This window comes from Notolepis coatsorum, assembly GCF_963971535.1.
Source record: "Notolepis coatsorum genome assembly, chromosome: 3".
In the NCBI taxonomy this organism is placed as follows: domain Eukaryota; kingdom Metazoa; phylum Chordata; class Actinopteri; order Aulopiformes; family Paralepididae; genus Notolepis; species Notolepis coatsorum.
The window spans coordinates 49,302,164-49,524,299 of NC_140167.1; the positions used below are offsets into that span (position 1 = coordinate 49,302,164).

Genomic DNA, 222,136 nt, shown 5'->3' on the forward strand with positions numbered 1-222,136 from the left:
TTCAGCGCCAGAGGTCGCTGTGGGCGTATGGCCATGTGCCAGTGCTGTAATGAATGGGGATACATGCCGGTGTTTGCAGTGCTAAAACTATATAAAATATTATAACTATGGATCTAATACATACCTGTCAACCCTCCCGTTTTCCCGGGATTCTCCCGTATTTCACCTTTCGTTCCCGCCATCCTCCCGGTTAAATATTTTCCCGTAAATCTCCTGTTTATTTTTTTTTACAAAAAAGCTGCAATTCCCCTCCGTGACTACAGGTGGCAGCCGTGTAGATTAGAACGTTAGCACAGGAAGTCAGACCGGAAGAAGGTTGCGACCCGAAGAAGAAGAAGTAGGCCGACCGGATAAAGAAGGATTCTAGGCTAGAATCAAGTCACCAAAGCTGATGTTAAAATGTCTATGCTTTGTGCAAAATCCAACGTGGCCTTCAGTTTTTGTGACGATTTCAACCCGAGCGCAGCAGAAATGCGGGGGAAACGAAAGCTCATCTCATCAAAGGTAAGATGGCTTTGTTATGGCTAGCCACTGTCTAGCTAGCAGCTAACGTTACTAATGAATAGACAATATACTAGCCTAGGTTTACCCTGCTTTCTGTTAAATGGCTGCTGTGAAAAGGATCTATAGATAGACTGTTTTGCAAATATAAAGGACAATCAAATCTAATCACTGGACTCTTTTGCTCAACAGGTGCCATAGCTGTGGAGTTTGATGACGAAGTTACAAGCATAATTATGTAAAGCTCAGCCTTTTTCATTGTTGTGTGACGAATCAAACAACAGAAAAAACGACAGAATTCGTCATTCTGTGTCTCTCCAAAGCATCCAGAGAGTGATAAGACAGTCTAATTAGATTCAAATGTATTGTCATTATACAGCACACAAGTACAGTACAACAAAAAGACGTTTGGCATCCAACCAGAGTGCAAATGTAACATTAAAGTGCAACAGTAATATACAATGTACTGGGTATAAAATATATAAATGAGTACTACTGAGTAATAGTGCTAATCAGATGTATGTACAGATCACTTTAAACAAAATGTCACTTTAAAGGAAGGAGGTATTGTATAGTATAGTTTAGATACATTAAGAGTTAAAATTGTATATTGTATAGTAGTGTACATAGGAACCAGTTTCTCAGGAACTTAGCATGTCTTTTTTTTATCATGCATATCTTGTGTCTTACCTATTTTCTTTTTTTCTATGCCTATTTTTATTGTATTTTGCACAATCAATGCAGGCATGACCACCCACATGTCACTGTATTCCCTGATAAGTATGTGACAAATAAACCTCTTGATTCTTCTTGAGTTGTAGTATTAATATGTACAGTGATGAAGGTATAAAGACACTATGGTAATACATTGATTGATTGATTGATTGATTGATTGATTGATTGATTGATTGATTGAAAACTTTAACAGATTGCAGAATGGGTACAATACAGTATGGCTCAATACACACAATTGTTAAGGGGATGCAGACCAGAAGGACTTCTTGTTTACATCACGGTCCCCCATTTTCAATTAATCGTAACATTTATGTATGCATTGTAAAATATTGCAATACATAATGAACATGTTAATGCTATACTACTACATGAAGTGAATTTATACTGAATTTGTCTTACGCTTCCATTCATTTAATGCAGGGATGTTCACAGCATTTCACTTTCAACCAGGTATCTGATTAATTTAAAGGGGACATGTACTATAAATGTCATTTTTCAGTCTCTAGCATTGTATTATAGTAATAGGAGTTAGTATCAATGTGTTTTAGTGTCTAAATACCATATTGGCGGATTGCTCTGATTCAGCTCAGATAATTTCCTGCTCCAGTAAATTAGTCCATCCTGATTTGAAGGCCTGAGTCACGTCATTCAGGCTCTGGGTAGAAGACAGTGATGTGATTGGCTCTGTGGTTGTAGCTAATGCCCGCCCACAATCTACATAGACTAGACATCGAGTGGAAAACCACTTCCTCATACTGCGAGGCAGTGAAACCCGACACCTCTGCATACTCTGGAGGGAGAGAGAGAGAGATAGAGAGGGAGAGAGAGAGGGAGAGACAGAGAGAGAAGGAGACAGAGAGAGAGAGGGAGGGAGCACTTGGGGGGGGGGGGACCTGCCACGCCACACAGGAGAGGGGAGGAAGGGAGGCCCCCCCCCCCCCCCCCCCCCACAAGCTGCCGCAGGGAGAGAAAAAACGAAAGGAAGAGACGGCCTGTCTTTTTTTTTCTCTCTCTCTCTCGCACCCCCCCCCCCTCTCTCTATCTCTCTCTCTCTCTCTCTCTCTCTCTCTCTCTCTCTCTATCTCTCTCTGTCTACCAGTCGCAGAAAATGATGGTTTGGAGTACTTGATTAGAAATATAAAACAATGCATTTTCAATAGACTAACAGGAATTGTGTAAAGTTGCCCAAATAGTGCTAGGAATAGCAGTACATGTCCCCTTTAATTTAATGTAGCAACTAGTAGTTCACCCAATCCTTGTTGGACTGATAAGTGGTTGCCTAGTGGAGATTTAGGATTCACTGTATACCCTTGCCTATTATTAATTGATTGATTGAAAACTGTATTAACAGATTGTAGAATGGGTACAATACAGTACGGCTCAATACACACAATTGTTAAGGGGATGCAGACCAGAGAAAGACTTTCGTCTTGTTTACATCAGGGCCCCCCATTTTCAATTTATGACAGACACAATATACAGATCATGATATACAGTACTGTTACATTTGTGACATACATGATATGCAAATATACAGTACTGTTAAACACAGATCCTGACAGAAAATATATACATAAGAGGGGGAGGAGACTATATTGGGAGGGGGAGGGGGGCAAATCTCCCGTTTGTTCAAATCCCAATGTTGACAGCTATGATCTAATAATATAGTCGATTGTCATTGAGTTTCTTCCGGTCAAGATGCAAAAAACAGATAATTTTTTCATCCATACATTCCCGTTTTATACTGTGGTGAATATGAGTATAGTTTTAGAGTAATTCTGTGTTATCCCAGGAAACGCAGCTAAACAGCGTTTTAGTGCATTTCACTATAGGAACCGTGCCATTCCTCGCTTTGATCAACAATCAATCTGAAATCAACGCTAGATTATCGGTATTATGTTTCATCATGCATGCATGAAAGGGTGGGGGGTGGTTTCTATGCTTCGATTGTCACCAACAAAATACGTTACACACAGTACTCGAGTTATGAAAAAAAAACAGGGGGGATGGTCACTTTGGTCAGGGCTGCAGATCTCATGACAAGTTTGGGGGGATGCAGAGTAGGGGGGTCCGGGGGCATCGTCCCCCGGTAGAAAATGTTAATGATTTTAATATGCAAATGAAGCTTTTAGGAGTATTTTGAAACTAGAATTACAGAGCGGGAGTAGATACACTACTCTTGATAGCACATATTCGGGGGGACAATTCATATTTCAGACCCCCGGGATCTGCAGCCATGGGGATGGTGGATTTTATCATATGGGGACATAATTTATGCTGATAATGGCACAGAGGGTAAGACCAACTGTGTACCGTAACTTTTGATTACTGTAAGCACAAAGATAATACACTTCTAAAACAACATGCATGATGTTATCATGGATGTTTGGCACCTCAGAATTGGAGTCAGTCCCCGCCCGGGCTGCCATGGCACCACTGCTCTTACAGTTAGGGTGGTTGTAATGGAAGTCTATGGTCTTGTAGGTTAACAGTCCCAATTTACCATTTTGTTCAATCCAACAAAGTCAAATGTGTTTCTAGAATATTGAATTATAGTGTATTTAAAAAAGCAGTTACTGGTATGATCAAAGGGTATCTAAAGGGTTGATTTTCATTTGTGATTAATTTAATCATTATGTAAATTAAACAATAACCTCTTCTGAAAAAAGGAGGTAAATAATGAGAAAAATACTGATCCATCATTTTATTGCTGTTCAAATACAAATATTCGATCTTACCATTCCAAAAATGCTAATTGAAACTGCTTAGAAAAACAAATTACAAATATATTCAAAAGTATACAGAAAATACAAAATAGGACCGATCTTGTCAATGGCTGCCTACCCCACTCTCCCCCATCTCATAGACGTTTCCAAAGATTTCCATAATAATGCTTTTTGTCCTCAATCTTTCTTTCTGTATAAAGATTCAGCACTATGGACAGGTCTGCTCATTTATTTGTGGATGACAAACAAATGCAATGACGAAATAAACAAAATACAATACGAAATAAACTAAATAAACACATTTTGCATATCATATCCCAGTCTGAGCACAGTTGGGATATCCAAACGTGGCAGTGGAAAAATATGGGTGATTTTGCGCAAGCTCCCACGCACGTGCCCGTATTCCGATCTGCGCAATAATATTGACGGGGTAGGTCTCCTCGTGGGACACAAGTTCCCAATGCATTGTCCCGTGGGATAATGCCTCCCTGCAGCGATATTAATTGAGGGGCGGATTTGCGGTGGAGAAATTTATCAGGATCAGATACAAGGAATTTGCTTTGGTTGTTTTCGGTGCGACATTACAGACAGATAATACAATAAAGAGGTGGAGTAAAATTAAATGAAATATGAACTAAGTTAAGCACAATAGAATATAATATAATTATGGAATCAAATATAGGCCAGGGCCCTCATTTATCAATGGTGCGTACGCACAGATATGTGCGTAACCCGTGCGTACGATCATTTCTGAGCAAAGTGTGTGACTTATCAATTTGAACGTGTGCTTGACTTTGTGCTTATATTTACGCACAGCTCGGAGCATGCGTACCTGCGTAAGCTTCCGTGCATTAGTTTCAACACTGGCGTGTTCTGTAGTATGACCCGTAATTCATTATAGTTCATTGTAAAATAGCGACAGTAGTGTAATTATTGTCAAACCCTATAAATATAGCATTTGGAATAAGGCTTTCTTTCCGAATGAATGCAGCATGGTTTATATATAGGGTTATCGAATATCAGAATACTATGGGGTGCACTGACTGGGCTCCGCAGGGAACTGTTTTCAGAGATAGCAGATAGGAATGAATGAGGGGAAGTCTAATTGCAGAGAGAACATAAAAAATATTAACTAGAGTCCGCTATACCCGAGACACCTCCTTCATTTGTACCGCAATTTAAGACCGAAATTGGAGCGTGGAACAAAACGCACAAATGCCATCCCCATGCACATTCAAGTCAGTCTCCACCCTCGGGTCTTTGGCCACCGGCACGGTCCATCGTGATATTGGAGATGGATCGAGCAATAGACTGTTACTGTCTGTACCACCCATGTAGCTGTCAAAGCTCCATCACAAATGCAGTTATGTGAATACAAAGGTTCTTATATATATATGCTCTCGTATTATTGTTTATATAGGCTACCTAATACCGACATCAAAATAGATTGTATGCCTCTACAAATCATATGCAGGTAGAAAATTTACGGAAAATTCGTCGCAATTTGGAATGAAATTGACGGAGAACTTTAATCCCTGCAGGGTATTAATCGAACGAAACGAAGAAAAAGCAGTCATATTCCAGCATGGTTATGACACCAATGGCAAACAGTGGTTAGCGGTCTTTATTAGTGTTTTTTGCGCTGCCCAGGCAGCAATGGTCTTTAGGAAGTTAACACTAAGAACAGCCATGGAGAAAATGTCACTGATTCCCGCCGGAAGGGCTCAGATGACCCCACAGCTTATATGAGAAATATGAGAAAAATAAACAGTGTAAACTATATAATTACCTCTTAATATAAAAATATGAGGTTTACCACAGGTTTGAGTGACAAAAAAGACAAAAAAGCTAGACGCTCGCAAAGTGCTGTGACTTTCCACATACATATCCGACTGTTTCCAACATCACCGTGTACACGTCTATCAGCCTGTCACATATTTCTCCCAGGCGTTCGCTCGGCTTAGTCCACTTTTCCACATTTCATGGGGGTGTTTCATTACCATATATGCTTAATTACGGGCGGTTCTATATGCAAATATGTGAAACCGTGCATGAGCGTGGAGCGTAGATCAAGTGATATTTATCAACACAGAGTACTTGCAGGTGTGCGTGGGACACGTCTACGCACGTGTGATAAATCCCGATTTTTCTGTACGTACACACATTCTAAATTCTGTGCTTAACACAATCGTGGCCACTGGGATGAGTCTAATTATTCTCAAGAGGACCAGGAAATGTAAACAGACGTGGGGCTGTTTGTAGAGCTAAATCTATACTTTATAGTATTGCTATCTGTCCATTCTCATTGTGAATTGAGACCATAAACCGTCCCTTCAAAATGGCTTAAAGGGGGGAAAAAAATCATCAATACGTTCTCATTTTATAGCGCCGTGAATATAAGCGTTATACCGGATTTGGTCTAGTATATTTCCTGGAAGCCGAAATACAGGGCTAATAGCTAATAACGTTAAAGCCAATGGCATTTCGGTTATAGATACGCTCCAGTTAAAACTCAAACTGCATATGATCGGCACGATCCTCACGCATGTATGCATGAAAGGGGGGGGGGGGGGGGCGGGGGACGTCGTTTCTGATTATTGATTACCAATAACCGCGTTAGCCTCATTAGCCTCATAGGCCAAACGCCTGGATGGTTATCAAAACAAGGCCTGATCGGGATGTACTTTACGTGAAAAATATCTTACCGTGGTCCGGTGGGATCCCCCAGAGCATTTCCCCGTTATCGATCGCCATCTGGTAGATCGATATGTCCATTGGCTGATGATAAATCCCCTTATTGCATGGTGAAATCTGCGATGCAAAACGTAATCCAAGGTACAGGCTACACATATAGAATCCAGCTACTGGAAACCCCAAAAAAAAAAAAAAAAAAAAAAAGACTGCTCCCTTCAGCCACAGTGCACACTGCATTATCGTGATAGCGCCCCTAAGAGGATATGGCCGGTATTGCACCTTCTCGAATTCAAAGAATAGGGTACATCTGCAGTGCCGCTCGGCGACCTTGAATAGGTTATTAATATGGAATAAAAGCAATAACAACTTGCCACGGATTTATCCGTGCCTCTGTCCACAACAGGTGGAATCGAAACACGGAGATCTCCGTGCTTGGGCGGGATAGTGTTAAGAACGAAAATAGAACACTTTCTAAGAATTGTTGATAAATGAGGGCCCAGGGCTGTACAACTTAAGGGAAGACCACCCACCTAAAATACCATTTTCCTGATTTTGGGCCAATTTTGAGATTTTTGTATAATGTTGCCCCTTTACATGTCTTCTTTCAAACTAGTGACAAGAAAACATAAAAAAAACAAATTTAGTTTCTTATTTTGCTTCAGTTTTCATGATTGCGTCCATAAATGTGCACATATTGAATGGGGAACTGCCTCATTTGCATATATAAAATTCTGAAAAAAAAAAAAATCTTAGTTTATATGTACATAACAAACTGGGAAAGTTTCATAGTGATATCTATTCAAATATTGTTTTTGCCTATTAGGGGGTACAGTAATCGGTTGTGTTGTTTGTTACTACACTGTTACTACTACTACATCATTATTATTATGTTATTCAGTTATCAGGCATGTGTTTAGGTTGTCTATTACTAATGGTTTGTGTAACTGAGGGGTACAATTCCCTGACTGTATTGATAAGTATGGTATTATTAAACCACTACCTCTTGTACTTTAACTTCTGGCCATCCAGTACATGATATAGATATGATGAACACTTTCCCACCTGATGAAACGAAGTCCACACAAATGTACAAATCGAATATTTAATATAGCAAAAGGTATATACAACGTTCACTTGTTTACACTTATGATTTGAAATGCACTTGTATGGCAAATGAGTATTCGTAGGTAAATCAACATTGAATGTCCAATCTCTGGTTACGCAGGGAGTAAGTATACAACCCGGTTCTTTAGGGAACTATAGCGATGGTACTTAAATGATTATAGCTGGATACACTAAGGGGGGGGGGGGTCCCGCTGGTTGTAAGACAGTAGGAGGGGGGGGTTAGAAAAGCCGTTGGCGGTATCCCATCTGGCCGACGATTTCTTGGGAGAATTCAAAGTGCCCACAGAACCTCGGTCCGCAGATGAATACAGCTGGACCCTCTGGTGGACGGTAGCTGCCGGTCCACAACGGAGAGACGTGAGGCGACCTCACTGGTGTAGAGCGCCGTCTCACCTGGACTCCTCTCCGGGGGGTAGTTCCAACACTCAGCAGTGTTGGCCGTTATCCATGGAATAATCAAAGCACCCAAAGCATAATCCAAGCCGTGGAAGGCTCGCCGTCGTCCGGGTAGAGTAATCCAATGTACAGGTCCAGTCGCCCTGGCCCGGAGCTCCTCGGATGCAAGCACCACTAGTGGTCTGCCCAGCCTGGTTAAGACTCCAGATAACGTCAGGAACGATGGGGGTGCTGATAACTTTATAACTCTAACCGACGATGCACCATACATAATAGACTATTATTAGCTTAATAGAAATACGTCCAACTCGACGGTATAGTGCCAAACTATGACAATTCAACTATTAATCCACACGATATCTCAATGCCTATTCTGAGGCCAAGTAGGCCTTACTGCACCACACGTGCGTCGTGGGTGAGGCTTCGCGTCTGTTACTCGGTTGGAGGGTAAAGAACTAATGGACTAAAAGAAAGTTCTACTTTACTTGCGCCATATATATATGCGCTGTGAACAAATAGTACCATTCGTATTTCGCCAGACGTATTCCTACGTGGAACCGGGCTTGCCACGACATGTTGGGCGGCACGATTGAACTTGAACCTAGGGGTATGGCTGCTGGCGCCAGGTTCTCGTCCAATGGTAGAATGAAACTATTATGGGCTGTTTAGTAGACTAAAGGGATATTTAGTGCATATTGTACAAGGAATATACAGGAGATATCAAACGATATACAATACTATTTAAATATATATATATAAATAAATATATATATTCGGTTTAATCTGATCCTTCACAACAGCCGCCCCCTAATTAGTCCCACCTAATTAGCTAAGCAGAGACAGATTAACCGCACTGTCTACCACTCAAGGTCCGCTGTAAGGGTCAGTCAACTCACAAAGTCATGGGGTCATGGTCATCATCGATAGTATCTGGGAGTCGGGGCAGTTCTATTAGCCTCGCCACGGGTCGTGTGTAAGTTCGCCCTTGGACGAGTACTTCAGCTGCTCGGACCTTGCCATCGGCACCGGTGATCACTTTGCTTACGCGGCCAGCCGGCCACATAGCTCTGGGTAGTGACTGGTCGATAATCATGACGACTGTTCCTTCTGTCAAATTGTCTCTCTCTTTTACCCACTTCTGGCGGGTCTGTAGAGACGGTAGGTATGGAGTAGGAAGCTGCTCCAAAACTTGTCAGCTAGTACTTGACTGTACCTACACATTCTTCGGCCGTTCGCTTCTTCAGGCCTGTACATTGTCTGGGGTAGCGCGGGGTCCAGCCGCCCTATTAAGAGTGTGTTGGGGGTGACTGGGTCGACATCTGCTACATCACTGGAGACGTAACCGAGGGGTTTTGAGTTCAATACTCCCTCGATCTCCGTGAGGACTGTCATTAGGACTTCCTCCGCCACAGTCTGGGCCCCAAGCACGGCGTACAGGGCTGTCTTTATAGAACGTACTTCTCGTTCCCAGGTTCCACCGAAGTGGGGTGCGTTCGGGGGATTAAACTGGAAGTCAATCTGGGATGGAGCGAGGTGGGTCTTAAGTTCTGGGCCCATAGCTTGGAAGCTCTCTCTCAGCTCTCTTTCTCCGCCTTTGAAGTTTGTCCCGTAATCAGACAACAATGTAGACGGTTTTCCTTTCCGTGATGTGAATCTTCGGAAGGCCATAAGGAATGAGTCTGTGCTCATGGTCGGAAGGAGCTCGATATGTATCGCTCTGGTGGTCATGCATTTGAATACAATACCCCACCGCTTCTCGGTTCCTCTTCCTCTCTTTATATACAACGGGCCAAAACAGTCCATGCCTGTGGAGTGGAATGGCTTGTCGCCGAGTCGGAGGCGACAGGGGGGTAAGTCAGCCATCCGTGGTATGCTGGGCTGCGCGCGCCACTTTCGGCAGTCTAGACAGGTTCGCTGGAAGCGTCGCACCGCTTCTCTTCCTTGAAGTATCCAATAGCGACGTCTGATCTCCGCGAAGACTCTCTCTGCTCCTGCGTGGTGTACATCCTCGTCGTATTTCTTTATGATCAGCTCTGTGACCTTGTGTCGGCTGTTCAAGACTATCGGGTACTTAATGTCATCCGGTAGATCGGGGGCTCTCCGCAGGCGACCACCCACTCTGATGAGATTATGGGCGTCACTCTCGGGTGCCAGGTGGAGCAGTCTGCTGTCTGATGGGACGGGCTTTCCTCCCTGTAGACAGTCTAGCTCATCGGGGAACGAGTCTCTCTGGGCTTGTTGTAGTAGAAGAAGTTCTGCTTCTTCGTAGTCAGCTGCTGAAATGTCAGTGGTGGACTGAATCTCTGGGTGGTGCCACAGGAATGTTCTTTGCTGCGCACTCTCTAGGGTAATGCAGTCATCTATGTTGGGGTCTGTGGAGGCGACTGTGCTCAGTCCACAGAACATAGGTTTCTTGTTCTCAGCCTCCTCGTTACTTGCTTCCCGTGGGGTGGGCGTAGGCCACTCTTCCTCCGGGAGCCCGAGGAACTCTGGTCCGTCACTGTAGATGTTGCGACGGGTGAGGTCATCCAGAGACATTCCCCGGGTGATGACGTCAGCTGGGTTGTGTTTGGTGTCCACATACCGCCAGCTCGCTGCTTCTGTTAACTCTTGAATCTCGGTGACTCTGACTCCCACGAAGACTTTGTATCTGCATGAATCAGACTTGATCCATGTGAGTACTGTCGTGGAATCTGACCACAAGATTGTTCTGTGCACCGGGATGGTGAGTTCACGTTGGATTAACGTGGCTAGATGCGCTCCTGCTAGGGCTGCGCAGAGCTCTAGACGCGGGATAGATTGTTGCTTTCGTGGGGCTATTCTTGAGCGAGCCAGGATGAAAGCAGTGTGTATCTTTCCTCCCTTCTCTTGGGCACGCAAGTAGGCCACCGATCCATAGGCTACTTCGGAGGCGTCGCTGAAGACGTGTAGATCAATCTTGCATGTCTCTGGCCTCACTATGGATGGGAAGTAGCTGCGGCGTATATTGACGCCTGGGAGTGAGCGGAGTTCCGTCTCCCACTCTCTCCATGTTGAGGCAAGGTGTGCGGGTATGGGGTCGTCCCAGCCCTGGTCCTTGTCCCATAGTGCTCGTACAATCATCTTTGCCCTGGTGGTGTAAGGTAGAATACATCCCAACGGGTCATATTGTCTGGCGAGTGTTCTGTACACACTCCGTCTGGTGGTCGGTGTCGCCGTCGACCTTCCCTGCTCTGGAGTCAGGGGTTTGTGTCTATAGTGGAGCGAGTCTGTTTTGAAGCGCCAGACTAGTCCTAGTGTCATTTCTTGGGCTTCTCCTGGGATGGTCGCCATCCAGGTCTCGCTGCTGGCAGCCTTGTCCGCGGGGGAGAGGCTGCGCAATACGTGCGGGTCACTGCTGGCCCACTGCCTGAGATCAAAGCCGCCTTTGATCAGGGAGGCGCGTAGCTTGATTAGGAGAGCCTCGGCTTCTTCTTGAGTCGAAACGCTTTGTAAACAGTTGTCCACGTAGAAACTGTTCTTCACACTGTGTCGGACCTCTTCATCTGCTGCTGGGTCCTCTGCGACGTGTTTCTGTAGTGCAAATGTAGCACAGCACGGGCTGCATGTGGTTCCGAAGGGGAGTACTTCCCACTGGTAGATGGCTGGGTTCTCATCTCCGATCCTCTCTCTCCATAGGAACCGCAGCAGGGGCTTGTCCTCCTCCACTAGTCTCACCTGCAGGAACATCCCTTTGATATCCCCGCTGATAGCCACCTTGTCCTGGCGGAAGCGCAGTAGCACGCCTAGTAGGGAGGGGCCGAGTGTGGGGCCGGGCAAGAGCTCTTTATTCAGATTTTGGGATCCGATCTGGTAGCTGCAGTTAAACACAATGCGATCCTTGCCGTTGTGGTGGACCTTGTGATGCGGCACGTACCATGATTCGGTCGTCTGATCGGCCTCTTTAATGTCAATCTTTGTCACGTGTCCCGCTGTGATTAGCTTCTCAATCTCAGCGCGGTACACACTCTCTTGAGCGGGGTCTTTGGCTAGGCGCCGCTCTGTGTTCAATAGATAGCGCTCCGTGGCGTCTTTCTTTGCGTGAAAGGTGGGCATTCCCTCTCGCCTCAGGAGTGGAGTTGCGTATCTCATCACTCCGCCGACTGTGACTCTCTTTGTCCCTTGCTCGAGTAGGTTGATGGCGTAAATGTCTTCTTTAGAACGAATATCTTTCTTTTCGTTCTTAAAGGGCATTGTCTCTAGTGTCCATAGCCTCTCGACATGCTGCAGGAGAGTGGTGTCTTCTTCTGTCGTTCTGGAGTGGAGGCAGCTAGTGGCTGCTGTTCGGTTGAGAGATTTAGCGAGGGGGCCTTGTAGTGTCCACCCTAGGCGGGTCTCGACTGCTGCAGGACAGCCTCGGGGTCCTGTATGGACCCGGTCAATCGGGACTATGAGTTCTGCATGGTCGGAGCCTATCAGCAGGGTCGGGGTAGCGCCGTCTATGAGCGGGATAGGTAGTTGACGCAGGTGCACATATTTATCCATCAACTTGGCGATAGGGTAGGTGTACTGCGATAGTCCTATTTCTTGGCTGGTGAAAGCATTTGTAATCCTATACCGTCGCTCTGGCTGCCCGTTTGCTGCGATAGTGAAGGAGACATTCTCGCCTTTTATCGTCTTTAAATCTCTTCTTATTGTCCGAATCGTCATTTCGTTCTCGCTCCCCCGCAGTCCCAGCTGGGCCGCAGCGGACGCGAGCAGAAGGGTCTTCTCTGACCCGTCGTCAAGGACGGCGTAAGTGTCCATGACTTTATCTTGGTAGCTCAATGTCACACGGACTACCTTTAAGAGCACTTGGGCGCCGCTGCTGCTGGCGGGGTCAATGTACATGACACTTGCCTTGGTGCCGCTCGATGGTGCAGGTGAAGGCCGTCTTCTGTTACTGTCGTGTAGTATATCTAGATGGGCTCCGTCGCACCGACTGCACCTTTTCTTTAGGCGGCATTCGGCTGCCATGTGTGGTCGCGCACATCGGTAACAGCGCCTGTTGGACTTTATCCATTGACTCACTTCTTCTGCATTCATCTTTGTGAACAGGTCACATTGTGACAGCCAGTGTTCTTTCTCACAGTAGGGACACACCATCTTCCACTTCTCTTTTCTCGAGGGGGTGCTGTGGCTCTTACTGCTCGGTACTGACTCTGATTGGTGCATGACAGTCACCGTTCTTCTTCCATCATTTATTCTCCTGGGTCCCTCTCTGGAGCTGGGCGTGCTCCGCCCGAACGTATCCAGTCGTAAGCTGCTGACTTCTCTCGCCAGGAAGTCGGCTAGATCAAGGAGGGATGGTTCGGGGCCGTTAGGATCCCGGTAGTCCCTCTGCCGCCTAAAACGCTCTTGTCTTGCGGGTGGCAGCTTCTCCAAAATCCTCTCGACGTTAGAGTTGGCGTATAGCTCATGCATGCCCTTTTCCCGTTGCGCTCCCAGCATCCCTACCAGGGACTGCACTTTGATTGACAGGTCGTCTAATGAGCGATTGTCTGTTGCTGGGGGTAGGCGATCAATATGCCTTATCTCTTGGATTACGTAATCCCATATACGTCCATATCTCTGGTCCAGCGCCGCCAGGGCCGCTGTGTATGGGGTCGTAGAGGTGGCATAGGCCAGCGCTATATTGTGCGCTCGCGGTACTTTCAGGTGCTTCAGTAATATTGCATACTTGTGGCGTTCATCAGCGACATCCACCATCATTGTCTCTAAGCACATCCGGAGCTCCGTGTACTGTGCTCGATTCTCATAGGTGAAGTCTGGAAATGACGGCGTGGCAATGTATGACGCCGTGGATGGCTGATACATCGGCGAGCGTTGGGGGAGAGACCTCCTAGGCGAGTCCCCTCTTGCGCCTCTCTGTGGGCTGGTACCGACAGGGTACCATGGCCCGCTGGTCCAGGTGCTATTCCTCGGGGCTGGTCGTGCGTCGTGCTCACCCGTGAATAGAGTCGGGGGTCTGTAGCGCAGCGCCGCGGGGGTATAGCCTGGGCTGTACTGGACCTCCTGGTCCGGTGGAGTACTGTGCTGTCGTCGGGCTTGGTTCTCCTCCTCTCCCTCTTCTTCCTCTATCAGGTCTTCCAGATCCTGTAATCGTTTATTTAGCTTCTCCGCAGTGTATGCCGCTCCTTCCTTGTAGCTGGGTCTCGCTTGGACCGGTCTGGGAAGGGGGTCTGCGGGGGGTATAGGCTTGGTCTGTTGATCAAGTTCAGGGTCGCTTGCTCGGTTAGGAGACGCTGCCCTTGACTGTTGTCTCGACGAGTTCCTTGAACCCCTGGCGGAGGGAGAGGGTGTTGCCTTGCGGATCAGCTGCTCCATTAGCTGCGCTTGTAACTTGTCGCGCTCGACTTCGCGCTTGGTGAGATCTGCTTCTCTTTGGGCACCGGCAGCGGCGCGCTGGGCGTCGGCCCGGTCTCTTGCCATATTCTCTTCCGTCTGAAGGCGTCTCATCTCCAGGCGTGTGCGCTCTTCTTCGCTCCGTTGCTATGCTTGGAGTCGATCGCGTTCGCCCTGAAGTCGATCACGTTCGGTAGAGGCTGTCAGGCTGACGAGGAACGCCTGTTGTAGCATCCTCTCCGCTTCGCTGGGGGAAGGCGGTTGTGGAGGTGAGCCGCTCCTGGGTGAGCCGCTCCTGGGTGTACTCGTTGGGGAGTCCTGGAGCTCTATTTCCTCGGCGCTCTCCTCCTCTTCTTCCGTGCAGAGTTCTCTCTCTGTAGGGTTGTCTTCCTCCCGGGGCTGGTCGGGGACTACTTCTTCGGTATTGGCGGGGGGTAAAGGCATGTCAGCTCCCTCCTGGTCCCCACCGTGAGCTTGGTCAGTTACATTAGAACCTACTAGGGCCTCTGTGGTCGGGGAAACCTGGTCGTTAAGGTCAGACATAATTTTACTTTCTACTTTTACCGCGTTTACCGTTTGTCGAAGGCTAGGTAGTTGACTGACAGCGTAATCCTCTAAGTACTGAGGTGTCTGTCGTCTGCGCCGCGGGCGTTCTACGTTAGGAGGACCGTTTCGTGGAGTGTTCATCATAGGCCATTTTAATATTAATAACACTATATTAATATTACACTAGTTACCCTCCGGCTTGAAGGACCAATTGTAACTGAGGGGTACAATTCCCTGACTGTATTGATAAGTATGGTATTATTAAACCACTACCTCTTGTACTTTAACTTCTGGCCATCCAGTACATGATATAGATATGATGAACACTTTCCCACCTGATGAAACGAAGTCCACACGAATGTACAAATCGAATATTTAATATAGCAAAAGGTATATACAACGTTCACTTGTTTACACTTATGATTTGAAATGCACTTGTATGGCAAATGAGTATTCGTAGGTAAATCAACATTGAATGTCCAATCTCTGGTTACGCAGGGAGTAAGTATACAACCCGGTTCTTTAGGGAACTATAGCGATGGTACTTAAATGATTATAGCTGGATACACTAAGGGGGGGGGGGGGGGGGTCCCGCTGGTTGTAAGACAGTAGGAGGGGGGGGTTAGAAAAGCCGCTGGCGGTATCCCATCTGGCCGACGATTTCTTGGGAGAATTCAAAGTCTTGAACACGGTGCCCACAGAACCTCAATCCGCAGATGAATACAGCTGGACCCTCTGGTGGACGGTAGCTGCCGGTCCACAACGGAGAGACGTGAGGCGACCTCACTGGTGTAGAGCGCCGTCTCACCTGGACTCCTCTCCGGGGGGTAGTTCCAACACTCAGCAGTGTTGGCCGTTATCCATGGAATAATCAAAGCACCCAAAGCATAATCCAAGCCGTGGAAGGCTCGCCGTCGTCCGGGTAGAGTAATCCAATGTACAGGTTCAGTCGCCCTGGCCCGGAGCTCCTCGGATGCAAGCACCACTAGTGGTCTGCCCAGCCTGGTTAAGACTCCAGATAACGTCAGGAACGATGGGGGTGCTGCTCACTTTATAACTCTAACCGACGATGCACCATACATAATAGACTATTATTAGCTTAATAGAAATACGTCCAACTCGACGGTATAGTGCCAAACTATGACAATTCAACTATTAATCCACACTATATCTCAATGCCTATTCTGAGGCCAAGTAGGCCTTACTGCACCACACGTGCGTCGTGGGTGAGGCTTCGCGTCTGTTACTCGGTTGGAGGGTAAAGAACTAATGGACTAAAAGAAAGTTCTACTTTACTTGCGCCATATATATATGCGCTGTGAACAAATAGTACCATTCGTATTTCGCCAGACGTATTCCTACGCGGAACCGGGCTTGCCACGACATGTTGGGCGGCACGATTGAACTTGAACCTAGGGGTATGGCTGCTGGCGCCAGGTTCTCGTCCAATGGTAGAATGAAACTATTATGGGCTGTTTAGTAGACTAAAGGGATATTCAGTGCATATTGTACAAGGAATATACAGGGGATATCAAACGATATACAATACTATTTAAATATATATATATAAATAAATATATATATTCGGTTTAATCTGATCCTTCACAACAGTTTGATTGGGTGTTGTGTTTGTAAATAGCGGTTTAAAAAAAAAGTATGGCATTTTACAATACAGAACTTTGAAGGCATTTCCCAAAGGGTAGACATGTACCATTTCCCTAGCATCTACACACACCAAACTTAGTTGGCAAGCGAGGACCTCATGCGCATGCGCGGCGAGCACCTGGGCGAAGGAAAAGGAAATGCGCATTGCTTACCGGCGAATGGGGAAGAATGCGGAAGCGCTCTTGCACTCTTCGGCTGGGATTAATATAGACGCGTCCAGGCTCTGTGGTGCCCTCAGCTGGATGGGGAGGCTGTTCCACAGGCGTGGTGCAGCCGTGCAGAAGGCTCGGTCACCCATGGTGCAGAGCCGGGTATTGGGGACCTGAAGGAGCAGGCTACCTGCAGATCTGAGGGTGTGGGTGAAGGATTGTGGAGTGATGAGTTCCTGAAGGTAGAGGGGTGAGTGTCCGTTTATGCAGTTATGGGTGATCGTCAGGATTTTGTAGTTGATCCGGGATGAGACGGGGAGCCAGTGTAGTGAGTGGAGGATGGCGGTTATGTGATCGTGTTTACGGACTCTCATCAGGATCCTGGCAGCGCTGTTCTGGATGTATTGCAGCTTTTGGATGCTCTTGCCAGGAATCCCGATGAAGAGTCCGTTACAGTAGTCCAGTCTTGAGGAGATAAAGGCATGGACAAGCTTCTCTGCATCTGACAGGGTTAGAATGGGACGGAGTTTATTAAGATGTTTGCTAATGATTTCATCCTTTATTATTTTTTCCCCTATCTAGGTGGGTGGTCTCCCCTTAATAAAGTGATTGAATAAAACAATAGAATAGAACAAATTAAGCAAGCTCTATACATTACGAAGTAAACTAAATACAATATGAAATTAACGTAATACTAATGGTGAAAAATACTGTTATGTCTATGCCTCATTTCGGGTTTATTTTTCCCCTTCCTGATATCTGCCAACAGCCCTGTCAGGTGCAGAGTGCTCCGCGAGCCAACTGCGCTGGAGCAGATCAGGAGCAAACTGCACACATTAGGGCGTGTCTGCGCTAGTATCTCATCCGTGCAATGTCCTTTGTGGATAGCTCGCAAAGACAGAGCAGATACCGCACGCTAAACTGTTAAGGGTGCAATTAGTACTGCGCAATCCATTCTTTGTGGATTCCGCCCTGAATGTTGAAATAGCAGTAATGATATGTTCATTGAAAAAATTACTTAAGGGATGGAAGGGATGGGAAGGGGGGATGACCATTTTAGAATGGGGATGATATTGACTGTTTTTATTTCAGGGGGGATGCCATCCCCCCTCAACTGGAGTACTGGTTACACAGTACATTACAGACACACGCTCCGATCGCGGGGAAGAAATTATTGGATCAACGCAAGATTGATAGCATATAGCTCTTACCTTGACTAGGATGTACTGCAAAAAGAATATTCCAATTATCTGATCGCCATTCCAAGTATTGATGTTGTTCGTGTTGCCAAGATAATCCACCAAAGCACATGAACCGGTGGTGCTCGAGTCTCCCCAATCCATGTGTTATAAACGTTACTCATGCCCGAGAAGGAAAACCCGGACCGGACTTCTTAGATCGACACACAGCCCAAGCCAGAGGGTTTCCAAGGATGTGCAATAACGGCTGCAAGGCGTTAGGCGGCGTTATTGGACGTTTGCGATCTCAGACCCATTCCCAATGATAACATCAGGCTGGATGGATAGATTATGAATGGAAATATCGAATAAAATAAATAACGATGAAAACCTGACTTTTCTCTGGTTTGGCGCCCAACGTTCAGCGAGTTAACCCGACTTATCTCGGGTCTGGCGTCCAATGTGTTAAGTGTAAATGCCATAAAAATACAGTAAATTACCTTTTATCAAAATATTAACCATTAAATAAAGGTTGTAATCTGTAAATGTATTTGATTTTACAGTAATTTGACAGTAAGTATTTGGCAACCATTGATGCCAGACATTTACCGTTTTCTTGCAGCTTTTTTTCTTACAGTGTAACCCCCTCATCCACCACCACACTTCCCAGGCAACACTGACGTTAATCACCCTCACCACCATCTGAGTCATCATCCCATGTAGCCCTATATCCTCAGTCTCCTTAGAAACATTTGCACAGTTTTGGCATTGACAAAGATCTGTACATGGCAGTTTTGCAGACACACAGGAACATCTTCTTGTCTCACATTTGAGTTGCCTTAACTGAGAACTATAAGTCACAGTAACCGAACAGGCAACTCAAATGTAAGACAAGAAGATGTTCCTGTGTGTCTGCAAAACTGGGGTTGGGATGTATAGGGCGAGGGGATTAGGGTTATACAGTAGTAGTGTGATTTGTTTGTATTTGTTGAGATCAGTTTGACACTGATCTCTCCACACACCTCACTGTTTACTCATTTTACTCATATATATTGTATATTGAATATTCCTCTTTACTTTACTTTTTACTTACTTACTTTTTTTTTACTGTATGAAGCACACTCTCAGGGGCTCATACAGAAACAAGCATTTCATCGTAAAGTACCTGTATTTTATTGTGATAAATAATAAACAAACTTGAAACTTGTGTATGTATGTGATGAATAAAATTACTCCATGGTATTATTTTACTGACAGGTACACTGGGAACCAACCACATGCTAACAAATATATTACTAACTGTTTGTTTATTATTTGTTTATTGTTATTTGCACTTACAAACATACATTCTGGAATAAAATAAGTAAAAGAAGAACAGTTCAAATGTGCAGGAAAGGTAAAAAAAAAAAACCAAGGGCTTATAAGCGACCTCCCCTCTTAAACCTATATAGGATAACTACACAAATAAATCCCCCCCCCCCCCCCCCATATTATGCACAAACACACATGCGCATATCCGTCTCTCATACACACAGATACATACAATACAGAATTATACAACAAAATAAAATAAAAAAAGACTTCACACAAATACACATGGATACTATAGACTACAGGATCTGTAATTCTTTTTTAAGCTTACTTTTAAATATATTTAAAGTGGAACATGTTTCTGTTAGATTTTGTATATCATTCCACATCACTGCACCTTGATAAACAAATGAGAATGAGGTCCTACAGAAAGGAATGCGTAAGTCTTTATTTCTTCTTGTGAGATGTGAGATAATGAGAATTAAACTCAAAATAAGTTTGAAAAAAATTTGGCAAAGATAAAGGAAGACCAATTACTTTGTACATATAAACCCCTGTTTGATACTTGTTGACCTCATAAATTGTGAGTTGCAGTTGTTTAAATAATGGTTTGGTTGGGGCTAAATAAGAATAGTTGGTTGCAATTCTTACAAAGGATTTCTGTTCATGCTCTCTCCATGAGAAGAGGACCCCCCCTCTCTCCACACACATGGGCACACATACACCACAACAACAACAACAACAACAACTATGGCAACAAATAAAATGTATCTATGTTTGTACCTGCATTCTATTTAGTCTTTAAATGGAAAATAAAAAGATTAATGAGTAACTTATTGATTTGTAAATTGTTTGACATTATTCCAAATTAAGGGGATGGTGTAGTTTTTTTGTCATTATACTATCCACTGAACTGTTTTGTGTACGACCTCAATCTTTAGAAAATTGTACCAGCATCTTTAATATTGCAGGTTGGGAATCACAAGGTAAAGTGTTTTTGATACAAATGTGCTGCATGCATCACGGATTGTGTGTTTATGGAGGTTTATCGAATAATTTCCCGACAGGACGTCATGCATCGGTGTGTGCAATGCTGTGTTGTGGTGTAGATAGAAGGCGATATGATTTAAATGTACAGTATGGTTAATAACACGTACGTTATGGCCCGTTTCACAGTTGTATTCAATCGCTTGCCTATAGCAAGTAGCGTATATGCATATAACATTGTTTAGAAGCCTATTTTGCGAACGTTAGAATGTGTTTTTTGTCCATTTTCGTCAAGTTGTACTCCGTGGATGACACGATAACATCACGTTACTGTTTACACAATGTCTTGTGGTCTGTAACTTGGCAACAAAGAGAGCTGCTATTGGTCGAGTGCAAGATACGTGACCGAACTCACACCATTTACGTCAAATAAAACTCTGTGGTGACCAAGTATTCGTTCGCGAGGAAAGATCTAGTCCCGACTTTAAAATTATGATTGCGCAAAACGGGTGAAGTCACAAAGGTTCTATGTTCTGTTCTGATGGATCAGAACCAGCTTGATCCTACTCTGCGTTGTGAATTGTGTCTCCTAAAAGCCTTTGTACTTTCAAAAACCAGGAAATGGTTTAAAGCGACGACAGAGAGACGGCGGGTGAAAAGAGGAGACAGAGAGGAAGTTATTGTAAGGATCCGGTTTTAATGAAATCCCAACGTTAATAACAAAAGATTTGAATGAAAAAAGGTGCAATGAAACCCAATTATGCTACGATACTGTGCCATCGACCGTGGGTTTCAGACTAAGTTCACTTCAATTAAAAGCATCTCTCTCGGCTCCTCGTTGTCCGTTGGTTCGATGGGGCTCGTCTCAACGCGTCGTCCTTACGTCCAGTAGGGGGAAAAAGCAAGCGTCTGGTCGTGTTGTTTCTTGTTGTGTGTCTCGCTCTGTCTCTAAACCGCTCATTTTAAAGCTTAACTCCTCCCCCAGCATTACGTCAGGAAGGGCGGACCTTTTTATGAGAGAGAGAGCTTCTAATTGGAGGACAGTGTGTTTCAAGTTTCAAGTTTCAAGTTTCTTTAATAGTTGTCATACAGAAGTACAGAATACTTTCATACAAAATGCTTCTTACTGTTACGCTCCAGAGACTGTGCTAGACAAGATAGTATCAAATAACATAGTATAGCATGTAATTTAGAAGAAGAAAATGAGGTCACAGTGTTCGGTATAGACATATGTACAATGTTCTGAGTTACCATATAATATACAATACTATGCAGTGTACTAATGTACAGTACTATATAGTGCAAAGCAGAAATGGGATGAGGTACAATTTAGGTACAATTTACAGTAAGGTGTACGAGTTGTAGTGCAATCCTTCATCAATAAATATAAAGTGTGGGGAGTGGGTGCTACAGTGTGTTTGTTTAAAGTGGGTGTGTGCTATAAAGTGTGTGGAGTGGGTGCTACAGTGTGTTTGTTTAAAGTGAGTGTGTGCGTGTGGATGTGTGTGCTATGTGCGTTTGGTGGTTGTTGTTGTGTAGTGTTCATTGTTCGTTTAGCAGCCTGATGGCCTGGGGATAGAAGCTTCTTCTGAGTCTTTCTGTGCTTGCCTTGAGACTCCGGTATCGCTTGCCTGACCGCAGCAGTTCAAAGAGGCAGTTTTTCGGGTGACTGGAGTCTTTAATGATTCTCTTAGCCTTGCCCTTGCAACGCTTGTTGTAAATGTTCTGGAGGGTGGGGAGCCCCCCTCCAATTGTGCGTTCGGCTGAACGTGTCACTCTTTGTAGTCTGCTTCGGTCTTGTGCAGTGCTATTCCCAAACCAGGAGGTGATGTTGCCGGTCAAGATGCTCTCTATTGTACATGAGTAGAAGTTCTTAAGGATCTTCTGACTGACTTGGAACTTCCTTAGGCGCCTGAGGAAGTAGAGGCGTTGTCGTGCCTTCTTCACAACACTGTCAATGTGTGTGGTCCATGTCAAGTCCTCGGATATGTAGGCTCAGAGGTACTTAAAGCTGTTGACTCTCTCAACCGGTGCCCCGTCGATGCTGAGGGGGCTGTAGTCCTTGACCCCCGACCTCCTGAAGTCCACAATCATCTCCTTTGTTTTGCTGACGTTCAGGGAGAGGCTGTTTTCCTGGCACCATCCCGCCAGGACCTTGACCTCTTCCAGGTAGGCCCTCTCGTCGTTGGCAGAGATCAGGCCCACCACCACTGTGTCGTCAGCAAATTTGATGATTGTATTGCTACTCCGCTGAGCCACACAGTCGTGTGTGTACAGGGAGTAGAGGAGGGGACTCAGAACACAGCCCTGGGGGGCCCCTATGTTGAGGGTGATGGATGAGGAGGTGCAGTTGCCTGCTCTCACCACCTGGGGTCTGCCAGTCAGGAAGTCCAAGACCCACTGGCAGAGGTCATAGTTCAAGCCCAGGTCCCTGAGCTTGGCTATGAGTATGGAGGGGACTATGGTATTGAATGCCGAGCTGTAGTCGATGAATAGCATTCTCACATAGTTCCCCTGCCTCTTGTCCAGGTGTGATGCTGCTGTGTGCAGCACATGGGCTATGGCGTCCTCCGTGGACCTGTTGGGGCGGTATGCAAATTGCAGGGGGTCCATGTTGATGGGGAGGGAGGAGCAGATGTAGCCCTTTACTAGCTTCTCAAAGCACTTCATGGCTATGGAGGTGAGAGCTACAGGGCGGTAGTCGTTGAGGCAAGCAGGCTTGGATTTTTTGGGTACAGGGATAATAGTGGACTTCTTCAGGCAGGTGGGGATGACAGCCTGTTCTAAGGACAGGTTAAATATGTCAGTGAATACTGGGGCCAGTTGGTCGGCACAGACTTTTAGGACGCGGCCGGGGATGCCGTCCGGACCTGCTGCCTTCCTGATATTCACTTTTTTAAAGGTCCGCCTCACCTCATGCTCTGTTACCCTGAACACTGCGCCTCCATCAGCAGCCGACCCCCCCCCCCCCCCCATTGCCGTGGCTTGTGAGCTGGTGTTGTTATTACCAGCATCAAACCTCGCATAGAAGGTATTGAGGTCATTTGCTAAGGCCGTTTGTAGCTCACCTACACTTCTGATTGGGGGAACCTAGGTAGCAGCCGTTTGTAGCTCATCTACCCGGATATGTCCTTATAAGGAAGACATATCTGTTGGCTTTTAATAGCCTGACTGTGCATTGTTGTTAGAGGATTCTTCAGTTTTTGAAACTACATATTTCTGAAGTTAGTTTGCCCGCTAGGAAGTAACAAATGTTTCTTTATTGATAGTTTAAGATTAACAAGACTATACTTGAGGGTAAATGTGTGTCATTTTCTGAGTCATATCACTAAGTATTTATCTTTTTGCTTGCTTAGAAAGGAACAAAGACGCTTCTATATTTCTTAGTAAAATATAAAAGCTTCACTGTTTAGCTCTTGTCCAGTTTTCCAGATCCAATGTACAATTTAACTACATATCTAGCATAAGAGTAACTAATATCCTATGTTCCAAGTTGTTGTGAGACTAGTTGTAAACCACCTGGTCACCGTCTGTTGAGGTGTTTATCTCCCCCACCATAGTTTGGGGTATTTCCACTCAGCCTGGCGGGCGTTACCTCCTGTTTGCACTATAGCCGGCTATAAATCAACATACCTTCTGTATGCTAAGTTCCATATCTATTCAGAATCTATTTTTAGCTTGCCAGCAGGAACCGGGGACCTTTGATATGCTAAATTACTCTTTCCTCAGGCCTAGACTGTGTTTACCGTTGCCGAGAGACAGGGAAAAAAGGGCTGAGTATCGCCCTTTTACAACTCTGTGCTAATCCAAGCTGTGTTCTCTTTACCCCTCCTCTCCAGGGGGGGTAGAGACACAGTTTGAATCAGAAGCGTGTGATGCACTGTTACAATGTTTAGCGACTCTGTAGCGGACGGCAGACCTGTACATTTATACATTTTGCTTGGGAAAATCCACTACACGGGCTAGTTTGTCAATGGAGAACTTTTTGTTCCTAAATCTACACCAATATATCTTTCACCCAGAGTGAAAATTGTGTAGTCCGCCGAGGTGGGAACGGGATGAAACGATACAGCCTTCACCTTAAGGCCTACATTGACACACATTGATACATTTCACTAAACCTCCTACGTTACTTCATATGTTTGCGTTCACAACAAAAGATTTTCTTTCCAACTATATCGCTAATTTAAAAAGGATAGTACTTTCAGAATGAAAACAAAAACAAGTATGAAACCATGCAGACCCATGGTGCAACTATTATAAGACACCCCCCCCCCCCCCCCCCCTTAGTACAGGTGGTATTCAGAGGACCAAAAAAAATCATCCTCGAACGCAATTGCGTAACAACACAAAAGCTGCCCCACCAGCTGGTAAAAAGCACTGGTGCGTACATGGGAATTGTGCATGGATCCGTGCATTGCCAGAGGCAGCTTCATTCTTTGACTTTTCCTTTGTTATTTCTGTGCGTCAGTGATTACGGTGGGAATCTACTCGTGTTTCATCAACTGTAGAGCGAGTGTGTATCTCCTGTTAACATGCATACCTTTGTGTGTTTTCCCGTTTGTAAAACAATGAGAGTTGATGAGCTGAGGTGCGCTAGCCTACATTGCGTCCCACAAAACATCCTTGCCAGATCGTCTGTGAGTGAGTGAGTGAGTGAGTGAGTGAGTGAGTGATCCCAATCTGCTGTGCCGTGGACAGAAAAGGGCATTGAGCAGAGTTTGAATATGCGTTGAAAATGTAATATAGAGGCTGCCAGATATAAACAGGAAACTCTTCTGTAAAGCAGAAAACAGAAAGTCCAGACTGTCACCGATAATCGGTCAAAATGTGTCTCAGACAGTCTGTGTTGTGGTTAGTTTAGGGTCGTCTGTCTCAGACAGTCTGTGTTGCGGTTAGTTTAAGGTTGTCTGTCTTAGACAGTCTGTGTTGTGGTTAGTTTAGGTGTGTCTGTCTTAGACAGTCTGTGTTGTGGTTAGTTTAGGTTTGTCTGTCTCAGACAGTCTGTGTTGTGGTTAGTTTAGGTTTGTCTGTCTCAGACAGTCTGTGTTGTGGTTAGTTTAGGTTTGTCTGTCTCAGACAGTCTGTGTTGTGGTTAGTTTAGGTTTGTCTGTCTCAGACAGTCTGTGTTATGGTTAGTTTAGGTGTGTTTGTCTCAGACAGTCTCTGTTGTGGTTAGTTTAGGGTTGTCTGTCTCAGACAGTCTGTGTTGTGGTTAGTTTAGGTTTGTCTGTCTCAAACAGTCTGTGTTGTGGTTAGTTTAGGGTTGTCTGTCTCAGACAGTCTGTGTTGTGGTTAGTTTAGGTTTGTCTGTCTCAGACAATCTGTGTTTATGGGGGTCGTTTTGTCTGAGCCTACTGTATACAATAGACCCTTATTTTGTCAAGTCTGCCTACTACTGCGCACATCGAACTGTGCACATCTTTTGAGTTGAAATCCTCTCAAAACATGAAATGTGCACTTAAAACTATATCACATATTATATCACAGTCAGGGCCGGACTGGGGAAATAATTCATACCGGGAGATATAGCGCGAAATATAGCACCAGTCAGGCCACTTTTTAAGCGGGGGGTCTGGGAGTCCCCCACCAGGAACATTTTCTTCACGTCAACGTTCACACGCACAATATACACTTACCTAGGATTTGACTTGATTCAACAACAAAGCAGTCGGGGCAATGGCAAGCCGAAAACGGTCGAAAGTGTGGTTATTTGATTTTTTTTCACAACTGAGGTAGGTAGATACAATTTTTAGAGACTAAAGTACCGAAAAAAGGTACCGTTGGGTACCGGTTCAAATGTGAAAGGTACCCAACCCTATTAACAATACTATAATAACAGTAGCCACTGCCAGAATAGTGTGACACATGTATCACGTGTGGTGAGCACACACATGCATGCACAATGAAGACAGAAGACTGCGTTGTCTCAATCATTTTAACTATAAAATTATGAGCTCAAAATATGAGCTCACTGACTGAAATGTCCAAAAAAAGCATAAATGATCAAATGATATTGATCACATTAACTAGACTAGATGTTTTGAGGAAATTAGATAGGGAACAACAACTTAACCCTTGTGTCTGATCAGATTCTTATTTTTTTGATAACTTTGCAGTTATTATGTTTGTAGCCAATATACTGTATGTGGCAAAGGTGTGCAATCTTTGAATTATCTTGTAATTTTTTACTTTCTCTTTCATAAATTGTTTACTTTAAACTTCAGCCCTGATCATAACCACCACATAATGTTTTTTGTGAAGTCAGATTTAACAACAACTCTTTTCAGAAAAGTGGGAGTATTTCATTTTTAATCTGACATTACAAAAAAAAAAAAAAATGGCTATGATCAGGGCAGAAGTTGAATAAAATATTTATGGAAATTATTTCAACATATAATATTTTTATGGCGTTTTTCAATTTAGTCCCCTAATATGGTAAGAGTATAACACTTTAGTTTTCAGACACAAGGCCAGGGTTATTATTTATTTGTTTCTTGGCAGATTTAACATTAGGCTTTTGACAGGGGAGATGATGATGCATTGCATGGTAACGTTAGCTAGCTAACATCCACATGTTTATTTTTCTCACTGACTGGTCCCTTGACCTTGGTGCAAGAAAACATTTGATAAATGTTCCCGGATTTAGCAGCATCTCCTCAAATCAAATCCTGCAAGGCAAGGGCCTTTCTTTTTTTTTCTTTCTCCCTCTCTGCTCCACCCTTTCTCTTTCTTCCACTGTCCATCTTGACATCAACGTTAATTGACTTTCGCTCTATCTCTCCCGAGCCCTGCACTATACCTGGCTCACTGGCTGTTATTCTGCAGAGTGCCATCTGCCATTCCATTTGCCGTCTCCGCTGGCAATCAGTTGTATGGCCTGGTCCCGCCTCCACCAATCACATGCGGCAGCGCGGCTAAAAATGTTGTGTGTGTGTGAGCCGCGAGAGGGAGAGAGTCAGAGAGTCAGAGAGATAGTTCTCCAACTCTGTCGCAGACAATGAAATTGGGGTTGTTCCCCACCCACCTAGGTTATCTAACTATCGCGCCGCCGCTATAGAAACAATGGCCTGGCCTGCTTCTAAGTTCAGTGGCCTGACTGCGGGCAAAAAATAAAATAAAAAAATAAAATAAAATAATAATAATAATAATAATAATAATAATAATAATAATAATAATAATAATAATAATAATAATAATAATAATAATAATAATAATAATAATAATAATAATAATAATAATAATAATAATAATAATAATAATAATAATAATAATAATAATAATAATAATAATAATAATAATAATAATAAAAAAGATTGCTGGGCCTGATCACAATGCAATATCACTTTAATCCAGAATAATGATGATACTCAAATATATCTTTATTATATAGCTGCTAACAATTATTTAAGTAATCGTTTCATCCGATTATTATTTTATATATATTATTATTCTATTATATATTGTTATTCAACTAATTGTGACACCCTTAATTTGCATGCAATGTAACTCAAATGGCTAATTTAAGCCATTTATAATGAGTTGGGTTGAACACAACATGGCAACATGGAGTCTCAAGGCAACAGAAACACAGAATACTGTTTTCGTGTTTTCCCACTTGAGGTTGGCATGTATTCTCTTTAGAGGATGTTAGTTGTGATACAAACAGTGTGAAGATCTCCACTCAGTTGAAATTGCAGTTCTTGTCTGCAGGGCAGAATATTGTGTCGACTAGTCGTCATTATTACTCTGGTGACAAAGTCCACTGAGCTGTTTTTCTGTTCACAGGAGACTGTTATATTTCTGGAGTTTTGCATCAGAGGCTGTTTGGCTCACAGGCCTCTCCTGTCCTGTTTTCACCAAGCTGGCAGAAGCTGCCATGGGAAAAAGTTAGAAAGTTAAAAGTACGTCTTAGGCAGAAATGAAAGCATCACAGGCTGCCAGAGGCTTCAACTCACATGGTGTTGGTATAAATCACCTCTACATCTGCTCAGATGTGGTTGCTTTCAATTATCACAGAGGCTGAATCCCCCCTCTCTCTCTCTCTCTCTCTCTCTCTCTCTCTCTCTCTCTCTCTCTCTCTCTCTCTCTCTCTCTCTCTCGCTCTCTCTCTTTCCACACAGTAGACGAGATGCACTGTATGGCAGAGCCACAAGAAGGATGACATTGTGATTAGTGAAGCTTAATGTCCTCATTTGGTCACTGTGCATAATATATCTGCCAGGCAGCAGCTCCACCCTACTCACCTCCCATGACTCAGTGCTACTAAATCAACCTGCCGACACCATAACGGCTCCCGTCGTAGATCCAAGATGGATGCCACTTGGCAGTGACCTTTAGTATGTGTTTGGCACATTAAAGGCCATTTATCAGGAATGGATCCAAAGAGACCTGCCACAAATCCCATTCTGAGGAGGGAGAGGAGATTGGCTGGGTGGTGCTACAGTAGCTGTCTACTTGAAGTCGCCTAAAGACCCCTGTGTGTCACATCTATTATTTGTGCCATCTGTGGCATATGAGTCAATCATAATTATGACACGTCACAATGCTTGTGGAAGGTACTTTACTGTAGGTGGTCCACTTGACAGAACACATGTAAGTCATATTTTCTGTGGTTCACAATAGAGCTTTACGATGATGTGGAGAAGCTGAGGGGGAGCATTTGTCTTTGTTCTACAAATGATTCGACTGTGATTTATTTTGGTGGGAGTTAAAATCTCCCTTCCAGTGCAGTGACAACAGTAAGCCTATATCATTAGGTTGCCTCAGGACAGAGGACTGCTTCTTTCCATGTGAATAGCGTTTAAAGCCCTGTTCTTTTATCCCATCAGAGAGAGGTATGACAGGAAGGAAGTCTACAATAATGTATGTACGACAGGGGGTGGTGTGTGTGTGTGTGTGTGTGTGTGTGTGTGTGTGTGTGTGTGTGTGTGTGTGTGCGTGTGCGTGTGCGTGTGCGTGTGCGTGTGCGTGTGTGTGTGTGTGTGTGTGTGTGGGTATGCATGCATGCATGCGCACATGTGCGTGTGAAAGTGTGAGTGTGGCGTGTGCTGTATTGGGAACACTATACAACCTCAATTTCTCACTTCAGCAACAATTTTCTGCCTCGGTTCTCCCTCTCCCTCTGTGACTTGTAGATAAGAAAGCAGCCATAGAAACCGTATTCACATAGTGTTTCCCAGACACTCCCATTGTTTCCTGTTGCCAGTGTTGAAGGCAGATTAAAAAATAATAAGTAGTGGTGCCTTTAGAAATGGAGGCAGCCAACAAAACATTCATTCCAGCTGGCTGTTGAACTGCTACTCTGCCTCTCTGCGGGGACTGATAAAGTTGTGCTTTTGTAAGACCCTTGTTAGTGTTTATGCACTGGCTCGGCTCTTTAGGAAAGCAGATAGGGCTTTTCATAGGGCTTATGTATGAACGCTTTGAAATGGCTGTGCCGGGGTTAATGGTGGGCCGTGGTTGACGTTTTGTTGGGAATAAATTGCCTGACACTTAAAGGTCAGGTACGCTATTACGAACAACTCACTTGTTCAGTGCTTGTGCAGTATACTGTACATGTGGGTCTCTGGTGGTCCTACTAACGCGTAAACTGTGAAATAAGACAACCCAGAAATAACGCACACAGTCCATATTCAAAAACTGTTCAGATTTGCCTCTCCCTCCCACGTCAAGCGTGGCAATGCCTTGATTTGTGTGTCTCCGTTTTTCAAGATGGCGGCTTGCTCGTGAATGTTCTCTTTTTCCAGCTAAGCGGTTAGGAAATAGGACATGTAGTTGCTGAATATTTATTCATATTTGATCTGCAACGCCTAGTTCGACAGTGGGGGGGGGAAACATGGCTCATTTGCATTTCAAGCTACAGACACAAAAACAGCCCATCCAAAACAGGACTGAAACAGAGGTATAGAGACATGCTAGAATGGATAATCTGAGTGGTATTCTCATATAATATATAGAAAAGAAAATGATAGTCATCACAAACAGCCAGATATTTCCAAGATTGAACTAACATTATTGTCTGAAGAGTAATGTGTGGATTTACATTATTGTTTAACAATTATTTACCCAGGGTAGGTTCGCTGAGCACAGATGCTCTTTTTCAGCTACGCCCTGCTTCACATTCACACATTATAGGCTCAGTGAAGTGATGTCTGGCCTTGAAGTCAGCAAGATATTAAGCTCTTGTGGCACAACGGACCTGACTTCAAGCTCCACTACTTTCAGTGCCAGGCCGTGTTTTCCTTTTTACCCCGTTGATGCCACGGTCCACGGCCCATGTAACGCTAATATCGCCTAATCTATGTTTTAAATTATGATATGTGTCTAATCTGCCCATCGCTTATCAAATAATCATTTTCCAGTCAACATTGGCAAAGCAGATTGTGTTTTTATCGCTTCATTTCCTTTTTATAGCATTTTGAAAACCACTCGGTTTCGAAGAAAAAACAACACATTCCCTGATAAACGCCTTTTACTGGAATATTCCAGAACGTTATCATTTGTCGGTCTATTTATGAATCGTTTTCAAATAAACGCTAGATGGTCGATAGTATATGTGTGCGCACGCACGCTCGTGCCGTGCGCTGATAATCGCTGCTATTATTTCCTCATGGCTTTTACAGTCAAAACAGCCATATCACATATAGTGGAAACTACATGAAAACGAGTCTGATTATCCTAACACTGATAACATAGATTCCTTACCTGACATCAGATGGTATCCAAATGGTATATTCCAATTCCTGATCACCATTAGAAAAAATCGATAAGTATATTGATCCAACGTGTGTACAGTATAACCCATGCTCGCCGCGGCTCAGAGGCTCCAGAATGAACTCTGGTAACTCCGGCTGCATCAGTGGACTGGAAAATGTGGACTGGAATATTTTTTTCCCCCATCCATTTTCATTGAGTCCATTCCAAAAGGGTGATTTACCATCTGGGAGACGATAGGGGGCGCTTTTTTCACATCTGATCGCCGGCGGCCCCTGGATATCCAACGGTAGGCTTGCGTGATGCAATATGATTTCAGATCGCTAAAAAAAATAAAAAATAAAAAATCCGAGACGTGGCTTTCAACGTCACAATCGTAAACCCGAGATTAGCCGTGAGTGGCGCTCAAAGTGTTAAGAGCAATCACTGTGGAGCGAGGTGTGGACACACACACATGCACACACAAATAACACACCAATCACACTGTATTTTTCCAATTAGAAAAATAAAACTCCTAATCTGTCTTGAATGACCATTTACACACACACAAACACACACACACACACACACACACACACACACACACACACACACACACACACACACACACACACTGCATCATAACACTGATCTATTGAGGAATAAACCTAGCAGGTGGTCGATGACTCAATATTTCTGTGAATATTGTTTTTATTATGTACTGTACAATCGTCGTTTCTGTAAATGAGGGAAACCTCAGATGCTTACGATTTTAAATAAAGGTTGAAATGAAAAAAAGAATTCCATAGAGCCCAGATGTTTCTGGTGGCTGTGGTCAATGGACAATAAAAGCAACGGATGATGAAAAGTATGATGAAAAAGATGATGAAAAGGCAGCTCAAGTAGCAACTGGGGACTGCAGTGGAATTATTAATCATTCTCCTCTTTCATCATTTTTTTTATATATATATATATATATATAATTCTACATTATTTTAATGTAGAATGAATGTCTGCAGCAGTGTTTTTTTTCTTTTTATATATTGAAGAATTACAAGATAAGCATACTGTATATTTAAAAGCTTCTCCTATGTCACTTAATCTGTCATTGAATCTATGTCATTTGTCACTTAATCTACCCCAAATGCAATATTTCAAAAGTAATTTATTCCTAGAAAATACTTTCAGTTTTGCTTCTTCACAATGGCAGCAAAGTCTCATTTCCCAAACATACAGAGAATCTTTGTTTTCCTCTGGAGGGCACAGCGCTAAATGTGCTGCTAACGCAGTGGGACTTCAAAGCTGTTCTTTTCTCTCTTCTCTTGCCAGGGTCATTGCAGATAGCCAACTCCTATCTGCCTCCCCATGCAAGACTTAGAGTTCTCAATGTCCCTTGTGGTTAGAGTTCAAACTTGGCTTCGGCACTTGTCCTGACCGGCAAACAACTGCAGCAGCAGCAGCAGCAGCAGAGTCGACAGCATCAGCTGCAACACAGAGAGCAGGGGCGAGAAATATGAAAAAGATTTATATTGGCAAAACCGCCCTCAAAACCCAGAGAAATGGCTGCAAACATCAGAAGAGAAGGTAAGGCAGTGTGTGGATCAGGGGTGCAGTGCTGGGCACACGCGGTCAAACGACGTGTGGGCTTCGAAGTGCGCGCATCCTATTATTATGCAAAGTCTAGGTGATAAGTGCCTAGACTTTGCATAATAATAGGATACCGTTTGGCCTTCGCCCATATTACGACTGCACCCCTGGTGGGGATGGGCGTTAACTCTTAAAAGAACACGCTAACATTATGGGAAATCAGGGGGGAATCAGTAGAAAGCTATCCGCCTGCAAGCTAGCCTAGTTTAGCACAAATTAATGGAAGAGGATACGGACCACTAGCCTAGCTTAAAACTCTGGTAGAGTTGTTTTGGCCAACGGCTAGGCTAGCTGGTCCGTATCCGCTTCCACTAATTTGTACTAAACTAGGCTACTATAGCTTGCAGCCGGATAGCTTTCTACTGAACGCACAGAGAGGAAACTAGCACCTATCTTCATGCCTGACTCTGGAGAAGACAGTAAGTGCATTTCCCATAATGTTGCTGTGTTTCTTTAAATGCCACCTTGATCATTTGCATCGGTCCAGTCACCCCGACCCTCCTGGGAAAGTCCACTGCATTCATTTTCACCATTGAAAATGCAGTTTCTGTGAAATGATAGGATCCTGAGATGAGTCACGAAACAATCATTTGGTGTCCATTCCTATTCATCAGTCATCTTCAACCCCCCTAATATAATACTCTAAAAGGCTTTTTTCCCATTTTCTAGGTCCAATAGCATTGTGTTGTATTTTATTATGGCAAATGTTTACCTACATCAGTCTTGTTGCCATTTATCTTGGTATCAATGAAACATATAATACCCTTAAAAAAATCTATGAAACCATACGTGCTCAGACTTAATTTAAACTGGTTATATAGTGATAAGAGCCTGGAACCATTTTCACACACGTGTCAGTTGTCACGGCGCCAGGTAATTTACAGCATCCATCAGGCTGTTCTACGGAGGAGAGGTTGTAGAGATTCCGTCGTGCGGTAATGTCAAGCAGGGCAGCAGAATGGGTTGTGAACCCGCAAGCTTCAGAATGTCAACAGCACAATATCTTCAGTATGAGTTGTTGACAGAGTCACCTGGGGAGCAACAATAATATGGTCATGACGACAAGGTCCTTCTTTAGCCTTTAACCGGCGTGGTTTATTTACATTGCACACAAGTACCACGAGACCTTCTCTCTGTGAGAGCTGGTGGGGAGGGATAGAGGGGGAGGGAACAATCCCTTTTATACCCTCTTACCTGACGTCAACCACAACAGCTGCGTCTCCTTACGCCTATAGCGCCCTCTTGTGGAACAGTTAAGCAGTTACATACAATCATATTAACACATATACTCAACACTCCCACTTATGGATGACGTGTATACTGTACAACTTTTCCAAAAACAACTTTTTCAAGGAAAAAATACAGTTCAAAACATCAAAAGAATATGGCAGTCAATATTACATAACAGGCAATATTTTACACACCAAACATGACCTCTGCAAATCTTCTCAATTTCAGTTTGGAGACAGGCTTGGTCATAGCGTCTGCAACCATGTCGTCTGTAGGACAGTAAACAAGTGTCATCCTTTCTTCTCTGATGACAGATCTGATGAAGTGATATTTTATATCCACATGTTTACACCTCTGTCGGCACACAGGGTTTCTAGCGAGTGCAATGGTTCCCTGGTTGTCTTCATAAACAACAGTTTTCTTATATACATAGGTATCCATTCCTTCGAGCAGTTGTTCTAGATAAATACATTCCTGTATTGTCATAGCTAGAGCCATGTATTCGGCTTCACAAGTTGATAGTGCCACTGTGGGCTGTTTCTTTGTTTTCCATGAAACCAGTGAGCTGTCTGTACCCAAACTCACACAATACCCGGTGGTACTTCTGTCTGTGGCGTCTGCCGCCCAATCTGCATCACTATAGGCTTGAAGCCCTAAGCCCTCGCTGCTCTTTCTGAAACAAAGCTGTTTATCTGCTGTGCCTTTGAGATAGCGAAAAACATGTTTTGCTGTAATCCAGTACTCTTCTGTGGGATCAACAAAATGCTGTGATAATTTACTCACTACAAAACATAGGTCAGGGCGAGTACATGTTGTCAAATAAATGAGGCTACCTACAGCTGTCGATTTCTGAGCATCCTATTGGTAGTCTAGCTTTTGATCACATGGTGTTTCCCTGGTTCTACATTCTTGCATGTCAAAACGTTTCAGGATCTTTTCCACATACCTCTTCTGGGATATTGTTACACAACTGGCAGACTGTTCGAAGTCCATGCCTAGAAAAGGCTTTAACCTACCTAGGTCTTTCATTTTGAATCTGGTAGAGAGGATACTTTTCACCTGCTCTAGGTTTCTAGTGTTGTCTGCTGCGATGATTAAATCATCCACCCAAATCACAATTATCACTTTTCCTGACTCTTTTGACTCCTTTGTGTAAACACAGGGGTCTACTGGGTTCTGTATGAAGTGATCTTCAATTAGACATGTATGAAGCATCTCGTTCCAATTTCGCCCAGACTGTTTCAAGCCGTAGATGGATTTTTCTAGCTTACACACTAGCTTCTCTCCTTTCTTCTCGTAGCCTTCAGGTTGTTCCATATATATCTCCCTATCAATGGGTGCGTGCAGGTAGGCTGTCTTCACATCCATCTGGTGTAAAATCAAACTGTCCTCAGCTGCCCTCTGCATCACTACCCGTACACTGGTCAGATTGGCTGTAAGGGAGAATGTCTCACCATAGTCTATTCCTTCCCTCTGACTGTAGCCTTTAGCTACAAACCTGGCCTTGTACTTGTCGTGGCCTTCAATACCCTCCTTGATTGAGTACACCCATTTTCCTCCCACTGTCTGTCTACCCTCTGGTAACTTGGTTAGAGTAAAAGTATGATTGTCCTCTAGGGACCTCATCTCCTCATCCATTGCTCTCTCCCATTTTCTTGACTCAGGGGACACCATGGCCTCTTTAAAGGTCTGAGGTACACCACTCACTACTCTGTAGCAGTAATCTATGCTGGTAAGTGTACTGTCATCCTCGTCACTTTCTCTCTGGGCATAGTTTTTCAGATACTTTGGGGGTTTATGTTCCCGGGAGGGATATCTCCCACTGCATGAGGCACGTGACGTCACCCTAGGGTGCTTCCCGTCATCATCCTCTGGGGGTTGTTGACTGTCGGTCTGCATGTCTGTGCTCAGTACACTAGGCTGTGGTGTCTCTCTTTCTTCACACCCTACTCTGGAGTCCAGCTCTGGCTCCTGTGTCTGTGTCTCGTTCTCACATGTTGTCTTTGTGACAAATCTTACTAGCCTGTGTTTTTGCACTTTCCCTTTACCGGGATATAGACTAGAAAAGCGGGGCTACCCTTGTCATGCCATACAAAGAGTCCTTTTTCACACCTGGACTCGAGCTTTCCTCTGTCCTGTTGGTAAGCATAACACACTGACCCAAACTTGTGCATTCTGGCTAGATCACACCTTTTTCCTGTCAGTGCTGTATACGGGGTGGTGCCTGTGTGCTTGTTAAAACACCGATTTCTGGTGTACGCGGCTTCTTGTACCGCATAATGCCATAGACTCTTGGATAAGTTACCATCTATTAGCTTACACCTAGCCATTTCGAAAAGAGTGCGTCCTTCCCTCTCTGCTATCCCGTTCTGGTGCGGGGAGTAAGGACAGGACGTCTCGTGTCTTATCTTGTTCCTTCTCAACAGTGATTGGAACTCTCTATTTGTGAACTCGGTTCCGTTATCGGACCTCAAGCATTTTATGTTGCCATAAGGAGCTACATCTGCAAGGAATTTTTCTGTGGCCTGGAGTGTGTCACTCTTTGCTTTGAGAAAGTAAACAAACACTGCCCCTGTACACACATCTGTAAAATACTGTACATATTTAAAGCCACTTATGGACTCATTGTTTACTGGACCGGCTAGATCTGTGTTAACTAGCTCAAGTGGTATCTTTACTTTTTCCGTGGGACCTCTGTTCCTTGTTTGAGTGAACTTTCCCTTTATACACACATCACATTCTTTGTTAGGTCTATGCTTTTCACTGTTAATGTGCATGCCTACTGTCACCGCTTGCAGCTTCAGTATATCCTCGTAATTACAATGACCCATGATCTCATGCCATGTCTGAATATCATGACTGACATTACACATATCATTTTCGTTACACTCTGTTTGTAGATAATACATTCTCTTGTACAACTCTATGTTAAATCTCGTACCGTCAGGCTCTACAAGAACATCTTTACCTTCATTGAAGAACACTTTGGCACCGTTTGCAGTAGCAGATTTGCCAGAGAATAGTTCTTGTGGGAACGAGGGTATGTAGAGAGCGTTCTTTAACGTCACTGTACACCGGCGCCCCTCACTGTCTATGAGGCATACCTGTGCGTCTCCTCTCCCCTGCGCCAACCCGAATGTGCGCTTCCCTTCTGCCAGCTCCATGCTGTGTCTCTCCGACTCGAAGGTGCTGTCAAAGTTCTTGAATCGGTTCCTGTCGTTGATGATGTGGGACGACGCACCTGTGTCCACGATCAGTCCCTTCCTTTGGACCTGCTGCTGCTGTGTTGACTGGTGCTGTCTGCGCCCCGAAGGTGAAGTCTTCTCTTCCCGCTGCTCTCCGGGCGTCGTCTCGACTCGCCTCACGTCCACCGTTGCCGCCATCTTGTCCACAGCCGCCATCTTGTCCACAGCCGCCATCTTGCACGTGCCCGTACCGAGCGCTCTGTTCGTGCTTCTTTCTACACACTTTGTCCGCGTGTCCCGAAGTTCCACAGAAACTGCACTAGACTGTTTTTGTGCATTTGTCTTTTCGGTGACCCTTTTCTCCACATCGCCAACACGCCATCTCCGTCAGGGGTCCGGTCTTTATCCTTGGCGCTGCTCGGGCCTTCATTACCCTTTCTCCCGCCTCTTCGGCGACCGGGTGTGTGTCTTCTGAGGCCTCAAAGTTCCGCAGCTTGGCCTTGAACTCCCCCAGCGGCATGTCCGCTGAACCGTGTGTCACCAGCAGTGTGAATGGTTTATACATCTCCGGTAGTCCTCTCATAACCATCGCCATCATTAGTCCATCGCTCAGTGCTTCTGCACTCTTGAGCGCCGTGATGATTTGTTCAGCCCTGATGACGTATTCAGTCACAGTCTCTGTGTTCGCTTTCTTCAGCGCGGTCAACGGTATATATAGTGATACAATCCGGGGTCTACCCCTGCCGATGTAGTGTTCTCTTAACACTTTTAGGCCCTCTCAGCCTTTGTCTTTTGTGTCCCGGAATATCAGCCCCAAGCTCGTGTCGTCTAGGAGTGGTGCTAACTCGCAGTATGCGTCAGCATTTAGCTTGGTATCCTGGGCTTGCGCGTCCGCCGTTACTTCTCCCATGGGGGCCGTCAAGATGGTTGTCTTCAGCCCCACTCCGTGCATGCAGCACAATATTCGTTCTTCCCAGAGCTCGTATTCTTCTGCCCTTCCATTAAACGAGGGCCACTTGCTCCTTCCTCTTGTCGCCATCCTCTTTTGATGGTAGCGTAGCTTTAGCTGCCCGTTAGCTTAGCCTTAGTCACGCGGTGCTCCCGCTGCTAACCTAGCCTATACTTTCAGCTAACTAGCTACTAGGGCTGTCCCCGACTAAGGATTTGGATGGTCGACTAGGATTGGCCAAAATTTGCCGTTAGTCGACTATTGGTCGATTTAATTAAATTTTTTTTATTTTGTATCATTCCATTTGGGCTGTGGGGGTGCTTAATGTCTGAATGAGTCGACTGAAGGCTTCTTGTCCTCTGCAACAGCATGCAATTGGTCCACTGATGGATACATCTTGATATTTGTCTAGTCTAGTGTGTTCATTAGATGGGTGAAATCCTCTTTTAGTGCCTCTGTGCCTGTTTTCTTAGGCAGTTAGCCTCTGGTATGCGTGCCATTAGTGTTAGCCTGGTGCCATTAGTCTAGGCCTCTTTTCTTTTCGAAAGAATGATTTTTTTTTTTTTTTTATATATTATATTCGACTAAGAGGTTGGCCAGTCGACTACGGCTCCTTTCGACCGATTAGTCGACTAATCGATTAATAGGGGTCAGTCCTACTAGCTACCCTTATTATTTTGCTCTTCCGTGATCTGGGCCCATAACCTGTTGACAGAGTCACCTGGGGAGCAACAATAATATGGTCATGATGAAAACAAGGTCCTTCTTTAGCCTTTAACCGGCGTGGTTTATTTACATTGCACACAAGTACCACGAGACCTTCTCTCTGTGAGAGGTAGATGGGAAGAGACAGAGGGGGAGGGAACAATCCCTTTTATACCCTCTTACCTGACGTCAACCACAACAGCTGCGTCTCCTTACGCCTATAGCGCCCTCTTGTGGAACAGTTAAGCAGTTACATACAATCATATTAACACATATACTTAACATGAGTCATAATATTGAAGATATAATGTTTGTTTGCAAGGTTTGCTGGAGCCACTTCATCCAGAACGGCACACCCCGGTCAGAGAGCGGACGCAGACGCAGAGAACAGTCCTTTCGTATTTTATTAAGGATTCTGTTGTTGAGTGATATCTCAAGAGTGCTTCCATCCAGGTCGTAGGGCTGGATGGAGCAATCAAAGATTGAGTGAGTGGTGTTCTGCAACAGATAAGCAGGACACACAATAATTAACAGAGGTACATACTTATTAATCATAACCTGAACACACACAGCCAAAGATGCTATCTAGCATATTAGCATTGGCCACATGGACCAAACATAACACAAGTAATCGGCAGAATGCACACAACTGAAAGATGCTATCTAGCATATTAGCATTGGCCGCATGGACCAAACATAACACAAGTAATTGGCAGAATGCCCACAACTGAAAAGATGCTATCTAGCATATTAGCATTGGCCGCATGGACCAGACATAACACAAGTAAACGGCGGAATGCACACAACTGAAAGATGCTATCTAGCATATTAGCATTGGCCGCATGGACCAAACATAACACAAGTTATTGGCAGAATGCCCACAACTGAAAAGATGCTATCTAGCATATTAGCATTGGCCGCATGGACCAAACATAACACAAGTAAAAGGCAGGCTACATATGACATGTATCTATCATTACCATAGGCACTATATTTGTAGGCTATTGGTGACTTACTTATTTCATGAACGCACTCTCTCACTGGGAAAGCAGACAGCAATGGAACACATGGGCGGCAAGATGGCCGCTGTATTTAAACCCATTAGGACTCCTGGGCTGTCCAGAGAAATGCTCGACTATAAATAATAGGGCCCCTGGGCCATCAAAGAAGTGCCTAAATGGAAATAACAATACACAGCATAACAAATAGTGGGGAATTTACAACACATAATATGTTTCTTTCTTTTCCACATTTCCCAACCGGCCTGTCCACCCTCTTCAAGTAGCTTCTCTTCATTAAATAGTGAATTCTGAGCCAGGAAATGTGTAGGTGCAACAGAGGAGCTCTGGTTTACATTCAAATCTATGCAGTTTCATAAAATGAGAGAGAGAGTAAACAGGTAATCCACCAAGCCAATGGATCAGTCCATAATTATAATGGACTTATTTTGAATGGTTTCCTGGAATGTGGTTGTTGAGGGAAACACCTTGACGGTTCCATCTCAGCCTCCATCTCCTCTCCTGGCCCTCTCCGCATTGTGTATTGTTTTGTATCAATCGTTCAGTGGAATTCTCACTCCCACATGCTTACTGGCTGAAACCCTATCTCTTCTCCCTGTGCATTCTGAATGACGTACGTTGAAAGTCCAGGTTGTATCAGAAAGGATCGTTTACCTAAGCCTAACGGGCCCGGTACAGGGCTGAGATTTATATCACGCCATAAATCGATCAATACAGAACGTATTATTTCATGTTGTGTTTTTTTTCCAAATGTAGCCAAAAGTAAAGACCCTAACCCTGTCAAAACAGCAGTCAACGTGTATATTTCAGCACTACGTTTGTTTACGAATGATTTTAACCCCTTAAGAGAACCCCCCATTTTGCAGAAAACAAAACCGATTTGCACACCTTTTTTGCAAAGTTTAGCTTTATACTAATTACTTATAGCACATGCACAAGTCTGGTCTCTTTTGAAAGGTAATATTCTGAAGTTGCTAAAGCAATCACTTTGAGCTAATGTATTAGAGAAACAGAGGTTTGAACACACTGAAAATTAATATTTTCTCCTTACTTTTTTGTTGACTTGTTGCCAGATTCCTGTATTAGGGTCCCTCCGTACAGAGCTGTTAGGACTGGACCTTTGTGTCCTGCTAGTCCTACCCGGGTTCATTAATTCTGCCGTCGGTCACATAGGTAGTTAGTTACTAAGTAACTAAGGTACTAAGTTACTTGTCATCTCTGAGCCAGAATCTCAAAATCAACCACATGTCAACCCACCCCAAGTGCACACACACACACACGCACACACACACACACACACACACACACACACACACACACACACACACACACACACACACACACACACACACACACACACACACACACACACACACACACACACACACACACACACACACACACATTTTAATACTTTATTTGGTTCCACAAATTATATTACATAAACAGGGAATCAAATGTATCGGGGGCCAAGCAGCACTGAACACTTAAGGGTACACATAGCACCTCCTTCTCCACGTGGCTAAGCTGCCAATAATAGCTGAGACAGAGCAATATTTGGCAATTTGTTTGGCTTTTCTTTTAGACATTGCAGCAATTCTCAGACCGGTCATGGTGGATTTGTGTACATGGCCAAGACTTCCGAACACAAGTACACCATATCTACACCTATACCCAAGGTCAGCCATCACACTGAGCTGTGGTTGGTATTTGATATACTTGTCCCGGAAGGCCTGGTCCATGTACAGGTCAAAGGTACAGCCTACTTCTATGACCAGCACCTCTCCGTGGCTGGTGTCAACAAAAACAACGTCCGGTGTATTGGGTATGTTAGCAAAAACATTGTTGGTAAGGCCAAACCACTCTGGTTTCACTCTGGCATGTTTGTACATTGCTGTACTAGATGGTGATATGTTCCGTACCGCATCAGACACAATGTCCACAATACGGTCATGACGAGCGATGTACAGGTGTTTGCATGCATTACATCCGTTTGTTATGTGTGCAATGGATTCTAGGTGTTGTGAATCCTGATGGTTTAAACAGAATGGACTGTGAGTTTGAGGATACCAAGTGGACAGATTGTATTGAGTGGGTAATACCTGCAGTCTTGCTTTGATGGTAAATTTTAAAACATCCTCACCAACAGCGGCGTTCTTATACACTGAGTGTGAGACTGAGTGGTCAGCAAACTCCAAACAAGCTAGCTTTCCCTGTAGTCTGAGTCCACACCAGTGCTGCCTGATCTCAGACTGCTTCATGCTAAGCAGAACCCTCCTTGCAGAGTCTCTGTGCAGTTCGACAGTCTCTTCCTGCGGTGTTGTGATGTTGGCCTTCACAACCACACAGGGGTCTGTGATAAGTTCATCAGAGACAGGGACTTCAGTCTGTGTGTTGGTGGGTCTTGTCCATTTCAGCTGAACTCCAGTCTGGTTGCAGAGGTCATTGAGATCTGGCCAGTCAGACCAGACCCCGAAGCCCTTGGCCCGAGAGTCCAGTTTCCCAGAGTCTTTCTTCCTGAAGCCGAGGAAGTTATTCTGGTCTGCGGTGGCCAGGGGGATCTTCCTTCTGCGTAGATCCAGCAGGAGAGAGGCCCTGGCCATTTCTCTGACGGTGACATCATCATTGTTAAGCATGTGGAGCAGGTGGGCTAGCCTGGTGGCTATGTAGGTCCACTCGACATTGGGGACTCCCAGCCCTCCCTCTCCACATGGGAGAAAGATCATGCCCCGTGTGGAGTGTGTGTTGAGGCCTACCCACTTTCTGACCAGCTGAACAGTTTTGTTTGTCATTTCTCTCAGTGCCTTGAGAGGGATGTGTACATTGGCAAAAAGGTGTTGGATTTTAGCCAGAGCCACCTCTCTCACAGCCTGGAACTTCATGATGACGGGGAGGGGGGACAGGTCAATCAGGTGTAGACGATGGAGAAACTCTGTAGTGAGCTCCTCGACCTGCTCCCCCCACTCTCCAGCGATGTTAAACCTGTGGCCAAGGTATGGGTAGGTCTCATTACGGGAATACACCTTGATGGGTTGGCCCATTACAAGAAAGGAGGGGGGCTTGTCGTTCTTGGCCTTATACCAGCGGTTGCCTCCACTGCGGCGCTCATGGAGTACGGCGCACTTGGCTTGCTTCACCTCCAGCCCTGACCACTGGAGGAACTCATCAGTGCGTGCCAGCATGTTAATGATGACATCTTCCTGTCGTGATGACACCTGCACGTCGTCCGCGTATCCCTGAACAGGATTTGGGGATCGGACATGCAGAGGAGCGCACTGGTAAATCCACTTCATCCACTGGTTGAGTGCTAGGATGAAGTTCACGGCACTCCAGGGACAGCCAGTTTTTATTCCCACCTTCAGTGCAATCGGTTCTGTGAGCTGCTGCCCACAGATAACTTGGATAAATGAACCTTGGTATACACTGGATACAATATTCACACACACACACACACACACACACACACACACACACACACACACACACACACACACACACACACACACACACACTCACACACACACACACACACACACACACACACACACACACACACACACACACACACACACACACACACACACACACACACACACACACACACACACACACTGATGCCATGTACGAAGAATGCCCGCTTTTTTTTGCTCGCTTTTGTCTTTCTGATGGGTATATATTGCAATGGATGATACTGTAAATGTTATTATTTGCTCTTTGAAGAGAAAACATGTACCGTTAGATATTTATTTGTTTGGTATAGAAGTATGGGCACCTGCTCAGACAGGTGTAGCTGGGCTTACTAAGTTCTCAAGTTGTGTAAAAAAATTAATAAAACAAAAAACGTTTATTTTTTATTTTGTTGAGGTCCTAGTCTGGGGGAGGGGGTCTGGTCGCGTGTATACCTTCCGCAACGGAATTCGGTTTCCGGGTTCCTCTGATTGGCCGCGACCGCCACGTGACCCGCCCCCCTATCCAGTGTGTTGTTGTAGCCAGCGGGTAAATCGCAATTTTTTTTATTTGTTTGTCATGACAAACCAATTACATAATCCAACATATGTGTAAAGGCACAACATATTCCAATTAACGGTATATTTTTTTAATGATTTGTTACGGCGTAGTCATTCTATATGAATTGAAAATGGGGGACCCTGATGTAAACAAGACAAACGTCTTTCTCAGGTCTGCATCCCCTTAACAATTGTGTGTATTGAGCCGTACTGTATTGTACCCATTCTGCAATCTGTTAAATAAAGTTTTCATTCATTCATTCATTCATTCATTCAGTCAATACTTCCATGCGTATAAATTGAGGAAGCGAGCGAGTCCGCGGCCGCTCGCTCTGCCGCGCGTGGCAGCGGCAGCGCTGGATAGGGGGGCGGGTCACGTGGCGGTCGCGGCCAATCAGAGGAACCCGGAAACCGAATTCCGTTGCGGAAGGTATACACGCGGTCTGGTCTTGAGGTTTTCTTTTTGTTTATATACATTTTTTATTTCTTTCAGGGGGGTTAATTTGTATCTATTTTTCTGTAACTCGGGGTGAAGGGGAGGAGAGGGGGAGTTGGCAGCATTTATTTTTGTACTGATGTTGAATTGTTGAACTGATGCTGTAAAACTGATAAAAAAAAGAAAAATACCAATAAACATATTGTAAAAAATTTAAATTAAAAAAATAGACACACACATGCACGCCAGCCTCTCGTTCCCTCAACCATCCCCTCTGTCACACCACCTGCGGCCTGCCATTGTATTTTCATATCCACTGTTACACGTGCATGTAGCTATGACCCATATACTGTTTTCTCTCCCTCAGCTACATTGCTGTGGTTGAGATAATACTGTTGTGCTCTCTCTCTCTCTCTCTCTCTCTCTCTCTCTCTCTCTCTCTCTCTCTCTCTCTCTCTCTCTCTCTCTCTCTCTCTCTCTCTCTCTCTCTCTCTCTCTCTCTCTCTCTCTCTTTTATCTCTTGCCCTACACAGACACACACTCAGCCACACCAAGTATACAAATCATTTACACATGAACCCTACTATGCCATTCATTTACACTGTATTTTCCCGCTATACGGACATGAATGAATCTTCCATGGAACTGTGTCTGGGTGAGGAAATTCTTCCCTGTTCTTTCCTTTCCTGGGATTTGACAGTAGGAGAGGTGTGTAATGGAATTCACCATCACAGCACAGGGGGACCGCCCCTCTCTCTCTCTCTGCTCTCTGGCTGTCAATGGGAAATCATTTGTATTCCTCCTCCATCCATTCCTACTTCTTCCCCATCGGCCTCCCTGCCTTTTACCTGACCTTTCACTCCATATTGAATTCAACTCCAGCTACAGTACACTTCATCCTCCTCTCTCTCTCTCTCTCTCTCTCTCTCTCTCTCTCTCTCTCTCTCTCTCTCTCTCTCTCTCTCTCTCTCTCTCTCTCTCTCTCTCTCTCTCTCTCTCTCTCTCTCTCTCTCTCTCTCTCTCTCTCTCTCTCTCTCTCCCTCCGCTCTGCTCTGATAAAGCTGAGAAACTTTGATAATAAAAGTATAATCGCTGTCATGACGCTCTCCTTTCCCTCTGGCGCTGAATGTTCTAATGTTGTCTCCCCGCTGACTTGTCTGTCTCAGCTCCATCCAAGACCACAAGGACGATCTCCGCAAGCGTCTGTCTTACACCACCCACAAGCTAGAGATGGTGGAGACGGAGTTCGACTCAACCCGCCAGTACCTGGAGACGGAGTTGCGCCGCGCTCAGGAGGAGCTGGAGAAGTTCACGGACAAATTGCGCAGGTATACACATTTTAAGGTTCTATTTTAAAGGATCAAAAGGTTGCAGCAGATTTTTGGCAACGTTTTAGATTTATTCTTATATCTTGACAGTAATCAATAGTACTCAGAAAAACAAGAAGTTTGACACCAAAATTTAAAGAAATCTGTTGTTCCAGTAAGGGGCAGGAGCTAAAACAACGACATCCAGTAAAAACGAACGACTGAGTCAAATGATTGGAACAAGTAAGCTGTCTAAAGAAAACCCTCTAGTGACGTGTGTGCTTATTATGCCCAAAACAGTTGTGCACATACACAAAGGCATGCTAACTACCTAGCAGGGAGTGGCCTTGGAGGCGTCCTACATGTGTTCTGATGGGACCGGGAAGCCTGAATACTTTAGACAACAAATGTTTGTTTCCGCGTCTCTGATTGGCCAGGTCATTTCTGGTCATGTGACATGTACGCCCAATCGTGGGACCGCAAGTTTCTACACTGGTTAAGCATATAGGCGCTTGTTCGAAGTTGGTTAAGGTTAGAGTTTGTCTTATGCCGCGTTCACGTTACGTGGGAAGAAGCGGAAGAACCAGCTTCCGACTGGGAAAAACCATTCACGTCAGCCTCCTAGTGGTAATTCCTACTAGGACATATGGGATTTTTTTATAGACCCCGATATCTCCCACTTCACGTCACGAATTGCAGAAGTATGGATGTGGGCGTTTCATCGAGTCAACGCGTGAAGGCTTCCTAGTTGTAGCAACGAGATGTCCTCTGGTTCTTCCGCTTCTTCCCACGTAACGTGAACGTGGCATTAGAGCATGGCGATAGAACGCCTGCCCTTCTTTCGACCGTTAAGCTTAGGCACTCTTTTGAAGTTGGTTAAGGTTAGAGTTTGTCTTAGAGCATGGCGATAGAACGGCAGGTAGTTTGCAGGCTGTTAGACCCGGAAATAGGCGCAGAACTTGCTGTCCCACGAATGGCGCACATGTCACATAACCTGGCCAATCAGAGCGCAAAACTCGAACGCGGAAACAAACATTTGTGGTCGAAACTATTCACACGACCGGGAAGGGCATTGTCGAATTATGAGCGAAATATGAGTTTATAGAATTCTCCGTGCATTACATCAGAAACCGGTGGATATAGATGCGAGGAAATTACGCCGTCATTCATGTTTGTAGTCCTAAGAAAGACACAGGGCTTTCGATGGACATCGAAATGTCATAAAACTACACTACCAAGCTCATACCAGCCTCTTGTCTAAGCTGGAGGAAAATTATTTTTGAACTTTATTTTCATGATTATATCTCACGGCCGGTAGAACAAACCTGAACATTATTGCCTTAAAATACAACGTATATTGTTTCTTTACCTTTTGTGAATGTAAAAAAAAAGGCATCTCAATCTGGTGAAGAATGGCGGAGCTACAGTAGATTTCATTCACAGTATTTGCTGCCCTGTCAGGGGCCCCTGGTGGTACTAAATCCAGATTGGAAAGAGATTTGGTCCGATATATATAGATGTATGACTTGGCCACAATATGGAATTTTTCATGTCTGGTCCATGTTAGCATGGTGTTATTCACAGTCAAAGATGAAAAAAAAAATATATATAATAATAATTTATATTCTCCTTTGGTTCATTACAATTTACTCAAGCATAGTAACAGACACAATATTTCTGACACTGAGGTCCATAGATTTCCCTAGATACCAAGAACATGCAAATTAACCTTGTAGAAGTGGAGCAATCTTCCATTTACTTTACTATTATGTCTCCTTCATTTCACTATATGTATGTATGTGATGAATAAACCTCTTGAATCTTGAATCTATACTTTTAGGCGAATTTTCTGAAAATATGGCTAGGGCCTATAGCCTTTTAGCGTTTATCGCTTTATTCTACTGGGCAGTCCAGTAGAGAGAGAGAGGTGAAACGGGAGACAGAGTGGGGGGAAGACATTCGACAAATAACGACGGGTTCGGTAATCGAACCCGGGTCGGCCGTGCCGCGACTCAGCGAGTTATGTGGTTCGCCACTGGGGCGCGCCTATAGCTCCTTTAAGGTTCTATTCAAATAATAAAGGTTATTCTACTAGGTGATTCATAGTGGAATATTCTGTTGATGCTACGTCAAACCACTTTAGCACCTGTCGGATATTTTTGTGCCAAATAGAACCCCTCCATACATAAAAAAAAATATGCTGTATGGAACCAAAGGGTTACAGAAAAAGGTTCTTTGTTATACCAATTACAATACAATTACAGCCAAAGAGACTCTGAAGAACCATAATAGCACATATTGTGTGCACACTGTGTTAACAGTGTGTGCATATTTTGTGTAGGTGTAAATCTCAAAGTGAACTATCCTTATTACTGTGTAGCTTCACCCCCCCCCCCCCCCCCCCCATATATCTGGCCCATCATATCTCTGTTAGGTCTTTGTTTTATGATAAGTCTCGGTTTTATGTATCCTGCTGCCTGCTCTCCATTATGTCTAGTTAATGTGACCATAAATTCCAGAGTTTATCCACACCCTCTGAAGCCTGGAACAAGTGATAATAACACACAGGATAACACACCTATAATGATTTAAGAGAGACGAGGTGCAAGAGGAGAGCTTATTCCATTAAGCCTCACTAATGTACTGGACGCCTACCAGAGGAAGGGTGGAACGGACAGTGACTGAGAGATAGAAGGAAGGAAGGAGGAAATGAGGAAAGGAAAGGAAACAAGGTGACCAGCTGCAGCTCTACTCAGTAATGAGACATCCTTATTTCTGATGATGATGGTGTATGTCTACCAGTGTTTCCTAAAGATAACTCAAATTCTAATTCAGTTTGATCGGTAGAGGGTTGGAATTGTGTTGCTATAGGGAACAGTTTGCACTGTGGTTGATATCCTGTTGCAGTGTTTTCTAATATCAACGACTGACAGCAAATCAAATGCAGTCCACTTTAGAATGTTTATGTTGCAGAGGTGAAACCGTCTCTATGAATATTTAGTTATTGCACTCTGCTGCTGCGGGGTCTGACTCTGAAGCATATCAGAAACCCTTTAACAGCATTCCAGCGCGCCAGATTTATCCCCCCAATGATCTTCCAATCCTGGTCGATACTTTGGATTTCACATCCCCATTGAGAATGAGAGATTCTGTGGATGTCCTGGTTTCTATTTTTCTTTTTGCCAGATTACTTGTGTTTATTCAGATTTACAGACAGCATCACACCCTGAGTCATCATTTGTGTTTGTTTTTCTTGGACATTCCAGAGCTTTTTCACAGGGAATCATTCCTCCTTTCTTGTAGGATCCAGAGTAGTTATGAAGCCCTTCAGAGGATCAACCAGGACCTGGAGGACAAGATGCACAGGACGGTAAGAGACCTACTGCTCAACACTTCAATAATATCCTGACTTTCAGTGGTGGCTGGAGGCTCAAAAGGTTGAGGAGGACAAGGTCAAGTAAACTTCACTGTAAATGGAAAAGTGAGGGAATGCATTTGGAAAGATATATAACTTTATGGTCCCAGAAGGCAAATTTAACATTATTGGCACAACTATACACCAATGCAATGACATACAAATAAAATATATGGATATATATACAGTATAACAAACATAATTAGGCTACATACAGATGTCAGATAGTAAAGGTTATGTAGCCTACATATGGCAACTGTGTAACCATCTCCACTACTGTACTGTACATATCATCAAGGACTGTTTTTGCTATTATCTGGGGGGGAACACACACACACACACACACACACACACACACACACACACACACACACACACACACACACACACACACACACACACACACACACACACACACACACACACACACACACACACACACACACACACACACACACAGTTTTGTTAACAGTTTCATTCTGTTTGTTGTTCATAAACTGTGCTTGCTTGCTAGCAAATAGTGGAGTTGACAGGAGGTAACCTTATTTTGTCATCCTGCATGGTGATTGGCTATATATAAGGTAATTATTTTATTCTGGTGGTTGATTGGCAAGGGAGGACATCTTCCCCTGGCCACAGCTCAGACTGTCCTTTCTCCTCTCGCCTGCGGGTGTCGCTGTTGAGGCATTATAATGGGAATTTCAATTGTGGATCTTTGCCCTTTGTCCTTTTCTGATTGAGAAGAAAATGTAACTACACCAGGGCCCTCATTTATCATCAATTCTTAGAAAGTGTTCTATTTTTGTTCTTAAGCACAGAATTTAGAATGTGTGTACGCACAGAAAAATCGGGATTCATCACACGTGCGTACACGGGTCGTACGCACACTCCGTGTTGATAAATACCATTAAGTTCTACGCTCCATGCTCGTGCACGATTTTAAGTATTTGCATATAGCACCGCCCGTAATTAACCATATATGGTCATGAAACACCCCCATGAAATGTGGAAAAATAGCCGAGCGAAGCGTGTTATGGGAGAAATACGTGACAGGCTGACAGACATGTACACGTACGGTGATATCGGATATGATATCTATTAACTTTTATACAACGGCATGCAAATTTCTCGATTCTGATTGGCTGAAACAGTCCATTTACACGTATGTATCTGTCACAATCCACGCTCCTGGTCCCAGGACCCGCCCACAACCGAATCACATCACTCCGCCGTTCGGATTTCTCGGAAAAAACAAGATGGCGGACAATAATCTTTAACAAATGGATATGTTGATAGCGTCATAACGACTAAATATAAAGTGATTCTGTCACGGCGAATGTCTTAGTCCTTTAAACAATGTTGGATGATGTAATTGATGGGTCATGAGTCATTGTAGAACAAAAGAAAAATTGCGGATTGATTGATTATTTGCAATTTATTTTTAAAAAATTTCTTCCTTCCCCCTGACTGCAGAGCTCACTCTCACACTGTCTGGCACACCCACCCACCCACACACACACACACACACACACACACACACACACACACACACACACACACACACACACACACACACACACACACATACACATACACATACACATACACATACACATACACATTCACATACACACACACACACACACACACACACTCCTGTCTGCAACGGCGGAGGAGAGTCAGACTGAGAGAGAGCTGGGTGTTGCGCTGTTTTAAGTGAGCATGGCCTATTGAATTGATTGATTGGTTGATTGCTAATTTTATTACTGTACGCCTGGTTTCCAACTGGTTAAGTTTAGGCCCTCTAAAGTAGGTTTAAAAAAATAAATAAAAAAATAGGGCAAAGAAAACGTTTTAATTTGTTTTACCTACTTTCTATAGAAGCATCTAAGAATGAAGTTCTATAGAAAGTAGGTCTGCATACCCTTAACAATTGTGTGTATTGAGCCGTACTGTATTGTACCCATTCTGCATCTGGTAATAAAATGTTCAATCAATCATTCCAATAACACACAGTTGGATGTGTTAGTTTGTTGGATCCGTTGGATGCACTTCCGAGCTGCTTCCACATGGAGGCAACTTCTCTCAATCATTCCAATAACACACAGTTGGATGTGTTAGTTTGTTGGATCCGTTGGATGCACTTCCGAGCTGCTTCCACATGGAGGCAACTTGTCTTTTTTGTTGTTGTGGGAACTACTTTTTCTGGCGGATGGTTTTTTCAATAAATCTTCGATTAATGTGTGTTTATTGTATAGCAATAAGGTTGGATGAATGTGGCAGTTGTATAAAAGCATTACACCACTTGCAGTCGTGATTTGTGAACAATAAACCATGCCTAGGGGGTCTAACGACCACCCCTAGGCATGGTTTATTGTTCACAAACCACTCCTGCGCGTGATGTAATGCTTAAAAAGACCATATTAACTAATAAAAACCGTTCTGGAATATGACTGCCTTTTTCCGTTTCGTTCGATTAATACCCAGGGATTAAAGTTCTCCTCAATTTTATTCCAAATCGCGATGGATTTTCCGTAAATGTTCTACCTGCTGCATATGATTTGTAGAGGCATACAATCTATTTTGATGTCGGTATTGGGTAGCCTATATAAACAATAATACGAGAGCATACAAGAACAATGAATCTCACTGCCATGTATAGCCTATACGCCATATACGCCATATACGCCTGCCTATATGTGATCAATACAAACTTGAACTTGAAGTCCATCATGTCTGTGTGCGGGTCTGCGGGAGCAATGTAAATAAGAACGTGCACTGAAAAGTTACAGTATGTAGTTGGTTGATTATTTGTATGACAGTCAGTAAACCCTTGCAAAAAGTATCCGTTTTATTTAATGAATTGAAAACATGCAGCATGCCTTTCCTCCCGGCAGCAACGACATGTATCAGGCAAATGCGCATCACTGAGTGGAATCCCTTTCTATTCACATAACTGCATTTGTGATGGAGCTTTGACAGCTACAGTAACAGTCTATTGCTCGATCCATCTCCAATATCACAATGGACCGTGCCATGTAGCCTATGTATAACCTGCCTATCTGATCAATAAAAACGCGAACTTGAATCCCATCATATTTATATGTTGTGTCTGTCCACTATATTTGTTACTTTGTTATTTCCCCCCCCTATCTATGTAAAGCGACCTTGGGTCTCTTGAAAGGCACTATATAAAATGAAGCTATTATTATTATTATTATTATTATTATTATTATTATTATTATTATTATTATTATTATTATTATTATTATTATTATTATTATTATTATTATTATTATTATTATTATTATTATTATTATTATTATTATTATTATCATGTCTGTGCGTGGAGCAAAAAATAAATTAAATACTGTCTTTTAGTCTCAGTGAAGTTTCAACGGAGGTAATCTATTCTAACCAACAAATTGAAGTAGAAAGCATAGAAACATGACACACAAAATAATAGTATTTCGCTTTTTATTTGAAACAATATTTAATCGTGTTTGGAGGTGGGTGTTCTGCGTCTGCCCCCCGTGCCAAACAAGCAGGCCAACCTCTTGTTCGGGCGTGAGCCCGTTATAATTACACTACTGTCGCTATTTTACAATGAACTATAATGAATTACGGGTCATACAGAAGTTGAACACGCCAGTGTTGAAACTAATGCACAGAAGCTTATTTCCGCGTTGCAGAGTGCAATATTCATATTCTACCACCGGGCGCCAGGTACGCACGGCCGGAGCTGTGCGTAGATATAAGCACAAAGTCAAGCACACGTTCAAATGCTAAGTCCCACACTTTGCTTAGAAACTATCGTACCGCCTGCAGCAGGGACGCGGGAAGGGGGGGTGCGGGGGGTGCTGCAGCACCCCCTCTCAATTATTGCAAAAAAAATATATATATATATATTTTTTTTTTTTAATTTTTTTTATGACAGTATTTATATATTTGTATATACTGTAACTGTATAACTGTAACACTGTATATTATAAGTTTATCCTGCTCAAAGCACGTCACCATTTTAATATTGTGTGTATTGAGCCGTACTGTATTGTAGCCATTCTCCAATCTGTTAAATAAAGTTTTCATTCATTCATTACACTACTGTATGTACACAATCATACGTGTAAAACCGAGTAGATTTTCGAGTGATGACAGACTGTCACAGACTGATTGAATGACAGGTGAAACAACTAATTGTATTCACCTCCTGTCTCCCGCCCTTCCCACGCGCCACGAACCACTGAGCTACTGTGATACAGTGCTTGCGCAGTCAGTCGATTTGAGCTAGTAGTCAGACTTTGCTAGCACAGAATGTCTCACTCGCAGAAAAGAAAAATATCAGATTTATTTTCGAAACGTCCCGCCGGTCCCAGTAACAGTCCCACTAAATCTGATAAACGTCAGAGAGAGACAGAGACGACAGGCTCAGCCTCAGCATCAGGTATTGAAGAGTTAACTGAGTCTGTTCCCCTATACCCCCCCTCGGGCGCCAGGGGCTTCCACTGAGGGGTGATGCAAATAGGGATGGGGTGTTATGGCAGCTCATGATGGAAAGAGTGCGCACCGAGTCTGATCCCGAGTTGAAGAATTGGCTCCAAAAGAGAGACAACTGGATGTCCAACAACATCCAAAACGAAATCTTACAGCTGCTTGCCCATGATATTCAGCGACAAATTAGAGGCAAAGCATCCAAAAGCCCAATCTTTGGCTTGAGCGCTGACGGAACCACTGATGTCACTCACTGGAAAAGAACAATTCTTGTGTAATATACAGTTAGCCGATGACAACTTGGAAGCTCAGAACTTCTTTTGGGGTTTTTACAATGCCCGGCCCAGACACAACAGCCGAGACGCTGTTTTTGTGTATAAAATACTTTTACGCCTCGACCTGCCCATGGAGAGGCTGATAGGATACTGTTTTGACGGGGCCAGCAACATGTCTGGGGGGTACAGGCTAGACCAGGGGTTCCCAAACTTTTCAGGCCGCGACCCAAAAAAAAACGGTGTCAGAGAGCCGCGACCCCCACTATTATAGGAGGTAAAAAAAATTATTTTAAATGGAAATGTATGGTTGAAACATGCAAACGTTCAAACGCACACACACTAATAAGCATTGGAGGCTTTTAACCAGGGCCGGACTGGGGAAATCATTCAGGCCAGGAAATATAGCCCCAGTCAGGCCACTTTTTAAGCAGGGGGTCTGGGGGTCCCCCACCAGGAATTTCTTTGTTACAAAGACTTAATTTCCTGCATTCTGGTGCAGGCATTTTTTTTTATTTGTACCCTTTAAATGCCAGTGTTTGTGATGGCATCACAACTTAGTTCAAAAACAGGCTAGCATATGTATGATTAGCAACAACACAGATTTTTATGGATTTTCAGTTTTTTGTAATTGATAAATACAATATTTTATTCAACTTCAGCCCTGATCATAACACCACATATTCATTTTATAATTCTAACCCTTTAAATGCCAGTGTGTGTGATGGCATATATTTGCAATATATCAAATGCAAAGTACATTTTTCTGGGGGGGATTATTACAGGCTAGCATGTGTCAATGATTAGTAGTTTTTCGTAAGGATCCCGCCTCCACCAATCACATGCGGCTCCCTTTGTGTGTGTGTGAGAGCAAGAGAGAGAGAGAGAGATAGTTCTCCAACTTGTGTGAGTTGCAGTGATCTCCTGGTTGTTCCCCACCTAGGTTATCTAACTATTGCGCTGGTGCAAATAGAAACACTGGCCTGGCCTGCTTCTAAGTTCAGTGGCCTGACCAAAAAAAAAAAAAAAAAAAAAATTATCTGGCGACCCCCCAGCACCCCCTGCCGTTTTATAGTTCCTGCGTGCCTGGCCTGCAGCCTGTATTTCCTGTCCAACGTCACCAGGAAATAAGGATAAGCCTTTCACAGCAGCCACAGAAGTTAATATTGTGTGAAAGGTAGTCCGTTAGACCAAACCAGACCAACTCCACAACAATACAAAATATAGTAGTAATTTAACAGTAAGGTAATCAACCATGGAGCAGCCCGCATCAGATGAACCCTGATGGAGCTGGGAGGGTGAGCCACAAACCCCACAGTGGTGCTGGAATAGTGTCCACATTTCAAAGCACTGTCTCCAGCGCCGCACAGGGGTTAAACTAACTCAACAAAAGACCAGTGACGGGAGGTGCGGTGCCAAATTGATAACCCTGGTGAAATGCAGGCCTATCTACACATTTGGTTTGTGGTAGCCATTATGGGCCACAATATAGTGTATTATGTTGTACCGTACCGGCATTGTTAACCTGGGCCCCGTTCCATGTACCGGGATAACCGAGTTAGCCGGATAACTTTAGCTGGATAACTGGGTTAGCCTGACTTTCCGATTTCATGTACCTGGATTTTCCAAATCACCATGACAACATATCCAAAAGTTTGAGCCTGGTCGAAAGCAGAGTTCAAGTTCAAGTTAGCCTGAACTATCGCCACGCCCCCGCAAAGAAGTGACAGCCCGTTTCCTGAAACTATTCCCACAGTCTACGATCTGCATTATACCATTCTGAATTACGTTTTTGTGCTCCATTCTTCCAGAGGGGGCTTTTGAAATGTAAAATAGACCCAAAATGCTGATATTAAATTCACTTTGTCCTAAATAATGCACGTTATATATACCGTGGCGACGGTGGCGCTCGCTCGTGCGATGTACACATGATGTGGTTATTTTAATTGTAACTGGGATTAAGATGTCTGATGAGATGCGCTGTTTGACGGATTTGAGAAATTGAATGAGCCGTTGACGTCACATTAATGAATGAGGATAAAGAGATAAACTTCATTCAAAACAACGGATATTCTAAACACGGGTCTCTCGTTCATTAATGTATAAACAATGAATTTATCCCATCTGGCCCAGTGGCCCAGCGGTAGTGCTCATGCCTGCCAATTCAGCGACCGGGGTTCAAATCCCCGTGTTTCCAATATGATTTTTTTGAATATAATATTAATGATTATACGCCAAAGTAGCCTGGTTTTATGTTAAAATATTATAAATCTACATGCATTGAGGATGTCATTCTTTATATAGCTCTCAACGTGCACCAAATTGAATTATTCCTATATTGCAAAAAGAAGGAAAAGACTAGGGCCTTGAACCCCGGTCGTCCGTGTGAAAGTCAAAAGAAGAACCCGTTACACCACAGAGAAGATAAGTAAAAGATTGACTATACATCAATCAATGGGTAAGAGAGCCGTATCGTAATTCTGTATAACAGTTAACTAATAATTTTCGCTAGCAAGATCTCATTTGATTATTCAATCCAGCAGGCAAGTTTAAAGAAATATAATCTGATTGATTGAGGTAATGAGGGACTTAGAATTAGCCTATAGATAACGCATTTAACTTGTCGGCGAGGCGATTGAGCCTATTGCAATCTGTCAATAAAGTCTTAAATCAATTAATCAATCAATGCCGTTGAGAATCAGGGTCTCTGCCATCGATACGTGCTGGCTTTCCACCTAAAACGGGAGCGCGCATCTAGCCTGACTTGAGCCTGACTCTCAAGTCTGGCTTGAGTTAACGAGACTGAATCCTCCTTTGTGAAACAGGAAAATCCCGGCTTTGAACATCGGGTTAACTGAAGCTGGATAATGGACATGTTGATCGACTTAGTTGAACCACGTACATGAAACAGGGCCCTGGAGCTTGACAATAGTGTTTGTGTTTATGACGTTTTGTTTGTGTTTATGACGTTTCAGAGGCCTGGGCCCTATTCCCCGTACCTGGTTCAACTAAGTCGATCAAGAGTCCCATTATCCAGATTCAATTAACCCGATGTTTGAAGCCGGGATTTTCCTGTTCCTCGAAGGTGGATTCAGTCTCGTTAACTCGAACCAGACTTGATACTCAGGATCAGTGCGCGCGCCCGCCTCAGCTGAGAAGACAGCAAGTGTCGAGAGCAGAAATCCTGATTTTCTAACGGCATTGATTGATTGATTTATTTAAAACTTTATTAACAGATTGCAGTACGGCTCAATAGCCTCGCCGACAAGTTAAATGCATAATCTATAGGCAAATTTTAAGTCCATCATTACCCCAATCAATCAGATTATATTTCTTTAAACGTGCCCTGCTGGCAGTAGGTTCATGGAATGGATAATCAAATGAGATCTTGCTAGCGAAAATAATTAGTTCAACAGTTTCAGAATAAGGATACGGCTCTCTTATCCATTGATGGATGTATGGTTGATGTTTCATTTGTCTGCCACCGTGGTCTGATGGTCGAGCATTTTGCCTTTCACACGGACGACCCGCGTTCGAATCCCACTTCTTCTAGTTTTCTTTTTGAAATGTAAATACTTCAATTTGGTGCACGTTGAGAGCTATATAAAGAATGACATCCTCAATGCATGTAGATTTATAATATTTTAACTTAAAACTAGGCTACTTTTGCGTATAATCATTAATATTATATTCCAAAAAAATTATATTGGAAACGCGGGGTCTCGAACTCGGGTCGCCCGCTTGCCAGGAGTGAACACTGGCCGTTGGACCACCGGTGCCAGACAGGATATATTCATTGTGTATCCATCAATGGACAAGAGACCCGTGTTTAGAATATTTTTCTTTTGAATGAAGTTTTATCTCTTTATTCTCAAATGCATTAATCCCAGTTACAATATCACAATAACGTGTGAGTGATGATACAATTCAACAATCCTCAGATTCCTCGTAATTCATAATCCACAAAAACCACAATCCACGCATAGACACTTCAATTTTATGCTTGAATGAAACACAATCCAGGCGCTCTGTTAAACATCCACAGCGGAGAATATGAAAGGAATCAGAGCCAAACGAGCGATAGGTTTCAATCATTAAAAATATCCCCGCGGGATTCACATTTGCAATGCTGCGCGTTGTTAAAATAACCACATAATGTGTACATCGCACCTAGCGAGCGCCACGGTATATATAACGTGCATTATTTAGGACAACGTGAATTTAGTATCAGCATTCTGGGTCTATTTCACATTTCAAAAGCCCCCTCTAGAAGAATGAAGCACAAGAACATAATTCAGAATGGTATAATGCAGATCTAGACTGTGAGAATAATTTCAGGAAGCGAGCTGGCATTTCTTTGCGGGGGCATGGCCATGGTTCATCCAGCTAACTGAACTTAACCCTGCTCTCGACCAGGCTCAAACTTTTTGATCTGTTACCATGGTGATTTAGACAATCGAGCGTCGGGGAATGGAAAGGTCTGGCTTAAGTCAGGCTATACTGGAAATTATCCGGCTAACTCAGTTAGCCAGGTACGGGGAACGGGGCCCTATGGACCAGGTGGTATTGTATTGTTATTGTTATGTAGTATCAGCATTGTCAATACCTAGATCCTAGGTCTGTTGAAGTTGGCAATGCTGTTTGGGCCATGTTCTACACTTGGGGACAAATTCACAAAGGCATTGCACAACTTTTTCTGATGCTATGCCGGCGCAAATAGCTCTGAAAAACAGTTTACTATTCACAATACAAATACATTCTCAGATACATTCACACAAACAGTGTGTGTTACATTCCATTCGTAGAGGCAATTAGGCACTGTCTTTAGTCTGTGCTTATGCGAGGAAACATTTATGCGCATGCGCGGGAGTGCGCGCACGCGCCCGGGAGCGCACGTGCATGTGGCGTCATTAAAACAGCATGCAACCAGCTTTGATATCAGCAACCCAACACTGGTGATGCGTAATGAATGGATCTTTGATCCAGTTGTCCAAATAGTCCACGCTCTCTCTCCGAAATTGTTCAATGAGCCCTTCTAGTGGGCTTCAAAAAAACATTTGCAACATTCTGTTCCTACCAAAAACCATCAAGCAGAGTAAATATTAACCATTGAGGTCACTTTAAAACTAGTGGGGGTTTAATTTACTTTTAGAATAAGGGGGAGCAGGGATGGGAAGATCTTTATGGATCTATGACCCCAGTGGGAATCAGGTGGAATCTGACTATCCATAGCGGATGGATCAGTGTAGTTAGAATATGGGGTACGTATACTGTAGGAAGCCGACCCTTAACACATTCAGTGATCGGGAGTAGGCTATTCCAAAAATTATATTCCAATTGTTTGATTGCCATCTGGTCCATCCGATGTCCATTTGGTCCACGACATAACCCACCACAACATATGGATCGGGGGTCCCGAAAATGATTCAATGCAATCGAGTGAAGCCCTAGGTGTCAAAGAGAAGTCGCCTATTCTCAGTCCTTGCCCCACAATGGTGGAATGAACTACCCACCCCAGTTAAGACAGCCGAAACCCGTCCAATATTTCGCCGTCGACTAAAGACACACTTCTTCAACCATTATCTGAAAAAAATAAATAAAGAAAAAAAGATTTTCTTTATAATTTTTTTGATCTAACCCTAACTAACCTTACTGTCATGCACTTGTCCTAATAAACTAACCTACACTGTAGCACGCAACACTTTGATGAACATTGTTACTCAGCTGATAGAGTTGTGCCCTTCCTGATGACTTGTCGTACAGAACTTGTAAGTCGCTGTGGATAAAAGCGTCAGCTAAATGATTAAATGTAAATGTACTAGAAAAGTGCGCCCGGAGACATTTTAGTGTGACACAGGGTCTGGAACAGGGTTTACTGCACTCTCGGTACTGCCACCTGGGTGGATCTGGCCGGTACTGCATCCTCGGCGCCCAGTATGCCTTCTAACAGCAACATACGGGTCCCTGACATTGAATAGAATGTTAAAATCGATTCGTTATTGGCGAGTATACCGTTGTAGGCGGGGAATGTGTTAAGGTTGACATGTTAGCATATAGAACAGGAGGGATGAGACGGACTGAGACTCGAAAAACAAAGGAGAGCGACAAAAACGAGGAATACTGGAATAACTTACTAACTGACTGAACAAAGGGGAATTCCGCGAACGGCAGGCATAGCGAACAAGGTACATGAGAGACTGGGTAGACAGGATGCGGGAAACAAGGTACACGGGGTAAACAGAACAATGACGCAACAAGGAAGTCAGGAAGGCGCAGGCAGATATACAGATACTGATTACAACAAGCAACAGCTGCGGGGACTGACTAAAACACGACATGACCAGAATACAAGACAAGACTAAATACAGTAGATACAGACACAGGAGGCAAGGTGCTAGACTAGGCAGGGGAACAACGCAGATAGCTGTCAGTTTATCGCGTTAATTAGATTAATGAATTACACAGCAAATTATCGCGCCAAGTAACCATTTTTGGCCACTTCCCCATACAATATATTTAGCCAGGTGGGAGAGGGGGGATGAGACGGACTGAGACTCGAAAAACAAAGGAGAGCGACAAAAACGAGGAATACTGGAATAACTTACTAACTGACTGAACAAAGGGGAATTCCGCGAACGGCAGGCATAGCGAACAAGGTACATGAGAGACTGGGTAGACAGGATGCGGGAAACAAGGTACACGGGGTAAACAGAACAATGACGCAACAAGGAAGTCAGGAAGGCGCAGGCAGATATACAGATACTGATTACAACAAGCAACAGCTGCGGGGACTGACTAAAACACGACATGACCAGAATACAAGACAAGACTAAATACAGTAGATACAGACACAGGAGGCAAGGTGCTAGTCTAGGCAGGGGAACAACGCAGATAGCTGTCAGTTTATCGCGTTAATTAGATTAATGAATTACACAGCAAATTATCGCGCCAAGTAACCATTTTTGGCCACTTCCCCATACAATATATTTAGCCAGGTGGGAGAGGGGGGATGAGACGGACTGAGACTCGAAAAACAAAGGAGAGCGTCAAAAACGAGGAATACTGGAATAACTTACTAACTGACTGAACAAAGGGGAATTCCGCGAACGGCAGGCATAGCGAACAAGGTACATGAGAGACTGGGTAGACAGGATGCGGGAAACAAGGTACACGGGGTAAACAGAACAATGACGCAACAAGGAAGTCAGGAAGGCGCAGGCAGATATACAGATACTGATTACAACAAGCAACAGCTGCGGGGACTGACTAAAACACGACATGACCAGAGTACAAGACAAGACTAAATACAGTAGATACAGACACAGGAGGCAAGGTGCTAGACTAGGCAGGGGAACAACGCAGATAGCTGTCAGTTTATCGCGTTAATTAGATTCATGAATTACACAGCAAATTATCGCGTTATGAAAATTAACTCAACATTTATAAAAAAATATATATAATAATTTTTTAATAATTATAATATTTTTTTTTTTTAGCCCTTTACCGGCCAAGTAACCATTTTTGGCCACTTCCCCATACAATATATTTAGCCAGGTGGGAGAGGGGGGATCTTTAATCTATGAAAAAAACTTCTTCCAGCCAATCAGCACAGGTCAGGCTATGACACAGATATTGTCACCATCCCATCTGACCAATCAGGATAGACCCTGGGGATCTGCAACTTCCTTCTTTTCACCACAGCAAACAAATGCTAATTTTTGCACCTGCTTCCACTCTTCAAAATCCATTATTTCCTCAACAACTCATGGTGAATTGATAACATTTACTAATTTTTGCAGTTGAACAATCATTGTAAAGGATGGGATATGTGTTTTTTTGCATAGGATTAGTGAAATCAGGATTTGTTGTTAGCTAAAAAGTGGTGAAGCCATAAACGGTCCTATGCCCCTTCAGGTGAAGTGAGATAGTGTCCATTTTTAGACATATGCCCGATGCATCTTCTAGTCAGTCACACTTAGGGTATTACTTCTACCATGTAGTGCCATGTAGTACCCTGTAGTACCATGTAGTACCCTGTATTGCCATGTACGCTGTAGTACCATGTATTGCCATGTAGTACCCTGTATTGCCATGTAGTACCCTGTAGTGCCATGTAGTACCATGTAGTACCCTATATTACCCTGTGTAGTACCCTGTAGTACCATGTAGTATCATGTAGTATCATGTAGTACCCTGTAGTAGCATGTAGTACCATGTAGTATCATGTAGTACCATGTATTACCCTGTAGTACCATGTAGTATCATGTAGTATCCTGTAGTATCATGTAGTACCCTGTAGTACCCTGTAGTACCATGTAGTTATATAGTTTTGTCCGCTATTCTTCTTTGGGCCTTTATCGGCTACTGTTGCCATGGCAACGCAAATTCAAGAAAACTCCCAATACATTTTCTTATTTATTTTATGTTATGAATCAGCCTGCCAAGTTTCATAGATATGCCCCCTAAGGAAAAATATGCCCCATAGCCCCCACATTTTTAGGGTACCGGTCGAGGGCCTGTTCACGGTTCACGGTTAACCTTAATTTACAGGGGGAAAATCTTTATTTAAATTTCTTTAATTGTAGATAACTTTTGAAATAGCACCAAAATAACATTCTAGAGTTGAAATTGTGAATTTCCAGGTATTTCAAGAAGTGACCGGTAAAGGGTTAAATCTCATTCATTCCATAAGAACATTTACAAACTTTTTTTTTAAATGGTCCATTTGCATGTTCTTGGTATCTGATTCTAGGGACATCTATGGATCTCAGGGAATGTATTCCCAGTGTCAGAAATACTGTGTCTGTTACTAGGCTTGAGTAAATAGTAATGCACCAAATGAGAATATCAATACATTTTTATTTATTTTTTTGACTGTGAATAACACGATGCAAAAATTTACCAGACCTGAAAAATCTAAGCAAATGAATAAAGGGAAGATGATTAAACAGAAGGTTTTGTAGATACAGTACTGAATTCTGCCATCCGAACACATGCAATTTGAAATATGATTATAATATAAAATATCAGGCCTAAAATGGTTATGCGATAAAAATGCGATTAATTAGATGAATTAATTACAAATCCTGTAATTAATTAGATAAAACATTTTAATCGCCTGACAGCACTAATAATAAGACAGACAGCAGATTAATGAACACAGACAGGGCTAGACACGACAGGTGAGACATGAATACAGGCAGTGGTGGCAATAGCAGCAACAGGCCACAGGATGGCAGCAGAAGGCAACTGTTCATGAGCCTGTGGGTGGAGGATGGCAGCAGAGGAACACTGTTCATGAGCCGGACGGGCGGCTTCCAGACGACACGAAAGATCGTCCGGCAACGGGCAAGGTGGGACCCCGGAAAAAACTGGGGATGAGGACAGGGAGAACCGGAGCCGGGGGGGCGGAGAAAAGAACCCAGGAGGGGCATAGTAGTAGGGGGGGCCGGGGAACAGGACCAGAGGGGGGCCCAGAGAAGGGCGAACGGCAGTGGCCACTAGGGGCGCAAGGGCGCCGACCCACCTGCTGTTTAATCAGAGAAGAAGAAAATAAAACTTTTTCGTTTTTTGTTTTATAGCCCTATAAATAATATAAACATGTTTAAAATGAATAATATTTACTCATTTTAAGTATGTTTGTATTTCCAATGCACAATATAACGTTATTATCTAAAATAAAAAAAACACTCGTTTTCCTGAGCAGGAAGTGATGTTTTTTTTATTTTTTCGTATTTCTCGGCCCGGGCTACACGCGATAGCGCTCTGAGTGCGCGTCACAGTTTGATCGCTGTATCTGTCACAGCCAATCAGTGCATAACGCGTTGTGCGTTGAAATATGACTATTATGTTGGAATCCGGGCGCGATTTGAAGCGGTCTAGCCAGTAGCGTCAAGAATTTCTGTAGCCGCATTTCGCGGAGACGCTCTCTGATTGGCCGACGCCAGTATTTTTTTCCGTAGCAGAATTTCACAGAGACGATCTCTGATTGGCCGAATCCAATTTCTAATGTTCCAATTCTAGCTTCCTAGGTTGGTCCGTTGGTGAGAGATAGTTGTGTTGTTGTGTTGTTGTGAGATGCAGGCAGCAGAGCGTGCCGTGACTGCAAGTTCTTTAGACGGTTAAGCTTAGGCACTCTTTCAAAGTTGGTTAAGGTTAGAGTTTGTCTTAGAGCATGGCGATAGAACGCCAGGTAGTTTGCAGTCTGTTCGACGCGGAAAAATGGACAAAGAAATGTACTTGTGTTGTGCTAACAAGCTAACACTTGGCTAACAAGCTATATGGCGGATGCAGTCTGGAGACAGTGGACAGTGGTCTGGAATACATCAACAGTGGATTATACACGTTTATCAAGCTCTCCTGCCCTGGACGTTTCAACTAAACAGTGAGTCTCTCTCTCTCTCTCTCTCTCTCTCTCTCTCTCTCGCTCTCTCTCTCTTGCTATACACAGCTGTCTCCGCGAAATGCGGCTACGGAAAAAAGTATTGACTGTGCTTGCTGAGACGATAATTAATAGGCTAGCGATTCAAAACGCTGAACTATAACATTAATTTAGCTGCTGCTGATGCATAATGAATGAATGGTGAGTTGTTTAAAATGACAACATACATGTGTTAATTATTTGATTTGATTGATCCGAGAGACAGAGAGAGATTGCTCCAGAGCATCTCAGAGCATTACATTTTCAACTCGACCTATTAACGTGAACTGCGACCCACAAGGCACCAGCGCCAGCGGCCGCCACTGGCGAACGGGACACAGGATCAGGGGGACTGGAGACAGGGACAGAGGCCCGGTGAGGGGGGCTGGCAACGGGGACAGAGGCCCTGTGAGGGGGGCTGGAAGCGGGGACAGGGGCCCGGTGAGGGGGGCTGGAAACGGGGACAGAGGCCCGGTGGGGGGGGCTGGACACGGGGACAGAGGGGCGACGAGGGGGGCTGGAGCAGAGGGGCGAGGACGACAGCCCCGGAGTAGGACCCCGGATGCGCAGACCTCGGGACCGGACCAGGGGAGCCGGAGCAGCGGTGCAAGGGCGGACCGGAACAGGAGCACGACCCGGACCAGGAGTCGGGGTCTCCCCGGGAGCCGGAGCAGGGACAGGGGCAGCCAGGGCCACACAAGCAGGGGCTATGCTAGCAGCGGAAGCTAAGCTAGCAGTAGAGTCTAGGTTAGCTGCAGATGCTAAGCTAGCTGTCGGGGCTACACTAGCAGCTGAGGTCATGCTAGCTAGCTGTAGAGGTCCTGCTAGCTGTAGCAGCTTTGCTAGCTGCACAGGCTTTGCTAGCCCTCTGAGTTTTGCTAGCTTTCTGAGACTTGGTCTCACTGACCTATGGCGGCTAGTCAACCCTACATTAACACTTTGAGTGCCAGCGACGTGTATTGTCGTCTTATCATACCCCCCGTTGAGTGCCGGCGACACGAATTGTCGTTTTCTTTTTTTATTAGCGATCTGAATTCATATTTCATCAACCGAGTCTCGCGTTGGTACAGCAGACCCTCTAGGAGCTCAGATGGGAAAATACCGCCCCCTATCGTCTATCCCTGTGTAACTGCAGGCCATTCGATTATACTGGTGGATCTGTGTGGGGGGAGCCTACTGGCTCCATTATGCTGGCGAGGGATCTGATGATGAGGGAAGTGATCGTGAGTTGGAAAGCAGCGTGGAATATATATTTACAGCAGCCGATAATCAATCAATAAACGCGATCGATATTTGGAATGGCGATCAGGAATTGGAATAATCTTTTTGAAGAACATCTGATCTAAGGTAAGGAGTCTCTGTTACCAGTTTTAGGATAATCAGAGCTGTATTCACTGAGATAACAGCGTGTCCCGTATGTGTGTATGTGTGTGTGTGATGTTGAGGAAATGAGAGAATAGATTTTTCAGCCCGCTTCTATAGCGTGCATAAGTACACATATACTATCGATAATCTAGCATTTATTTGAAAACGATTCATAAATAGGCCGACAAATGACAACGTGTCTAGTGTATTCGAGAATATTCCAATAAATGCCGTTTATGGGGGAATCTTTCTATTTTCCGGAAATTTTCGAGAGAACGATAGCTTTTCGAAATGCTTTCGCCCGTTTCGACAATGTTGACTGCAAACAAGTCATTGATAAGTGACGGGCAGATTAGACACATAGCCATAATTTAAAACATAGATTATGCGTTTTTAACGCTAACATTGAAGTGGGTGGCGGCATTCAAGGGGGTAAAAAGGAAAACACGGCCGACATCGAAAGGACTACTCTTGCCTTTCAGCCAGACACAAAACCTTTTCTAGAATTTACTACTTATTCTCATCTCCTAATTTGTTTGATAAATTCGATGTCTCGCTGGTTCCCTTAGCTCTCTCGGATCACAAAGGGATTTCTTTTACAGCATCGTTTGGCAGACTATCCACATGAGCTCCCAGATGATGTTTTAATTCATCCTTGTTAAAAAATACTTTTGTACAGAATTCAGAGAAAAACTAACAGAATTTTTTATGATTAACATTGGCATGGTGGAAGACCCTAGCGTTCTGTGGAATGCAGTAAAGGGCTTTGTCAGAAGTCATGTCACACCTTTCGCTTCCAACTTGCGTAAAACTCATTTAAATAAACAAAAAAAATTGGAAACACTACGCTGACCTATACGCATCATTGCAGACTAGCTACAATGAACAAATGAACACACAATGGAAGATAGTTCAAAAGGAAATAAACTCCATACTTAGACAACACTGAGTTTTTAATACATAGGACAAGACAAAATGATTACTTTAATGGTTCTAGACCCAGCCATTTATTGGCAATGAGAATTCACACGAATGAGAGAATTGTATTCACAACTGTATAGCTCAGAGGTCAACTTTGATCATTCCAAATTTGAAGCGTTTACTAATACCAAAGGAGGAGGCCGGGGAATTGGGGAGACCAATCACTCTTATAGAACTCAGAGAGACAATTGTTGCGATGCAGAGGGGTAAGGCACCCGGCTGGGATGGGATTCCACCTGATTTATAATTAGTATTCTGGGACCAGTTGGGCCCATTGTTGCTTGAGATGATTGAACACGCCATTGAACAGGGGGGATTCTCGAGAGATGGAAATATGGCTTTAATTTCTTTACTACTCAAAAAGGCACTTTCTTGGGTCCGATCGGATGACCGGTTTTCGACAGAGACAGAGATCCCTTCCATTTTAGTTAGGTAGATGAAGTGATTCAGATAACAATGTCGGACATTTTGAGCCTCTCTTGGTCCATAGATGGGCATACGTGTGTGCCATGATACGAGGGCTTCCCCAATCTGGAGGCCAGACTGTGTAGAGAATCAGATTGCAGTTTTCCCTCGTGTACCCGTGCTTTGAAATAATGTAGCTGTCTAAAATTCTGATATCAAGATAAAAGGGAAACAGCTCCCCAACCAGATTCATTGAGTTCAAAATAACTGTGAACAGTGAACATTGTATTTCATCCTAAAGCTTTAGATGGATATTTTAAAGCCCTAAGTGAACATTCTATTTAACTCTGAACACCATAAGTAAAAATACATTACTGCTGAAGCAATCACACTAAAGTGTATTCATAAACGTTACATTGTAGTTTATGTTCAGCAGCACTTAAGTTAATCACCGTGTTCTAAAATAAGAGAGGAAACTGTTATTTGTTTATTTTATGAGAGACCTTTAATACTTTTACATCAAGGACTTTGATATATGTTATGTTGTCTGTTTAACTCATTCACGGCCAACCACGACTATAGTCGGGTTATCTCACCAACCGTTGAGCGCCAAAACCTGAGTATAGTCGAGTTTTCGATAGTTTTTTCTTTTATTCGATTTTAATACCACTCTCACAGACCTCTGTGTTACCATTGGAACTCATTCTGAGACCCCGAGAATGCAATACCAGCCGAATCCTGCTAGGTGGCAGTATCGCATACCATTTGAAACCTTATTTCACACTGTGTGTTACATTGTATATGGTCCGGGTGGAGAATTTAGACCAAGCCAAGTTAATCGCTTCATCCGAGCACTTTGGAACGTGTTCAGCACACTTCATGCATATTTTGTGCCAGTTCATGTCAGGGACCCGATGGACATCAATACTGGAAATCGTGATCAGACAATTGGAATATTCTTTTTGGGATACCTCCTAGTAAAGGTAAGGACTATATGACATCAATCCTACTTTGATCCAACAATGATTTCACATCGATCGCAATGATCATATGTCACATACTCCAAAACGTATGCCGTTGCTGACAATCAGAGCATCAAAAAAGGACCCCCCCCCTTTTGATGCATTCATGATGAAACATAATACCTATTATATACCTTTGATTTGGAAATAGTAGCGTGTCCAGGCGAGCAACGTGACCGCCTTTAGCAACATTCACATAGCGCTTCATAACGCAGCTTCCAGGAATTAGCCAGGATCACTCTGAAACTATACAATATTCACCACAGGATAAAACGCAAACGTATACATGAACAAATGTACTCTTTTTTACACGTTGGACGAGGGATAGTGACTGTCAAATGAGCCATAGTATTGTCTCCATAGCTATAATATAGAATATAGATATAGCTCTGCAAACATCGTGATGCACAGTGAAAATCCCTATCTTTTAAAGCGTGGATGGAGATAATGGCTGGCGCTGAAAGTGTTAACACAATCGCGGCCACTGGGATGAGTCTAATTAATCTCAAGAGGACCAGGAAATGTAAACAGACGTGGGGCTGTTTGTAGAGCTAAATCTATACTTTATAGTATTGCTATCTGTCCATTCTCATTGTGAATTGAGACCATAAACCGTCCCTTCAAAATGGCTTAAAGAAAAAAAGAAATCATCAATACGTTCTCATTTTATAGCGCCGTGAATATAAGCGTTATACCGGATTTGGTCTAGTATATTTCCTGGAAGCCGAGATAAAGGGCTAATAGCTAATAACGTTAAATCCAATGGCATTTCGGTCATGGACCGCGGAATGCATTTGGAATAGGTATGGCCAATTAATGAATTAATAATTTTTATTTTATTTTTTTTACACTCCAAAAGTTGGTAGGGCGTTGGTAGGAAACGTGTGTACCTGGTGGTAGTCCATGGCCTCTCTGTGGTATTTGCTACTCTCGTGTTTTTTAAAGGCATGTACAGCGTTTTTCCAATTTTGAAATCCAAGCGCTGAAAATGCATTCTCGTTGGTTTTGCTTAAACCAGAACCGAGTCCTTTCATTGTCCAAAGACGACATTGTGTACAGAACAGTTTTGCTCTTGTTTGGCAAAACGTTAGCCATCTGTGGTCCTTGAACCACTAGGAATGAACAGACCGATTTCTCTGAGATGTACCTTCTCCCTGTATCCGTTTTGTACCTGCAAGTACAGCGGGGTCATCTGGTTGATTGGACTTTGATAGATCCCTGCAGCACTCACACTGCACACTGCACGGACGTAAATGTATTTGCTGATATACATTTGACTGTTAATGTTATTATTATTATTATTATTATTATTATTATTATTATTATTATTATTATTATTATTATTATTATTATTATTATTATTATTATTATTATTATTATTATTATTATTAATGTTTACATAATGTTTGAGTTTGATACACCCAGGGGCGGACCTAGCACATTTGGCGCCCTAGGCAAGGTTCACCACTGCGCCCCCCCCCCCCCCCCCCCCCCCCAAAAAACATCGCAGCGCTACCAACCGGTTAACCCTTTTCACTGCGACAATACACAGAAGGTTAACCCTTTCACGACCGTCGGTTGTGTGATAATAAAGGGTTAACCATCCGTCGTGTGGCAGTGAAAGGGTTAACAGTTATACAGTAAAGTACTGCAGCTTTATTTTTTACAAGCAAGAACAAGAGCTAAGAATAAATGTAAAGTGCACACTAAAGAATTAAAACAAATAAACAATTTAGCTAACACACAATAATAATAATAATAATAATAATAATAATAATAATAATAATAATAATAATAATAATAATAATAATAATAATAATAATAATAATAATAATAATAATAATAATAATAACAATAACAAACAATAAAATAATGTGCAAATTTGCTTTCAAAGAAAATTAAGAAGAAAGAAAGACTGTGAACACCTAAAGCTGAGGCTCAGACCGACCGACCGTTTTAGATTTTTGGCTCATTTTCCCTTATGTTAGAATTTTTTTTATGTAAAATAATGGTTGCAGATATAGAGAAGGGCGCCAAAACTGCACAGAGCAAAAGAAATTTAAATTTAAATTTTATTTTTAATTTATTTATTTTTTACACCAGGAAATGTAAACAGACGTGGGGCTGTTTGTAGAGCTAAATCTATACTATCTACTGGCCATACCGGTTCCGCGGTCCATGATTTCGGTTATAGATACGCTACAGTTAAAACTCAAACGGCATATGATCGGCACGATCCTCAAGCATGTATGCATGAAAGGGGGGGGACGTCGTTTCTGATTATTGATTACCAATAATCGCGTTAGCCTCATAGGCCGAACGCCTGGTTGAGTATCATAACAATTCCCGATTGGGCTGTACTTTATGTGAAAAATATCTTACCGTGGTCCTGTGGGATCCACCCGAGCATTTCCCCGTTATCGATCGACATCTGGTAGATCGATATGTCCATTGGCTGATGATAAATCCCCTTATTGCATGGTGAAATCTGCGATGCAAAACGTAATCCAAGGTACAGGCTACACATATAGAATCCAGAAAATCCAAAAAAAAGAATGCTCCCTTCAGCCACAGTGCACACTGCATTATCGCGATAGCGTCCCTAAGAGGATCTGGCCGGTATTGCACCTTCTCGAATTCAAAGAGTAGGGTAAATCTGCAGTGCCGCTCGGCGACCTTGAATAGGTTATTAAAATGGAATAAAAGCAATAACAACTTTCCACGGATATATCCGTGCTTCTGTCCACAACGGGTGGAATCGAAACACGGAGATATCTGTTGTTCGTCCCCAATGTGTTAAGAAAGAGTGCAATACATGTTTTTATTGAAAAAAAATTTAATTGTGTGAGAATCGTGTTTCACATTTTAGCAATAATCGTGCAGCCCTAATCCACACCACAACAGGCAAAAGGGTTACCTATTTCTAACACAAAACCATCGTCCTCCAGCATTTTCAAACAGCTGACAGACTGTGTACCCGTGAAACGGCTCCAGCGTGTAGTAATACACCGGCTTTTTTACAAGAAACAAGATAGTGTCAAGTGATCGCAGAATCACTTGTGCTGGTGGACAATGATTTTGTGTTAGAAATAGGTAACCCTTTTGCATGCATGTTGTGGTGTGGATTAAAACATTTGAGCTCCAAGACCCTGTTTGCTCTCGGTTCCGACCACAGGACTCGGTAAGTAAGCTAGTCGCTTTGCATCCACTACACTACTGGCAAGTATTTCACACAACGTAATGTCCAAAAATCCAAACTACATTAACATACAACCCGATAGGTCAAACCAAAAATGTCTGAAAGGTCATTCAAATTGTATAAATAAACGTATAAATAATCCTTGGGCTCTTCTGACAGTGGAATTCACATGAGAGAGTTGGCTCAGAAGTCGTCAGCTGTCAACACTATGGAGGGTTTAGCATGACAGACTTACACAGTATTACATCATCATACACAATCCACCAGGATACCACCCTCCCTCCTTCCTTCCTATTATCCCCTTCTCTTTCTCCACTTCCTTCTCTATCTCTCCCTCTCCTCCTCTCCACGTCTACACACTTCCCCTCCTTTCCCCTCGTTTCTTTTTACTCTTCCCGGAGTGAGAGTGGTTGCTCAGCCCTGACCCCGGTTCACCCCCAGTGTGATGTGTGTATTGATTGACACTGTCGGGGGTCTGCGCAAGCCTAATGGTCTCAGTAAGTATATACACTTTGCCTCTCTCTGGGCTCACATATAAAAGATGCATGAGGTTGATGGTGGTCTCCGCAAACATTTACGTGCACGTACACACACACACACCTATTTCATTTGCACACTGTATCTGTATTTTTCTAAGAACAGACGTGAATTTCCAATTACAGACAGACACACACAAACACACACACACACACAAAAGCATGTGACCCACTGCTCAACCTAGAATCTGTTATTTGGAAAAAACGAATGCAGTGGCTGTTCAAAACCAAGCCGTTTGCTTGGCCCCCCGGTATGGCTGCTTGCAGCTTTCTCAAGAACCACCCATCTGATCACTGGACACCGCACTTTCTCGGGTCCTCAGCAAGTGTGAAGTCGATCGGATGACCGGTTCTCGACAGACCCCTTCCATTTTAGTTACGTAGATGAAGTAGTAGTTACTAGATAATCACTGCTTAAAATCCCAGCAGCCATTCCCTTTCATTTTGTGTCAAGCGTTTATACTCCTGTTTGTTTGTTGGCGTTTACAGATTATTTTATTGGGGGTGTCATAAATCAAATCAAATAAAATGTATTTGTAAGGCCCGACAACACACGTTAACTCATTGGACGCCACGGATTAGCCTCATCCTGTAGTGCTACCGCCACCGCTGTAAACGATGTGAGTCGCTCACCTTGTTTGCAGGGCTATAACTATTTAAATATTATAGCTATGGATGCAATACTATGGCCCATTTGACATAGAGTATCTATCGTTCAAGATGTGTAAAAGGAATATTTTTTCCATCCATACATTCCCGTTTTATACCGTGGTGAATATATGTATGGTTTTAGAGCAGATTAGGGTAATTCCTGGGAGGCTAGTATTATTATACTTAATCCATTGGCATTTCGTCCCTATACATGCTACAATAAAAAATTCAAATGCATATGATCGGTATATTATGTTCCATCATGCATGCATGAAAGGGGGGGGGGGTCGTTTCTGATTAATTGATTGTCAATAACGGCATTCGTTAGTACAACAGCATATGCTGATCAGGGCGATGGCTATGAAAACAATGCACAACCAAGCTGAAATTGATGTTAAATTGCTCTTACCTGTGGCCAATTATTTGATTGCCATCTGCTAGATCATATGTCCATTTGGCCCACGCCATAACCCCCCACAGTATAATGAATCAAGTGTCCCGAAAGCGATTCAATGCGATCGGGTATACCCCTCGGTCCAGGCTACTCGAAAACTCCGCCCGGAGGAATTTCAATGATACACAGAGTCATACACAGAGTCACAAAGGAAGTGCAACATCGGCCGCATACCACCAGGCGCCGGTATTGGACCTTTGCGATCTCAGACACATTGCCTATGGTACCACAGCCTTCCTGAATGATTTTTGAATGGAAATAGCGAATAAAAGAAATAACGATCCAATAACGTATATATACGTGGTTGGCGTTATTCGATTGGAGGACAAACACGTATATATGTGTGAGCTGAATTAGTTAATGTCCCCATGGGCCGGACACCTCTTCTTTAAACAAGTCAAGAAGAAACATCACAATAAATCAAGAACAAAACAAAAACACCATGAAGTCCAAACATTTTTAATAAATAAAATAAATTAATGCAACACTCCCAGACATACCCCACGTGAAGGTAAGGAAAAACGCACTAAAACCTAGCAATAGAAAAAAATGCACCACAGGCAATGTGGAGGAGAGAAACCAGAAAGGCCGTTCAAGGGGGGATCTCCCTTCTTAGATGTCGGTGATAGTAGTGTTGCAATAAAACAGGCGAAACAGTTGGTAAGCATGCACACATACGTGTAATGAAACACAGATAAGTGCATGCAATAGCAACTGAACATTTTGAAAGATTGAAAATAGAGCTGATGGTGGATCTATTTGAGGCAAGGGAGCGGCGCAGAGAGGGTTGCATCCTCCCGGTCATTATCACAGGACGTCCACCACTCCAGTCATCACCACGAGACAGCCACTCACAGGGAGACAGGAATTATAAAGAATTATGTAAACACACTTAAATGCACACATAACCACAAAGCACACTCACTACACATAATGCATTGCATTGCACACACAGACACACATACCCACAAAGCACACTCACTACACAAAATGCATTGCATTGCACGCACAGTCGCACACAGACCCACATACCCACAAAGCACACTCACTACACAGAATGCACTGCATTGCACACACACGGACACACATACCGGTACACAGGCATACACCTACACACTCTCACACACATAGACTAGGCCAGTTGCTGAAAGAGAATGTAAATGGAGTCGCGCCAGGCTGGAGTCTGAGGCTGTGCGGGAGCGTTTTGAGACGAAAACATCAGGAGCTACATTTGTAAGCGTCTCCTTAAATACAATGATCAGCTTAATGGTAATGTTATATAATCATGTCTAATCAGGGCAACAGATTACATAATTGTGATGGCACAGTAATAGCACCTCTCTTTCTCTCTCCTTCTCCCCCCCCCTCTCTGTATCTCTCTCTCTCTCCCCCTCGCTCCCTCCCTCACCTCAAAGCGTGTGGTCTAGTCTTAGATTTTTTTTTCTTTTTATAATTTTTTTTTTTATCTCATTCATTCCATAAGAATGTAGAATACACATTGTTGAGCACCGGTCGTAAACCGAGGTCAGATTGATTATCCCATAACTCTTTAGTCCGAATCCCAGCTTCAAGCAGCGTCCCGCGAAGCGTGAGACATCTAGGACTCAATTTGTCTATAACGTTCAGGGCTTAAACTCAGCAGACCTCAGCTCACACACAGGAACCCCCCGTCCCCTCCAGTAATACAGTTGATTAAATGGAGTTGCGGGGTATATTTTTATTCTATTTGCACTGGGAAGGACTCTCTTTACTTAGATGAGGTCCATTTTCCCTATCCTATGTACACGTATTATCACTATATGGCTTTACTTGATAATCCCATTATACAGAATGCACCTTTAGTCCTTAATGCATAATCATAAGTCTCCTTTTACTCCGTAGGGATAAAGCCTATAGTTATAGTTATATCCCCATTATAGCTAGGGATAAAGCCACTTACACATATTATCACTATATGGCATTACTTGATAAAACCAGGTTTATCAGAATCCACCTTTAGTCCTTAATTTACTCTGTTCGCCGTTGAGTTTACTGTATGGCATTACTTGATAAAACCAGGCTTGCCGAACCCACCTTTCTCCTTACTCACAATGATATACCTTCTCCTCCTCCTCCGTCTGGGGAAAAAGTTCTTTTTTATATCATATATTAGGCACAATACAGGCACATTCAGGCACATTATCATTATTATTATTATTATTATTATTACTGGTAAAGTTACAATGCAAAAATACATCTCCATCCTTACCCGTCTTTTTGGGAAAAATAGAAGCAGAACGTGGTTTCCAAAAGAAGATTGTTTTTATTTTTTAACAGTAGAAAATTACATTTAAGGGTTCAGTTTCATTTATAAAAGTACACAGGTTTTTCAGCTTACTATATATCAGGTTTCAGTCATCTCCTCAAAATCTCTCCAAAAAGTCTGGCTCTTGCCTCCGCAACAGTCTCTTTTATTTGACATTATACCATATTCCTGATTGGTTTAAACACAGTGATGTCACAGGGTCGTCATTTAGTTTTAGCAAACAGACATACAGTACATAATTCGTTATGAACTCCTCCTTCTTTGTATTACTGTTAGTTATCTAGTGGTTTTTTTAAGTAACAGAAAGTCCCTTTTTCCTTCTAAACAGACAACGGCTTTGTCTGTGGTGACCACTTGATTTCGTACCATGTACGAGGCCTCTCCAGTATCTCTTAAGGATCCCTCCAGACAAACAGTTTTTACACATTATTCTGTTAGTATTATTCTCTACTGACACTCAATTTATAAGCATGCCATTTTTTGAAAACTTTTACTGTACACATCAAACATTTAATTTGTTATATAGTTTCCTTTTTTAAGATCTCCCTCTATAGATTCAAGACTCTGTTTTTCAACCAGCAACCCTTCCCGTCTGAAAGGGTTAAGCTCTTACAGCTCTCTCTCCCCTCTCCAGAGGCCCACATTCCCCAGGGTTCCTCCCTTTTCACAGACACCAGGCACCTTGTCTGCAGATATTAAAGGCTCATTTCCATTTTTTATAAGTAGAGCCAGCTATCCTCCAGAGTTCAGTTTAAAGATTATACTGGTCACATAGGAACGACTCAGGATGTCATTGTCCAAAAGTGTCGCTTGTTTTGTGACACTTCACACCCACTCTGCCATCCTGTGAGGTCTTTGTCCATCGTTAATTGAATAATTGAAAAATAAAGCATATGATTACATGTGAAAAATAGGTATATAGGGCTGTATTGGAACGACTCAGGATGTCTATTTCAAAATGTGTCATTTGTTTTGTGACACTTTACACCCACTCTGCCATCCTGTGAGGTCTTTGTCCATCGTCAATTGAATAATTGAAAAAATGAAGCATATGATTACATGTGAAAAATAGGTAAATAGGGCTATATTGTTACATAAACAACAACAACAAAAAATTCAAAATAGAAATCACTGTTCTTCTTTAGAGAACAGGTCTTTTGCTTTTTAAAAATAGTAATCACTGTTCTTTCTCAGAGAACAGGGCTCTTGCTTCTTTTTTGATTATATTTCTACCAACATTTTTATGTCATTGGTAAGGTGATTTTGATGACTTTCGTGCTTTCTTCGGCCTCTCGTAGTCCGCCCAGGCTCTGGTAGATGGTGGCGATGTACTTGTACCGGGGACTTCTTGTCTTGACCCCCCGGATCGAGAGGCCAGGGATCTTGGGTCTGGCAGGCCTTGACCGTTTTCACCTCCCCTGACTTCTTGACCGACCACACTACTGTGCTCGGTGGAGGGCAGGACAGGATAAATCTTCGGATCCCTCCGCGCATAACGGATTCCAGATTGAACTTTGATGTTAGACGTGCTCATCTTAGGGTAAAAGACCAAATCAATTCTATAATATTCGCAGCTGTTTCCCCAGCTCTTGACGGTCGCCCATGTCTTGCCGAAATTTGTGTCACCCTCTCGGGTAACCATGTAGATCTTCACCCAGGCCGGGAGGATACCGGCCCAGTTACCTCCCACCAGAACATGGGCGACACTGGATCTCTCTTCTGACGCAGCGTCCAAGCAGAAGAAGTCCTCGTACTGCATCCTGGTGAAAGGGTCAGAATAAGGTCTTCTCCCGGGTTTTATTCCCACTATGTCAGGCCAACTGGCAGGGGACTTAAGTTCTTCATTTGTCATCATTCTGCCAGTTCCTGCATATAACTGAGATCGTTGGCCGTCATCTATAGCGTCCCATTTTCCTCTCTGGAGCGTTATTTTCTTCATCCAGGTTACTCCTAGGCCCAGAGGCAATTTATTCTCCGGTGTTGTCATCGCAGTTGCTGTCTGGCCCTGGTCAGGCATTTTTGGTGAAACCAGACTTGGTGATGATGACACGAGGGCCGCTCTCAATATATCAAGGGGGTCATGATCCAAAATACTCAATACGCTATCACCATGTAACATAAGTTCGTCTGAGATGGTATATCCCTTAACCGCCATTCTCCGGTGGTGTCTGTTCGTTCCAGCGTCTCTGACTAGTGTGTGAGAGAGACAACACTGGTCCTTTTTTATCTTCATTTCAGAAGAGGCTCCGTCATAGTTGAAGGCCAAATTCTCTTTTTTGCATAATTTACGGCCCTCCCTGACCGGGAGAGGAGGCCCATACGACGTAGTAGATTTATTGTAATAATGACCCCTATTATCACAATGCAGGGGAGGGCCCATCTCACAATCCCCATCATCACCGCCCTGGCTGTCTGTACCATGGAAGTGGCAAAATTCCAAACATCACCCACTCCATCTGCCACGGCCCCCCCTATATCTTCAGCTGCACGCCCGATAATGGTACCGAGTACTATCGCAAATTGAGTTATGTCTCTCCTCCTGCTCCATTCGTCCACATGCAGTGCCCGATCCTGTGAACAGGACCCGTTTGTCATGTTGTTAGCATGCAAAATGGGAAAAACACCATCCAGGTAGAATCCTCTTGTTGTCCAGCCAAACCCCGGACCCAGCCCTCCTCCCGTTTCCAAATAATCAGATATGGGTTTCCATGGGGATACAAAGTCAAACAGGGCCTTGTTGCATCCCGTACAGGTGTTAAACAGATGTTGATTGTTTCCCCGTCTGTTATTGCAGTACTGGGTATTGATGAAATTCCATCGGTTCAACAGGTATGCCTCCGGTGGCCAATAGTAGGGGAATCCTCTATCCAGGGTGTGTTCAAACAGCGTTGCTAGGGGTCCGCATTTTGAAGTTTTTGCCTGCCATGTGGCTTCATTCTGTCTAGCTCCCCATCGCGCAGTGGGAGAAGAGCGGTAGCAGTTAGCCACTATCAAGGGGATGCTCACCTGCCGGGGGAATTTTGAGTCATAATACAGTGTTCCACCCTCCCCCGAAACTGCCCTCCATCTCATTAGGTCACTGGTGTCCCGTGAGGTTGGAGAGTCAAACCAGTGCATGTTACTCCATGCATGTTCTTGCGGCGGAGGGTTACGCACAATGTAGTACCTTTCTACCATTCTTCGAGGGTCGCATCCTATCTCCTGAGCCTTAGCCAGAGGGAGAGTGCCCCAATGGATCCACGTACTGTTAATCCCATCCCGGGATCTCCCCCTAGTCAGGGTCCTAGTAGAAGCTAGGTCTACCATAGCTGAGGTAGCTTCCTCCACATGTAGGTGCGGATAAGTATCCTTCTCTGTACACAGACTCTGATCATTCTGCGTACAATACTGTTTCCCCCATTTACCATAAGTTGTTCCGGGGTAGGCCCCGAGCTGGGCCCCCGTCGCTCTGAAGCTTGGTTCCAGACCCCACCTCATTATGTAGCCACTAGAGGTCTTTCTAGTGAGAATAAGAGGTGGGGGTAGTAGGATTTCGCCTAATTGTCTCTCTTTAATGTTTACCATAGTGAATGGTAGCTGTGGATCCTTCTCCTTCCAATCGTGTACCCACTCCAATATATCCTCTTTTTCTGATCCATCGGGATTGAGGTTTGGATTAGGTTTGCTTTCTTTTGGGGGATCTTTGTTATTGCTCCCCACCGCCACTACCAATGCTCCGGGGTATGGGGTGCTGGAATTTGGGTCTATATGCCTACCCACATTTAGTTGGAACCCCAAAACCTGAGCAGCTAACTGTTGGTGGATGAACAGGGTCAACTTGGTCTCTTCCGTATCTGGCTCCTTCTGCCAGCATGCCGCCACCAGGTTGACCTCCTCATCCGTGAGGCCTATTCCTGCATAGGCCTTCCATTCATTGAGGGGCCGTTTTGCCCACCTGCTATGGTATCTGTCGAATTTTGAGGGTTCTGGGTATACTCTATACCTCCTCAAATAATTCCTGAAATTCACACGACAGGTGGCTTCCTGGCCCAGAGTTCCATTCGAGTATGGGCGTGGGACCCCCATATTCCGTGCTTCTCGGCATATAGGGACTAATTCACCCGCTTCTCTCATCATTCTTTTTCCCACTTCAATGGTGGTAAGACCCCTCCATACCTCGTCAGTTTTTGCCAGGTTATCAGATAGGCAATCGAGGAGAGAGTCTAGTATTTGCGTGCCCCACTTTCCCTCGAGTTTCTCCACCTGGCTCGGGGTCAAGGTTGGGACGTCTGTGTACCATAAGGTCCTCCCCCCCGCCAGGGGGAGACCACGCACCCATGGAAGTGTAGGTGGGTATGGTTTGATTTTTACCCGTCCTGGGTTGGTTACCGCCACAGTCCATTTGAACCATGTAGCGGTAGTCTGAAAAGGACATCCTCCTGCTTGGTCAGTAGCTGTGAGAGGTATATCCTGTTCAGGCCGTTCCTGGACCTGAGCCTCCGGCTGAGTGTCTTGTCTGGGGGTCAAGAACCCAAAAAAGGCCTCAACCTCTCGTTCCCATGCCGGGGGCCATTTTGTATACAGGGTCACCTTGGTCAAGGTAGATTCTCCTGTGTCATCACTGGGTTTCCTGCCCGGGGTCACTTCTACTGCTCGGGTCCCATTCAGTCTGGTAGTAGAACAGTTAGATAATTCCTCCCAAGGCCCCCACTCCGGGTCACCCTGATACCTGGAGTGTGCTCTGACCCTGATGCAGGGGTATATCCGTGCCTCTCCCTTGGCTAGTTTCAATTTGGTTGAGATTTCGCCTCTGGGGCTAGAAGGGTATACTGCTGTCACCTCCGCTCCTGCCGCACCGAGGCATATCTCGTCCCTCTGAGCGGCCAAATCTTTCCATGTCATGTATGGATTACATCCCTCCTCTGGGTTTAGTAACCAGCATTGTGGTTCCGGATCAGGCAGTGAGCAGTCAGGGAATTGTTCCTTGGCCTGACCTGTGTCACTAAAAGAGGTAGATATATAGTCCGACCAGGCCTCCCATCTCTCTGATGCGTTTCTTGGTTCACACGGGACCTGAGTGACCATCCTATAGTGGGTCACTGGTATTCCTCTATGGTCCTTAACCGTTGGTTCTTCAAACTCCCATTCAGTACGAGTCCTGGGATAATCAATTGCCCTTATTAATCCCAGGGTTAGTGTGATGACAAGTACTACCAGAGTCACTCTGATTATCCATTTACTTGCCACAGCCTTGGCGGATTTCTTGGGTTGAGTCGCCAGGCTTGGCGATATCTCTTCTATGTTGGGAGCGGCCCTGTTCTCGGATTCATTGTCAGAATCTGACTGCTCCCATTCCCGATCTATATCCATTGTCAAGCAGGTCATGATCTCTCTTCGAGCGGATTCATCATTTGGGCTGGGCACCGCATATGCCCCTTTGTTTAGACAGGTCATGTGCTCATATATATAGTCCCTGCCCATATGCGTTGGTTGTCTGCTTATGACTGGCAGGTCATGGTATTTTGGGTTGGGTGGTGCCCAATATTCTGATGTCTGGGTACTGGGCCCCAGTGTGTCTTCGGGACTAGGCCCACTGCGCATGGGTATGGGTTGTTCCCCGTACTCCGGGGCTACCAGGTTATAGGTGTTTGTGGGGTTCTTCAGGTAGGCCTTATTCCTCCCTCTCGCCTTTCCTTCGCTGCCTGAGAAGAAAAGGTGAGACGGTTATCGCCTGTGCGCATCGAGCATGTACTACTTGGTCAAGGCTTCTGATCTTCGCCTGATGCGATCCCATATACTGGGCGCCCTCGAGCCTGGTCCCATGCCGTCGGGGTAGTGTACCCTCTTTGGTTTGATCATGGACCCCTTCCTAATGCTTCCGATCACAGGAGTGTCTTTCCCCGGGGCAATCTCCACAGAGAGGCCTCTGATAGGATGTGGCATATGCCCCACACTCAGCGTGACAGAGAGTATCACCCATTGGTATTCTTTTCCATTCACGGGTCTCTCTGTATCTCCTGGGGATATAGACTTCCCTTTCGTGCCCGTTTTAGTTACTCCAGGCCCGTCCCTCACCAGTAGTTCTAGTGATAGGGTTTCACGGAACCCTTCTCTGAGCTCTCCACTTATAGTCGTCAACCAATCGAATTCACCACCGTGTCTGTGTCCAGAGCTGGGGAAGGGCAAGGAGATCAGTCCCGAGGTTAGTAGCACAGCCCTTTTAGCCAACATCATGCGCACCAGGCTGGCTACATCCAGTAGAAGGTCATTTCCTTTTAGTCTATCATTGGTCATGACCTCCTGTCCCTTGGTGAACAGTCTTGACCTCTCCTCCGTATCCTTCACCCAGAATGTGTCTGGTCCTTTCACCAGGAACATCTTATCCCCCCTTGAAGGCATTGCCCTGGGGAAACAGGTGTTTATGGTTTTCTCAAGATAGGTTTCCATCAGGCTGGCCAGGTTTTCCGTGCTGCCCTTGAAGGCTATACCTCCTCGACCCGCGGCCCCTTTGCGGACTGGAGCATCCCCATCTTGCAGGTATCCACTGCCCTTTGTCAGGTATATTCCTGACCCTAGTTTCACTTCCGTATGGTCTTGGCATTTGGCTAGAGCATAACCCAGCCATGAGCACCCGCACTTGGATGCTAACTGTGGGGTCATAGGAGGGTACGCTGCCAGTACTATACGGGGTCCATATTCCATATAACATGCTTGGCAGACAATTATTCTGCATCCCCTCGGGCCCTCTTTTGGCCCAAAGGTGTAGGTATCATCGCCTGGGCGATATAGAGGTTTGTGATCCGTGGGGACCTGTTCTGGACGATTCCGTGATGGTCCTTGCCATAGTAGGTTAGTCACCTGGACGAGGCACAAGGTGCATTTATCCAGGTTGTGTCCCCATTTCGTCCATCTGATTATACTTCCTCCTGGTCCCTCCACAGGTTCTGCTTCCGGGGTGTCGGGGTGACGTATTAGTGATCTGTTATCCGACAGATACCCCTTTTTCGCCGCCTTAACTGCTCCATCAGCCACACCCATAAAAACGCTGGCGCCTCGTATGTTTCCAGTGTCCCCGTTCAAAGGGGACAATCCTGGCGCCATACAGATCAATATTTTGTGCCTGGCGCACTCCAAGGCGAAAGGCATGGATTCTCCAAGTCCCGGTACACCCCTTTGGGCCATCTTGCTTCCCGTTTTCTGTGGCGTAGAGCTTGAGATTCCAGCCATCTTTCCCTTCCTTCACCCGGTCTTGCGGACTTGATTTACGTGCACTATACCTAGGTTCTGTAATCTAAATCGCCTGGGACTAAGTATTTCAACGATGGTATCTTTGCTTTCACACTTCTTGCTGGGATTTCCTGCCAGGGGTTTTCGGAGCACCCACACGGCTTCACCTAAGGAGAAGGGAGAAGAGACAGCCGTGTTATCTTCTGAAACACATCTCTTATCCTCTCTTCCCAAGTTCACAGCTTGGTGTATCCTAAGGAGAGAGATTGGTTCATCCCAGGATCGCAACATATCCTCCTTGATTATCTGCTCTTTTATAGAGCGCACAGCCCTCTCGGCCACTCCGTTCGTATTGGGCTGGTAGGGCACCGAGTATTGGGCCATTACACCCGCTTCCTCCAGTAGTGTCTTCACTGTTCCGTGAGTGAAGTAGGTGGCATTATCCATCCTGAGCGATGTAGCCCTTGGCTCTTCCCTTAGGAACTGTGATATGCAGTTGCATATTACTGCAGCCGTCGGAGTGGGGATAGGGTACATTCTGAGTCTACCTGGCCCATTGTCCACTATCACCAGTCCCTGCCTGTGTTTTTTTTTCGTCCCCTCCGACATGGGTCCAAACACGTCGGCGGAAAAATGCAGCCCTGCTTCCGATACTGCTATTTGTCCCAGTGGCACAGGCTCAGGTTTCGTCCCTCTCACCAGCGCACATTGTTCACAGGCCTTCCGGATTGTTATCGCTCTTTGTTTCGCTTTAGGTATGTGAATGTGGTTGGTTCTTAGGTATACCAACATCCTCTTACTTCCAACATGTCCAAGGTTATCATGTACCAGTCGGATCATGTGAGTAGCCTTGTCCTCCGGTACTCTCACCGTGCCGTTGTCTTCCCAGGCAGTGGGCGTGACTAAGGCCAGTCTTTTGAGTTTTAGCCCGCTGACCTCAGGGCGGTTTTGGGCCAGGGTGTCGACTTCTTTGTTTCCCTGGTAGTGGACCCCGGTTTCCTCCGTATGGCTTTTTAGCCATTTCCAAGCTATTTTCATGCCTCGGAATTGTTCCACTATGAGGGCCCAGAGGTCACCATGGGCCATTGGTCTGCCTGTGCTGGTTTCATATCCTTTCGCTTTCCAGTACTCCAGGTTCTCTGTTCCTCCGTTGTAACAGTATTGGCTATCGGTTACAATAAGTAGTTTCGGTATGTGCTTCCCTTTGGCCATTATTATGCCCTCCAGTATAGCTGTTACCTCTGCCGTTTGGGCTGATCCCTCGGTCCAGCCACTCGCTGTTTTGATGTTCTCATTGTTGTGTTTTAGAACATAGGCCCACTTGGCCTTTGTTCCGTCCTGTTTGTGCTGACTTCCGTCTGTGTAGAGTACCCAGTTGGGTTCGGCCTCAGGCTCGGTGAGCTTGGTTTTCGTTTCTAGGGGACACTTGGTTCCTGTTGTGATAAATCTCATTTTAGGATCTGTTAACATCATTGACCAATGTCCCCATCGTGAGGTCATGGCCCTCGAGCCTGTAATAGTTCCCTTCGAGGCACTCTGCAGGGCAGGAAATTCGGTGGTTACTATTATATCTTTGTCTTGAGCCAAGTCCTTCAGGGCATTCCAGAATCTAAATACTCCACATAGGATTCGTTCTTCTTCTGTATACCGCTCCTCCGTATTGGTGAACTGCATGGATAAAAGTAGACAAGGGGTCTTCCCCTTTCTATTCTGACATTTCAGAGTTATCCCTTGCGTACCCTCCACTTGTGGGAATACTTCTAGATGTTTGGTGGGGTCTCTTTTTTCCAGATCTTTGCAGTTTTCCAGCACATGGGTTTTGAACACCGTCCAGCCTGGCTCCACTTCCTCTATGGGGATGTTCCTATTCCTAGGGTTTTTTCCCTCGAGAGCTTTGCCTTTCAGTTTGTGGAGCTGGGATGCTTTTGTCGCATAGCCAGGCACATGGGTCATAATGTGGCCGCATTTTCCCATGGCAGAGTCCAGCTGACTCAGGGACACAGGCTTCTCAATGGCCGCTACCTGATCCAGGTATTCCCTGCTGACTGACTTTCCGGTGTCCGTTATGTTGAAATCCAGATACCTCAGGGTATGTTTCGCGATCTCGCACTTCTTGAGGCCTATCTTTAACCCGGCCCTGGAGAGGCGGGTCACTACCTGGTCCAGTAGTTCCAAGTGTTCTTGTTCCGAGTCATTGGTCCAATACACGTCGTCGATGTATATGGTGACGTCCAGGCCTCTCAGGATGTCCTCTATGACTCCTTGGAACACATTCGGGGAGTTTTTATACCCCTGTGGTAAAACTGTCCATCCATAGGACAGCCCGTTCCAGGTGAACGCCGTCTTTTGGGTGGATAGGGGGTCGATAGGTACTGACCAGAATCCATTAGCCAGGTCAATGCTAGACTTCCAACGTTTGTTGGGCAGATTCCTGGTTGTCTGTGCTATGTTTATCATTGTCCTGGTATCTGAGCATGTTCTAGCATTCAGGGCAATTAAGTTGTGCACTAATCTCCATGACCCATCAGGTTTGGGGACTCCCATTACAGGGGTATTTGTTAGAGCAGAGTCCAACATAGTCAACACGCCCATTTCTTCCAATTCCGCGATGGTTTCTGTCAGCTCCTTTTTGCACCTCGGGTCCACCCTGTGCTGTGCTTGTCTCGGTGGTATGGTCCCCTTTATAGTGTGTGTATACTTGGGGTCCACCCTTCCCACGTCATTCTTGTGGGCAGCATATAAGCCTCTCTTGAGTATTTCTCGTATGAGGATTTTCTCGTGGCTTTCGGACTCTTCCACTACCTTTTCCATTTCGCCCCGTATGTCCACTGGCTTCATATATTTGACACGGACTCCGTGCTGTGTCCTTTGCGGGTCACCCTTGGGTATGAATTTTTCCTTTTCGTACAGTAGTATCAAGTCTTTTGGGGATAACAGGGGTTCCGAATTAGGTGGTCCTACCACTCCTGATATCCCATGCTTCTCCCCTGTTCCCATGAGGGCTCTGGTCCCATTACCTAATTCCACTTCTATGGATCCGGTAATGGGTGTATTTACATGTAGGGAAATTTCCGCTCCGGTGTCTACTAGGTATTGGTCGTTTCCCACTTGACACGTTAACTTCCCATCCGTCTCCTGTGTCTTGAGTGCAATAGCATTCAGTAGGGGCCTCTCCTGGGGATCTATATTGAGGGTTAATAGACTCTCTGTCACTCTGTCTTCTTCCCATGTTCGAGTGTCATCTGTCACATCACCAGGAGGCCAGGATTCTATTCTCTCTCCTTCCGGGATTTGAATTCCTCCCTTGTTGCCCTCCTTTCTGCTTGCTTTTCTGGGGTTAATGCGGCCCACTCGTCGGGAGGTAGGTACATGTAATTCTTCTTCCCTTCCTTGTCCTTGGTTATCCTCGGGGGGAACTCCTGGGAGCCCCCCCTTTTGTCGTTTTTTGAGTAGGTAGGTTTAACGTTAGCCGCTGGCTGTTGCTGGGCTCTGGGATGCCGAATTTGAGCCTTCTCCTCTCGTGGGTTCTCCCCTTTCCTTTCACTTTTATTGTATTTGGTTTGAGAAAGCATTTTGACTTGGTCATACAGCATGCATTCCGTCCGTAACTGATCTCGGGACCATGCTGCGCATTTGGCTGCAAGACGGTTACCCCCTGGTACTCCTATGAACAATTTTTCAAGTAGTAAGCCTGATCCTTGCACAGGTCCTCCACGTATGACTGATTCCGCTGCAACAGTGAGAGACACACTCCCGTCTCTCACCTGTGGGATTAGTTTCTCCACCATATTTTCCCCTGGATCTTGACCGGGGGTTCTCACTTCTATTTCCATCATTTGGGCCATAGACGCCCCTTCGGGGATCTCCAGTCCTTTGAGGTGTCGCAAAATGCGAGCGGCATCCGGGTCATCGTAGAGAGGGGACCCATGGAAAATCTGAGCAATCCTATGGATATAAGCAGCCTGGGTCTCCCCATGATTCATTTCTGGGGCCAGTTTCTTGAGCACTTGGGTTTTGCTCAATAATTCTTGTGCTTTGTTGCTTTCTCCATATTGGGCACTGTCATACAGACTCCTGTCGGTATGTAAACTCTTTCCTCTTGGTCGGTATATGTCTCCGGGAGATTGGGCCAGTATGGAGTGAGGGCTTACCTCCGGGCGGTGTTCCTCTGTGCTGTGTCTCAGGGCTCGGATTGGGCTTATGGACGGGGCTTTGTTCAACCAGTGTCTTTCTCTCCTGGCTATTTCGGCCATGGCCCTGTCCCGTTTGTACACTTGTTCGCGCAGTACGTCATAGCCAGCATGTAAATATGCATGCTTGTATGGTTCCGTTATTCCCGGGTGAGACAACACTTTCTCTGCCTCAGGTGACCGTGCTAAGGCCCGAGCCTTCCTCCATGTCACGGGATATGCTGGCATAATATCCCCTGTTTCTTCTCCTGCCAATTCTCCTTCACTTTCGTCGGAGACGTCCTCCAATCCTGAGCTCCAGGTCAAGCCTGAAGGTGACTGGAAGGCGGTGCCCTTCAGGGGGGGCCCGGGGCCCATAGGTCTCAGTTTGACCGGTTTGGCTCTCTTGTTCCGAGGCCTAGGAGGTTCGCCCCTTGGGTACCGAACTCTCTCCCTTGATCTTGACCGAGATGAGGACATTGAGGAGGCTCTGGAGCTTGACCGATCCCGGTCTCCCTCTTCTTCTGAGTCCTGATCTGGATCAGTATACTCCGGTCCGCTATCTATCGGGTCGTCCCCTGACTCCTGGGGACAGCCTAGTCGTCTAAGAATACTCTTAGCCCGGGATTTGGCAAGTCCATCCCTTTCTGGTTCAAACTGTACTGTTGGTTTCCGGGGAGTGGATGATCTCCCTCTTTCTGTTGTTCGGGAGGAGCTCTGGGAATTGGACTTTTCCTTCCTGGGTCCAATTCCCGACCCCTTAGAGTCTGGAGGGGGATTGAGGGGTACCGATGCCGGTTCACTGTCCTCATCCTCCTCACTCTCTCCTGCTTCAGTCAAGGCCTGGGTTATTCCCTCATGGTCCTTGGGTTCTACCATGAGGCAGATTTCCGTGTGTTTTGCACTTCTTATGGTTGAGATTGCGCGGACTACTGCCTCCCCCAACCATATGCCTCTTTGGCCATATACTCGAGACCTGCCCCACATCAGGTTTATAGCTAGTCGGTAGGGCATGTCCTTGGTACCATGGCCAGCATAGATTTCTCTTCTCTGCAGTAGATCCTTCATCCGGGACACCAGATTGTCCCAGTTCTTTTGTGAGGACTGTACTTTATTGTACCTGTTTTGGCTTAGTGTCACATGGACAACTTTCTCCGCGTGAAACACATTATAATCACACTCAGTGATTACTGCCTTGCCCGGTTTCAGGGGTTCTTTGGTCCTTATTTCCATCACCTGTTTCCTCAGGTTCCGGTAATAAGCGCCTCCTGCCGCTACCATGCTCGTTTCCCATCTACCATAGCTTGTCAAAGATGGTCCAGTGAAGGTGAGAATTGACCATGGTGCGTCAGAGTTGTCGGTCCAGACTGGGTAGTTAGTGACTGTTATGTCTGGTGTTTCTTTGTGAGAGTCTGTAAATATTCCTCTCACCCCGGAGTGTTCACCACGGCGAGAGGTGTAGGCTGCTCTCGCTTGTTTCACTTCCTCGTGAACACGTGGTCCTGGGCTTAAGTACCCCAGGGAGTAATCTCGCCCTGGGGTTGATGTAGCCATTGGTGTAGCTGATCCCCCCAGCGTCTGTAGTTGTCCCCCGCTAGTAACTTCCCTCGTTTCACATCCAGAGGGGTCACTAATGGAGCGGGGTTCCCTCTGGCTGATGTACTTGTGAGGGGGTACAGGCCGTGCTTGGTCTGCGTCTGCTCCTGAGTCCTGACTACGTTCCTGCGTCACCCCCTCCTGGGTGTGCCTCGCACCGGAAAACTGGAGTGCAGGGCTTCCAGGGTTAGTGAAACCCCCTGAGCCTTCTCTCTCAGTGCTGGGGGGCCGAGTGTCTGGTATTTCCTCATACATCCTCCCGGGTCCAGACGGGGGCCACGTGATTTGGGCCCTCTGTTCTGAGTGACTCGCTTCCCGCGGTGTTCCCTGAGGACCAGACCATGTCTGGTTTCTGTATGCCACCTCGTTCATGACCTGTGTGAGGTCTCCGACCATAGTGGGCTCAATTTCTTCGAACAGATTTCCCCAGCCATTTCGGTAATGTGATGGCCATGCCTCCATTTGAGCTCTGCGCACTGTGTTTGCTTGGTATTTGTCCGGGACTAGCAAGACCACTGCCATGGATGCAGCCGGTATTTCTTGGTAGGCTTCCAAGAAGCACCATATGCTCGTGTTGACGTCATAGTGCCAAATCCCTGTTCCGAACAGTGTCATGACTAGGCTTGTTATGCCTACTCTCTGGGCTTGTCTGAAAATGCTCCTGTAATAGGCCAGGAGTACTCGGGTTTGGCCTTCAAGGTCTGTTCCGGGCAGTATGTCTTGCATGGCAATTGTCAATATCCCCTCGTAACCCTTATTTTTAAGTAGGTAGGGGACTCCTACCAACACTGTGCCATCCTTAAGGAGGTTATGAGGTTGTCTGGCCACTTCTCTTGCACACCAGTCGGCGTAGCCGGGTCCTGCCATGTCTTGTATGGCTTTTGCCATTCCCCCCCCATTACGTAGGCCTCTGTTGGCTGGGTTAACCACAAATGTGTGGTTTCCTTTTGGTACAAAATTTTGTAACCATATGGAGCAGACCCATAGGTGCTGTATATGCTTAGGGTTTCCTGGTTGAGATCTGGGTTTGATAGTACATGAGATTTCATTCAACCTTGACATGCCAGGGGGCATGGTCTGCTCCTCTGGCGTATAGTTTGTTGTAGGGACTTGGGGCAGGGGGCTCCACTGTCCCTGAAGTCCCAGGCCTTCGGGCCAGTATGCAGGGGCCGTAGCCGTCGGAACCGTTCGTGTTCCAATTACGGCCTGCTGTACAGCTGGCAGCTCTGGATATAGGGGTTCGCTTGGTTCTGTGAATTCCTCACTTCCCGCAAACGTATCAGGGGACTCAGGGCGGTCCTCCCGTTCTCCTGGGTAGTCCAGACCCAGGTCGGGTATAAACACTCCCAATCCCTCCTCCGAGGGTAATTCCTCCTCTATGGTGTGGGAATGATTGTGAGACATCGTGTTAGCACTGGTTTGTTAGCCGATGGTGAGCTAGTTAGCTTCCGTCTGGCTTCGTGTCACGTAGCCTCGGGCTAGGTAGCCATCCAGTTAGCATTCAGTACACTCCTGGCTTGTTGGCGGATGGCGAGCTAGTTAGCTTCCAGTTCTGTGAACGGTCTTTTTGACTGTGCTTCACATCCAGTCTCTCCTTACAAACAGGGTCTCTGGGCTAGGGAACCCTCGCTTTTCTGTGAACGGTCGTTTTGACTCGCTTCACATCCACACTCCGCTCCTTACAAAGTGTCTCTGGGCTAGGAAGCCCTCGCTTTTCTGTGAACGGTCGTTTTGACTCGCTTCACATCCACACTCCGCTCCTTACAAAGTGTCTCTGGGCTAGGAAGCCCTCGCTTTTCTGCGAACGGTCGTTTTGACTCGCTTCACATCCACACTCCGCTCCTTACAAAGTGTCTCTGGGCTAGGAAGCCCTTGCTTTTCTGCGAACGGTCGTTTTGACTCGCTTCACATCCACACTCCGCTCCTTACAAAGTGTCTCTGGGCTAGGAAGCCCTCGCTTTTCTGCGAACGGTCGTTTTGACTCGCTTCACATCCACACTCCGCTCCTTACAAAGTGTCTCTGGGCTAGGAAGCCCTCGCTTTTCTGCGAACGGTCGTTTTGACTCGCTTCACATCCACACTCCGCTCCTTACAAAGTGTCTCTGGGCTAGGAAGCCCTCGCTTTTCTGCGAACGGTCGTTTTGACTCGCTTCACATCCACACTCCGCTCCTTACAAAGTGTCTCTGGGCTAGGAAGCCCTCGCTTTTCTGCGAACGGTCGTTTTGACTCGCTTCACATCCACACTCCGCTCCTTACAAAGTGTCTCTGGGCTAGGAAGCCCTCGCTTTTCTGCGAACGGTCGTTTTGACTCGCTTCACATCCACACTCCGCTCCTTACAAAGTGTCTCTGGGCTAGGAAGCCCTCGCTTTTCTGCGAACGGTCGTTTTGACTCGCTTCACATCCACACTCCGCTCCTTACAAAGTGTCTCTGGGCTAGGAAGCCCTCGCTTTTCTGCGAACGGTCGTTTTGACTCGCTTCACATCCACACTCCGCTCCTTACAAAGTGTCTCTGGGCTAGGAAGCCCTCGCTTTTCTGCGAACAAAGCATGAAAGTGATTTTTGCATTGCAACTTCACCCAGCAGAATTTTCACAGTAATCACAAATATATACTCTAAATGCGACTCTTTCTTCGAGTAGAACTTTCTACTTTTTTTTGACTGTAAGAAAACATTACGTAACTTTTTAGTCATGAGTAAACCTTTTTACCGCAATCACAAAAATATACTTTAAGCGTGATCCTTTCTTTAAGTAGAACCTCCTACTTTTTTTGACTGTAAGAAAACATTACGTAACTTTTTAGTCATGAGTAAACCTTTTTACAGTAATCACAAATATATACTCTAAATGCGACTCTTTCTTCGAGTAGAGCTTTCTACTTTTTTTTTTGACTGTACGAAAACATTACGTAACTTTTTAGTCATGAGTAAACCTTTTTACCGCAATCACAAAAATATACTTTAAGCGTGATCCTTTCTATAAGTAGAACCTCCTACTTTTTTTGACTGTAAGAAAACATTACGTAACTTTTTAGTCATGAGTAAACCTTTTTACCGTAATCACAAAAATATACTTTAAGCGTGATCCTTTCTTTAAGTAGAACCTCCTACTTTTTTGATTTTGCCAAATTTGTAATTTAATTTTACTCCAGAGGATTTTGACAGTAGTCCTGTCTTCTTCGGCCGTTTTAGCACCTATTTTGGTTAGTATAAATGCACATCGCCAGGGACGCCATGTTGAGCACCGGTCGTAAACCGAGGTCAGATTGATTATCCCATAACTCTTTAGTCCGAATCCCAGCTTCAAGCAGCGTCCCGCGAAGCGTGAGACATCTAGGACTCAATTTGTCTATAACGTTCAGGGCTTAAACTCAGCAGACCTCGGCTCACACACAGGAACCCCCCGTCCCCTCCAGTAATACAGTTGATTAAATGGAGTTGCGGGGTATATTTTTATTCTATTTGCACTGGGAAGGACTCTCTTTACTTAGATGAGGTCCATTTTCCCTATCCTATGTACACGTATTATCACTATATGGCTTTACTTGATAATCCCATTATACAGAATGCACCTTTAGTCCTTAATGCATAATCATAAGTCTCCTTTTACTCCGTAGGGATAAAGCCTATAGTTATAGTTATATCCCCATTATAGCTAGGGATAAAGCCACTTACACATATTATCACTATATGGCATTACTTGATAAAACCAGGTTTATCAGAATCCACCTTTAGTCCTTAATTTACTCTGTTCGCCGTTGAGTTTACTGTATGGCATTACTTGATAAAACCAGGCTTGCCGAACCCACCTTTCTCCTTACTCACAATGATATACCTTCTCCTCCTCCTCCGTCTGGGGAAAAAGTTCTTTTTTATATCATATATTAGGCACAATACAGGCACATTCAGGCACATTATCATTATTATTATTATTATTATTATTATTACTGGTAAAGTTACAATGCAAAAATACATCTCCATCCTTACCCGTCTTTTTGGGAAAAATAGAAGCAGAACGTGGTTTCCAAAAGAAGATTGTTTTTATTTTTTAACAGTAGAAAATTACATTTAAGGGTTCAGTTTCATTTATAAAAGTACACAGGTTTTTCAGCTTACTATATATCAGGTTTCAGTCATCTCCTCAAAATCTCTCCAAAAAGTCTGGCTCTTGCCTCCGCAACAGTCTCTTTTATTTGACATTATACCATATTCCTGATTGGTTTAAACACAGTGATGTCACAGGGTCGTCATTTAGTTTTAGCAAACAGACATACAGTACATAATTCGTTATGAACTCCTCCTTCTTTGTATTACTGTTAGTTATCTAGTGGTTTTTTTAAGTAACAGAAAGTCCCTTTTTCCTTCTAAACAGACAACGGCTTTGTCTGTGGTGACCACGTGATTTCGTACCATGTACGAGGCCTCTCCAGTATCTCTTAAGGATCCCTCCAGACAAACAGTTTTTACACATTATTCTGTTAGTATTATTCTCTACTGACACTCAATTTATAAGCATGCCATTTTGAAAACTTTTACTGTACACATCAAACATTTAATTTGTTATATAGTTTCCTTTTTTAAGATCTCCCTCTATAGATTCAAGACTCTGTTTTTCAACCAGCAACCCTTCCCGTCTGAAAGGGTTAAGCTCTTACAGCTCTCTCTCCCCTCTCCAGAGGCCCACATTCCCCAGGGTTCCTCCCTTTTCACAGACACCAGGCACCTTGTCTGCAGATATTAAAGGCTCATTTCCATTTTTTATAAGTAGAGCCAGCTATCCTCCAGAGTTCAGTTTAAAGATTATACTGGTCACATAGGAACGACTCAGGATGTCATTGTCCAAAAGTGTCGCTTGTTTTGTGACACTTCACACACATTTACAGACTTTTTTTTTTAATATGGTCCATTTGCATGTTCTTGTTATCTGATTCTAGGGACATCTATGGATCTCAGGGAATGTATTCCCAGTGTCAGAAATACTGTGGGCTAGATCCACAAAGAATGGATTACACGGTGCAAGTTGTTGCACCCTTACTTACAATTCATTATGAATTGAAAATTGGGGACCCTGATGTAAACAAGACGAAAGTCTTTCTCTGGTCTGCATCCCCTTAACAATTGTGTGTATTGAGCCGTACTGTATTTTACATTTACATTTAGTCATTTAGCTGACGCTTTTATCCAAATCGACTTACAAGTTCTGTACGAAAAGACAGCAAGAAGGGTACAACTCTATCAGCTGAGTAACAATGTTCATCAAAGTGTTGAGTGCTACAGTGTAGGTTAGTTTATTAGGACAAGTGCATGACAGTAAGGTTAGTCAGGGTTAGATTTTTTTTTTTTTTATTAATCATTTCAGATAATGGTTGAAGAAGTGAGTCTTTAGTCGATGGCGAAAGATTGGACGGGATTCGGCTGTCCAAACTGGGATGGGTAGTTCATTCCACCATTGTGGGGCAAGGACTGAGAATAGGCGGCTTCTCTTTGATGACCCTCCGGGAGCTTGGATAGGAGTAGGTCTGAGGCGGCCAGAAGATGCAGAGCGTAGGGGTCTTGAGGGTGTGTAGTTAGAGACCATTGACCGGAGGTAGGCGGGAGCGGTTCCCTTTGCCGCACGGTATGCTAGGTCGAGGGCCTTGAAGCGGATACGTGCAGCAATGGGGAGCCAGTGCAGGTCCCTAAGAAGTGGGGTGACATGGGCCGACTTCGGTAGGTTTGAGATCAGGCGGGCCGCTGCGTTTTGAATGAGTTGAAGAGGCTTGGTGGCAGTGGCCGGGAGGCCAGCTAGCAGTGCGTTGCAGTAGTCGAGGTGGGAGATGACTGTTGATTGGACGAGGAGTTGGGTGGCTTCTTTTGTCAGGAAGGGGCGTATCCTTCTGACGTTGCTCAGGAGGAATCTGCAGGTTCTGGTTGTCGCTGCGATGTGAGCAGAGAAGTTCAACTGGTCGTCGAGGACAACACCAAGGTTCTTGGCGGTCGGGGACGCGGTCACAGCTGCATTCTCGACTGTGATGGAGAGGTCGGTCAGGGGGGAGGATTTGGCCGGCAGGTGGAGCAATTCTGTTTTGCTTAGGTTCAGTTTGAGGTGGTTGGTCGTCATCCAGGCGAAGATGTCAGACAGACAGGCCGAGATCCGCTCAGAGACGTGGATATCTGAGGGAGGGAAGGAGAGGAAGAGTTGAGTATCATCGGCATAACAATGATATGAGAAGCCATGAGACGTGATAATGTTACCCAGTGATTTAGTGTAGAGGGAGAAGAGAAGGGGTCCTAGGACCGAGCCCTGGGGGACACCCGTCCGGAGGGGGCGGGTGGCCGACAGAGTCCCTCTCCATGACACTTGGTAGGAGCGGTCGTTGAGGTATGATGTCAGCCATGTCAGCGCAGATCCAGCCACTCCCATTCCTGCGAGGGCCGCGAGGAGGATCTGATGGTTGACTGTGTCGAAGGCTGCAGATAGATCTAGGAGAATCAGGACAGAGGAGAGGCCTTTCGCTTTTGCTAAGTGAAGTGCCTCTGTGACCGCAATGAGGGCCGTTTCTGTGGAGTGGCCAGTCCGGAAGCCAGACTGATTGGGGTCTAGGAGGTCATTCTGTAAGAGATAAGCAGTAAGTTGGTTTGGATACAGCACGTTCAAGTGTTTTAGAAAGAAAGGAGAGAAGAGAGACAGGACGATAGTTGGCTATGACGGTGGGGTTCAGGGTTAGTTTTTTATGAGGGGCGTGACTCTGGCTTGTTTTAGGGAGGTGGGGACCACCCCCGAGTTGAGTGAGGAGTTGATGGTTGCAGTTAGGAATGGGAGGATGGCCGGTGCTATGGTCTGGAGGAGTGGGGAGGGTAGCTGGTCCAGCTGGCATGTAGTCGGACGGTTCGACGTTACCAGTGTCAGGGTCTCGGCTTCTGTAATGGGGGAGAAAGATGACAGAGTGAAGGATGAGGTTCTCGATTCAGCGTTTGGAATGGGTGGGGGTTGGGAGAAGGAGCTGCAGATGTTCTCCACTTTTTCCTCAAAGAAGATCGCAAAGTCTTCGGCAGAAAAAGATGAGGGAGGAGGGGGTGGGGGGGGAGTGAGGAGGGAGGACATGGTAGCATGCAGTTTGCGTAGAATCTTGGCAGAGGCCTCGATCCTATGGTGAAAGAAAGAAGCTTTGGCATTAGTAATGGTTTTGGAGAATGTTAACAAGAGGTTGTGATATGTGTCGATGTCAGCAGTGAGGCGTGACTTTCTATACTTCCTCTCAGCTGCTCTCAGGACCTGTCTTTGTTCTCTCACTGCATCCGTCAGCCATGGACTGGGTGGGGAACGGCGGGCAGGTTTCTCAACGAGGGGACAGAGCTTGTCAAAGGAGGTTGCAAGGGCTGAGAGGAGGGTGGAGGTTGCCATCTCTGTGGGGAGAGCAGAGAAGGTGTCACTCAAAGGTAGAGCGGATATTATGTCAGAGGAGAGGGTGGAGGGGGATAGGGAGGCCAGGTTACGTCTGAGTGAGACGGTTTGAGTTGGGGTGAAGACCTTTCGGTTAAGCATGAGAGTTAGTGAGAAGGATATGAAGGAATGGTCAGATACATGTAGGGGAGTTACCGTGGTGTTAATGATGCGGGATGTTACGGGAAAATATGAGATCCAAGGAGTTGCCTGCTTTGTGGGTGGGAGGCATGGCAGTGGGAGTCAGGTCAAATTGTTGTAGGAGGGAGACCACTGGGACCGACTGAGATGAGTCAGGCAGGTTGAAGTCGCCCAATAGAAGGAGCGGGGTACCATCTTCTGGTAAGGAGCTTAGAAGCATGTCCAGCTCATCTATGAAGTGATCGAGGGGACCTGGAGGGTGATAGAGTGTAACAATGGTGAGATTGAAAGGATTAGAGACAGATATTGCATGATATTCGAGGGAGGAGAGTGACAGTTCTGGGAGTTGTGTTAGGTTTGTAGCCCATGAAGGAGATGTCATGAGGCCAGTGCCTCCACCCCGTCTGGAGGGTCGAGGTGTGTGAGTGAAGTTATAGTTTGTAGATAATGCTGCAGGTGTTGATGAGTTATTGGGAGTTATCCAGGTCTCAGTTAGAGCCAGGAGCTGCAGATTTAGACTATGGGCGTAGGCAGTAATGAAGTCAGCTTTCTTGACTGCTGATTGACAATTCCATAAGCCTCCCCGTACTGTGACAGGTGTATTAGTGGCTGTAGGAGGGTAGGAGAAATTAGCCGGGTTGCTAGCAAACTGGCGTGGATGGGTAGAGTCAGTTCTGGAGGAGCAGATTGTGGATATAGGTATGAGGCACATTGTGGTGTCAAGAGTGGCACGGAGAAGGTTGTAGGGAGGAAGCGAGATAGTAGGGAAATAGCAGAGTGGGAGGGAAATATAGGATTATGGTGTGCTTAGCACTGGGTGGATCGGTGGATCCCTCGGCGGATAACTCCAGGAAAACTCCTCTCTTGTCCAGGAAAACTCCTCTCTTGTCCAGGAAAACTCCTCTCTTTGTCCCTCTTCGTTTCTCGACGCTTCGCTGACGTTAAGCCAGCAAGTCCTTAAATAACTATCACTAATTACTGATGAGTGACACCTGCAGTAAAAGGCCACACCTCCAGTTTCTGTCAGCTGGGTGAAACTAATTACAAACTATTTCCACAACACAATTTAGTCACACACTTCAAAATGATGTACACAGTATTATTCAGTTAAAAGATCCTACCCCCTCTGCTGTTGTCATCAGTATTGTACCCATTCTGCAATCTGTTAATAACATTTTCATTCAATCAATCTGCGCGGTGATTGATTGAATGAACATTTTATTTTGAGTAAATTGTAATGAACCAAATGAGAATATCAAAAAAAATAATTATCTTTGACTGTGAATAACACCATGCTCAAATTGACCAGACCTTAAAAATCTAAGCAAATTAATAGATGGAAGATGATTAAACAGAAGGTTTTGTAGATACAGTACTGAATTCTGCCATCCAGAAACATGCAATTTGAAATATGATTATAGAATATAGAATATCAGGCATAAAATGGTTATGCGATTAAAATGCGATTAATTAGATTAATTAATTACAAATCCTGTAATTAATTAGATAAATTTTTTTAATCGCCTGACAGCACTACTATTTACCAAGCTAAGTGACTCACCAACCTCCAGCAAATTCATTGCCCTATACTTATGATGTACAGACGATGTGAACAGTGTATAATTTTGGCCCCAATAGGACAATGTGTGTATACACATACAGACATATAAATATGTACACACATGCTCACACCTAAGATGGCGCACGCGCCCGCATACCTAATGGATGCACTATCTAGAGATTCTAGGCGTACTACACACACGTGGGAGCGCACTACGCGCATGCACAGACACACATTAAGACACGCGTACACATTTACACATTATACAGACACGGGGCACGGACCCACACACTCACGCCTACACACCCATACGTTTACACTTTGGCTGTGTCCAATACATCCATACACACACACACATAGGATCACGTGCACGCAAATGCACGAACACTGAAGGGCATATGCCCAGGTACACACCCATTTGTAGACACATGGACACACGCACACTCTCACACCTCTTCCAATTTATTTTATTCTATATCACCCAATCAGGCACCCTTTTTTGTGTTTAACGGGGCATGTTGGTTGCCCTTGCTCGGGAGTAAGATGTTTTGCCTTATTTCAGGGCCTGCTTGATGTGAGGTTGTTAATGTTAATGTATTATTGTTATGCTTACCGTTTTGGTAACAATGATTCAGTTTGTCTTGTCTGTGATCGTATAGTCATACCACTATTTGTGTACTCTGCATTGTTGTGTATATATTCTACTTGCTGCATTACCAGATACAGGAGAAGAATCGTCCTTCGACGGCTGTGGACTGAAAGGAAATGGCAGAACGGACGCAGAGCTCAAATCAAACATAAATGCGTTTATTTGCATAAAAACAACGCATAAATAGTCTAAAGGTTTGGCTTTCAGCAAACTCAGGCATGAGTTTCTGCTGAGGGAGTCCTCATCAACAGAATCAAAGCAGCATTGGATCTTCTAGCTAGTTCAGTCAAGTTCTTTGTCTGGTGGAGCCAGGGACTCTCCGTCGATGGATTGGTTGTTGTTTTCAAGTTTCCATGGTGATCCGTGTCTGTGTCTCTCCGTGGCTGTGTGAGTCTGAGTGAGTTTCCGAGTCTGAGTCTCCTCCCCGCTCAGTCAGTCTCTTTTATCAATGAGTTTGAAACCTCTGTGTGATGTCATCAGTGTGACGTCACCTAGACGTTTTCCACCAATCACTGGCTTTCACAGTTGGTATTTGAAATTGAGGGTTGTCCTTTGTGGCCAACCGTTCTCCCTTTTGTTCCAAATCAGGGAAATAGAATTAGTCTAAAATAAGTTTATTACTTCTGTTTTACAATTCAATATGTATATTTCTAAATCGGGGATAACCAGATGAACACAAAGATATCATTATTGACTCAAAACAGCTTTACTAGATGAGAATCACCGTCTTTTTAACCATTAAATCCATTTCTATAGGTCCTAATCATATTCTTTTAGCTTAAATCAATATCTATTTTAAACAGCTATTATTCAGTACTTTGAGTATTGTTTAGTTTGGTTCAGGAAAGGTTTAATGGCAAACTTCGTGATTCTTTGTCCTAAACACAGCATATTTCATATTATTCCGTTCAGCATCATTAGCACCATGTGACAGAATTATTTGCAGTTCATTTCACGCAAATTTAAGTATATAAAAACACATTTTAAAGTATATTTGAGTTACTGAAATAGTAACCTAAGTTCCTCCTCTCTGCATCTGTCTCTACATGTAGCTCACAAGAACCTGTTATCTACTCAGCTCCATTGTTCTGAAGTCGCAGCTGTTGACCAACACCCGATATGTAAATTTAGCTCTGTGACCACAGCACCAACCGTTTTCTAGAACACATACACACTATGCTGTTCCTGATTACCTATGCATTCCTTAATATAATTGAGGTAATCATTGATTGTTTTAAGACGAGAAATATAATCCATTCATATTTCACACAGTTGTATTTCCTAAATAAACTGACTATGATCATTACAACGTTCCTATTATCAGCACAGACATCTGTTCTATTATTTTACAATGTAGCCTCAGGACTTGACTCCCTGTGGTTTATGACTGAAGAGACATCTGTTTTGACCAATCCTACTTAAAACCTTCTCAGGGACATTTTCTCAATATGTGTTATAAGCTATAAATAGCATAATATACGTCACTGTTCACCGCTGCCACCTATATTACCCTACCTGGTTGGGTGTATCCCACTGGACAGCTGAAGACCTTATATATTACCAAGATCTGAGTAAGGTTTTTATATTTTTTTTTACTCTTTTTATTTTTATTTTCTTTCTATTTATTATTTTCTTTTACCTAAGGTGTCCTAAGGGGCTCGACGGGGGCCTGAACGGCTGGCTCCATAGGTAGAACACCTCCAACATAAGCACATTATGTGTGGATTAGTTTCTGAAGGGTATTTTGGGCACCTTGTTTTTTATAGGTGTCAGGGGGGGTTACCGGACTTGTACATTCAACATGCTTAACTGATCAGACGTCTGTTTTGCTTTTCACCTGCAGTTGTGCTGAGCTCTCTATAGGTTCCAGATGCATGGCCTCTCTCATCTACTATTATCGACACGGGTGATACCATGGGGCTGGAAGGGTGCTCTGTCAATTTCGTGAGTTGGAATGTTAAATCACTCAACCACCCAGTAAAGCGTAAGAAGGTACTTACACATTTAAAACAACTCAATGCAGACATAGCGTTTTTACAGGAGACGCATTTAAAAACTGCGGACCATGCTCGACTGGGGGGAGGATGGGTGGGACAGATGTATCACTCCAACTTCCACACAAAGGCCAGAGGAGCAGCCATTTTGATAGATAAAAACACGCCATTTACTATGTCAAGTGTAGAGGCCGACCCTGCAGGGCGCTATATTATAGTGGTGGGGAAACTGCATTCATTTCCGGTCATTTTAGCTAATATCTACGCACCAAACTGGGACAACCCTACGTTCTTCACCAGCCTTTTTTCCCGCCTACCGGATATGACCTCGCACCATCTCATCCTTGGCGGCGACATGAATTGTGCACCCCAGTGCTGGACCGTAGCTTGCCCAGGAAGGCCCCCCAGTCTAGCTCGTCCCGTGCAATCCGGCGCTTTCTTAAATCATATGGGGTAGCTGACGTGTGGCGGTTTCGTAATCCTACATCCAGAGGATACTCCTTTTTTTCCCCGGTCCATAATACCTTCTCACGCATAGACAGCTTTCTCCTGGATAAGAGACTCCTTCCCCTCGTAGCCAAATGCGAATACGGAGCGATAGTTATCTCGGACCATGGTCCCTTAGTTATGAAAATGAGTATCCCGAATACACGGCTCGGACACCGCCAGTGGAGACTCAACCCGTTGCTTCTGTCGGAGGAAGCCTTCACAAGCTTCATCACCTCGGAAATTACATTATTTCTCGACATTAATAAGACTCCGGGAATGTCTTCTTTAACCATTTGGGAATCACTGAAGGCGTACTTAAGGGGACAGGTGATTTCATATTGCGCCAACCAAAAGAAGATAAACACGGCACGCCTTAAGCAACTGACGGACGAGATTTTGGAGCTAGATAGACTACATAGCCACTCACCATCAACCGACACGTTGAAAAAACGTATATCGCTGCAAACTGAGTTTGACCTCCTGTCAACGCGACAGGCTGAGTACCTCATTACTAAAACGCGACAGGGGTACTATGAACATGGGGAGAATGCCGGACGGATACTTGCCCATCAGCTGCGACAAAGAACTGCCAACCAGTCCATCCCCACTATCAACGACGAGCGGGGCTCAAAAGCCACTGACAACCTTAAAATTAATAAAAGCTTTAAAACTTTCTACCAATCGTTATACACTTCGGACTCGCAAGTGGGGCCCTCCACGCTAGACGATTTATATAGGACCCTCCGCGTCCCGACAGTCGACCCGGAGAGGGCCGCAGATCTGGAGGAGGAACTTACGGTTGCGGAGATTACGTCAGCGATTAGATCTATGCAGAGTGGCAAGTCCCCGGGGCCAGACGGTTACCCTACAGACTTCTACAAAAAATTCTCAACCCAGCTGTCCCCACTGCTGCTAGCCGTATTTGACGAATCATTCTCGACAAATTCTCTTCCTCTGACCATGCGCCAAGCGGTTATCTCCTTAATCCTTAAGAAAGACAAGAACCCCCTGGAATGCGGCTCGTTCCGTCCAATTTCCCTCCTTAACGCCGATGTCAAGGTTCTCGCTAAGGTTCTGGCCCGTAGTCTGGAGGTTTGGCTAAAGGTTTGGCTCTTCCTCGATTATCTCGCCGGACCAAACAGGCTTCATCAAGAATCGGTACTCTTTCTTTAATATCAGACGCCTCCTAAATATCCTGTATAGCCCCTCTCCACCCGGAACACCTGAGGTGGTCCTCTCCCTTGATGCGGAAAAAGCGTTTGATCGGGTGGAGTGGGACTATCTTTTCCACGCTCTGGAGAGGTTTGGGTTTGGCCCTAAGCTCATAGCTTGGATTAAAATTCTATATACAGGGATGTCCTTTATCTCCACTCCTTTTCGCGATCGCAATGGAGCTCCTTGCGCTGGCTCTGAGGCGGAATACCGATATCAAAGGGATCATGCGCGCAGGCTCGGAGCATAAAGTCTCGCTCTACGCGGATGACATGTTGCTGTACATATCACAACCCCAAACGAGTCTTCCTCGGTTGATGACCCTACTTGCGGACTTCGGCAAAATATCCGGATACAAAATCAACATTCAAAAAAGCGAACTGATGCCCGTCACCTCGGCGGATCGGATACCTCTGAGCACATTCCCGTTTAAAATTAGCCCTAAAAAGTTCAAGTACCTCGGGATATGGATCACGCATGAACATAAGGACCTATATATGGCTATCTATCAACCCTTACTGTCCAACCTGGCGAGAGATATTGAACGTTGGGACCCCCTGTCGCTATCCCTGGGTGGGAGAATCAACACAATAAAGATGAATGTATTGCCGAAATGTCTATATGTATTTCAGAGTCTTCCAGTCTTTCTGACCAAAACATTCTTCTCCAAGATAAACAACGAGATATCTTCCCTTATCTGGAACAAAAACCGCCCCGGATCAAAAGATCTATGCTGCAGAGACCCCACGTAATGGGTGGGATGGCGCTTCCAAACTTTATTTACTACTACTGGGCAACAAACATAAGATCGTTATTATACTGGGTAAGGGGGGAGGACACAGCCCCCTGGTGGACAGTACTGGAGAGTGTGTCGGTTAAATCCACCTCCCTATCTGCCTTGTTATGTGCTAAGCTCCCGTTCACACAGCCCATATCTAGCTTTACCTCGAACCCAGTTGTCATCCACTCGATAAAAGTGTGGAACCAATTTAGAAGAACCTTCTCCCTCAGGGAACTATCACTGGCTGCTCCGATCACAAGAAATCACATGTTTGTCCCGATCACAAGAAATCACATGTTTGTCCCATCAACGATGGATAAGGCCTTTGACAGTTGGGTTGGGAGTGGAGTGATTACGCTGTCTGACCTCTATATAGACGGCAACTTTGCCTCCTTTGATCAGCTAGTACAGAAATACAAGATCCCTAGGTCACACTTCTATAGATACTTGCAACTCCGGAGCTTCGTAACTTCGAACTCGGACTGCTACCCAGTGTGCCCTCCGGCCTCCCTTTTAGACTCGATCTTGAACTGTAAACTGATACAGAAACAGGCTATAAGCAGAATTTATGAACTACTTAATAGAAGCAACTCGACACCTTTAGACCTCTTCAGGGGCAGATGGGAGACTGACTTAGGTGAACCAATCACAGAGGTCACATGGGACAAGATAATACAGGGGATTTTCTCCTCTTCCATTTGCCTTAAACATGCGGTTATCCAATAAAAAATTGTACACCGACTGCATTGGTCTAAAGACAGGCTCTCTATGATATATCCCGACATAGACCCTCTATGCGACCACTGTAGACAGGCTCCAGCCACTCTGCTCCACATGTTCTGGACGTGCCCAAAGTTGCACACCTACTGGCAGACCATCTTTGACACCTCCTCTAAGATATTTGGAAAGGAAGTGGAGCCATCACCATTTATTGGATTGTTCGGAGTGGCCCCAGCGGACATCCACTTTAGATGGTGGGAATCTAGAAAGTTGGCCTTCTGCTCACTTTTGGCCAGAAGGCTGATACTATTCAAATGGAAGGACCCGGGACCACCTGTCTTCGGCCACTGGATGAGAGAAGTCATGTATCATATTAAATTGGAGAAGATCAGGTATACTATCAGAGGCTGTACCAAAAAATTCCACAATATTTGGGATCCTTTCCTAACTTTCTTTGAGGGTATGGAAGCGGATAATGTGACGGAGGCGATCTGACTGGCTTCCCTGGTCTCTCAGCTTGTTACGGTATATTTTCTTTTTAAGTTCTTACTTCTCCTCTTCTCTATCTGCAGAATACAAGGGATATGTGACTGCTGTCGGGTGATTTAAAAGCTAAAAGGAAAAACAATGATTAACAAACGATCTAAGATATTGTAGAATGATTTTGTCTGGTATAGGGGTGGGGGGAGGGAGGGCCTTATTTTATTTTTATTTTCTTTTGGCCCATGTGGGACCACCTGTAAAAACAAAATCTCAAATAAAAAAACCTTGATCAAAAAAGAAATGAGTAGCCCCTTTCGTGACTGTGATGCAAGCCTTGCTTTGAATATTGCGTCAAAATGGCTTACTCTTTTTCTTCCGCATTTTGACATGCCGGAGCGCTGTGATTGCTGGGCACACCAGGCAAGTTTCAAGTTTCTTTAATAGTTGTCATATAGAAGTACAGAATACTTTTATACAAAATGCTTCTTACTGTTACGCTCCAGAGACTGTGCTAGACAAGATAAGTATGAAATAAAATAGTATAGCATGTAAAATAGAAGTAAAAATAGAGGTCACAGTGTTCAGTATAGACATATGTACAATGTTCGATGCAGAATAGAAGTAACTGAGTTACCATACAATATACTATGCAATGTACTAATATACAATACTATATAGTGCAAAGCAGAAATGGGATGAGGTACAATTTAGGTACAATTTACAGTAAGGTGTACGAGTTGTAGTGCAAATCCTTTACCAATAAATATAAAGTGTGATTAGGTGATCTAAAGTGTGGAGAGTGGGTGCTGCAGTGTGTTGTTTGTTTAAAGTGAGTGTGTGCGTGTGGATGTGTGTGCTGTGTGCATTTGATGGTTGTTGCATAGTGTTTATTGTTCGTTGAGCAGCCTGATGGCCTGGGGATAGAAGCTTCTTCTGAGTCTTTCTGTGCTCGCCTTGAGACTCCGGTATCGCTTGCCTGACCGCAGCAGTTCAAAGAGGCAGTTGTTTGGGTGGCTGGAGTCCTTGATGATTCTCTTAGCCTTACCCCTGCACCGCTTGTTGTAAATGTCCTGGAGAGTGGGAAGCCCCCCTCCAATTGTGCGTTCGGCTGAACATGTCACTCTCTGTAGTCTGCTTCGGTCTTGTGCAGTGCTATTCCCAAACCAGGAGGTGATGCACCATCCCGCCAGGACCTTGACCTCTTCCAGGTAGGCCCTCTCATCGTTTGCAGAGATCAGGCCCACCACTACTGTGTCGTCAGCAAATTTGATGATTGTGTTGTTACTCCGCTGAGCCACACAGTCATGTGTGTACAGGGAGTAGAGGAGGGGACTCAGAACACAGCCCTGGGGGGCCCCTATGTTGAGGGTGATGGATGAGGAGGTGCAGTTGCCTGCTCTCACCACATGGGGTGGCATGTGACAAAGCAGAAGAAGAGAAGAAGCCAATCACAGTGCTCCGGCATGTCAAAATGCGGAAGAAAAAGAGTAAGCCATTTTGACGCAAGGCTAGCTCAGTGATTTTTACTCATTTATAAAAATTATTTAAAATGTTTATTAGCAACGCCGAGCTTTCAAACCACCCCACTTTTGTGTGTGAAACCCTCGTGCAACTGTGAGTACCTTTGAAATTTCTCTGTGATAAATTTAGAATGAACCGTTCGTAAATAACCATGGTGCACATTAACATGGCTAGTAACATGGAGCAAGTGACTGTGTATTCAAAGCAAGGCTTGCATCACAGTCACGAAAGGGGCTAAGAAATGAGAAATCTAGTATAATCTATTTGAACATGCCCGTCTAGCGACAGAGCCACTCTCACCACTCACAAAGCAATTACATGATCAAAGACGGAGAGCACAATCAATGTCCAAAGTGATTTCTCTTGCCTGCCATGCTACCTTGTTAGAAAACTATTACGGCCCAGTACCACTCCAGCCACCTCAGCAGCACTCCTCCAATCACGTCAGGTCGAGAGGTCTCTGACCCCCACGGTCCCCCTCTGCTTTGGACAATAGCAGCTTTCGTCGCCGCTGGAGATATGAGTTGGCTGCAGTGGCGAGGTCCATATTTAGGACTCATCTTTTAAAGTGGATTCTAATCTCATAAAATGTTTGATCCATGGGACTCGTTCATCTCTCCGGTAGCCACATTTTAATGGAAGGAGACTGTGTGAAATTAATATTCAACCAGCAGCTAGCTGCTCAAATATTTGGGTCCGAAACTCATCTCATGTTTACTAGATTCCCAATTGACCATATTTATATTTGTAAGTTCAGGTTGGGATTCCTTTCCACCTTGTTCCCATTTGCTGTATCTGTAATGATGCTATAAAAGTAATCTGTCTTGCTTTGTCATACAATGAATAGAAGCAGAGCCCTAAGATGTCTTCTCATCATGAATCATCCTTTCTCATACGTATGCTGCATACATGTGTGTGTACACACACACGTGCACACGCACACACGTCAATAAGGTATTCCAGTCATGTGAAATGAAAAGTGTTGGCTTTTCAAAGGAATTGTCTGTGTAGCAGAGATCCTTGGTGTAGCTTATCAGTCTTAGTGGCAGGAGACAGTATGGAGTTTCTTCAGAGGCGTGCCTCGTTGGGGTCTCTGCAGAGGCGTGCCTCATTGGGGTTTCTTCAGAGGCGTGCCTCGTTGGGGTTTCTTCAGAGGTGTGCCTCGTTGGAGTTTCTTCAGAGGCGTGCCTCGTTGGAGTTTCTTCAGAGGCGTGCCTCGTTGGGGTTTCTTCAGAGGCGTGCCTTGTTGGGGTCTCTGCAGATGCGTGCCTTGTTGGGGTTTCTTCAGAGGTGTGCCTCGTTGGGGTTTCTTCAGAGGCGTGCCTCGTTGGGGTCTCTGCAGATGCGTGCCTCGTTGGGGTTTCTTCAGAGGTGTGCCTCGTTGGGGTTTCTTCAGAGGCGTGCCTCGTTGGGGTCTCTGCAGAGGCGTGCCTCGTTGGGGTTTCTTCAGAGGTGTGCCTTGTTGGGGTCTCTGTAGAGGCGTGCCTCAATCAGCAAACATGGAACAGATGACACCTAACAGATGGCATGTAACAATAAACAAGCATAGAGAACAGGAAACAAGTAACCAAAATACACATGGAGCAAATTACAAACGAGACACCTGGGAAGGAAACAGACTAACAAAAAACTACATGAAACTGAAACAAGGAACTACAACTATGGCCACAAGACAGGGGAATACATAGCACAGAGACAAGAGAAATATAATAACATGACAAATATTAAACACTAAACTAACAGGGGAACCTGATGAAAATACCAGGACAGACTTAACGGAGGAACATAACTAAACAACTAGAACAGAACATACATGGAGAGCAAAAGAGAGAAGAGGAGAGAGCAGGGGAGCAAGAGAGAGCAGAACACAGAGAGAAAGAGAGACAGAGACCATGAGAATAAAATAATGACAAGAGGCAGAGTCCATGGCCTGGCAGGAGGGGCAGAATATTACAGGTGTGCTTGTTGTTGTTGTTGTTGTTGTTGTTGTTGTTGTTGTTGTTGTTGTTGTTGTTGTTGTTGTTGTTGTTGTTGTTGTGTTGGTTATTTGTCACCTCAGTGGGAGTCCTATGATATTTGGGAGCAGGTGGATTTTAAGCTCTGGAGTTGATTTGTGTTCTTTGAGGCTCAGCAACTGAAATCAGCAGAATGTCTCAAGCCCTGTCCTCTTTTTCTTGATCCTCTGTTACCTCCCTCAGACAAAAGCAACAGCTGTGTTTGGAGGATCAAGAAAATAGGGCGGGTTTGAGATAAGGGGTAAATTACTGACAAGGTGTAGCTGTAGTTTTTAACTTTTTAGAATAAGGAATTTCTTAATTTCAACCCTAGATTGTTAAGAAATTATTTGTATTGGCAGAAAATGTACTTATTTACCTCATAAGCAACTGTTATTGTTGGATCAACAGCATTTCCAGAACCACATGGCTATTGTTACATTCATGGCATTTTGAATCAGGGGGCATGCACATTTGCATGGTTTATCAAATCAATGTAATTCAAATGTTTGAGGGGCCTGAACTGGCAAAAAAAGAAAAAAAATATTATGAATAAGCAACAAAATGAGAGATTAACACCTGGAGAAAGTGGATGTATTCAGTGGGGAGTAAATCAGACTGACTATGGAGACTATGGTCTTAGTTTAGTTTTACAATGTCAAGCTGTTTGTGAGGTTATGTGTGGCTGTTTTGTTTAGTAAATCGTTTTGAGAGACCTAGCTCTGGACTAGTTGCAGTTCAACGTCTCAGGAAGCAATTATTATGGATTTGTATGAATCTCAGAGCCTCTTTCGAGACACTAACCGGTGAAGGCAGTGGAGAGATATTTGCATACATTGGTGCATAATGTACACTTTTGACAAAAAGCACATTAGCTACAGTATGGTTGTTTACATTGTATGCAAATCATGTGGCAAGCAGCTGTAGTGTGCATTACATTTCCTCCAGAGTGTTTCAGCTCTATTGCTTGAGTGGTGAGAAGAGCTGTGCACGGCGCTGAAACACTCTGGGAACACTGGGAAACTGTTTTACTGCATAGCACAAAAATGGTTAACATGAATAAATTGGATTTGTTTTGGTTATCTACATGTCATGTTGAGCAGAATTCTATGTTATATATGTCTGCATGGTATACATTTCTATCTGTATGTATTCATTAAAAAAAGATAGAAGATATAAACCGTGCATTGCAACGTTAGAATAGTTAGGATATAGCAGGCGGTTAGGTGGCCGAGCGGAGATTGCGTTCGTCACCAGCCCCGGAGCTGAGCTGGATTTGCCTGTTCGAATCCAGCTCACAGCTCCGGGGTTGTCACCAGCTTGGCTGGCCGTCTGCACTGATACAATTGGCTGTATCAGAGGGTGGGAGAAGCTGGCGGGGTGGGTCCGGGTCGTTGTAAACAGCGACTCCTACAGTTCGGTCGGGGCGCCTGCTAAGCGCGGATTGGACGTGAGGGGGATAGTGTGGTCCTCCCACACGCTACGCCCTCTCAATGAGAATCCGCGCTGCCAGGTGAAAAGAAGCGGTGATTGGCTGGACGTGTGTCGGAGGAAGCACGTGGTAGCCTCCACTCTCCCAGATGATCTGACTGTGGGGGGTAAGTGCGCAGCGATCAGGAAGGGACTGGGAATTGGCATACTACTAACATTGGGATGGGAGAAAATCGGAGGAAAATGGAGGGGGAAAAAGACCAAAAAAAATAAATAATAATAGTTAGGATATCAATTGTGCATGAAAGGACTATATTTATATTGTTTGATTACTATTGATGAGATTCCCTTGCAGATTCTTACAGTCAAAATATGTTGATCAACTTTGCATTCACATCACTGAACAAGTCTGCGGTGTTCAAGATGTAACGTTAGTCCAGCCCCTCAAACATTTTCTTTATCTCATTTCCATTTAGTATATTCTCTCTCCAAGTAGTTGGAAAAAGTGTTCCGTCCCATTTGCTGTGTGCTAACTAAATGCTAACTAGATCCCTGAAAGCGAGTGGCTTCAGATGAGTCCTGTTAACGTTAGACTCAGCTACTAGCTTCATTGAAGTATGGGCAGTAGATAGGATCTTTGAGCCAAAACACAAATGACATTTAACTAAAACGTTAATTTCTTTGTGCTCGACAAAAGAGAAATAGTGAGAATATTCATGTGTAAAAATGCGAGTAGTGGGCGCCGCCATGACAGTCAGGACTATAGTAAACAAAACACGCCCACAGCACAGCGTGTCCCCAAAGGTGAGTGACACAGACAGGAGTCAGGAAGACTGCGCTGGATCACTACCGCTCGCTACCAATCTACATAAAAATAACACAGTAACGAACCATTCAGTAATGGTAACTGCGTTACTGAATTTAAAAAGTAATGCGTTAGTGTACTACTACTATATATATATATATATATATATATATATATATATATATATATATATATATATATATATATATGTATCAGCGTGCGCTCTGCCCGTAACCAACAGCGACCCATAATAGTCACACTCAGGGTGCTTTCACACCAGAGCTGTTTGGTCCGGACCAGAGTTCGTTTTCTCGGATAGTCCGCTTTTTTTGGGCTGGTGTGAATGCTCAGTCGAACTCTGGTGCGGACCAAACACGCGAACTCTGGTCCGCCTGAAAACGTAGGTCTCGGTTCGCTTCATCGGACCAAATGTGGACCAAATATAGGAAGTGACCTGATAAACTGTGCATCTTGGGTAGAAGGAAAAAACCAAACACAGCGGTAAACATGTCTCGTGGACAGACGTGGGCGAATGAAGAGGTGAAAACCCTGATAGAAATATGGGCAGAAGACCAAATTAAACAGCTACTTGTTTAAAAACAACGCGGTGTACAAGTTGTTTAGCGAGAGGATGGTGGTAATGGGCTTCAATAGAACAATGGATCAATGCCACAAACTGCATCAGCAATATATATATATTTTTTTGATCAACTTTTTTTCCCATTTTTTTTATTTTTCTCCCATCCCAATTTCGTATTGTCCAATTCTACCCTCCCCTGTCTCGAACGTTGTTAGGCCATGCCTCCCACAGGCCGTCTGCAATGTGGACGAAGCCTTGCATCACGTGTCCCCTCCGGTACACAAGGAGGCAGCCGTCGCATCTTTTCACCTGCACAGTGCGATCTCTCAGCGACGAGGGTCTGCGTGGGAGGGACACGCCGCCCCCGTCGCTTCCTGATTCTGCTGCGCAGGCGCACCAACCGACCTGTAGGAGTCGCTGTCCACAACGTCCGATCCCCACCCACCAGCTTCCCACCCCTAACACTGCCAATTGCGTTTGTATGAACGACCAGCCAAGCTGGTAGCAATGCTGAGAGCTGGGCTCGAACCCAGCATCTCCTGCATTAGTGGCGAGCGCCTTGCCCACTGCGCCACTTAGCCGCCCGCGTCAGCAATACATTAATAAATAAATTAGATTAAATTAGATGTCCATAACATTTGTGTTTTTAATTAGCATAGCCTAAATAAATATGAATTCAAGAAGTTAAATACTGAATTAACAACACATTTATTAACAGGCTGAAAGTTAAAACGAATACAGGCTGAAAAAACAATTAGACTATTTAATATAGGCTAAACACATTATTATCCTTATTATTGGCGCATCAGATGTGTGTCATAAAACGATAAAGCGAACAGAAATGCGGGAACGCTTTGATTATATTTAAAAGGTGTTGACATTGAATCTAAATCTATAGTTTATTATCCGTGGCTGTCAGATAGACTCATTGGTTGCTCGTAATGTGGGATAGACCGGTCTATCAAGAGAGAGAGATAGGCCGGTCTATTAAAAATTATTAATTAACAGGAACAATTTAAATAAATAACATTAGTTGGAGATGATTTGTGTGTGCTAATTTAAGGCAGTCATAGCCCCTTTCGTGACTGTGATGCAAGCCTTGCATCACAGTCACAAAAGGGGCTAAGGCATTCAATGAGTTGTGCTCTCTCTCTCTATAGACCGGTATCTCTCTCTCTCTCTCTCTCTCTCTCTCGATAGACTCATTGGTTGCGCGTATATAGGATAGACCGGTCTATCCTACATTACGCTTGTGACGGAGACAGACTTTCAACCTTCATTTGGGAAAAATAAATAATATGTTTAATAATAAGTAAGACAACGGATCCGTTTAACGAATTCCATATAAATCTATAGTTTATTATCCGATTATCAGATAGACGGCCAGTGTCAGTTATGACCTGGCACAAGACCCACATCCAGCCAGAAACATATCGTTGAGTCTTTCAAAGATGAGACCCATCAGAAGGCATCACCAGCACCGCCTCCGGCTCGCAGTCACACACACACACACACACACACACACACACACACACACACACACACACACACACACACACACACGTGCGCACACACGTTAGGGCTTGCAGTCACGCACACACATTTCCACTCTCTATTGTGTCCAATAGACGAGAGCCCTTTTCGACCGCGTGACATTGTTCAGAAAGTTTGGTGCGCTTGACAAATTGCAGTGTGAATGCAGACGAACCAAATGAAGAATGCAACAATGTTGCAACTTCACCCCCCCGAACCGCACAGAGTCCACCAAAACTATATGTGAAAGTGCCTTTTGTTCTCCGCCCACGGGAGCAATAGGCCCCGTTGACTTCTAAGGGTTAAAGGCACCGTACCCACTATCTATCACAACATACAGCAAACCCTATATAACCAGAACATAACAAGATAGACTCAAACATAGTTCCAGTGTCCCATAAGCACCCCCTCCATGCTAGCTTCCATTTTCCATGATATCCACACGCCAAACTTCCTTATGTCCCATCATTGTTTGATGAACCCCAGGAGATCGGATGTGTCTGAGGCAGCCAGAAGATGCAGAACATACAGTAGGGGTCTTGAGGGTGTGTAGCTAGAGACCACTGACCGAAGGTAGGAGGGAGCTGTTCCCCTCGCTGCACAGTTTGCCATGTCAAGAACCTTTAAGCAGATTCATGCAGCAATGGGAAGCCAGTGCAGCTCTCTAAGAGATCTATGTGATAACTTTGGTACATTGGGGATCAGGTGGTATAGTAGCAGCAGCTCTGTGGTTCAGTAGCAGCACCAAGGTCGTGTCTGTGCTCCAGGCTCTGTGGTTCAGTAGCAGCACCAAGGTCTTGTCTGTGCTCCAGGCTCTGTGGTTCAGTAGCAGCACCAAGGTCTTTTGTCTGTGCTCCAGGCTCTGTGGTTCAGTAGCAGCACCAAGGTCTTGTCTGTGCTCCAGGCTCTGTGGTTCAGTAGCAGCACCAAGGTCGTGTCTGTGCTCCAGGCTCTGTGGTTCAGTAGCAGCACCAAGGTGTTGTCTGTGCTCCAGGCTCTGTGGTTCAGTAGCAGCACCAAGGTGTTGTCTCTGCTCCAGGCTCTGTGGTTCAGTAGCAGCACCAAGGTGTTGTCTGTGCTCCAGGCTCTGTGGTTCAGTAGCAGCACCAAGGTGTTGTCTGTGCTCCAGGCTCTGTGGTTCAGTAGCAGCACCTAGGTCACAGGTCGGCAATAGGCGGCACAAGGGCCGAAATTGGCCCGCCAGCAATAATATCTGGCCCCTCAGATTATTTGCACACAAATAAATTATTATAGTTTTTTTTATTCCGACCAACTAGGCTAGGCTATCTATAATGTCCAAATAGAGAAACTACCACCAACTAAAGAATGCTTATTATACTTTGTTTTATCCATGTTGAGAGTGAATAACAGGTAGGCAGCGAGGTGCAATATAGCGCTTGCTCAACATGAAAAAAGTCGATGGACAGCGCCTGGTGCTGAAATAACAAACAAGCAGTGTGGTGTGAAATTAAACACCAGTTCAGTAAGTCATTCAAACTTTATCTTTACTTATATATGACTGATAACACCACACATGTGAACAGTAACAATGCAATTAAACTGAAGTCAAATCAGAGCAAAAAAAGCTGAATCTGCTTCAAGAAGATGCGCTACATTATTAGGTATATAAGGAATTACAACAAGACATTTATTAACTAAATAAAAAATACAATTAGGCTTTTAACCCTCTAAAGCCGGGCGCAATGTTTTGTAAAACATTACATTAAATATATTTGGATTTGTTTGTGATAAAGACTTGCTTTATTGTATCGGAATCGATTGTCATCAAAAAAAATTGTGCATCTCTCAGAGAATGCGCGGATGTAAAGCATAGAATCTTGAAATATCTAGATTGGTTGTTTTCTCTGGACTGCATCTAATCCGCTGTATCTATCCATTTATCATATATCTATGTCTGTCACTATAGCCAATGGAAATGCTAGAAATGGTCACGTGGACTGGGAGAACCAATGGAAAAGGCGCTCGCAGTGGGCAAGGCGCTCGCCTCTAACGCAGGAGATGCTGGGTTCGAGCCCAGCTCTGGGCGTTGCTACCGGCTGGCCGGTCGTTCATACTAACACAATTGGCAAGTGTTAGAGGGTGGGAAAGCCGGTGGGTTGGAATTTGACGTTGTGGACAGCGACTCCTACAGGTCGGTTTGGTGACGCCGGTGCGATGGAAGCAGGAAGTGACGGCAGCAGCGTGAGCCTCCCACGCGTTACTCCTCGCCACTGAGAGTTCGAGCTGCTGAGGTGAAAAGATGCGACAGGCTGCCTCCTCGTGTCCCGGAGGGGACATGTGATGCAAGGCTTCTGTCATCACTACAACCTACCTGTGGGAGGCATAGTCTAGCAACGTTCAAGACAGGGGAGGGAAGAATTGTATATACGAAATTGGGATGGGAGAAAAATAGAAAATGGGGAGAAAAAGTGTATAAAAAATATATATATATATTGAATAAAAGAAAAAACGACCAAAACCCGAGATATCTCAGGTTTGGGGTCCAACGAGTTAACCCGACTTATCTTGGATCTGGCACCGAATGTGTTAAGAGGTTGCCTAACCTTAATTTAGGCTTAATTTAAGACCTTCCCAGACTTTTTGTTGAGCTGAATTTAATGTTGATAAGCTTGAAGACAGCTTAGCCAGAGCCTCAGTTTAATAGGAAGTAGAGTTCAAGAAGAGAGAAGTTGGGACTCACTGGGACCACATAAATCGTCCTCTGTTTATTTGGGCTCTCACAGCCCATATGGACAGGCTTCTTTCAACACTTGAAGGCCTTTCACAAGATTTGGAATCTACTTTGAATCGACAGGTGGTTATCTCCTGAGACTAGGGTTGAAAAGATGTTCTCTTTTTTTGCGAGGTTAGACTAAACGTAATTTCCATCACAAATCTGGGGTTTTCTGCTCTCCTCTATGAGCCTCAATCTTCAGTAATTGCTACTCGAGGGATTTAGGCTCCATTTGTTGCCTGCTGTAGAGGCCACTTCTCCAACTAAATTAAACGGATTGACATTTCTTGGACACAAATTTGTATACACTGCTCACACAACATGGTCTCCCTCAAAATCAATAAATGGAACGGGCTCAACAAGTAAAACATTGTTTTTTGTTCTACTCCACTACACTTCTGCAACCATCTTCACCTCAATGTCAGCAAGACAAGGGAAATTATAATTGGTTTCCCCTCAGCTCAGCACCCCATTCTCATCAATAACCAAGCAGTTGAAATGGTTGACAGTTTCAAAAACCTCAGAATGACAATAGACTCATCTTTCGACCAGCACACAAATGACACACAAAAAAGGAGCCACCAAAGACTATCAGTCATCTGTAAGCACAAAGGACTCTATGGGCGGGGGCGACAGTGGCTCATGTGAGGGAAATTCACCCAATCATTAAATTTAGATAGTCAAAGATAGACTTGGTAAACACAGGTTTATTACAGAGTTACCAGCTGATGTGTCCCCAGGTGAGCTCCCGAGTCCACACAGACGTGGCTCTTTATAGTGTGAGCTGGGTGTTCTGGGTAAACTGGCCCAGGTTCAAGATTGGAGGAGGCTAGGGTGAGTTAGAGCAGGGAGGAGGGGGGATGGTATCAGGTAAAGGAAGGGGGGGGTGAGTTGGGAGGAGGGGGGGGGGGCATGGTTTGGGGGGCTGGGGAGGGTTGAAGGTGAGAGACATAGGTCAGAGGAGGTAGAGCAGTCATCTGGTAGTCAGAAGGTTCCCGGTCGATTCCCAGCATGTCGCACTTTGTCGCAGTGTCCTTGAGCAAGACACATAACGATAGGTTATGTAGATAACCTAGTTATATTAGTATTGGCTGAGCGTCCCGCTCTGAGCCTTATGAGATACCCCTTATCTCCTATGATACCTACTGTATCTCCCACGAACAAAAATACATGCACCCCACCTGTATGGGGCCCCGCCCCCATGGTGGCACCGCCCATATAACCGTGACTCTGGTCACCAAACACTCTTCCTCGCCAAAACCCGTCCCAGGAAAAGATCCCTCAAGAGGGAACTCAGGGCCGCGCAGAGCGGGACGCTCAGCCAATACTAATATAACTAGGTTATCTACATAACCTATCATTATATATCGTATTTGCTTCGCGTCCCGCTCTGAGCCTTATGAGATATGGGGAAGAGCGGACGCGAGGCCCGACAAATGTACCCCCTGAGGACCCGTAAGCCCACATCAAGGGGTGCGGGGAGCCCTGTCACCCCATCCTTCCTAATGAAGGAGGGGCGCAGTCAACTCCACCTGAATGCGAACAAGAGGGAACTAGAACCCCTTGAACACACCATACAGGCGGAACCACGTGTGACCCAACACACTGTGGCCCATACCCATACACTCCTGCTACCCGACCAAAGGACGGGAAGCAGGAAAGGCCACAGACCCCAGAACCGCCTGGGAGACAGAACCCCCGGTCATGTCCATGAGGTAAAACCTTACAAAGGGGCCCGGGGAGGACCATGAAGCTGCAGCACAGATGTCCCCCACCGAGGCCCCACCCAGGAGAGCGGCAGAAGCAGCCACCCCACGAGTGGAGTGCGCCCTGACGCCCCCAGGGGGATCCTGCCCAGCCAACGTGTAGCAGAGGGTAATGCCCTCGCACAACCAATGGGACAGGCGCTGCTCCAACAGTGCCTTACCAGCACGAGCCCCACCGTAACAGACAAAGCTGGTCGGTAACCCTGAAGTCCTGAGTACGGCTGAGGTAAATCCCCAAGCACGGACTGGACATGACAGGTGAAGGCCCGCATCTAACTCACTAGTGTGAGGAGGAGGACGAAACGCCTGAACCACAATATCCCGGGAGCGGAAGGAACTCTGGATATTCTTAGGCACGAAAGCAGGATTAGGTCGCAGAGTGACACCGCAATCGGTCCGAAAAGACAGGCACTCTGGACGTACCGAGAGAGCACAGAGCTCACCTACGAGTTTAGCGGAAGTGACAGCCAGTAGGAACGCGGTCTTGAAGGACAGCTGTCCCAACGGCGCCTGCTCGAGCGGCTCAAACGGGGCCAAGGACAACCGACCGAGGACCAATTGAAGATCCCAAGTCGGAGCCAAGGAGCGTTGCACCGGCTTAACGCGTCGAGCGCCAAGCAGGAAACGTTTCACAAGAGGGTGGCTGAACAAGACATCCCCTCAAACCCCTCATGATAGGAGGATATAGCTGCTGCATATACCCTCACCGTCGAAGCCGACAGTCTATCAAGGAGAGACTGGAGGTAACTAAGGACAGCATCCAGGGGCCAGGAGACTGAGTCCCGGCCCCCCGCCTTACACCACACTTGGAACATACGTCATCTGCCCCCGTAAGCGCGACAGTGGAGGGAGCATGCGCCTTCCAGATGGTAACACCATCAGGATCAAGAACCCGCGCCCCTCAACGTACCCGTCCCAACAACTGACCTAACAGATGTATGGGGAAGAATCCCTGGCAGCACGGCATCGGTCCCAGACCTGCCTGGCCATGTCCAGACGTAATCCTCACCCGTCAGGATGAGGACCGCCCCGCGACTGTACCTCTGCACCCACATTCTCCCTGCCGGGGATGTGGGGAGCCCTCAGGCCGCGCAGATGGAGGACGCCCATAGCCAGCCGCCCGCCGCCTGGTGCAGACAGGGGGGGCGTACTCCTCCCTGTCTGTCGATACACAACACTGACGTCGTATCGTCCGTCCTGATCAACACCATATGTGGACCAGAAGGACCGCATTCAACACCAACACATTGAACGTAGCGCAGACCGGGCAGCATGGTTTGCCAGCTGCCCCCTAATGCGTTGGCCCGACGCGTCACCAGCGAAAACGCGACGTGAGACAGCGCCGTAACCGTCCTAGGACGGAACCTCCCGAGCGTGTTGACAACACGCTCTGAGATGGATGCCCATAGCCCTCCAACCGTTGACTGGGAAGAGGAGTACTCTACATCCAGTCTACAGCAACCCCAGGCTGGTAGAGACCTGCCTGGTACGAGACCTGACGATCCACCCTGACCGCGAAGGACCAGAACATCATCAGGGCAGAACACTCCGTAACCCCGGACGACGCAGAGGCCCCAGTGTGGCCTCCACGCACTTGGTGAAGATGCGGGGAGCCAGAGAAAACCGAACGGCAGCCTCTGGTACTCATACGCTAACCCTGCAAAGGAAGCGTAGGTAAGCCCTAGGATGGAAGATCGGGGATGCGCATACGCATCCTACAGGTCTATGGAGGAGAACCAGACCCCCACCTGACAGTGTTCAACAGGTAGGAGACGATCCAAAAAAATGCTGAACCTTCCCATGGGACAGGTCCAGCCTGGGTCTTACACCCCTCCCTCCCGACTTCTCGGGCAGAGAACACCGGGAGGAGAACGCCACGACGATGGCTTGCTTCGTCCACAGAGATTGGATCTCGTTGACCAGAGCTGTCACTGCTGGAGACCCTGACAATAGGGTCTGTACCAAACCTGAAAATGGGTGGGGTTGTGTAAACAGAAGTCCCCGCCTCAGCGTTCTCTCCATCCACCTCGACATATGGTACTGCCGTAGTCATATGTGACGACACTCCCAACGCACCCGCCGTCACGTGGCGCAGGTCCGCCAGGAACTGTAGATAGTTGGCCCGGTCCCCCCGCTGTGCGTAGCCAAACCTGGAACCGTGCGAGGAGCGCGTTCCGAGTCGGAACACCTGACCCTGACACCACCCACGAGGCAATCGCACCCAAGGGGGAACCCCGACAGAAAGGGCCGGTCTGATACGGGGGGCTTCCGATGAAAAAAAAAAACCCACTGAACACCCCTCCAGAACATGCTGAAGGAGTTGTTCTGCAGCCGGACATGCAAGGTGTAAGGCCCCCATGGGTTCCTACACACCGTAGCCCTGCAGTGATATTACTACCACCCCAAATCATGTGAGCTGCGACCACTTGCCAATATTTCAGGAGTGGGAGGCACCAACATGATACCTGTCCTGGCGAAGGCGAGGCCGGGGAAGCCCGCACTGTGTGCCTCAAAAGGTTTCGAGCCCCCCTGCTGACAACACTTAAGTTGACAGACGTAACACCAGGCTCAACCAACACAGTTCAAGGTGTGGGAGCCGCTTGACAGCACAACATTCTCACGGACAGACCCAGGCTCAGCCATAAACTGGGTGTCAGCCCCTGTCCCCATGAGAAGCGAAAGGGGGGGGCGCCCGCGCATCAACGAAGGCACGCGGCCCGCAGCCAAAGGAAACAATCAGAGCCCACTTTTTCCGCTGGTGTTGGGGAAGGGAGTGATCGGAGAGCGGGCTGCTCGCGGCAGGACGGTGACGGCTTGTTTGTTCAAGCCGAACCCATCCTACATGGCCGATCCCTCGGCTGCCAAGGCTGTCGGCCTTGTGGACACCTGTCGAATCAACGCCCAGGATACCTCTGGCGGGGGAAAAACATGGCCGCCTGTCGAGGGCCCCGTCATCGCCGCTGACGAGGCCGTGCTCTCTCTTCTTCTGGCTGCGCGGTGTGAGGCGGTGTAGGGCCTAGGACAATACCGCCCACGCTCCAGCAGAAGACCAAAATCCCCTGCGGAGAGGGGAACCCTGAGCGGTTATATCTTGCGGCTGGGTCAAAGCTAATAACGTCAACAACCTCGCGCAATGTGTCGACGTCGGCTGGCCCTCAAGGCCCCTCCACCAGACACCATTTTTTTTATAGAAAAAAAACAGCAATTCGAACACAGTTCTAATCGTTGCCAATTCCATACCGTGGCGGTACAAGCCTTAACAGCCCACCAGCCACTCGCCAGGCCGACCCACCCATGGTGTCGGCCGGGCGGGGTATTGTTTCAATATGTCAAAAACAAAGGACTGATGTTAACACGGAGCACCAGTGGTGATTGCAAACAGCAACCTCCACTGTGGTGTGCAACTGTGCACCATGAAAAGGTTAAATGAATAAAAGAGCTAAACCACAAAATACTGTAGAATGAGCAAACCCATACACACAAAGTTAAGGGGAGATGGACCAGAGCGAACTAGTCCTGCCTTCATTCAAAATATTCACAACAGGACACCAGCCCTAGTTTAGCCCATTTACCAAAAAAGGTAAACAAAGCCCCCCCCCGTACTACTCCCCCAGTATACCGATTGACCGTCAGTATGAATGGTTGAGAGGAGAGAAAACTGTAGCAAGACAGACCTTCTCATAGCAGAGTGACAAAACGAAACAATAGCCCACTACACAGGGCCGCCTCAGGGGGTGGGGGGCCTCGCGTCTAAATACGCACAGGGCCTCACATTTCTCCCAGGCGGCCCTGCCCTTATACTACTGCAGCCTAGCGCGAGGCGATGTGGGACTCAGAACAACAATTGCCTGCGCACAGACACGCAACATGTTTACCATGTCGGCTGGACCCATAGCCCCACTACCCGACGCCAACCCAGATGGGAACACCGTTCAACAAACCCCGCCGGAACACAAGGTAACATACCTGGCTAGGCAACCTAGCCACGGCCTACCCTGTTGTCAACCCATTTACCCGAAAAAAGGTAAATAGGACTCAGCAAAAAAAACCACAACAGCTACCGACTGACCTTCATTGATGAACCGGGCAAGAGGAGGGAGAGTGACAACATCTCACGGCGGAGACATTAGAACAGCGTAGCAATTAGCAGTAGTAATAGCATGCGGCATTAGCGATAGCATGTAGCATAGCATTAGATGTTTTAGTAGCACGCCCAAGACAGCTTGGAAACCGTTCCCTGCAGTGAACGTTCACCAAACCATCCTGCCCCCGGCGCCAACACACAACATGGTTGTGTAACAAAACAAACCAGCATTACTAACACTAATACCCATGCCTGAAGACACAGGGCCTACCTGAGTACAAGCTGGCCCGACAGCCAGTCTTGTACAGCTGAACCTCGATGTGCTGTCATCAAACGAGGAACATCAACATAGGCCCGTCGTGTCGCCGAAAACATGCGTTGAAGATGCCAGGGGCCAGCAACCTCCGGTAAGCTTTCAACATTATGACTCTGATCCTTTTCATCCTGCTAGTTATCGTATGGTGCACGCATCCATTACGCTGGGACGAAAATAGAGGAAGAGTGTTTGGTGACCAGAGTCACGGTTATATGGGCGGTGCCACCATGGGGGCGGGGCCCCATACAGGTGGGGTGCATGTATTTTTGTTCGTGGGAGATACAGTAGGTATCATAGGAGATAAGGGGTATCTCATAAGGCTCAGAGCGGGACGCGAAGCAAATACGATATATAACCCCTAATTGCTCCCGATGTGCAGGTTGGCACCTTGCATGGTTGCCTCCGTCATTGTTGTGTGAATGTGTGAGTGAATGGGTGAATGTGAGGAACAAAATTGTAAAGCGATTTGGATAAAAGCGCTATATAAATGCACCATTTATCATACATTTTTGTTAGACGGAGAGGGTGCTGCTCTTCTCGAATATGTGTTATTTTTATTATCAGAAACACTTTGAGCGATAACAATACTTTACCAGGTAAAGCAGGAAGTAGCAATAAGGAAGGATACTTAGAAGAGAACTTAACAACAAAAGAGAATAGGGCGGTGAGAGATCCGACTTCTCGACCTAAAGCAAGGATAACTTTAAAGCATGATAACAGGCGAGATATCCGACTTCTGCCCGTGGACGGCTGTTCCCAGTAACACTGCTGAAGAACCGACAGGGAGAGAGGGGCAAAGTATTACTATAAAGGCCTCAGTACAGCCAGCAGACACAATCAGCACCAGTGACATAATTACAGGCAGGTGACAACAATCAAGGTAATTACTGAGACAGCACATGACGACAATCAGATAATACAGAGACAGAGAGAGAATTCCAAGATGGCGGCTGGGTCTCCAATCCTGAATAGGGAGAGAAGCCCAGACTTTACAGTACCTCCCCCCGACGAACAGCACCTGACATTCATCTGGGTGCCTCGGGATGCAGCCGTCGATAATCGTCGATAAGGCTGTGATCAATGATATCCCTTTGAGGCACCCAGGAATGCTCTTCTACCCCATACCCATCCCAATCCACCAAGAACTGGAACCCTCCCCCCTCCGCACTGTGTAGACCGTTTGACCATCAAGGATGCGAGGCGGAGGAACCGCAGGAAGCGGCGGGGACAAGGGCGATGAGAGGCATGGCTTCAACAGGGACACATGAAACGTCGGGTGGACCCTCATAGAGGCCGGGAGCCGCAGCCTGTAAGCCATAGGGTTCACCCGACGAACCACTCTAAATGCTCCTATGAAGCAGGGAGCTAGATTCCTGGATTCCACCCGGAGAGGGAGATCACGGGTGGAAAGCCAAACCCACTGCCCAGGACTGAAAACCGGAGCCTGACGCCGCTTGCGGTTAGCCTGGTGCTGAGCCTTAACCGAGGCCTTCCGCAGCGCCGTCCGAACCTGGTTCCACGTCCTGCGGCAGCGAATCACGTGGGCCTGGACCGATGGTACCTCAGCCTCCTGCTCCTGTTCGGGAAACAGAGGAGGTTGAAAACCATATTGACACTGAAAGGAGACATACCAGTAGAGGAGGAGAGAAGGGTATTATGCGCGTACTCCGCCCAGGCCAACCTCCTACTCCAAGTTGCCGGGCACCCGGCAACGTAACACCTCAGGACGCCCTCCAGATCCTGGTTGAGCACTCCGTCTGCCCGTTCAACTGCGGATGAAACCCAGACAACAGGCTGATGGAGGCGCCGAGGCTGGAGGCAAATGCCTTCCAGAACCTGGAGGCGAACTGAGGGCCCCGGTCAGACACAATATCCACTGGTAACCCGTGGACCCGAAACACGTGCTGCACCACCAGGTCAGCAGTCTCTCGAGCCGAGGGAAGTTTGGGGAGGGGAATGAAGTGGGCCACCTTGGAAAAGCGATCCACTACCACCAAGATGGCAGTGAACCCATCTGACGGGGGAAGGCCAGAAATAAAATCCAGGGATATGTGCGACCAGGGACGTTTAGGAATAGGAAGCGGTCTGAGGGGACCCACCGGTGCACGGCGAGAGGTCTTACTACGCACGCACGCCGGACAGGCCGCCACGAAGGAACGCGTATCCCCCACCTCTGTAGGCCACCAGAACCTCCTACGGATAAACTCCAGGGTCCTGGCAGCCCCAGGGTGGCCGGTGAGTGAAGAGGTATGTGCCCACTTCAGCAGTCGCGAGTGCGCAGCCTTGGGCACATACATCCGCCCCGGAGGACCCCCACCGGGATCAGGCTCCCGTGCCAGAGCCGATCTTACCACCCTATCTATGCCCCATGACATGGGTGCCAAAATAAGGGCCTGTGGAATAATAGGGTGGGGCTTCTCCTCCCGGTCCGGAGTATCAAACTGACGAGAAAGAGCGTCACATTTGACGTTCTTGGAACCAGGCCGGTAGGAGATGGAAAATCGAAATCGAGTGAAGAATAACGCCCACCTGGCCTGGTGAGCGTTAAGGCGTTTAGCCCCTTGGATGTAAGCCAAGTTCTTATGATCAGTCCAAACAATGAAAGGATGTGCCGCCCCCTCTAACCAATGTCTCCATTCCTCCAGTGCCAACTTGATTGCCAACAACTCCCGATTTCCCACGTCGTAGTTGCGCTCGGCCGGAGACAGCCGGCGCGGGAAAAAAAGTGCAAGTATGCACTTTCCCGTCCTTTAAACATCTCTGAGAGATCACCCCCCCCCCCCACCGTGATGTCAGAGGCATCCACCTCCACAATAGACTGAGCCTCTGAATCGTGGCGGATCAATACAGGGGCGGAGGTAAACCAACGTTTAATGTCGCAGAAGGCCGACTCTGCCCGCGGCGACCATTCAAAGCCAGGGAGAGAGGCCTTAGTGAGAGCTGTCAGAGGATTGACTAAGGCACTGAAATTGCGAATAAACCGCCTGTAGAAATTTACAAAGCCCAAAAACCGTTGTAGTTCCTTGAGCGACGAAGGGCGTGGCCAGTCCAAGACTGCACTCACCTTGGCTGGATCCATGCGAAGATCACCCTTCCTCTACACAAAGCCCAGGTAGGACACAGTGTCAGTGTGAAAATTAGGATGTCATCTAAGTATACAAACACTGACACCCCAATAAAATCCTGCAGCACGTCGTTGACCAGGGCTTGGAAAACTGCCGGAGCATTAGCTAAACCAAAGGGCATGACTAAATACTCATAATGCCCGTTGGTCGTGTTAAACGCAGTCTTCCACTCGTCCCCCTCCCTAATCCTGACCAAATTGTATGTATTACGTAAGTCAAGTTTAGAGAAGACCCGTGCCCCCTGTAAGCATTCAAAGGCGGTGTCCATGAGAGGTAGAGGGTAGCGGTTCTTGATGGAAACGTCATTTAATCCCCTATAATCAATGCACGGGCGCTACCATCCTTTTTATCCAAAAAAGAAAAACAGCGCCCGCAGGGGAGGTAGATGGACGTATGTGCCCCGCGGCCAGTGCTTCTTGAATATAGGTGTTCATAGACAGTGTCTCAGGGCGAGAGAGAGAAAACATGCGGCCGCAGGGCGGAGTGGTACCAGGTAGAAGATCTATGGTATCAGCCCATCACCCAGAGGTTGACCGTCCAGGGATTGCACAGGAATGGGGTTCTCCAAGGTCTCTAAAGGCACCCCCCACTCCTGTGCTAACCCCACATGCATTAGATTGCCTGCAGCTCCCGAGTCCACTAGCGCCCGAGCCTGCTGTATGTAATCCCCCCACCCAACCGTGACATCAAAAAAGGTGCGTGACTCATCAGTGACAGAGGAGAATAACCCACCCTCTAGAACCCCTCCCCGGACTAGCGAGCCCTCCCGTTCCCCGATACCGCAGGTGTGACGGCCTGGCCACACCATTTGCAGCACATCAGCACTAATGTTGGTAACCACTACACTCCACTCCCTTTTTTTTCATTTTGTCCTTATGCATTGTTAACATCCATAATACCCATACACAAATCAAATAATGACACCACACATTATTATTGTTTCATATACCATACTTCCATCTTTATTTGCATTATGATATATTACAAGGTCCTAAGTTAGTGCACACTTAGTTTACATTGTTTATCATAATTGTTCATTTATCATTAGTTTGTATTTGCTCATGCTGTTTCTTTGAATTACATGTTTGTTTGGTGTTCCGGGCGGTGCTCTGCTCTTCCTGGTGGCAACTGGCAAAGGATCAGTAATTGGAAGAGGCTGGATTTAAATACCAGGGCCCTCATTTATCAATGGTGCGTACGCACAGATATGTGCGTAACCCGTGCATACGATCATTTCTAAGCAAAGTGTTTGACTTATCAATCTGAACGTGTGCTTGACTTTGTGCGTATATATACGCACAGCTCTGACCGTGCGTACCTGGCGCCCGGTGGTCGAATATTATTATTGCAATGCGGAAATAAGCTTCCGTGCATTAGTTTCAACACTGGCGTGTTCTGTATGACCCGTAATTCATCATAGTTAATTGTAAAATAGCGACAGTAGTGTAATTATAACGGGCTCACGCGCGAACAAGAGGTTGGCCTGCTTGATTGGCACGGGGGGGGGGGGGGCAGACGCAGAACACCCACCTCCAAACGCGATTAAATATTGTTTCAAATAAAAAGCGAAATACTATTATTTTGTGTGTCATGTTTCCAAATAAGATTGGTCACAACGAAATGCTTTCTACTTCAATTTGTTGATTAGAATAGATGACCTCCATTGAAACTTCACTGAGACTAAAATTGTTGATTAGAATAGATGACCTCCATGAAACTTCACTGAGACTAAAAGACAGTCTATCTGTGAGCTCCCGCACAGATGTGATGATGATAAAATAATATAATAATAATAATAAAATAATAATAATATAATAATAATAATAATAATAATTAATAATAATAATAATAATAATAATAATAATAATAATAATAATAATAATAATAATAATAATAATAATAATAATAATAATAATAATAATAATAATAATAATAATAATTAATAATAATTAATAATAATAATAATAATAATAATAATAATAATAATAATAATAATAATAATAATAATAATAATAATAATAATAATAATAATAGCTTCATTTTATATAGCGCCTTTCAACAGACCCAAGGTCGATTTACATAGATGGGGGGGGGGAATAACAAAGTAACAAACATAGTGGACAGACTATCTTTGATAGGCCTACGTGCAAATCTGTTGCACCATCTATCTACACCCTCACACAACTCTGTTGCTTTTTCGGGAGTAGCGGGGAACATAGGACCTTTTTTAGTTGTGACGTGTACGTTTGAGAACACTACCGTAATGACAGAGAATGAAGCAAGCTGACATGGTCGGCCCTCACACAACTCGGGGAACATAGAACCCGGTGAACATAGGACCCTTTTTATCGCGAGCGGGGAACATAGAACCCGGGGAACATAGAACCCGGGGAACATAGACATGTTCCCGTACATTCTTATTAGCCTAGCTTAGCACCAGTGATGCCGGTAACGCGTTACTAAGTAACGCGTTATTGTAATCTGATTACTTTTCCCCGAAAATAGTAATCTAACGCGTTAATCTTTAAAAGCCAGTAATCTGATTGCAGTTACTTGTCCAAGTGGCTGTGCATTACTATTTCGTTACTATCTCATCATAAATTCATAATGCAGGCGGAATGCAGTATTTTATTTCGTTTTCGACAGTCAAAAATACATTTTTGAGCTGTTTTTCTTATTTGGGAGTGACGTGGTGTGGCAGTGAAAGGGTTACACAAGAATGTGGCCCGCGGCGTGACTGGACTCTCTGTCTGTGAGTGACTCTGCTTTGGCCCAATCACATTCCCCATCCACAGTCTGCGAATCAGAGGCAGAGTAGGGCGGGTCTTCACAGCACGTCATGTGACATATGCGCCAATCGTGTGACAGCAGGGCTCCGTTGCATTCATCTGAGAATTCCACCCCAAAACGCTTACAGGAAGAAAAAACGCGGCTTATTATTATTACCGAGGCACGCGGCTTATTATATTATTAAAACAGCTACTTGTGGGCACTCATAAAAACACTGTGGTCTACAAGTTGTTTAGCGAGAGGATGGTGGTAATGTGCTTCAATAGAACAATGGATCAATGCCATGTCAAAACTCGGCTCCGATGAATTGAAAATGGGGGACCCTGATGTAAACAAGACGAAAGTCTTTCTCTGGTCTGCATCCCCTTAACAATTGTATGTATTGAGCCGTACTGTACTGTACCCATTCTGCAATCTGTTAATAAAGTTTTCATTCATTCATTCATTCTGAAGGGCTCCGCAGTACACACACAGACACACACACACGCGCGCGCGCACACACGGGATCGCAGCAGCCACACACACATTTCCACTGTCCAATAGACAAGCGCCCTTTTCGACCGCGTGACATTGTTCAGATGTTTCAACTTCACCCCCAGAACCGCACCGAGTCCACCAAAACTATATGTGAAAGCGACCTAAACGTAAATACTGTCTACCGCTAAAAACAGCACATCCAATTGCATTGAAAGCATCTGGAATCACAACACTACGACGCTTCGACTAGGTACAGGAGGACTCGGAGGCCAGCCAAACAGCAAAAGAGAGAGATTGTTTCTTTCCCTATTGATTAATGTATATTTGATGGTGGCAGAGCAAAAGCTCTTATTTGCCAGATTTACAGTTAATTTACATGTTAAAGAGAGACTGCATTGTATGTTTATAGAGAGACATTTATAAAAACAATTTAATAGTTACAGTTGATATAATTGAATAGTTCAGCCTGCATTTGTTAGATGTGAATGGATACACTGGTTTTGTAAAACCACTGGCTGGCTGCTCTAATGCTGTGAGCATCATAGACTGTTGCTTTACCATACTACAGAAGCTGAAGCACTAGTTTAACAATTTACGTTATGTGCAGAGAAACAAGTTAAAAACAATTTATGCACTTTCAATAAAGCGTTTTAAAAAAACTGTTGGGGGAACGACGACGACTTCGTAACCTAGTTACTTTCAAAGTAACTAAGTTACTCTGATAATCAAGTAATCAGTAAAGTAACTTGGATTACTTTTTAAAGGAGTAATCAGTAATCAGTAATCGGATTACTTTTACAAGTAATCTGTGGCATCACTGCTTAGCACAATGAATGGAAGCAGATGTGCCGGTTAGCTAGGTGAAAAACGCAGCCAGATAGCTTTCTACTGAATCCACAGAGATTCAGCATGTAGGCGTTATGTATTTCTAGCGTGATTCATTCATTGACTCGTTCTGTAGAAAGCTATCTGGCTGACTTCTCCATTCTTATTAGCCTGGAGCTATGCTATGCTTTCACAAGCTGTTGTTGATGACAGTGCTACTGTTACAACACAATCTAAACAAAAGCCATGTGGGTGGGCGTAGCTGGAAACTCCCGTGCATGCAGGCGGCTCTTTCACATGCAAAGGGCTCTAAAGCATGGGAGGCTCGGCAGACTGAGAAGCTGGTAGATGGTCAGATCAGTACATAGAGAAGAAAGAATTCAGTTCAGTGTTCAGTGTTGTGCAAAACAATATTCTTTGTCTGTTGCATCAATCTCCTTAAAGGCCCAATCTGTGTTCCAAATGTTAACTAAATGGTAGCCCCACCAATAAAATATATTTTTGGATATGTTTCATTACGTATTTGCAGTATTTTGGGGCTGTAATATGTTTGTTTACATTGGTAAGGTTTTGTACACATTGCAGTAAAACAGACCAACATTTTGATTTATGATTAAGTTCCAAATATCATATTTCCCATCTACAAATTAAAGTACATTTATATTGTATAAAAGAAAAGTCACATCGGGTCCTTTAAGTCAAGACACGCTTTGCATAGTACTAATTTTCCTTGATGCTTTTGTCATTATGTGTGGCAGCAGTGGCTGATAACAACATCTAAGTGACAGCCTGTATATATGAATACAGCCATACAGACATCAAAGGCCAGTAAGCAGCGCTATGATTGATCCCCTCACAGTGTAATTAAAACCAAGCCTTCTCTCCCACTCTCCAAAATATAGAACATGATCACGTTGATCATCATAATAATCCTATCTACATCCTGTGTTCGTTTAAATTCTATCGGCACTCTAGACTCTAGGCTCTAATCATCACAGCCCAGTGGAGACTCAACGTGCTGGATGATCGAGAGATTAATGGATGTGATTCTATCAAATTGCGAATTGAATTGTTGGCAGTTGTAGCCATTTAAATTATGCCTTTGTGTTTGGATATACTTAACCCTCCAGTCACCCTATGCCGCAATTTTCGGCAAATAGCCTTTTATTCACGTGTGTGTGTGGATAGCGTTGGCTATATTTTATGTATATGCCAGGAAAGTAGCTCAGTCTCACATTCCAATAATTCATGTTTATTTTTTTTTCAAAAATCACTATTAAGCGCACTGCATAAATGTATCACGTCTTTCACCCTAGTGACAGAAATTGTCAGGGTTTTTTTAGGGTTAGGGTTAACCCCCTAACCCTAGCCCCTTTCGTGACTGTGATGCACAGAGTGAATCCACAGTCACTTCCTAGTCCGTAGCAAACCAACCTAGATTTACCATGAAGGACTGGTTCTGCCCGAACCGTTCGTTATACAAGTATCACAGAGAAATTTCAAAGGTACTCACAGTTGCACGAGGGTTTCGGACAGAGATACGTGATGGTTTGAAAGCTTGGCGTTGCTAATAAACATTTTTTATAATTTGTATGAACGTGTAAACATCACAGAGGCAGCGTTGCATCAGAATGGCTTCTTCGCTTATTCTGCATTTGTGACATGCCTGGTGCGCCCAGCATGCAACGCTGCCTCTGTGATGGTTACACGTTTATAAAAATTATTTTAAATGTTTATTAGCAACGCCGAGCTTTCAAACCATCACGTATCTCTGTCCGAAACCCTCGTGCAACTGTGAGTACCTTTGAAATTTCTCTGTGATACTTATAGTATAACGAACGGTTCGGGCAGAACCAGTCCTTCATGGTAAATCTAGGTTGGTTTGCTACGGACTAGGAAGTGACTGTGGATTCACTCGTTTCAAGTTTCTTTAATAGTTGTCATACAGAAGTACAGAATACTTTTATACAAAATGCTTCTTACTGTTACGCTCCAGAGACTGTGCTAGACAAGATAAGTACGAAATAACATAGTATAGCATGTAAATTAGAAGTAAAAAATTAGGTCACAGTGTTCAGTATAGACATATGTACAATGTTCAATGCAGAATAGACGTAACTGAGTTACCATATAATATACAATATACTATGCAGTGTACTAATATACAATACTATATAGTGCAAAGCAGAAATGGGATGAGGTACAATTTAGGTACAATTTACAGTAAGGTGTACGAGTTGTAGTGCAAATCCTTTATCAATAAATATAAAGTGTGTTTAGGTGATCTAAAGTGTGGAGAGTGGGTGCTGCAGTGTGTTGTTTGTTTAAAGTGAGTGTGTGCGTGTGGATGTGTGTGCTGTGTGCATTTGATGGTTGTTGTATAGTGTTTATTGTTCGTTGAGCAGCCTGATGGCCTGGGGATAGAAGCTTCTTCTGAGTATTTCTGTGCTCGCCTTGAGACTCCGGTATCGCTTGCCTGACCGCAGCAGTTCAAAGAGGCAGTTGTTCGGGTGGCTGGAGTCCTTGATGATTCTCTTAGCCTTACCCCTGCACCACTTGTTGTAAATGTTCTGGAGGGTGGGGAGCCCCCCTCCAATTGTGCGTTCGGCTGAACGTGTCACTCTTTGTAGTCTGCTTCGGTCTTGTGCAGTGCTATTCCCAAACCAGGAGGTGATGTTGCCAGTCAGGATGCTCTCTATTGTACATGAGTAGAAGTTCTTAAGGATCGTCTGACTGACTTGGAACTTCCTTAGGCGCCTGAGGAAGTAGAGGTGTTGTCGTGCCTTCTTCACAACACTGTCAATGTGTGTGGTCCATGTCAAGTCCTCGGATATGTGGGCTCCGAGGTACTTAAAGCTGTTCACTCTCTCAACCGGTGCCCCGTCGATGCTGAGGGGGCTGTAGTCCTTGACCCCCGACCTCCTGAAGTCCACAATCATCTCCTTTGTTTTGCTGACGTTCAGGGAGAGGCTGTTCTCCTGGCACCATCCCGCCAGGACCTTGACCTCTTCCAGGTAGGCCCTCTCGTCGTTTGCAGAGATCAGGCCCACCACTACTGTGTCGTCAGCAAATTTGATGATTGTGTTGTTACTCCGCTGAGCCACACAGTCGTGTGTGTACAGGGAGTCGAGGAGGGGACTCAGAACACAGCCCTGGGGGGCCCCTATGTTGAGGGTGATGGATGAGGAGGTGCAGTTGCCTGCTCTCACCACCTGGGGTCTGCCCGTCAGGAAGTCCAAGACCCACTGGCAGAGGTCATAGTTCAAGCCCAGGTCCCTGAGCTTGGCTATGAGTTTGGAGGGGACTATGGTATTGAATGCCGAGCTGTAGTCGATAAATAGCATTCTCACATAGTTCTCGGTGCATCACAGTCATGAAAGGGGCTAACCCTAAACCTAACCCTAACCCCCTACCCCTAATAAAAAAGTGGGGGGGAGTGTCGGGGAGGGGAGGCCATAGTTTCGGCGGATCGACCCGGGAGAGGGGGGCCTTGCGTGTTGCAGGGTCGGTGGTGGGGTCTTGTGTGTTGTGGGGTTGATGTGCGGGGGGTGGGGTTATTTGTGACATGGGAGGTAACGAGCTTGGCTCGGTGGGGGGGAGCCCCCTGCACTCTCTACTGGGCCTGGCCCAATCAATTCAAGGGACCTGTGTCGCAGGTGCCTGGCTCCGTGTATAGCGGGCCTGGGATATGGGGGAGCCCTATTAGTGGTCCTGGGATATGGGGGTGTTCTGATTCTTGGGGAGGATGGCGGGAAGGAGGCGTTCCTCTTGGGGTGGTCAGATCGGCTGAGCTTTGCCCAGGGGGGTCTTGTGTGTTGTGGGGTCGATGTGTGGGGGGTGGGGTTCTTTGGGACATGGGAGGTAACAGGCTTGGCTCGGTGGGGGGGAGTCCCCTGCCCTCTCCTCTACTGGGCCTGGCCCAATCAATTCAAGGGACCCGTGTTGCTGGGGCCCGGCTCCGTGTATAGCGGTCCTGGGATATGGGGGAGTCCTATCTCTTGGGGTGGATTGCGGGAGGTGGGGGTTCCTCTTATGGGGGTCTGGGCTGCTGAACACAGCCTTAGCATAGGGATTCAAGGGACCCATGTCATTGTACTGTTATATGTTTGATGTCATAGTGTTGTCTAAATGTTGTACGTCTATATGTGTCAATACAAATGTAAGTTAAAAAAAATAAATTAAGAATTTGTTAAAATCCTGAAAATGAATAAATATTCAATATGTATGGTGAGGACTGAAGTTAATAATGATATTCATGAAAGAAATGGGAACAATACATGAAAAGGATATGTTTTTACTGAGATTGCAGTTTTCGGCAAAGGGCTAAAGGTGTGATTTTTTAAAGGTTGACTTGAGGGTTAAGGCCTTTAGCTGGGAGCACAGGTTTAGTCTCTTTAGTCTCTTAGCTCTTAAATACCTGTATCATTAACTCATTCAGTGCCATCCACGTAATATTACGCGTTTGCTCGCCATGTGTTGAGTGCCAATCACGTAATATTACGTTTTTGGATAGTTTTTTCTTTTATTCAATATTTGTATTCATTATTCATCCACCTCTGTGTTACCATAAGAAATTATTCTGAGATCGCCAAAGTGCAATACCGGCCGCATCCTGCTAGGTGGCAGTATCGCCCACCCTTTGAAACCTTATATCTCACCGTGACACTTAATAAACCCATCCGGGCACTGAATTTAGACAGAGCCAAGTAAATAGCTTCATCCGACCACTTCGAAACTCATCTAGCACACTCGATCCATAAGTTGTGCAAAATGATGTCCGGGACCAATACTGGAAATTGCGAGCGGACAATTGGAATATTCTTTTTGGAATACCCCCGATCAAAGGTAAGGACTATCTGACGTCAATTCCAGCTTGATCGTACAATGTTTTCATATCGATCCAGCTGATCAGCGTGTGTGGTGTTCAAAACGAATGCCGTTACTGGCCATCAAAGCATAAAAAAACACCCCCCCCCCCCTTTCATGCATTCATGATGAAACATAATACCTATTATGTACATTTGATTTGGAAATAGTAGCGTGTCCAGGCAAGAAACGCCAACGCTTATAGCAGAATTCACGGGAACATGTCTATGTTCCCCGGGTTCTATGTTCCTCGCTTGCGATAAAAAGGGTCCTATGTTCCCCGGGTTCTATGTTCCCCGTTCCCGCTACCCGCTCCCGAGTTGTGTGAGGGCCGACCATGTCAGCTGTGCTTCATTCTCTGTCATTACGGTAGTGTTCTCAAACGTATACGTCACGACGTGGTGACGTCGGTAACTGGAATAATCTTTTGAGGAAGTCTTTTTTTGGCGACTTGTGACTTCGTTTTAGTAGCGTTTTAGTAGTTTTGTATTTTATTTGCGCAGCTCATTATTAGTAAGATGTCAAGACGGTCAAGTAGGGTATCGAATATACCCAAAATGTTTTATGACGACGACGGCGGCGCGATATACACAACATCAACACCAACGACAGATGGACCAGGGTATGTAACATTAGTTGTTTGTAGTAGTACAGCTAATGTGTGTGTATGTCTGTGTGTGTGTAGGGGCCATATGGCGAAATATGTATACATTTACCATTGCCTACCTGTCTTAGTAAAATTGCAGTTTGCAATAGTACAGCTACTGTGTGTGTAGGGGCCTTGTGGCCTATTATTGTGAAATATGTATACATTTACCATTGTCTACCTGTGTAAAAGTATGCTGTGTGTGTGTGTGTGTGTGTGTGTGTGTGTGTGTGTGTGTGTGTGTGGGGGGGGGGGCATATGGCCTATATTGTGAAATATGTATACATTTACCATAGCCTACTTGTGAAGGAGAAAGCTCTACCTATATACTCACCTGAATGTGTGTTTTAGTAAATAAAGCCTACAGCAGATATTGATTTTACTTTCTTATCATTTCTTTTTAGCATGTCTAATGTCTGCAATGTGGGCCTTGCAGCTGGAGATGAACTGTTTTCTGCAGAACCACACAGCTGGAGAGGAACTGTTTTCTGCAGTAGCTACCACCCAGCTGGAGAGGAACTGTTTTCTGCAGAACCACACACGCCTACCTATAGCCCATTGTTAACTGTTTATCGTGGCATCAATCATTGGAATAACTGCCCACTGAACATAAGTAAATTGAATAGCAAAGTGTCTTTCAAGTACCACCTAAGAATGCACAACTACTTAAATATGTGAGCAAATACTGTTCACGTTTGGGAGTGGAAATACCTACTGTAGGAATGTAATAATGAAATATATTTACTCATGAATGTAATAACCTTTTCTGAAAATATGCTGATGTTTATAAAGATGTTCACTGTTTTTAGATTATCATTGCTAATTAACCTGTTCCACACTATGTGAAAATCTGCATAAAATATATACCTAGGTAAATGGGATATTGCTCCACTTCTACAAGGGCTATTTGCATATTCTTGGTATCTAGGTACATCTATGGACCTCAGGGAATGTATTCACAGTGTCAGAAATATTGTGTCTATTACTAAGCTTGCTTAAATTGTGATGAAACAAAGGAGAATATGAATTATGATTTTTCTTTGCATCTTTTACAGTGAATAACACCATGATAATAATGACCAAACTTAAAAAACGGCCACTGATCTCGTTAGTACCCTCTTGAAATCATGTGTACAAAAAATCGAAGGAAATTAATAAAGGGAAGATGATAAAACCGAAGGTTCTGTAGATACAGTACTGCATTCTCCCATCCGGACCAATGCAATTTGAAATATTATTATAGAATATAGAATATGATGCTTATACATTACCTTATTATAGCCAATTCGCACATTTATATATATATATACATATATTATCTTTCAAATGCCCGAGTTCAATTTGGATTTAGTATCACCAGGCGTGCATAAGAACAGATAATGATATCTACTGTAATCTAGTGTACTTTTTTTATTTTCCCCACAGTGCAACCGTTTTGAAAATAATTTCAGATCTAATTGTTCCTACATGCTAACAATAGGGAGGAGAAACTAACTGCGTTTCAATATTTGTCAAAAACGTTACCTTTTGTGGCTTATTATCGCGAATCATAACGGTTATTGATATGATTCATTCAGAACGCTGAACTTTGAACCCCCACAGTATCTGACAGGAAGTGTAGTTTGGAAAAATTCCAACGCTGGTCGACAGCTATGCATGTCCTCTACAAAATGACCACAAAAAGACTACAATTCCCATGGTTCAAAATTTCCGTTTCCGTCTTGGAGTAGATGATCGAAAATCGAAAAAAACTTAAAACTATCTAATGGCACTTTTAACCTATTGCTAAACTAACGTATTGATGATAATATACATTCGACATGCTTTTGTGACATGTTAGTGATGTTAATACTTGAAAACGTTGGATGAAAAAAATCGCTAAAAATATGCAACACTGAAAAATATTGATTTATGACCATAATGTCATTTTGGGGTCAGTACCGATTGTGATTGTCATATGTATCTCATGTATTGTTATGTTTTGTGTTGTCTTTCTGTGTGGACCCCAGGAAGACTATAGCTCACCACTTCATGGCAGCTAATGGGGATCCTTTTAAACAATAAACAATAATGATGTCTGCATTGCGTGGAAAAAAAAGCACTCACAAAGGTATGGAACGTACTAAACAACACAGTATTTATTGCTTATTTACAATTATTTCCACAAAAATAAGAGAGAATCGATGAGAAATTATCCAGCCGTGTGCACAGTAAATTTCGCAGAGTAAATTTTACTCAAACTGAATGAATGAATGAATGAATGAAAACTTTATTTAACAGATTGCAGAATGGGTACAATACAGTACGGCTCAATACATACAATTGTTAAGGGGATGCAGACCAGAGAAAGACGTTTGTCTTGTTTACATCAGGGTCCCCCATCTGAGTATACATTTTAGTCAAACTGAGTATACATTTTACTCAAACTGAGTATACATTTTACTCAAACTGTAAAATGTACTTAGTTTGAGTCAAATTTACTCTGTGAAATGTACTGTGTGTTGAGGGGAAGCAACGTCTGTCTTGCTTTGACACAGACAATGTAAACAGACAGACACATATCCCTATTATAGCTTAGAGCTGTAGTACATTGCACTGAGCATACCATTGCACTATATTCTGTTTACATAGCCCACTGCACCTCACTGTATATCCTGTGTATATAGCCCATAGCTTGTGTAGATTGTTCTTACCATTGCACATTGTTTGCACTTTACAGTACATATTGCTCTATATTATACTGTGTTTCATTGCAACTAATTGTTGATTCTAAGCCTACAGCACATACTACCCCTAAGGCTGCTATCCTTATATGCCTAAAGATATACACGTTATACGATATGCAAAGAGTATTTGCAAATCTGGTATGTCATAAATGTATAGATGTAGCAGTACTGTCTATCTGTATGTCATGTATGTCATATATGTTATGATGAATTGAAAATGGGGGACCCTGATGTAAACAAGACGAAAGTCTTTCTCTGGTCTGCATCCCCTTAACAATTGTATGTATTGAACTGTACTGTACCCATTCTGCAATCTGTTAATAAAGTTTTCAATCAATCAATCAGATCAATCTGATAATATGTGGTGTATTGTGTAATAAATAAATTAGTTGACCTCGCATTGTGCCAATATCTCTCCGAACTCTTCCACTTTGTTTACCTTACCTGTATATAAATGCCTGTATATAAGTACATTAATATGAAACGGTACATTAATATGAAACTGTGGTACACCGTACAATCAATAACACTTTAAAATACTCGAGTGACTGACGGACATTTCCCGATAGACTGTTGTTTCCCCCCGGGATATATAGGAGGCGCACCGGAAGTTGTGTTGTTGTCATTGGTTACACGTGCGAGAACAGTGTGTGTACATAACAAGCGAAGTGTTTTGGACCTGTATGTAACGGTTGAGTCTGGAATTAAACGACACAAAAGAAACATAAAACTCTCCTCATTCTTCAATGACGGTATGACAGAACGCTACATTTGGGCAGTCGGACACAACACCGGTGCGCTCTTACGGGCAGCCTTGGTGGCGAGCTGCTTCCTTGGGGCTTTGCCACCGGTAGACTTACGAGCGGTCTGCGGGACCGGGGAACATAGAGCCTTTTTTTTCGGGAGCGGGCGGGACCGGGGAACATAGAAACTCTTTTTCGGGAGCGGGGAACTTAGAACCTTTAAAAAAAAAAAAAAACAGGGAACATAGAACCCGGGGAACATAGAACCCGGGGAACATAGGGATGACCCCGAATTCAGGTAGCGCCCTATAACTCAGCTTTTCAGGAATTATCCCGGATCCCTCCTAAACTATACAATATTCACCACGGGTCGGGATAACGTGCAAACGTATACATGAACAAATTTTGTGCATGTTCAAAGTCACTGTCAAATGAGTAAATTACCATAGTATTGTTTACATAGCTATAATATAGAATATAGATATAGCTCTCCAAACATAGTGACGCACAGTGAAAATATGCTATGGAAACCTGGCGCGTTAGCTACAAGGATAAGGCTAATGGCTGGCACCCAATGTGCTAAGGGGAATTAAGAAAGGAAAGATCTCTGGTGGAAAAAGTCGGAACTACATGGGATGGACATTTTAGAATTGGGGCCAATGGAGTAAGTAGGTAGGCTGGTATGCTAAAGGTTTGGTAGTAATGGATTACATGTAACATGATTACAGTAATGAAGTTTTTTTTCTCCCATCCAATTTCACCTCGCCAATTCTCCCTTCAATTCTCCCCTCCCCTGTCTCGAACGTTGCTAAACTATGCCTCCCACTGGTCGGCTGCAGTGAGGACCGAGCCTTGCATCACGTGTCCCCTCCGGTACACGAGGAGGCAACTGAGGCAATCTTTTCACGTTTCATCTGTTCCTGTTTGCTGACGACTCGGCACTCCTGGTCTCTGACAGGAATAAGTCTAAAGTGGAAAGTGTCCTGAGCAGTGAAATGAAAAAGATCTGCTCTTGGCTCAGTGACAATAATTGTCTCTACATCTGGGAAAAACAGAGGCCATACTCTTTGGGTCAAACGCCAACCTAAAGAAATCCCAGGGTTTTAAAATTAGAGTAGGTGAAAACATTATTGAGGATAAAGAGGAGGTCACCTACCTGGGCTTTATTTTAAATAACAAACTTTCTAACGAAAAAATTCCACAAAAAGTTATTACTAGGGTCAATCAAAAAACCAAAATTTTATTTAGAATTTCCTCGTTCATAAATAGAAACGCTCTGAGGACCCTAGCTGGAGCCCTCATCCAATGTCACTTTGACTATGCTTGCACTTCATGGTACAGCAACATATCCAAACAAATGAAGACAAAGCTCCAGACCTCCCAAAACAAACTAGTGAGACTCCTGCACAACCTTCACTTTAGGACTCACCTAACGCCAGCCCACTTTAGCAGTCTGGGATGGCTTAGGGTTGAAGAAAGGGTACACCAGCTTAAAATGCTACTGGTTTTTAAAGTACTGAAAGAAACGGTCCCCAAGTACCTAGTAAATTATTTTAATAAAGTAGGAGATGTCCACAAACACGCCACAAGAGGAAGCCCCACGGACCTGGTCCCGCCGAGAGTCAGGACATGCATGGGGAAAGATGCATTTTTTTTACTCTGCTACGGTAATGTGGAATGCCCTACCAACATTCATAAAACTCCTGAACTCCCCTCTCGGATTTAAATCCGCCCTAAAAACATGGCTCAGCAGCAACTCAAATTGGTCTTAATATGTTTTTTATCTCTTTTATCATAACTTGGCTTTTATTTCTTTTATCATGAGTTGCTTTTAAGGGTTTGCGGATTTTCTTTTAACATTAGTTAACTGTATGAGTTGTCAGGTTAGGTGTTTTTATACACATTTTTAGGATGTGTCCTGTCTAGTGTACATGTCCATTTGTGTTTCTGTGCCTTTTTATGTTCCGTGTATGGACCACAATGGAAACAAGCCTTGGCTTTATTGTGTTTTATCCATTTTTGACCAGCGTTGAACACTGTTATTGTTTTGTCTTTTTAAATGTTTTTGTCCTACGATTGTGTCAAAATAAAGTATTTCAATCAATAAAGTATTCAATCAATCAATTCACCTGAACAGCACGATCTCTCAGTGGCGAGGAGTAACGCGTGGGAGGCTCATGCTGCCCCCGATACTTCCTGATTCTGCTGTACAGGCGCACCAACCGACCTGTAGGAGTCGCTGTCCACAACGTCCAATCCCCACCCACCGGCTTTCCCACCCCCTAATACTGCCAATTGTGTTAGTATGAACGACCAGCCAAGCCGGTAGCAACGCCGAGAGCTGGGCTCAAACCCAGCATAGCGTTAGTGGCGAGCGCCTTGCCCACTGCGCCACTTAGCCGCCCTTTAGTTACAGAGTTTGAGGAAAATGCCGTAATCAAACTTCAGATACTTTTGAAAAACTTGATTTCAAGCCAGAGCTTCAATGTTCCTCAGATTAATATCTCACTAGATTACACTAACCTCACTATATAAATTATTCTAGGTCCACACATAACTCATAATATGTCCTAAATGTGGTCATACTCACCTTAAAGGTGCACTCTGTTGTTTGGAATGACCAGCGTGTATAGACTCAACCACCTAGAATTACAAAGAATAAACATAAAATGGTCGAGTCTATATTATTGGCTATATTAAATCTGATCAAATTCCAATCCTTTTTTGTAAAAAAAAATTATAAAAGGAATATTAAGGGAACGCTGTGATTTGTGATTAGTTTCTTTAAGCAGAGCTATTAAATCACCAAGCATATTTTACCAACATTGGATTGGTTTTACTAACTTTAATACTTGAAGTGTGCATTGTGCAGCTGTATCTAGGAAAATACAAATATCAGATCGGGGCTCAATATCGGCAGATACTCAATATGAAATGACTCAGATCTGGGGCAAAACATGTTATAAAAGTAAGTAAGCCATAAAAGTAAAGACCCTGTAGACTTGATTTAAGTTCTGGAGCGTGTACAGAACAGATTGAGACCACCGCCACTTCAACACACTCACACTCACTTTCACTGCTACAGTATAACTGCAAAAAACAACCCTGCAATACCAGACGTACGCCTAGAACAAACGAGACATCATAGTTTCTTCGCACACAGAATGTAGGGTATTTAGTGTGAGACAGCCACCTTGACCACCAAGAAACCAAGAATTTGCTCTGCAGAAAGCCTGCATGCAGAACAAGAAAGCACACTGATGCGACGGAGCAAAGATATTCAAAAACACAGAGACCAGCAGGCACCACAATTACACAGTGTCGCTTTAACCATGTAGAGTAGTCTCCAGCGATTTGCAATTGAAACAGCCATCCTGTTGTAAAACATTTACATTTACATTTAGTCATTTAGCTGACGCTTTCATTCAAAGCGACTTACAAGTTCTGTACAACAAGTCAGCAGGAAGTGTACAACTCTTTCAGCTAAGTAACATGTTCGTCAAACAGTGTTGAACTTGGGTGCTACAGTCTTGAGTGGAACGAGGAACGAGTACCTGGGCGTTGCTCGACAACTGATTAATGAGACCCTAACAGAATTGGATTTGAATATCAATGCAGGCCTATTGCTTGCACTGAAATTAATTGCTACCTATTAGATTGGCTCTGCAGCCCCTGTATTTCAAAGCAATCACCGCCATTGAGAGATTAGAGCAGAGAGGGCGGCGGGTCGAGGAGAGGATCCATGCCTGCGGGTGTGTGTGTGTGTGTGTGTGTGTGTGTGTGTGTGTGTGTGTGTGTGTGTGTGTGTGTGTGTGTGTGTGTGTGTGTGTGTGTGTGTGTGTGTGTGTGTGTGTGTGTGTGTGTGTGTGTGTGTGTGTGTGTGTGTGTGTGAGCGAGAGAGAGAGAGGGAGAGAGAGAAACAGAGAGAAATCATGAGGGAGAGATAGTTGTGTTTTGACTAAAACTGATGAAAATACAGGTTGTCGTGTTGAGTCACTCCAGCACTATCACTATCGTTCAACAGTGAACACTGGAAATGGAATGTCTCATCTCTCTCTCTCTCTCTCTCTCTCTCTCTCTCTCTCTCTCTCTCTCTCTCTCTCTCTCTCTCTCTCTCTCTCTGAGAGCGTACGGTGTGAGAGGAGCGTACGGTGTGAGTGAAACTCAAACTTTTTTCTAACTTGTTGTGTTTAATGTTATGAATATTAGACTGTTGCTTATTTACTGTGTGCTTTTACTAGAGTATTGGCTTTAGTTGTTTTTGTTGAGTTTAGCCGTAGTATAGAGTGACAATTGTTTGGTGAGTGCTGTGTCGTGCCTTTACAGGCATGGCGGAGCACGGAGGAGTACCCTCCTGTTTGGAGAAACTTAAACGCAAACACGGTTTGCGACTCTCTCCAGACCACGGTGTGTCAGTGGAAGAATGTTGTTTAGCTATCGGCGCAGTCGTGGGATATGCGAGTGTTAAGTCAGCTTCTAGAATGAAGAATAAAGCAGTTGTCATTTTCCTTGATTCTACCGTTAAAGTGAATCAGATGGTAGTAAGTGGAGTGGTGATTCGGGAGACACTTACTAGTGTGTTTCTACTCGTCACTCCGCCGAACCCAGCTAAAAAAGTTATAATTTCGAATGACCCCCCGTTTTTGAAGAATGGACTTTTGGAGAAAGAATTGTCAAGACATATGGGGAGTTAGTTTCACCGATTACAATGTTCTCTCTCGGGGGTACTTCTCGACACGTTAAACATGTTGTGTCTTTTAGGAGACAAGTACATATGATTCTGAAAAAGAAAGACGAGGAACTGAGTTTAGTTTTCAAATTCAGGCTGGACGATTTTGACTACGACATTCATGTGAGCTCAGGCAAAATGAAGTGCTTTGGGTGTGGGGAAGCGGGGCATTTGATTAGTTCGTGCCCAGCGAAAATGGGTGAACAGCCGACTGCTGGCGCTGAGGCTACAAGGACAGCTGAGGCTACAAAGACAGCTGAGAGCAGTCAGACAGCAGCGAATAAGCCTTCGGCAGCTGCCCTGCACTGCAGCGAGTAAACCTAATGTGGCCACACGCACAGCAGCGGAAACAATTGTGAGTGAGCGGCCAGATGCAATTATTGCAAAAGCGCAGGTACACAGTGGAGAGGGCGGGGGAAATGTTGTGCAGGCTCAAAGCGTCAGCACTATTCAGGGGAATCTGCTAATTTATTCAGGTTGATATTCAGGTTGAAATGAGAGAGGATTTGGAGAGTACGCCAACCAAGATAGCGGAGTCTGTACTGGTTGAGGAAGATGAGTCAGAGATGGAGTATTCGAAGGTTGCACGGAAAAGGAAAAGCAGGGCTTCTTCGAGGGCTACTGGCAGGCAGGACACGAAGGCAGCAAGGAAGGAGCAGAGCCCCGCCCCCTCTCAAACAAGGAAAAGCACACGAAATAAAGAACAGGCACAGTCACAGAACAGTACTAGTAGCAGTGAGGAAGAGGAGGATGAGCTCTTGAGTGATTTATCACAGCCTGAGTTATCTTTTGAACAGATAAAAACCTTTTTGAAAAATACAAAAGGAAAACCGATTAAATTGGAGTTTTTCCCTGATTTAAGGACGTTTCATGATTCTGTCACAATACATATGAGGAGCGGTGAGGAGGCAGGGCAACCTTTTTTCTCTCACCAAGAGGGATTCCGCTTAAAGAAAATGTTGTCAAAAGTCAGAGCAAAAATCAATGAGGAGGCTGATGGTGTTGATGATACTGTATATAGGCCTAATGTGTTTTTTGTTATTGTTTGGTTGCTGCTGTATACTAAACATGTGTGACTTTAAACTGGGGTCTTTAAACGTTAATGGTGCTAGAGAAGATAGTAAGCTGCTCTGTACAGCCTGATCAGGGGCAAGAAGCTAAATGTTACTTTTCTTCAGGAAACTCACAGTACGGTTGAAAATGAATCTGACTGGAAGAGGGAGTGGGGTGGGAGAGCTTTCTTCAGTCATAAGAGTAGTAGTAGTGGGGGAGTTGGCATTCTTTTTTCTAGAGATTTTCTACCTGCTTCATGTATTGTTGATGAGATCATTCCAGGCAGGTTGCTGTATTTGAAAATATAAAGATGTGCTTTGTAAATGTATACGCTCCAACAGTGGGGTTGGAAAGGTTATTGTTTTTGGATGAGTTAAAAACGACTCTTAGTGCTTGTAGTGGTGAGCTGTGAGCTGAGTCAGTGAGCTGGATGCAATCCTACCTTGAGGGGAGGGAACAGATGGTGGAGGTAAACGGTACCCTATCCCCCCCCCCTCACAGTGAGCTGTGGTGTTCCAAAAGGAAGCATACTAGGACCGCTACTGTTGCTAATTTATGCAAATGACATGTCGTCAGCTTGTGACTGCAACTTGTTCCTGTTTGCGGACAACTCAGCCCTGCTGGTCTCTGACAAGAACAAGTTACAGGTTGAAAAAACCCTCAGCTCGGAACTAGGCAAAATCTGCATATGGCTCGCTGATAACAAACTATCATTACACATGGGCAAAACAGAGTCCATTCTCTTCGGTTCAAATAACAAACTCAGCAAGACCGACGGCTTCTCAGTTACAGTGGGTGACAATATTGTCACAAGGAAAGATGAAATTACCTACCTGGGCCCTCATTCATCAACGTGACGTAGAAAATGTTCTATTTCCATACTTAAGCACAGAATTTAGAATATGTGCACGCACAAAAAGAATGGGATTTATCACACGTGCGTACACAGGTCCTACGCACACCTGTCTTGATAAATATGACTTTGATCCTACGTTTGAGCTTGTGCACTGTTTTAAGTATTTGCATACCAGAACCACCCCGATTAACCATATACGGTAATGGACACCCCCATGAAATGTGGAAAAATGGACTAAGCCGAGGGAAGCGTGTTATGTGACAGGCTGACAGACACGTACGGTGATGTCGGATATGATATCTATTAACCATTGCTGCCTGGGCAGCGCAAACACTAATAAAGACCGTGCTGGAATATGACTGCCTTTTCCCGTTTTGTTTGATTAATACCCAGGGATTAAAGTTCTCCTCAATTTTATTCCAAATCGCTACGGATTTTCCGGCAATTTTCTACCTGCTGCATATGATTTCTAGAGGCATACAATCTATTTTGATGTCAGTATTGGGTAGCCTATATAAACAATAATATGAGAGCATATACAAGAACAATGAATCTCACTGCCATGTAGCCTATACGCCATGTGTAGCCTGCCTATATGTGATCAATACAAACTTGAACTTGAATTCCATCATGTCTGTGTGCGGGTCACTGCGGGAACTCACAAGGCTGTTGTCACAATGTAAATAAGAACGTGCACTGAAAAGTTACAGTATGTAGTTGGTTGATTATTTGTATGACAGTCAGTAAACCCTTGCAAAAAGTATCCGTTTTATTTAATGAATTGAAAACATTCAGCATCGCCTTCCTCCCGGCATGCAGCAACAACATGTATCAGGCAAATGCGCATCGCAACATTGACTGAGTGGAATCCCTTTCTATTCACATAACTGCATTTGTGATGGAGCTTTGACAGCTACAGTAACAGTCTATTGCTCGATCCAGCTCCAATATCACGATGGACTGTGCCGGTGGCAAAGACCCGAGGGTGGAGAGGACTTGAATGAATTCCATCATCATATTTATATGTTGTGTCTGTCCACTATGTTTGTTACTTTGTTATCCCCCCCCCCCCCCCCTATCTATGTAAAGCGACCTTGGGTCTCTTGAAAGGCGCTATATAAAATGAAGCTATTATTATTATTATTATTATTATTATTATTATTATTATTATTATTATTATTATTATTATTATTATTATTATTATTATTATTATTATTATTATTATTATTGTTATTATTATTATTATTATCACATCTGTGCGGGAGCTCACAAATAGACTGTTAGTCTCAGTGAAGTTTCAACGGAGGTCATCTATTCTAACCAACAAATTGAAGTAGAACGCATTTCGTGACCAATCTTATTTGGAAACATGACACACAAAATAATTCGCTTTTTATTTGAAACAATATTTAATCGCGTTTGGAGGTTGGTGTTCTGCGTCTGCCCCCCCGTGCCAAACAAGCAGGCCAACCTCTTGTTCGTGTGTGAGCCCGTTATAATTACACTACTGTCGCTATTTTACAATGAACTATAATGAATTACGGGTCATACAGAAGTTGAACACGCCAGTGTTGGAACTAAGTAATGCACGGAAGCTTATTTCCGCGTTGAAACTAATGCAGAACTGAGGAGCGCTTATGCCGTAGTAACGATGTTCTACCACTGGGCGTCAGCTACGCATGCTCCGAGCTGTGCCTAAATATAAGCACGAAGTCAAGTTCAAGTTGAAATTGATGAATCCCACACTTTGCTTAGAAATGGTCGTACGCACAGGTTAAGCACATATCTGTGCGTAAGTCACGTTGATGAATGAGGGCCCTGGGTTCCATCCTAGAGGCTAATCTCTCCTGTGACAAAATGGCATCCAATGTAATAAAAAAAGTCAACCAACGAACTCGATTCTTGTACCGGATCGCCTCTCTGGTAAACAAGAATACCCTGAAGACTCTGGCAGGAGCACTCATTCAAGGGTACTAAGACTATGCTTGCACCTCATGGTACCAAAGCACCTCAAAGGCGCTAAAAACAAAATTACAAACATCTCAAAACAAACTGGTCAGACTACTACTTGACCTTACTCCTAGAACCCACCTCACCCCTGCCCACTTTGACAACCTAGGATGGCTTAGAGTAGACGACAGAGTACAGCAACTTGCAATGGGCCTGGTCTACAAGATACACTACACGACCAAGGTACCCATGTACATGTCAAAATACTTCCCAACGGTCAGTGAATACCACGATCACAACACCAGAGGGAGCTCCACAAATCATGTTAAACCCAGATTCGGCTCAAACAAGGGACTAAACACGTTTCGCAATTATGCCACATCAATGTGGAACGCCCTACCCAAAACTGTAAAGGAATGTGAATCACTACCCACTTTCAAAACCACTCTCAAGGGACACCTACGGGAGACTGCAATTCGAAACTGGCCCCTGTAAATGTCCTAACCCAACCCCCTCCAATGTACAGTAATTTACCTAGTATGGTTTTGTCAATATTCCAATGTACAATTGTGCTTGTTTGTACAGTGTGTGTGTGTGTGTCCCAATGTACAGTTTTGCTTGTTTATACAGTGTTCCCCCCCCCCCCCCAACCACCTCTAATGTAAATTACCCAGTATGGTTGTCAATATCCCAATGTACCCAACCCCCCCCCCCCACCCAACCTCCTCCAATGTACAGTTTCTACGTCAAATGTATATACTCCCTTTTCTTGACTCTTTTTGTATCACAAACAGTACTGTATTTGCAAATCTGGTATGTCATAAATGTATAGATGTAGCAGTACTGTCTATCTGTATGTCATGTATGTCATATATGTCCTGATGAATTGAAAATGGGGGACCCTGATGTAAACAAGACGAAAGTCTTTCTCTGGTCTGCATCCCCTTAACAATTGTGTGTATTGAGCTGTACTGTATTGTACCCATTCTGCAATCTGTTAATAAAGTTTTCAATCAATCAATCAAGTATCTGTTTGTGGGTGGTGATTTTAACTGCACTGAAAATCCGGTGTTAGACAGGAATCATCAGGAGCCGCATGCGGCTTCTAAAGCCTGTCTTATACGACTGGTTGAAACCCTAACTGTGTGATATTTGGAGATATCTCCACATTAATCAGCGGCAGTATACCTGGGCTCATTCCAGAGATAATTATTTATCGTTAGCCAGGCTTGATCGTTTGTATTGTTTTGAACATCACATAAGTGTGGTCACAAGCTGTTCGATAAGTCCGGTGGGTTTCTCTGACCACTCCCTTGTGCAGTGTTCGATTTTTATAAAAAATGTAAAGTGTAAAAGTGCATATTGGCACTTTAATGTCTCTCTGTTATCTCACAATGGTTTTAAGGATGCTTTTAGGTCTTTTTGGGCTGACTATAGGCAAACTAAAGGTGACTTTAGCTCACTGCAACAGTGGTGGGATGTAGGTAAAATACATACAGCTTTGCCTACAGTACACTCTCAATGTTACAAGAGACATGTCCAGATCTATGAGAGCTCTGGAGAGAGAATTGATGGAGATGCAGGAGTTGGCAGGCTCCACTAGAGAAAGAGAACATCTTGAAGTTTTCAAAAGGAAAAAATCAGCTCTGTCTGACCTGCTGGGTATCTCTGCTAGGGGCGCTCTGGTTAGGTCCCGTTTTCAAAACGTGGTCCAGATGGATGCTCCGTCTCACTTCTTCTTTGGTTTAGAGAGCAAGAATGGCCAAAAGAGGCTTCTACACTCTTTGAGGTCAGACACTGGGCAGATGCTGCATGAGACAGCCAACCTCCGTCTGTGTGCGGTTGGTTTTTACAAAAAGCTCTATAGAACTGAGTACCAAGAAGAGCCGGAGGTGGCACGGTCCTTCTTTGAGGGCCTCCCTAGAGTCTCAGCTGAGGACGGCGCAGAGCTGGAAGCACAGCTGTCAGGCCAAGAGCTGCTAGAGGCTTTGCAGAGCATGCAGAGTGGGAAGGCGCCTGGGATAGACGGTCTCCCGGTTGATTTTTACAAGTCTCTCTGGTCTGTGATTGGTGAGGATCTTTTGAGTGTCCTCGGTGATAGTCTGAGTAAGGGGAGGCTGCCTCTGAGCTGTAGGAGAGCGGTCATCACTCTCCTGCCCAAGAAGGGAGACTTACAGAACATCAGGAACTGGCGTCCAGTGTCTTTACTCTGCTCAGATTATAAAGTGCTCTCAAAGGTACTGGCAATGAGACTGAGGAAGGTGATGGAGCAGGTAATCCATGTGGACCAAACGTACTGTGTGCCCAGCAGGTTGATATCTGACAACATTACGTTGATTCGAGACATTTTGGACCTCTCTGGTGTTTTGGGTTGTGACCTTGGTCTGATTTCTCTAGATCAAGAAAAGGCTTTTGACCGAGTTGAACATCAGTGCCTGTGGAAAGCAATGCAGGCTTTTGGTTTCAGCTCTGGGCTTATAGCTATGATCCAGGTCTTGTACAGAGACATTGAGAGTGTACTTAAGGTTAACAGTGGTTTAAGTGTGCCTTTTGAGGTTCAGAGGGGAGTCCGACAGGGCTGTTCTTTATCAGGGATGTTGTACTGTCTGGCCATAGAGCCGCTGTTACATGGATTAAGGACTCATTTGTCGGGTTTTTCTTTTCCGGGTTGTGACATAAAATTCAAACTGTCTGCATATGCTGATGATGTCATGATTATGGTCAAATCCCAGCACGACATTAACATTGTACAATCAACTGTGATGGCTTTTAGTACTCTCTCCTCTGCTAGGGTGAACTGGCAGAAGAGTGAGGCCTTAGCAGTGGGTAAAGGGCCAATTGATGGACTTGTGCTACCTGGAGGCCTGACATGGAAGAGGAGAGGCCTAAAGTACTTGGGGATTTATCTTGGGGATGAGGTATTTTCTTCCAAGAATTGGGACGGTGTGGTAGAGCAAGTGGAGGGCCGGCTGAAGCGATAGAAATGGATTCTTCCGAAACTGTCGCTGAAAGGTTGGATCCTTATTATCAACAATCTTGTGTCCTCCATGCTGTGGCATCGGCTAGTGTGTACGGACCCGCCGCTGAACCTGCTGTCTAAGGTGCAGGGGTTGATGGTGGACTTCTTCTGGGACCGGTTGCACTGGGTCCCACAGAGTGTCCTTTTCCTGCCCAAGGAGGAAGGGGGACAGGGGATTGTCAACTTGGCAAGTAGGGGAGCTGCTTTCAGGCTCTGTTTCATTCAGAGACTCCTGACAGGACCGGCTGATCTGGTCTGGAGACCTGTGGCCCGAGCCATACTGGAGCGGTGTGGACTAGGTCTGGCTGAGCCACTGTTCCTCATGGATTTAAAGGGATGTACAATGAAAAACCTGCCCCGTTTCTACAAGGGACTGTTAACAGTGTGGGGCTTGTTTACGAAAGAGAGACTGAAGAACGATGACTCTTTGTACTGGCTTCTGAGGGAGCCGGTGGTTCATGGGACTCGTTTTCAGGGTGGGGCCGAGCCAGCGCTGAAGCAAAGGCTGTGTGAGAAAAAAATCTTCACGTTGGGCAATGTGCTGGAGGTGTGCGGTCCCCTTTTTGATAATGCTGCAGGTCTGGCCTCACAGCTGGGCACAAGGTCTGTCAGGGTGATGGGCCACCTACTGGGAGGCTGGAAACAGCAGCTGACTGATGATGAACTGGAAATGTGTGTTGATTATTGTAATGGTCAGTTATTGCCTGTTGAGAATGATTATTTTCCTGAGGTGAAACTTAGTCCTGTTTTTAAATGTGATGGTTGTCTGTTAGAGGTGAGCAGTGCTGCTGATTGCAGGCTGAGCACCATGGTGGGCAAATTTCTGTATTACCTGTGTGTCAAAGTGTTGAATCAAAACAGGCTGAAGGATAGGGTTGACACTCCATGGAGAGCTCATCTGTAACACTTCCCCCGGTCCTGTGGGACCAGCCGGCAACCCTCCGCCCGGTTCGGTTGGTCCAGGACCCAGACATTCTCAACCCCCCATCAATAACCCTCATAACATAACATTGCCAACCGGTGGGCTGATGCAGATCTGGCATCAGCTCACACACCAGCTTATTATTATTTACTGCCAGTTATGTTTATTATGTTTACTGTCTGTATTGTCGTTGTTGTCTCCACTTTGTTAGACTTGTGTTCCCCTGTCTGTGTTTTGTAAATATGTTTTAGTCTGGTTGTGTAATTGTTATTGTTTTCCCAGTGTGCTCTGTGTTCTGTTGTTCTGTCTGCCACACCTTTGTCCTGTTTGTAATTACCCTCTGTGTCTATCAGTGTCTGTATATTAGGTGTTGTGGGCCTGCAGTCCCTTGCGGGTTCATTGTTTAATGTTACCTATGTTTGTCAGTCGTGTATTGTTCCTGTCTTGTCATGTAAACTGTTCTCGTCACCACGTCGACTCCTGTCTCATCTATATTCATTCTGCCACCTGGGTTCACCATGAAGAAGAAGCATAATCGTAACAGAATGAACCCGCCGCCTAACCTGAACCCGGCAGAGAGGAGAGACGGAGCAAGCTTCGCGCTCGGGATCCTGGGCGCTTCTGTCCTGAGTGCCGACCAGGCGACCGCTCGGGATCTGGCACCATGGGACGCAGTGGCCGGGCCAGCGGCGCCGATGACATCGGGTGCTTGCGCCGCGGCCACTCCTGTGCTGGATCCCTGGGTGGGGAGTCGCCTGGTCCGCAGGGGAGCGTCGGGGAAGGGGCGCGGATCCCGACGCCACAGCCCCAGGGGAGGTGGTTCCCAGGACCGCAGGTCTTCCTCGCCGGCCTGGTCGAGGTCTCCTCAGCCCTGGGAGGTTCCAGAGGACGAGCCACCACCATGGCAGACCTGGAGGATGACGCCGGATTCCGCTGCCGGAGGGACCCCGGTCGGGGGTCCTGCACCGCGTCCTGCCACCAGGGAGCCTCCAGTTCGGGGTTCGGCGGTGGGTCTCGCCACCGTGGAGACCCCAGCCCCAGGTCCTACTCCGGAGCCGTTACCCCTACCCTCCATCCTTCCCTGTTCCAGTCCTCCTCATCAGCCCCCTCCTCCCGATCCAGTTCCCGCGAGCCCCGTCCCTCGAACCCCCTTCCTCCCCCCACACTTCTTCGCTGATGCGGCTTCCGTCCCCCCCACCCTTCCCGTTCCCGGGGGGCCTGCTGGGCCGCCTGGGAGTCGACCTTCGAGGGCGGGGTACTGCAACCCTCCGCCCGGTTCGGTTGGTCCAGGACTCAGACATTCTCAACCCCCCATCAATAACCCTCATAACATAACATTGCCAACCGGTGGGCTGATGCAGATCTGGCATCAGCTCACACACCAGCTTATTATTATTTACTGCCAGTTATGTTTATTATGTTTACTGTCTGTATTGTCGTTGTTGTCTCCACTTTGTTAGACTTGTGTTCCCCTGTCTGTGTTTTGTAAATATGTTTTAGTCTGGTTGTGTAATTGTTATTGTTTTCCCAGTGTGCTCTGTGTTCTGTTGTTCTGTCTGCCACACCTGTGTCCTGTTTGTAATTACCCTCTGTGTCTATCAGTGTCTGTATATTAGGTGTTGTTGGCCTGCAGTCCCTTGCGGGTTCATTGTTTAATGTTACCTATGTTTGTCAGTCGTGTATTGTTCCTGTCTTGTCAAGTAAACTGTTATCGTCACCACGTCGACTCCTGTCTCATCTATATTCATTCTGCCACCTGGGTTCACCATGAAGAAGAAGCATAATCGTAACACTCATCTGGGCCTGCAGGAGGCTCAGAGGCCTGAGTGGAGAGCACTGTACAAACCACCGTTAACTAAAAGAGTTGGGGATTTACAGTGGAGAATCTTACATGGTGCAGTTGCTGTGAACGCTTTTGTCTCTGTGATTAATTCTGATGTTGAAGACACCTGTCCTTTCTGCACAGAGAGGGAAACAGTTTTTCACTGTTTTTTAAAGTGTGACAGGCTCTTGTTTTTTTTTCAGTTCCTGACCCGCATGTTTGTGATGTTTGATGAACATCTTACTCCAGAGATGTTTATTTTGGGGTACAGGTACAGCAGGAAGAGGAGGTTAAAGTGTCAGCTCTTCAACTTCCTGCTGGGTCAGGCAAAAATGGCCATTTATCTAAGCAGGAGGGAAAAGATTGAGGATTCGGTGCTGGTAGATACCACTATCTTGTTTAGATGTATGGTACAGGCAAGGTTGCGAACAGATTTAAATTTTTACCAGTTGACCAGCAATGTAGCAGAGTTTGAGATGATGTGGTGTTACAAGTGGGTGTTGTGTACTGTGGAGGAGTTGGAGTTGGTTTTTGGCTCTGTTCTGATGTGAAGTTTGTCTTTTATTTTTCTTGATTTGATTTGCTGTTCTGTGTTTTGCGTTATACATTCTGATGTACTGTTGATTGCTGAGTGAGAAAATAAAGTTGTGTTTAAAAATCAAATCTCTCTCTCTCTCTGTCTCTCTCTTGATACGGGCTCTCAGTGTAACAGGCGGCCAATAGTGACTGACTTCTCTCTTCCTCTCATTTCTCCTCCTCTCCATCTCTTATTTTCTTCTGTTGCTCTTCCAACTTTCTCCTTGTCTCTACCTCCCACCCCTTCTCTTATCATCACCCCTCACTCTTCCTCTCTTCTCCTGCTGTACCTCCCACCCATTCTCTTATCATCACTCACTCTTCCTCCTCCGTGCTTCCTGCTCCACAGTCCCAACACCATGAGGATGAGAAGAGAGCCCTCAGCCGAGAGATCATCGTCCTCAACAACCACCTCCTGGAGGCCAAGATCACCATTGATAAGCTCAGAGAAGATAATGTGAGTAACAGTTCAACAAAGCTACCATCTCTATCTCAGAGCAGCGAGACCACAGCAAGACAAACCCTGCAATCCCCTACTTAAAAGCTACAATGTGTAAGATTTTTGATCACCGATATTTTTTATAGAATTCTGCTCCAAAACACGTCTTTTATGTGCTGACTCACAGTCTACTTTCAATGAGTTTCATTGACCACAGTAACAGCAGTGAGCTTCATTGACCAGAGTAGCAACAGTGAGTTTCATTGACCAGAGTAACAGCAGTGAGTTTCATTGACCAGAGTAACAGCAGTGAGCTTCATTGACCAGAGTAGCAGCAGTGAGTTTCATTGACCAGAGTAGCAGCAGTGAGTTTCATTGACCAGAGTAGCAGCAGTGAGTTTCATTGACCAGAGTAACAGCAGTGAGTTTCATTGACCAGAGTAGCAGCAGTGAGTTTCATTGACCAGAGTAGCAGCAGTGAGTTTCATTGACCAGAGTAACAGCAGTGAGTTTCATTGACCAGAGTAACAGCAGTGAGTTTCATTGACCAGAGTAACAGCAGTGAGTTTCATTGACCAGAGTAACAGCAGTGAGTTTCATTGACCAGAGTAACAGCAGTGAGTTTCATTGACCAGAGTAACAGCGGTGAGTTTCATTGACCAGAGTAGCAGCAGTGAGTTTCATTGACCAGAGTAGCAGCAGTGAGTTTCATTGACCAGAGTAGTAGCAGTGAGCTTCATTGACCAGAGTAACAGCAGTGAGTTTCATTGACCAGAGTAACAGCAGTGAGTTTCATTGACCAGAGTAGCAGCAGTGAGTGTCATTGACCAGAGTAACAGCAGTGAGTTTCATTGACCAGAGTAACAGCAGTGAGTTTCATTGACCAGAGTAGCAGCAGTGCATTTCATTGACCAGAGTAGCAGGAATGAGTTTCATTGACCAGAGTAACAGCAGTGAGCTTCATTGACCAGAGTAGTAGCAGTGAGCTTCATTGACCAGAGGAACAGCAGTGAGTTTCATTGACCAGAGTAACAGCAGTGAGTTTCATTGACCAGAGTAGTAGCAGTGAGTTTCATTGACCAGAGCTGCAATATGGCGCCGCAACGAACGGCTGCCTGTCTGTGCGCTCCGTCGAGACTGTGTTTACTTTTGTTAATATTTATAGTTTTTAGAGTTTTGTTTGTACCAACTGTTGGTGCATTTAATGTATATGACCGTCAGTCACTCATAGACATTGGATTACGGGAAACTTACCAACTGGATTACTCACTGGACCAGCTTTCCGAACCGCAACAATGGCCTGAAGAAATTCTCCAGAGATTAGGACCAGATCCTTTGTTCCTTGATCCCAGGAAAAGAGGACCCAGACGACGAGGAAAGAGGGCTGGGATCCGTAACAGGCTGAGATCCAGACGCCACCGTACACCACTGCCCAGTATATTGCTAGCCAATGTACAATCAATTGACAATAAACTGGATGACATCCGAGCAAGGATTCAATATCAAAGAGACGTTAGGGACTGCAACGTCCTCTGCTTCACCGAAACATGGCTCACACCGGAGGTTCCAGACCACGCAATTCAACCGGCAGATCACTTCTTTATCCATCGCAAGGATCGGACATCAGCAGAGTCCGGTAAACAACGTGGAGGAGGTATTGCCTTCATGTTTAACAAAAATTGGAGCGATCCAACTAACGTGAAGGAATTATCCAACCACTGCTCCCCAGAACTGGAATATATAACCATCAAGTGTCGTCCTTTCTTCCTCCCGAGGGAGTTAACGGCGATCGTCCTGATCGGAGTGTATATTCCACCGCAAGCCAGCAACAAGGTTGCGCTCTCCAGACTCCACGACGAGGTAAATAGAATACAAGTGGCGAATGTTAACGCCGCCATTTTAGTGCTGGGAGATTTCAATAGCGCCAATCTGAGAAAGGTATTGCCTGACTTCTATCAGCATGTGACTTGCAACACCAGAGGCGGTAACATCCTAGATCACTGTTACACGCAATTTAAAGGTGGCTACAAGGCTCATTCTGATAGTGGCTTTGGTAAATCAGATCACGCGTCCATCTTTCTTTCACCAAAGTACAAACAGAGAATTAAAAGTACTCCTGTAGTCTCGCGAGAGGTGCAGAAATGGGATTTGACGTCAGAGGAGACGCTCCGGTCCGTGTTTCACTACACAGACTGGAATGTGTTCCGCGACACAGATAACATTAATGTCTACACGGAAACAGTGCTGGACTATGTTTGTACTAGGGTGGAAGAAACAATCCCCACTACCAAAATGAAAGTTTACCCAAATCAAAAACCCTGGGTAGACAAATCCGTCCGTGAAGCTCTGAGAGAGCGCACCAAAGCATACAACGACGGCCTAGTGGCAGGCAACATGAATGACCACAAGGTGGCGCGATACAACGTAAGGAGGACAGTGTCAGAGGCCAAACGGCGCTACAGGGATAAAATTGAACTCCAGTTTGAACAAGCTGACTCTAGAGCTATGTGGCAGGGGCTCAAAACGATGACAGACTACAAAGGCGCCTCCCTCAAACTGAACAGTGACATCTCCTTAGCAAATGACCTCAATACCTTCTATGCGAGGTTTGATGCTGGTAATAACAACACCAGCTCACAAGCCACGGCAATGGGGGGGGGGGGGGGGTCGGCTGCTGATGGAGGCGCAGTGTTCAGGGTAACAGAGCATGAGGTGAGGCGGACCTTTAAAAAAGTGAATATCAGGAAGGCAGCAGGTCCGGACGGCATCCCCGGCCGCGTCCTAAAAGTCTGTGCCGACCAACTGGCCCCAGTATTCACTGACATATTTAACCTGTCCTTAGAACAGGCTGTCATCCCCACCTGCCTGAAGAAGTCCACTATTATCCCTGTACCCAAAAAATCCAAGCCTGCTTGCCTCAACGACTACCGCCCTGTAGCTCTCACCTCCATAGCCATGAAGTGCTTTGAGAAGCTAGTAAAGGGCTACATCTGCTCCTCCCTCCCCATCAACATGGACCCCCTGCAATTTGCATACCGCCCCAACAGGTCCACGGAGGACGCCATAGCCCATGTGCTGCACACAGCAGCATCACACCTGGACAAGAGGCAGAGGAACTATGTGAGAATGCTATTCATCGACTACAGCTCGGCATTCAATACCATAGTCCCCTCCATACTCATAGCCAAGCTCAGGGACCTGGGCTTGGGCTATGACCTCTGCCAGTGGGTCTTGGACTTCCTGACTGGCAGACCCCAGGTGGTGAGAGCAGGCAACTGCACCTCCTCATCCATCACCCTCAACATAGGGGCCCCCCAGGGCTGTGTTCTGAGTCCCCTCCTCTACTCCCTGTACACACACGACTGTGTGGCTCAGTGGAGTAGCAATACAATCATCAAATTTGCTGACGACACAGTGGTGGTGGGCCTGATCTCTGCCAACGACGAGAGGGCCTACCTGGAAGAGGTCAAGGTCCTGGCGGGATGGTGCCAGGAAAACAGCCTCTCCCTGAACGTCAGCAAAACAAAGGAGATGATTGTGGACTTCAGGAGGTCGGGGGTCAAGGACTACAGCCCCCTCAGCATCGACGGGGCACCGGTTGAGAGAGTCAACAGCTTTAAGTACCTCGGAGCCTACATATCCGAGGACTTGACATGGACCACACACATTGACAGTGTTGTGAAGAAGGCACGACAACGCCTCTACTTCCTCAGGCGCTTAAGGAAGTTCCAAGTCAGCCAGAAGATCCTTAAGAACTTCTACTCATGTACAATAGAGAGCATCTTGACCGGCAACATCACCTCCTGGTTTGGGAATAGCACTGCACAAGACCGAAGCAGACTACAAAGAGTGACACGTTCAGCCGAACGCACAATTGGAGGGGGGCTCCCCACCCTCCAGAACATTTACAACAAGCGTTGCAAGGGCAAGGCTAAGAGAATCATTAAAGACTCCAGTCACCCGAACAACTGCCTCTTTGAACTGCTGCGGTCAGGCAAGCGATACCGGAGTCTCAAGGCGAGCACAGAAAGACTCAGAAGAAGCTTCTATCCCCAGGCCATCAGGCTGCTAAACGAACAATGAATGAACACTACACAACAACAACCACCAAACGCACATAGCACACACATCCACACGCACACACTCACTTTAAACAAACACACTGTAGCACCCACTCCACACACTTTATAGCACACACCCACTTTAAACAAACACACTGTAGCACCCACTCCCCACACTTTATATTTATGGATGAAGGATTGCACTACAACTCGTACACCTTACTGTAAATTGTACCTAAAATTGTACCTCATCCCATTTCTGCTTTGCACTAGATAGTACTGTACATTAGTACACTGCATAGTATTGTGTATTGTATATTATATGGTAACTCAGAACATTGTACATATGTCTATACCGAACACTGTGACCTCATTTTTCTTCTTCTAAATTCATGCTATATTATGTTATTATGTTATTTGATACTATCTTGTCTAGCACAGTCTCTGGAGCGTAACAGTAAGAATCATTTTGTATGAAAGTATTCTGTACTTCTGTATGACAACTATTAAAGAACTTGAACAGAGTAACAGCAGTGAGTTTCATTGACCAGAGTAACAGCAGTGAGTTTCATTGACCAGAGTAACAGCAGTGAGTTTCATTGACCAGAGTAGTAGCAGTGAGTTTCATTGACCAGAGTAACAGCAGTGAGTTTCATTGACCAGAGTAGTAGCAGTGAGCTTCATTGACCAGAGTAACAGCAGTGAGTTTCATTGACCAGAGTAACAGCAGTGAGTTTCATTGACCAGAGTAACAGCAGTGAGTTTCATTGACCAGAGTAACAGCAGTGAGCTTCATTGACCAGAGTAACAGCAGTGAATTTCATTGACCAGAGTAACAGCAGTGAGCTTCATTGACCAGAGTAGCAGCAGTGAGTTTCATTGACCAGAGTAACAGCAGTGAGTTTCATTGACCAGAGTAACAGCAGTGAGCTTCATTGACCAGAGTAACAGCAGTGAGCTTCATTGACCAGAGTAGCAGCAGTGAGTTTCATTGACCAGAGTAACAGCAGTGAGCTTCATTGACCAGAGTAGCAGCAGTGAGTTTCATTGACCAGAGTAGTAGCAGTGAGCTTCATTGACCAGAGTAGTAGCAGTGAGCTTCATTGACCAGAGTAGCAGCAGTGAGTTTCATTGACCAGAGTAGTAGCAGTGAGCTTAATTGACCAGAGTAGCAGCAGTGCAGAGCAGAGGTATTCCATTCTAAAGCTTCATAGAGAGCTTCACCCTTCTAACCAATCAGAGAAGCTCAAAGGGAATTTCATTGGAATAAGAACTTTTAGTGGTTGAATCTACACAGTCCTCATTCATTTCTCCTGACATGTCAACATCACAAATAAAGTCAGAACACAAGTGTAAATGTACAGTATGTGAACGGACATGTTCATTAATGTTGCACCAAAAAAGACCAAATCAAATTCCTTGTATGTGTAAACTACTTGGCATTAAAGACCTTTCTGATTCTGATTCTGTGCATATGACTCCATCGTCCTTCATTAGGAATTTGCAATGAGGTATGTAGAGTTGTGTCTCTATAGCATTACTTTTTAAAAGCTTGACTACAGTACCAGATCTGTTACAAAGGGTCAGATTAAACCGAATATATATATTTATTACTTGAGATATATTGTATAGTATTTGTATATCATCTGATATCCCTTGTATATTCTTTGTACATATACACAGAATATCCCTTTACCTAGTACAGGCCAGACCATAATATTCGTTCTCCTATTGGACAGCGATCCCCTAGGCGCCACGGCCATACCCCCCAATGTCTAGTTCAAAGTCACCGCTAAGACATGCCTGAACATGCCCGGTTCTGCGCAGTAATATGAGACAGAAATAAGGCTGGTACTAGATTGTTCACCTTACGTATAAATACGTTGCAGGTGGATACAGCAGTGTGTTACCGTAATAAGTTGAAGCCTCACACCACGATACAACGTGCTGTGAAGTGGGCCCGTTTTGCCCCGAAATAGAGCCTTGAGACCGCGTGCGAATTGATAGCTGAAGTGTCAGAGTTTAACGCTGTATCGTCGAGTTCGACCTATTCTATTATTAAGTAATAGTCTATTATGTATAGTGTATCGTGCGGCTACCGTTCTACAGTGACCAGCATTACCAACGTTTCATCGTACCGAGCTAGTGTGCTTATCCAGGCTGGGCGGCCTAACCTTGTGCCGTCATCCGAGGAGCCCTAGACGAGAACCGTGTGGATATGTACACTGGATAACCTACACCGACGACTACAGAGCCCTTTTCGGCTGGATTATAATGCTTTGGTCCTGTGGCTGTTGGAGCAGAGAATCGTCTACCCCCACTACCGTGTGGGATTTACCCTGTGAGGAGCACCGTCGAGCCCGCCTCTAGGACTCTGAGGCTGGCTAGCTTTCCTCCATGCGGCACTGCACACCGGAGAATAGCTGTTGCTTTGTCTACGGATCAAGGGATTATTGCACTGTCTCCTGTACCTGGAGTCTCCTTATTCCTCGTTGATCCAGACTTTTGCTACCGACAAATCCTCTCCCCTGCTGGCTTACAACCGGAGGGAACCCCCTTAGTATCTCCAGCTGACCTACTAGTGTACCATATATAATTCTTATGCTACAGGTGGTATTAATTATCCCCTTCGTAATATGCTCATGGACTTACGCTCTTGACCTATTCATGCACATTCTTCGCCTTACAAGCGCAACTCTCAATCTTAATAAATGTAAGATAATCTTGGTGCTCTTCTAATAAATATTATTATAAACAGTACTTTCTTGTTAAGCCGTGTTATTGTGTGGGTGTTCATCTCATATACATGTGTACTGTATGGCCAGTAGTAATGTACATAACTCAGTAGTGGTTTAATGATACCATACTTATTCAATACAGTCAGGGAATTGTACCCCTCAGTTACAATTGGTCCTTCGAGCCGGAGGGTAATTAGCGTAATATTAATATAATATTAATATTGACATGGCCAGCGATGAACACTCCACAAACGGTTCTCCTAAGCTAGATCGCCCGCAGCGCAGACGGCAGCCACCTCCTTACCTAGAGGACTACGCTGCCAGTCTACTACCTAGCTTTATACAGACGTTAAACGCGGAAAAAGCGGATAGTAAAAGTATGTCAAACCCTACCGACCAGGCGACCCTGCCAGTAGAGACCCTAGTGGGTTCTAACGTAACTGACCAAGCTCACGGGGGGGACCAGGAGGGACATGACATGACTTTACCCCCCGCCAACGTCAGCGGGATAGTCCCCGGAGAGCTCCAGGATAAAGAAAGCCCTCCAGGGACAGAACCCGACCCACCACCAGAAGAGACGCGCACCCAGGAGATGGACCTCCTCGGAGCGCGACAGGAGAACGGATCTCCAACGAGCACTGCCAGAAGCCGATCACCTCCATCAGTGTCTTCCCCCAGCGAGGCGGACAAGATGCTGGCGCAGGCATTTATCGCCACCCTGGCAGCCTCCACTGAACGCGATCGACTCCAAGCACAGACGCTTAGCGATCGCAAACATTCTTCCATGGAACAAGAGCGCCTCCGCGCGCAACACCAAAGTGAGCGCGAACACTCTACCATGGAAAGAGACCGCCTGCAGGCTCAACAACTAAGTGAGCGCGAACAATCTGCAGACCAAAGAGAACGCTTCCACGCGCAACTCCAAGCGCAAGCCCTTAGTGAACGCGAACACTCTGCGACCCAGCGAGAGCGCTTCCAGGCGCAGCAAAGGAGTGAAGACGACCGCATACGCCTGGAGACCAGACGCCTCCAGACGGAAGAGAACATGGAAAGAGACCGCGCCGAAGCCCAGCGCGCCGCCGCCGATGCACAGCGCGGAGCCGCCAATGCACAGCGCGACGCAGCCCAAGCCCAGCGTGAAGCCGAGCGCGACCGATTACAAGCGCAGATAATGGAGCAACTGATAGCCAGGGCAACCCCCCCTCCCTCCGCACGGAGCTCCAGGGCCTCGTCAAGACAAGGGTCTAGGGCACCCTCCCCTACCCGATCAAGCGACCCGGAGCCCGGCCAACAGAAAGAGCCTATACACGTCTCCGAACCCCTTCCCCGACCGGTCCATGCGAGACCCAGCAACAGGGAAGAACCGGCCTACGCCGCTGCGAGACTAAATAGACGATTACAGGATCTAGAAGACCTGGCAGAGGAAGAAGAAGAGGAAGAGGAGGAAAGTCAAGCCCAACAGCAGCATCGTACTCCACAGGACCAGGAGGTCCAGTACAGCCCAGACTTTACCCCCGAGGCCCTGCGTTACAGACCCCCGACTCAACTCACGGGTGAGCTTGACGCACGACCAGCCCCGAGGAACAGCACCTGGGTACCCGGGCCTTGGTACCCACCAGGTACCAGCCCACCACGACACGTAAGAGGAGACTCGCCTAGGAGGCCTCTCCCCCAACGCTCACCGATGTGCCAGCCATCCATGGCATCGTACCTTGGCACACCGACGTTCCCGGACTTCACACACGAGAACAGAGCACAGTACACAGAGCTACGAATGTGCTTAGAGACAATGATGTCCGATGTCCCCGATGAGACGTACAAGTATGCTATCCTACTCAAGCACCTGAAGGTGCCCAGAGCGCATAATATAGCGCTGGCATATTCCAACTCAAGTACCCCATACACCACGGCTCTAGTAGCCCTCGACCAACGTTATGGACGCATATGGGACTACGTAATACAAGAGATAAGGAATATTGACCGTCTACCCCCAGCCACAGACAATCGCTCATTAGATGACCTCTCTATCAAGGTACAATCCCTGGTAGGGATGCTGGGGGCACAAAAGGAAAAGGGTAGGCACGAACTGTACGCAAACTCTAATGTTGAAAGAATATTAGAGAAGCTTCCGCCCGCCCGACAAGAGCGCTTCAGGCGGCAAAAGGACCACCGTGATCCCAACGGTCCCGAGCCATCCCTCCTAGACCTGGCCGACTTCCTGGCGAGAGAAGTCAGCAGCCTACGACTGGATACGTTCGTGCGGAGCGTACCAAGCTCCAGAGAGGGACCTAGGAGATCAAACGATAACCGCAGGCTGGTGACCGTCATGCACCAAGCCGAATCAGTACCGCGTAACAAGAACCACAGCACCCCCTCGACGAAAGAGAAGTGGAAGATTGTATGCCAGTACTGCGAAAAGGAACACTGGCTGACGTTCAAGAAGATGACCGCCGACGAGGTGAGTCAATGGATAAAGTCCAACCGCCGCTGTTACCGCTGTGCGCGCAGTCACATGGCAGCCGAGTGCCGCTTAAAGAAGAGGTGTAGTCGGTGTGACGGAGCCCACTTGGACGTTTTACATGACAGTAACAGAAGAAAGCCCGCACCCTCAAGCAGCACAAAGGCAAGTGTTATGTACATTGACCCCGCCAGCAGCGGGGGTGCCCGGGTGCTCTTGAAGGTGGTCCGCGTAACATTGAGCTACGAGGACAAGGTCATGGACACCTACGCCGTCCTTGACGACGGGTCAGAAAAGACCCTTCTCCTCGCGTCCGCTGCGGCCCAGCTGGGGCTGCGGGGGAGCGAAGAAACGATGACGATTCGGACTATAAGAAGAGACCTGAAGACGATCAAGGGTGAGAACGTCTCCTTCACTATCGCAGCAAGCGGGCAGCCAGAGAGATGGTATAGGATCACTAACGCTTTCACCAGCCAAGACATAGGCCTGTCGCAGTACACCTACCCCATCGCCAAGCTGATGGACAAATACGTGCACCTGCGTCAACTACCTATACCGCTCATAGACGGCGCCACCCCGACCCTGCTGATAGGATCCGACCACGCACACCTCATCGTCCCGATGGACCGGGTCCACACTGGGCCCAGAGGCTGTCCAGCAGCAGTCGAGACCCGCCTAGGATGGACACTACAAGGCCCCCTCTCCAGGTCTCCCAACCGAACAGCAGCCACTCGCTGCCTCCACTCCAGAGTGACAGAAGAAGACACCGCCCTCTTACAGCACGTCGAGAGGCTATGGACACTAGAGACAATGCCCTTTAAGAACGAAAAGAAACACATTCGTTCCAAGGAAGACATTTATGCCAAAGCCCTCCTCGAGCAGGGGACAAAGAGAGTCAAAGTCAACGGAGTGATGAGATACGCAACTCCACTCCTGAGGCGAGCGGGTATGCCTACCTTCCACGCCCCAAAAGAAGCGACGGAGCGGTATCTATCGAACACAGAGCGGCGCCTAGCCAGAGACCCCGCTCAAGCTACTGTGTACCGCGCTGAGATTGACAAGCTAATCACAGCGGGACACATAAAGAGAATTGACATTAAAGAGGCCGATCAGACGACCGAATCATGGTACGTGCCGCACCACAAAGTCCACCACAACGGCAAGGATCGTATTGTGTTTAACTGCAGCTACCAGATCGGATCACAAAATCTGAATAAAGAGCTCTTGCCCGGCCCAACACTCGGCCCCTCTCTACTAGGCGTGTTGCTACGTTTCCGCCAGAACAAGGTGGCCATCAGCGGCGACATCAAAGGGATGTTCCTGCAGGTGCGACTAGTGGAAGAGGACAAGCCCCTGCTGCGGTTCTTATGGAGAGAGAGGATCGGGGATGAGCAACCATCCATCTATCAATGGGAAGTCCTCCCTTTCAGAACCACATGCAGCCCATGCTGTGCTACGTTCGCACTGCAAAAACACGTCGCAGAGGACCCAGCAGCTGATGAAGAGGTCCGACAAAGTGTAGGAAATAGTTTCTACGTGGACAACTGTCTGCAAAGCGTCTCGACGCCAGAAGAAGCCGAGGCCCTCCTACTCAAGCTCCGCGCCTCTCTGATCAAAGGCGGCTTTGATCTCCGGCAGTGGGCCAGCAGCGACCCTCAAGTATTGCGCAGCCTCTCCCCAGAGGACAAGGCAGCAAGCAGCGAGACCTGGATGGCGACCATCCCAGGAGAAGCCCAAGAAATGACATTAGGACTAGTCTGGCGCTTCAAAACAGACTCGCTCCATTATAGACACACACCCCTGACCAAGGAGCAGGGAAGGTCGATTTCACTACCGACCACAAGACGGAGTGTATACAGAACACTCGCCAGACAATATGACCCGTTGGGATGTATTCTACCTTACACCACCAGGGCAAAGATGATTGTACGAGCGCTATGGGACAAGGACCAGGGCTGGGACGACCCCATACCCGACCACCTTGCTTCCACATGGAGAGAGTGGGAGACAGAACTCAGCTCGCTCCCAGGTGTCAACATACGCCGCAGCTACTTCCCACCCACAGTGAGGCCGGAGACGTGTCAGATGGACCTGCACGTCTTCAGCGACGCCTCCGAAGTAGCCTACGGTTCGGTGGCCCGAGAGGAGGGAGGAGAAATACATACTGCCTTCATCCTGGCTCGCTCAAGAATAGCCCCCCGCAAGCAACAATCTATCCCGCGTCTAGAGCTCTGCGCAGCCCTAGTAGGAGCGCAACTCGCCACGTTAATCCAATGTGAACTCACCATCCCGGTGCAAAGAACAATCCTGTGGTCAGACTCCATGACCGTACTCACATGGATCCAGTCTGATTCGTGTAGATACAAGGTCTTCGTGGGAGTCAGAATCACAGAGATCCAAGATTTAACAGAAGCAGCATGCTGGAGGTATGTGGACACAAAGCAGAACCCAGCCGACGTCATCACACAGGGAATGTCCCTGGATGACCTCACACGTCACAATCTCTATAGTGACGGTCCCGAGTTCCTCAAGCTCCCGGAAGAAGAGTGGCCTACACCCACCCCACGGGAGGCGAGTGAAGAGGAGGCAGAGAAGAAGAAATCTATGTTCTGTGGGTTGACACACACACTAGTCCCCACAGATCCCAACATAGACGACTGCCCCACCCTTGAGAGTGCGCAGTTAAAGACATTCCTGTGGCACCACCCTGAGGTTCCGTCCACTACTGACATTAATGCAGCTAACTACGAAGAAGCAGAACTCCTTCTGCTACAGCGAGCCCAAAGAGACTCATTCCCCGACGAGCTAGACTGTCTGCAGGGATCAAAGCCAGTCCCGTCAGACAGCAGACTGCTCCACTTGGCCCCTGAGAGCGACGCCCATAATCTCATCAGAGTGGGTGGTCGTCTGAGGAGGGCCCCAGACTTAACGGATGACGTCAAGTTCCCGATAGTCTTAAACAGCCGACACAAGGTCACAGAGCTCATCATAAAGAAATACGACGAGGACGTGCACCACGCCGGGGCAGAGAGAGTCTTCGCGGAGATCAGACGTCGCTATTGGATACTGCAAGGAAGAGAAGCAGTACGACGCTTCCAGCGGACCTGTCTAGACTGTCGCAAGTGGCGAGCACAGCCCAGTATACCCAGGATGGCTGACCTACCCCCCTGTCGCCTCCGACTCGGCGACAAGCCCTTTCACTCCACCGGTATGGACTGTTTCGGCCCGCTGTACGTGAGGAAAGGAAGAGGGACGGAGAAGCGGTGGGGTATTGTATTCAAATGCATGACCACCCGAGCGATACACATAGAACTCCTTCCAACCATGAGTACGGACTCATTCCTTATGGCCTTCCGGAGATTCACATTGCGGAAAGGAAAACCGTCTATATTATTGTCTGATCACGGGACAAACTTCAAAGGCAGAGAAAGAGAGCTGAGAGAGAGCATCCAAGCTATGGGCCCAGAACTTAAGACCCACCTCGCTCCCTCTCAGATTGATTTCCAGTTTAACCCCCCGAATGCACCTCACTTCGGTGGAACTTGGGAACGAGAAGTACGTTCAATAAAGACAGCCCTGTATGCCGTGCTTGGGGCCCAGACCGTGGCGGAAGAAGTCCTCACGACGGTCCTCACGGAGAGCGAGGGAGTATTGAACTCGAGGCCCCTCGGTTACGTCTCAAGTGATGTAGCGGATGTCGACCCAGTCACCCCCAACACTCTCTTGATGGTGCGGCTGGACCCCGCGCTCCCACAGACAGTGTACAGACCTGAAGAAGCGAACGGCCGAAGAATGTGGAGGTACAGTCAAGTATTGGCTGACAAGTTTTGGAACAGTTCCTCCTCCACTATCTACCGTCTCTACAGACCCGCCAGAAATGGGTAAAAGAAAGAGACAATTTGACGGAGGGCACAGTCGTCATGATTATCGACCAGTCACTACCCCGAGCTATGTGGCCGGCCGGCCGCGTAAGCAAAGTGATCACTGGTGCCGACGGAAAGGTCAGAGCGGCAGAAGTGCTCGTCCAAGGGCGGACATACACCCGACCCGTGGCGAGGCTGATAGAGTTGCCAAGGCTCCCCGACTCTCTTGATGACGACCATGACCCCCTGACTTTGTGAATTGCCCTACTCCTCACAACGGACATTGAGTAGTGGACAGTGCGGTTAATCTGTCTCTGCTTATCTAATTAGGTGCGGACTAATTAGGAGGCGGCTGTTACAAAGGGTCAGATTAAACCGAATATATATATTTATTACTTGAGATATATTGTATAGTATTTGTATATCGTCTGATATCCCTTGTATATTCTTTGTACATATACACGGAATATCCCTTTACCTAGTACAGGCCAGACCATAATATTCGTTCTCCTATTGGACAGCGATCCCCTAGGCGCCACGGCCATACCCCCCAATGTCTAGTTCAAAGTCACCGCTAAGACATGCCTGAACATGCCCGGTTCTGCGCAGTAATATGAGACAGAAATAAGGCTGGTACTAGATTGTTCACCTTACGTATAAATACGTTGCAGGTGGATACAGCAGTGTGTTACCGTAATAAGTTGAAGCCTCACACCACGATACAACGTGCTGTGAAGTGGGCCCGTTTTGCCCTGAAATAGAGCCTTGAGACCGCGTGCGAATTGATAGCTGAAGTGTCAGAGTTTAACGCTGTATCGTCGAGTTCGACCTATTCTATTATTAAGTAATAGTCTATTATGTATAGTGTATCGTGCGGCTACCGTTCTACAGTGACCAGCATTACCAACGTTTCATCGTACCGAGCTAGTGTGCTTAACCAGGCTGGGCGGCCTAACCTTGTGCCGTCATCCGAGGAGCCCTAGACGAGAACCGTGTGGATATGTACACTGGATAACCTACACCGACGACTACAGAGCCCTTTTCGGCTGGATTATAATGCTTTGGTCCTGTGGCTGTTGGAGCAGAGAATCGTCTACCCCCACTACCGTGTGGGATTTACCCTGTGAGGAGCACCGTCGAGCCCGCCTCTAGGACTCTGAGGCTGGCTAGCTTTCCTCCATGCGGCACTGCACACCGGAGAACAGCTGTTGCTTTGTCTCCGGATCAAGGGATTATTGCACTGTCTCCTGTACCTGGAGTCTCCTTATTCCTCGTTGATCCAGACTTTTGCTACCGACAAATCCTCTCCCCTGCTGGCTTACAACCGGAGGGAACCCCCTTAGTATCTCCAGCTGACCTACTAGTGTACCATATATAATTCTTATGCTACAGGTGGTATTAATTATCCCCTTCGTAATATGCTCATGGACTTACGCTCTTGACCTATTCATGCACATTCTTCGCCTTACAAGCGCAACTCTCAATCTTAATAAATGTAAGATAATCTTGGTGCTCTTCTAATAAATATTATTATAAACAGTACTTTCTTGTTAAGCCGTGTTATTGTGTGGGTGTTCATCTCATATACATGTGTACTGTATGGCCAGTAGTAATGTACATAACTCAGTAGTGGTTTAATGATACCATACTTATTCAATACAGTCAGGGAATTGTACCCCTAGTTGCTAGGTAGCTGTAGACCACCCTTTACACTGAGCTAAAAGTCTGATGTCCACTGTGATTTTGCAGTATAGCTCTCCTGAGCACCTCACACCTCATGCTGCCACAGCAGATTGAGGAATTAGCCCTTAACCAGTGGGTGTTTTACAGTGATTACTTTGAAATCAATGGGCAACCTCAGGGCCGCCAGCGGCTTTAGATGGGTGGTGTGCATCTTAGCACAGATTCCTGTGGCAATTTACCGACTCGTTCTTTTTGATGTGTCTAGCTGAGGCTCCTGGTGGCTCAGGTAATTCTCTCTTTGGAATATATGGTAGCTAGAACACCTCTGGGCCATGGAGTATTCAGACAATCTCTCTAGATCCAGCCAGACTGATTGGGGTCAAAGTTCATTTTGAATGGGAGTTCACCCCCTCTGTGCCAGCAGCCAGGCAGCCATTTTCTCCAGAGAGCTAGGTTTGAATTGAACGGTTCTGACATTGAGATGAAGCAAATGATCTGTTAAATGTGCAAAGACTTAGATGTGAAAGGAACGGTTGATGGGTTAGACTACATTAGTCTTGTTTAATTAGTGTTACCTCCAAAGATTCCAACTGAAGCCACATGGTACCCACGGCACAGCACAGCAGACAAGCAACACTGACTAAGACATCAGCAAGGTCCCTGACGTCCCTTTTTGCCGTCTTCAAAACCCACAGGGTCTGTCCTCTGGTGAAAGTAATAGTGATTTGAAAACACAGTCACTGTTGACCATCGAGGGAATCAAACCCGCCACAGAGAAAGCTTTGATGTTCGTTGAGACGCCTCATCAAGTGTGTGGTCTCATCTCACAGAAAAGCAGCAGCTCAAGGGAAGAGGGAGAGCTGGTCTGATTGAATAAACACATATCAGAGAGTAGGAACATGAGGAGGAAGACAGACAGACAGACAGACAGACAGACAGACAGACAGACAGACAGACAGACAGACAGACAGACAGACAGACAGACAGACAGACAGACAGACAGACAGACAGACAGACAGACAGACAGACAGACAGACAGACAGACAGACAGACAGACAGACAGACAGACAGACAGACAGACAGACAGACAGACAGACAGACAGACAGACAGACAGACAGACAGACAGACAGACAGACAGACAGACAGAGAAAGAAATAAAGAACAAATGCCAAACAAAGGGACGCATGAGCTTATTAGACTAAGGATGAGGATAACATAGGGGCTTCTTTCAGACGACTAATGAAACTAGAGTTGGTACCAGTCAGATAGCAGACATTTTACGAGTGGAAAAGTTGTGTGGAGTTAATAAGATGCTGTAGACCATTAAAATCTGTCTCCAGCCCCCAGGGACCTTAACATTTGAACAGATGGATTTGTACCGACTACAGCAGATGAGTTTGTTCAATTGAATATTCTAGACTGTGGTGTTCTTAAGTGGTCTTGGTCTCCTATGGCGCACGCACACACACTCACACCAGTTTACACTAGCAGTCACAAAAAAATTAAGTTTAGAGGGAAAAATCTGCTTGAGGATATCACTTTTAATTAGTGTTGCAATTGTGTTTCCTTTTTCCTCATCACAAACAGCCAAGTGTATCCCCACGGCAACAGGATGAGATGATTGATTAGCCAGCCGCTGTCTAGAGTATACGTTCTCGTCCAAAGCCGTATATGAAATTTCGGCAGCAAAATCGGATAACATTACAATAACTGCATGTTTTTTGTGAGGTGTTATGTAGTTTTTATCTTGAGGATAATTTGCCACTTTGCACAAAGACGTTTTAAAGAGTGAGTGAACTTTGTGGTGGATCGTTTACTTTGTCTTCCAGGACTTGTACAGGAAAGACTGCAACCTGGCAGCCCAGCTGCTGCAGTGCTCCAAGTCTCACTACCGAGCTCACAAGATGTCTGAGGTGAGCACCACTGGATGGCTGTGATAACAATGAACATGGTCTGGCTATTATAGCTCTTGAATGTGTTGAAGAGGCAGGTTTCTTCAATCTAAACGTGTGTTAGATCTCCTTTAAAAGGTGGCAGGTTTCATCAATCTAAACGTGTGTTAGATCTCCTTTAAAAGGTGGCAGGTTTCATCAATCTAAACGTGTGTTAGATCTCCTTTAAAAGGTGGCAGGTTTCATCAATCTAAACATGTGTTAGATCTCCTTTAAAAGGTGGCAGGTTTCATCAATCTAAACGTGTGTTAGATCTCCTTTAAAAGGTGGCAGGTTTCATCAATCTAAACGTGTGTTAGATCCCCTTTAAAAGGTGGCAGGTTTCATCAATCTAAACGTGTCAGATCTCCTTTAAAAGGTGGCAGGTTTCATCAATCTAAACGTGTGTTAGATCTCCTTTAAAAGGTGGCAGGTTTCATCAATCTAAACGTGTGTTAGATCCCCTTTAAAAGGTGGCAGGTTTCATCAATCTAAACGTGTGTCAGATCTCCTTTAAAAGGTGGCAGGTTTCATCAATCTAAACATGTGTTAGATCTCCTTTAAAAGGTGGCAGGTTTCATAAATCTAAACATGTGTTCTGTTTCGTAATGGCTCTCGCTCGGCGTCACTCTCTGCACTGTACCATGCTTGTGCACGCGCACTGAATAAAAATTCCACAATGTACCTTTACATCCCAATATTCGTCTGACCATACCCCTATCAGCTTACCTTCATAAGCAGGTGTGTGGCCACCTACTCGCCTCCTTCTTCGCTTTCACCACAAGGAAGTGCCTGGTAGATCCCCACTTGACGAGGTTGCTAGTTGAAGAAAGTTGAGACGAGTTTACATTGTGCTTATTTTTTTCTTCTCTCATAAATATTCAAGAGAAAAATCTAAGTCATAATGTCTACTTCGGAGAGTTGTAGAATCACTCTTCACCAGCGGTTCTCCATTCCCGCCTCCGTCGTGCGTTCTGGTGCGGGGCTGTTGCCGCTTTCGTGGTCGGCAGCCACGCCCGGTAGGCATTCGATGGGTAGTTTGCCTCTCCGAGGAGCCAGTGCACTGGTGCCGTCGACTCTGCGATGGCCTGGTCCTGGCTCTGGTTCCGGGGAATCGTCCGTTGTTGAACGGCCGGTTCCGTTGGTTCCGGAGGATTTGAGACGCAAGCTTTTTGCGTCTGCTCTGTTCCCGTCGCAAGATGGTGTCCTGCAGACGTGAACGGCCTGGGTTTGGGGAATTGCTGGAGACCAGCGAGGATGTGTCGGTCTCTAGTTGTCCAATGGAAACAGAGGACTACATGGTAGAGGCGGACGGGTTCTTGTTTGAAGGCCCAGTAGAGACGAATATCCCACCCGTCCAGGTAACACTGGAGGGGGGTGATATGTCTCCTTGGGGCGCCTTGTTCGAGGATGTCGGGGAAACCCCTCGGCGTCTTCAGCAGGATGCCCTACTATCAGCCACACCAGACTGTGGCTCCTTAACCAGTTGCAGCCTGCTGCATGTGAGGGATGCGGGTTCGGTGGAGGAAAGTCTGCAGGGGGAACTGCAGGCTTTGTTCCCCGAGCTTATGGCGGTGGCGGCCGCTGCAAACGGCGTGCCGCTGCCGCAGCCACTGCCTGCTCCTGTCCCCGATGATTTAATAGGTCATCTCTACCCATTTTTCCCCTCAATGGGGGCCTATGTTCGTCGGGGCCAGGTGGTGTCCCACATCATGGGCCTCACTCCCGCTTACGTACCAGTTACGCGGGTGGTGGGTTTGGTTGAAGGTATGAGAGAGGGTGTGCCACGGCTTGATAGGCCGATGGCCGCTCTCCTCTGTCCGGATGTGGTGTGGAAGCCGTTATGCAAGCCGGTTCTCCAAGGAAGATCGGCTAGGCGGTTGGCGTATTGGAGTGACCAGTCATTCATCGCGGGTACACAATCGCTGGCTGCTGCGTCTAACATCGCACAGCTGGCTAGATTTGTATCCGGGATAATGACGGGCGGCACGGAGCGGTTGGAGGTACAACATGATCAGCTCACCCAGGCGGCAGGAGCTGTCCTGCATCTGACCCAGGTGCAGGCCATAGCCTCTGGGAAAGTGGGCGCCCTGGCTACTCTGATCCAGCGCCACCTTTGGCTGGAGCAGGCCCGTGTGCCGGAGAAGAAGAGGTCTCCTCTTCTGACGGCCACCCTCTCCGATGCTGGACTATTCGGGAAGGCCCTGCAGCTGATGACCTCAACATGCAGAGAGATGGCAGAGGAGAGGTCCGTACTCCAACCCCATTTTCCGCCTCCCGTTGTCGCCGGTGGAGTCAGAAGGCTTCCGCGTCGTCGAGGTTCCTCCGCCGTGGCTGCCAATGCCTCCATCGCCACTGCTGGCCCATCGACGAAAGCCAGGAGGAGAGACGGTGCTGCTGCTGTAGCCGGCCCATCTACGACCGGGGGTGACGGTAGGGATCGACGAGACCAGCAACCGATTGCCTACCGTCCCTCCGGGGCTTCTCGGGGTGGCAAAGCCAGAGCGGCTCGAGGCAGCAGACGCCACTAGACAGTGACTTTTTTCCCCATGCGGTCCCCACTGTTTACCCCTCCCCGGCCCTATCATATTATTTGTTAATTAAATAAAAAGTCCCCTAAAGGGGGACTGTATTTTTTGGTTAAACAAACTGTGTGTTTCTTCACCAAAATATGATAAGGTTGAAAAGGGTGAATCTACATTGGTATACATTGATGGATGAGTTACATTCGTGTTATGAGATTAAAGCAAGGTCTGCAGCTTTCACGCGGTTATAGAAGGGTTTCTATCTCGGCCTGACGCTCCACATGCAGGCAGAAGCTGGTTGTATGGTCTGTTGCTTACACACGAAGTAATGTTGAACTACAACACTGTTGTGTTAGTTGCAGTAATGCTCGTATACACACGTTCCACGGCCTAGCCGTTATACTCTCTATCAGTGTTTTTCTATGTACAACATGGAATGCGGGTGTAGGATTCACACACGCACACGACTTGGTTTTGTTGTAAACCCTGTTCACAGTTAACTGTGGGTAGCGTGCATTGTATTAGCTTGCGCTATTTCATTAGCATTCTACCAAAGGTATCATATGCTAAAGTTGTTATTGTGTGCAGGGGGAAGGGTTTTGTGAGGGGGTGCCGAATAAACCCCTCCTCCCCACTTGATTGGTCAAATGGGTTTTCTCATCTCCTGTTGGGCCAGTCAGGGCCAAGCCGTTAAACGCCTTGACTGGGGGGGGGGGGAGGGTTGTCCTGACTATGCTCCTATTACAAACAGGAGTTATGTGCGGGGTTCCCCCCGTCATAGCGTACGTTACGTTGCTATGACGATGGCTTCCGTGAGTAGATCTTTACGTAAGGTCTGTGGTGTCAAAGTCTCGGGTTAGAGCGTAGGGCTTACGGGTCCGCTACGCTCGTTTTTATGTGTAACTTGAGTCAGTTGGTCACGTGACTCGCAGTTGCCATGGCTTTTTCATTCTACGACTCACGTGGGAAGGCTTTCTGGGGAATTTCGGTCTAAATCCTCTGTGGAAGGGGTGACTGGATGTAAAAATATAAAACAGTTTTTACCCCCGGCTGTGTAGACTGGGATTCATACTGTTGGTGCTTCCTTCTTTTTTATTAAAAAGAGTTGGAGTTAGGAAGCACCACACCCCTCTTGTCGTTCCCCTGGGCGCTTTGGGGATTCACTGAAAGGTCTAAATAGCCTGTTCATTGATGTGGTTGTGTCCCGACGCACGTTAAGTGCTAGCTCGGGGTGTTCTGTTGAAGATCAGGCGGGTGACTAGCACGCCTTGGTTGCTTGTGGTTAAAACAGCGTTTTTATAAAGCAACTGGGATGGAGGTTTTTTCCTCTTCCGACGACCTGTATTGGTTATTGACGGATTCTCGTTCATGTCTGGGGGATGATGATGGAATGGATCTAAACATATGTAGAGGGGTCTCACGCCCTTGGGGTGGGCCACCAGGCGCGGTTCGCACCGACCGTCTGGGTGGCGCCTTCTTTTCATGTTTTAAGATCAACACGCCTATCTGCCCCTTCTCCTGGAGTAGGCATGTCGGTGTGGTTAGGGCACGGGACTGGTTCTGGTCACGCTGGTCCAGGTCAGTTAAACCCGTTGTCCGCCGGGGATGCAGATCGGCTATTCTGGTACCCTGAGGGACTTGTGCTTTTTTCGGGGGGAAAAATGCCAGGTCGGTCCGGGTATCGCAGGGTTAGGCGCTATGGAGACCCTTGTTGGGTACATATTGTACTCTGCACTGTCGTAATGGCTTACGGTCATGCCAACCTTTACATGCCCGATCTCGTTCGATCTCGGCCGCTACGCTGGTTTGGTCCTGGTTAGTACATGGTTGGGAGACCGCCTGGGAATACCAAGGGCGGTGTGCTTGGGGCTGGTTCTCCATTCTTTTCGCTCCTCTTTCACGCATGGCGTGGAGGGGGCTGTTGGGGTGGTCTTAGACCTCCTCTGGTAACTCTGTGCTTCCCGTGCCGCCGGGCCCGGTCCGAAGTACTGTTCGTTGACCCGTAGGCCTGGGATAACCCCCTTTTTTGAGAAACTGCAACACTTGTACTGCGGTATGACACCCGCAGGTGTGTTTTGGAGTTTTTCCTGAGGGGTTATAGGAACAACCACCGCATAGGGTAACGACATAATGGTTGGTTCTCTGGTGTGTTGGAGCAGTGTCAACTCCCGGGTTGTCCGGTTGAGTGTGCCCCTGCACGTTCATGACGTCTGCCAATCATGTCAGCCTTCTCTGCCTCAACCCCTCTGGGTGGGTTTTTTTTAAAGGAGGCTTTGTCATGGTGATCAACAATGCCAGCATACGCCCCTTCCGCCGGGGCGGCTGTTTTCAGCTGACTCCTTTGGCGCCTGTCTCGTCCGCAGTGCTCCAGGCTCGGGTTACAGCCTGTTGCCTGGTTTCCCCGGTACGCTGCCTGCTTCCGTTTGTTAACCTTGAGTGTTACGGCCGTGCTGACTGCCTGTTCTGCAGGGTCAGTGTGCCAGGCGGTGTGCTATTGGGGGGAAAGGGCCCGCCCTATCCGAATACGCTGGCGATGTGGGGGGCGGTGTCACTAAGTGACCACCTGGTGGGGTCTTGATGCCTGGCGTCATTGACCTCTCCAGGCCCCCTTTTTCCAGGGGATCCAGTCCCTTCAGTGGGACTGGGTCTTCCTTCGCGCTCCGCTGCTACGGCCTTGCCACGGGGTTAGGGTTGCTCTTGACCCCGTGATTTTGGGGGCAGTAACGAGGTTGTTCCTTCCGTTCGTTCCCTGGTGGCATGCGGGTTGTGCGTGTGTGTAGTCGTGGGGTCAAGCCACGGTCTGCTGACCCTGTGCGTTGAGTTGCTTGAGTTCCTCTTCGCCTGGTCGGATCCGTCGCCCTCCCATAAGCCTCCAATAGGGAGGGTATCCTCCATTAGGGAGGGTCGGGGGGGCTCGGTCCTCCCCGGTCTGATGGTTGTGGGGGGCCTCAGCGGGGTGTATTTGTCGGGCTAAGGCTCCCGCTCAGCCCCCGTTGTGCTACTGGTGCTGAGCGAAGCCTTAACGAAACAGAACGTAAGGTTATGTATATAACCAAGTTCTGTGAGTTATGGTGCGCTCAGCACCAGGACGCCGCTGCTGCCCTTGATCTCGCCTTGTGGTGAAAGTTTGGGAAGGAGGCGAGTAGGTGACCACACACCTGCTTATCGCTGCTGTCGGGACAAAACCTCATAACTAAATTTTTTTTATATATTTTTTTATATAAATCAACTCCGTAGATCATCCTCCATATGTGTGTGTGGGTTTTACAAAGTTTAAACAATGGGAAAGCATTAAACCGATCATCTGTCTAAACCTCATAACTCTATTCAACCTCAAATCTGTGTTCGTTTTTTTCATCTGCTGAAAAGTTGGGTTTTTGGAGTTATGAGGTTTTGTCCCGACAGCAGCGTTATGAAGGTAAGCGGAAGGGGGTGTGGTCAGACGAATATGGGGATGTAAAGGTACATGGTGGAATTTTTTTTATTCTGTGTATGTACACGAAGTGAAGTACAGTGCTACTGGTGCTGAGCGCACCATAACTCACAGAACTTGGTTATATACATAACTGTTGTGAAGGGCCAGATTAAACCGAATATATATATTTATTTATATATATATATTTAATTGTATTTGTATATTCTCTAATATTCCCTGATATCCCTTGTATATTCCTTGTACAATATGCATTGAATATCCATTCTAGCCTACTGAACATCCCATAATAGTCTCCATTCTACTATTGGTCGAGACCTTGGTGCCAGGCTGCCATACCCCTCAGACCCAGTTCAAACGTACCGCTCGACATGTACGAACAAGTCCTAGTTCCGCGTAGGAATTTGGCTACCGCACCACTAATGGGACTATTTGTTCATAGTGCGTATATATACTGCGCTACTAAAGTAGGACTTTCTTTTTCAGTCCAGTTTCTTACCCTCCAATAGAGTCACAGACGTAAAGCCTCCCCGCGATGCCACGTGTGGGAGTAAGGCCAAGTTCGGCCTACCATCGGTATTGAGACATCGTGTATATTAATATTTGAATAGTCATATTTGGCACTATATCGTCGAGTTGGACGTAGTCTATTAAGCTAATAATAGTCTGTTAATATATAGTGCTTCGTGCGGTGAGAATACTACCGTAGTCAGTACCCCATCGTTTCGGGCAGAGAACTGGCTGCTTACCCAGGGTGGTTGACCCTATGTGAAGCTGCACCCGAGGAGCCCCAGAGCCGACGAGCGAGTGGACCTGTATACCGGATTGTTCTACCGACGACAGCCCGCCTTCCCAGGCACGGATTATGCTTTGGATACTTTGATTATTCTATGGATAAAGACCCCCGACACTACCGTGTGTTGGAACCCCCCCCCCTGGAGAGGACGCAAGGTGAGGAGACGCTCTGCAAGACGAGGTCTCTCCACATCTCTCCCCCGTGGACCGGAGAGAGCCGGCCCACAAAGAGTCCACCTGCTTTCATCTGTGGTCCAAGGATCGCCGGCGCATTGAACAGCACTACAGTGGGTTCACCTGGGATACCCTTGGCCGGACGAGGCAGCTGGATTCTACCCCCCCCCCCTCCTACTCCTGTCGGCTTACAAGCGACCGGATTAACCCCCTCTAGTGTATCCAGCCTATAATCATTAAAGTATCATTGCTGTTATTCCTTAACTATTCCAGGTCGTATATTTACCACCTGCGCCTTCAGAGATTGGACATTATCTATTGATATACCGACGAATACTCCTTGCCATAAAAGTGCATACTATTTCAATTCATAAATGTAATTAAGTGATTAAGTGCTTATTCTACACACCATCGCTGTGTAGGAAATAAAGACCTGCTTCTAATTCGTACATTTGTGTTGGATCCGTTTCATCTACGTGAGAGTGTTCATGATAATATATTTATGCCGTGTACTGGGTGGCCGAATATTAAGTACAAAGGTAGTGGTAGTAAGTATCATATCTAGTAATACAGTCAGGGAATTGTACCCCTCAGTTACAATTGGTCCTTCGAGCCGGATGGTAATTAGTGTAATATTAATATAGTGTTATTAATATTGAAATGGCCTATGATGAACACTCCACGAAACGATCCTCCTAACCAACGCCCGCAGCGCGAACGACGGCTCCCTCAGTACTTAGAGGCTTACGCTGTCAGTCAACAACCTAGTCTTCTACTAACAGTAAACGCGGTAAAACTAGAAAGTAAAAGTATGTCTAACCCCAACGCCCAGACTACCCCGACCATAGAGGCCCCTACGGGCTCTAATGTAACTGACCAAGTTCACGGTGGGGACCAGTGGGAACCAGACATGACTTCACACCCCGCCAGTACTGAAGAAGTAGTCCCCGATGAGTCCCGGGAGGAATACAACGCTACCGAGAGAGAACTCGGCACGGAAGAAGACGGGGAGAGCACCGTGGAGATAGAGCTCCAAGGCTCCGCAAGGAGTACCCCGAGGGAAGGCTCCCCTATACAACCGCCTTCTCCCAGCGAGGCAGAGAGGACCCTACAGCAGGCATTCCTCGTCAGCCTGAAAGCCTCTACTGAACGCGATAGACTCCAGGGTGAACGCGATCGATTGCAGCTACAGCAACGGAGCGAAGAAGAGCACATACGCCTGGAAATAAGACGCATTCAGATGGAAGAGAATGTGGCCCGAGACCGAGCAGACAGCCAGCGAGCAGCTGCTGGTGCTCTACGGGACGCAGAGCGCGACAGACAGCAAGCGCAACTAATAGAACAGCTGATCAGACGGACAACACCCTCTCCCTCCGCCAGAGGCTCCAGGAACTCGTCTAGACACACCTCCAGGGCGGCATCCCCTAGCCGAGTAAACAACCCTGAACTTGACCAACAGACGAGGTCTATACCCCCCACAGACCACCTCCCCCCACCGGTCCAAGCGAGACCTAGCAACCGGGAAGGAGCAGCATATCCTGTGGAGAGGCTAAACCAGAGACTACAAGCACTGGATGACCTAACTGAAGACGAAGAGGAAGAGGAGGAGAACCGCGCCCGAAGACAGCACAGTACTCTACCGGACCAGGAGGTCCGGTACAGCCCAGGCTATACTCCCGCGGAGCTGCGCTACAGACCCCCGACTCTATACACGGGTGAGCACGACGCACGACCCGCACCGAGGAACAGCACCTGGACAAGCGGGCCATGGTACACTGCCGGTACCAGCCCATACCAAGGAGCGGGAGGAGACTCGCCTAGGAGGCCTCTCCCCCAACGCTCGCCGATGTATCCACAGTCAGCGTCATACATTGGCACGCCTATGGTACCCGACTTCACCCAAGAGAACCGGGCCCAGTATACAGAACTCCGCATGTGTCTGGAGACCATGTTGGTGGATGTATTGGATGAACGCCACAAATACGCCATCCTACTGCAGCACTTAAAGGTGCCCCGCGCACATAATATAGCGCTCGCCTACGCGACTTCCACCACCCCATACACAGCAGCGCTGGTAGCATTGGACCAGAGGTATGGGCGCATATGGGATTACGTGATCCAGGAGATCCGACACATCGACCGCTTACCCCCAGCAATAGACAATCGAGCACTGGACGACCTGTCCATCAGAGTGCAGTCCCTGGTAGGGATGTTGGGAGCGCAAAGAGAGAAGGGGAAGTATGAACTTTACGCCAACTCAAATGTGGAAAGGATCCTGGAGAAGCTGCCGCCCGCTCGTCAGGAGCGCTTTAGGCGGCAGAGGGACCACAGAGACCCGAATGGCCCCGAACCGAACCTCCTCGATCTAGCAGACTTCCTGGCGAGAGAAGTCAGCAGCCTACGGCTAGATACATTCGGACGGAGCACCCCTGGCTCCAGAGAAGGAACCAGACGACTAAATGATGGAAGAAGATCGGTGACTGTGATGCACCAATCGGAGTCAGTACCGAGCAGCAGGAGCCACAGTACCCCCTCCAGAACGGAGAAGTGGAAGATAGTGTGCCCCTACTGTGAGAAAGAACACTGGCTAGCGCAATGTGACTCCTTCCCCAAGCTGAACGCGGAGGAAGCAGGTCAATGGATAAAGTCCAACAAGCGCTGTTTTCGCTGTGCGCGCTCACACATGGCAGCCGAATGCCGCTTAAAGAAAAGGTGCACCAAGTGCGATGGAGCCCATCTGGACATACTTCACGACAGTAACAGACGGCGCCCTTCACCTGCACCATCCAGCCGCAAAGCGAGCGTCATGTACATCGATCCCGCCAGCAGCAGTGGAGCCTGAGTACTCCTAAAAGTAGTGCGTGTGACACTAAGCTACCAGAATAAAGTCCTGGACACTTACGCCGTCCTCGATGACGGGTCAGAGAAGACCCTGCTGCTCGCCTCCGCTGCGGCCCAGCTAGGGCTGCGGGGAAGCGAAACCCAAATGACAATTCGGACAATAAGACGAGATTTGAAGACGATAAAGGGCGAGAATGTCTCATTCTCTATCGCAGCAAGCGGCCAGCCTGAGCGACGGTACCAGATTGCAGACGCTTTCACCAGCCAAGAAATAGGACTGTCGCGGTACACATACCCCGTCGCCAAGCTGATGGAGAAATATGCACATCTGCGCAAGTTACCGATCCCGCTCATAGACAATGCTATGCCGACCCTGTTGATAGGCTCCGACCATGCAGACCTCATTGTCCCGATAGACCGGGTTCATACCGGACCCCGAGGCTGTCCTGCAGCAGTCGAGACCCGTTTGGGATGGACTCTCCAAGGCCCGCTCGCCAAATCTCTCAACCGAAGTACAGCCACTAGATGTCTCCACTCCCGAGTCACAGAGGGAGAAACCGCACTCCTGCAACACGTAGAGCGGCTATGGAGCTTGGAACAAATGCCCTTTAAGAATGGAAAGAAAGACATTGGCTCTAAAGATGACATTTACGCCATTCACCTCCTCGAGACAGGGACCAAGAGAGTCCCGGTCAACGGCGTGTTGAGATACGCCACGCCACTCCTGCGGCGAGAAGGAATGCCTACTTTCCACGCCAAGACAGACGCCATAGAACGGTACCTGCTGAACACGGAGCGGCGCTTAGCCAAGAACCCCGCCCAAGAGAGTGTATACCGCGCTGAGATTGAGAAGCTCATCACAGCGGGACACATTTACATTTACATTTACATTTAGTCATTTAGCTGACGCTTTTATCCAAAGCGACTTACAAGTTCTGTACGACAAGCCATCAGGAAGGGCACAACTCTATCAGCAGAGCAACAATGTTCATCAAAGTACGTCGGATAAGGGACACGTCACAAAGATGGACATTAAAGAGGCTGACCAGACCACTGAATCGTGGTACGTGCCCCACCACAAGGTCCATCACAACGGTAAAGACTGCATAGTATTTAACTGCAGCTACCAGATCGGATCCCAAAATCTGAATAAAGAGTTACTGCCCGGTCCCACACTCGGCCCCTCCCTACTCGGCGTTCTACTCCGCTTCCGCCAGGAAAAGGTGGCCATCAGCGGGGACATTAAAGGAATGTTCCTGCAGGTGAGATTAGTAGAGGCGGACAAGCCCCTGTTACGGTTCCTATGGAGAGAGAAGCCAGGAGATGAGCACCCAGCCATCTACCAATGGGAAGTCCTCCCCTTCGGAACGACGTGCAGCCCCTGCTGTGCGACATTTGCACTACAGAAACATGTAGCAGAGGACCCAGCAGCGGACGAAGAGGTCCGACACAGCGTAAAGAACAGCTTCTACGTAGACAACTGTCTACAAAGCCTTTCAACCCAGGAAGAAGCCGAGGCTCTCCTGATTAAACTCCGCGCCTCATTGATCAAAGGCGGCTTTGATCTCAGGCAGTGGGCCAGCAGCGATCCGCAAGTACTGCGCAGCCTCTCCTCCGAGGACAAGGCAGCCAGCAGCGAGACCTGGATGGCTACAATCCCGGGAGAAGCCCAGGAGATGACCCTGGGATTGGTGTGGCGATTCAAAACAGATTCGCTTCACTACAGACACAAGCCCCTGACTACGGAGCAGGGAAGGCCGGCGGCGGCGCCGACCACCAGACGGAGTGTGTACACAACACTCGCCCGACAATATGACCCGCTAGGATGTATTCTACCGTACACCACCAGGGCAAAAATGATTGTACGAGCATTGTGGGACAAGGACCAGGGCTGGGACGACCCCATTCCCGCACACCTTGCATCCACCTGGAGAGAGTGGGAGATGGAGCTCCACTCACTCCCAGGCGTTAATATGCGCCGAAGCTACTTCCCACCCACGGTGAGGCCAGAGACATGTAAAATGGACTTACACGTCTTCAGTGACGCCTCAGAGGTCGCATACGGATCAGTAGCCTACTTGCGGGCCCAAGACCAGGGGGGAGAGATCTACACAGCATTTGTCCTCGCCCGCTCGAGAATAGCCCCACGCAAGCAACAATCTATCCCACGTCTAGAGCTCTGCGCAGCCCTAGCCGGAGCGCACCTAGCCACGCTCATCCAACGTGAGCTCACCATACCGGTGTCTAGAACAATCCTGTGGTCAGATTCCACGACGGTACTCGCCTGGATCAAATCGGACTCATGCAAGTACAAAGTCTTCGTGGGAGTCAGAGTCACCGAGATTCAAGACTTAACCGAAGAGTTAACCGGAGAAACAGAGTGGCGCTACGTTGATACAAAACAGAACCCAGCTGACGTCATCACCCGGGGGATGCCCCTGGATGACCTCACCCGTCGCAATGTCTACAGTGACGGCCCCGCATTCCTAAGACTCCCGGAAGGACAGTGGCCCATGCCTATCCCGAGGGAAGCAAGTCCAGAGGAGGTGGAAATTAAGAAGTCTGTGTTCTGTGGATTGAGCACCGTAGCCTCCACCGACCCTAACATAAACGATTGCACGTCCATAGAGAGTGCACAACAAAGAACATTCCTGCGGTACCACCCGGAGTGCAAGTCCCCCGCTGATATGTCAGCGGCTAACTACGAGGAAGCAGAATTGCTTCTACTGCAGCGAGCCCAGAGAGACTCGTTCCCCGATGAATTGGCCTGTCTACAGGGAGGAAAGCCCGTCCCATCCGACAGCAGATTAATTCACCTGGCCCCCGAGAGCGACGCTCACACCCTCATCAGAGTGGGTGGTCGCCTACGCAGAGCCCCCAATCTACCGGATGACATTAAATACCCGATCGTATTGAACAGCCGACACAAGGTCACAGAGCTGATTATAAAGAAATACGATGAGGATGTACATCACGCAGGAGCAGAAAGAGTCTTCGCGGAAATCAGACGTCGTTACTGGATCCTACAAGGAAGAGAGGCGGTACGACGCTTCCAACGAACATGTCTAGACTGCCGCAAGTGGCGCGCGCAGCCCAGCATACCAAGGATGGCTGACCTTCCTCCATGTCGCCTCCGAATCGGTGACAAGCCATTCCACTCAACGGGTATGGACTGCTTTGGCCCGCTGCACATAAAGAAAGGAAGAGGAACCGAGAAGCGGTGGGGTATTGTATTCAAATGCATGACCACCAGAGCGATACACATCGAGCTTCTCCCGACCATGAGCACAGACTCATTCCTTATGGCCTTCCGTAGATTCATATCACGGAAAGGAAGACCGTCTACCCTATTGTCCGATCATGGGACAAACTTTAAAGGCGGCGAAAGAGAGCTGAGAGAGAGCTTCCAAGCTATGGGCCCAGAACTTAAGACCCACCTCGCTCCAGCACAGGTTGATTTCCAATTCAACCCCCCAAACGCACCCCACTTCGGTGGCACTTGGGAACGAGAAGTGCGCTCCATAAAGACAGCCCTGTACGCAGTACTTGGGGCCCAGACTGTGGCGGAAGAAGTCCTAATGACAGTCCTCACGGAGATTGAGGGAGTACTTAACTCGAAGCCCCTCGGATATGTCTCCAGTGATGTGGCGGATATCGACCCAGTTACCCCCAACACACTCCTGATGGGGCGGCTAGATCCCACATTACCCCAGACAATGTACCGGCCTGAAGAAGCGAACGGCCGACGAATGTGGAGGTACAGCCAAGTATTAGCCGACAAGTTTTGGAACAGTTTCCTACTGCACTACCTACCGTCTCTACAGACCCGCCAGAAGTGGGTAAAGGAGAGAGACAATTTGACAGAAGGAACAGTCGTCATGATTATTGATCAATCACTGCCCAGAGCTATGTGGCCGGCCGGCCGCGTAAGCAAAGTGATCACCGGTGCCGACGGCAAGGTCCGAGCAGCTGAAGTGCTCGTCCAGGGTCGCACTTACACCCGTCCCGTGGCAAGGCTCATAGAACTGCCTCGACTCCCAGACACAATCGATGATGACCATGACCCTACAACCCTATGACTTTGTGAAGTTGACTGACCCCTACAGCAAACCCTTATGTGTAAATAGACAACGCGATTAATCTGTCTCCGTTTAACTGATTAGGTCTGGGACCTATTCAGGGGGTGGCTGTTGTGAAGGGCCAGATTAAACCGAATATATATATTTATTTATATATATATATTTAATTGTATTTGTATATTCTCTAATATTCCCTGATATCCCTTGTATATTCCTTGTACAATATGCATTGAATATCCATTCTAGCCTACTGAACATCCCATAATAGTCTCCATTCTACTATTGGTCGAGACCTTGGTGCCAGGCTGCCATACCCCTCAGACCCAGTTCAAACGTACCGCTCGACATGTACGAACAAGTCCTAGTTCCGCGTAGGAATTTGGCTACCGCACCACTAATGGGACTATTTGTTCATAGTGCGTATATATACTGCGCTACTAAAGTAGGACTTTCTTTTTCAGTCCAGTTTCTTACCCTCCAATAGAGTCACAGACGTAAAGCCTCCCCGCGATGCCACGTGTGGGAGTAAGGCCAAGTTCGGCCTACCATCGGTATTGAGACATCGTGTATATTAATATTTGAATAGTCATATTTGGCACTATATCGTCGAGTTGGACGTAGTCTATTAAGCTAATAATAGTCTGTTAATATATAGTGCTTCGTGCGGTGAGAATACTACCGTAGTCAGTACCCCATCGTTTCGGGCAGAGAACTGGCTGCTTACCCAGGGTGGTTGACCCTATGTGAAGCTGCACCCGAGGAGCCCCAGAGCCGACGAGCGAGTGGACCTGTATACCGGATTGTTCTACCGACGACAGCCCGCCTTCCCAGGCACGGATTATGCTTTGGATACTTTGATTATTCTATGGATAAAGACCCCCGACACTACCGTGTGTTGGAACCCCCCCCCCCTGGAGAGGACGCAAGGTGAGGAGACGCTCTGCAAGACGAGGTCTCTCCACATCTCTCCCCCGTGGACCGGAGAGAGCCGGCCCACAAAGAGTCCACCTGCTTTCATCTGTGGTCCAAGGATCGCCGGCGCATTGAACAGCACTACAGTGGGTTCACCTGGGATACCCTTGGCCGGACGAGGCAGCTGGATTCTACCCCCCCCCCCCTCCTACTCCTGTCGGCTTACAAGCGACCGGATTAACCCCCTCTAGTGTATCCAGCCTATAATCATTAAAGTATCATTGCTGTTATTCCTTAACTATTCCAGGTCGTATATTTACCACCTGCGCTTTCAGAGATTGGACATTATCTATTGATATACCGACGAATACTCCTTGCCATAAAAGTGCATACTATTTCAATTCATAAATGTAATTAAGTGATTAAGTGCTTATTCTACACACCATTGCTGTGTAGGAAATAAAGACCTGCTTCTAATTCGTACATTTGTGTTGGATCCGTTTCATCTACGTGAGAGTGTTCATGATAATATATTTATGCTGTGTACTGGGTGGCCGAATATTAAGTACAAAGGTAGTGGTAGTAAGTATCATATCTAGTAATACAGTCAGGGAATTGTACCCCTCAGTTACAATAACCTTACGTTAACGTTAATAGCTCAACTGCGACCGACTCATCCATAGTTTCCTTTACAGACAGTTCGCTAACGTTACAATGTGGTGGAATATTGTGAAAAGACCGGGTGAACCAAACGATCGACAAACAGAAAAGAGAATGAGACCGAGACCGACTATTTGTGGATGTGCGAGTAAGTAAACAAACTAACATGTATTATGTAACGTGTATTACACGTGCCTCTTTCTTGGTTAAAAGCTGCTATATAATCGCAGTCTATTTACCATTCAGATCAAACATGGCTTGTTTCCTATAGCCATTCTATTCTTCTGTGTTCTGTTCTTCCATTGAATTCCATATGTTCTCTCTGACGTCCTCTCTCTCCCTCTCTCCCTCTCTCTCTCTCTCTCTCTCTCTCTCTCTCTCTCTCTCTCTCTCTCTCTCTCTCTCTCTCTCTCTCTCTCTCTCTCTCACACACACACACACTGAATAGAGGACGAGACATCAAAGCAAATATTGGTAACAATATATCACAGTGCTCTACAATTTAATTAATTATGTTTGTACTTCGTTTTTGTAATTACATACTCATTGTTACACAGTGTACTTACCGCATTACACTTCCTTAACATTAACAATAACCCTAACTATATTCCTAATCCTAACCTTATTCCTAGGTATTGAGTCAATTCAATGCAGTAAGTACATTGCAACAATGACTAAGTACAATACGTGTTATACTGTCATTACACAAATGGCTACACAGGAACAGAGAATGGTAAGTGTGACTGTCTGGGTGGGTGGGATGTTCGGGTGGGGACAGATGTTATTGGATTAGATGTTATTTTATCACACACCACACTACTGACACTTTTTGGGTGGGGGCACGAGTGCAGAGATTTTTGGCTGGTGAAAATGCTGAGTGGCTAGTGACTTTGGAAAACCACTAGCCACAGTGGCTAGTGAGCCAAAAAGTTAATGTCAAGCCCTGCATGTGACGTGACGCTAACGAGACTAAATAGTTTATTAAATATCGTTGACCACAACTGAGGACACAAACATTTTATTTACAAAAACCAGGACGAAATTTCTCTTCATGTATGTTGATATTGTTGACTAAAACAAGACGAGACAAAATAATTATAACTTTTCTTAACCCTTTTCCCGCCAATAACGTCGTACGACGGGTTTCAAGTCCATGCGAATTCTGCCAATAACGGCGTACGACGTGATTCTGATCATAATTTCATATTTTCGCCATGGTATTCATATTCCACTCACAGAGCCTTGTCAGATGTTGATGGACTCAGCACAACTCTGCAACGCTTCAATACTGCCACGTGGTGGCTGATCGGCGAGTTGCCAAACCGGAAATGCCCGTTGCAGCTCGGTCCGTCCCCTAATTCCGTCCGGCCACTCGTTTTAGCGTCCCGGGACTCAATACACACACCGTGGATATGGATCTTTGCCATAACTCAATAATCTACATTATTTGGGCGTGTATTAGTAATATACAAACCGGAAATGGATCGCCTAGATCCAGGGGTGTAAAGTACTTGAGTAATTGTACTTTGTTACAATACTTAAGTACTGTTTTGGGGGATTTGTACTTTACTCGAGTATTATTAGGTTTGTATACTTTGTACTTTTACTCCATTACATTTCAGAGAAAAAAAACATACTTTTTACTCCTTACATTTAAAATGCAGACCTACAAAGTACAAAGTATATCTTACATTTTAATTAGTATATTTGTATTGTTTATCTGGTCGAACTAACGTTAACGTTATTAATCCTGCGACCGCAGGTAAACAGCCAATCAATGGGAAATGAACCCGCCCATACCCATGCTGATTGGCCCTTGTGCAACACTAGAAAGCGGGGATCTTTGATTAACACATTGGCGCCCGACCACGTATTTATCCGTGTTTCGAATCCATGCTTAGTGGACAGAAGGACGGACATATCCGTGGCAAGTTGTTTTGGCGTTTATTCCATTTTAATAACCTATTCAAGGTCGCCGAGCGGCACTGCAGATGTACCCTACTCTTTGAGTTAGCAAAAGTGCATTACCGGCCAGATCCTCTTAGGGGCGCTATCGCGATAATAGTGTTCCCTGTGGCAGAGGTTGCCTCTTTTTTTTTGGATCTCTAATGTAGTTTTCTACTCCCTGAAGCGATCCCTATATCCTGTACCTTGGAATACGTTTTGGATCGCATATTTCAGTGTGCAATAAGAGGATTTATCATCAGCCAATGGACATATTAGCTATTAGCAGTAGCTATTAGCCCTGTATCTCGCCTTCCAGGAAATATGCTAGACCAAATTCGGTATAACGCTTATATTCACGGCCCTATAAAATGAGAACGTATTGATAAAAAAAATATCTCACCAGCTGATGATTTCACTAATTGGCTCACCTCTTCAACTAACTCACCTGGTGCAATGTTAAAATGTTAAAATGAAAACTTGGCCCACGATGGAATGAGTTTGAGACCCCTGGTCTATCCCTTTAAAAAAAATTACTTTTACTTTTTAGTACTTAAGTACATTTAAAAGTAGGACTTTTTTACTTTTACTCAAGTGTGTTTTTAGCCAGATACTTTGACTTTTACTTGAGTCAGATTTTGAGACGGTACCCATACTTTCACTTAAGTATAATTTATGGGTACTTTTTACACCCCTGCCTAGATCCCCACTACATAACTGGGATCTGTTTGCTCCACTCTCATCGCCCAACGGTATGAGGAGACTGACGTGAGTTTCAGCGTTTTTGTTTATCATTTTTTTATACAAACTGCTCTGATCAATATATCACCCATACTACATGAAGCATCTAACGACTATCACAGAATTATAAACGACCCCCCCCCCCTCCGTTCACCCGCGCATGATCAGTCATAACCCTTAGGACCATGTACAGTTGACATTTTTTATATAGCGTCGATCGGTATCAAACTGCATTTGATGATCTAATATATGCATTTGTGCCTATATCTCACGTTCTGGGAAATACTGCAGAAAACGATAAAAAAATATTTATACTCTAGTCTAGACGGTATTTTCGTATGAATGTGTGAATGAGAAAGTAAAACGTTCCTACATCCTGAACGATAGGTAATCGATGTTGAATGGGCCATAGTAATGTCAATTTAGCAATACAATTTAAAAAGTTATAGCCCTGCAAAGAAGGTGAACATCTCCATAGACTTACAGTACTGGCAGATAATGGTATAAGATGATCAAAGTGGTGGCAGGGAATGGTTAATGCCCTCGTCCCGAGTTGAGCAGTGTGACGGGGAGCTGTTATTAGCATTAGCTGAAGAGCTATTTGAAAAGCTAGTTTTAGCTTAACGTTACCTTGGCTAAAGTTGGGACTATTCATAATCCAGCTGCAGACCTGCAAGCAAAGTACAGCAAGTTGGCAAAGGAGTATTCCAAGGTAAATCACTTTTTCACCAGTAACGTTACATTGTTTGTATTTCCATCTAGCTCGCGTTAGCTAGTGGCTAACCTAGCTCACGCTAATGTGGCTAACTGATCGACCTTTCGCACACAATTAATGACATGTTGCGGACAGCCATACCGGTGACAATGTTTAGCTTTTAGTGCCAAAAGAGTCTGAGGCGGAGTCTCAAAAGAGAATGTTGAATATTTATTGTGCATTTAAAATCACAACAGAGCCTCTGCTACTACAGTAGCTAACCTAAACTGAGCCTTCTGGATAGGAGGAAGTGCGCAACAACGTATAATGTCCGTGTGGAACCAATGTGCCAACAACATTTCCGTGGGTGAAGCATAGTTGAGCATAGAACTTTTAATGATACTAATACTAATCTATACAATCACCTGTTGTTGAATAAATACCATTACTTTCTAGTTATTACTAAAAAACAGTATATATAAAACAGTAGCTGTAAAAAAGAAAAGAAAAAAAAAGTTTTATAATTTATATAATATTTTTTGTTTGTACATTAACTAAAAATAGACACAAATGTCATCTGTTTCCGTCGACAAAATCTAGACTAAAACAAAAAAGACAACATTGAGACAAAAACGGACTAACACTAAAATGCTCAGACATTTAGTTGACTAAAACTGACTAAACGGAAAAATAAATGAAGATGACTAAATATGATGAAAACAAAAAAGGAGCACTTGACTCTCAGACAGAGTGGCAGATTTTCCCAGAGCCTTGCTGGATGAATTATGAATGGAAATAGCGAATAAAAGAAAAACGGATCCAAAAACGAGTATACTCGTTGTCTGACGCTCAACGATTGGACGGCAATAACGAGTTAACTCGTTGTTGGCGCAGAAAGGGTTAACAGACAGGTAAGCAAGTATATAAGAAAAATAATAAGAGAGTATTGTTGAATGAGGCCCATTGTGTGTACTTTTTGACAAGGAACGCAACAGTAATACCACCACCAACAAAAACATCTTACTGTCATGGCTAGACGTATTGAACCCAATATGCAGACACAGAAATGTCAGGTCTCGCTAAAAACCAGCACTGGTATATTTAATTAGAGTGACACAGGGATCCCGTACAGTCCAGGGAGCATGTGTGGGGCAGGGTAGTCAGACGGGCAGGGGTCGATAATATAACGGGTACTCAGGTAATAAGGTGGAGTAGGCAGGGGCAAGGCAGTCCAACAGGCAAGGGGTCATAGGAGAGGAGGACAACACAGGGTTAGGCACAGATTAAAGAACACGGAATAGATCACTCACGAGCGCACAATAAACTACTGACTGGGAAAACACGAAGTTATGATCTGGTAGCATCATGACATCTGAGGCGGGGGTTATACAGATGACGTAATCGGCCCACAGACGTCAATCAGCTGCTCCCATGACTCCAGCACACCTGAACTCCATACCTGGTAGAGAGAGAGAGAGAGAGAGAGAGAGAGAGAGAGAGAGAGAGAGAGAGAGAGAGAGAGAGAGAGAGAGAGAGAGAGAGAGAGAGAGAGAGAGAGAGAGAGAGCAACAGCATGTGACACTTACTGTAGATTATATTAGATTATATCTGATTGGTTATTGATGCAGGGAGCTGTTGGCCTGCCAAGTGGTATTACCTGACAACCATTGCATTCTTCATTGTGTAAAAAATTACACACAATGTGCAAAACCACCTGCTGGTCGAAGGCTGGGTAATATTTGTATTATTATTATTTGTAATTAATCTTAAAGCTGCTGGTGCCGCTAGGAGTCTGTGTAAAACCTTTATCGCATGCACAGACTTGAAAAGTGGCAGGTAAAATCTGAAGTCGCCTACTGCAGCTTAGCAGATACCTATGGTATCTTTTCATATCATATCAGTCATAATTAAATGTGAATTCATATCAACAAAAATAATGACCAATACCACAGAATTGGCAAATCCATCATAACCCGGTCTTTATAGTTTAAAGATTGAGAGGTATGGTCTCACATTAATTAATACCGTAGGCCTATACAGTACACAGAAGATAATTACGTTTCCCCTCAGATATTGATTGGTGCAGAGATCACTCAGAAGGGAGTTCATAGTTGGCCGTGCTGTCATGTGTTTCCCTGCAGTCTCACCTACTGATCCCTCTCTCTTCCCACTGGGGGAGACAGCCTCACCTACTGTTCCCTCTCTCTTCCCACTGGGGGAGACAGCCTCACCTACTGTTCCCTCTCTCTTCCCACTGGGGGAGACAGCCTCACCTACTGTTCCCTCTCTCTTCCCACTGGGGGAGACAGCCTCACCTACTGTTCCCTCTCTCTTCCCACTGGGGGAGACAGCCTCACCTACTGTTCCCTCTCTCTTCCCACTGGGGGAGACAGCCTCAGCTACTGTTCCCTCTCTCTTCCCACTGGGGGAGACAGCCTCACCTACTGTTCCCTCTCTCTTCCCACTGGGGGAGACAGCCTCACCTACTGTTCCCTCTCTCTTCCCACTGGGGAAGACAGTCTCACCTACTGTTCCCTCTCTCTTCCCACTGGGGGAGACAGCCTCACCTACTGTTCCCTCTCTCTTCCCACTGGGGGAGACAGCCTCACCTACTCTACACAGCCATAAAATAATGTGAATCCCTACCCACCTTCAAAATCGCCCTCAAAGAGCACCTACGGGAGGCTGCAATTCGAAACTGGCCCCTGTAAATGTCCAACCCCAACCCCCACCCAACCCCCTCCTAATGTACAGTTCCCTCCCCCCTTGTATGTATATATTTACTGTTAGGATCTGTTTAACAGTACTGTATATTTGTATATCTTGTATGTCATAAATGTAACAGTACTGTATATCTGTATGTCATAAATGTCATGATATATATCTGTATATCTGTATGTTGTGTATGTCATAAATGTCATTATGAATTGAAAATAGGGGACCCTGATGTAAACAAGATGAAAGTCTTTCTCTGGTCCCCTTAACAATTGTGTGTATTGAGCCGTACTGTATTGTACCCATTCTGCAATGTTAATAAAATTGTCAATCAATCAATCAATTAATCTGTTCCCTCCCTCTTCCCACTGGGGGAAACAGCTGGTTATAAAAATAGCTCTGACTTCAAACACATTATTTTATGCACAGGCTTCTATTTATTAACAAAGCATAGTCAGTATTTTATATTTTTCCCCCTCCTTGCTATTTCTAGCTGGAGAACCATAATCGAATCTGTTCCCTGTGGAGCCCATGTCTGTTTGATGAGAGAGAGAGAGAGAGAGAGAGAGAGAGAGAGAGAGAGAGAGAGAGAGAGAGAGAGAGAGAGAGAGAGAGAGAGATATTGAATAAGGGATAAAGCTAAAGAGGAACTGCCAGTGTGAGGATCAGTTCTCTCTGACCTCCACCTGCTATTAATAGACAGAGACATTCCTCCTCAGTGGGATGTGTCCAAGCGTGTGTGAGAGAAAGGGGGGGGGGGGGATTGTCAGTATGTGTCACAACAGCAATTCAGTTAATACATGTTCAAATACATGTGGGCATGGTGCAATGTATCTCTGACCAGTTCATTAGGAAGCTGAGTAGCTAAAGTCCCATGAGGCCCTCCATGGACTTGTCTGGTCTGTGTGATGGCAGGAGAATAAATTACTTTTCTAAACCACAACTATGGATTGGAATCTGTGAGGAACAGTGCTATAAATAGCATAGGAAAGAGTTTCTGCTCATTTGAGGCAAAGCAATTAATGAAACCCTTTTTCATGTATTCCTCAATCAACAGACGGAAGGCTTTACAGACAAAAACATCTTTGTCAGCAGCTGAGACATCATTAAACATGTTTTACAATGTCTATCTGTACTGTTTAACCCACATTTCTGTTTAGATGTTTCTATGACATTTTCCTTATATTTTTTCCTCTCAGCTGCCTGTGGACTTCCAGGAACGTGTCAGCTCCCACATGGAGAAACACAACCACAGTAGTAATGGAGTCACAATGGCGATGTGCCACTCCCCTTACTCGGATGCCGTGCCAACAGCCATCATTGCCAAGGTCCTGGAGAAGCCTGAACCAGGTAGCAGCTGCCCGGCGACACACTCTCCCAGCCCGCAGCCTCAGGATGGGGACTTCCTGTCTGGAACAGGAAGCACTGACCAACTGAACCACCACATTGCATACAAGACCTCTGACCTGTACTGCAGCGACACGGCCCTCTACTGCCCCGAGCGCTGGCAAGATACGGAGCGCAGACAGAGCATAGACCTCCATGACACCGGGCTTCTCCAGCTCCATGCCCAGAACTCCACCGACAGCAACCCCGACGAGGAGGCCTTCCATTCAGGCAGCTTCTCTCACCACGAGCCCCCATCCTCCTTCCACCACCACGACGAGTTCGAAGCTGGTTCCCTCCCGGCCTCCAGTTCCTATTCCAGCTTCAGCGTTGCCTCGGAGGAGAAGGGGGGTGTGGAAGGGAGTTGCGGCCGTACGGCCAGCAGCACCATGTCCTCCTCGCACCAGGCACTGTACATGGACTGGCGAGAAGGCGGCAAGGGTGCATGTTCTTATGATAAGGACGGCTCCTGCTTCCCCAAGTCCCACAGCATCCAGCACATGGTGGCCTCCAGGAGCCCCCAGAAGGGCAGCTCACCGGTGTACACACGGACGGCATCATGCTTCAGTGAGCCCTACCATTCCAGCACCCCCCGTCTGGCCTCTTCGCACAGCATGGGGTCAACCTCGGGGCTAGCCCCTGTGTGCGGAGGAGGAGCAGACAGCAGGGGCAGCATCCCAGTCCCTGAGGACGAGCTGAGCGGCCGCTGGAGACAGCTGAGTGTCGAAGACATCAACACTTTCCCCTCCTCCTACCGGAACATAGGAGGGCGCGTCTCTCCTTACAGTTCCTCAGAGCACCACTTTGCCATGGGCCCCGCCAGTAAGGTCAAACTGGGGCCCCTCTACAGCAGCTTCCAGGAAGGAGACAACATCTTCCACAGCCATGTGCTGGACCGGTGTTTCGGTGTCTCGCCTAATCCCAGCCCGAGTCCCAGCCCCAAGCATCTGGGTCTGGGGCATCGCAAGCAGGAGAAGCCCTCCGTGCTGTACAGGGCCAAGGAGGACAGCCAGGACTCAGAGTGCAGCCTCTTCCTCTCAGGGAGCTGTAAGGAGAAGGAGAGCAGTGGGAGCGCAAAAGCAGGGGGCGGAGCCAAGAAGGACTGGGCCAACCTGGGCCTCGAAGGTTCAGGTGAGTCCATACACCAAAGCTCCTTGGAGGCCTCCAGCCTCCAGCACTACCCCAGCCCCAGGCCCACCACCCGACCTCGTCCCAGCTCCAGCTCTGCCCTCAGTGTCGGCCCCGCACTCCCAAAGAAGACCTCTCCAAGATACCAAAAATTTGGCAGCACGGGACTGACTAGGAAGGACAGTCTGACCAAGGCGCAGCTATATGGTACACTGCTGAACTGAGGGGAAAAGGTAGGGCTGGGCGACATGGTCAAAATATGATATCACAATAATTTTCTTATTTTTGACGGTATTTCGTTTTCCAGTGCAAATTACAGTGATTGACATCTTTCTGATTAATTTTTTTCTTTTGTAATACAATTGTCATGGTGTTTTTTCATTCAAAAGGGTATATTTTAATAAAGAAATCTTTCCATCCCCAAATCTTTATAATACTGCTGCAAGGAATGCATTTTTAGATTAATAAAAAAAAAAAAAAGGTGCATGTACCTGTATAATTTTACAATTTGTGTAATCGGTATAGTAAAAATCCATACCTTAGCATGGATATAATATTCGGTATACCTCCCTGCCCTGGGAAAAATAACTCTTCCTTGTTTTGTGCATGACGAAAATAATTAATCTTAACTTACTGTACCGTACCGTACTGTATGTCTCCAAAATCCCCTGCAGCAAACATAATCTGGCGTGACGGGGGCATTAATAAGATGTTATTGTTTTATGTATTCTAGCCAAGGCACGTTTCATACAGTCTGCAATGCAACACTATTGTTGTTGTTGTTGTTGTTGTTGTTGTTGTTGTTGTTGTTGTTGTTGTTGTTGTTGTTGTTGTTGTTGTTGTTTTTTATCCAGATATGTATGTCATGATACAGAGTAGGCCAGCTATTCAATATGTTCTTTGTTTCCATATATTTATTTATTTATACAGTACAGTTTTGAGCCATCGGGATGAACCCGTAATTCCTGTGAAAGATATGCATATTGACAAAGGAGCAGCAACAAAGACACACCTCGATAAAGTACCATGTTCGCTGTTCCATATTTGGTGTACAGTATGTATGATGTCAGTTAAGCCAGTAAAATACCATTAATTTCTCCCCCTGTATACATACAGTGTGGATAATGGAGATAAGATAAAATATTCCTTTATTGATCCCCTTGGGGAAATCCAGACGTGTGTAATGGTGTGGTACAAAACTTTCCAAGCAGGTTCTCCCTCGACACCTCCCACTATACTTTTAATTAACACACTTTTTGAGAAGGACCCTGCTGACTGCAAGCTGTTAAATAGTCATTTCCATTCTCTGTTTTTTCTCGAACAAAATGCACGCTGTGTAATGCATACATGCAGGGACGTGCACAGGACTTTAGAGGGGCAGGTGCTCAAAGGCTGAAAAGGGCACTACACTTGCGTGTATATATTAACCGAGCGTGCGTAGCGCGCTAGCACGATTTTTAAGGGCCCTTTTCGGGCGGGGGGCCCCCTTTTTATGCTTTTTGGGGGGTTTTGGTGATCAAATATTGAATATTGAACTATAATAATCAGTGCAGGAGCTCACTTATCCTTGAAAGACACTTTTATCACTGACTTAAAAGGCCCATACATCTCCATAAATGTTCAGGGGGGAGGGAATAAGTGCTTACCCTACAGACACCAAGAAGTGCTGTATATTCTGTATTGTTTAATATAAATGCATTTTTTATTCCAATCCCGATTTGTATTTGAGATTCCCAAATCCCATCGGACTTGACTTCTTCGTGTCCCTCAATGAGTGTAATACCAGCATTCAACTGTATGCGCCACAGCGGTTTCTATCATCATCATCATCATCACCACCCACGCTATGCATAAAATATATAGGTCCGCGGAGAGGCACGCTGAGGAGGCCGTGCACACTGCAATGGAATATGGGGCATCTCTCTCTCTTTACCTAATATTTTGATTCTATCCTGACATTTTTCAGTTGGAAGGGCAGTCTATATGCGTAACGGTAATTTTTTTTAATTTTTCTTTTCAAAAAGGGCACTTTTTTGATGAGGCTCAAAAAGGCAGGTGCTCAAGCACCCCTTGGCCTCTATGTGTGCACGTGCCATACATGAATAAGCTGAGTACATATTTCCAACCAGGTTGTTTCTCCTGGGGATAGATCTGCAAGTGCTGCTCATAGGAGGGAACAGTAGCTTAACACATTACCCACGTTGGTTAACAAGATATATTAGAAAGTAACATGTGTTTAATTGAAATATGGTGCATTTAAAAAAAATTATAACAATGGATCGTTCATAATTGGGTGGCTTCCTGGTGTTGGGATTTCACACTGGGGACTCTGGTGAATGAGAAAGCTGAGAAATGGGCTGTTGAGAGTAATGTCATCAAAAGCAGAACACACACTGACTACATGTTAAACTTCAATAATAGATACAAAATTACAAATGTGAAAGGATTAAGTAGACCTATTCAATTATTGAAATACCTGTATAATAATAATAATAATATTAATAATATTAATATTAATATTAATAATATTAATAATAATAATAATAATAATAATAATAATAATAATAATAATAATAATAATAATAATAATAATAATAATAATAATAATAATAATAATAATAATAATAATAATAATAATAATAATAATAATAATAATAATAATAATAATAATAATAATAATAATAATAATAATAATAATAATACATTCCAGCAGAAATTGTGAGTGTGGTTGCTGCCAATTGACAGAGAGAATGGTGTCTGTAGTTTCAAGCAGAATATGTAATATAGTAATGTCATTTTTAGAAAGTATCAAGTGTATTTCAAGTAGAATCTACTTCAGGGTTAATAGTAAGGATACTATTGAGTACTATGAGTACTAGTAATAGAAGCAGCAGAAGAAGTAAGCATAGGAAGCATAGTAAGAATGTTAGGAAACATAGGAAGGATGTTAGGAAGCATAGAAAGGATGTTAGGAAACATAGGAATATACCCCCACTGAGTCCAAATGCACCCCCCATCTCTACAACAAATGGTTCACGCAATATGAAAGGGTGCAGGCTTAAACATAGACCAATGAAAGTGGATGTTTTTTTTAATGTGAATGAGACCCCAGCTTTAGACCTTGAGCTTGAACTGAAAATGGATCTTTTGGAAAAACATCATCATCCACATTATGGATATGTTTGAAAACAGAGTATTTTCTCTGCAATCAGGCACATATGAACAAACCTGATGGCAGGCTGCTGGGATCTCTCCGTGGCCCTGATTGCAGAGAAAATATCCATATGTGGATGATGATGTTAGGCCTAAAAGAAAAAATGGGTTGTTTCCGGCTGCCGACCGACCCTGCCGATTTAGGTGCGACCCAATTTATTTTATGAGTTTAAAATATATATATATATATATATATATATATATATATATATATATATATATATATATATATATATATTTTTTTTTTTTTCAATAAAGTTTCATAAAAATCTTAGTCAAACCTTTAGTATTATGGATATTAAACATGCTGGCAGAGTACATGCATCCATGTTGTTGTGAACATTTTTATTAAATAAAGAAATTCCCTATCCATAGTCGCCGTGGGAAAGAATAAAATTAAAAATTAAATTAAATAAATTCCCTATGGCCTTAACTGACAACCAACAGGAAACAAACAATATTTTCTTTTATGCCTTAACATTTTCCAAAAGCTAATTTTTAGCTCCATTTCACACATAATACAGTACAAGCAAAACAGAGTTAAGAAAAAATCTCCACCCTGGATGGCATCTTTGAAAAGCTCCATTGTCAGTGACCTAAAACGTGTTTTCATGGACGGAGGCCAAACACAGGGAATCTAAAAAAAATAAATTATTTTTTATTTTTTAAATGCCCATATACACATGGACAAGGTCTAAAACACAGATGGTGTTGACAGGAATTATTTTTGAAAGGGTTAAAAAAGTTGTTTTTAGAAATATCCGTGTACATGGCCTTAATTAGCTGCACCTGCCACGGTCTCTCAAGCCTCAATGCATTTCAATGAGGTCCATAGCTCAGAAAAAGTGCAATAGCAGCTAAATGATAAAAGGAAAAGCTTAGATATTAGTATACACGTGTGAGGAGGAGCTGATGATGGTTTGTGTGTGACTATGGGGCAAATTCACAAAGGGATTGCGCTGCTTTTTCTGATGCTATGCCGGCGCAAATAGCTCTGAAACACAGTTTGCTATTCAGAAAGAAAGCGCAACGGGTGAAATTAGGTGGTAACTGCGTTGCCCCTCAGCATTGCGTCTCAGTGCTTGCTTTCTAATGAGCCTCCTCATCCAAAAACACTCCCAATTCACAAAGGTTGGCGCTAATTTCACCGCACACTAAAGCCACGCTATTTACGTCTTGAGAGATTTGGTGGTAACTAAGCGCATTTATAAAGGGGTGTCATTAGGCTTGTTTGAAATAACTTTCGGCTCTCCTCGAAAACAAGCAAGAGTAGCCGATTAAAGCCGGGGGAGGAGTCAGAAAGTCAAACACTTCAGAGTTGACGTATAGCCTGCTCGCCTGAATACTTTTACCAACGGATTTCCAGTTCTGCATTCGCGTTCTGCGCTCTGATTGGCCACTGACGTTTCTGGTCGCGCCAATCGTGTGACGGCAAGTTCTGCCACCGGTTACGCTTAGGCACTCTTTCGAAGTTGGTTAAGGTTAGAGTTTGTCTTAGAGCAGGGCGATAGAACACCAGCCCTGATTCCAAACTCTAACCATAACCAACTTCGAAAGAGTCGCCTAAGCTTAACCAGTGATAAACTAGGCGTTAGGTAGTTTGCTGCTGTTCGAGGCAGAAATGGGCGCGTCACGCGATTGGGCGCACATGTCACATGACCAGAAACTTCAGTGGCCAATCAGATCGCACCAGAAACGTCAGTGGCCAATCAGATCGCAGAACGCGAACGCGGAACTGGAAATCCGTTGGTAAAAGAATATCTGCCATGCGAGACTAGGCGAGCAGACGGCGTCTATTCTTTTACCAACGGATTTCCAGTTCCGCGTTCGCGTTCTGCGATCTGATTGGCCACGTTCCCACACACACAGTGCTGAATAATTCTGTTTTGCATCAATATATATATATATATATATATACACGTATATATTATATATATACTGTATATTGAGGCAAAACAGAATTATATATATTTATACAACAGGTAGGTCCGACCACACATTGTGATTGGCCGAGAGCGTTCTAAGCCGTGGGTATATTCATGATACACTCACGGTTAAATCACCATGAATATACCACTGCGCTGGCTTTAGAATGTTGTAGAGAGTTTCAACTGCCATTCATCAAACAGAAACTGTCAACATGACAATGTAACGTTTGATTTAACGTACCTGTAGGAGCTATTTGAATCTCAAACAAGCCTCTTGTTAAATGAGCCGGTCTGGTCTACGGAGGAGACTGGGGCTGACGCATCCAGATTGGGGAATCCCCCGTGTCACGGCATGCCTATATGGACCAAGAGTGGTTAAAAATGTCTGTAGTCATCTGAATCAGATGGATAAAAGTGATGGTTTTGTCCAGATTATTTTATTATTGACACTTCCACTAAATATATTAATCTAGCTACTAACTGGGGAGACTGATCAATTACGGACAAATGAATATAGCGGGACAATCGATTATGATAGTTAACCTTAGTAGTTCATTCTTGATGAATTGAAAATGGAAGCCCCTTGTTATGTAAACAAGACGAAAGTATTTTTCTGGTCTTCATCCTCCTCTTGGCAGTTGTTTTTATTGAGCTGTAGTACTGTATTGTACCCATTCTGCAATCTGTTAATACAGTTTTCAATCAATCAATCAAACCTCACATTGTTAAACTGGGCATGCGTCAACCAAAGTCCTGTCCCAGCCGCCCAATCTCCGAAAACGTTGGAGCAAATTTCCAAACAAGCATTATTTGGACGAACTGACTACATATTTGGAATCTAAATGGATACATTCTCGCTTGATTTTTATAATAATAATAAAAATAATGGTCCTAGGTCGTACATTAAAACAGCGTTCCACCTTGGTAAATAGGTGGTCGGACCTACCTGTTGTATAAATTAGAAAAATATGTCATACGTTTGCGTTGCCAAGCTGGTGGATAGCCTACTCCAAGATACATCTTTAGGAGCTATTTTTCTACGCCAAATTCACTGAAATCAATATAAAAGACCCTAGAATTGACTGTGCAACTTGCTGTATAAAAGCAATAATACACTCGAACCAGTGGAATATCAGGAATATTGACACTCTGTGATGCCTACGCCACTCAAGCTTCGCTCTCGTGGCTGGGGGCGCATCACAGCCGTGGCAATATTCCTGATATTCCACTAGTTCTTGTGTATTATTGCTTAAATATATTGAGGCAAAACAGAATTATATATATATATTATTGAGGCAAAACATAATTATTCAGCAGACGCTTTATCATGTAAGATGTGTGCAACGAGATATAGGCCTATATATTATAATTTCGGCTAATTATAATTCCAAGAGCACTGATAATGTTTGGCCAGCTAATTATTATCCATTGGATTTTATGTGGGGGGTATAATGAGAACGAAGGTTATCCGATAACCCTAGTTATATGATACTGGCGTAGCGTTCCGCTTCGCCTTATGAGATATCCTCTGCACATGTGCGCACCTATTTGAAACTTCTCACATGTACCTTCACACTTAGGTCGCTTTCACATATAGTTTTGGTGGACTCGGTGCGGTTCTGGGGGTGAAGTTGCAACATTGTTGCATTCTTCATTTGGTTCGCCTGCGTTCACATAGAAATCGGTGAGGCGGACCGAAACCTTCTGAACAATGTCACGCGGTCGAAAAGGGCGCTTGTCTATTGGACAGTGGAAATGTGTGTGTGGCTGCGAGCCCGTGTGTGCGTGCGCGCGCGTGTGTGTGTGTCTGTGTGTGGACTGTCTGCGAGCCCTCCAGATCAGCAGAGGCGAATTTTGACATGACATTCTCGAAGACACTCTGATGTCACGAGACCGCCGCCATCTTGGTATAGGGGGACCATACGGATTTCTACCATCAAATCCATGCGTTGAGCTCCGTTTTTATTACATGTTTTATCACATTCTTGTTCATTTCATAACATTTTCATACGATTTGTTTTGAAAATATTGAGGCCAACATGGCATTTCACTATTTCGAAAGCCTTTCTGGTGATTCTAAGGCGAGATATGAATCAAATAAGCTCCCCCTGATTACCACGACCACAACATCAGAGCGAGTTAGCCGAACGTTAGCTGCCAGCCACTTTTCCCTCCGTGATGGTATAAAACTTGCGATTTGGATTTCTGTTTTTGTCATTAATATAACGCGTAACACAGCAGCTCTTTGGCATTGTGAAGGACTGAAGAAAAGTCCGCTTGATTGTCTTTAATTTGCCGCTTTAACGATCCGTTTCTCCACTAAATAGTGTACACAATGTACCAGACGGGGCAGTTTCCCCCCACGCTGCAGTTGCGTAGCAACAACAGACAGGAAGTTGACTTCGAGAATTGATACATTGTTCTATTGAAGCACATTACCACCATCCTCTCGCTAAACAATGCTGCGAGCAGTGGTAAGGTAATAATAGTATTGACGTGGCATTTGTGAGGTTTCTGTCCATGCTCACTTACTCGCTCTGTTCCTTTAAACCACCTCGCTCTGTTTTCCATTTGTTTTCTGTTAATCATTTCATTCCCCCATTCACACGCTTCTTCCCAGAGACGTCGTTGATTGGTTCTCTCCCGTCCACACGCTTTTCAATCACATTCCCCAGCTGTCACTGCTTGTCAATCAAGCATCCCCGTATTATTTTTACCCCGTTTCCCCACTCAAGTTTTGTTGGATCGTTTTGATATTTTCTGTTTGCATTCGCCGTTCCTGCTGCTGCTGTTGTTCCCTGTGCTTTACCTCCAGGATATCCAAGAAGCCTTCCTCTTGGACACCTTTTTCCCGTGGCGACGCGCTCGCTCCGCTGCTGTTCCAGCGCTCTTTACGCACAAACGCCTGGGTGAGTTTTAATGACTGTCTTTGATCAAATTCCGTTTTCGTGTGTTTTTATAACACTGAAGATTACCACCTTTTTATCACATTGGATTGTATTTTGGACTTCGCTCTCTGTGTCTATTTTTGCACCGAAGATATTTTCACTTGGGATTGTGTTTTGGAACATTGCTCACTGTGTGTGTTTACACGAAGATTAGTTCACTTGGATAACTTTTGTTTTTGGGTACAAGTCACCTCTCCTGTTCTCCTGCTCGTTCAACCTGCACCCTGTGTTGACTCGCTCCCTCTCTCTCTCTCTCGGTCCCGCATCACCTCGGAGATTCTGCCGAGAGAAGTCTGCAGAGCGGTTCTGACGTCAGCATCTGCTACCCCCTACTACCACCTCGGGAGAAGCTGCAGAGCAGCAGAACAATTCATCCTTGCTTGAATTCCAGTCTTGTTTAGACTCTTCCTATTCTGTGCTGTTTAATTAGTCTCAATAAACAAGCCCCTGTTTTTGGCAACTCTGAATCCTACTCTCTTGTGTCGTTGCGTTTGGGGTCGGTGTCAAACCATAACATTACGATCCAACCAATGATGACCCCAGCCGACACAGAGAGAGTAGTCACCTTGGGCATCGAGGGGGTGGTAAGGCGTGCCCTACGCTTCCATCGCGCTCCAGGCAATGTACCGGTTAATCGTCTCTTTGTCCCCAACTCAGTCCGGTCCCGGGTCTTCCAGTGGGGCCATACCAGCCGGTTCGCCTGCCACCCGGGCGTTCATCGCACGTTCTCCTTCCTGGCTCGTCGATTATGGTGGCCCACCATGAGGAACGACGTCAAGGGGTTCGTACTGGCCTGCGCGGTCTGCGCCCGCAAGAGAGTCAGCACAGCAGCGGCAGTCCAGTTAGAGTAAGCCAAGGAACACAGCCTACAGCTGGATGCGGCTGCAGCTGCTGTACAGGGACTCCGAGAGCAGGTCCTGCTTATTCAAGGGTCCCTGGCCGCTCTGGCAGGACAACAGTCAGGTATTCTCGTTCAGCTTCACACGCTGAGCGACACTGTTAACGCTTTAATTCCCTCACTTCCTTCAGGAGCATTCCCCGCAGTCCCAGCAGTTCCCACGCTTCCCGATCCCGCACCTTGGGAACCCCGTCTCCCCGTCCCACGGCTGTTCGACGGCAATCCCGAGGATTGTGCCACATTCATCATGCAATGTGAGTTGGTTTTCCGTCATCAACCAAGCCGTTTTACTGCTAGAGGGTCCCAAGTGGCCTATATGACGAACTTGCTCTCAGGCCGGGCAGCCCAGTGGGTCACTTCCTCCTGGGCAATGGATGCAGATTTTTGTTTCTCCTATCCAGACTTCGTGGCTGAGCTCCGCAGGGTGTTCCACCATCCAGCCCGTGGTCTGGACCCTGGAGCCCGGTTGGGTACCTTCCGACAGGGGAGCGGCGGGGTAACAGACTACGTCCTGGAATTTCGACTGGCGGCGGTGGAGAGTGGTTGGAACGACTCAGCACTTCGCCTAACCTTCATGAGTGGGCTCAGTGACGCAGTCAGGGACCAGCTCGCGACCCGGGAGGAACCTGATTCCCTCGAGGACCTGTTCAGCCTTGCCATCCGCATCGACGGACGCCTCCAGGAGAGAAGACGTGAGGGAACCCGACGGGGACCCCCAGACGCACCCCCCGAGGTCCACGACCTCGAGGAGGATTTCAGTACCCCAGACGTACCCCCCGAGGACCACGACCTCGAGGAGGTTTTCTGTACCCCAGACGTACCCCCCGAGTACCACGACCCCGAGGGGGTTTTCAGGGAGTCCAGGGCTCAGGTTTTTCCGCCTCGCCGGCCTTATGACTGTGCCATCGACCTCCGCTCAGGGGCCCCCTTTCCCGGCGGCCGCCTCTACAGTGCTGACCGCCCTGCCCCCTCCGTGACTGGTGGGTTTGTTCCCTCCCGAGCCGTGACCGAGGGGGAACCCATGCAGCTGGGACGCAACCGCCTTAGCCCGGCCGAACGGGAGTCCAGGCTCTTCTCTGGCCGTTGCCTCTACTGTGGCCGGGGTGGACACCGTGTCTCCAATTGCCGTGCCCGGCCAAGAGGACCAGGCTCGCCGAGACCCCGGGAGATCCTGGTGAGCCGTCTTTCCTGTTCCCCCACCCGTGCACCACCCAACCGTCTGGCGGACGTCACCCTAGCCTGGGCGGACCAGCGGGCGACGGTGGGTGCACTCATGGACTCTGGTGCTGATGGGAGTTTCATGGACGTTGGGTTTGCCACCCGGGCCAACATTCCACTTGAGGACCTCGAGAGGCCCTTGGAGGTCTTCGCAATGGATCATCGCCGCCTGGCTGACGTCACTCAACGCACCTGTCCAGTCCTTCTCACCGTTGCTGGTGACCACGTTGAGAGGCTCCAGTTTTTCGTCACCAGCTCTCCTCTTGTCCCTGTGGTCCTGGGCAGGCCCTGGCTCGCGCTGCACGAGCCCCACATCGCCTGGTCCTCCGGTACCATCAAGGGGTGGAGCTCCTCCTGTCGTGCCCGGTGTCTTCAGGTGCCGTCCAGCCCTCTCACCGGGTCCCAGTCCCCGTCTCCGGCCTCCCTCGCCGGTCCTCTGTCCACGTCTCCGGTCCCCCTCTCCGGGCCTCTGTCTTTGTCCCCCTCTCCGGTGCCCCTGATCGCCGGCTTCCTTGGGTCCCGCACAGGAGGCGGAAGTGGCAGTTCCCTCCGTGCAGGACCACCTCGACCGCTGCCGACGAGTTTGGGAGATCACCAGGACCGCGCTGCTCCGGACATCTGAGCGCGCCTGTCGTGGTGCCGACCGCCGCCGGGTTCCCGCGCCGACTTACCGCCCTGGGCAGAGGGTGTGGCTCTCCGCAAGGGACCTCCCGCTACGGTCCTCGGCCAAGAAGCTCAACCCCCGTTTCGTCGGACCTTTCGAGGTCCTGAAGGTACTCAGTCCGGCGGCCCTGCGCCTGAAGCTTCCTGCGTCCATGCACATCCACCCCGTGTTCCATGTCTCCCGGGTTAAGCCCGTCTCCCTCAGTCCCCTTATGCCTCCAGCTCCTGATCCTCCGCCTCCCGTGTTGGTGGATGGTCACCCCCAGTGGCAGGTCCGCCGGTTGATGGGCGTTCGTCGGCGGGGCCGGAGGTTCCAATACCTGGTGGACTGGGAGGGTTACGGCCCTGAGGAGCGTAGCTGGGTCTCCCGGCAGCTCATCGTGGATCCCGGCTTGATCACTGACTTCCATCGTGCCCATCCTGACGAGCCGGGTCGGCCTGGTCGCCGGGTGGCTCCCGTGGAGGAGGGGGTACTGTGAGGTTTCTGTCCATGCTCACTTACTCGCTCTGTTCCTTTAAACCACCTCGCTCTGTTTTCCATTTGTTTTCTGTTAATCATTTCATTCCCCCATTCACACGCTTCTTCCCAGAGACGTCGTTGATTGGTTCTCTCCCGTCCACACGCTTTTCAATCACATTCCCCAGCTGTCACTGCTTGTCAATCAAGCATCCCCGTATTATTTTTACCCCGTTTCCCCACTCAAGTTTTGTTGGATCGTTTTGATATTTTCTGTTTGCATTCGCCGTTCCTGCTGCTGCTGTTGTTCCCTGTGCTTTACCTCCAGGATATCCAAGAAGCCTTCCTCTTGGACACCTTTTTCCCGTGGCGACGCGCTCGCTCCGCTGCTGTTCCAGCGCTCTTTACGCACAAATGCCTGGGTGAGTTTTAATGACTGTCTTTGATCAAATTCCGTTTTCGTGTGTTTTTATAACACTGAAGATTACCACCTTTTTATCACATTGGATTGTATTTTGGACTTCGCTCTCTGTGTCTATTTTTGCACCGAAGATATTTTCACTTGGGATTGTGTTTTGGAACATTGCTCACTGTGTGTGTTTACACGAAGATTAGTTCACTTGGATAACTTTTGTTTTTGGGTACAAGTCACCTCTCCTGTTCTCCTGCTCGTTCAACCTGCACCCTGTGTTGACTCGCTCCCTCTCTCTCTCTCTCGGTCCCGCATCACCTCGGAGATTCTGCCGAGAGAAGTCTGCAGAGCGGTTCTGACGTCAGCATCTGCTACCCCCTACTACCACCTCGGGAGAAGCTGCAGAGCAGCAGAACAATTCATCCTTGCTTGAATTCCAGTCTTGTTTAGACTCTTCCTATTCTGTGCTGTTTAATTAGTCTCAATAAACAAGCCCCTGTTTTTGGCAACTCTGAATCCTACTCTCTTGTGTCGTTGCGTTTGGGGTCGGTGTCAAACCATAACAGCATTGATCCATTGATCCAATGCCGTGCGCCTCGGTAATAATAATAAGCAGCGTTTTTTCTTCCTTCTTCCCAAGATGCACAGTTAGATATATATATAGATAGATATATAGATAGATAGATAGATAGATAGATAGATAGATAGATAGATAGATAGATAGATAGATAGATAGATAGATAGATAGATAGATAGATAGATAGATAGATAGATAGATAGATAGATAGATAGATAGATAGATTAGATTAGATGCAGTGTGCTTGTTTTGCAGTGAGTGCTGCGAGCAGTGGTAATAATAATCACTTCCTATATTTGGTTCGCGTTTGGTCCGCTGACGCCGAACCGAGACCTACGTTTTCAGGCGGACCAGAGTTCGCCTGTTTGGTCCGCGAACCGAGTTCGACGCGCATTCACACAAACCCGAAAAACCGAATTCTGGTCCGAAAGTCCGGACCAAACAGCCCCTGTGTGAAAGCAACCTTATCTAGTCACACCCACCTCCGGCCAGCATATAGCCCAGGTGGGGTGATCAGCTCTCCATTCCGAGTCTGAATTTCAAACGAAACACAGCCAGGGGTCCTCAGGGCTTGAAAAAGCGGAACACTACGCCAGTATCATATAACTAGGGTTATCGGATAACCTTTGTTATATTTCTATTCTATTCTAATGGGCGAAGCAGGGCGCGTAGCCCCGATAAATGCACCCCCTGATGTCCCTTTTACGACCATCAAAAAACACGGGGGGGGGTCGGGCTCACGCTCAAGAGGTTATAAAAGACACCCGAACAGCCTACCCAGGGTGAAAATAGCACCTAGCAACGCTATAGCTATAGATGATGCAATGGCTAAAAAGACAGCAGAAATGACGGAGCGGTCCTCTCTCGCTCCCTTGAGAGAGAGAGAGAGAGAGAGAGAGAGAGAGAGAGAGAGAGAGAGAGAGAGAGGACATGCACATCAAAGTTTACACAAGCACACACCTGGAGCTTCTCAGTACATTTGCCATTTGTCACGCTCTTTTCGCGGCCAAGCTCTTCTGGACGTCCCTCCAAAGAAAAAACTTCCAAATGACAAAACACGCCCAGCGGCGGTGTCTGGCTCGTCCTGCCGACGCGCTCCTCTACTTATACGTAGAAAAGTCCGGTCAGAGTGCACATGACACACAGGGGCGAATGACTGCCCGTTTGTTTTAACACAAAACTGCCGGCTCTTTCATAGGGCGGGCTTAATCTCTTATAAACAAACAAGAGTGATATGCAGACGGGGGTGGGGGACAGCCCAACCACCTTCACTTCTGTCTTTATGTTGCATGCTCTCTCCGTACCTGGCGAGGGCTAGGCTCAGGGAACCCCACTGTCCGGGATTCCCTCTGACGCGTCTCTCTTGAAGACACGCTCCGCCACTCCCAGCCTGTAATTAACCCTAGCATGCCGAGCGGGGGTAAAATCCGAGGTCCTCAGTCTAACCAGAAGGGGACACACCAGGAAAGACAAACGAGTCTTCCCCCTGGCTCGAAAGCCTTCCACCGACCACGCCATACCCTATCAGCAATCCTCCTCCGTAGAAACGTCGGTCTGCTAGGATAACTCCATAACGATCAGCGGTACCCCAAGCGTTTCCCTTTCCGAATGCGCTGGGGGAGTCCTGAAAAAGGACTTTGTGGAATATCCTTACATCTCTTAACTAACTAACTAAAATAAACGTATATTCCAAAACTGCAGAAGGCTTGCAAGCTCAACGTTTCGTTTGAAAAAATTAGGAAGGGAGAGCTGATCACCCCACCTGGGCTATATGCTGGCCGGAGGTGGATGTGACTATAAGTGTGAAGGTACATGTGAGAAGTTTCAAATAGGTGCTCGCATGCGCAGAGGATATCCGATAAGGCGAAGCGGAACGCTTAAGCCAGTAGAAATATAACAGGTAGAAATACTATAACAGAAACCCTGACTATACTCGGGCATGACGCTGAATGTGTTAAGCAGCACATACTGTATAAATGACAAACTAACTTAGTTCATTAATAACTAACATAAACAGCATGGTAAAACTATATTATTGATCAATGAATGTATTGATGACTTCATTTATATTACAAATGATACACCAGTAGAAGTCATGTTATTTCCTCATTGTTAACTTGCTGCGCGATTGTCCCTTGAAAATCTCCTGCTGTGTGGGTTCTCTCATCAATGGAAGCAATAACATTCTATCGGTCGCCTGGCAAGAATCGCCATTACAGACATTTGACATTAAGCCTTGACATTAAGTTCGGGAGTAGGTGCGGAAAAGCGACTATAGCTCGGCCGAGAAAGTGCAGATCAACTTGGAATTGGTCTCTCCGTGTTCAGGAGACTCAGGCGTATACAAGTCCATTGGATCATGTCTCCCGCACCCCCACAGCTGTAGCTACAACCACTTAATGTCAAGGCTCTCATCCACATTCATTTATTTTCTCCCCCCGCTCTCTCTCCCATGATTTCAAAATCCCGTAAGTGTTGTGGTGGTCTATATCATCCGCGCAATATCCTTACTGAATGTCTTCCAAAGACGGAGCAGATACCGTGCGCAAAGTGCGCGCAGTTAACTCATTGACCGCCGAGCCCCTTCCGGGAAATTAGGCCTAGTACGCCAGCGCTTTAATCAATGGGAGGACGGGGATATTTGCGAGTGCTTAAAATATATCTTAAATTATGGCTATGGGTCTAATACACCCATCGCTTATCAAGGACTTGCTTGCAGTCAACATGTACGAAACTGATTGTTTTTTCATCTGTACATTTCCGTTTTATACCGTTTTATACCGAGATTTCTAGTAATTCCAGAGAAAGACGCAATAATGGCCCTTTAGTGGAATACACAAAACACGTTGACATTTTTCGGCTGATTTATGAATCGTTTTCAAATAAACGCTAGATTATCGATAGTATATGTGTCCTTATGCACGATACAAAAGCGGGCTGAAAAATCGATTATCCGTGCCTTGCTCAGCGCCAACGGCACGCACACACACACACGTTGTGATCGCTGTGAAAAAAACATCTGATTAACGCAAGACTGGTAACATAGATTCCTTACCTCACATCTGATGTTCTGCAAAAAGATTAATCCAATTCCTGATCGCAATTCCAAATATTGAACGCGTTTATTGATCCAACGTTATATCTCCAAAACACATCATCCACGCTGCTCTGAGTGTCCTCAGCCCATCTGTTATCTGATACTGCATGCCCGAGAAGGAAAACCTGGACCGGAGTTTATTTTTTGGTGCACATCCCCAGCCAATCCAATCCAATGATGTGCAAAACCATCCGGGAGACGATAGGCAGCGGTATTTGCCCTTTTGCGAGCTCAGACCCATTCCCAACGATAACATCAGGTTGGATGGATGAAAATTAATGGATATCGCTAATAAAAGAAATAATGATTAAAACCAGACTATACTCGTGATTGGCGCTCAAGCGATGGCGAGTTAACCCGACTATCATCGTGATCGGAGTTCAATGAGTTAACCCTTATGTGGTGTTAGGGTCTCCAGCGACCCGTTTCAAGGTTATAATATGTAATAACTACCATGTAGTTGATTTTATTAGAAGGCTTTATGATATCCTCCACAACACATATATAAGCACAGCAAAACTATGTTTCACCATTTTGAAGATTCTGAAGGTATCTGCAGAAAAAAGGTACGACTGTGGTGTTAGGGTCATTCTTGACCCGGCAAGGTAAAACTATACTATAAAAATACTAAATATAAATAAATAAAATAATAATAAATATACTAAACTTTTTTTCAGAAGTTATATTCTAATATTGTTCTATTATATCAGAAAACATTATTATCTATGGGTTTCACATTTAGTATATTATGATTGAACAACCTCATTTTCATCTTAAAAATAAGGGACATGATGTGTCTCGGGGGCCATAAAATCTAATTACAATGGGATTATATGGTTATGAATGCATATAATGTTAGTTAGGATGTAGTATTAACTATATTGAGTGATACTCCTTTCTTTTTAGTGGTCAGGACTGAGTTAGACCCCGGGTCAACATTGACCCGCTAACAACGGTCAGTGGTGCCAATTCCTAACACAACATGAGGGTTAAGGGTGCGATTAGCGCCACGCAATCCATCCTTTGTGAATTCACCCCTATATGTAGTTCCGTTGAAAATTGGCCTCTGTGGCCATCGAAAAAAATTCAGCTAGAGTGGGGAGCCCATGTTGAGCATGACTGTCAAATAAAGGTCAACCCTAGGAGATTGAAACATGTGATTTTTTTTTTTGCACAAGCACGAGGAGAGTCAGCAGCCATCGCTTTGATGTCTTTTGTTTTGTATGTGCACATTTGAGGCCGCTGTTGTGTCTCTAGTTTATGGAAATGTCCTGCATTGCTCACAAAAGAAATTCCCCACACCAATCCATGTGCCAAAACTTTCCACAAAGTAATAGCACACCATTCCCAGTCAAGCCGGTTGTTATGACACCTTACGCACATGTGGAGAGCGAGATGATGAGAGATGCCTACACTCACTCCTGCCCTATTCGCACGGGAATAGTATTACCCTGTAGTAATTTGTAATAATGGCAGAGATTGCCTATGATCTTGATCCCGTGTGAATCTGCCTGACTTTCATCTGGTGAAATCTGGAGATCATCTGATAATATCAGTCCAGTGGGGAATTGGCATCTCGGAAATTTGGGGTCGTGCTTTGTGTTTGGCAGTAGTACTGTAGTAGAATCAATATACGGGAACGTTTTAAATGCATTTTCAGTGCAAACGCCAAATCAATCTGCTTCACGACAACGTCGAGATCGATAGACCTAGTTGTTTCTTGAAAGATATATTTCCTGTTATCCAGTTCATTATTTTTCCAGTGCTGGATTGTCATAGACATGATTTATGATTAAAAGAAAATGTAAGTACTCTGCATGATAACATTTTTGCACAAGGCAGTACATTTGGAGTTGTTAGAAATTAGTTTGAGGTCTCCTTTGAAACACTAATGTTTGATCAGACACCCCAACAGTCAAAACTATTGACGTGTCAAGTTCACTCTCGGGACACCTCGGTAAAAACGTATACCATGCGAATGGGCATCTGGAAGTCAGAGGTCAGGGGGTAATGGTTCTATTACCATTGGTCCACACGTAACACTAGCCCTGTGCGAATTAGGCCAAAGCCTGCAAGTTCTGCTGTCCAGGTCATTTATTATATTAGCCAACACTTCAAATGACTGGAGAAGATGCTCCTCTGCCTGTGCATGTCCTTCAGTTGTGGAATCGCTGTCTGACTGCAGTGTACACTTCGACATCTTTGTTTAGAAACCATAATGGCGCACCTGAAAATTCACCACATCGAATTAAACTTCGAATTAAACTTCTACAGCAGTGACTGGTGTCTTAAATAATTAGTATTATTTCAGAGAGAGAGAGAGAGAGAGAGAGAGAGAGAGAGAGAGAGAGAGAGAGAGAGAGAGAGAGAAAACACAAGTATCAAATATGTGATGCCATCGGGTATAAAGATAGGATACACCTTTATTAATTATTTAATTCATTAAAAGTGGAGCTGCTACATTGACAACTGATTTTGCAGACATGAAGAATTTTTGCTTTTTTATATCCAAATGAGCTTTATTCTACACAACATTATCAGGTTTGAAACAGAAAACGTACTCATATATTCATCTGGGTGCTCTCTGTGTCATCCCAACCCCTTCCCAATCCACTGTCTATGGAGCAGCTTCAGTAAGGATACTTTGTACCGAGTAATAAAAGATGACTGAAATAATTCCACCTTGACAGCAAGGATGCACTTTCAAAACAGTACACAATCTACTGTATCCACCGCGTTAGCAGGCAGCTGATGTGATGCACTTGGTATCAACTGCTGTGATTTGATTCATGAATGTAAAACTATAGTCTGTTGGACAAATACATAAGTCTTTCATCAAGACTGAGCTAGCAAATCACTCACCAAGTGCTTCATCAAACCAACATTAGCAGCATCCCAATTGAGTAAACAGTATCAGGCAAATAAAAGCACATGGCTCATAGTGAAGGTTATTGATTTTGGGACAGTGAGATGTCTGGATAGCTGGCCAGCCTTGCTGTCATCATATTTACTGTTTGTCAACCATAGGCAACTTTATTGATAGAAAGGCTTGCTAGCATAATGTTAGCTTGCAGGCTCATTTTCACTGGCACCAGTCAAGTGTCAAGCAGTTGTTATGGTGATGAGGCTAAATTAAGTGCTTATTCCATGTAATTGCGCCGTAAATAAACTGTTGACATGAGATACTGTACGTCAGTCAGTCAGGTACCTTTCCTCCTGTAGGCTGGCCGTGGTGGGTCCAGCAACAAGGGATTAGTATTCTCTCCTTCCCCTGAGACTGCCAGTGGTGTGTGTGTGTGCGCTGAGTGCATCTGCCCTTATGCGTCATCACCAAGCCGTTTCTCCACTGGCTATAGATGTGCGCACTAAGCAATGTAAGACATAAATAAAACCAACAATAAATAATATCATAGAGAACAAGACGGTATATGGAATATTAATAGTCTATTCCACTATCTACATCCGCGCAATTGGGTTTAGTTCTTATTAATAAATTTTTTATTTACTCATAGTTCGTTGAGTTATGACTATAAATGTAAAACGTAATACAAATATTGTTGTATTTATTATTATTATTATAATTGTGGCGCAAGGATGTCTGTAGAATCGAAGTGAGCACAATCCCCAAGGATTTCTCCCAAATGAAGCCGCTATAAACATTGCTTTGCGCAGTACAGGTCTTATAATATGAGTTTAATTGAAATACAATGGAACACAAAATGGTTTCCTGGAGTTGGGATTTAATAAAGTGATTGATAAAGCTGAAAATGGAGAGTACAGACTGAGTGTGATGTCATAAAATGCAGAACACATACAGGAAGATGAATCCACATCTTCATGGTCAAATTAAGTAATAGATACAAAATCAGTGAAGTAGACCTAAATAGACCAGTATAATAATTTTAATAATACAGTTAATATTATAATGATTCACAATATTAAGCTATTAAATAGGACATTAAATAGTACTCAGTTTGTACAGTAGTATACCCTTCATACCAGGGACAAAGTGCATCCTCCTTAATTTTCAGTGCCACTCACGAGATTTCTCGTGTTTTTTTATAGGTGGTTGCTAGCCACTCACGAGATTTCTCGGATTTTTTTTTTTTTTTTTTTTTTTGCGATCTGAAAAATTATTGCATCACCCGAGCCTACCCGAGTATTGCCGAGCTGCGCCGGTGATCACTGTGGAAAAAAGCGCCCCCTGTCGTCTCTCAGATGACATAAGTGATTTTGGAATGGACTCAATGAAAATGAATGGGGAAAAAAATCCGGTACTCCACATTTTCCAGTTCACTGATCCAGCCGGGGTTACTAGAGTTCATTCTGGAGCCTCAGATCTCCGCGGATCATGGAGAACCACTGTGTCGCGTTGGATCCATACACGTATCGATTTTTTCGAATGGTGATCAGGAATTGGAATATACCAGTTGGATACCATCTGATGTCAGGTAAGGACTCTATGTTATCAGTGGTAGGATAATCAGAGTAATTTTGATGAAGTTATAAGCTGTTTTGTGAAATCTCTTCTTTCGTTTTCACTGTAAAAGTCCGAGAGGAAATCAACAAGGCGATTGTCCGCGCGCGGCCGTAATGTGCGTGCGTGCACGTATAATATTGATCATCTAGCGTTTATTTGAAAACGATTCATAAAAAGGCCGACGAATATCAACGTTGTGGAATATTCCACTAAAAGACGATTTTCATAGAATGCTCCAGAATGAGTTGTTTTTTATATCAAAACGGGAGCTTTTCTAACTGCTCTGAAACGGCAACGACGCGATAAAAAAACAATCTGCCTTCACAGCACTGTCTGGAACATAGTCTTTGATAATGCGATGGGCAGATTAGACACATAGCCATAATTTAAAACATAGATTAGGCGATATTAACGTTAACATTGGCGCGGATGGTGGCATTCAAGCGGTAAAATGGAAAACCAGGCATGGCATTTAAAGAGTTAAGTTCAGTGAATGGACCAGTATTCAATATCTGACAAATGGTGTACATAAATCTATGTGTTACTGTATCTATACTTTCCGATCAAGTACATGGATAAAATATTACTACCAGCTAAATGTGTTGCCCGATATGAACTCTTAAAACATTGTTGGCACCACCACTCACACTGCTGTAACACTCGTGTCAGGCTTTAGGTGAATGATTTGCCAAGTCTCCAGGTAGGCTGGGAGTACAGTGATGTACCACGTGGCACAGAAGGTATAGTCTCTTTTCACAGCCGTGTCAGACATAGTATTTCATACGCTTCAATAAAAAGCGTGTTGCAGCTGAGCCAGCTGTGTGAGAGACTATGTTCCACAGACTCAACAATGTAAGACTCAAACTTAGTAAACTGCAACTCGTGAGGAATAAAACATCTAGGCAAGTGTGGCCAATTAAACCAGCGTGCAGATTCCAGCTCCGTCTGTCACTGCTGAGTGAAACCAAACGAGTGGAATCTCATGAAGGACAAAGAGACCCTGTTCTGTCAGTGAGCCAGGCAAGCTAAATAGCACCAGTCCCTGTTGCTAAATGGAGCTCATCTCTTTTTCTCACTGCGGTGCTGGCCAGCTACACTGGGCTGCTACAATGGCCTCTCAGGATGTATTGCAGCTGCCCTGATCCCAGGTCATCATGACTGTGAAGTCCATCTGGAGGTACTGGAAGTACAACTGCTACTGTTGCTGGCACAGACAAGGTCAAAAACCTTTAACTAGTGTGTTCCTACCGGCATGATGAGTACTGGTCAGATAGATGAAATAGAAAGCAGAAGTACATTTTTACTGTGCAGACTGGGTCTATGGATCTGGGGAGGAATAGTAACAGGGATAAGCTGAATACAAGTAACTCAACTACGCCCTCTGGTAGACAGTGATAGATTTTTTTTTATCATCCTCCCTCTGCCTGGCGGGGGCTTGAGAGTGTGTTTCCAAACAGTTGTTCTGCTGTATCTCTTCCATTTGACCTTGCTGTATTTATGATGCCATGTCACAAACAGGCCATACTAGAGGTTCCAATGATATGCATAGAGATTATGATGTACAGGTAGAAATGTCTTGAAATAACTCAACACTGTACAGACTAGGAGGGGGGTATATACTGTATGGTCCCAGGTGACAAAGTATTTTGTTGTGGATGTAATGTAATATATATATATATATACAAACATAATTGTTGCTACAGTTTGACTATTTTCTATCCAGTTTAAGTTTGGATCTAATGTTTTGACCCTGAATGAAGATGCTGATGTTGTTCTGTCTGTTCTACCTCTGACCCCATTTCAGGAGTTACAGGCCAGCTGTCTGTATGTCTGTTTGTCTGTCAACATGTGTGTCTGTCTGATGCATGGTTATATATTTTTACTGTATGTTTGTTTACTTAATAAAGAGGAGTGACATCACAATACATCAGTCTTCTATAAAGATTATTTCCAATTGTTTATATCTACAGTATGATGTTTTCTTTTTGACTCTCAATTCAGAATCTGCAGAATAATGAAGGACCCTCACCACCCAAACAATAGCCTGTTCAAGCTGCTGCGGTAAGGCACGCGCCTCCGCATACACGCAGCAAGAACAGAGAGACTCAGGCTCAGCTTCTTCCCCCAGGCCATCAGAACATTGAACACGGATCTCTCCATACACAAGCACACATGAACACACACATACACACATTGTAAACGACCCTCTAGGTAGCGTCATTCAGTTTGTGTGTGATAGGGAACCTTTATTTTGAAGCACCGCCAAACCGGAAGTAGCTACCGGAAGCAGATGCCGCGAGCATGGGCTCTGCTTGACGGTCCAAATGAACGTTATACACACGGCTACAAGGAAACAGAGTTCTCCGTGAATATCTTCTTTATTCTTTTGTTATATGGAAATGGTCTACAAGGTAACTGCTGTGCACTTTCTATGGTTTTAATGTTGGTTTGAATTCACTTTTGTTTGTGTTTTGACAACTTAAAGTTATTCCTGCTACTGTGAAAATACGTTGTTTTTAGCTAACTTGGTCATTGCAAATTGTTAGCTTGTCTACACATTTAATAAGGTCCAGAGTACCAGCATTTTAAGAGTTTTTGTTTGATTGTAGATCTGGAAAAGAAGACTTTCATGTGGGTTATGGTTAAGCCCCTGTTGGAGAGAGAGAGGACAAGGTACTGGGATATCTATTTGTCCTATTTATTGATATGGGCTGTTTACTTTATATTTGTATTCATTTAATGTATTGGCTATGTCACTGTTATTGGAAGCCATTTGTGTCAAGTGTCATGTTAGCCTATGGAACAATGTGAATGTGGCACTAATGTATATAATGTATATATATCTGAGTATCTTTTCTTTTGTCTTTCTCTGTCATTTCACTTCAGCTCTTAAGTTGTGAATTGAAATAAACATTCATGAAACACCAGTAAAGGAGTCCATCCATCACTCTCCCAGGGATGCTACAGTAAGAGCTTACTCTATGGTGAAGTGGAACTTCGGATATTCGTCTCCCGGACCCTGCACTGAACTTCACCCTCACTTGAGTTGTTAAGAGAAGGAACCGTTTTATTACTTTACTATAGACCTGATAATTAATTACTTTTTTTTGTTTTAAAAATGCACACTTCATGTAGAGCTTCCTTTGTTATTGTGTGTATTCTAGTCATTGCTTTGGCATGAACACTGATGTAAATGCCCTTAGATAACACATTCAATGCTGCTTGATTGCCCTAATTTACCATTCAAAGTGTATGCATGCTGTGCTATTTCTCTGTCCATGTCTATGCTGCTCTGTATGAAGGCGCAACCACATTCACTTTATTCTAACGTTGAAAGGTGCAATAATTAGCTCATCATGGCATCCTTAGAAGGGAAAGGAGGGTTATATAAGGAAACTAGCTCCCCAGATGATGTCAAAGGCGTAGGAGAAGAGCATCATACAGAGGTAGACCTAGGGTTGGGAGAGTCTGAAAACCCACAGAAAGAAGTTAGTGAAGAGGAAAAAGGTCCCACTAATATCCCTGAGGAAGAGGATGACCTAACTGAAGGTCTCCGACGCTCCCACCGCACGCCGCGCCCAACAGAAAGGATGCGTGCGCACCAAGAGGACGAAGCACGAAAAATGGAGAAAAGACTGCTGTCCCTGTATGAAAAATGGAAGCGCGACATTTGCAAGGCAAGAGATGAGATGAAGACATACATGTCACAGGAGGAGCTCTGGACTCTCATCGACAAACTAAATGGGTCTAAGATGGACATTTGTACGATGTATGTCGAAATCAGAGGTTCCGCCGCGCCTCACAATGACATAAGACGACGAGTGGATACGTGCGAGACAGTAACCAATGAATTAGTCAACATCGCTCATGATAGAACCATAGGTTCAGAAGACGATTTCAATGTCCAACGGGAAAGGAGCCGACTTCATGAACTGCGTCGCCATGACTACGCAAGGTCGGTCTATGGAGCTGCCTCTGACGTCTCTGCATTAACTCAGAGCAGCGGGTCTGCACAAGGCTCGTCTATAATAACAACGAAGCGTGTGGAGGCAGCGGCTGAACTAGCCGAAAAGGAAGCCACCTATCAGATGATGCAAGTAGAGGAAAAACAAAGGGAAGTTATACGCGAACTAGAGGAACAACAACGAAAGGCTCTGGAGGTACAACGGCGTGAGTTGGAGCGACTGCAGGCCAAGAAGGAAGTGTTCGCAGCCCAAGCCAAACTAAAGGTCTACGACGATCAGATCAGACATGAAGCTGCCGAACACATCAATGAAAGCGATGCAGAGACGAGGAACGCACCTGCTGCCACACTCTTTCCATCTCATGCTGCACCAACCTCTCATTCTGACATTGCTTCTCTCGCACAGGTCTTCCATGACAGCATAGCCTTGAGTAGGCTTCCTGCGCCAGAGCCATTCGTTTTCAATGGTGATCCTATACAGTTCATCGAATGGAAAACAACGTTTACTTCACTCATCGACCAAAGAGCAACAACCCCAGCTGAAAAACTCTACTACCTGAAGAAGTACGTTGGTGGCCCAGCACGCCAGGCTCTAGAGGGCACGTTCTATCGTAACGACAAGGAAGCCTACAAAGACGCCTGGAATAAGCTGAATCATCGCTTTGGCCAGCCATTCGCCATTCAGAGATCATTCAGAGAGAAGCTATCCAACTGGCCGAGGATTCAGCCTAAGGATGCAGAGGGACTCAGGGATTTCTCTGATTTTCTCAACGCCTGTCGGGATGCCATTCCTCATGTCAAGGGTCTTGACATACTCAACGACTGTGAGGAGAACCGAAAGCTCATTTACAAACTGCCAGACTGGGCAGCCGCCCAGTGGAACCGTCAAGTCACAAAACGCTTGAATGAATGTCAAGAATTTCCAACTTTCGAGGACTTCACAAAATTCATATCAACTGAAGCGGAGATTGCCTGCAATCCAATCACGTCTTTCCAAGCTCTACACTCATCAGCCACTAGCGCCGATAAGGGAAATGTCAGAGACTCTAAGAGAAACAAAGCCAGCGTTCTTGCCACTCAAGCGAACACTGACAATGAGAACCGGAAGTTTAGGACTAATGCTCCATGCATTCAGTGTGAAGATGATGGACACCAGCTCCACGCATGTGAAAGATTCACAGAGATGTCATTGGATGAGCGACGCAAATTCATAAAGGAGAAGAGACTATGCTATGGATGTCTAAAGCCAGGACACAATGCGAAAGACTGTCGCCATCGTCACTCCTGTGACACCTGCAAGAGAAAACATCCTACAGCCCTCCACGATAACAACTATCAAAGAGAAGAAAGGCCTGCACCTGATACAGAATCATATCAAGACCCTGAGGCAAGATCCCTCAGTGTAGCAGTTGGAGGCTCATCCAGCACATCAATGATTCTACCAGTATGGGTTTCCTCCAAAAGTAACCCAACTGTGGAGAGACTTGTCTACGCTCTTCTCGACACTCAAAGCGATACTACATTTATCGACCAAGAGGTGAGTGACGGTCTTAATACAGACAAGCATCCAGTTAAACTGAAGCTGACAACCATGAGCGGAAAGGACACAATCCTCACAAGTGAGAGAGTCTGCGGCCTTCGCGTAAGAGGATATAGCTCTGCCACTCAAGTCGATCTTCCGGTGGCCTACACTAAGGACTGCATACCCGTAAACCGTGCACACATCCCCACTTGTAAGACGGCTAAGAAATGGAGTCATCTAGCAGGAATAGCAGACGAAATCCAAACACTAAAAGACTGCGAAGTTGGTCTGCTCATAGGTTATAACTGCTCGAGAGCCATGGCTCCAAGGCAAGTCATCCTCGGAGCAGATGAGGAACCATACGCTGTACGGACAGATCTAGGGTGGAGTATCGTGGGGCCCTCAGCTCAAAGCCAGGATTCGTTGAGCACCAGTCGCATGTGCCACAGAACCATAGTTAAAGAGCTACCCCCGGCCACACCGGCCGATGTTATCCGCATTCTAGAGTCAGACTTTAAGGACGGCAGTGAAGACGGAAAAACAGTGTCTCAAGATGACATCACGTTTCTGAAAATGATGGATGAAGGAATACGGAAAACCAAACAAGGCCATTATGAAATGCCCCTGCCCTTCAAACACAGACCCAGCCTCCCCAACAATAAGAACTCAGCCCTGATACGCCTTAATCACCTTAAAAGGAAACTGCAGCGCGACGAAGGGTACAAGAAGAAATACGTCGAGTTCATGGAAGAGGTTATAGGAAAGGGCGACGCAGAACTAGTCGAAGATGATGGGAGAGAAGGCGAAACGTGGTACATTCCCCATCACGGCGTCTTTCAGCCAAACAAACCTGACAGACTTCGCATTGTGTTTGACTGCTCAGCAAAATACAAAGGAACAAGCCTCAATGACCACCTCCTTTCTGGGCCCGACATGTTGAACAACTTGAGTGGAGTGCTCATCCGCTTTCGCCAGCACCCAGTTGCTCTGATGTGCGACGTTGAAAAAATGTTCCATCAATTTCACGTCCAGGAAGCTGATCGAGACTACTTGCGCTTTCTCTGGTGGAAGCAAGGAGACCTGAGCTCACCGCCCAGGGAGTTCCGCATGAAGGTGCATCTGTTCGGTGCGGCCTCCTCGCCAGGGTGTGCCAACTATGGACTAAAGCACTTAGCTAAGGAGAAGGCACACACTTACCCGCATGGATCGCGATTCGTCATGAGAAACTTTTACGTGGACGACGGGGTCACAAGTGTTGAAAACACTGAGAGTGCAATTCAGTTAGCCAAAGAAGCACGCAAACTTTGTGCCACAGGTGGCCTCCGTCTACATAAGTTTGTGTCAAACAACAGAGATGTCCTCGAGAGTATCCCGCTCTCTGAACGAGCAACCAACGTAAAGTGCATGCGCCTCACCTTTGACGAGCTGCCACTTGAAAGAGCTCTCGGGATTCAATGGGACACGGAGTCTGACAACTTATGTCTCAACGTCAACCTTAAAGAACAGCCTCCTACACGCCGCGGCATCCTGTCAACAGTAGCCTCCCTGTACGACCCCCTCGGGTTTGTGGCACCGGTCCTGCTCAAAGGGAAGATGATTCTCCAGGAGATGTGCAGGCGTGGAACAGGCTGGGACGACCCTCTCCTAGAGGAGCTTCGTCCAAAATGGGAGAAATGGAAAGCTGAACTAGTACAGTTGGAAAACGTCACCATATCTCGTACCTACTCACCTGCTGGATTTGGAAAAATCTCAAAGGTGGAGCTGCATCATTTCTCAGATGCCAGTACTAAAGGGTATGGTCAATGTTCGTACGTAAGACTTAAAAATGAGAAAGGAGATGTCCACTGCGCCCTGGTTATCGGAAAAACGCGTGTCTCGCCGACCAAGGTCACGACTATTCCAAGATTGGAATTGACAGCCGCGGTTATCTCTGTGAAAATGAGCAGCCTGCTCAAAGAGGAATTTGGCTCTCCTGGTGCTGAGGAGTTCTTCTGGACTGATTCGAAAGTAGTCTTGGGATACATAAGAAATGAAGCAAGACGATTCCACACCTTTGTCTCTAACCGTGTCCAACGGATTCATCTCAGCTCAGACCCTCAACAATGGAGATACGTCCCAACGAGTGACAACCCTGCGGACCATGCGTCCAGGGGCTTGACTCCCAGCGAGCTGCTGATATCCAACTGGTTCACTGGACCCAAGTTCTTGTGGAACAAAGAAATGGAGCTGCCGGCAGATGATGCTCCAGAACTAACTATTGGAGATCCAGAAGTCAGAAGTGCCTTCACACTTAGCACAACGACCAAGGAGCAAAGCACTATAGTTGATCACTTGTCTAAGTTTTCTTCTTGGTCACTCGCTACTCGAGCTATCGCACGCATTCAGAGACGCGCCCACAAGAATAGGTCTAGCGGCCTCAGCACTGTGGCAGAAAGAGAGGAAGCTGAATGCCACATAGTCAAGGGCCTGCAGAGATCAGTTTATCGCGAAGAGCTGACGCTGCTGAGCAAGGGCACTCCTCTGCCATCTAACAATCCCCTGCACTCTCTTGATGCTTACCTCGATGAAGATGGTATACTCAGGGTGGGAGGAAGACTGCGCAACTCCACTCTTCCTCACTTCGTCAAGCACCCGGCCATCATTCCTAAAGATCATCACATTACCGAAATGATAATCGCTCATCATCACGAAAGAACGAAGCATCAAGGCAAGGGTCTCACCATCAACGAAGTCCGGTCCAACGGCTATTGGATTCCAGGAATCAACAGAGCAGTAGCATCTTACATTCGAAAATGTGTGAGCTGTAGAAGGCTCAGGAAACCTACGGAAGAACAACGGATGGCCGATCTACCCCCGGAACGTTTAGAGCCATCTCCCCCCTTCTCCTTCTGCGGGATGGACTGCTTTGGCCCATTTCTTACAAAACAAGGAAGAAAGGAAAATAAGAGATACGGCCTTCTCTTCACTTGCTTCAGCTCCCGTGCAATTCATATTGAGATGTTAGACGACATGTCTACAGATGCACTCATCAATGGCCTTCGATCTTTCATTGCAATACGTGGATCTGTTCGTGAAATCAAGTCAGATTGTGGAACCAACTTTGTTGGAGCCAAGAATGAACTCAAGGAGGCTCTAAAGGAAGTAAACCCAGACCGGCTGGCCACATTCCTCGTCGAAAGGCAATGCGACTTCAGCATGAACACTCCCCACTCTAGTCATGTGGGAGGTGTGTGGGAGAGACAGATTAGAACAGTGAGAAGCGTCCTACGGTCTACACTGGCTCTGTCCTCCGGAAGACTCAATGATGCCTCTCTACGGGCCTTTCTCTATGAAGCTATGGCAATCGTCAACAGTCGCCCACTGACTGTTACCAACCTCAACGATCCTCTGAGTCCTGAGCCTCTCACGCCAAATCATCTGCTGACCATGAAGTCTGCCAAAGCTCTACCTCCTCCAGGGGATTTCAGCAGAGAGGATATTTATGGCAAGAAAAGATGGCGTCATGTCCAGTATTTAGCAGAACAGTTCTGGAGCAGATGGAAAAAAGAGTACCTCGCCAACATCGCTCTTAGACAGCGCTGGCACACCCCAAGAAGAAATCTCAAAGTCGGTGACATTGTCATGGAGAAGTCTTGTGATTTGCCTCGTAATGAGTGGAAATTATCTAAGGTTGTCGAGACGGTGACGGACAAGGATGGGCTTGTTAGAAGAGTGAGGATTCGAATTGGAGACCAGAAGATGGGAAACAATGGACCACGTACTGGAAAACCTTCCACTGTCGACCGACCAGTACAGAAGCTGATCTTGCTTCTTCCGACCATTTAAACCTACAGCTATATAGTCTTATTTTACAGTATATCAAGTCTAACACTCTAACCTCTCGAACAATCAGAAGTCATATAGAATTAGCGGCAGTGGCTAGTCCGTAATGAACTAGAATGGAGAAGTAAGATGACTCCTTCCATCCACTAGTCTGGGGGTCCACCTTGGGCAAGTGGTAGCACGCCCTAAGCCTCCCTACCTGGGGACACAGGCCAACTAGGTTATTCCTTATTATGGAATCAGTCGGATTTACAGTGTGATATAAATCACTCCTGATTGGTGGGAGTGTAAACGACCCTCTAGGTAGCGTCATTCAGTTTGTGTGTGATAGGGAACCTTTATTTTGAAGCACCGCCAAACCGGAAGTAGCTA

General features: G+C 45.7%; 1 protein-coding gene across 1 annotated transcript; it reads left to right on the forward strand.

Annotated features, from left to right (window-relative positions):
• Nucleotides 1–32,563: 32,563 nt before the first annotated feature.
• On the forward strand, nucleotides 32,564–192,789 carry begain (brain-enriched guanylate kinase-associated; the record flags this gene model as incomplete). Its single annotated transcript, XM_084309756.1, has 6 exons — nucleotides 32,564–32,634; nucleotides 45,395–45,556; nucleotides 48,839–48,905; nucleotides 151,714–151,821; nucleotides 168,437–168,520; nucleotides 191,251–192,789. The coding sequence occupies 6 exons, from the start codon at nucleotides 32,564–32,566 to the stop codon at nucleotides 192,787–192,789; spliced, it is 2,031 nt and encodes a 676-aa protein (XP_084165882.1).
• Nucleotides 192,790–222,136: the final 29,347 nt, after the last annotated feature.